The sequence below is a fragment of the Neovison vison genome, chromosome 11 (assembly GCF_020171115.1).
Source record: "Neovison vison isolate M4711 chromosome 11, ASM_NN_V1, whole genome shotgun sequence".
Taxonomy (NCBI): domain Eukaryota; kingdom Metazoa; phylum Chordata; class Mammalia; order Carnivora; family Mustelidae; genus Neogale; species Neogale vison.
The window spans coordinates 5,861,871-6,094,391 of record NC_058101.1 but is presented as its reverse complement, the minus strand read 5'-3'; the positions used below and the strand labels follow the sequence as shown (position 1 = coordinate 6,094,391).

The 232,521-nt window shown below is 45.2% G+C and overlaps 4 protein-coding genes, 1 long non-coding RNA gene and 1 other non-coding gene across 17 annotated transcripts; 3 read left to right on the top strand and 3 right to left on the bottom strand.

The window, feature by feature from the left end:
* Positions 1–11,063: 11,063 nt before the first annotated feature.
* Positions 11,064–98,485, top strand: SEPTIN11 (septin 11). 7 transcript variants are annotated; one of them, XM_044224624.1, is made up of 11 exons: positions 11,064–11,178; positions 55,859–55,973; positions 65,841–66,036; positions 73,023–73,209; positions 77,134–77,295; positions 82,041–82,137; positions 83,349–83,517; positions 88,864–88,996; positions 90,353–90,540; positions 95,743–95,807; positions 98,335–98,485. In XM_044224624.1, exons 1-10 carry the CDS (start codon positions 11,152–11,154, stop codon positions 95,762–95,764), a joined length of 1,296 nt encoding a protein of 431 aa, XP_044080559.1. In that variant the 5' UTR covers positions 11,064–11,151; the 3' UTR covers positions 95,765–95,807; positions 98,335–98,485. The 7 variants fall into 7 exon arrangements, with proteins under 7 accessions (XP_044080559.1, XP_044080557.1, XP_044080563.1 ...); XM_044224622.1 differs by having other exon boundaries at positions 95,740–95,807; XM_044224628.1 differs by lacking the exon at positions 95,743–95,807.
* A 5,068-nt stretch (positions 98,486–103,553) lies between these two features.
* On the bottom strand, positions 103,554–134,755 carry CCNI (cyclin I). 4 transcript variants are annotated; one of them, XM_044224629.1, is made up of 7 exons: positions 134,266–134,755; positions 126,696–126,852; positions 114,620–114,748; positions 111,744–111,818; positions 111,448–111,588; positions 110,967–111,197; positions 103,554–105,110 (listed from the first exon to the last, which is right to left on the bottom strand). In XM_044224629.1, exons 2-7 carry the CDS (start codon positions 126,807–126,809, stop codon positions 104,661–104,663), a joined length of 1,140 nt encoding a protein of 379 aa, XP_044080564.1. In that variant the 5' UTR covers positions 126,810–126,852; positions 134,266–134,755; the 3' UTR covers positions 103,554–104,660. The 4 variants fall into 4 exon arrangements, with proteins under 4 accessions (XP_044080564.1, XP_044080565.1, XP_044080566.1 ...); XM_044224630.1 differs by lacking the exon at positions 134,266–134,755 and adding an exon at positions 133,069–133,180; XM_044224631.1 differs by lacking the exon at positions 114,620–114,748.
* On the top strand, positions 134,755–147,972 carry LOC122889464. Its single transcript, XR_006380907.1, has 3 exons — positions 134,755–135,300; positions 145,511–145,630; positions 147,933–147,972. It is a non-coding gene; the product is annotated as an uncharacterized LOC122889464 (long non-coding RNA).
* A 9,556-nt stretch (positions 147,973–157,528) lies between these two features.
* Positions 157,529–157,635, bottom strand: LOC122890738. Its single transcript, XR_006381167.1, has one exon. It is a non-coding gene; the product is annotated as a U6 spliceosomal RNA (small nuclear RNA).
* Positions 157,636–200,491: 42,856 nt separating this feature from the next.
* On the bottom strand, positions 200,492–203,738 carry LOC122919112 (translation initiation factor IF-2-like). The gene is made up of 2 exons (XM_044267935.1): positions 202,209–203,738; positions 200,492–201,515 (listed from the first exon to the last, which is right to left on the bottom strand). Exon 1 carries the CDS (start codon positions 203,369–203,371, stop codon positions 202,856–202,858), a length of 516 nt encoding a protein of 171 aa, XP_044123870.1. The 5' UTR covers positions 203,372–203,738; the 3' UTR covers positions 200,492–201,515; positions 202,209–202,855.
* Positions 202,691–212,096, top strand: CCNG2 (cyclin G2). Of its 3 annotated transcripts, none has more exons than XM_044267934.1 (8): positions 202,691–202,704; positions 204,093–204,230; positions 204,887–205,024; positions 206,476–206,726; positions 206,915–206,993; positions 207,088–207,186; positions 209,309–209,514; positions 210,657–212,096. In XM_044267934.1, the coding sequence occupies exons 2-8, from the start codon at positions 204,093–204,095 to the stop codon at positions 210,775–210,777; spliced, it is 1,032 nt and encodes a 343-aa protein (XP_044123869.1). In that variant the 5' UTR covers positions 202,691–202,704; the 3' UTR covers positions 210,778–212,096. The 3 variants fall into 3 exon arrangements, with proteins under 3 accessions (XP_044123869.1, XP_044123867.1, XP_044123868.1); XM_044267932.1 differs by lacking the exon at positions 202,691–202,704 and adding an exon at positions 203,117–203,168; XM_044267933.1 differs by lacking the exon at positions 202,691–202,704 and adding an exon at positions 204,009–204,015.
* Positions 212,097–232,521: the final 20,425 nt, after the last annotated feature.

The following is a 232,521-nucleotide window of genomic DNA, read 5'->3' as shown; positions in this document are numbered from 1 at the left end:
CACAAGGGATGGGCAAACAATCTCAAACAGGCCAACCAGACTTTTTACATGGGCATTCGAGTTTCAAGCAGAGTGACGGAGAGTTGGAAAATGGAGCTAAAACCCTCCGTTGGTGATGCCAAAAGAGATGGTTCCTCTCCTCTGTGAGGCCTGACTGTTCACTCGTTCTGGGTGAGCTACCCCAGGCCCTTGTAATGAATATTGGTTTTGCTCACTTTTGCTAGTGTTTCTTTTGCTTGAACTAAAGACAAAAGCCACAAAAAATATGACCCCACGGATATGTTTTTACCTCACCATCATTATACATTGTAACCCACAGAAGTAAAGAGTCTTTGTGGTGACAGCTGGTCACTGCTGGTGACTTCACAGTGAACCGAGTCCATGCACGGAGAAGTGGAATGTCTATGTTGAACACCCGAAACTCATGGAACACTGGTTGTCAACTCTGCTCACATAAAAAATAAAAACAAAAAAAATGCTATTTGTGCAACACTTCTGAAATGTGAAGGGAGTTACTGCAAAGCACTGAGCGCAGTTAGAGAGAGGTAGTCAGGGATGAGGATTTTTCTCAAGTCCCTACGATATCCACCAGTCCCACCTCCAGGAATTTATTCTAAGAAAGTATTTAAATAAGTAGTGGAAGGTGTATGTGGTAGGCTGTTGACCCCAGAGTTACTTGTAAAAATGAAATCTAGGGGCCCCTGGGTGGCTCAGTCGATTAAGCATCTGCCCTTGGCTCAGTTCATGATCTCGTGATCCTGGGTTTGAGCCCCATTTCGGACTCCCTGCTCAGCAGGGAGTCTGCGGCTCCCTCTCTGCCCTTCCCCCCACTCATGCTCTCTCTCTCTCTCTCTCTCTCATGCACTCTCTCTCTCTCAGATAAATAAAATCTAAGGAAAAATATTCTAATATTCTTAAATATAAATAATAAACACACGAACGTTCATGTGTATATAATTTATTTAAATAAAAGTTAAAAAGAGTTTTTAATCCAGTCACAAATATAAACCCTGCTGTTGCAGAAGACCAGAGAAAGAGTTTATTACACATTTAAATTCAATCTCTTTCTGATTAGCTGGTTTCATCTGACTGGGAAGGATGGTGATAAGGATCAGAGAGAGAGAGATCAGATCCAGTCTGGGATTAACTCTAAAAAGAATAAACAGACTTGGCCTTATTTCTGCTGGGGCCAGTTCGATACATGCCCAACGACTCTTCTAGCTCCCTTTATTATTATTATTATTATTAATATTAATACAACTTGCTCCCACTGAAACTAGAATATCAATTAGGCATGCGCAGTAGCCACATCAAACCTTTGTAAGGGTGCTAGCTCTTCCATTTTTAGAAATTAATTTATTGGATGAATGAATAAATAACTACGGAATGTCTGCCACATGCATAGCCTTGTAATAAAAATGAAAAATTACAACATACGGCTGTTACCGAAAAATTTTTAAAAATGTAACAGTGAGACAACAGTTCAAAGTCATTCCAGGAGAGCATGCTCTCACGCTGGAAGCAGGATGACAGCAGAAAGGCAGGGACCGAAGAGTGACATTGCTGTGGCTTCCCATCAGTCTCCGCCACTTCCTTAACATATCCCGAAGATATGGGATGCCCAGAGATTTGACATATCCCATAAATATACTCTATCGGCAGCAGTTTTTTCATCTGTAAATGGAGAAAATAATAGCTATGCATAGTAGTCCATTTTGAGGATGGTCGCTAGTGAGTCTTGATTCTTTTTTTTTTTTTTTTTTTTAGTATTTTATTTATGTATTTTGTTGGAGAGAAAAAGAGAGAGCACAAGCAGGGGGAGACACTTAGCCCACTGAGCCACCCAGGTGTCCCGTGAGTCTGGCTTACTGCCACTCACAGCCCTGTGTCATCACCTCTGACACCAAATGGAGATAACTCCATCATCCGTAGAACGTTGCGGAAATGATCAGTGTGAGTTTCGAAAGCCAGGTCATAAAAGATCTCATGATTTGCCCTTTCCTCTGTTTTGCATCATTTCGTTTTGGGAAGGTCAGTTGCCATGTATGTCATAAGGACACCCAGTCAGCCCTGTGGTGACGTGTACATGGTGAAGAACCGTGTCCTCTTACGTACAGCGGGTGCCAGTTTGCCCACCCTGGAGCGGGCCGCCTTGGAAGCAGATCCCTTACCCTGCCGAACCTTCAGAGGACGGCGGCCTCAGCACCAACTGCAGTGTCTTCAGGAGACCCCGAGCCCAGAATCACCCAGACAGGCTGCTTCGGATTTCCTGACCCACAGAAGCCATGGGATAAGTCAGTACGTTTTGGGATAATTTGTTATACAGTAATAACTAACCAATATTTGATATCATAATATATTAGCATCTTTTTGTCTTCTGCTCCAGCTCCAACACCAGACCGTTGAGAGGATAGGGTTTGAGGGCAGCGTCGTCGGAAAACGGGAGGGCTGCCGAGGGCCACAGATTCATGTGCCCAGCTGTGCATCAGGGCTTATAAAAGCCCTTCTGCTGGGAATATTTGGTTTTCTCTGTGAGTTAGAGGCATGGAGTTGCTGCTAGAGGAAATGTCAGGCAACAGAAAACACGAAAAACGGGAGTAGATGGCATAAATGTATAGAGACCTGATCCGCAGGGCTCCCAACTTCTCATCAGTTTCGTAGTGTAGGAGTAGAAGTGACGGAAATTGCCGGCAACCGGGGAAAACCCGTGGGGAAAGTTCACTGATGGCCAGAATATTTGGGGCATTGGCAGGGGCTACTGATGCCCTTGGTACTCAGGCATGTAATTTCTTCTGTGTGAACCTCTAGTTAATAATTTATACTGTGAAATTGCCAATATTTGCCCTTTTTGACATGTAAATATGTCAATTTCATTTACTTCAAACTGTTTTAACTCTGTAAAGGGTAAATCCACAGGAAACAAGTCACTTAAGAAATGACATCTTAAGGGACACCTGGCTGCTAAAGTGTGAAGCTGGCAGCTCTTGATCTCAGGGTCGTAGGTTTGAGCCCCATGTTGGGTGTAGAGATTTTTCAAGATAAAATCTTGAAAAAAAGAAAAAAAATACATCTTGAGAAAAAAATTCTTAAGATTAAAGGGAATTTTTCTTGAATGCTCTCTATTTTCCAATTCCTGGAACACACGGATCTGTCAAAATCCTTTAAAACAGTTGTGTGTGTCCATGATTAAAAAAGCAAAATACAGCAAGTGTATAAAAGGAAGAATATCTCTATCTGCTTTAATTGTTTTCAGCAGCAAGTAGCAGAGCCCCTTAACAGTATGGCTAAGGACCCAGATCTCGTCTGTCTTTTTACTCTGCTCTCTAGTCCATGGGCTATAGCCCAAGGCTGAATTTCTTTCATAGTTGTAAAATGAAAACACTTGGACCTTATGCTTCCTTGTTTGTATCCAACAGGAAAGAGAAAAGCTGACCTGCAATGAATTTCTCATAAGAGTGAGAAAGCATAAACCTGAGAAGCTTCCAGCAAACTTCTTTCACTTCATTAGACATAATTGGGTCACCCATAACAGGTCACTGTCAGAAGAACGGAACCATATATATATCAATCTCCTCCCTGGAGAAAAAGTCAGTTTTCCAAATGCATTTGAATAAAATGGATATGGTTGAGTCACCCAGGGTTTATGACCTTGGCCACATCTGCCCCTCATGCCCTTTCACAGAGGCAAGCACTATGGCCAGTTTCCTGTGCATCCTTCTAAAGATATTTTATGCATGTTCATTTTTAGAAACCCTCTATTTCTAGTCTCTTTTTAGAGAAATGGTAGCATAATATACACACTGTCTTACATTTTGCTTTTTTGTGTAGTACATTATTGGTAAATGTTTGATAAATGGTAAGAACTATATTTTGTAAGCCAGATGGTTTCTGTCCTAATTATTCACTTTCCTTATTTGCCTTTTGTACTTCAGTAGCATTAAAGTCTTTTTTTTTTTTTTTAAAGTTCTAGCCAATTTCTATTGGGCCAAGGGGGAAATAGGTGAGTTTTTGGCTAGACTGAGGCCTGAGTGTTAAATGGAATCAGTGGACCCTGGGTGTCAGTATGATAGTGGGGGCAGGAAGGAAGAGAATCCCAGGGGTCAGATAAAGTAATATAACAGGACAACAGTAATAGCATATGTACGTTGAGTGCCTCCTGTGTTCCATGTTGTGCTAAACATACACTCAGTGAGAATCAGATAAGGTCTGCTTGATTAGCTGTCTCTTCACATGTAAAGATTCACCTTCAAATGATAACGCGTGTGTTAGTGTTTTAATAATGGAAGTTATTCTTGCTAAGTAAAGGCATTAAGAATGTTGTAAGTGCTGAGGAGAGATGCAGCATGATGATGAAGGACGTGGATCATGGAGTCTAACGAACCTGAATTTGAATCCTGCCTCTGCTTCTCACTACTGTCACCATGATGACTGGACACTACAATATTCTTAATGTCTCTGTGCTTCACTATACTCATCAGTAAAACGGAGGTATCAGAGAGCTGTTGTGATGATTAAATAAGATATGCATGCAGAAGACCTTGCATGGTGCCTGACAGGGTGTGCATTCAGTTCCTCTGAACAGGACTTTAATGGTATGAGAGGACTTCTAGAGAAAGAGACCTGCTCTTAGAGTCTTTGAAATAAAAGCAACTAGACTGGTACAGTCACTTTAAGAATAAATTTTATTGATATATAATTGATATATAATAATACATATTCTAAGTATACAGAAAAAGGAGCTTTGACCAATTAATTTACCCCTATAATCACTATCCCAATCATAGGACATTCTCATTGCTCCAGAAACTCCTCTTGTGCCCTTTTCAAGTCAATCCTCCCTACCTGAGAACCCAGGTCACCAGTATTTTGTTTTCTATAACAATAGTTATGTTTTTAGAATTTCATATAAATGGAATCATATTGTACATACCTTTTCTGTATGGTTTCTTTCACTTTTTTATGTTTATCCACATTTTGCATGTATCTGTAGTATATTTTACTATTGAGTAGCGTCCAATTATATAGGAATCTCACAATTTATCAACTAACTAGTTGGGACCCTTGGATTATTTCCATTTTTTGGCTATTATAAATAAAGCTGCTATAAACATTCTTTCTGTGGACACGTTGCCATTTCTCTTGTGTAAATACCTCTGATTGGAACTGTTGGGTTATATGGTAGATAGATATTTAGCTTTATAAGAAGGTGCTAAGCTGTTTCCAAAGAGGTTGTCTATCTTCTATTCTAACAATGCGTTGGAGTTCCAGGTACAACACATCCACCCTAACAATTAGTATTGCCAGTTTTTCTGATTTTCAGCAATCTAGTAGGTGCTATATAATTGTGATCTAATTTGCATTTCCCTAAAGACAATGATGTTGTCATTTCATGCACATTTGGTCAAACACATATCTTCTTTTATGATGTGTGTATTCACATATTTTTGCCCATTAAGAAAACTTCTTTGCAAGAATTGCAGATTTTTTTTCCAGTCTGTGGCTTGCATTTTTTTTTTAAGATTTTATTTATTTATTTGACAGAGGTCACAAGTAGGCAGAGAGGCAGGCAGAGAGAGAGAAAAGAAGGCCCCCCCGCCAAGCAGAGAGCCCGATGTAGGGCTCGAACCCAGAACTCTGGGATCATGACCTGAGCTGAAGGCAGAGAATTTAACCCACGGAGCCACCCAGGCACCCCTGGCTTACATTTTCTTAATGGTGTCTTTGGAAGCGCAAAAGTTTGAATTTGGGTGATGTTCATTGGTTAATACTTTCTATGTCCTAAGAAATCTTTGCCTAATCCAAAGTTATTAAGATTTTCCTATGATTTCCTCTAGAAGGTACTGCTGCCCCCCCCCCCAACTTAAGTAATTGCTATGCCCAACATAGGGCTCAAACTCACAACCCCGAGATTAAGAGTTGCCTGCTCCACCGACTGAGCCAGCTAGGCACTATTAAGTGTTAGTTTTAGTGTTAATATTTAGGTTTATAATCCATTTGGATTTAAGCTTTGTGTTTAAGTAAAATGAGGGTTGAGGTTCTTTGTATCTATATCTATATATGGTGTGATTTCTTGAAAAGGCTATCCTTTTCTATGGAATTATCTTGTCATCTTCATCAAAAACCAACTAAATATATGTGTGGATCTATATTTGGATTCTCTGTGCTCCTTCAAAGAACTATGTGACTACATTAGTCAATTCAACAATGTCTTGATAACTGTAGCTTTTTAGTAAGCCTTGAAATAAAGTAGTTTAAGTTTTCCAACTTTGTTCTTTTCAAAATTATTTTAGCTATGGTTGGTCTTTTGTGTTTCTGCATAAATTTTAGGATCAGGTTGTCAGTTTCTATTACAAAAGCTCCCTGGATTTCAGCTGAAATTACACTGAAGGTATAGATTAATTTGGGGAAAATTAGATCTTAAAATATTGAGTCATCTAATTCATGAACATGGTATATCTCTCAATTCTGGTTTCCTTTAATTTCTTGCAGCAGTGTTATGTAAGAGTACGAAGCTTGTGCATATTTTGATAAATGTGTCTTTTTTATGATTTTGACCCTGTTTTACAATAACTTTATATTTATTTATCATAATGACCCTATCTTTGAAGTAAATATGAGCTTCATTTTATAAGAAAATGGAGCTCAATGAGATCAAAAGACTAGCTCAATATCATATGATTGTCTAATCTAGAAATATTGTCTTACAGATAGGCTTTCTCATGTTCAAAATGACAAGCACAAGGTTATTATCTCAGCACTGTTTGTAATGGTAAAAGATTAGAAACAACCCTGAATTTATCAATAGGACTGTTTAAATAGATGATGATACATCCTTGAAAGTACTAGGCAACAGTATAAAAGAATGAGGAAGATAACTAGTCATTTGTGTAAAAGGATGTGCGAAGTATAATGTTAAACAAAACAAGGTGCATGATGATACACGTGGTTTTTCTTTTATGTGAAACATGGGATAGGGTAGGAAATTAAAATATATACATTTGCTTGAAGTTGTTTTAAGAAAGCCAAGGAAAGATATACCAGACACTAGTAAATTAAACTTTTATCTTTCAGGGAAAGGGACGGGGATTGGACAGATGGTAAATAGAGTGGAGACTTCATTCTATACAATTTTATACTTTTTAAAAAACCATATAAGTATATTACTGATTTCCTCCCAGTATCCATTTTTCATTTCTTCCTGTTACGGTCATCTACCCAAGTTTTAGTGTTGGGTATGGCATTTGGTGCCATTTAAGAGATTACAAAAAAAAAAAAAAGAAAAGAAAAGAAAAAAAAGAAAAAAAAAAGAAAAAAGAGGGAGTACATATCCTAGTTTCTTCTATAGCTGAGTACATTTATGTGACTGAGTTTTTGCAATGGATTATGAGCAGAGGTGATGTGTCCTATGTCCAGGTCACTTCCTTAAAAGGAAATTGTTTCCTTCCCATTTCCTCTTCCTCTTTCCCATGGGCAAGACTATGGATGTGGTGTTGGTAAGTCAGCTTTGATCAGAGTAGATGACGTAATAACCAGAAGTTGATGGAACGACAAGGTAGCAGCATGGAATGTGGACTCCTGGGTAAGCTCAAGAAGCATAGCTGCCCGGCCTCTGGTCTGCTCACCACCTCCTGGACTTTTCATGAGAGAAATAAACACCTTTCTCAGTCACTGAGTTTTGGGGGTGTTTCTGTTATAGAAATAGCCTGTACCCAAACCAGTGCATATAGCTTATATTATCAGGCAGCGCAGGAGCATGAGCCCAATTGTTCTGATTCCCAAGCTCACGTTTTTCACTATGGGTAAGTAAGGAGGCAGTCTTGCAGTGGATGATTCTTTTGTCCTCCTTAAAGAGTATAATGATGAGGCATGAAGCATAACCTGCTACAATTTATCATACCAACCAACCAATATCCACTTCTGTTAATGGGGTGGACTAAATGAAACAGAAGAAACTTGCAACATAGTGTTCGTGACTTTTGAAGTCAGGTTGGAAAGGGAGAGTGGGAAAACAAATTGAACTGGGAAAAATTAACAGAAGGAAATTAACACAATCCAACAGATACTGGCAGATGAAGTTGCAAGGAACTTATGATTGAAGTGATTAAAGGATTTAATAATTTAATAAAGTGATTTAACTCATCCAAAAGGAGTAAGTTTACAAGATGAGAGATGCATGTGCAGAGTAACCCCATGCGACAGAATTATTCAGCTGGTGGAAACATAACGGGAGAACAGTAGCTAGCCGATAGGTTGAGACTGAAGACGAGGATACAGAAGGGATACTCCGCCATTCGAATATGCAGGTGTCTGTGTGTGTTTCTCTCCAGTGGCAGTATCCAGTCGTCAGAGGGTCTTCTAATTTTTCTAGGCTCACAAAGAGAAGTAACTGGCATCACAATGACTGGCTACAGGGAGAAAGGAATTCCTGATAAGTAGAGGGGCCAGAATCAGGGGACTGACCCCACTCCAGGGCTGGCTGCCAAGGGGAGTGGCCCGAGGCCAAGTCCTCATATTCCAGGGACCACGTCATTCCACAGGGTGTTTCTTAACAAGATCAGATTTTCAAAGAGCATGTATTAAAGAGTAGCGCAAGGACTGACACTTTCTTGTAGGCTTAGATAATTTTTGCTTTTAAAATAATTTTTGCTTTTAAATTTTTGTGTGTTTATTTGACAGAGGGATAGCACAAGCAGGGGAGGGAGCACAGGGAGAGGGGAAAGCAAGCTCCCCACTAAGCAAGGAGCAGGATGGGGGATAAGGGGCTCAGTCCTGGGAGGCTGGAATCATGACCTGAGCAGAAGGCAGATGCTTAACCCACTGAGCCACCCAGGCACACCGAAAGCCAGGATTTTCCAATCTAGGCAGTCTGGTTGTAGAATGATAAACAGCTTCATAATGAGAAATGATATTCTGAACTAGCCTTCCTTGGCCAACAGTAATTAAACTGTATTTTCATTGAATATATTTATGCCTACCTGCCAAAACAAACAAAAAACGAGGAGGAGGGAATTTAAGGCATCGCTTCTTGTCAGTGAAAAACTTCAGGCCCAAATGGGGTAAATTTTGATGCTTTTGTCCTAAAAGGGTTACCTCCAAGATGAGATGTTGGAGTCAGTCACCTTAGGCTTTTGTGATTGACCTACCCACAAAAGCAGGGAGTTCACATTCTTCTAACCTAATCCCAGGTTTTCAACATAAACATTTACAAACCAGAGACGTAAATAAAAGTAAAAAAATTAATTAAGTCCTGCCATCGGGTCTGGTCAGTATAACACAGAATGGAGAGCTGGTTTGCAATCGCCCTTTCATTCCGCTGGCCACGTGAGGAACTTCCCGGCTGGCCTGAGACCTCCTGTCCCCGGGCGGACGCAGTCTCGTCCCCTCCGAGGGAGAAGGAACAAAATGGCCCTATACGGAGAGCCGCAGACCGCAGTGTCCCTGCCTTCCCCTTCCCGTTGCCCATCACGCGTCCACGGGGCAATGTTAATTGGACACGGAGCTGGGCCTGGTCCTCACAAGGTCCGAGTCCGGGTAGGGGGCGGACACTGGCGGAAACCGACGAGGTTCGTGCGCGCTAGCCCGAGCCCGCCCACCACCGCCAGTCCCCATCAGAGACCCTCGTCCCTCTCCACGACAGTCTTTTCGTCGTCGTCTCATCCCCGCGCGGGGGATCCGGCCTTGACCCCTTCCCCCCTCCCGGGCGACCGAGGTCCGGCTTCGCACCAGCCGGGTCGTGCGCGGAGCCCACTCGGCCTCCGAGGCTGCGCGTTCGGGTTCGGCGCCCCGGGGGACAGAGGCCGGCGCAGGCCCGGGGAACTGGCCGCTCGGCTCAGGTCAGACTCCGAGGCGCCGGCATCCCGAGGGGCGCCCGTCTGTCACGGGATTCACCAGGCCCAGGTTTTCCCTGGGGGCGATCTCGCGGGGCTGATCGCGGCGCTTCACCGCCAAGGCACACTGTCCCGCGCTCCCGTCCCGCTGCTTCCGCACGCCCGGCCGCGGGCTGTCCTCAGTCACCTCGTCCCCGTGGGCCGCCGCCCCCGCCCCACGACGGGCCGCGGGCATCCGCAGCACCTCCCGGCACCGCTCGCCGCCCAGCACGCGCCAGGCCCTGCCCTGCGCTCGCCACACAGGCAGCCGCGAGCCCCAACCTCTCGGCGAGGGCCCTTCCCCCCGCGGGGGGCTCTTCGGCCCCGCGCGCGTCCGCAGCCGCCCCGCGCGGTCGCCGCGCCCCCAGCCGCAGTCCGGGCCCCGCGCCTCGGCAGGTCCGTGTCCCGCGGTCGGGCCGGCCGAGCCCCCACGTGCGACCCGCGAGCTCTCGCTGCCGCGCAGGCCGCGGCCCCGCGCTCCCGGCGGCCGACAGCGGCGCGGGGCGGCCTTTCCTCGCTCTCGGGCCGGCCGCGGTCGGCCTCTGCCTCGCGACCCCCCGCCCGCACGCCGCGGCGACAGCTGGCAGCCGCCCGCCCCCCGCCCGGCGGCCTCGCCCTTCGCGAGAGAACTGGGGAGGCCGCGCTTGCCCCCTGGGGGTGCCCAGCCCCGCCTCCGTCGCCCCCCACCCCCCGGTGGCCGCCGCCTTCCAAACCGGCTGCTCCGGTGAAGCCAGGGGCCAGCTTTACGCGAGGTGATGTCCCCGCGGCCCCTTCCCCTCTCGCAGCCTCTCCAGCCGTCCGCGGCGGGAAGCGCGTGGCGGGACCCGGGGCTGGGACCTCCGCGCCCGGGATTTCACTCGGACTCCGGCACGTGGTGGCCCGGGGGGTGGCGGCCGGAGTCCGGGCTGGGGGAGGGTCGGCGGCAGCGCAGAGGGCGGTCCGGGGGTCCCCGGCTTTGGCGAGGGGCGAGTCCAGCGGCCGGAGCCGGCGGACCCCAGCGGCGGGCCCGCGCATCGCCCTCCCTCCCTCAGCCCGGCCCGGCGCGCGGGCTCGCACCCCTGCCGCGGGAGGCAGATGGTCCCTTCCGGGCGGGTGGCCATGTTGCTCCCATAAAGCGGGCGGGGCGGCGGCGGGGGGAGCAGAGGCGGCCGCGGCGAGCGGGAGCCGGAGCAGCCAGGGCGCAGCCGCGAGCGAGGCGCGGGGGAGGGCGCGGCCGGAGCCCGAGCAGCAGCAGCCGGCGTCGGCGGGAGCACCGGGCGCAGCCGGAGCCGGAGCCGCCGCCGCGATGGCCGTGGCCGTGGGGAGACCGTCTGTGAGTGCTGGGGCCGCGCTCCGCGTGCCCGCGGCTCCTCCGGCGCCGGGTGGTCCCCGCGTTCGGGCGGGCGCGGGTGGGGAGTAGGGGGCGCGGGCGGGGGCTCCGGGCGGGGGCTCCGGGCGGCGGCGGCTGTGGGCGTGTGCGCGGGACCGCGCGCGGGTTGGGTGCGGAGCGGAGGGCAGGGGCCCGGCGGTGTCTCCTCCGCGGTACCACCGCGTGCCGCCCGGCGCGCCCGGGTCCAGAGCCGAGCGGGAGGAAGGACCCCTTCCCCGCCTCCCTTCGGAGGGCTCCCCGGAGCCGCGCTGCCCCTGCCTCCCGCTCCGCGCGCACCTTTTCTCTCGTGACTGGAGAGACGCGCGCCGAGACGGGGTTTCCTCCGGGCTCCCGCGCCGAGGGGCCGCCGGTCCCGGGAGCTGCTCGCCCGGGCGCGCTGTCACGCGGCGCTGGAAGCGGCTCCGAGAGAAAAGGGTGGGATTTCCGCGGTGGCTTCCCCGGCGCATTGTGAGGCCTCGGGCCCCCCCAGGCACCCACCCGGCCGCCCCGGCCCTGCCCAGGATGTGGACAAAAGCCCCGGGCGCGCACACAAAGTTTGCACAAGGCGCCCTTGTCGGCCGGGTGGGAGCCCGGGGGCGGCGAAGCGAGGAGGCGGGAGCGCGGGGAGCGGGCAGGGCGGGCGCGTGGGGCGCCGGTGCCCCGAGGCTCGCAGCGCCGGAGGGACCGAGGGGACGCTCCCGCCGCCAGTCCCCGCGGCTGGGCTGCGGAACTCCGTGGCGACTCGGAGCCGGGCTTGGCGGGTGCGGGCTCAGCCCCGGCTCCGCGTCCGGTCCCCGAGGCAGGGAGGGGGAAGGGGCGGCGGCGGCCGGTCCTTTTCGTGAAAGGAGCCGAGCGGGGTGGGGACGGCGGAGTCCCCTCTATTCACCCATTTCTTTGTCGTGTTCAAAGTCCACTTCAACCGCTGGTGTCGGGAGCGCCTCGAGCGAGGTGTTTCCCGCCCTCGCGGCCCCTTTTCCGCTTCTCGTCTCTTGCCACAAGTGTGTGGCTGCGGGTGGTGGCTTGAGGGGCCTCGTGGTGACGCGCGGAAGTCGCGCAGGGATCCTGGGGGCTCTGAAGCCCCAGGAGGGCCTCGGCTCCCGAGTCCTCTCAGATGTGGCGCTTTTTGTCGCCCCCGCCCGGGGACGTTCGCGGGGACCCTGTGCGCGCGCGTTCTAACGCGGGTCGGTGGCGCCGCTGCCGCTGCCGGGGTATTTTCGAAGACGTTCCCCGAAGCGTAACTGTGGGTCTTGCCGGCGTTTTGTACTCGCACATTCAGTGACCCACGCTTGAGAATTTAGGTTTCCTCCTGCGCACGAGTTGTGCTCTTCATAGTGGTCGTGGATTACAGACTGTGCTAATCTCTTTATTTTTGCGGGCGAGGAAATTGAGGTCCAGAAAGGCCAAGTTTATCTGACTGAATTATTCCCACCCCTCTCTCCGGTCTCCACACTATACTTACTTCCAGGACACAGTTTCCAATAACTGAAATAACAATACCTACTTGAGATCATTGGAGAGTGTCTGGGAATGCAGATTTGCGAGGTGGGGGGTAGTGTTCCCTAACACCTATTGCTGGTGCATTCTTGAGGCTTGGGGGAGGTGGAAGAAATAATTTGCTGCACATTTTCTATAAATTAGTTAGTTCATATATGTCAGTTAAATGGGAACAGTGTGTGGATTTCAGATTTAGTTGTGTGGCCATAATCATATCCAGCACCAGGTCTGCCAGCCAGATGTGAGCTTAATTCCACAGAATTCTTGTGAAAGGCCTCTCTCACTCAAATCATAGGGGAAATTTTTTAAAAAGTGTATATGTAAAAGAGGAGGTAATTGCTTTCTCTGCACATTCCCTGTTGTCACTGGAATTAAGATTAAATTACAGTTTAAAAACAGAAGAGTTGGGCGCCTGGGTGGCTCAGTGGGTTAAAGCCTCTGCCTTCAGCTCCGGTTATGATCCCAGAGTCATGGGATCGAGTCCCACATCGGGTTCTCTGCTAAGCAGGGAGCCTACTTCCCCTTTCTCTCTACCTGCCTCTCTGCCTACTTGTGATCTCTGTCAAATAAATAAATAAAATCTTTAAACAAACAAACAAACAAAAAAGACTTTTTTTTGGACCGAGTTGTGGTATGAGTGATCGATTGACTATACAGAGTTGAAAAGTCTTTTCATACATTTCCAAGGAGTTGTTGAATTGTTTCACTTTGTTCATTCAGTTCTTGTCTTAAGTGGTGCCTTTACAGCCCGGATGAAGGCAAGAGTATTTCTCCAAACCCAGTTCCAAGGATCAACACTACATCCTTCATCCTAGAATTCCCTGCCCCTCCTATCCTTTATCTGTTCTCCAATTTGAATAAATGGAAGGGTGTGTTGAGAGAAGAGAATCACTCCAAAATTGGTTTGGAAATTTCCCTAGTTACTCCTTTAGAATTAGCCTTTTTTCCCCCTTGAAGTTGTTTATGCCTTTCCCATCCAGATTGCAGGAAGGTTCAGTTCAATTAATTTGCTCTCAATTTAGGTTTTCTTGAACTTGAACGTCTTAGTGTGACCTTCTAGGTAAAAAAGAGGTTTTACTAGAGGAAAGTTCTTATATGTCAGATGCAGTATTTTCTGTTTTATGAAGTGGTTATATTCAGTTATAACCTTTTAAACCTTAAGGCTCAATTCAGATGTTTCTTTTTCTTTTCTTTTCTTTTTTTGTTTTTTTAAGAGTATTTATTTATTTATTTGTCAGAGAGAGAGAGAGGGAGAACACAAGCAGGCAGAGCAGCAGGCAGAGGCAGAGAGAGAAGCAGGCTCCCCACTGAGCAAGGAGCCCGGTGCGGGACTCTATCCCAGGACCCTGGGTTCATGACCTGAGCCGAAGGCAGCAGCTTAACCAACAGAGCCACCCAGGCATCCCAATTCAGATGTTTTTAAAGTGGGTTTGTTGCCTGGACAACACAGAGGCTTCAGTTTGGTGTGATACTGTTTATTTCTGTTCTAATCTCCACCCATAGCTTCTCCATTTTCTCGTGGATGCTCTTGGTACTTGGCTCTCAGGCGACCCTGAAGCACATCTGCTGTCCCCAGGATGTAACTCATGAACAGCAAGAGCATTTCTCCCCAAGGGATGTGTCCACATTTTGGATGAGTTAGTTTTTTTGCACCCGAGTCCCAGGGCAGCTATTACCTTTATTTTAAACAGAGCATGGTAATTTACTGTACCTGGAAATTGGGCTTTATGTAGCCGATCCAGTCTCTCTTAAGGTGTGATGTTCAAGTTATAGAGTCTAGGAGGTGAAAGGGGGGTGCCTGGGTGGCTCAGTGGGTTAAGCTCTCTGCTCAGTGGGGAGCCTGCTTCCCCCTCTCTCTCTCTGCCTGCCTCTCTGCCTACTTGTGATCTCTCTCTCTCTTTCAAATAAATAAAATCTTAAAAAAAAAAAGAGGTTATTCGGTTCACCCTTTCTAAATGCAGAAAAATTTCTTACTTTATCCCTAATAGAAGGTAAACTTTTAAACTTTTCTGGTGGTGGAGCGTTTCCATGATATCCGTCAAGAAATATGTTTAATTGTTCTTTTATCTGTTGAGCCAAAAGAAACGGAAAGCCCCTCCAAAAAAAAAAAAAAAAAAAAAGGAAAGCCAAGTTCATTCGTTCACTGATGTAAAACTATTAATTGAGCACCTCCTGCATGCCAGGTACTGTACTAGGAGCCAGGGTTACAGGAGTGGACAAGAGAGAAATTCTCTTTTTACCCAGAGCTTTTATTTTCTGAGAGATTTAGTATCTACGTGTATTAAAGTGATGAACTTCAGTGGAGTATGGAAGCCGTTTAGGGAGAAAGGAAATTATGTGCCTCTTGCTGAGTCAACAGCTAAAATGCAGGTAAAGATCTCGTGGGGAATCATGGACAGTTCCTGAAGATACGGTCTGTTTTCAGCAGGAGGGTGGGGACTGACAAGGAAATGTTATAAAATTGCCAATTACATCTTGAGGTTGTAGCCCCCCATGTGGAGGGCTCTGGCTCTTTTCTCCCTAGAGAAAGATGAATGGAGCTGAGAAATGTCCAGAGGGGTGGCTGTCATCTAGGGAGAAATTTTTAAAAATTATAACTCTTTAGTAAATGTTATAAATGATACACATTGAGCCTGTATAAGCAGTTATTAAGGAATGGAGGAAGTGCTTGATGTACAGTGTTTCCTTAAACATTTTAAAAGCTGTAGTTTTTTTAATCTTTTAAAATACTTTCTTTAAAAGGGGCGCCTGGGTGGCTCAGTGGGTTAAGCCTCTGCCTTTGGCTTAGGTCATGATCTCAGGGTCCTGGGATTGAGTCCCACTTCCGGGCTGTCAGCTCAGCAGGAAGCCTGCCTCCCCCTCTCTCTCTGCCTGCCTCTCTGCCTACTTGTGATCTCTGTCAAAAACAAAATAAAACGAAACAAAAAACAACAACAAAAAAACCCCTTCTTTAAAAATGATATGTTTAGGGGCGCCTGGGTGGCTCCGTGGGTTAAGCCCCTGCCTTTGGCTCAGGTCATGATCTCAGGGTCCTGGGATCAAGCCCCGCATGGGGCTCTCTGCTCAGCAGGGAGCCTGCTTCACCCCTCTCTCTGCCTGCCTCTCTGCCGGCTTGTGGTCTCTGTCTCTGTCAAGTAAATAAATAAAATCTTTTTTAAAAAATGATATGTTTAGACAATGAAAAATAGACCCATGCAAATGATTAAAAGAATGAAACTACCCTTTTCCACCATCCTGATATCAGAGCTCCTAGATTGTTAGTGTATTTTCATCGACTGTGAGATTTACACAGATAAGCATAACCTGTCTCATATAAACTGCTACTTAGAAACCAAACTGTGTGCCTGGTAGACCTTGTGTGTTTGGACACTCATACAATGTAGGAAACAGATGCTTAGTGCTTTCAAAGGGGCCACCCTGTGTCTGTGTCCAGACAAAGGAATGAATGATATGGATGTCCTACTTTGAAGACCAGTGTTTATAGCCACCGATGATGCCACAGCTGATAATGATCTTTGGGTTTATAGTCTCTGTGGGGCAGGCTACAGTCAGAGTTTTCTCTGCCTGTGTTTCTCCTTATAGGACCTTAAACTGATTAGGGGTGGGGTGGGTAGGGGCTGTTGCTGGATTTTATAATTTATTGAAAATTCTCTTTCATAGTACTAGTTAGACCTGTCTCAGCAGGGGTCAGTGAAGCTGAACCATTATTTAAGCAAAGACCCAGAAGATCTAAAGCTTCTATCCTGTTCCCCCACTAGACCTACTTTACGATTTAATTGATACCCCCTTTGTTGTTGTTGCTGTTTTTAAAACCCAGATTGATAGAAAACTCTCTTCAACTAAACAGTACCACCCCTGACCCACACAGACCTGCTGACAGCCCATCAGTGCAACCAGTGTAAAACAGACAACTTGGGCTACGGTGATGGAGACAGGCTTCTAAAAAGAATTTGCTGGATGATGGGAAATCAAATTTGCATCATCATAGGCCTGGTCTGAGGTAGAAATCAGGAGTCTGCACTGTCACGTGACTGGAACCCCAAGGCATTTGAACCGTCTTTCTTAGGATCTGTGCCAGTGAGTGTGAGTGCCTTGTTCAAGTCAAAGGGTTGAGGGAGCTGGCCTGTGTGGCTGCGTTCTGTCCACCTGCCGACCGAGGGTGCTGTGCTCAGGGAGGCGGCAGGCTGAGGCGAAGAGGTTGGAGAGGCTTCATGCTCCAGAAAGAATGTCTTCGGTCCCCAACAAGAAGAAGCTTTGTTCATGCCCCACTCCTTTTTTTTTTTTTTCCCCCTGCATTTTAAAAGCTGTGATAAAAATATATATAACGTGAGGTGTAGGCCTCTGAGAAGAGCAGAGCTGGCAGCTGGAGGCTGGAGAAGCAGAGCTGAGACGTCTGCAGCAAAGGCTCTTGTGCTGAAGCTGGACCCTGAGATCAAAGGGAAGATGTGCGAGAATGTGCTCTCCGCCCAGCGAGCTTCCTCCTTCGTGTGGCCCTGCTGTGAGCCGCACCCTTTATCCTGAAGAAGTTGGACGCGTGTGAAGATGGACATCCCATGTACGTGGGTGACACGCAGAACCCAGCTACAGTTTCTACTCCCTGCAAATGACTAGGCCCCGAAAGTTGTAAGAGACTCTTCGATTGAATGGATGTAAAAATGCTACTTGTTAAGAACAAATTTGGTCTTGGTAACTGACCTTCATAGCTTCAGCTGAAAACTACTTGGGAAGACATTCCGTAGGGGTAGTTGCACGCATGTGCCCGTGACGCTCAGCCTCTGGGAATGTTGATAAAATTGTAAGTGATGTCAAACTCCATTCTCGAGTGAGAATTAATTCTAAGGGAATTCTGTCTGCAAAAAAATAAAGTGTCCCTGTTTGTTTTGATAATTAGTTAACATGACTTTGGGATGAATTTGTGATTTCACAATTTTTTTCTTACAGGAGTAGAATCACAATAATACAGGTAGCTTCGAAATTTAAAAAAACAAAACAGTCCTCAACAACCTGAGCACATTAGCCATTATTCTTACCTTCCTAATTCATCTGCTTCATCAGATACGGTTCTCATAGTTCCTCGTGGTGGGTGCTGACCTTATGATGCTGGGTATGGAGATGCCATCCCTGCCGCGCTCTTCAAATTTCTTGGAAGGTTGAGTAAGCGGAAGGATGAACGAGGAAGGGAAAGGATGAGTAAGGAAGGCGAGGTGGGAAAGATGCCGCCCAAAGGGACTAGCACATGCCGAGCTCTGGGTGGGAGGTGGAGCTTCTTCAGGAAATCCAGCTGTGACATCAGGGTAGGGTAGGGAGAATGCGGAGATGGGGGGAGACCAGATCATGCAGTGCATTGTTGAAGACCTGTGTATTTTCTACACGGTTTTCAGCATATTTTGTCTCCTATGCAGCCTGTGCCCCAACTTAGGATATCTCGAGATTCTTGGAATTGGTTGGTAGAAGACCTTGAAAATCTGTAGAGGATGAATTCTTTAGGGTTCAGTAGAATAGAGGAAATGAGAAAGGATAGTGGAGTTGATTCCTTTCATGACCAAATTGAGCCCTTAAGAGTAGAGGGAGTGAAGACTGAGGAAGCACCCAGAGAGGAGGGGGTCCGGTGACAACATCCCCCGCATAACTCTTCCTCTCTGGGCCTCTATACTGAGGCCTTCCTCGATGTACAACTACAAATTCTTATTTTCTTAAACATTGAAGCAACTGAGTCCTAAAGGGTAGGGAAATGGCAGGACTCCTCCTACCTTGGACTGCAAGTGTCAATCAGTGTTCTCCATAAAGAAAATTAAAAAACCCTTTGGATTCTATGAAAGTAGGAAAAAAGTCCTTTAAAAGCCAGGGTTTTCTTAAGCCTTAACACCTTTTTCATTCCCTCCATCCCTTTGTGTATCATTTCACGTCAATATAAATTTTGTGAGCCTCATTAAGGGTGCTCAGTAAATTTACTCAGACCTGCTGTTGAAAGAAAAAGGCTTAACCAAAACCCTCTGTGCATGGAAAGGCTGCCCACCATCTTGATTTTTTAATTTTTTAAAAGATGAAAGAAATCGAAGAGCACACAAATGGAAATAGAGACCATGCTCATGGATGGGAAGAACGACTGTTGTCAGAACATCCACACCACGCAGAGCAGCCTGTTGTGTAGATTCAGTGCAATCCCTATCAAGATACCAGTAGTATTTTTCACAGAACTAGAACCAAAAAATGCTTTTTTTTTTTTTTTTAAGATTTTGTTAATTTATTTGACAGAGAGACACAGTGAGAGGGAAGACAGCTGGGGGCGTGGGAGAGGGAGAAGCCGGCTTCCCACTGAGCAGGGAGTCCGACACGGGGCTCGATCCCAGGACCCTGCGATCACGAACTGAGTGGAAGGCAGCCGATTAAGGACTAAGCCACCCAGGTACTCCTAGAACAAATAATCCTAAAAGTTGTATGGAATTTAAAAATGAATAGCCAGGGCAGCCTTGAGAAAGAACAAAGCTGGAGGTATCACAATCCCAGATTTCAAGATACACTACGAAGTTATGGTAATTAAGACATTCTGGTACTGACACAGATCAATGGAACAGGACCACACTTGTGTGGTTGGTTTCTCTACGACAAAGGAGGCAAGAATATACAATGGGGAAAAGGCAGTCTTTTCAATAAATAGTGACAGCTATTTGTGAAAGAATGAAATTGGACCACTTCCTTACACTATACACACAAAAATTCAAAATGGATTAAGGACCTAAATGTGAGACCTGAAACCATAAAACTCTTTAAAGAAAATAAGCAGTAATCTCTTGGACATTGACCTAGCGGCAGCGTTTTAGATATGTCTCTTGAGGCAAAGCAAGCAAAAGTAAAAGTAAACTGTTGGGACTACACCAAAATAAAATTTTTTTGCATAGCAAAGGAAACCACCAGCAAAACTAAAAGGCAGCCTACTGAATGGCAGAAGATACTTGTAAATTAAAAAGCTGATACGTGGTTAATGTCCAAAATATATGAAGAACTTCCACAACTCAACAGCAAAACAAAACAAAACCAACCCCCCCCCCCAAAAAAACCAATTAAAAAATAGGCAGAGGACCTCAAAAGATACTTTTCAAAGAATACCTGCAGAGGGCCCACAGACACATGAAAAGATACTCAGCATCACTAACCATAAGGAAATGCAAATCGAAACCACAATGAAGTATACTTTACCCCTCTCCAAATGGCTAGTATTGGAGCAAGAAATAACAAGTGCTGGCAAGGATGTGGAGAAAAGGGAACCTTTGTGCACTGTTGGCAGGAATGTAAATTGGTGCAACTATGGAAAACAGTATGGATGTCCCTTAAAGCGTTAAAAATAGAAATACTATATGATCTAGTAATTCCACCACTGGGTATCTACCCAGAGAAAACAAATACAGTAATTTGAAAAGATGTATCTACCCTTACGTTTATTGTAGCACGCATTATTTGCAGTAGCCAAGGTATGGAAACAACCCAAGTGTCCACCAATAAATGGATAGGTAAAGGATATACAGCATATGCATGTGTGTGTGTATTACACATACACACACATACATATACATACACACACACGCATATATATATATTTCAGAAATATATATATATTTCACAAATATATATATATTTCAGCCATAAAAAAGAGTGAGATCTTACTATTAGTGACAATATGGATGGACCTAGAATGTATTATGCTAAGTGAAATAAGTTAGAGAAAGACAAAGACCAAATGGTTTTATTTCCGTGGAATCTAAAAAACAAGACAAATGAATAAACAAAGGACCAGAGTCGTGAATACAGAGAAGAACTTGGTGGTTGCCAGAGGGGAAGGAGTGGGGGGATGGGCAAAAGGTAAAGGAGTTGAAGAGGTGCAGACCCGTTACAGAGCCGGCGAGGTCACGGGAATGAGCTGTGCAGCAGGGGGAATGTAGCCAAAGATACTGTCACGGTGTTGCGTGGTGACAGACGGGAACGCAGCTCCGGTGAGGTGAGCATAGCTTAATGCGCGGAGTTACGGAGTCCCTGTGTTGTGCACCTGAAACTAATGTAGCATTGCAGGTCCGCTCTAATTCGGTTAGAAAAACCCCCAAACCTCTGTGCATAGAAAGCCTTCTTGGAATCTTGATTTTTAAATTTCTATTTAAATTATCGTCAAGAGGGACGCCTGGGTGGCTCAGTGGGTTGGGCAGCTGCCTTCGGCTCAGATCATGATCCCGGCGTCCTGGGATCGAGTCCCACATCGGGCTCCTTGCTCGGCAGGGAGCCTGCTTCTCCCTCTGCCTCTGCCTGCCTCTCTGTCTGCCTGTGCTCTCTCTCTCTCTGATAAATAAATAAAAAAGTCTTGAAAAAAAAATAAATTATCGTCAAGATATTTATCTCACTTTAGCTTTAGTAAAATTCCCAAGAAGTAATATAGACAGGAAAACTGAGGACAAAGAAGGCCACGTTTCCGGGGTGCGATGCGGCGCCGCCAGTTGCTGGGAGGAATGGCCTTTAGAGCCGGGGCTGGGACCAGCGCGTGCAGAGCTGCGTGCGTGTCAGTCTTTCAGACGAGGTTTTGCTCAGGTGACACACGGTTCCCAGATTTGGGTGGCTTACACAGCAAAGGGTTGTTACTCACCCACGGTCTTCGGTCCACCCTCTCAGATCTCCAGGCCGTATTGACCCCGGGTCCTCTGTCTGGCAGCAGAGGACGAGGATACTGAACCCTGAACTACTAAGTTCTTACATGTATCACTTCTACACAGACTTCATTGGCCTAAAAATGGTCACTCCTAAGTTCAGCAAGGTGAGATGGACAGTCCTTCTGCAAAGAGTGGCCATGCTGGTCACTTGGTCATGCTTGGCCAGGCCATGGGTGGGGAATAAATCATCTTCTAGAGAGGGCAGGAAACATTTTGTCTCCTAAGACTTCACTGTACTGCCCTAGTCAGGGCATCTGCTGTAGAGCCAAGCGTCTTTATTATTTTTTCATACTGTTCCCGTTCCGTAATGATTTTTCTCACTCCCTTTGTCCTTCTCCGACCCCAGCTGCACGTGGTGGGATGATGAGGTCGAGTATGTGTGTGTGTTAAGCAACCAGGCTGAGCCGAAGGCAGAGGATGTGACCATTGCTCTTGTTCCCGCACAGTGAGCTTCCAGTAGCATCCTCACTAAGGAAGGGAAGGGCAGTGACCTTCTGAAAGACCTTCTGTGCTGTTCCGTGGCGGCCCCGGCTCTGGGACTGTACTCTCTGGGAAATGGTTTTGAGGCCATTAGGACTTCCAGCTGCTTGACAGAATGATTTCCCTTGGAATGCTTCCAAATCTGTGCTTTCCCAGCCCATCTGTCCCTAAATGCAGATGCCTCGGGATGGCACCTTCTTTTCCTTGCTTTGTTCTGCTCGCTAAGAGGCAGTAGTACTATATCACAGTTGGGTTAAGAACATGGGTTTTAGGGCCAGACGGCGCGGGTTCTAGGGTATCAGCTCTGCCATTTAACCGCCTATGTGACCTTAGGCAAGTTACTTACCTTGTGTACCTCACATTCATCAGCTGCAAAATCATAATAGTACCGTCCTCAAACATTTATAGAACTTAACAAGTTAAGACACTCAGAATGTTTGCAGTGATGCATGAAACATTCATCCTCAATAAAAAGGAAATGACTCTGGAAATAATAGTCTTTACACCAAAGACTGGGCTCCAAGTGGAACTGCCAGCCCGTCCCACCCCAGCAGGGAGTGAACATTTGCCCTTTCTCCTCTCACCCCCCTGAAATGCAGTCCTCCTTTTTTCTAGTCAGAGCACACCTTGGAGGCACGGATCCAGTGCACCCTGTCCTTGAAGAATTGAAGGTCTCCTTGAAGACCTCCGAGTCCGAGGTCTCAGTCATTTGCCCCTCTCGGAGCTCCTGTGGCACTGCTGCCCTGAAACACTTGTGTGTCACCCTTAATAGTGTTCTGGAGTCTCCACACCACCCCCACTCTCTTGCAGCTCCTCTTTAAAATAAGTAGCCCCAGTTCCAGGGGTGATTAGCTCCGTGTATACACCTTGAGGGTGGCTACGCCTCCTTCCCTGTTGTATCCTTCCCAGTGCCCGCTGCTGTCTCTTTGGATCACTTTCTCAAATAGCTGCGTGCATGCTTGTAAGCCCTTGTCTCAGGACCCTGCCTGTGGATGAAAACGCTCTGTTTCCTGGTTTGGGGCTCTTACCTTATGCAAATGAGGGAGGACGAATGTTACTTTGTAACATATCAGATTACTCTGGACTTTAAAAAAATATGCTGAGAACAAACTGACCTTTTTAAATCAGGGTCTTATTGTTTATTGGAGGGAAGACTTCACACTGTTGTCAGATGCTAGGCGCAGAAAAGAAAAAAACGGGGTATGTCATCTCATCTTTTCTGTAACTTTCATTTCTGCTTCCTTGGAGTGGAACCGAAACTCTCTGGATGGAAGTGCTTGTCTCTGAGTGTATAGCGCTACTTTGTTGTGTACTTTGTTCTGTAACTTCTTTAATGTACCCATTTCAAGTCAATTACATATTTTGTAATCTAGAAACTAGATACAGAGTATATGGGGGAGATACGTTTTTGATACATGAACTGTGAATTTGGGCCAAAGCTTAAAACACTGCATAGATTGGGAAAAATGAGGTAAAAATTTTTTGAAGCAACTTTTAGTGAATTAATAATGTTGAGCAATTCTAAGGGCCCAGATTAACTTAAGTATCTGCTGGAGAATTATTCAACTCATTAGAGTTGTTCACATCATCTCTTCACCGTGTGCCCATCCCAAAGTCATTTTCTAATAATGTAGGAGACATGCTTGGAAACACCACAAGTCAAAAAAATTCCTTATTCAGTTTTCTCAGAATCTGTTACCTTTGCTCTCACTCTGAAGTTTGGTCTGACTTTTTGTAGGGGTGAACAATGTAGGACTGTACCTCCTTCTGTTGCAATGCTGTGATTGTTTATAATATCTCCTTGTTTTCAATGCCTTCTCTAGTCCTTAGGTTTTTGTTTGTTTGTTTGAATTCCAAATAAAGGGAATAAGAGGAGAAAACGTAAAAAATTGCATCCTGGAATGTTTGATTTCTCCATTTCTCAGACTAAAACTGGAATTAGTTTCTTTCTTTTTTTCTTTCTTTTGGTCTTTAAATATCCATTTGGAATGTTGCTGCTAATTTTCACATTGGCTTTGCCACCAGACTCCTAGCACCCACTGCACAGATGTCTTAATTGAAGTTGTGCAATTCCACCCATTTCCCTGGTGATTACATTTCAGTGGGTAAGCACTGATCTTCACGATTTTCTTGTGAGGTAGTTTGATTAGATACTGATCTTGAACCCATCTCTTCAGCTCCCATTTGGTGGATCAGGACTCACACTTGCCCAGGATAAACAGTAACGATTTTAAGGTCAGGTTTTCTGACTGTTGTTTATATCTTCTTTCCAAGAGGAGATAGCACAGTAGTCTGCAGAATAAATGCTGTCAGAACTTTCTGAGTTGATGGAAATATTCTGTTACTGCATTGTCCACTGTGGTAGCCACCAGCTGTATGTGACCACTAAATACATGAAATGGGGCTTGTGCAACTAGAGAATTAGATTTTTTAAAAATCTTGTTTAATTATAATTAATGTGTGTTTAAATAGCCACATGTAGCTAGTGGTGACCACATGGGATAGTGAGTTTTAGGAGTTACGGTCTAGAAGTATTTATAATCTGATACTTCCTTCTCATTTTTTAGAAAACTTCTTTATTAAGAAAATTCCAAAGTGGGGCACCTGGGTGGCTCAGTGGGTTAAGGCCTCTGCCTTCGGCTCAGGTCATGATCCCAAGGTCCTGGGATCGAGCCCCACATCGGGATCTCTGTTCAGCGGGGAGCCTGCTTCCTCCTCTCTCTCTGCCTGCTTATCTGCCTACTTGTGATCTCTGTCAAATAAATAAAAAAAAATCTTAAAAAAAAAAAGAAAGAAAGAAAGAAAGAAAGAAAATTCCAAACTTTACACAAGAGAGAAGGTATGATGAACCCTTCTATCCCATCACCTAGGCCAATTTTTACGTCATCTCTTTCCCCTTCTCTCCCCCCTTAAGCCTCCCAAGTTTTTTGTTTTTTGTTTTTTGTTTTTTTTTAAGATTTTATTTATTTATTTGACAGCAAGAGCCAGGGAACACAAGCAGGGGGAGCAACAAAGGGAGAGAGAGAAGCAGGCTCCCTACTGACCAGAGAGCCGGATGTGGAACTCGATCCTAGGACCCAGGATCATGACCTTAGCTGAAAGCAGATGCTAAAACTGAGCCACCTAGGTGCCCCAAGATTTTATTTTTAAAGTAATCTCTACACCCAACTTGGGGCTGAGATTAAGAGTCACATGCTCTACGAATTTAGCCAGTCAGGGACCCCTCAACCCCCCAAATTATTTTGAAGTAAATACCGGATACAGTCTGATCTCATTTTAAGAGCTAAGCTGGTGACCTGGGGGTTAGATGGAGCAAGGCATCAGGAAGAGGTGTTCAGGGATCTTCAAGTAACTTTGTGATTATAAAAGCAAACAAACAAACAAACAAAAAGCCCAACAAAACAAAAAACAAAGCCTTCAAGTGTATGGAAGGTAGAAGTTGTGGTTTGACAAAGACGGGTAATGAGTGTACAGATGAGTGATGTTCGAGATATGTTCTCCCCGCCATCGTCATCAGGAAATGCTAAGCATGAGCCCATCAATGGACCACTTACTGCACCAGGCTCCCTTACATGTGCTGTCACTGAAGTTCGGGTTCATGGGTGGTTCAGACGTCCGTATGCAGTATTTATCGTTGAGCCTAATGGAATGCCAGCAGTGCTCTGGGGTCACAGGGTCTTTAAAGAAGCAAACTGAGGTTCATTATTGGTTTTAGCCCAGTCCCCTCAGAACGCTTCATTCCAGAGAGTAGTAGCTTGTGTTGAGCTCCCTTTGAGTGGCCCCGCACTTCGTCCTGCCACACTGGCCACGTCAGCTGACCGGCTGAGTTACAGTCTGCGAAACTAAGTCTCTCCTACCACTTTGTAAAATGGCAGACTCCGAGGACCTCTTTTAGAGCAGACCTTTTGTTTTTCTAAGTCTATTTGAGGTATCGCAGATACTCTTGTTGGAAAGAAATGTTTTTTACAATTAACGTAAAATTTTCTCTTTTGAGAATTTATGCCCATTACTGGGGTCTATTTTTATAGGAAATGCCTGTTTACTTTCTGTATTTCTGTTTTTAAAAGAAACCTACCTTGTAGCAAGCCTAAGTCATGTACACACATTGCAGGAAATAATGCTTGCATCGGTGATACTTAAAAGTGCATCTTTACTTCACGACATAAAGCAAGAATTGGTGCTGTGCCTTTGTAGTTGGATTAAGGTCTAATAATGATTTTCTTCCTTATGATAGACTGCAGAATATGTATATTCTAAATTTGGAACTCTACTTAGGATCTCAGGATTTAAGGGGAATGAATTTGTGATGGTAAAAGGTTCTTGTATCATCAGAAATGCACCCAGGCCTTGGCTCAGCTGTTTTATTGATGGAAAAAGATGATATGCTTTAGAATAAGAGCTATTAAAAATTTCTGCAACATTCTGAACAACGCCAAGCTGCCTGTTGCAACGGGATGCCGTTCCTTTTCCATGGTCAGCTCTCCCATAGAGTCTGCCCTTTGTGTCCCCTTAGACTTTTGTGAACCACAGTCCTGGGAGAGAGGGAAGAGCTCTGTCTAATCTCATCATCTACCGGCAGCTCAGTAGGATTTACTGTTTCCGCGTGGTTCCTAGAGATAGTGAGTAGTTGGTGAGTACCCCACGTGTTAATGTTGCTGCGACTCAGGATTTGTGCCATTTCTTGCAAATAATCCTCCTGTGAAATGAGCTTTCTTATCTCCAGTTGACAAGAAATATTTGAGTCCACATTAGGGTGAAGAACAAGATTTAGGGAGATGTGTTTTGTCAAATCACACGCCCTGTCCTTTTCATGAAGGGTAAAGACGAACTATCAAGGCTTGTCAAATGACTGTGACCTGATTAGGAAAATACAGGACCTTTTTTCAGCAAAGAGGGTAAAATATTAGAATGAGTATCAGGGTTTTTTTTTTTTATTACATTAAGTTTATAGATTTGAAAAAAGTCAAATTTAAATCCAGCAATAACACATCTTGAGAAAGAAACGAAATTCATGTAATCTAGGTATCAATTAATGCTTATACTTTATCACAGTTAGAAAAATGCTAAATTTGATCTAGCCATTACATTTAATAAGAAACAGAAGTTTACCTTATTATTTTTTCTCTTTAAAATAGTTAACGATCAATGCCTTATCAGAGCTTTGATAGGCCTTAGTTTGGCTCTGGAGAGCCAAAGTACAAAGGGAGAGAAATAACAAAAAGCATCTTTGACCAGGGTGAGCTTCATTATTTGGCTCATTTATTGGATGGGGAAGAAAGTACCAAGAAGGACACTCAGATTCTCTGGTCGGACTGGTGTGAATGGGACAGCATGTACCACCTTTTAGCTCTGCCTGGCAACATGAGGACCTCAGTGGTGCCAGAGTTTTCACTTTTTCAGGAGAACATGGAATGGGCATTTGGAGTTTGAGGAGAGATTTGCCCATCCGGAAATGTTGGCAGTTAAGTCAACTATTTTTAAAATACTGTGTGGGCCACATAAACATGTTCCTGGGCGGAGACCTGCCAGTTTGCGATCTGATTTCCATTAAAAATAATTCATTTATTTTTCCAGTATTTGAATAAAGAAACCATTAACTTTGTTGTTGTTGTTGTTATGTCTTTTTATATGCTTTAACATTTGAATAAGTAAAGTGCTTTTTGTCGAAAACCAGATTGTTTTTAAAACAGAAGTGAAGCAATACTTGAACTCTGCCGGGAAAGTGTCTCGATTGTTTGAGGGCCGTAGCAAAACCTGAAACTTGTTTCCTTAGCCAGAGAGCTCCCCGCAGGTTTTGAGCTGCCGGACACGGGCTTGGGAGAAGCAGGATTCCTTGCAGAGGGTCTGGGGCCCCCAGCGGAGAGAGCAGGAGGGACTCGAGCGTGTGGCGTCCAGTGCCCGCGTCCCTCTTCAAGAACATGTGCTATATATAGTGGACGGGGTCGGATTTTTTTCTCTTGGTTTAGGTCCAGTGACAGTTAATGACTGTTCCTTACCGGCTGTGAAATTATTCATGCGTTTGGCAGTGGGAGGGTGTACAGTGCAAGTGGCGATAGGTAGAACGGGCTCGGTTACCAAATCCCGGGAAAGTGCTACTTCTAGAGCCAAGAGGTCATCCAGTCCAGGGCCTGCCTTTGAGGCCAGGAAACCGAGGGTGAAATTCTCATTAACTCTTTCCCGTCCAGCCCTCTCCCTTCTTTCCCTCTCTGAAGAAGAGAGGGAAAGAATGTGTCTGCCAGGAATTATTGGTGACAATTGGAGAGTGTCTCAGAAAAACAAAGGTCAAGGGCGCCTGAGTGGCTCAGTGGGTTAAAACCTCTGCCTTCAGCTCAGGTGATGATCCCAGGGTCTTAGGATCGAGTCCCACATCGGGCTCTTGGGGAAACTGCTTCCTCCTCTCTCTCTGCCTGCCTCTCTACCTGCTTCTGATCTCTATCAAATAAATAAATAAAATCTTAAAAAAAAAAAAGAAAAAAAACAAAGGTCAGATGTTTAGTGAACTGAATATTTACAAAAGATCTTCCTGGAGGTTGATTTAGCTTGTCTTTGTTTATTTGTTTGTTTGTTTTTAAATATTTTATTTATTTACTTGACAGACAGAGATCACAAGTAGGCAGAGAGGCAGGCAGAGAGAGGAGGAAGCAGGCTCCTGGCTAAGCAGAGAGCCTGATGCGGGACTCGATCCCAGAACCCTGGGATCATGACCTGAGCCGACAGCAGAGGCTTTAACCCACTGAACCACCCAGGCGCCCCTAGCTTGTCTTTGTTTTTTATTGACAAAATTTCTGTTGCCTTTTTTTTTTTTTTTAAAGATTATATTTATTTATTTGAGAGAGAGAGAGAATGAGAGAGAGCATGAGCAGGGAGAAGCAGGCTGAGCAGGGAGCCTGGTCGTGCCTGATCCGAGGACCCCAGGATCACTACTTGAACCAAAAGCAGATGCTTAACCAACTGAGCCACCCAGGTGCCCCTGTTGCTGTTTTTATATGAGTTTTGATAGGCTTCTTACCAAAGCCTATTCTTCTGTGGATTTTTTAGAAAGCAAGAAACAAGGTAGGTATTAATTCCACAGGAAAATGTGGCACTAGATGACCCTTCCACAGAGTTTTCTAGTAGTGGGTTGAACCACATGAAATCGTTGATTTCATCTGTTTCCGAACTACAAAAATGGTAGTTTCCCGTGATTCAAGATAGTAGCTTGAGCAAAAGGGTGGTGAGTATTGAGGTAGGCGCCTTTCTCCTGATGACATTGTTGGCATTTCTGTGCCCGGAGACCTTTCAGCCCTCCCGTTCATCCTGCCCCAGCACTGTCCCGCCGCAGCACTTCCACTGGGAGCTGTGGGGTTCGAAGCTCCGAGCGCATCCGTGAGCAGTTTCCTTCCACGCGCTATGTTTGGCTTGAAAAGCCTTCCTTGCCTTGAAGAACAGACAACCAAACTCAAGTCAGAGGCTGGCTTTGTTTCTGGTGTTTCAGGCCAACAGAAGCAAGCTGGAATGGCAGTGATTTTCATCCTCAGTCTTGGTCAGCAGCGCGATATTTTGATACGCAGTTATGTTAATATTGCACCCTGAACTGGGGATCGGAGACTCCGAAAACACTGTCTTGGGACTGTAATTGAAACTGACTGTGACTTGGGTGGGGGGTGGTAGTGGGCAGGAAGCAGACGGGCCCACAGAAAGAAATGTCATGAACTTTAGACCTTTTCTTCCAGTTTTCTGACTTAAATCCACTGAATATTGGCTTTGTCAAAACAACTTTTGTAAAAGAAGTAGCATTTTAGTATTTTGGAGATTATACAAGAAGTATAAAATAAGAAACATTTGCCCTTAACTCTGATAGGGAAAATTTATTTGAGGGACGTTAGGACCTCTGAATCACATCTGAGACCCCTGACCAAATAAAATAAAACTTCTCACTTTAGGCATCAAAGAAATTATTAATAAATATATGCATACTTATTTTTCTTGAGAAATCAGAAAACAGAAATCTGCCCCACATACAGTCAATTAGAGAAAGCCAAACTCTACAAAATTCATGATTTGTAAAGATCTTAGTGCACCACAGCTGAATAAATACAACTAAAGAGCCATCACAAACAGCAACTTGGAAATGTGATTTTTCTGTACGACTTTGAACTAGAAGGTTAGTTAGAAATTCACTTCTGACATTTCAGGCACCTTCCGACTATTACTTTAAAATGGAGTCCTTTTCTTTAGTTTTTAAAAAAGAACTAGAGAGGGGCGCCTGGGTGGCTCAGTGGGTTAAAACCTCTGCCTTTGGCTCAGGCCATGATCTCAGGATCCTGGGATCGAGCCCCGCATCGGGCTCTCTGCTCGGCAAGGAGTCCGCTTCCTCCTCTCTCTCTGCATGCCTCTCTGTCTACTTGTGATCTGTCTGCCAAGTGAATGGATGGAATCTTAAAAAAAAAAAAAAAAAAAAAAGAACTCTAGAACTAAACTGTAGAAATAAAGGGCCTTTTTATTGGGGTAAAAAGTTTTCCAGAGAAAATAGTATTAGATGGGCTGAATCTGTTTTCTCCCCTCTTAATTTATTTCTGCAAAAATGCCCTTCCATGGTGTTCTCTTGGGGCTCCGCTTGCCAGGATGGCATGTGTGTCTCTCCAGGATTTGATGCCTTTCTTCCTATGATCTGCAGTAGGCACCAGACGTCCCCTTCTCTGACAATCTGTCTTTGCGCCTCACGTAAATGCCTTTCTCCTGCCCTCATCTACCTTCTGCGGCTTCTCTCATCCTCGAAGGCTCTCCGGGCCCCTCTGCTTTCCCCTCGCCCAGGCAGTTAGGAGGGCTTTCTGCATTCCCATTTATCTTAGGCTCTTGTAATAAGCAGATACCGTGTTGTACCATAGTCATTCTCACGCCTTGCTCATTTTTGTCTTGTACATTCAGCAAAGCCAGTGCCTGGCAAAAGGAGTTCCCCAGTAAATGCATCAAAAATAACTGGCTGATAGGTCCAAGTTCCTGCTTGTGTAGAGGAATTTATCAGTAAAAATAATGGCCTAGCATCCTGGAAGGACATTATAGACCAAAGAATTTAACGATCTGCTAAATTTCCCCAGGAATTCTTAGCGTTATTTAACGGTTGACAGAGGGAGCTTTGGAGGGTGAAGACGTGAGCACAAATGGAACGGGCTGAAGATGAAATTTTCATCTCCCCTGTTTCTTGTCTCAGTCCATGCTTTCTCAGCCCTCGGTTGCTCAGACCGTAAACTTTGGAGTTGACAGAGCATAAGATAATGTATTCCTGTTCATCAGAAAATAGTGTGGGGACCCCTGGGTGGCTCGGTCGGTTAAGCCGTTGACTTCAGCTCAGATCATGATCCCAGGGTCCTGGGATGGAGTCCCACATCAGGCTCCCTGCTCGGTAGGGAGCTTGCTTCTCTCCGCCTCTGCCTGCTTGCGTGCTCTCTCTCTCTCTCTGACATATAAATAAAATCTTTTAAAAAAAAAACAAAAAAAAAACAAAGAAAGAACATAGTGTGGAGTGCCCGGGTAAGCAGCCTCAGGAAATGGCAAAGCCCGTTCTCCTTGCTCATTCTCTTTGATGCTGTGTTCAGGGCCTTCCTGAGGCTTATTTTTCCTAATTATTGAAATTCTGTGAATGTCAGTGACCCCTGAAGCTATTCTGTGTGGCAGTGAATGTGCTGCTTTGCCTCTCAGAGAGCACCCAACATGCTTGGTGAAATGCTAGAGATTGTAGCAGGAGAAGTGGGGTTTCAGAGATGCCCTGTGGAAGTGAGGATACAGAGTTCAGGGGAAGAATAGATATTTAGACTATTTTTAGAAATTTATGAGTGGGCACCTGGGTGGCTCAGTGGGTTAAAGCCTCTGCCTTCGGCTTGGGTCATGATCCCAGGATCCTGGAATCAAGACCCGCGACAGGCTTTCCGCTCGGCAGGGAGCCTGCTTCCCTCTCTCTCTCTCTCTGTCTGCCTCTCTGCCTACTTGTGATCTCTGTCAAATAAATAAATAAAATCTTAAAAAAAAAAAAAAGAAATTTGTGGTGATATGTGTATCTCTTATAACCACATTCAGCAGCTAGCAGAATCAACATTAAATTGGTGGAGAAAAATTTTTTAAATATTGTCTACTATGAAATTGCTTAAAGGGGACAAGACTCTACCAGGGGCTTTCTGTTGTGTCCGCTGAAACTACAGCAAATCTGTAATACAGTTAGTATCCCTATTTTACAATTAAGGAACAAGAGACTTAGAAGTATCCTGCCTCAAAGTCATTCAGCCCAAAAGTTGCAGAGCTGGAATTTCATTCCTGATTGATTTGTAGCCAATGGTTAGAACACTGTTCTGTCCTGCTTTATGTTTTGTATTAATGTCAGAGAGATTTTTTTCAAGCCTGTCACTTAAGATATTGATATTTAAATATTAAATCTTAAAAATGTCCTCAGAGACTTCATGCACACCACCCAGAGATGTGTGTTGGTGAAAGATAACACAAATTATTTTTAAACCTTCAGTCATTTTATGCATTGTTGTGGAACAGAATATTGAAGTTGGTTATTTTAGCTAAATATTTCTTAATTATGATCATGGAATCTTGTCTGCACAGAGCACAACACCACTTGGTAATATACCAGCACTTGCGTGACCTGTAGGACGGTACAGGATTGGCTTAGACGAGTGGGGGAAAGAAAACCACCTTAATATGCACTTGACTTTGGGGCTATTCAGTGATAATGCTGCTCATCTAAAGAATATTGGAATGAGCCAGTGAGGGCCTGGATAGGAAACACCAAGTGGTTGTTACACTGCCTCTTTTCTGTCCAGCTTCACATGGGTCCTTTAAAAAAAATAGGCCTCTTAAAATATTTTTAAGATATTTAAAATATTTATATTTTATATTTAAGATATTTAAAATATTTATATTTTATATTTAAGATATTTAAAATATTTCTATTTTAAAATATTTAAAATATTTATATATTTACAAATAGAAAATATTTATATTTTATTTTATATATAATATATAAAAATATATGTAGTATATATGTTATGTATAATATTTTATATTTTATATATCTTAAATTTATATCTTCAAAATATAGGGATATAATTTACTTTTCTGTAAATTACTTTTCTGAAGTAATTCTTAAGCTGGTCAGTGGCTCTGCAAGACACAACCACGTTGAGGTGTTATCATAAATAACTCCCCTGATTAGAGTGCCGTTGGACGTCTTTTCATGTGGGCATTGGCCACTTGTACTTATTTCGCTGTGAATAACCTATTTACATCCTTGCTTTCCCTCCCTCTCCAAGCCCCTGCTGGACTATTTCTCTCTATCTTGTTGACATTCATTCTTTTATTTGTGCAAATAATCTTCTCCCAGCCTGCCATGTATCTTTACTTTTGTTTTTGGTGTCTTGTTGCACAGAAGCTTTAAATGTGCCATCGTCTTTTTGGGTTGTATTTTGGGTCTTGTTTTAGAAATCTAGTTCACTCTTCACTGAAGTTCATTTAATTACGGTTAACAACTGTTTTGTCTTTTGCTCCGTGGTTTGGAGGGGACAAGAATGTGGCAGCTGTTAAGAAACAGAGAGCATTCATCCAGTGGGGGATGTCCTGAAATAATAAATTAGGAACAACTCAAAGAGGAGACAGAAAGGGAAGAGCTTGGAACCCAGGACACGAAAAGTAACAGAGTTCAAGAATCTGGTCCTTCAAGAGGGATTCAGACATTCAGTGTTGTGTGATTTGAAGAAACTTTTGTGAGATAATTAATACCTCACTTGCGATTAGCGGTTGAGAACCCAGTGAGCTAGATGGAGGACAAGCCGTGGGCTTGGGTTAGTGATGGGGTCTTTAAGTTAAAAGGCGGTTTTTAGGGGGCGGGGTGGAGAAATCCCCTTTTAACACTCCTTTCTAGTGTCTTACTTCCATTTTTATGAAGTTCTCTTAGTAATAATAATAATATTGAAACTCACTGTACGGCAGGCACTGTGTCTAAGCGCTTTATATGCATTACCTCATTTAGTCAAACCAGGGAGTAAGTGCCGTAATTATGCCATTTTCCAGATGAAAACAGGCTCTAGGAGGTTAAATAACTTGCCCCATGTCACACAGCTGGTAGGTAAACGGTATCAAGATTAGAATTCAATTCTTTCTGAACTCTGAGCCTTCCAAATGCGATTGTTACATTTTTTTTTTTAAGATTTTATTTATTTGACAGAGACAGAGATCAGAAGTAGACAGAGAGGCAGATAGAGAGAGGGGGGGAAGCAGGCTCCCTGCAGAGCAGAGAGCCTGATGTGGGGCTCGATCCCAGGATGCTGGGATCATGACCCGAGCCGAAGGCAGAGGCTTTAAGCCACTGCGCCACTCAGGCGCTCCTGATTGTTACACATTTTTAAAAATAAAAAGTATTTGTGAAGATACTAAGTGGTGAGCCCTTGGAATTGGTGATTGTGCCTGTTCTACTGGAAAATCAAGCTCTGTTGAGCATCTGTCGGCTTGCCCTGCATTAATCGCATTTAGTGGAAGAGAGGAGATTTTGCAGGACTTAGTACTTGAAACCTTTACTTCTTATTTTAGTTCTTTATTTTTTATGTAGGCTCCCTACCCAGCATGGAGCCTAGTGCGGGGCTTGAACTCATGAGCCTGAGATCAAAATCTGAGCTGAGATCAAGAGTTGGGCGCTTACCTGAGTCTCAGTCATTAAGCGTCTGCCTTGGGCTGAGGTCAGGATCCCAGGGTCCTAGGATTGAGTCTCACACAGCCCTGCTCTGTGGGAAGCCTGCTTCTCCCTCTCCCTCTGTTGCTCCTTCCCTGCTTGTGCTCTCTCTCTCCTCTCTGTAAAAAAAAAAAAAAAAGAGAGAGAGAGAGAGAGAGAGAGAGAAGAAAAGAAACAAAGAGTTGGACACTTAGCCACTTGAAACCTTTAAAAACAAAGCAAAGCCCTTTCCTTGCCCGGGTCCCACTTTTCTGGCTTTGCTGCCTTCCGTCCGGGGGAGGAGCGCGCCGTCTCTCCTCCTGAGCTGTGGCCTGGCTCTCTCCCGACCCTCCCCTTGCTCAGGTGACAGGCCAGCCTCTGTGTTGCTCCAGTGCACGGGGATCGGAGGGACCTTGTTGCTGTGCCTCTGAGACACGTCTGTGCGGGTCAGGGAAGCAGCTGTGTCGCTGCAGCTCCGAGCGCGACCGTCCGTCTCTCCAGGGCTTCTCCGTCAACAGTCCGGCTGCCCCGCTCAGCGTGGATTTTTCCAGGCTTGACTAAACCCAGCCTTCCCGCTTCCGTGGAATTGTGACACGGATCAGGGAGACAGGGGAGGAACTGAAGTCTGTTTATGCGGAAGAAGTGCCGAGGTGCGGCCCCGGTGGAAAGCAGCTCGACACTCTGGGTTCGTTCCGTGCTCTGAGACCTCGTGCAGGTGTCTCTCCATCTCGGCGACTCACTTCCACGTCTGGGAAAGGCGGATGCTAGTGTCTCTTTCCCCGGGGTGTGAGGATGCGGACCGTGATGCGCATGGAGTCGCCTCCAGGATATTTAGAGACGCGCGGGAACGCTAGCCAGTTTCATAGGTTAAAGCAGCGAGCCCGCCCTGTGGAGCGGGGGTCCCCGCACGGTTAGTACACTTGGTGCACATCTTCATGTGCTCACCTCGGACAGTTTGGGTGAACTGATAGCACTTTTACCTCCCCTTGTGGATGAAGCATTTCTTGGGGTCTCCAGACAAGTGGGGCTTATTTGAAGCCCAGGAATACTCCTCCTGGCTTTGGGTCTCTGCTTTTCACCATGGCCATGTTCTTTCTGTCACCCGGACATAGTCCCCCCTCCCCCCCATTGAAGCCTGAAGAATCGGGTTCTCTCCCTTGAGTGTTGGTGGTGGTTGTACCTTCTACCCAGCAGCTAAACTGTGTTAAAACATCCTGGATGTCCCTTGTGGACGCTCCCTGTGTCCTCTTTGTCCTTGAAATTACCCCTTAGCTGTGGTGCTTGTCCACCGATGACAGCTTGTGGGAACGCGTGGTGCTCACGGACGCTTGGCCGCACCCTGTCCTGGAAGCTGAGGCAGCGGACTGAGCCCCCGTCAGGTTTTGTTGCTTGGGCTCTCAGAGTGTTTGAGCAGGAAGGATTTTAAAGAAGTCATGTCATCCAGCGCTTCCATGTTACAGAGAAGGAAGCCACGACCCAGGAGAGTAAGTGACTCGCTTCAGGCCCACAGACTCAGAACTGGAGCCAAATCCTCTGACTTTTGCTTCTACTATAAATCCAAGGACAGTAGAGCTATAAATCCAGGCATTCTGGGTAGGGAGTTGGTCAGCAGATTCTTTGGTGGCTTCTCCCAGTGGAGAAAACCTAAACTCCCTTCCCAGTCTGTTATCTCATGCTTAGGATGCTGGTCACCCACGGATTTATTTATTTATTTATTTATTAAAGAGAATTTTATGTATTTGACACAGAGAGAGAGATCACAAGTAGGCAGAGGGAGAGGAGGAAGCAGACTCCCCGCCGAGCAGAGAGCCCGATGCGGGGCTCGATCCCAGGACCCCGAGATCGTGACCCAAGCTGAAGGCTGAGGCCCAACCCACTGAGCCACCCAGGCGCCCCATCACCCACTAATTTATGATGCAGAACACCCTGACAGTTTCAGAGCTGGGCTGCAGATGGTATGAACCTGGGTTAACTTAGGGCCTCAATGCGCTTGGACATTTATGGGAACTGCTCTTTGTAAAAACTGTGAGCCCTTGTAAAAGTCTTATGTAACACAGCTTGGGTTACCGTTGGCGCTGCCCACGTGTGCCCCTCTCTCCCGTGGACTAAAGAATAACCAGGGACTTAAGACAGCACAGAACTGAGCTTTGGAAAGCTCTCTCCGGCATCCCGACGCGCACAGTGACGTTGTTCAGGACCCTCTCGGTCAGTCAGCGTCCTTCACAGAAGAAAGTCCGTCCCGTCAGCCCTTCCCAGGGGTTTTCTGTCGCAGCATCAGTCTACTTTTTTTTTTTTTTAAGTTTTAACAGCATTTACTTGTTAAAAATAACCATAATCACATTCTATACTTTTATGAAATGTAATTACATTTCAAACCAAAAAATTAATGAGATGAGATGCATTGTTTTACATTTTTGCAACTCTTGATTGTCTGACTTAATAGAAGACAGCTGGGTGTGCAGATCTGCTTTTCACTGACTCTCATGCAGTGAATTGTTTTGGCTGAAGTCCGTGCGGATCCAGCCTCCCGGAGAGATGGTTAGAAAAGGAAGGACTTACACACCCTTAAAAGATTCCTGGAGAAGTTCCAAGGACATCTGACCGTGCTTTGAGAACTGCTTCTTTAAAGTAACTCTCCTAGTCTCTGCTCCCCGTTCCTTGCCCTCTGGGGAAGAGCATTGGCTTTCCTGATAGGCAGCGTCTAGAAGAGAGTGGGTCTTGCACATTTCGAAGTTGGGACTCCTAGTGACTGTGCTAGGATGGTGTCCAAGGTACCGTTATAAAGGAAAACAGGAAACAGACTTCATGCACGTCCAGGAGAGTGCGTCTGGTGGTGGACGCAAGAGACAGGACAGCCATCCTGTAGGATGCTCCCTGCCATCAGAGCTTTCGGGGATGTTCAGTTACTTGGGCTGGCTATTGAGTATACCGGTGTGTGTTATATTTTCTCTATACGGTAAGGATATGTTCCAGACACATTTGAAGAAAGCTCTGGTTTCTAGCACTTGGGGGAAGCAGTGAATCTGTATTTTCCCTCATTCAGTTCTTCATTTTTGGGGGCATGGATCTCCTGAATCTTCCTAGGTGTAAAAAGCACCTGTCTGGACCCATGAGTTGGAACTGTATCCATCGGAGTCAGTTTCCTCCTCCAGCACTTGTGTCAACACAAGGTCTCAGGCGTGTAATTCCCTCCTTATTATACAAATGAACACGAGGAGCCAGTCTGCAGCTGGAGAGAGGGGCTAGAACCCGGGGCTCTGAGTGTGGGGTGGTCAAGTGACGGCCTCTCCAGTACGGAGCCTTCCGTGTCTCGCTGATCCGGGCCCACAGAGGCTGCTGAGATGTCTGCTTTCTGCTAGAAAATAGGCTGCTTCTGTGGTTTCTGAACTGTGCTCAAGTTGTGCTTCGTGGATGGGGCAACCCACTCTTGGACTTGCATTTGCTCCCTCCCTCTGCTGTTGCTCCACAGTCGGCTTCGGGACGGTACACTTCTGTTTTGGTGACCGAATCCTGCAGTGAGGTTTTCTGTGCCGCTGGAGAGCGACGCTCACGCGGGCTCCGGCGGCCCTCGTCCTCCGCCCCCCCCACGGTGACGATAGGACCCCGGAATGTAGGAAGTGGACGTTATTCCCGTGCCCTTCCTCAGCAGCCCCTCTCCTCTCCTGTCTCTGTCACAGAGACACAACCGCAGCCCAGACAGATGGCGGGCGTGTCACTCGAGTAGGCCCAGCCTGGACCAGGGCTGGAAGCCTCCGAGGGCGTTGAGCTTCGGATCGCAGCGGGCAGGGTGGGTTTGTACGTGTGTGCCCCTGCCTGCGACAGCACGGGACCAGGTGGCCGGGACAGTCTCCGGAAGGCAGCGTGTTCGGTGGGAGAGAAATTCAGGCCGCAGGAAAAAGCTTAAGGACAAGCCAGCGACCCCTTTTCATTGGAGGGGAAGAAAATGGTATTCAGTGAAAAGAAAAGTGAAAAGTAACTTTAGATTTACTAACGTTTGATTTTCAGAATGCTTTGCCGTTTGTGGCGCGTGCACACATATTCCTGCCTAAATTGATAAAATCGGACCCGGTTTCCACGGGCCTGCGCAAACCCTTTGTGATGACCTCACGGATTGTTAGAAAAAAACCAACAAAACGGGTGTTTTGTGTCGGTGCCGCAGCGGCTGGTGGTCGGAGCACGTGTCAGAGCTCGTGAGCTGCCGCGAAGTTCGTGCGAAGGAAGGTGGTTGCGGGTTCGGCGCCTCCAGAGACGGGGTCTGGGGACACGTCCCAGCAAGTGAAGCCGCGTGAGGGCCGTCGCCCGCCCGTGCCTCCCTCAGGGTGGGCTTCACGATGAGCAGCGCTGGTCACCCCGAGGGCGACAACACCGGGAGCTTTAAAGGTTTCGTTTTTAATATCAACTCCGGATAGTGGACGGTGGTGCTCCGTGCGTATACAGCCGGTACGGGTTCTCCCTTCGGTTGTGCAGAGGCGGGTGACCCCTGTCTTCGCTGTCCCTGGACAGGGTGCCGCGAGGAATCCGGAGAGGCCCTCATCCCAACAGCTGCATCATGTTTAAGCAGAAGTAAGTCGATAACGTGGCTTGCTGGTTCCCTGCCCACGGTAGGCAGGGCACGGAAAATGTTTCTTCTTCCGTGGCCCTTAGTCCTGGAAGTTTTAGGGCAAACACGGCCGTATTTGGCTTCGCTGCTCAGCGGTGTCCGGGCAGCTGCGGCGGGAGCGAGCGGGTCGGTGCTTTAGTCCAGCGGCCTCCGTCAGCGCCGCTCGCCGCCCCGTGCTCTAGTCCGACGTGGCCTTCGTGGCTTCTGTAGGAGCTCTGGTCGAGTTTCCTCCGTGACTGGGCTCCTGGCTTTGCCAGAGAGAATAATTTCTGCTTTGTAGACGAGTGGGTGGGTGTCGTCCGCGAGGCTGTGGTCTGCAGTCGCTAGGGTACACTTGCTCCCTCTGTGTGAGAAAGAAAGAAATCCGTGTGGGCAGTCGGTCGCGGGACACACCTCTTCTCCGGTTCCTCCTCCCCTTGCTCCCTGTTTCCGCGCTCCCCTGAGCCTCTGCTTTCCTTACGTGCCCCCACAGGGTGGCTCGGGGCCTGTGCGTGTGACCTCGGGAGGCGGTGACCTCGGGAGGCGGTGACCTCGGCGGTGCAGCACAGTTGTGCGATGCTGTGGTTGTGCCTTCATGGCCAAGACGCACGTGTCAGCCCGTGGCCTTGTTCACGCCGTGGCAGGTGCTTTGGAGGCCGTCTGCCTGGCTTTGGGCCACCGTACTTGCTGCACGATCCTGACCGGCTCGGTCTCTGACCTTCGGCTGTAAAACGGGAATAATAATAATGGCCTCGGAAGCGGTGGTGGGAGCTGGGTCAGATCCACGTAAGGTGCCCAGGACGGTGTGCGGCGTATGCCTACGGATATATGGAGGAACAGTGCAAGTGCACACGCTTTGTCAATGTTAAGTGGAACTTCAGCCGAGTAATTATGTCCGAGAGCAAGAGCCCCGATGATACCTGACCTCAGACTAGGCACCGTTGCTTGCCTCGAAGTACTGGGAGGAGGCCACACTGAAGCGTGCACCTGAAGCCGTGGCCTCTCTTCTCCGTTCTCCCGCGAGCCTTTGAAATCTCCGGCAAACACGCGTTGGGCGTTTTAGCCCGTAACGAATGCCACTCCTGAGTGGTAGTTCTTTGTGGTCGGAGGAGGCAGAGGAAGAGTGTTAACCCTGTGAGAACGGGGTCTCTGCACTCATCCACCTTAAATCTACAGCCCCAGTCGTGTGACCTTGTTGCAGGGCTCAAAGGAAGAGGAGTACGGCAGGTGTCCTGTCCTTAAGGGTCTGCGGGCTTCAGGGGCCGACCGGTGGACAGACAGCCAGGCGCGGTGCTGGATGCTGGGGGTGACCAGTGGCCCAGATGCAGTGAGTGTTGTGCAGTAGAGAGCGATGGCGTGCGGTTCGGGAAACCAGACAAGGCTTAACGAGGAAGATGGGATTTGCCTGGAATTTTAAGGATGCATCGGATTTGAGGGTAGCGGTGAGGAAGGAGGCATTCTCTGTGCAGAGGTGGGTGTGCCTTGAAAAGAGTCAGTTGTCCCGCTTCAGGTATGGGTGGTGATGGCCTCAGAAAGATTTTTTTTTTTAAGATTTATTTATTTTTAAGAGAGAGAGAGCGTGCATGTGAAGGCAGGAGAGAGGCAGGGGAGAGGGAGAGAGAACCCGCAAGCAGTCTCCCTGCTCAGCCCAGGCCGGGTGCGGGGCTGGATCCCAGGACCCCTGATGAAGTCATGCCGGAGCTGAAGTCAAGACTTGGCGGCGTGACTGGGCCCCGGTGGGAGCAGGTTTCGTAAAGGTCCCGGTGTGGCACGCGGCCGGAAGGACCCAGGGAACCATTCTGTGTGTGCTGGTGTGGGCGGGGAAACGCGGAGATGTTCGTAGACCACCCGTGTAGCCTTGCAGCGTCTTGTTTGTTTTTGCGGACGCACTTGGCATTGCCGTCCGTACAGACGTCTTCAGTTACCGCTTCTTGGTTGATCAATCAAGGGGCGTATTACTCCCGCTCCCCCTTTTTAGTCCTCCGGCTGGAAAATGTGGCAGAGCCTCATACCTCGTTTCGCTACTCTGGATATTTGAACTTTGATTATTCGGGTACTGCAGGCAACTTACAGAAGACACCAGTCCGCTCCTCCTCCGTCCCAGGGTACAAAGCACACCGATGGGGGCTTTACTCTCCCTGAGGACTGGAGCTTCATGAGTCATTAGCGAGTTTTCCCTGACATTCCATGCGCCTGAGTAGCTGGACCACTTGCGGCTGTCACGCTGTCTTCCGAATTATTAATATCCGGGCTGAAGGGTGTGTAGGACGTTGGCTTGAGCAGGAATCCTGGGGGCTGATGCCAAGCCTTACTTCCCTGCATTGGTGGTTGCAGCTACCACAGTGCACAGTCCCCACGCCCGGGAATAGCCAACCTCAGTATGCACAGTTGGTGCAATTGTGGCAAAAGGGGCTTAACTCTGTGTAGCCACGATTATAGTAAGATACACGGTCTGACCCTCTTTACGTGGGAGGGATTTGAGGCTTGGATTTTTCTCAAATCCAAACGGCCAAAGTTGCTTTTCTTGTTTTTGCCGGTGTAATTATCACTTTTTTCCTCCGCTGCCTTTCATTTTCACCGTGTGAATAATAATTATTCTGATGAACCATTAGGCTTCGGGAGAGTTTAAAGGCAGCTAGCTACTTGGATCAGTGCCTAAGACTTTCTTTCACACCGGGGCCCATTGAACTTTCTCGGTTTCTCTTCCGTACAGAATATATGAATTATAGCAAGGACCTCTTGCCAAGCTGTAATTTTTCAAGTTTCGATTTCAGCTTCATGCCTCCCTGCAATCATGCTATCCAAGACCGTCTGAAATGTATTCCGGCACACGTATCTAATTCTTAATCTGTTAATCTAGGAGCATTGAGGTGGAACCCAACCCCATGTCGGAGAGAAGTCTGGGCTGCTGACCCAACCCCCCTGTGCTTTGTGGGAACGAGGGGCATGAAACTGTAATCTCTGCTTTTTTCCTGCACATGTTTTTCACCTCCATTTGAGAGCTAAAGGGATTTTATATCAGATTGTTGTACGGAGCATCCTCCTCGGGTCCTACTTGACTAATCAGAAATACCATGACTGTACTGATCATGAAAATGCCCCTTTAAGAGACAGTGGAGAGGGAGGAGGGGACTGTGGGAACATTCTTCTGGGGCCGCCTGTGAAAAGAAGGTTTGTTTTGCATTTAGCTGATTGGGACAAGAGAGCCAGCATCCAAAACCATCCATCAATAGCAAACCTTTGAGAGTAGAGGAAACTCAGACTATAGTCCCTTGGGTCTGCTTTCCTAAGCACACCAAGATGTGTGAGAAAACTCCTAAACCAACTTCTTCTTCTTCTTCTTTTTTTTCCCCACAGCGGGATGGATACTTCTGTAATATGCAGTTAACTTCTGTAAGGCAGAGAGTTGTCTGTTCTGCTGGTGGGAGTATTTATTATTATTATTATTTTTTTTTTAGTGGTTACTTGGTTCTATTTTTTGAGAAAGAGAGCAGAGTAAGAAAGAAGAGAGCTTTCGCTTTATTAGAATGGCAGAAATTACAGTCCGAACTAATGGGGTCAGTCTGTTAGGGTCTCTGCAAGATACGCTTTTTTAATGCTCTAAGGGAAGTTGGCATGACATCGTTGAGCATTTGGATGGTCGCCCAGGCTTGTAGTCTGGGTTAAAGCCTTGGCTGGAAGGCGGTTTTGTACTCTCCATCCCTTGGTCTCCCGCTCTGGTGAGAAGATAAGTTCGTCAGGGCCCTGGTGGGAAGGAAACGAAAATCTGCCGTGATGTCGCTGCTCGGCGATGGCTCCCAGCCCTCGTCTGTCCTCACTGCGCACCCAGGGGCAGAGCCTGGGCATGCGTTTGGTTATGTACTGTTGATGTTTATCTTCCAGATACTTTCAGGGATATGTCCAGTAAAATGAAATGTGAACCAGTTTTAAAGTCTTAAACCCTTACTCTTAATTATTCTTCAGTTTTCCGGTTCGTTGATTTCCATGCCCTTCAGATCTCTCTCTGTTTTCCCGCTGCTTCTCTGGACTAGTTCTTTCTCTCCTTCTGTCTCTAGTCCTTCCCTGCAACAGTCTGAATCTTATTTTTATCTTATCATGACCTGTAGGTCGTGATTTCCTGCGAGATCCGTCCTCCTGTACGAAAGCCTCATTTTTTTGCTGGGGCCCATGTCAGTCCCCGCTGTCCAACCTTGATAACCTTTGTCCTGTGTTTCATCACCAAACGTTTTGCACTTCTGTTTTCTCTCCATGACTTTTCCCCCAATAAGGTGTAAGTTCCTTAAAAGCTTTTGCATTTCCTAGAATTCTTATTATGCAGAAGCACTCAAATACTTGCGAAGTTTACTTTTGTTAGTGGTTCACTTGCCTTCGTAACTTGAGGGAGATCTAGATTACTGTGCTCTTACTCATTTGTCTTTTTTTTCTCCTGGAGACTTGTCTTTTGTTTTGAGTTCGATAAATGCTAATCTTACCATACCCTAAAGTTAAACAGGGACTGTTACAACACAGAACCCTAAAATGGCCCCCATCCCGGCTCCCTGGTGAACGCACCCCACCCGTATCGTGTAACACCCAGAGCTTGGGAAGGTGGTGAGATAGTCGCCCCCGTGATTAAGTTATGTTATGGCATAGCTCACTTAAGGTACGAGGATTTTCCCGGGTGGGCCTGACCTGATCAGTGCCTTGAAAGGAACCGACTTTTCTTGAAGATTTGAAATGTGAAGAGGGATATGAGAGGTTCCCTGTTGGCGGTGGAGAGGAGACGGCCACATGGCTGGGAACTCCGGGTGACCCCTGTGTCAGTCCCTGGCTGACAGTGGGCACGGAGAGGAGGACCTCCGTCCTATAGCTGCAGGGGATTGAATTCTGACACCAACCCACACCAGCTTGGAAGTGGAATTTGCCCCCAGAACTTCCAGATCCAAACTCAGCTTGGTCACCGCCTTGATTTTAGCCTTGTGAGATCCTGAGCAGAGAACCCAGCCATGCCCCATCCAGACTTCTGACCTTCACAACCACGAGCTGATAAATAAGTGTTGCTTCAAGCCCCTAGCTCCTGATGATTTGTTCCATGGCAATAGGAAATTAATAATGCCCCCAAATGTATGTCAACAACCCCTATGCCATCCTGGTAGTGTTTCATCCAGGGCTGAGACCAAGACGAAGTAGAACTCTTAGGAAGGCTTGAGAATTTTGGTCAGAATTGTTTCATAATACTTGCAGAGTGATATCAAATGTTAATTTTATGTTTATTTCCTGGGAATGTATTTGCCATGGCTCTGGGCATTTTTGGTATAGCCCCTCAATTTTCAGGGGCTGGAAATCTGTCACTGCACTCAGAGATGTTCCAGACCAGCCTGGGTTAGGGACTGAGTGCGGCCCGAAAATGGCAACCTTCCGTAGTCAGGTGGGGACTGAAACGTTCATGACAGCCTCAGAGCGGGTTTGGATTTTTCCTCTTCTTTTCAGGGACTACCATTACGTGGTCATTACCATAACTGAAATCCCCTTCCATCCAAAAGGGACAGAAATAAATGGTATCTTTCAAAAAGGAAGGGCTCATTTATATCCGGTGATAGAAGGGAAGGCAGTGTCCCATCCAGATTTCATTATTTGCTGATGAATGTGCTCAGCAAGTAGAAACACACAAACCAAGCTGCGGTATTTCTCAGCCGGGAAGAACTAAGGAATTGACCTGTGACTTTGGGGAGTAGAAACGTAGGTAAGAAGTTGAGGGGAAAGCTTCCAACTGATAAGGGCCCTTAATAATCTTTGACCTCCTATTCATCACTGTTCTGAGAAAATTTGCGTGGAAGCCATAGGACATCATACAGGCAGGGCCGATGAGTAACTGAGACTTGGGTGCTTTTCTCCTCGGCCAGAGAGGTGGTGTGTTTGCCACGGGATCTGGGTCTTTGGGATCCTGCTGCGGAGCCGGAGGTCCTTCGGATGATCATGACCCTCCTCCGTGGTTTTCTCATTAACTTTCCCAGGCGGCCACGGGAGGGGCTTCTCGTCGTCTCTGCGAGGTGCAGGGGTGGAGAGGGCAGCTGCCGCATCTGTTTCTCACTGGACCGTGCCTTTCTCAATACTTCTCGTCGCGGCCCTCCCCCGCCCCCTTCCTCTGAGCCCAGCAGTTGGTCAGAGTGTCTGGAAGGCACATGTGGGCCTCGTCCTTCCCAAACTCGAGACTTTCTGCTGATCAGCACTTTGTGATGTTAGGCTGTTCCAGGCATTAGTCACTTTGACTCAGGAAAAAAAAAGAAAAAGTCGTCTTCGGAAATTTAAGAAAATGTCTTTTTTGGTCGTTGTTAATTCTTGGCACGCAGGGAGATGGAATCTCTCCGAGTTCGCACGGACTTCTAGAAAAACATTCTGTCTGTAAGAAGAAAGTGCTTCCATTTTGTACAGTTTCTGGATCGCCGAAAGTCCGATTCACTGGTCATTCGGCACTACCTCCCACGCCCTCCTCCCCTCCCCAGCCCACCCCCTCCCCTTGGGATCTGGGCTCAGGAGCAGCAGCTGGGGGCTCTGTTCACTTCAGATACCACGACCGTTGGGTCAGAGGTGCGACCCTCATCTAGGAGGCCATGTGGGCCGTTGCTGTGATGGGCGGTGAGATACCGAGAAGACGTAGGGAGCTGGGGGCACCGTAGGGAGCTGGGGGCCACCGGCGGAGAGCTAGAACCCCGTGTGTTTCCAGGCTTGGGGGTCAGGCTCACTCAGCAACCACTGTGACTTCTCACCTTCAGAGCCAGCCCCAAGAGTGATGGAGAGAGGGTGGGCCAGGCTCCAGGGCTCTGGCTCCTCCTGTGGTCCTGTATCTTCACCTGGCCCGGGGGACCCATCGGCTGCTCTGTCTGCCTCCTTACCTGAGAACGAGGAGGCTGGGGAACGTGATTGTGTCAAACGTCACACAGACATGCACTTCGGTGAAGTCTGATGGGGGTAGTGCTAGGAGGAGCGGAATATTCAAGTCATGAATCAGCTGATAGACGGGATTCAGTCTGTTAAAGGGTCCGATGGGAAAGATTTGGCTAAGAAAGGTGTGGGAGGCGGTTATTAGGTCGGGGTGCAGAGGAGAAAAGCCGGCTTGGCTCGGATGTCCTCAAGTCCTCCAGAAGTCCTCACTGTTGAACTCAGAGGCCAGCAGGGGGGCTTGTGGTTATACAGTGGACTTTTTTTTCTTCCTGCAAGAGGGTGAAAGTGTATAAATTTGTGTACACTTTTAATCAGGGCTAGTGATATGCATGCTGACCAGTGTTATTGTAGGGGACCGGGACTCTCTGATACCTTGAAGTAGAGGTTGCCATTTAACAGAAGAAAAAGTGAGGAAGGACAGATTTAAGTTGAATGGGGGATAGGGCAAGTTCCACTTAGGAGATGTTGGCTTAGCAGTGCCTGGGCCACGGATGCACAGGGGAGAGGAGGGGATACGGGTATGACAAGCAGTCATTAGCCTTTGGAAAGTCACTAAGCGGGGGCAGGAAGAAGTCATCTGAGAAAAATTCCGTTAATTCGTGCAATGCCCCGTGAAGTGCTTTACCTTAAAGCTGGCAGACCTGAGGCTGAGAAGTTCCCATGACTTCCGCTTCCTGGGTCACACAGCTCAGTAACGGCGGAGTTGCCCTGAGTCCTCTGACTTCACCCGTCAGGCAATTTCCTGAGTTGTTCTGCTTTTCTGCTCACTTTGATCACTTCCAATGTGATTTGGTTCTGCTATTAGAAAAAATAACTGCTTGTATATTTTATTCTATCGCCTATCTATTAGCCACAATAAGAATTGCAGGATGTGGGGCGCCTGGGTGGCTCAGTGGGTTAAAGCTTCTGCCTTCAGCCCAGGTCATGATCTCAGGGTCCTGGGATCGAGCCCCGCATCGGGCTATCTGCTTGGCAGGGAGCCTGCTTCTCCCTTTCTCTCTGCCTGCCTCTCTGCCTACTTGTGATCTCTGTCAAGTAAATAAATAAAATCTTTAAAAAAAGAAAAAAGAATTGCAGGATGACCTCCTTTAAAAGGATTTTTATTATTTATTTGTTATTTATTATCCCTTATAGCAATTTCTGATGTTTAAAACCTTTTATTTATTTTCTGTTTAAAAGGTGTGGGGTGTATGTTTTGCAGTAAGTCAAATATTACGGAAATATAACCTAGAAAGTAAAATTTCCCTATAGTCATACTATTCCCAAAGAAAACACCCCACATTATTTTTGCAAGGATCTGGAAAAGCAGAATTTGTTCCTTGTCTGGCAGTCCTTTGCAGAGCCTTACTTTGAAATGGCACTTGAAACTGGAGCAGTTACTCAATATGAATCAGGATCTTTTCTGGTTCCTGGGGGTGGTTTTGAGGCTGGGAGGCTGGCGCCCGGGCTTGTCAGAGCTGATCTACCCGGCTTTCTGGCCGGGGGCTCGCCCTTGGACGCTCCTTCTCAGGCCCCGCTTCCAGCCGGGCTGCTCTCAAGTTCTTTCCTCTTACGGTTTTCCTCCTCACGGTTCCCTCTTCTTCCTGGCTCCCTCTGTTCTGCTGCTTGTGTGAGACAATTTCCTTCGGGGTTTTCTTGGCTCTGACCTTCGGATTTCATGTTATAGATGACAGGCAGAATCACAAATGTTCTCCAAGTCATCCTTAAAGAACGCAGTCCTCACTGGTAATGAGATGCTTCAGACATTTCATATTATGGAAATGACCCCAGCAATGCCTGGCCTTGAAAACATCCCCATGCGGGCTTCATAGTTGTGGTTTGAGATGTTTCGCATTCCAGAGTTTTCCCTTTTGCATGGGAACTAAGGGTGTTGCCCATGTTCCCACCAACTTCTCTTTCTTTAAAAGAGAATATGAAACCAGTTCAATACTCTCTAAAATGTAGTTAGATAAGAGCGTGTGTTTACGAAAACGACCCACCAGGCCCTCGGGTAAAACCTCTGCGGCAGTTTTGTGGGGCCTCGATTCCTCCAGTACTGGCTGGTGCTCCGTCAAGGATTTCGTGTAAGGAACAGCAGTGCTTCGGCGAGGCGGCATCTGTACAGCCAAACAGGACCTCAAACGCAAGGCAGCACCTGAGGCGAGGAAGGGACACGTACCTGCTCTTTCTCCCAAGTGGGCATCTTTACGGGGGAAAGACAGAGAACAAAGGGCCTATGTCCTATGGTCCTATCTCAGCTTCACTTGAAATTGGACATTCTTTTAAAGTCTTAATCATTTCTACCTCCTCCCTTCAGGCAATGCTGGTCAAAAATACTCTTTATTTGCATCTGATTACATGAAACTTGCACATAGGCCGTAGGCCGGGGTTGGGGGGGGCGCGGCTTGGTGACTGCCCGCCGGTGCTGCCGTGGATTCTGTTTGGACCTGCTGCAGGCTGGTGCTGGTCCTGCGAGTCGTACTGTGGTGCTGTGTCCCATGCTTTTGGGTAGTGTATGACGATATGCTTGTGACTGTTGACTCCATCGATGTGGCCCACTGGGCTGTGGTGCGTGCGTCCGGGATGCTTTGTTTCCTCCCCTCCCCTCCCCAGCACAGTATCTAGCACCCACGGTACTCAGTCCGTATTGGTGGAGTGAATGAAAGCGTGAAGAAAGATTTCCTTTTTTCCTTGAACACAGATAATTAACTTACTTACACAGAAGCGTTGTTTTCTGTTTTCTTTTGAGGCTGTAAACCCACTTTTCAAAAATCTTGTGGAAGATAGCAGATACAGCTGAAGGAAGAAGTGTATTTAAGCAGGGCAGTTATAAAGGGGGAGCTCTTTATAACTTTTTAAAAAACTGTCGTCATTATTACAGTCACGCAGAAATGAAAAGTTAAGCTGGAAAACAGGCATATACACAGATTTCTATTAGGTTTGGAGTTTCCTAGGATAACTGATAGACACTCGCTTCCAAGGGTCGTTTAAAAATTGAGCTGCCTTGATTTGGCAAGAGAAAACATACTACCAGGGATTTTGTGCCTTGTGTTGGCTGTCTTCAAGCAACGTGACAGAATTGGATTTATGCATCTGTAGTTAACAGATTCAGGAAACCATAGAATTAGTATTAGAACCAAGACTTTTTTAGAGGCTGCTTGGTAAAATCTCTTCATTTAAAGATGAGGCCTTTAAATGAAGGTGGGACAGTATAACTTATTATGTATAAAATGAGGATTTGAGAAGAATACAATGACCACTTTTTGTCAACAAAATCTCCAGCTCTCTAAATGAATGCATAAAAGTTATTGCTCAAGTTTAAAGTCTTTTTTTTTTTTTAAATTTATTTGACAGAGATCACAAGTAGGCAGAGAGGCAGGTATAGAGAGAGACGGGGGAAGCAGGCCTCCTGCTGAGCAAAGAGCCCGACACGGGGCTCCATCCCAGGACCCCGGAACCATGACCCGAGCGAAAGCAGAGGCTCTAACCCACTGAGTCACACAGGCATCTCTATTGCTCAAGTTTAAAAAAATATATCATTTTAAAGGCCTGAAATCTTTCTAAGTTTAAATGGTAATATCTATTTTTAAAGGTAAAAATTCAGTGTAATTGCTTGCAATGTCCATTAAAACATGTATCACCTTGGTAACTTGCTCCCTGGCTTCTGCTGGCTGATAAGATCAGCCGCTGGAGATCACCTGACCACACCCACTGAAGCCTTCAGTTTTAAAATCGGAGAAGAATTGTCCTTTCATTTTGAAGGTGGTGAATAGAACCTGTGCGGGGACACCCAGTTTCAGGAGGCTCTGGGCTGGCTTGAAACAGAGGAAAAAGAGGGGAATCCAGAATGGGTTCCAGCTGTGCAGGTGCTGATGCCTGCGAATTGGAACGTGATTCTGTGGCTTCCCCCCCCAGCTTTGTAAGTGACTTTCTTATTTAGGGTGAATTTTCTTCTGCTCGAATCTTCTCTGCCTCTCCTCGACTTTTTGTTCATTCTGTTCTTCCCTTCGTGGTTTTTCTTTCTCCGTTCGTCTGAGGGTTTTGCTGACCCGCAGGCCCTCCCGGCACGCGCCCCAGCACCGGCATTGGTCCTTCGTGCAGGAGTGGAAAATCCGTCCTCTTTCCTCCCACCGAATTAGAGAAAGGAAACCCAGGTTTCCGAGGACCCGTTCAGTGCTGGGCGCTCTTGTACTTACTGATGGCTTCCCTCCTCCCAACCCCCCGCCAAGGGCTCCGTCACAGACGAAAAAAAGTAGGGAGCAGAGCTGGGGTTCAGATCGCGCCTGTCCGACTCCGAACCCTTTGCCCTCCTGTCCCTGCTAAAGCAAGATCTGGAGTTGTGGAATTTTATTTTATTTTATTTTTATTTTTATTTTTATTTTATTTTGAGAGAGAGAGAGAGATTGAGTGCATGGAGGGGCGGAGGGAGAGAATCCCATCAAGACTGGAGCTGAAGTCAAGGGTCAGAAGCCCGACCGTTAAGCCACTCAGGCTGTGGACCCTGTTCCATTTTTTATCTTTTTATTTTTTAAGATTTTATTTATTTATTTGACACAGAGAGAAAGATCACAAGTAGGCAGAGAGGCAGGCAGAAAGAGAAGGGGAAATAGGCTCCCTGCTGAGCAGAGAGCCCGATGCGGGGCTCGATCCCAGGACCCTGGGATCATGACCTGAGCTGAAGGCAGAGGCTTAACCCACTGAGACACCCAGGCGCCCCCTTTTTTTTCTTTTTTCTTTTTTTTTTTTAATGGTTGTTTTAAAGCAGCACTCAGAAGGTAGGTGTTGGCACACATTCATAAATAATTTACTTTATAATTATTTTAATAATGAAGTCAGCCAGGCGTCTTCTGAAAAAATTGGCCAATTATAAACTTCAGAGTATACATTCAGAGTAAAGTGACCCTTTGGGCATGGATGACTCTCACCTAGGAGGCTTCTGCAAGCTGGACTTTTGTTCCCCTGGTCATGTTGGGGAGCTTTGGCCTCCACAAGGTGTTTTTGAATTTCCCTGTCCAAAAGCTGCTTCCCTCCTCATATCAGCCATAAAGTCATGATATTTTATCACTTTAATCCTTAGTGGTATTATATTCATGATGTCCTGTCTCTACTGCTAGTGGTAAATCTCTTCCTTTTTTTTAAATTTTAAGATTTATTTATTTTAGGGGTGCCTGGGTCAGTTGAGCGTCTGACTTTTGGTTTCAGCTGAGGTTGCGGTCTTGGGGTCCTGAGATCAAGCTCCAAGTTGGGCTCCAAGCAGAGCACGGGGTCCACTTGGATTTCTCTTTCCTTCTCCCTCTGCTCTCACCCACCCCCACCATGCGCGCTCGCTCTCTCCCTCGCATAAGTCAGTCTTTCTTAAGATTTACTTATTTGAGGGAGAGAGAGAGATTTACTTAAAGATTTGCTTATTTGAGGGAGAGAGAGCATGTGAGTGCACAAGTTGGGGGAGGGGCAGAGAGGGAGCGAGAATCCTCAAGCAGGCTCCTCACTGAGTGCAGAGCTCAATGTGGGGTTTGATCCCAGGATCCTGAGGTCATGACGGAGCTGAAATCAGGAGTCGCCCGCTAAACCAGCTGAACCACACAGGCGCCCCTAAATGGTAAACCTCTTACCATTCAGTAAGTAAGTGTTACTCACTGATCAGGCAGGAAGAGAGCTGATCAGTGAGTAACAAGAGTAATACCTGGTCCCTGAGTGCTTTGAGCAGTGAGTATTTTGGAATGAGCAAATAAATAATTGTGCCCACGTGAAAGTGACCTGAAAAGAGAAAAATGAGGTTGTTAAATTATTTTATACCATAGAGTTAGTCACAAGCCATTTCAAGATGGAGTAGGCATGGAAGTACAGCTCCTCCCTAGATAGAGCAGCAAACACAGGGCTAAATCAACTAAGGTCTTATTGTTACTTACTTAGTGGTTCCATGTTGGTGCGTTCATTTGAAGGAATGGTCAAAACTAAGCCTTGTATTACCGGTTTCGCGTGCCGTAACCTCCTGGCCTTGGCGTTGCCAGGACAAGTGAAAATACATGCAGAGCTCCTTCGCCAGTTCGAATTCTCAACTTACATTTCTCATGGTTGCCAAAGAATTATGACTTTAGAGAGCCCCCCCCACCCTTAACATACTGGATTTTGGTAGCAGCTGAAACCATTGTATTGTCTGGGGCTGTCTGAGAAGTTTGTAGGTCATCGTGCCCTACCATGGCTAAGTGCAAGGTCTCTAGAGTCTAGAACCTGACGTCTGGGCCCAGATTTCAGGTCTTCAACTTACTAGCTGTGCGACCTTGGGTAAATCACTAAACTTAAGTGCCTCTGTTTTCTCATCTAAAGTTGAGTTTGGGTCATAATAGTAACTGTCTTGTAGAATTGTTAAGATAAATTAACTAGCTCATTATTAAGGCTTTTCTGGAACATTGGAAATGGTCGATGAATATTAGCGGTTATGATGGTCGTGGATTACCAAATGGCCTGACCCCTCTTTATCCAGTCATTATTTTCCTTGCATTGGTAAGGGGTATGTTTACTGAAATTCTCTCTGAGATTTAATAATAAGGATAGTGCTGGAGATCACATTCTGCAGGATCTGGAAGGTGTGGATACGTAGACATTGGCTATCAGGTCTCCCCAGATGGAGGACATGGTGTGAATAAACCCTGTTGGTGAGAAATGTGGGCCCATCTCAGGAGTAGTAAGGGTCAGGGCTGAGCTTCAGTGCTAGGTGCCCTGTAGGGAGAAGTGGGAGATTAGGTAGGAGATTTGAGATTAGCCCATGGAGGTCCTGAGATGGCAGGCCAAGGAGTCTGGATTGGGGGCCTTTGAGTTCCGAGATCCCTTTTGCAGCAAAAGAGAGAGAGGAGGGACCGGAGGGACCAGACGGAAGGTGGTTGAGTCGGTGGGAATAAAGGGGCGGAGGATACCGGTCTTGATCACACTTCAGAATTTATGCAAGGGACACCTGGGTCTCACACGTCGGTAAGATAGGGATAGAGAAATACGATTTCGGTTTCAGGAACATCAGTTTGAGGTGCTGATGGGGTAACCCACGAGAATCGTCCCTTTGATAGAGATTCAGAGCTGGAACTCGGGCAAAAAGTTCAGTAATAGAGGTAGAAAGCTGAGAGTTATTTCCAGATGCGTGGTAGTGGTCGAAGACATGATGATACATGAAATGCCCAAAGACTGCACCCATTGATTCAAAAGAGATCCTACGCTTTTGGGGGGAGAGATTAAGGCAAGAAGCAGTAAACGCGGTGACATAAAATTCTGGGACGTAGGAATTCGGTTCAGCTGTTGTGTGTGACTTAGAGCCTCTACTTGCTTTCCCTGCAGTGCTTTCTAGTTTTTAAACCTGCTGGTGAACCACAGGAGGGACTTCCTACTTCGCTACTTCCAGTCACATACTGATGGCCAGTGACCCTCCAGGTTCCTTTAATATTGGGCAGAGAATTAGGCTCAAATTATGGAATTTTAAAATGGCAATATGAAATGTACATACTTCATAGTCCAGAGTTAGAAGACTCTGAAGAAATACATTTAAATTTAAAAAAATTTCAAGACCAAACTGTTTTATAACCCTTCATTTTGTATGTGGTTTTCAGTGGGTATAAAAATACTCAGTGGGTGCGTGGGTGGTTTCTCGTGTTTTGGAAATGGTGAGAATATGAGATGCTGTGCGTTGGGTTCTGGGATGAGAGCTATAATTACCGACTCGGATTCTTTCCCAGGATTGGCTCACGGGTGGGTATCTGTTTGATCTAAAAACCCAACAATGCAGAAGCCACAGTCATAAACTACTCTCCCTCCCCCACCGTCCCCCCGCTGCCCCTCCTCCCCCCGGAAATGAGAAGAATTGTTGTGGCGGGGACGAGGGCGATGGCTCGTCCCTGCCTTGCCTCCTTTCAGGCCGTTCGCTGACGGTTTGGGTCAGAGATGGAAGGCAGAGGGAGGCTGGTGCCGTGGATCTCCTGGCCTGAGCACAGCAGCCACTAACAGCGGTGGCGGCAAGAGTTCTAAATAGAACCCAGACTCATTTCAGATCCTCCTCCCCCTTGGAGGATGTGGTAAACACCCTAAAAATACCTGCTGTCTGAACCTTTGAGGTCTGGAAAAGGAAGGGGCAGGTGGTAGAATTAGGGCCGGGTGGTGGTGTGAGGAGGCGTGGCCAGCGACCAGGCCTGCTGCCCTGGGGTCTGCTGCCCGTGGGGTCTGCTGCCGTGGGGTCTGCTGCCGTGGGGCCTCCTGCCCGTGGGGTCTGCTGCCCTGGGGCCTCCTGCCCGTGGGGTCTGCTGCCCGTGGGGTCTGCTGCCCGTGGGGTCTGCTGCCGTGGGGCCTCCTGCCCGTGGGGTCTGCTGCCCTGGGGCCTCCTGCCCGTGGGGTCTGCTGCCCGTGGGGTCTGCTGCCCGTGGGGTCTGCTACCAAGCTGCTCGGGGAGCTGTCGCCGCGCCATCCTGTTCAAGGATAAGTGCCTCCTCTTCAGTCTCCTGTTCGCTGCTGGCAGGTTTCAAGGAAACTATTCATAGACCAGGCATCTGCTCTCTGTCCCATTGACCTCGTACCTGCAGCGGCCACCATGGGACTCGGGCAGTGTGCCAGGTTTGGGTTGTATTTCACAGAATTAGAATTTTAGAGTGGCAAGGACCTTAGCCATTACATTGTTCGTGAAACGTTCCTTTAAAGTCACTGTGTCGAGGGAGGCCTTTTTCTCGGCCTGGATAGTGACCACGGGGATGGGAAGACGGAGTCTCCGTCCTTGACAGTGAAGAGAAATCCCAGTCATCATTACGTAACGCAGAGGAAGGAATCCGATCTTTTTAAAAATACCGATGAAATGGTCCTTTGCAAAACTTCTTTTTTATGAAAAAAAAAAATAGGGTTGTGGGGCTCATTTTCTTACTCAGACTTTGGTATTTTGAATACAAAAACATTGGTAACTGAATCAGAAAGAACACCAGGAGTCTTGCTTTCAAGGGGACTTTGAATATCTAGATTAGTTTCAATATCTAGATATCAGTATCTGATTTCAATATCGGTAACCATGATGTTGAAATGGAGGGACCACAGCTCACCTCTGTTTTCTTGGGAAAGGAGATTGTCACAGATGACCGCCCAGTACATCCGAGACACATTCAGAGTCATGGAGGGAGTCAGCACCATTCTAAAATAGCATGAATCACCCACATTTTTTAGTGTATGAGAACTCTCTTATCCCAGTCTCCTCACTGGAGGAGGCCCAGTGAGTGCGGAGCCCATGCTGGGTGCTCTGGAGGCGGAAGCAAAGATGCCCCCAAAATCCCGTAGAGCTGATGGTGGAGACAGGACCACTTCAAGCGCTGAGGAGTTTTAAATATGTTGCATTTATGGTGGTACAGAATTTTTATAGTTGTAACAAGTATGTATCTTCCATTCTGAGGGTCACAGAGTTCCTTTCTGTGTCTGGAAGAATGTTCTTATTTTATACTCTGGGTTGAAGTAAATTGAAAGTTTTTCTTGAATTCTTGAAAAAAACAACATCATGGTGGGTTTTTTATGTCACTTCATGCCTGTCTGCCAGGCTAGAAGCAGGTATTTCCCCGGACCAGTACACTTGGAAGCAGAAGTGAGATTCCTTGGGAGAAAGTCTGCTTTGGGAGTCCATGTGATTTTGTGGAAAGAGTGTGGCTTTGGGATTTTTAGTTGCTTCAGTTTGTAGACGGCAAGGAGGATGTGGGTTTAGAGGGAATCTTCTTTGTCAACGCAGGGAGAGGGTCACAGCCACAGCCACAGCGCGGGGTAACTTGGTGGCATCGTTCCTGAATTCTCAAACGTTTCCCTCTGAAATTCCAGAATGAAGAGCTTCGAAACTTGTCCCTTTCTGGACATGTCGGATTTGACAGTCTCCCGGACCAACTGGTCAATAAGTCTACTTCTCAAGGATTCTGTTTCAACATCCTGTGTGTTGGTAAGTGACTCATCGCTGGCTGCTTAGCAAGGACTCTGATCCTGAAGTGTTGGCAGGTGACTGTCAGAGGGACACGTTTCGGGGAAATAGGGGAATGGTACTCGTACGAGTCTTCTTTCTCTCATTAGTAAGCCCGGGCAGTAATACACTGTGTATGTCGCAGAGTTACAAAGATTGGGACTTGTATGTGGTAAATGTTTCATGAACTTTGTGATGTTACTCAAATTGGTATTTTTATGTGTGTCACACTGTCAAGTGGTCAGTTCAGTGTTATTAAAACACTTTCATTTTTGGTGGGGTGAGAGTCTTAGAGCCTGGCAAGACTATAGGAAGTTGGAAGAAGGGACTGACAGGAACACGCATAGAGAGAGCATTCAAAAGCATATTTAGAATTTATTTCTCGGCTCTCTGACTACCGTGCAATAGAAACCTCCACTGAAGTCTTTTTAGAGGTATAAAATCTGAAATTACTCTTAACTTCTATAATAAACCTAATGTTTATATTTCTGGTTTTTAGAGCAAAAGAATGTAGAATTCTGTTTTATATCTGGAATAAATTTTCTGCCTAAATTACAAATTAATTGTGTGTCTTTAAATTGGAATCAAAAACTGACCTTTAGTGCATTCCTGATCGATCAATGGGAAAAAATCCAAGAGACTGGATTTATCTACCTCCTCAGTGTGTTTTATTCATATCTTGCAGATGTGCGTTCGTCTGGGCCTCTGGCCTTGGCGTTTTTCTTCTCTCTAGCCATATGCTTTTTAAAGGAAAGGCAGAAAAGAAGGTGAGGAGGAAACTAGTAGAAGTCTGGAGGAAATCAAACAAATCTGTTGGTTTGACGCAGAAATGCTGCTGGGACAGGTGACGGCCCTCCCTTCACGGTCGCTCCAGGCGAGCGGCCAGGCTGTACGGCGGTGAAGGGGCTCGGGCTGCGTCGTTCTTGCTGTTGTCCTCTTGTCCTCCGGTATATGCGTGGGAGACCTCACCCTGAGACAGACCAGGAGGTTACGTGTATGGGCAAGTGGACCGTCCTTCGCCTGAGCTTGGCCGAATGTACCAGACTGACTTCTCTTGTCCAAGTAAAATGAACTGAATTTAAAAAAGGTAGATGTTGAATATAAGAACCACCATTTTTAAAATGTTAGTTATTAGGGGAAGGGACGGATATTTTCTTTTTCAAAAAACCTGAACATATTAAATGTAGCCCCTGTACTGGGGGTTCGTTGGTAGAAAGCCACACTGACTTGTGCACTAGACCAGTTCACTCTGGCATTAGGTCTTAAGCGTCGGGTAAGAGAAGAACTCGAGAGAAACACGACCAGAGCAGCCAGCTCTCCTGCATCCCCCTTTTCCCGACATGAGGCTGTTTAAAATTCAGCAGGGGAGCCCCCGAATGGCAGCTGGTTCTGCAGAGTGGCATAAAGGAGTTGTCCTTTCTCCGAGGGTAAATGCTCGTTGCGGAGCAGGGCAATTCTTCATTAGCGTAGCAATTTGTTGGCAGTTTGTTGATTTTCTGTTGAAAAGTGCTCTGAATTATAGGCCAATTACTACTCTGGCTTCTCTTGCCTGCCTCCCCCAGCCCTGTCTCCAAGATCAGCTTCAAGAACACATGTAGCAGTTATGCCCCTGCCCCTGCAAGTAGGATAAAGGCTTCCAGTGGGATTGGGCTTGCTGGAAGGACCTGGTTTGAGTCGATGTGAGGTGTGCAGTGGGCGTGTGGGCTCCCTGGCTGACCCCGTGTACGTAGCACGATCATGAGGCTAGTTGGAATTCATCACAAGCCACATCCGCGCTGCCCGGATGGATTTGTAAAGCAGCTGCTATTCTGACTTCCCCGGGTAGGTGAGAAGACCTATCATTTTTAGATATTTATTCTGGGCTCATTCTTAAACAGGTTTAAAATTAGTTTTTTGATTTAATTAAAATAATCCATATATATATTTTAATTAGGAGCTCTTCCCTACCCCCTTCCCCCTCCTGCCCTCATTTCCATTCCCTAGCATAGCCCTGTGGAATCCTTCTACAAATCTTAACATTTTTCTGTACTTAAAAATTATTTTTGGTGGCTTTAAACAACACTGGCTTATTATCTTGTAGTTCTGTAGAAGTCCTACCAGGCTAAAATCAAGGCATCCACAGGGCTGAGTTTCTTTCCACAACCTGTGGGGGAGTGTCCGTTGCCTTGCTGTTGCCAGCTTCTAGAGGCTGCCGGCATCCTTCACTCAGGGACACTTTCCTCCATCTTCAAGGCCGGCAGTGTTGTGTTTCTCTCTGTTTTTGTGTTAGGAAAGTTTCCACAGAGAATTCCAGAAATCCAGTTGAAACTCAGTTAAGAGGCCTCCGCAGCTCCGAACACACTGAAAGAGTCCTGCCCTCAGTCGTGTAATTAAGATCAGCTGGTTCTGGGCATTCGCAGAGTCTTCTGGAGGCCGTGTCTGATTCTTGGTCCTGCTTGCTTCTGCGGGGCCTCATGTGCGGGCGGGCGGCTTCAGGTGGCCGGTGTGGCTCGCGGCAGCAGGTGCGGCTCGCGGCAGCAGGTGCGGCAGCAGGTGCGGCTCGCGGTAGCCGGTGCGGCTCGCGGCAGCAGGTGCGGCAGCAGGTGCGGCAGCAGGTGCGGCAGCAGGTGCGGCTCGCGGCAGCAGGTGCGGCTCCCGGCAGCAGGTGCGGCTCCCGGCAGCAGGTGCGGCTCCCGGCAGCAGGTGCGGCTCCCGGCAGCAGGTGCGGCTCCCGGCAGCAGGTGCGGCTCCCGGCAGCAGGTGCGGCTCCCGGCAGCAGGTGCGGCTCCCGGCAGCAGGTGCGGCTCCCGGCAGCAGGTGCGGCTCCCGGCAGCAGGTGCTGGCCTAGCGGCCCCTGAGGACAACAGAGCCGTTCCTGACGGGTCTCGCTGAACAGTCACAGGACGTCTCTGATGGACCAGGCCGGAGTCACTTGCCCACACGGGTTGGAATACAGGGTTAGTTCAGCATAAAACACCACAGGTGCCCTGTGAGGAAGAAGATGTGATGGGAAAGGAGGTTGGGCGTGGAGGAGCCGCACACTGGGCAGATAAACAGCTCCCGCGCAGTTATGCAAGTACTTCAGTGTTTTGGTTTTACACCAACACCAATGAGATCACACTGTCCATATTCTTTTGCACTTTCTTTCTTTCTTTTTTTTTTACGCTACAGTAAGTCCTGGGCGTTCCTCCATGCGGTGTATCTAGCTGGCCAGGTTCGCTTCCATGACCGTTTGGAACCTGGTTGGAGCCCCCATGAGCCCTTCGGGAGACCCGGGTCCCAGGGTCAGCATTAAACATTAAGCATACTTACGCACAGAGGGCAGAACACATCAGATCCCTTTCCCACAAGTAATTTACAGCAAAATATCTATCAGAAACCAACTCTCACTGCCATCTATCTATTTATTTATATTATTTCAATTCAAGTAGCCAACATAGAGTACATCATTAGGTTCAGATGTAGTGTTCAGTAATTTTTCAGTTGCGTATAAGGCCCAGGGCTCTCACATCGCACGCCCTCCTTCATGCCCATCACCCCATTATCCCAGCCCCCCAACCTCCACCCTTCCAGCAACCCTTCTATAGTTAAAAGAGTCTCTCATGGTGTTTCTCCCTCTCTCATGACTTCCCATTCAGTTTGCCTCCCTTCCCCTATGGTCCTCTGTGCCGTTTCTTATTTTCCACATAGGAAGGAAGTCCTGGGATGATTGTCTTTCTCTGATTGACTTCTTTAGCTCAGCATAATACCTTTCAGTTCCATTCACAATGGTCCATCTATTTTTAAAGTCAGAGTCTGTGGAAAAGTATTCTATTTGATCAAAATATTTGACAGCCACGTAGAGGAGTAGGTGTCATTTAATTTAAGTATATCCATGGTACTTTTCACCTTGTCACTCTACTGTCCATATGTATTTTTTTTTTAACACACTATGCACGTGCGTGCTATTTAAAGCATCATTACTTTATTTTCATGTGATAAATATGGGAAGGAAATGAGAATTTTAAGAAGAGAGTTACGATCCTAGTAAGGAAACTGATTGTGTTTAACAAGAAAGCCTTGAATTTTAATTTTATTTTGTAGCAAGAGCTTTTAGGTTGCGAAGAGGGGAAACGAACCAGGGCAGTGATTCATCCTGGCATGAGCTAGTGTTAGAGGCCACGAGTTCAGTGTCTGGTATCAGAACCCATTCCTGTTGAATCCTGAAAAGAAGTGTAATAAAGAGGAGAGTAGTGTTCACTTAATAGGGAAGAAAACTCTTTTGGTGTTAAATTGGATGCCAGACCCCCACCTCTCTCTTGCTTATGACATACTAAATCACCCCTAAAGCTGTATTTGCATAAAGCCTTTTCTTACCGTGATGTAATTCTCTAGGGAATCAGAATTACTCAACCTTTCTTCACAATTTTAAATTCATATACCTTACTCATTTTCCAAAATGGCATTAACTCTGTGAGAAACTTCAACATCGATCCAGAAGTATGTAAGTTCTTTGAGTATATACACAGACGGATAAAACACTATAGCATCCTGCGTTTGAAGAGCCACCGGTTCAGCAGGGTCAAAGTCAATTAATAATACATCTGGAAGATAGAAATCTTCCTTGTAAACCCCCCATAGTTGTTTTGAGAGAATGACAGAAGAGGAGTAGAAAACATGCAAGTTTAAGATCTTCATAGCCAAGACTATAGTATGAACATAAACTGTGGAATTTTACACTTAAATCTTTTTTTCTCAAGAATTTTATTAAAATTTTTTTTATTTGGATGTGGCTGACACATGTTACATTAGCTTCAGGTGTACATTTGTATCCCATATTGCTTTTCCAGGAAAGGATATGAAATGATTTACAGGGTGAAGTGAATGAGTAAATGAATAAAGATAAAATTAGCCCCAGAAAATAAAGAGAAGCCAGGACAAGTCAGAGCTAAAGCTATCAGGGTCGGTCTGGAGCAGTTCCTTCAGGGATGGACTTGCCTCTCAGCCCGTGGTCAGAGCATGGAATGAATCCGTTCACCCAGAAGATACTCACTGAGCACATACTACGTGCCAGGCGTCAGCTAAAAGTTGAACGATGACAGAGTTATGGTATGCGTAAAGTGAAAACAAAACAGTTGCTCCAGATGAAACAGTTTCGCCTAGAAAAATCTTCCCCGGGGGTTCTCAGCAGAGAGGCGCTCCGTGTCACTGCAGTTAGGTCTAGATCTCTAAAACCCCCAGATCGGTGCAGTTGACCACACAGTGCCAAGGGTCACACGCTGCTCTTGCACGCCCCTCACTCAGGCTGGCGGCACTAGACAAAGCTCGTATCATTGACGGTGATTTGATGAGGAGTTAAAACAACACAGCTTAGGAGCAGAGCTCTCTGATTATCCGGCTTCATCCTAGAATAAGATTCTGGATATTTAGAGGAGGCAGGCCGACCTTCCTGCACAATTATTTGGATAATTAAACAAGTTGCCAGACCTGGCAAGTCAGTAAAAGATGCTGAATCATGGATTGGCTTTTTGATCAATCTACAATTACCTTCTAATTAAATGTAATCCTACTGGGTCTTTCTTTCTTTTTTCTTAATTTCTTCCTTCCTTCCTCCTTCTCTCCCTCCTTCCTTCTCTTTCTTTCTTTCTTTCTCACACACACACACTCTCTCTCTCCTCTTCTTCATTCTTCTTTTTCTTCTTCTTCTTCTTTTTATTTTAACGTCCAGCTTAGAGCTTGTGGTTTAAATAAGCCTGTGAATAGAATGGAAGGGTTAGAGTTTGACTGTGCTGTGGGTGTCCCGTCCACCAGGCTTGGCAGGAGCAAAAGAAGCAGAAGCTACAGATAGAACTTGAAGAGTAAATCTCTGCTGTAACAACGGAATGTTTAGGCAGATGTGTTTTTAACAGAACAAACAACAAACTCCAAAAAATCTACCCAAACGGCAAATCTCAGTATAAATGATCATCATGATCATTTTTTTCCTTCAGTTAACTTTTGATGAATGCCTGTGTTGAGCCAGATACTCCACTAGGGAGTTCTGAAATGCTTCAGAGCTGGTGTTAGTCATATATTTTCTCAAAATATTGTTGTGGTTGTTGGGTTTGAATCCAAACTTATTAGGCTTTCTGTTACTCAGTTAGAATGAAGCCTTTTTGCTCTTTTGGGTGGCTCAGAATTCTAGAAGATGCCCTACTTTCTGAGGATAGACAGAGGCCTGATGAATGATGGACTCCATACTCCCCTCGTTCTGTAATTCTTTGTTCCAAAATTTGTCATTCCTTCTCAACTGCTTTTGGTGAATCACACTGCTGCCAGAGTAGCTGTGTCTAATTATGGCCCTTAAAAGCACAGAGCATAGAAATGGAAAGCAAAGCACTCTGAAATTTAGAGGAACAGTGGTTTTTCCAAGCCCTTGATCAGTCCTGTGCTATAAGTAGTGCCTGGAAAGCTAATTGTTCATAATTTCCACCTTAATGTAAATGATAATTAAAACTACCTTGCCTTACCAAAAAAAAAAAAGCACAGTATTCCTGATTCACATGGGCTTAATGAATTCTCAATCTGGTAAAACGGATTGGTCATTTCAGTCCTGTCTAGGTAACCTGGGATCCTTACCATGTAAATTGAAGTCTTCATTGCTGTTTGCAGGGTCACTGTGTAACCTTGTGCAGAGACCTTTCTAAAATAGTTGTGCTGCTGTTCCTTGTCTGTGTTCTGAAAATGGGTAAATCTGGAAGAGAACTTTGTAGCACTTGAGAAAGTTACAAATGTAGCAGACACGGAAAATGACTCTGGCGCAGTCAGCATTGAATTGCCTACAGACCTACAGATTCTAAGAGTCCGAGGGCTAGAGCTCTGTTTGTTTGTGTCCATTACAAAGTAACTTTGTTTTGCTCAAGGTTATTTTGTTAAGCCATGAATCACAGATATCAGCTGTTGGCTCTATCCCATTAGGAAGCAGAGACTAGTTTAGATATCTTTTATTGATGGGCTTTTTTTTTTTTTTTTTTTTAAGATTTTATTCATTTGAGAGAGAGCACGGGGGACCGGGTGGGGAGGGGTTGGCAAAGGGAGAGGAAGAAACAGACTCTCCCCGCTGAGCTGGGGTGGAGTGGGGGGTCCATCCCAGGACGCAGAGATCATGACCTGAGCTGAAGGCAGATGCTTGACCATCTGAGCCACCCAGACGCCCTTTGGTGAGCTTTTTAATAAGAATATCCAGGAAAATAAGGAGAACCGGAAACAGGCTCAGCAGTTACGTATCCAGACTTGGCAGAGATCTGGAATGACAGTCAGGATATTACAGAGGCTCAGTCAGTGTCAGTTGTCTGTTTTTATTCATCATTTTGTCCCCAGCACCCATGCTCGTCACAGAGGATGTACTTAAATATTATTAATGAGGACATTTCAGGTACTAACCTACTGTGTCTGTCCGTCCTCTTCCCCCCTGTATTCCCTGCTGAGGGTCTGTCAGCAACACATCATCTATTTCCGTACAGTCTTTTCTGCCTCAGGGCCTCTGCCTACTCACTTCCCTCTGTGTGCCTTTTCTTTTCCATGCTGTTGCTTTGTGTGTGGGTTGTGTATCTCTCATTCAAACCCCCCACGGGAGAAGTTCTGATTGGACGGACAGGCCACTGTCCAGTGTGGAGCACTTTCTTGGCGCATAGTGACCAGGCTGCTGCGGTGCCTCCGGGCGGGGGCTAGTCCCGGTCCCGTTACCTGTGGTCACAGGGTATGGTCTTGCTCGTGAGAGGAATGTGGTTATGCAGACACTTAGAATGTCGTTCTGTAATGCTGAAGTGGAGTCTGCTGTTCTGTCACATGTCCAGGTCAGGTTCCGAGCAACAGCGGGAGAACACCGTGTCGAGCTAATTCGTTGTCGTGGTCCCGGAGAGTGGCACGGAGCTCGGCACGTTGTAGGCACCGGAAAAAGTACTGGCTGAGTGGGGCCTGGTGGAGGAGGACATTCTTTGAGCTTAGGCGTATCAAGAGCCTGTCTAATGGGAAAGGTTAGAGAATGAGGCAGATGTACTTAACACAGTTTCATTCCAGGCAGTGAGTGGTAAGACACGATAAAGCTTCTAAGGAGAGAAACTCAGATCCAGGAACGCGCCACCCTCCTTCAGTTTCCCGTGGCGCTGGGAAGTAATGAGTGTCGCAGGGGCGCCTGCAGGGTCAGTGGGTTAAGCCTCTGCCTTGGCTCAGGTCATGGTCTCAGGGTCCTGGGATCGAGTCCCGCATCGGGCTCTCTGCTCAGCGGGGAGTCTGCTTCCTCCTCTCTCTCTGCCTGCCTCTCTGTCTGCTTGTGATCTCTCTCTGTCAAATACATAAATAAAGTCTTCCCCCCCCCCCCAAAAAAAAAGTAATGGGTGTTACAGAAGCTCTGATTTGTAAGTGAAAAGAGGATTCTGTCACACAGTGGGACAGTTGCTTTTTTAAAGCTACAAATCCCAGAGCTCTTTTTCCCATAGAATTGTCACCATCCTAAAAGTCTTCACAGCAACCCTTTAGAAGAGGAACCTCATGGGGCTTGGATTTGTTGAAAGAGTTGCAACATGTTGGCATGTTTAAAGTGAACTGAAAGTGTAATTGGGAAATATTCCAGATTGGAAAAATAAAGGCCTCCTTACGGATCCTGCCTCTCGATTTCTGCCTCCCTCTTCTACCGTCGCACTTGGTTGCCGCCACCACCAAAGCGTGGGTCCTTCCTCCTTGCCAGTCGCTTTTAACTCGGCATAAGAATTAGGATTGGGAAAGAGTCTTGCTTGGTACTGTTTGAAGGCCTGGCTGACGTGCTTGCTGCGCATTTGGGGTCCGCATTTGCTTAAGGGAGCGGCCTGGGGTCCCCCCCGCGCGCGTCACACGCGTCGAGGCTTCAGTAAACGCCGCGGTCAGTTCTCGATGTGAATTAATAAGGCCCTTGTTGCGGGCTTTTTCGCCTCATTAACTTTCATCATCGCAGATTTCACCCGGAACCTGGACGAGCTGCCGAGTAAATGTTTTTCCGTCTTGACTCCAGTCGTAGGGAAGGAGACATGGGAGCGATAAGGAGGCGTCACGCGGACGTGTCCCTGCGACCGGAAAACACGAGGCGTGGGTTTTCTCTCTAATAAGAAAGTTGGGACGTTGTGTTTGTTGAGTGGTGGTGTTAGAACCACGCAAAACTTGGGTGAAGACCGTGGCTCTGCCACAGAACAGTGTGACTTCGCAAGTTCCTTAAATCACCAGGCCTTACCTGCCCCATCTGTGAAATGGAGGGGACAGGAGCGCCTGTTTCATGGGGGGTCGTAGTAGGATTTAAATGTGGTAATGCATTGGAAGCCCTTGCCCTGGGGCCTGTCACAGAGTAAGCCCTCGGTGACCTCGGCTGGTCTGCTGGGGTCACTGTCACCGTCACGAGTGTTGTCTTGGAAATGTAATTCTATTCAGCAGCATTAGATGGTGTCAGATCATTTGATGACTTCACGTCATGTAAATGAGATTGGTCTTTTTCCCCTGGTAGCAGAAACAAATAATACAGTATTCTTAAAAGTAAGGTAATTTTACACACCAGTATTTAGGAGAGGAAGACGTACAGTTTCTGTCTTTATAATGTATAAACTGCCACAGGCAAGCTTACAGGTTCTTTTTCTCTATCCAGAGGTTAAGAAGAGTATCGCGATCTGTAAGTACAAGATCTTTTATGCTAAATGGTTTCTGGAATTCATTAAGGCCTATCTAGGGAGGTCTTTGATAGCTTACACATGGAGAGAACTCTCTTTTCGTAATGGAATTTCTGGTGATACTTTGATGAAAATTTTACAAATAGGAGTGAGAATTTTCTGATGAATTCAACTGTCTGAGAGGCACTGACACATTCTGTCCTGTCTCCCTTGTGGTCATCAGGTGAGACGGGCATTGGCAAATCCACGTTAATGGACACTTTATTCAACACCAAATTTGAAAGTGACCCAGCTACGCACAACGAACCAGGTGTCCGGTTAAAAGCCAGAAGTTACGAGCTTCAGGAAAGCAACGTACGGCTGAAGTTAACCATCGTGGACACTGTGGGATTTGGAGACCAGATAAATAAAGACGACAGGTACATCTTGGGGTTTCATGGGGATATAGATGGACCAGGAGATGGCAGGGCCTGTCCTGGGTACATTCAAAGGCTAAATGTTCCCTAGTTATGGGGCTGGTCTTCTGTTACCTAATAGAAAAGACATTCTTGTTCTCTGAGAAATTTTCTTAGAATGTTCTTCCCTGAGGTCTGGACCAGGCAGCACAGTCGGCTCCAGCTAGTCTAAGGGGGAAATAAAAGCTTAATGGCGTTTTCCCAGGAGGGTCATGGAACTAGATTTGGGGGCTTTCCCAGCAGGAAAAGCAGTCTAGAGAAACACGCAGTGGTTCTACAGGACAATAGGCAGACGCCGCTGCCACCGGTCACCTCATATAATTTGGCACCCGTGGCGCGGCGGGACGGTCCCTAGAACCACCAGTTCTGTCTCGGATGACCGAGTGCCTTTACCGTCACTCGCGAGGAGAACAGGTGTGGCCTGCGTGTGGCCTCGGTGGTGGGTTTCTCGCTCCCTGCGTCCAGGTCTCGTGTGGCTGCCTCTGCTTGTAGAAACCAAGAACGCTGGCCGTGAGACTCTGGGAAATGTGGTTTTTGGTTTTGTTTTTGGCCACTCTGCAGACTAAGAAGGCGTTCAAGAGGAGAGGAATGTGGAATGAGCGTCTGCCGTGCTCTCTTAGTCCCTGAGGCGGACTGGGATATTTGACTTAATCCCCAAATTCTTACAGATTTCAGGGAAAGCTGAGAGTTGGTGAGATATCCTCTGTGAGCAGCCACGCCCCAGGATTTAGGAGACCTGGGTCGCAGCCTGGGTTCTGCCAGTGACAGCGATGGGACTGTGGCAGTTTGTCTCACTTTAAGGGCGCGTCACTGGACGTGTGATACCGTGTATAGTCCTGCTCTTTGGCAGAGGCCTGAGGACGGACACTGGGACGGGGCGTGGTCATAAGGGGGTCATCCTGCATTTTGAAGTCCTTGGTCAAAGTGGTACCAGCTCCTAAAACCTCAAAGTGCAGAAAGCATTTTAATGGCAGATCTGTTGAAAAAAATCTTGATTTTCAGGTGGGACTAGATCTTGCCGTTGATGGGAGTGCTTGGTGTGAGGCACTGTGCGTCCTTCTGTGAGGTGTGTGGGGCTTCCTCGAGGCCTGTGGAGGGGTGGGCAGCCTGCGGGTGCAGAGCTGCCCGGTCGAGTCTGAATGACTGTGGTTTCAGGCCAGCCTCATGAGGATGTAGGTCGACTGGGTTAAACTCGCCCTCTCTCTCCAGTGGGGTTTGTTAAGCTAATGAAGTCATAGATCCAGTAAAGTATACTTATGAAAGAAAGGACGTGTTTAACCTGATTAAGAAAGAAAATATTTTCTAAGAATTGTGTTCCACTAGTTTGTACGTAGAAAGGGGCCGCCACCTGCAAGCGCGTCTTACCTAGTCATTTGTGGGAACCCGCTCACGTAAACTTGAAGGTATAATTATAAAATAATACAGTTGGTTTTTAGTTTGATAAAGCACATACTCAATTTATAAAGCCGAGGAAGTTTGGCTCTTCTCTGTGAGTTGCTGTACGCCTTTATCTGAGGGAAGCCATTAATCTTGAAACTGTTGCTCAACCGATACGTCGGCCTCGGTCCCCGGATCCTGTTCACACTTCTCGAGATCATCCACCCTCTTCATCATTCTTAACACCAGATGTCTTACGACTATTTTAAATATGGTGCTCATTTTCAGAAGAATTAGAGAAAGTTAAAATTGTCCCAGTTCCAAAGATGATTTTAGAAGGGGGCTTCCAGAGACATTTTTGTGCAGAGACAACATTAAGGGAATAAAACACCAAATCAGAGAGATACGTTTACTTAGGGCTTGGAAATTTTATTAGTACCAGGGTTTATTTTTCCTTTCTTTCTTTTTAAAATTTTCCTTAGAACTGTGTATATTATATGCGTATGTTTTGTAAAGAGGAACTTGAACTATTTTAGTCTAGAATGTGTATTGCCTAGAGATACTTTATCTCAATATGTATGAGCACCACAGTAATTAGGAAGAACTGTTTAATTCATTCTCTGGCTGAGCTCCATTTTATCTATGGAGCAGTTTAAATGTTCTTCAATAAACATTGTCCTATAAGAACAGCAGTGATTGTTAGATGTAGTGAGAAGGATTTCATCCTGCATCTGGTCAGAATGAACTGTCTGTACGTTGTGTCGGGTGGGGGACAGTAAGCCCAGGCCCTGCAGCTGAGCTCCTGCTCTTAATTTATGGCCTCAGTGCCAGGGAATGATGGAGAGGTTCCCGCCTGAAGGCTGTTTGTAACGCCACGTGAAGCAGAGGAAGGGGAGGCCTTGGCAACAGCCACAAGAGCACAGGTGCATTCTGGGGCCGGGGAGAGAGTCGGGCTTCCCTGTCGTGGGGCCATCACCGTGTGCTCCGAGCGAGCCGTGTCTCCGACTCTCCCGCCCGCACGGGTTTCTCCCTGGGGTTGGAGGATGTCATGCTGTGGCCCCCCCCCCCCCCGACTGGAAGGCAGTAACCGGACCTTCCGGCAGGAATGAGAACAGTCTTCCAGCATCTTTCTGCTCAGACTCCGTGTGCTCTTCCCGCTTCGAGTCACGGCCTCGGTGGCTGCACGACTTGCGTCCCCCCGAGTGGGGGTTGGCCGTCAGCCTGCTGGTTTGCACGGGCCAGCACGGACAGCGAGTGGCTTCTGTGATACCGATTCTCACATGTGCAGCTGGAGGCCTCTTTAAGAAATGAACTGACTCATTTGGGTCAAATAATAAGTTTCCAAGGAGATTTAGAAGAGAGGAAGTGTGATATTAACCTAACCTAGATACCAAATATTTTTTTCTTCTGAAATTTCTTGACAGCTGTTGCATAACCTCTTTAAATGGCATTTGGAACTCTGTGCCCCAGAAGGCATTGTTGACACTGTTGACTCTAAACCCAAATGAATATTGTTTAAAAAAAATTTTTTTTTCGGACAGTCTGCTTCCATAAAAGAACTGGAAGTGGGGCGCCTGGGTGGCTCAGTGGGTTAAGCCTCTGCCTTCGGCTCAGGTCATGATCTCAGGGTCCTGGAATCGAGCCCCACATCGGGCTCTCTGCTCAGCAGTGAGCCTGCTTCTGCCTCTTTCTGCCTGCCTCTCTCCCTACTTGTGACCTCTCTCTCCCTGTGTCAAATAAATAAAATCTTAAAAAAAAAACCAAACCTGGCAGTGAGGTATGCATTTTTGCATTGATATGTAACCATATGGGAAGCAATGTGTTGTTTCTCTAAACCCGTGATTATTTTTACTACTTTGGGGATGAGGCAAGCTTTTCGGCCATGAAAAGCTTCTCGCGGGACTTCGAGAATGTCCCGGCGTGTTTATGTAGGCTTCAGCCATGTCAGCGTTCCTGCATGAGTGTCTGCCTGGGACAGAGCTGGCTAGAAGGAGACAGGAAGAGAGATCTGGTAAGGTTTCCTGTTGTTTGAGTAGCAGGATCAACTCTTCGTGTTTCTGTCTGTCTTCTTCAGTTGACAAGGGAAGGGGTCGAGAGAAGAAGGTAAACCAAGTTTTGTCGTAGAGCTGGAAATGATTCCCGTGCCCCACATTTGGGAAATGGGAGGATACAGTGTCAGGGGCGTATCCTGACTGCAATGGTGGTCAGCCCTGCGGGACACGAACAATGGAAATCCGCAGACTCCACGTCTTTGTGTCAGAGTTATAAAATGGTAGCGAAGTGGACCCTCTGGTCTCTAATTTCTGTTTTTACCACACTTTCTGATGGAGGTAGTTGAGAGCTAGGGAAAACTAACTTTAACTAACAGCAAGGCAGAGGAAACGAGATGGTGGGTGTCTGCCCACATGTAAAATGGGGAGTCGGCCCCTGAACAATGGTGTTGGTTCTTCCGCAAGAATGATCAGTAGGTAGCTTGGGTGGGTAGAAAACATTGTATAAAATACTTTTTCCCATCAGTTTCAGGGTCAGCCTCTGTATTTTACTGTGAATTTTGTGGCTGGAGGTGAATTGGAAAAATGAGTTATGGGTAAGAAGGACTATCCCCATGCCTTAGAAGGAGACGATGTGACAATGTAAGAACTGGATTCTCTTGGCCTTCCTCCACTGTCCTCTGCATGGTAGGACTACAGTCCAGAGAAGTTGAAATTGGCCAAACAGAAAATAAATTGGTGTCCCTTCTGTAAGAATGGAGACTAGCCAAAGGCAGAATTGGGGTTAAACTTCCTTATCTGTGTGACGGTGAATGTAGATCAGAAGCGAGAAGGAGTAGGAGGAGAGGGGCCGGTGGTTTGTTTAAAGGATGGGGAAGGGGAGTGTGAAAGTGCTGGCTGACTTAAACACAGGGAACAGTGATTTTCATAAATAGTTCTCCTGGAATACATTTCTTGTAATTTGTTGTAACGGTAAGAAGTTAAAGTTGGTGACATTTCTTGCTTGACTCCCTGTGTGGGTGCCATTCACCAAGCGAAGGAATCCAGGGAAGTGTGGGTTTGGGGCCAAGGGGAGGAGTCCCGTCTTGGACACGTTTAGTTAGAAGAGCGGATGGAGGTACCTCTTCAGCAGCTGGATGGATGGGCTGACCCTCGAGTGAGAGATCTGGGCTACTAGCAGAGGTTTACGGATTCTCAGCACTTACATGGTGAGTAAAACCCAGGAATAAATGGGATTTTTCAGGGAGCTCATGTGAAGGGAAGAGGAGGAGACTAGAAGATTAGCCGGAACTCCCTGAGAGGGCACGGCAGAAGGAAACCCAGGATGTAAGAGAACAGGTTTCTTGGGCTATTTAGACTCCAGGGCAGAGAGCGTCCCTCACTGGAAGAGGGGAGATGATGTGCCTCGCATAGTCTTGGAGGATCAGAATCAACAGCAGCGGCAAGAGGGAAATTAATAGCAGAAACATACTCTGGGAGCACTGCTGGGGGGAGGTGCTGAGAAGCTCAAAATCAGGAACCCGTGAGGCAGGAAGGAGCAATTGCTTTCGAGCTGCTTTCCTTTCCTTTCCTAAGAGGGCGTTGGGGAAAGATCCCCGTTCCCCAAACGCATGACTCAGTGTCCGGAGACGGAAGCATCAGGCCATGGACGGGCACAGGTGGACCTCGGTGGAGTGGCTGGTCCACTTCCCTGCAGGGCACCGGCCCAGCGGCAGAAGGGTTCCCCGGGTGCTGGGTGCGGGTAGGGCTCCTTTTCCCCCTTCTCTTTCTGAAAAGTCAGGCTGGCTTTTCTCTTATTTGTTACTGTTTTTTATTATATTATATTTATTATATTATTTATTACATCTTACTCTTCTGTGCTAGTGCTTTACACACACCAGCATATTTGTAACAGTAGCTCTCTGATAACAGATGCTTCTTTGCCCTTGATTTACCTTTGAGGAAATCGAGACACGGAGGGGTTTAGTAACTTGCTCCAAGTCACATACAGACTCGGTTGTGGAGTTGGGATTGGTTTGGCTTGAATCCGTGCTTCTAACCACTACTATCCTATGATAATTCACATGATAATATTGTTATTTTATACCTGCCAGTGTTTTAACGTGGAAAACAGAGAAGGAACTTATACTTGCTCATTCTTTCTATTAGATTTTATTGGGATTTCTGTTGTCATATTTAGAACCTTATCATTACGGAGGCATATTCTGTTTTTTCTTTAAACCACTAGAGGTTTTGTCTGCTCACATTGAATCAGCGAACTGTGATGAATCACCGAGGAAAAATATCAAAAAAACTTTTTCTGAGTGCTTTCAGTTTTTGGTTGTAAATGTGCTTTGTTTTGTTCGTTCGTTCATTCTCTCAGGTGTCTGCTGTCATCCACATTATCCAAGATTTCTAGTTCCCTTTCACGGACTTCAATTTAGTATGTGAGTCAGGAGAGCCGAGTGTTGAAAGGTCTTTCTTTCTTTCTTTTCTTTTTTAAGATTTTATTTTTATTTATTTGAGAGAGAGAGAGAGAGAGAGAGCATGAGAGGGAAGGTCAGAGGGAGAAGCAGAGTCCCCACAGAGCTGGGATCCCAATGTGGGACTTGATCCTGGGACCCCGGGATCACGACCTGAGGCGAAAGGCAGTGGCTTAACCAACTGAGCTACCCAGGTGCCTGGGTTTTTATTTTTCAGCAAGGTGGTAAGTTTGGGGAGAATGAACCCATTGTGTTCCTAGTAGACCCATCTCCTTGCGGCTAATGCTGATTTCTGAGGGGTCCCCTGGGGACCTGAAAGCTACAGCTTTTCCAGTGACCTACTGAAGGTACTGCTGAGCCCCTGGAGAAATCTGGTGTCTGGAACGCATATTCCCAATGTGCCATCCGTGATTATGGCCAGTTAATAGGATCATACATAGTCATTCAAAACAGATTTGAATTAGGACTTGGTGAGAAGCCAGAGTTCAGAGTTTACCTTCGGATCATGACGTGTCGGAGTTGGAAGTGATCTTGAGGCTCCTGACCCCGGGCCCATCGGTGTGTAGACGGAACCGGGGAGGAGGCCGGGGCTAGGTGAGGGCAGGGAGGGGCCCTCCCAACCGGAGGAATGGGGCGGACGCGGGGCGAGCTCCACGGGTGATGCCGCCGCCTGAAGTACAAGGACCCCGAACCCCTCTCCGTGTCCGCACCGGGTCGGTCCGTGGGCGGAGGCCGTCCGAGCCCTTCGCTGTCAGACTTGGAGACCGCGTTTCGGCCCCGCGGGAGGGCAGGTCGCCGGCTCTCAGCGGCGTCTTCCGTGGGGGGTGACGGTCGCGCGGTCGTCGTCTCTGCTCCGAAGGACAGACGGACGAGCCGGGAGAGCGCTAGGGGGGAGAGCGCTGGAGAAGTGTTGGGGTCGGGGGCGGGGTCGGGGGCGCAGGCGGGCCGGGAGGGTCGGGAGGGCCGGGAGGGCCGGAGAGCGGAGCGGGGAGCCGGAGAGCCGGGCCGGGGTGGGCGGCCTGGGGCGCCCAGGGACGCGCGGGGCGTGGGCGTCAGCGGGGGGCCGCGGGGGCTGGAGACCCGACCGGCCGAGCTGAGCCGAGGCCGCTCCCGCCGCCAGCTACCGGCCCATCGTGGAGTACATCGACGCGCAGTTCGAGGCGTACCTGCAGGAGGAGCTCAAGATCCGGCGCTCACTGTTCAGCTACCACGACTCCAGGGTCCACGCCTGCCTCTACTTCATCGCCCCCACCGGCCACTCGCTGAAGTCCCTGGACCTGGTCACCATGAAGAAGCTGGACAGCAAGGTACGCCCCGGCCGCCGGCCGCTCGCGGTTCGCATCCCGCCCGGTTCCCATCCCCTCTGCCGGGAGGCCCGGGTCTCCCGGGAGGCCCTTTGCATGTCATTCGGGTGCAGTTTGTTTGCGGGGCGGTTTCCCGCAGCAGTTGAGGTTCCCCGCGGAGCTGGAGGAAGGTCCGGAGATGCCCCCGACCCCTGCCCCGCACCCACACGCCCGCCGACCGGCACCTTGTTACCGTCCGCGCGCACGTGGGCGCTCAGCCCCCGAAGAGCTGTGGGCTCCAGGGTTCCCTGCTGCTGGCGGACGGGGCCTGGACTCCTCCAGAAAGAGCTGTACCCGCCTTAGAGCGCACAGAGTCCTTTCCTGCCCTGAAACTCCTCCGCGCTCCTGCCTGTCTGTCCCTCCCCACTTCCTCCAACCCGTAATTGTCTTTTCTGGTTTACAGAACAATAGGGTTTAGCGATGTGAGAAAAAGGCTTCAAAACCTCCAAAAACATGGACGGGACTCGAAGAGATTATGCTGAGTGAAATCAGTCAAGCAGAGAGAGTCAATTATCATATGGTTTCACTCACTTGTGGAGCATAACCAATAGCATGGAGGACAAGGGGCGTTAGAGAGGAGAAGGGAATTTGGGTAAATTGGAAGGGGAGGTGAACCATGAGAGACTATGGACTCTGAAAAACAGTCTGAGGGGTTTGAAGGGGCGGGGGGCTGGGAGGTTGGGGTACCAGGTGGTGGGTATTATAGAGGGCACAGCTTGCATGGAGCACTGGGTGTGGTGAAAAAATAATGAATACTGTTTTTCTGAAAATAAATAAATTGGGGAAAAAAAAAAAACCTCCAAAAACTTCAAAACAAAACAAATAAAACCCATAGTGCTCTTTACCAGGTATTTTTAGTTCTTAAATTAGCACCAGTGGGTGCTCTGATGAGGGCCGGGAGTTATATAGTGGAAGCACCTAAAAGGTCATAGGAAGGGTTAAATTTAGGGAGATTGAAATATGAAGTCACAATTTGTTTATTTTCTTAAAAGCTCTAAATTTCTCTTTTTCTTTTTTCTTTTAAAGATTTTTATTTATTTATTAGAGAGTGAGCACCGCACAGGGGGTGTAGAGGGAGAGGGAGAAGCAGTCTCCCTGCCGAGCAGGGAGCCAGCCCGATGCAGGACTCGGTCCCTGGGATCATGACCTGAGCCAAAGGCAGATGCCTAACCCACTGAGCCACCCAGACGTCACTTTCTAAATTTTTTTTAAAAGATCTTTAAAAGTTTGGCTTTAATAATTGGGAAGTTTTGAGTGGGGGAAAAAAAAAAGGTGTTAATTGTTTTTTTAAAAACTTAGGTGAAAAGGACAGTCCAGCTCTTTAGATTTAAAACTGAATTGCACCCTTGTGTTTTTATTTTTTATTTATTTTTAAAAGATTTTAAGTATTTATTTGACAGAGCATACAGCAGGTAGAGCAGCAGCAGAGGGAGAGGGAGAAGCAGACTCCACACGGAGCAGGGAGCCCAGTGTGGGGCTCCATCCCAGGACTCTGGGATCATGACCTGAACCGCAGAGGCTTAACCCACTGAGCCACCCAGGCACCCCCCCGCCATGTGTTTTTAAAAAGTAGTTTCCGTTTGTCACCTGAGCTTTCCACATTAATAACCTCTCCCTTTCACAACATTTGAAGGAAAAGTACTGACAAGTTTGATAAGTTAGTGGTCTGTTTTACAATTACTTTGATTTTTCATTTTGAAGTAAATGGAGGACAGGACGTTCTGAGAGCAAAGAACACTTGACAGTGGGAATGACCACAGAAAGAAGCTGTGGCATTTTCTCTTCTAACCTCCTTTTTGAGTTCCATGGAGAGTCTTACCAGCTCCAGAGGGTTTTGTTGGGTGTTATTTTTTGTCTAAACAAACACTGTTGGGAAGATGCTTTCTCTCCAGAGGAACATGATGGAGAACACTCAGGAGACCAGCCTGTCCCCAGGGCCTCTGTCTGAACTCGATGCCAGAGCGCCGGCCGGGGCTGACGCAGAGCCAGGCTCCTCGGCCTCCAGCACGAGCAGACATGCGGCTTTGCTGAGACCATAGTCTGGTGGCACAAAGGGACCACTGCCGCCGGCGTGTTCTCCTGAGAACAGATAGAAGCCCTTCTCCGTCGCGTTTCTTTCCGCCGCAGTTAGCCACGGACAGTGGAGGGATCTGGGCCGTGAGGCAGGCTCCCTGTGCTGTCCTGGCAACAGGGCTGGGCAATGGGCAGAGAAGGAGGCGGGTCGGAGGGCTGTGGACCAAGCCCACAGCCAGGAGAATATTAGCAACAGGGTCCTGCTTAGTAGAGTGGAATTAAAAAGGGAGAGAAAATAAGGCAAAGCAAACCCAGCTGGAAACAAACCAACCAACCAAAGTCCCAGAAAGCAGGTTGGACGCTTTCCGAGATCGCTATCGCTAGGCCTGCAGCTGAGCTGGGCCTGCCGGGCAGCATCTGCAAATGGTATTTGCAAAAAGGTTTGTTGATAGAAGCAGAGTGAAAAGTTCAGGCTCTTAACTATATAAATCACAAATCTGTGATAATTTCAGAAAAGATTTTTAAGCCCCCGCCACTGAGGATGGTTTTAAATCTAAATTGCTTGATTCCTCTGTCTACCCTGATCAAGAAACTGTGAAACTCTGCCATTTTGTGCGTGTGACGGTCCCCGAGTGCTAAGCACGTACAGAGGCAGCCGGGGAGAACGATGAGGAAGTCCTTGCGTCCGACCCACACATTTGCCCGCCACCAGTGTTTGCCGCAGTCTGTGACTTGCTGGGTGAGCCCGAGCAGGAGGGTCGGAGTGGGTGGGGAATAGGGGAAGAGTAGGTTTTCCTCTCCACACGTCTTCTCATGGGGGTGGATCAGGGATTTTAATTTGGCTCTTGAAATAAAGGAAGAAGCAAAGGAAGGCAGATGTGACCAAGAAACCCTTGGGAAAGACCCCCTCATTCTCTTGCTGGGAAGACTTTCTCACCGAGTCTGACCCCCTTCCCCCCGAGTTGGGCGGGGAGCATGACCCCAGGTACTGGATGTCAGGAGCGTCTCACTGAAAGCTCCGGACCTACCACAGAGTGGAAGACAGGTACTCCTAAAAAAGGAATTTAAAAAAATGTGCCGCATGGACAGTGCTGGGGAAGGTTGGAAGAATGACCGACGTTGGGGTTCGGGGTTTGTGCTTGAGGGCGTCCCTGGCTCTCAACGCTGGGCTTCCTGCCACGGTTGGCAAACTCTGCCTTGTTCTTGGTCTGTGCAGCCCCTGCTCCGAAAGTGAGCCTTGTCTTTGGCGCTAGGTCTCGTTCTGGCATGAAGAAGTAACGTGCTAGAAGCCGGTGTTTCAAAAGAATTCGTTGCTGGGGTTTTGAAAAATTTAAAAGTAGTTGAAACTGGTTTTGTTTTGGTGAACATGTTGGTTCTTCACCTCTAGCAGTCATTAGAAGAAAAGAGAGGATGCTACTCTGGGAGAGGGGGCTGCTCCGCTGTTCTAACACAGGCTCGGCTGTTCCACTGTAGGAGCATGAAAAAATCCAGCTCCGGAAGTAGCTGGGACAGGGCTAAAAGGAGTGGTTGGTTAGTCAAAGAACAGGCGTCTTTGTTACCGCTATTTGTCATAGAGTAACACTTCCTCTACTCTGTAAAAAAAGGAAAAAAAAACCACGAGGTAGCACAGAAGAGGAAATTACAAGTACGCTCTCAGTGCCGGATGGGAGGAAGTAAAAGCGTTCCCAGATGGAGCTCCGAGATTATCCCCTATCTTCGTCGTGTTGCATCTGGGCAGAAAGTCTGATTCTCCGCCTCGTCTCTGTTTTTTTTTTAAGTGAAGCTTTACAGTTTTTGTTGTGTATTATGTTTCATTCATTTGTCGTATTTTTCTTCCATGGCAGTCGTGGCAAAGTGGGTGTGTTTGTTTCTCAGGTGAACATCATTCCGATCATTGCAAAAGCCGACACCATCGCCAAGAACGAGCTGCACAAATTCAAGAGTAAGATCATGAGTGAGCTCGTCAGCAACGGGGTCCAGATATACCAGTTCCCCACGGATGAGGAGACGGTGGCAGAGATCAACGCGACAATGAGCGTAAGTCCTCGGCTGCGGAACGGCTCCCCGTAACGTCCCGAAAGCTTTTCTTTTTCTTTTTCTTTTTTTTTTTTTAAGATTTTATTTATTTATTTGACAGAGAGAGATCACAAGTAGGTGGAGAGTCAGACAGAGAGAGAGGAGGAAGCAGGCTCCCCGCTGAGCAGAGAGCCCGATGCGGGACTCGATCCCAGGACCCTGAGATCATGACCTGAGCCGAAGGCAGCGGCTTAACCCACTGAGCCACCCAGGCGCCCCCGAAAGCTTTCCTTGGTGGCAGTGCTGTAGGGTGGCTAGAACCCGGGGCCGGGAATCTGATGCGTCCGTGTGGCCCAGCCTGGCACTCTGGCAGGGCCCTTAGCCACCCTGCTCCCCGGGTCCCCGTCCGTCAGAGGGGGACGCGAGGCAAGCCGAGCTCCAGTTTCCTTCGCACTCGGGCAGGTGGGGTCCTACGGCAGGTCCCACGGGAAGGGCCTGCCCGCCCAGCGCCACCTCACGCAAAGCGGCTTAGAGCACGCAGACCTCTGCTCGTTTCTGGCATTGCTGGCAGAAATACGTCCACCCGCCTCATTTCGGTTCTGTGATGGGTTCCTGCCTTTCCCTGCTCCCTGTTTCTCCTACCCTTTCCTCGTCCGTGGCTGAACTGGCCGTTGAGGTGTGAGTTCTTCACCTCACAGGCAGGGTGGTCGGGAGAGAAACCACTGAAGGAAGCTTCAGCAGGTCTCAAGTGTGTCTGCGACACGGTGTCCCGTGGTGAGCCTCCGTGCTGCCCGCGGAGAGCCGAGTCTCTCCCGCTGCCGCTTCTGGATCCCACAGCCGTGCCTCATCTCGCGGCCACAGTTACTACACGTTTTTTTTTTTTCTTTGAGGACCGCGTAACTTCTGTAGAGGTCGCGTTCTTGCACATAGTAAATGCCCAGTGATGGTTTTTGGAATTCTTAAAATTGTAGGTTAGATTCAATAAAATGTAATTAGAAGCTATTAAGTAAGTTGCCTTTCCCTGGATACATGTTTAAAAATGATTCAAAAGTACGCTAGTGGCAGCAGAAGTCAGTCTAGCTCTTTACATCGTGGTAGGTTGAATTATGTTCTACTTCCTTAGATCTGGTCATGAAAAGTGTCTAATGAAGTCATTATTAAATGCACTAAAGACACTTTTTAAAAAACAGTCTTATAATGCGATGTAATTGGTATGCTGTACAATTTACCCATTTAAAGCATGCAATTCGGTGGTTTTTAGTATTTTCAGAGTTGTACAGCCATCTCTGCCATCAGTTTAGAACGTTCTCATCACCCCAAAGAAGAAATTGTGGAGCTTTTAGCCAGCAGCCCTCTAGCCATCCCAGCCCTAGGCAGCCACACTCTGCCTTCTTATCTCTTACATTCGCCCGTGCTAGACCTTCCCGCCGCCCACCTGGAGAGGGAGATGACTTGGTCAAAGCTAAGAGCAGCCCTGAGACTTCAGCCCGGGCCTCGCATCTGTGTCGTCTGCCGTCATAATGTAGGAAAACAGGGTTAGTCCATAAATCTCCTTCTTCTTTCATCAGTTCAGCTCGCAGACTTTTCTGTATACCACTGTTACCGTTCGGGGAGGAATTTCTTCCTTAAGTTACTGCCGAGGTGACTAGGACTTTGGAAGCCAGTGCAGCTCCTGCCCTCTCCGGGCTGCTGTGTGGATTTCAAATGTCGGAGCTCAGGAAAGCGAAGGGAGCCGGGCCCCACTCTGCTCCAGTCTGGTCACCCTCTGAGTTGTAAGACCCACGGCGGTGGCCACGCTCCTGGGGTCAGGATAGTAAAGGCTCTGGAACTCCTGGAAACTGGAGATGCTTCCTGGGGAGATGGCCTGAGGGGCTGTGAAAGGAAGGTCGTCCTAAGCGAGTGTGACTGTCCCTATTCGGAAGACGGAGCTGAAGCGAGTGGGGGAAGGGCAGTGAGGGGTTGGCCGTCCGGACCCGCGTTGTAGCAAGCACAGGGCGCAGGAGCCCGTTCCCGTCCCGGTGGACCAGAGTCCGTGCCCGTGCCCTTGGCAGAGCTGCGGCAGAGCCGTCCCTGAGCAGGACGGAAGCGGGCAGCGTGTCGGTGTCTCCGTGCCCGGAGCCCTGCGGTCGTGGGCACCTAGAGCTGCGGAATGATTGCCGCCCCCGGTGTTCTTGACATCTGTGGAGCATTTGCCGCGCGGCAGCTGCTAGTCCGGCGGGTGGGAGCTGTTCCCACTGCCTCGCGTGGGGAGGAGGCCCCAGCCCGGGCCGTCTCGGGCCCTGCAGCTGCTGAACCACGAGCTGGCATTACCCATCGTCGTGGGAAGTTCGCGCCGCGTTAGCCCCGAGCCCCTCTGCTGCAGGGCGGCGGCCTGGGAGGTCAGTGCAGGAGTCGGGAGAAAACGGGAGCGAGTGTCATCTCGTGTTCTCTGTCCCCCTCCCCGTCCTTTTAAATCATTTTGGATGGTCGTGCCCCTGAATCTGTGTTAAATTTCTCGGAAAGAAAACAGCCGTGGATCTTGGTGTTTCTGTCTGTATCCAGCTAATGGAGCTGACGGTCCCGGATGAACCTTGTTCCACAAGAAACGGTCTTTCTAGGCTCCCCGTTGCAGTGTGCCCCGCTGGCGCAGTCAGTAGACCGAACCGCTCCGGATCTCGAGGTCATGGGTTCGAGCCCCACACTTAGGTTCTCCTTTGCAAACAATTTGGGGTGATGAAATCTCACAAGATGGGTAAGAAACACATTTCTTTGGTGGTTGCTTTTGTCGCTCAGGGTGAGCGGAGAAAGCAGTTTTCTTGGGTCGTTACCCCAAAATGTCGATCCGAAGGGCCCTGTTGCGCCGCAGCTCCAGGGAGCACGTCACAGTTGCAGACTCAGTCTGAGAATGTGCTTCCTCCCTCCAGAGCGTGGGATGAACCAGAAAGTAGAAATAGCTTGAGCATCAGTGAAACCCCACTTGGGCAGCCGGGCTCAGGGTTGTGCCCTCTGTGGGAGAGGGTCGGGCTTGGAAACGTGCTTGTCTTTCTCAGCTTGTCTGCAGTAGAAGGGCAGCGGCTCAAGGAGCGCGCGGTCATCGGTCTCAGGACAGCCGTGTCAGATGTTCGTGCTCTGACATGCTCGTAGGGAAGAGGTGGGTTTACTGACGACCCCTCACCCTGCCAGCGCCCGGGAGAGGCAGAGCCACCGCATGAGTCAACGGGGGGTGGTCTGGTGTCTCTAACGCCACCTCTGCTTGAGAGGAGTCTGGGCTGCAAGCCTTAGGCCAGTAATTTGGGCTAAAACACATTCTAATGGGAAATTTGTGCAGTGGCCATCTAAAGCCGTGCTGTTCAGTAGAAATATGAGTCACACAAGTAATTGAACACTTTCCAGTCATCACATTTAAAAAGGTAAAAGGGGGGTGGGGTGCCTGGCTGGCTCAGTCTGTTTAGCATTGGATTCTTGGATTCCGCTCAGGTCACAATCTCAGGGTCATGAGATCTAGTCCCATGTCCAGCTCTGTGCTCAGTGTAGAGTCTGCTTGGAATTCTTTTCCCCTTCTTCTCCTTCCCCCTCTGCTCATGTGCCCTCTGTCTCTCTCTCGCTCTCTCTCTATCTCAAAATAAATAAAATCTTTTTTAAAATGTGGCAGAGGGGCGCCTGGGTGGCTCAGTGGGTTAAAGCCTCTGCCTTTGGCTCAGGTCATGATCCCAGGGTCCTGAGATCAAGCCCTGCATCAGGCTCTCTGCTCAGCAGGGAGCCTGCTTCCTCCTCTCTCTTTGCTTGTCTCTCTGCCTACCTGTGATCTCTGACTGTCAAATAAATAAAATCTTAAAAAAAAATGTGGCAGGGGCGCCTGGGTGGCTCAGTGGGTTAAGCCGCTGCCTTCGGCTCAGGTCATGATCTCAGGGTCCTGGGATCGAGTCCCGCATCGGGCTCTCTGCTCAGCAGGGAGCCTGCTTCCCCCTCTCTCTGCCTGCCTCTCCATCTACTTGTGATTTCTCTCTGTCAAATAAATAAATAAAATCTTTAAAAAAAAAATGTGGCAGAAGTGGCATTATAAAAAAGAAAGTAAAAGGAAAGGTGGAATTAATTTAAAAGCTTAACTGACTATATTCAAAATATTATCATTTCAACTTACAATCAATACAAAAATTAATGAGATGCTTTCACAGTAAGTCTTTGACATCCAATGTATATTTTATAATTACAGCACATTCCAATTTGGATGAATACTCAAGTTGCTCCTAACGTACTCCAAAGTTTTTCAATATGAAATAAGTCCCAAAAAGATAATTTTCATCTGTGTTTGCATCCACATCAAGCAGACTGGTTCTTTTTTTAGAAGATTTGCGTTTGAAGCAAAAAAAAAGAAAAGAAGTGCAGTCCCCAAACAATAGAATTTTATTTAATGGAAAAATATTTTATCTTCCATTTTAAATTAAATGTAAATTAATAAAAAGTCAAATAAAACTTGTGTCTTAACCCCCTAAGCCCCATTTCGGGTGCTCAGGGGCCACAGTGTTCGTGGCTGTGGTCTGGTGCGGTCCGTGTCCGCAGCTTCCTGTGTGGGGCAGAGACTCCTCCCGCTGCTGGCTCCTGTCACCTGTTCCCGATCCCAGATCCCGTCGTAGAAAGGGTGGGGACCCCACCAACCTGCAGAGAGCCCTGCCCCTCTCCTTCCCCCCTCCCTGTTTTCTCCTGGTGCCCACCCCCCACCGTGAGGCCTGCGGCAGGGGTCGGTGCTGGAGAAGGTGACTCATCTCTGGGCTTCTGTCCCTTCCCAGGTCCATCTCCCATTCGCAGTGGTCGGCAGCACGGAAGAGGTGAAGATCGGCAACAAGATGGCCAAGGCCAGGCAGTACCCCTGGGGTGTGGTGCAGGGTAGGTGCACGTTACGGGGAGGGGAGTCTTCCTGTTTCACCCCTGCGGCGACCGTCCTCATCTTCCCCTCCCTGCCGTGTTTGTGGGGGTGCTCGGCTGCAGGTGGGAGGGGGCGGCAGGGCTGTACTGGAGGCAGTTGTCAAGCGAGGAAGCAAGACATGGTGGCCAGGTGGGTGGCCAGTGGGGAGAAGGGACCTCGCGCCACCGAGGCAGCCCCTCAAGAGTGTGGGCTCGTGTGGCTGAGTCACTGTGCGCTCCTGGCAGGAGAGAGCCGCCCCAGCAATTTCACCCCCTTTCTCCGTCTTTCAGCAGCCAAGTTAAGAAAACTACTAAACATTTCTTGTAAACGAGAGGGTACTTGTTTCTCCGTTATCTCGGGAAAACTTGTCTCCCAGTGAAATGTGACCTGACTGCATATCGGAGAACTTTGAGGTTGTCTGACCTGTGCTTGGCACTGTGGGACATGCCCCCAGTCTCTGACCTAAAGGAGCTTCCCATAGGTCGCTGTGTTGGGCAAGGACTGTGTTAGCTGCCCTCGTGCCTTTTGGAGGAAGATGCCCAGTGCTAGAGGTCAAGTAGAATCACTGCAGAAAGTTCCTTCACTGGTTTAAGCCCTATCAGTCCTCCTTTTCTGTTGTTCTGAATAAAGGCCATAAATCTGAGGAGTGAGAAGAGATTACACCTTTGGGATCCCTAGGAAAATGACAATTTTTATGAGTTTTACCTGTTTTCTCTACAATAAAACTTTTCCTAGTGTTGATAAAAATTAAATGAAGTGGTATGTAAAAACTGCCTTGTATTCCTCCTGGGGCCACGGAGGGGTGGACATGACCTGGCTTTGCAGCCAGATGTCGGGGTGTTTGAATGTAGACCTGCTACCTCGCAGGTCAGCGTGCCTAGCTCAGCCTTGCTTCTGCATCTGCAAGACGAGAGTCCCGACGCCTGCCGGGCAGAATTCTCCTGAAGGGTGCAGACCGTATCTGTAAGGTCCCTCCCACGGGGCAGGCCCCCGGCGGTCACCGTGGTCATCGGTGTTGCGGCCCGCGCCGTTGGCCGTCTTGCAGGTGTGAGGTGAACCCCGTAGAGGGTCCGCAGCTGGCCTTGAGACCAGAGGTTTCAGGAGCCAAGGTGGTAAACCTCTGGAGAGTGTCACTTCAGATTTTCAGGGACGTCCCTGCTCATAGCCACCCCCACCCTGCCCTGTCCTGCAGTTGAGAACGAAAACCACTGTGACTTCGTGAAGCTGCGGGAGATGCTGATCCGCGTGAACATGGAGGACCTGCGGGAGCAGACTCACACCCGCCATTACGAGCTGTATCGGCGCTGCAAGCTGGAGGAGATGGGCTTCAAGGACACGGACCCCGACAGCAAGCCTTTCAGGTGTGAACACACCCCGCAACCCGCTCCCAGGGGCTTGAGCGGCGTGTTGGTGCATCGCGGAAATGCTTACTGCAGTAGGGCGCCTCGTGGCGCAGTTCAATGCCGATGCTTGGTTCCGGCTCAGGTCATGATCTCGGGGTTGTGAGATCGAGCTCTGAGCTCCGCGGTGCGCTCCGTGCCCAGTGGGAAGTCCGCTTCAGGGTCTCGCCCTCTGCCCTTCCCCCCGCATGGGTGCACACACCCACACGCTCCCTCACTTGCGCTCTCAAATAAATAATCTTAAAAGATACCGGTGGCAGAGGGACCTGGCGGGGACACGTTAGCAGCATAATAGCCAGGCACTGGGATCCGCGTCACTGGCATGATCTCAGCTGACGCATGTCATGTCGTCGGTGTCATGATCCTCCGTTTTACAAGTCAGCATGTTAAGGCACCGAGAGTGTAAACCACCTGCCCAGGGCCCTGTGAGGGGGAGGTGAGCCCCGGCTCTGGACCGGCCCCTGGACCGGCCCCTCCCAGAGGACGGAGTCCGGCCCCGGCCGCTCACTGCAGCGTTCTCCGCTGGGGCTGCCCGCGGGGTCTCCCTCCCCAGGGCTCTTCTGCCCTCCGTGGCTCAGTGTGGTGGCAGCCACTCATGAGGACGAGAGGGAGTAACTTCCAGAAGCCGTCTTGTGTGTCTTCCCTCGTCATCAGTGGGTGGAGATGAAGGGAGGCACGACGTGAAGGGGAGAATTAGCGGCCCAGAAAGGCCCCGTCCGGGTCAGGACCGGGGTTGGGGGGGCTGGCATTGAGTACTTTGGCGGCGGAGTGGATGGGGGGGGCCTCCCAGGCCAGATTCGCCGCCTCTGCGCAGGAGGGGATTGACTTGTCCGTCCTGGCCCACACGACACCTCGGTGGGGATTTCAGGTGGGGAGACGCTGTGAGGTGTGTCGGCACAGGTTAGGGCTGCAGTTCCTTGGGAAAGGCTGTTTCCTCCTCTGCTGTCTCTGTTTCCGGCTTTTATAAAAATCCCTCCTGCGAGCCCACCAGGAGGCCGGGTTGCTGGGCGGTCCGGCCGGGCTTCTGCAAGGCCTGGCAGAGCTGCGTCCAGCGACTGCCTGGCCTCCCCGCCTTCCGGGGCTCCGAGTGGTGGCAGATGTCATCCAGGCCTTCTGACTCGCAGACGTAAGCTTCACCCCCGCATCTCCCGCTCCCCATTTGCTTCCATTTCTTCTGGCCTAAGGTTTCCTCGTTTTGTTTGGACATCTCACTATGCCCTCACTACATTTATTTTTGCATAGACATATAATTGACATCCAGTAGTCTGTGGATTGCAGATGTACGGCTTAGCGGTTAATTCTGTCCAGTGCTCAGTGCTCACCAGGAGAAGTGTGGTCACCAGGCAGCGTTACTGCAGTGTCATTGACTGGATCCCCTGTGGTGTACTTTCCGTCTCCATGACTGATTTATTTGACAGCTGGTACAAACCTGACCCGTCCCTGTCCTCCTTTATTTATATCCATCTTCCTCTTTATTTCACCCGTCACCTCGCCCCAATCCCCCAACCACCGGTTTGTTCTTTGTATTTAAGAGTCTGGTTGGTTTTTGTTACTTTGTAAATTCATTTGCCTTTTTTTTTTTTAGATTTTTAAATTCACTTAGAGCAGGGGGAGGGGCAGAGGGAAAGGCAGAGAGAATCTCAAGCAGAGAGTGAGATGGAACCCGGTGGAGCCCGACTTGGAACCCGATCCCACGAGCTGGGATCATGACCTGAGCCAAAACCATGGGTGGGACGCTTCACCGCCCGAGCCACACACGTGCCCCATTCATCTCTCCCATTTTTTAGATTCCCCATATAAGTGAAATCATATGGCATTTGTCTTTCTCTTATTTCACTTAGCGTAATCTTTTCTAGGTCCATCCATCTTGTCATAGACAGCAAGACCTAATTCTTTCTTCATAGCTGGGTAATACTCCACTGTGGGTATATGCCACGTTTTCCCTGGCCTCGCACTTACTGATGGATGCTTAGGTGGTTCCCTATCCTGGCTGTTGTAAATAAAGTTCAAAAAACATAAGGTGCGGGCGCCTGGGTGGCTCAGTGGGTTAGGCCGCTGCCTTCGGCTCAGGTCATGATCTCAGGGTCCTGGGATCGAGTCCCGCATGGGGCTCTCTGCTCAGCAGGGAGCCTGCTTCCCTCTCTGTCTCTCTCTCTGCCTGCCTCTCCGTCTACTTGTGATCTTTCTCTATCAAATAAATAAATAAAATCTTTAAAAGAAAAAAACATAAGGTGCATAGATCTTCTCAAATTAATAGTTTTGTTTTCTTTGGGTAAATACCCAGTAGAAGAATTGTTAGATTATACAGTATTTCTAATTTTGTAGGACCCTCCACACTTTTCCGGAGTGGCTGCCCCAGTTTACATTTCCACCAGTAGCACGTGGGGGTTCTCTTTCCTCCACGTCGCCACAAACACGTTATTTCCTGACTTTGTGATACTAGCCATTTGAAAAGGCATGAGGTGGATCTCACTGTGGTTTTGGTTTGCATTTCCCTGATGCCGAGTGATGTGGAGCACCTTTTCATGTGTCTGTTGGCCATCTGGATATCTTCTTCGGAAAAATGTCTGTTCAGATCCTCTGCCCATTTTTCAATTGGATGTTTTTGGTGATGAGTTGTACGAGTTCTGTATATAGTTTGGTTATTAACCCCTTATCCGCCACTTCACTAGCAAATATCTTCTGCCACCCACTACATTGACTTTTAGTTCTGTTGGTGGTTTCCTTTGCTTTGCAAAAGCTTTTTAGTTTGATGTAGTCCCAGTACTATTTATTTCCCTTGCCTGAGAAGACATGTCTAGAAAGAAAAAACAAAGCTGGAGGTATCACAGTCCCAGATTTCAAGATCCACTGCAGAGCTGTAGTAACCAACACACTGGCATGAAAAAAGACACATCGATCAGCGGGACAGGGTAGAGATCCCAGAAAAACTCAGACTTACGTGGTCAGCTACTTTATGACCAAGGAGGCAGGAATATGTGATGGGAAAAGAGTCTCTAACGAATGGTATTGGGGAAACTGGACGGCCACGGGCAAAAGAATGAAACCGGACCACGCTCTTACAGCACACACAGAAATAACTCAAAATGGATTAAAGGCCTAAATGTGAAACCCGAAACCATAAGCTCCTTGAAGAGACCACAGGCGGTTTCTCTCCCACTGGCCGTAGCAACATTCTGTAGATCGGTCTCCTCAGGCAAGGAAAACAAAAGCAAAAAATAAAGTATTAGGGGACTGAGGTTTCCTTTTTGATAATGAAATGGGGGAGTATATATTATAAATACACATCCAAACGTTTACTCTTTTCCCTGCATAAAAAAAAAAAGTAGACAGAAGTAGACCTTTCAAACCGCTCGCCGTCCCTTTGGTTACTGGGAACACTGGAAGTGTTTCGTCCCAGAAATCCACTCGCTTACGCTCCGGGTGCCCATCTCGGTGCGAGCGAAGACCGTCGAGCATCAGAGCCGGCTTTGAGCAGAGAGGAAAGCGGGATCGACTGGGTTTCCCGTTTCCGGAGAACCCCTGCTGAGAAAAGGGCTCGCACTCCCCCTCCGAGGAGCCTCCGGCTTCCCGGGCACTTGCCGGGCACTTGCCGGTGAGCCTGGGACCGACCGCCCTGAAGGGGCGGGGGTTGCGGTGCGGGGGCCCGCGGGAAAGATGCCGCAGTTCAGGAAAAGCAAAAGCTGCGGCTGGTCCAGTGGCTCCCGGCACGTCCTCTTCCGAGTGCTCACTCCTGGCCGCCCTGAGATGTTTTTCCCGCGGGAATTTTGGGTGCGCTGAGGGGGGTGAGTGTGATTCTCAAAGCGGAGGGTTTCTGCAGGTGCGCGATGGAGCCGTCCCTCCCTTCCAGCATCCCGTGTCTCTCTTTGTCCTCCAAGCCCCTCTTTTCAAAGCAGACAATGACCTCTAAAGCCAAGGCTGGGAAGGGGCCGCGTCCCCCGAGGACACTGTGCTGAGAGAGACAGAAGCCGGAGCCGGGGGAGCCCAGTAGCCGGCTGCGGGAAAGCCTGGGGAGGACCTCGGAGGCCGCAAAGCCGAGGCCGTCGCTGCTAGTGTCCTTGAACCTGCCGCCCTTCAGAGTTGTCTGGGGCAGGATCTCCGTGTCGGTCCACCTGTGTACCTGTGTACCTGCTGTCCCCTGGGCCCAGCTTTGCCACCTGCTGCCCCGCAGTCAGCCCAGCCAGAGCAGCGCGCCTCCTCTGGGCCCCGTCTCCCTTCCCGGGACCGCAGCGGGAGGGGATTGGACCTAAGTGGGGTCTGGACCCCTCCTGTTCCTGCTTCTCCTCTCCCGAGACTCCCCTGCCCTTTTCCCAGCAGTCCCTGCCCAAACTGCCCCTTCCTCATCTCAGAATACCGCCTCTTCCTGACTCTAGTGTCAGCTCACAGAACGAGCTTGGTTCTCTCCAGAGATCTGTAGCAGTTTTCTGTAACATCCGTAGATAGATGGTTGTCTCTTTAGGTGGGTCACGGCATTGTTTTCTGAATGGGGGAGTGGAGGGGGTGTGTGGAGAAGGGTGGGGTTTGCCTCTGGTGGTGTGTCCAATGCTGTCCCCGCTCGGCCCCCGTGTCACTCCCATGATCCTCTCCGGAGGAGGTAAGGGTCGCCGTATCCGCCTCTTACAGACGACGTTGAGGCCTCGGACAGTGCCCTTCCCCAGACCGGCTGCTGAGCTGCTGCAGCCCGAGTCCAGACCCTGCTGGGGGGTTCTAGTGCCAGTGCGTGCTCTCCGCCATGCTGTGCGGCCTTCATGCCCTAAAACTCTGCCTCTTGCTTGGTGCCTGCCTTGTTGGCCGATCTGGGAGCTACGGCCAGCCCAGCCCAGGCGTCGCCTCTGCAAAGACACTCGGGGGAAGCGTGGCCAGAGAGTCACCCGTGGAGAGCCGGATCGCGCCGCTGACTCGGCTCCGGTTCTCCGTGGGCTTGTCTTTGTCCTCACTGCGTGACTGAACGGAGGACGGAGTGTGCCGCGTTACGTGTCCTTTGATACAGGAGGTGGTAGCCTCATCTGTGTTTTTTTTTTTTTTAAAGATTTTATTTATTTATTCGACAGAGAGATCACAAACAGGCAGAGAGGCAGGCAGAGAGAGAGGGGGAAGCAGGCTTCCCGCTGAGCAGAGAGCCCGATGCGGGGCTCGATCCCAGGACCCTGAGATCATGACCTGAACCAAAGGCAGAGGCTTAACCCACTGAGCCACCAGGCGCCCCTGCCTCATCTCTTTTTTGGGAAGCAACGAGTAGGAATTACATGCGCTGGAATTTCCTGTTCAACTTCACAATATTGTCCTTGGTTTGTGGCTTTTGAACAGTCTTCAGGAGACCTACGAAGCGAAAAGGAACGAATTTCTGGGAGAACTTCAGAAGAAAGAAGAAGAGATGAGGCAGATGTTTGTGATGAGAGTGAAGGAGAAGGAAGCGGAACTTAAAGAGGCAGAGAAAGAGGTAAGCCGCCTGTCTCCTTCGGGGCGGGGACAGGTCAGCAAGGTGTGTGACGGACACGTCCCTGTTTGCAGAACTCCGTGCGCTCCTGCGTGCGCTCCGCATGTGTCTTAGCACACGAACAGCAGACGGACGTGGCAAGGAAGTGCCGGTCAGGTATTCTCAGCCCCATTTTCCAGATGATAAAACTGAGGCCTGGAGGTTAGATGATCTCTGCAGTCACATAACCTAGTATGTAGCGCAGCTGAAACTAGAACTAGACCTTAGGTCTCCAGGTGAGGTCCCGTGTTCTCTGTAGCTCTGTATTTCCTCAGTTTTAAGTCTTGCAATGGAAGAGTTGGGATTCTGGGACCATTATTACACTCTCTCCGCCAAACCGGTGAGCCAAGCCGTGGAGGGGCCCCAGGTGCCCGCTGCTGGGTGACGGGTCGGGCTGTGGGCCCCTTCTGGGGGGGCTCACGCTCGCTGCTCCAGGGCCTCGAGGCTCCGTGTCATTGCCCGTGACCAGGCCCCGTTAACCGCCTGCTGGAAGTTCGCACAGATTTCCACTGTGGCACGCATCCCACAGACGGGGGCGGGCGGGGGAGGCGACAATCTCCCCGAATCCGCGGCTCATCGGGAGTCTCTCGGGCTTGTACACTTCTGCATCGCACGGTTTCCTCGTCGCTCCCTTTAAAGTAATCTTTATCAAGACAACTGAACTTCAGTGGCTGTTTAAGTAGCTAAGCCCTCGGTATGGTTTTGCTGCCGAGCAAAGTTGATCCTGGCTTATTGTTGGCTATAGGTACCAAGTGGAAGCCGGATAGAAATCTAAAATTACCTAGTAAGAGCTTTTTTCTTTCTTCTTTCTGTCCTCCCTCCCTCCCTCCCTTTCTCCTCGCTTTTGTTTCTGCCTCGTGATAATTTTCTAAATTTGATTTGTGAAGGAATTTGCCAGAAACCTCCCAACAGATTCTTACTATTCCAGTAGCCTGTAGTGTCTGTATCACTGTGTGTGTCTGTAAGTAAGTGTATATTACACACTTTGAAAAAGGACCAGAAATCCAGGTAAATTGCTAGTTCGGAGCGTGGATAATTTTTTTCTTCTTTATGCTTCTTGCAATGACCATGTATTTTATTATCAGTAAGAATGAACAGGATCCCCTTCAGTGTCCTGGCGTCCAAGTCTGAAGGGTGCGTCGCAGGGCTTGGAGGGTCGCTCTCTGCCCCCCACCCCACCCCCCCACCAGCAGTGCAGGACCGCGCTTCCATCGCAGGTGCAGCAACACGGACCCGCCGTTGTTTTTGAACAGATGCACGTGGCCTCCAGCAGTACCCGTCACTCCCTCACCCAGCTCGCCCCCCTCTTTTCCTCTCCAGCTCCATGAGAAGTTTGACCTCCTGAAGCGGACCCACCAGGAAGAGAAGAAGAAGGTGGAGGACAAGAAGAAGGAGCTGGAGGAGGAGGTGAGCAACTTCCAGAAGAAGAAGGCGGCCGCTCAGCTCCTGCAGTCGCAGACGCAGCAGGCGGGGGCGCAGCAAACTAAGAAGGACAAGGATAAGAAAAAGTAAGCGGGTGTCCCCCACGCTCCGGGGCCCTCTTAACCATTTATTCCTCTTGCATGTTTCCGCTTTCCCCATTTACAGACTGGAAGCTGGTCTGTTACCAGAAAGATAAAAGCGAGTCTGTTCTCTACAGTGCAGGGAAGATGGTACAGGTTTCTAAAGTGTGCGTAAAGGGTGCACAGACCTAACGTGTAAAACCGGACCGCACGGCACGCGGTCGGGGTGGAGGAACCTGCCGTCCCCGGCGGCGTCTTCTGCACCAGCGCTAGGACTGGAGAAGACGGTCCGTTTCTCTTCAGTGCTCTCTGGAGCCGGTCCTCGAGACTTGATGAGGGCGTCCTGGACGGACCGTGGTTAAGGTCGTTCTCTTCTGTGTGGCGCGGCCTGATACGCCAGTCACCGAAGGTCTTGTTTCCGAAGGGGAAGACCGGGACAGCCGGCTAGGGGCCACCGCGTTTTCCCCTAAGTGCGACTGGTGAACTGTGGATCTGTCCACCTTCCCGTCCAGACGCCCCCCGCCCCCATCCTCAAAGCACACGAAAGAGTATCTGAGACACAGCCTCGATTTCACGTGCCCCCGGGTCGGGTCCTCCTAGGGTCGCCGCTTCCCGGCGCAGCGGCAGCGGCGGCCGCCTGGGTCCCGCGGAGGGTGCGGGCCGGCCTCGGCCTCTCGCGCCGGCCCGTCCGCACCAGCGCGGGGCGTCCCGGGTCGCGGCCGGCGTGGCGCAGGGGCAGGACGGGCCTCCCGGGTCGGCCAGCCCAGGGCGCCCCCGTCCCGCGTCTGCTGAGCGGGTGGGGCTCTCGGGCCCGCGACGGGGCCGCCGCGACGGGTGTCGGGGTTCTTAGTCTTGACCCTGGGGGCCAGGTTCCCGGTTCTGGGGGACGCGCTGGGCAGCTGCGGGGCGCGAGGCGGGCAGAGGCCGGGGCGGGGCTGCGCAGCGGCTGGGCCGGACCGTGGGGTGCGTGCCCCGACGGGCGTCGCCCGATGTCCCGATGCTCTCGCACCCCCCCCCCCCGACCACGGACGGTTTCGCATCCCCCGCACACGCGGACTCCCGGCCGCGGAGCCGCGGGACACGCGTGAAGAGGCCGAAGAAGGAAGCGCGTTCCCTGGGCGACGGCACGGCGTGGGCGAAGCGCGCTGCGAGCTTAACGGTCGGTCCAGACGCCAGCGAGGGAGCCCCGGGGCCGGACCGAGTCAGGCGGGACCGAGTCAGGCCGGACGGAGTCTGAGCGGAACCGCTGCCCGCACCGCGACCCCGTCCGGGACGGTGCGCGCCGGGAGCCGCGGCCACTCGCCGGGACGGTCGGTGCGGCCCGGACTCGGCTCCGCCGGTGCGGCCGGATGGGAAGGCGCGGAGCCTCGTCCACTGCCGACCTGAACTCGCCCGGGATAAAGTGTGTGCGAGTGTGTGTGTGCATGTGTGTGAGTGTGTGCGTGTGTGAATGTGTGGATGAGCGTGTCGGCGTGTGAGTGTGAGTGGGTGCACGCACGTGTGGGCTCACATCCGTAGGTACGGATGAAACAGCTGCCGACTCAAGCGTAGGAGACCCAGAGTCAAGTTTATCTTACCCTGAAGCACTCGTGTGCATGAAGGTCCACGTCGTCTAAGATCTTTTTAGAAGACCAGCAGCGCTCCGAGGAGATGCCCGGCGCCCTGGACGTGCCTTGAAGCCACACAAACCACGCGAGCTGCTCCGCACTGTGCCTCCGTTGGACAACAGTCTGTGTAGGGACAGACTTCCCGGGGAGGGAGGTTTCTCCTTGCCCTTTCGATCATTTTAGGTTATTTTCATCCCAACCTCGGGCCTTAGCGTTGTATAATGCCTTTCAAGTTCACACAAAATATGTGTACATTCTATTTTAGCCTTATTTATACATTCTCTTGTATTAGTACTAGAATTAGACTTCATTTGGTGCACAGCAGTGACCAGATTTCATACCTGACAATGGCACATACTTTTGGGTAGGTTCTGAACCTTTTCTACAACTTCCCCACCTGAACGCCAAAGGCAGCTGCTGGTCGGAGGCCTGGGTGTGGAGGTGAGGGGACCCCCACGCCGCCCCTGAGGGCCCCGGGGGCAGTTTGGGCTGGAGAGGACACAGGAAGATGGTCACCGGAGCAGCACTTGGAGACAAATGGGAGACTGCGTGTTCTCACGTGGCCGGAGGCGATACCGGGGTCCCCTGTGTGCCCCTTCAGAGCTGGCTTTGTTGCAGGGAGAAAATGGTTCTAGAAAGAGATGCTCACTTATTCACTCGCTATGCCTCCACCTTGAAAATTAACTTCGTGTTTCTAATAGTTTCAAATTCTGTTTTGCTCTTTTGGGGATGCGCCCCCTTTTTAACGTACGTAAGGTTTTATACTTCTTGGCCTGTGGTGGCACGAGAGCCCACATTTCCTAAGGTGACAGGTAGAGTAGAGCCGACCGGGGGCACCTCCCGCCCTCCCCAGCCGGTGCTGCCCAGGGTGAGGCCTTCAGCGGACCGCGTTCCTCCTTTTGGAAAACTCGGCACCACTGCCGTTGCCGGGAGGCCTGGGTGGTGACGTTTCATCCACCCGGAAAGAAGGTTTTAAAATCCGTCATTTAGAAACGGTCGCTGGCATCCGAAAACGACAGGTTACGCAGCCGTCCGCTCCTCTGTTGTAGAGAAAGTTTTATTTTCCCTCCTCGCTAAGGAACGAGGTTGCATGTTTCGGACGCACCTGCGGGGAGGCCTGCGGCTCTTGGGGACGGTGTCGCGCTCTGCCCCCAGCGCTGCGGCCACCACCGCCCAGTGCCCGTCCTGCTTCTCCTTCCCGAGTGCATGCGTGGCCCGTCCCCGTCCCCTGCACGCCAGTCCCCGAGTCAACGGCTCAGAGACGGTGCTGTAGATTTATTCTCTGACTCCAACCGCCCAGACACGGAACGATGCGCTTCTCTTCAGCGCCGAGGGGAAGCCGAATTAGTGGATAACATTCTGTGTTATTTGAGAAAAAGAAAACCTTCCATATAATATGGAGTGGTTTCAAGAAGTCAGTCCTAAAGTCTTAATTACATGCAAATGGAAACTAACCGTGTGTTCTTTAATTCAGTATTAAAATGTTGCTTTTGCTTGTCCTGTAGAATAGCTTCCTCCGATGCGTGGTTTTAATTTCTGTCAGTTCCATAATCATTGCATGAGCATTCACCATCACCGAATGCTGGTGCTGGCGCTCCTAATTTTCCGTTCTTTTTTATTATTATTTCTAACTTTTTTGTTTTGTTTTTTAACTTGCAGTGCAAGCTTCACATAAAGCCTGGCAAGCCAAGGACGGTCCCGCATTCACCTGCTTTTGCAGTAATATTGTATCTCTGCCATCTGTGTCCTTTTGTTTTATTTCGTTATTTTTTTTACCCTTCTCCAGACACCAGTAACTATTAACTCATTTTGCTGAATGTTGTTGGGTAGCGGAAAATGACAGAACAAGAGAATGACACCAAAAGCTGTGTGCCGCTGGACTTTGTTTCTGGAAAGTCAATGATTTGCCTTTTATGCCTGTTCCGAGCAGCGGGAAGCATGCCTGTTGCTTGTGTGCCGCTTGGGACCGGGGGCCGGCGGGTCGCTGGCTCCGTGTACGTCTGTCGGGAGAACTCGTCACCGCCTCAGCAGCTGAGCGCTCGTCCCGATGCCCGTGACGGCCGTTTGCTCTTCTCCATTCCAAACCCCTGGTGGCAGGAGCCCACCACCCACTCTGCCCCTCCTCCGTCCCCGCCCCAGCCGAGGTGGCCTCCTGCGCAGGTGGAACAGGGGCCGGCTGTCAGGACTGTCACACCTGCGTGGGATTCTCCTTACTCCGATAACATTGTTGGACCCGTGCTGGGGGTCTCTTCAGACCATCCCCTCTTACGGCTTTAAACACGTGTCCAATCCCCCCCTCTCCAGTCTTGGCCAAGTTGGACCGCAATGAGAAAGGCCCACTGTGTTCCCTTTTATCAGCATGACCTTGACCCTGTCCCGGTTGGGGATCTGCAGGGTCAGGTGGTGGAACGTGGCCAGAAGCTGCATCCGCCGGAGGACGAGCTCCCGCGGCCTCCCGCGCGCGCAGCAAGCGGCGCTGGGCCCTCGTCGGGGACAAGGCAGGTTGTCTGTGACCAGCTGGTGTCCTCTGCAGCCCACTTCTGGGGGCCTCGCCTGTTCCTGGGGGCAGAGAAAGAAGGGCTAGAAGGGCTGGGGTTTCAGGTCCTGCTGTCCCAAGGGTCTCCTCCCCGTCTCTGCGCTGCAGCGGCGCCCCTGGCCATGGCCCCAAGGGTCAGGGCCGCCCAGGAAGGCCACACAGACCCCAGACCACACTTGGAGGGAGGGGGCGTGTGTCCCCGCCTGTACCACCCCTTCAGGGGCTTGTCCCTCGTCTTCCCGGCCTGCCCCGCTGCTGACAGCCCCGGGGGCTGCGGGTTCTCGCCCGCGGCCGCTGCCCTGAGCCATGCCCGCTTCCTCCGGCCCCCGCCGGCCACACGCTGCGTGAAGGGGACAGACACGCTGGGACCCCCGGACCCGCACGCACCCTCTGTGGTCGTTGTCACAAGCCTCTGGTGGATTCCAGTAGTTTCGTTCCTTCTCTTCAGGCTTAACCACACGCTCGGGGCAAGGAAGTGAGGGTCTCCCCGGACCCAGGTCCGCCCTTAGCCGAAGTCCGGATCGGTTCCGCTGAAGGCCGAGCGGGCCGGGCTCGGAGCCGCGGGCTGGCACCGTGAGGGCGGCGCGAAGGCCCGGGTGGGAGCCCCGGCCGCTGGGCACGTCCGCTCCCCCGAGGCTGACCGGGCCGTGGCTGCGCCGAGGCCTGACGCCTGTGTCGTGTGCGCTCCGGCTGCTGCTTGTGTGTGAGCTGTCTGTGCCTTCTAACAAAGCAGCTTCTCGGTTCCGAAATGGTCCCCGCAAAATGACCATTTTTAATGCAGCGCTAAAGCCTTTCTCGAAAGGGAGCCTCGCTGCGAAAGGCATCCAGCGGGCTTGGTCCCAAAATTGTTGACGGATTGATCCCCCCAATGAAAATTGTCACAACAAAGTAAACCACATGGAGAGTCAGGGAATAAAAAGTCCAAAGAAAGTTCTAGAAGCTCGATCCCCCCCCTTTTTTTTAAAAAACGTTGCTTCTGAACTCTCTGCCCCGCTCCCTGGCCCTGTTGGGTTGGTCGTTGCTGCCCTTCTCTTCTTTCTGTGTCTGTGCCTTTTTTCACAGTAGTCCTTGGCTCTGCACGGAATAAATGATACCCTCAAATCTAATTGGATGTGCTTTCGCCTTTGCATGTAAGTACAGTACGAAGAAAACTTGGAGATCTTTCTGACTTTTTGAAATTAGAGAAACAAATGGGCTAGATGGACACTCCCCCCTTCTGGAGGGAGGTAGGGAGGGAAGGTTAGAGTACCTTTGTTGGAAACACTAAATATATTTAAAATAGCCACATTTGTACCTTCCCCACAGTAAATACAAATTTAACTTTCCCTTGATGCCATGTGGAAGTCAGAAGTTACTGTTCCAGGCTGCGTTTCGCACCTGTGGGCATCACTGGACATTACAGAAGGTCCTTGGTTCTTACTGTGGAGTAAAACTAGAATAAGAAATGACCACCTTCCTTTGGAGAAAACTAAGAGGGAAATATTTTTTATGTTAGGTTGCTTAATTTTTTGAAGATCTCGGTTTGATGGTCTTTCCCTCCCGCTGACTGCCGGCCATGAACACACCCTTTTTTTTTTTTGCTAGACAGCTCTAGCTGGCCTCTCCCCATATCTTCTGCTCAGCCACAATGACCATTGCTTTTGGATTTTAGGTCCGTGTAATGGTTGTACGTGCAGTAGAATGATGGAAAAGCACTTAGAGAATTTTCTGGCAGTTAGGGACTTTTTTCCCCCAGCTTAGACTTCTCATTAATTGGTCAGAGTTTTGTCCAGAAAGGGCATCTCAACCAGGGGAACATCTAAGGTCACACTGGGCACAGGTTCCTTATTGTCTTCCTTCTCTGCTTTGTAATCTCACCAGCAATAACACTTATTCTCCATTCTCGTGCACCGCAAACGGACGGACTGGGTTTCTTCACTTTCTGACATACCCATAAGTGTTGCACACACACACTGTTGATCTGGGTTTCAGCTGTTACCGACCCGTGTCATACTGTGTCTCGTGTGGTCCTTCCAAACCCGTCCTTTTAGATCCCTCTGCTTTGCCGTTTGCAAGTGTCTGAAATCGTCAAGTCTCAGCTTCCAGAAAGTCTTGGTTCCACTGAGGGTCCATATGCGATGAGTCTTTAGTGGAAACTGACCTACGAAGTCTAGATTGTATGTAGGTCTGAAGGGAATTTTTTAAATAAACGAAAAGCTGTGAACAGCATTAGAACTTTGTCTATTTCTTAATTTTAAAATATGCGGATATGCCTTAACGTGTAGTTGGAGGTCACTGTCATTTTGCTGTTTGAAAATAACCAGTGTGTTTCTAGAAGTGTTGTGTAACCTACTTTGGGTGTTAATGCAGAATTGTCTTATGTGTAAGCCGCATGTTAGACACTTGTCTTTTTTAAAAACGAAAATAATTGTATTGCTATGAAGTATACCACTTTTTAAGTACCGAAGTAGTCACGTAGCAGCCATGCTCAGTAGTTTGGCGTCTGTTAAGGTAGGAGCGTGATGGGCAGGTCATCTATGCATTTATCACTAGTGCCAAGACACGATGTGGGGGAAAATATATTTTTACCCAAACAATGTGTGCCCTTTTGTGAGTTCTTTCAGTCCGTGTTTGCTGTGCGTATGTGCACACGACTCTCGTATTGGATAAAAGAAAGAGGAACGGAAGAGTCTCGTGCTTTCCTGCCTTGTCTGCTGGGCTTCCGACGCTCCCAGCCGGGCAGCGGCACCTTCTCCGAGATCATTGCCTTGTGGTGTCCTGTCCCTCACGTGTGGCCGCTGCCTCCCTCCCTCCCCCATCCCCTTCTGTGCACACCGTTGTCCCCGGCCCTGGTGTCGGCGCTGCCGGGGCTGCTCACAGAAGCGAGCCCTTAAGCTGACGCACCACCGTCCGCCCAGCTGCCGTAGGGACGCCCCCGCTCCCCCTTTTTTTCAGCTTTTAAGAATCAAATTTGAATCTGAATCTTTCTCTTTTCTCTTCTGTAGCTTCTTCTTTATGTAACGTCCTGTTGACAAGCCCTCCTCTCTCCTAATGGACATAGAGCATTAGCCGAGCAGGAGCTGTCTGTTCACGTGTCGGGGAAGAGTTACCTCATTTCCACCGTCGCTTCCTGTGCTTTTAAAGTCCGGGTCAAACACGCGCGTCGCTGTTTGTACTTGTCCGTGTCTGTTTACCAACCACTGCCCGCGGTGGTTACCAAAGTGACTTGTCACTACCCAAAACGGTAATACTTAATAACACTCACAAGGAAATTGAGTGGAAAAGAGAACGTGGGCCAAGACCCAAGGTAGCCGTGTGTTGGGACCCTGTCGCGTAGCTGTCATATTCTTGAAGCTGCCGATCTGAGAACTCACGGACTGAAGACGGCACGCACCCTACCCTGGGCTGGTCAGCACCTCCAGGGCCCACAAACTCGATCTCATGTTAACTCCAGACCTCTCTGTCCCGTGAGCGACCTTCTGAACAGCCCCATCGGGACCCTCGGCCATCAATCAGGCCATAAGAGCTGGGCAACATCTTCTTTGCTTTTGTTAGTTTTTATGGGTTGTTTTGGAGTTTGGGATTTTTTTTTTTTCAACTTTTGATATTGCATGAACAGAGATGGCTACAATTTTTTTATTTGGAGTGTTCTATTGATGCAATGTTTTTATTTTTCAGCTGACCACCTGCCTCTTGAGAGAGAGAAGTGGGCATCCTTCCTTTAAATTCAGGAACCACTGTTTGATTTCACTCTTTTTCTTTGACCTGCATCCCTTATATAAGTTGTTTTGGTTTGGGATTGTTTTTGAAAAAAAAAAATTTCCAGTTAGTCAGTTGTTTTATGTATTGGTTATTCAAACTGAGTTTGGTATCACAATTATGCCAGTTTTAAGTTCAAGGGGAAATCTAAGTGAAGTGTAAGTCACAGAATTCTGTTTAAGAATCTCTGCTGATCTCAGATACAACCATGAAAACCCCTTGGGTGTCACTAGCATTTTGACCTACAAGTCTTAATCGTGTTTAAAATGTGTCAGTGTTGGGTCAAGGACTTCTCTGCCTCTAGGGCTCAATTTATACTTAAAGCCACCTTAAAATAACTTTCTGGCCCATCCCTGCCTTTCTATTTATTGTGAAACTGTGCTTTCCCTTGTTTCCAGACTGTTTGTATGCTGGGCCGTGGGAATAAACCCCAGGGACGTATACAGCCTCTCCCCGACTAGCATCGTCACTAGTTCTGGTACACATGGTTCTAGTTCTAGTACAGATGGTTCTAGTTCTAGTTCTAGTACAGATGGTTCTGACCCCCAGTCTTCTCAGTTCCCCGGGTGGCTTTCTCTACCATGTCTGTGGGAAAAAAATAAAATTCACTGGGATTCACTTAAGATACACCCAGCATAGGAACACACACTCTGGCAGCGGAGGCTGTGATTCCTAACGCTGGAGAGATGAAGGGCCATTGTCACTTCGTTAGCAGTCACCTCTTAGGGGCACTTTGCATCATCAAGGGATGACTTTCAAATTCAGCTCTATTTTAGAGCATGAACATGCATTTTAAGTTACTTTATAATTTTATTACTCGTCGATAGTCTTCGCTTATTTCCATCACTTTGCAGCCCCAGATTAGGAAGGTTGTGTTTGGTGGAGATCCCCAGGAGTTCGCTCTGCTCGAGACCCGTGGCGCAGGCTCCTGTTGGCAGGTGGGACGGAGCGATAGGGCCCCCGGCCCCCGCCTCTTCAGTCCCTTGCTTCTTGGACGGGTCCTTTAGGGCAATTGGATGCGCCTGCTGGCATCTAAGAAAGAGGCTTTCCTTGAAAGAAACTAATTAAATGTAATAAAGTCAGGTTCATCTGAGCCACTAAATCTCAAAATAGAAGCGTCCGGAGCCCCCCCCCACCCCCCATGTTACATTATAATCCATAAAGGTAGAAATCTGCTGGTCTGGTCAGCAGTGGCTTTGTGGTGGATGGGTGGGCGCCGACTTGAACTGATGCCGGAGCAGGACATCTGCTTTTTAAGTCAAACACAACCAACCTTTTGTGTGAAAACACTGTAAGCACTAAGTACAATGATTGGATTGTTAGTATTTATTTTTTGTTTTTTAAAGATTTTATTTATTTGACAGAGAGATCTCAAGTAGGCAGAGAGGCAGGCAGAGAGAGGGAAGCAGGCTTCCCGCTGAGCAGAGCCCGATGTGGGGCTCAATCCCAAGACCCTGAGATCACGACCTGAGCCGAAGGCAGAGGCTTAACCCACTGAGCCACCCAGGTGCCCCGGATTGTTAGTATTTTAATATGAACTTAACCCCATCACTCATTTAAAAAAACATTCTGCATCAGGTTGTAAAGACATCATTTGAGCAGTATTTAAAAATCAAATCAGGCATTTTTTTAAAGTAGAGAAATGTGTAGCCTGTTGTTGCTGTTCCCTTTTATTCTCCTGTTTGGGACAGGTTAGAAGTCGTATGGGGAACAGGTTACCGTAAGCACGCTGGCCTCTGTTCAGCTCCTAGGGAAGGCTGACCACGGACACCACCAGTCAAGTGAATGCACGGTCCTCCCCGTAGATTCGGCATTTTACTTTGGGGAGTTCCTTTTCTCAAGTGTTGATAAAACTGCTAAGTTCTCAAGTTCTCCTGGCTCACCAGTGAAGAGCTGTAAAGCCATCCCAGGGCTGATCATCATCACTAATAATGATCTGCTTATCCCAAGCTGGATTGTAGAAAAGCAAAGCAAGAACTGAGTCATCGGACCCGGTTTCCATGGGTAATGGGCTTTTTAGTTTGCATTCAGTCTTTTAATAGGTGTTATCTGACTTTCAGATATAGACTGCCTTACCACTTGTGACAGATGTAGTCTACACCACCTACTTGAGGTTGGTACAGCACGTGTATAAACATCTTCGGAGTCAGTATTTGCTGAGCTGGTGGGCAGAAAATTAGGTCATCTTCCCAATATGCTGGGCCAGACTCCCCCACCCCACCCCCAATCAACTGTATCTAGAACACGAAACTTGCCTCTTAGTTAATGATGGTTTTTGCCTATTGGCCCAGCTTGTAAGTAAACACTTCTGGAATCTGAGAAAGTCAGTACATAATTCTCACTGTATGTAAGTGATGCTTCTACACAGAACCGTCCGCTTTGCAGAGGCCCGTCCTCTTCCTGCTCTGCAGACTGGCAGGGATGTCAGTGTGGCTCACTTGAAGACCCTGTGCTTGAGGCTTTCGGATCAGTTTCTAGCAAGTAGCTGGAGCTCCCCTGGCTGGAGAAGCGATTTAATGTGTTAATTTGAAAAGACTAACTGAGAGCCTATGTATTCATTCACCTCCCTTCCCAGCCGTCCTATGCTGGTAAGTAGCTGTACACAAGTGAGATCTTTCCAGGTCAGTGGACCACTCTAAGGCACAGATCACGCGCGCGCGCACACACACACGAGTGTATGGGGAAGGGAGTGCAGAGTAACACGCTAGACTCCGGCCCGACGGAGCACTGGCCGTGCAGCGTCTCAGGACGGTGGGGGTGCCCTGGCAGCTCTCCTTGCCCCTATTTCCGTGCACCGTGCACCTTCCCCACCCGCTTCGGTTCTCCCTTTCCGAATACTTCGTTCCCCGGGCGGTCCCAGGCCTACCCCCGGCCTACCCTGGATGCTGGGGATGTAGCCACACACCACGAATCGCACTGGTCTCTATTCCTCACGAACACAGCAGATTTGGGGAGCAAAAGAAAAGGTAAGCCCTTTCTATGCTAAATTGCTAAAGCCAGATCGTATTCCGACAAGCAGAAGCCCTCTCCCACCTCGCCCAAATTCCTTTTCCGTGGTTGCTTATGGTTGCCCTTCATTCTAGAGTGTCCTCTTGCCTAACAAAAGCAGCAGTTTCTAGGAAATGAGAAACCGGTTCACTGGGCCTCTCCTCTTGTACTACCCTACAGTTGTGTAACACACGTCAATTCTGCCATCTGACACACTAGGAAGATTTTCTTGTATAGTCAAGAGAAAGGGGGAGGTTTTTACCATTTTATCTTAACTCAGAAGTTCCTGGGAACTAAAAAACGAGTTGTGAGCTTTCTCCAAATTTCTCTGGTAAGACATCCTTGGTTACCTCTTATTACGCCTTTTCAATAATCCAGAGATGGCAAGAGGGAGGTCTCTGACCTACTCACAGGCCTGTGGCGTACCATACACCATAAAAACCACTAAACTCATTATGGTGAGTGAAAGCTTCTAGTTCCTTGATAAAACCTATGCTGTCTAAGCCTGTACTTTTTTACCCATTAATGAATTTGATCAAATCCAACTCAAACTGAAAGCAGCAAAGTTTGGGAACTTGGGGACAAAATCTTCTCAGTTGCATTTCTAGGTTATTACGCAGGGCTAGACAACTCAGAAAAATTAGTTTTGCAAAACCAGTTGTTTTTGTTCTTCGTAAGAGAACTGTCTGGACACAACCTGCCCCAGACCACGGCCAGTCTTGCTCATTTTCCGAGTCCCAGATACACAGTCCCCTGTGCCTTAAATGACAATTTAACTGCACTTTAACTGCAAATGATGTTAATGTTTGGCAACAAGAGACAAGTGTTCAACTGCTCGTTCTCACACAGCCTAAGGAACTCAGTTTTCCCCCGAAACTTAAAAAAGAGGCTTTATTTTCCAAGAAGCACCATCTAGTGGCCAAAGCTCAAAGCATTAATACTGGGCATAGATGGGAGACCACCTCCTCTTAACAGTTTAAAGGCTAAGTTCTAGAATGCTGCAGGCTTCAGAAGTGACAATTTAGAAAACTTCATGATAGCAAATATAAAGGGTAAATTGGAGTTAGAAATGGAGCCTTGTTAACAGTTCTTGGGCGTGCGGCCTTGGATCTCTAACCCTCAACTTGCTAATGCAGACCAGGGATACAATCTTTCAGGATGGTTGTGAGAATGGGGGACACAAGATCTTCCCTTTCCAGCTGAAAAATGTGCGAACTACCCTACAGATGAAGATGAGCTCGTCACCATGTTCCCAGGAGTCAGCAGCTTACGCACACGCTCAAGTGAAAGGCCGCTGGGCTGCCCTGGGCAGCTTTGCTCAAACATGACTGACTCCAGACGAGTAAATTAAGCTTGAAAATCCAGATAGGCGGAGTACGGAGGACACACACACACGTTGTTTCTAACACAGGAGAGAAGAATCGCTGCTACATAGGTGTAGATGCCTCCACGGTGAAGGCTACTAGGTTGAGTCTCAGCTGGCGGAGTGGAGGGCAGAGCTCTAGCTAACCTCAGGCCAGAGGCTGTGTCAGGAACATTTCCGACAAATCGTTTTACTTTTTATTGGGATGTGGGCGCACCCTCCCTTCTCAGTCCTCCCCCCACCCGTCCTCCCCACCCCTCCCCCCACTAAATCATCTGTAGGAAAGATCCTCTGCACCAGTAACTCTGTACCAGTCTTGTAAACTGAATGAAGACTTACTGCTTCACTACGGTCTGACCTTCAAGAGTCAGAGGGTGCACTTTTTCTGTTAGATGGAAGATCAGAGAATAATTTATCCTGATCATCAAGTTCATTCCCTTGCCTCTGTGGAGGCTTCATGGAATGACAGGCCTTCAGAGCATCAGGAGCCACCGGACAATTACCTGCAAAGGTCCAGCTTCCAAATCTTGGAACAGTCTGTGAGGTGATGCCCTGCTCTCACCAGCTGTTCCATCAGATGAAAACAGACTAAGTGGAAGGGGAGAAAAGGACACAAAGGTAACACTCTCAGGTCCAAACCTACATCCCCCAGTCACACTTATATCCCCTTTTCATGGTTGATTTTCTGCGAGCATGTACTTGGGATTTTTATCATTTCTGTAGTAGAAAGAGCAGCGTCTAACAGGAACTAGTACCACTTTGCAAGCAGAAAAAAGTTAAAGATACAGAGGTTTCAGGACAACTTTTATTGCTACCAGAGGCTTTTATCATCAGTACATGGTTCTGACTGCAATGCCTTCCTCAGCCTGCACGGGGAGCTCAGGGACCAGAAGTCACTGAGAGCAAGGTAGGGCGAAAACTCTGATCAGGAAGATACAAATAGCTTAACAGAAATCTAGGGCACTGAATTCAGTCATTATGTGTTACAGACCCCAACCCCAGAGCTGCTCCGGTATCCAGACAGTCTCTCCTGATTACAAATGAGTGAAAACGGATCAGTTACCAAAAAAACAAAAAAACTCAAACCTTCGTTGTTCCATATTTCTTTGGTGAGCACCTGGATAATTCACTTTATCACGAATTCTTTTATACAAATGTCAAAAATGCTTTTAACAAATCTATGAGTGTCCTAATTACATGCCACTTTGAAGTTCCAATTCGAGATAAACAAAAAATGAAAACGATAATTTTGTTTCCAAACTCCAGGAATTGAAATTAGACAAACACAAAATCAACGTGGTAGTACCAGTCCTTTTTCTTTACCACCTCTCACTCATACGGGGCAATTCTGCAGTACCCTTTCTGGGTGAATTTGAATCATGGATTAAACATGGCTGTCACAATGAAATAATTTATTCACTAAATTGCTAAAAAAATGATTTTGAGGGTTTCCTAATCAGTGGAAGTCAGGCTATAGATCAACATGCATAAAAGTTCATTAAGTATTCAATAAAGAAGCAAGCAAAAATGAGAAAAATTAAATCAGGATGCTGGAGACAGGGTGTGCCAGCTGTGAGTTTTAGAACTTTAAAGAAAACACTGAATAGCACTTTTGAGATGGGTGAATCGCCATTACTTTTAGTAGAGAAAAGATGGAACTGACAAAACTCTCCAAAAATTTTTTTTACTTTAAAAAAAATTTGGAATCTTTTGAATTTTACACTTTTTTTTTGGTCTTTAAATGCTTAAATGATGTTGATTCTAATTTGCCACACAAGTGGGGATTCTTTTCTGGCTCACTTCGACGGGCCTGCTAAGGTACACACCTTCATACAGCCTTTCCCGTTTCCCACGTTCCCGTTCCCAGAGTAGTCGACCGTGTCTGCACTCGAAGTTACATGACAGAAACTGGCCGCAAAGGCGGACAAGGGGAAGCGGGTCCCTCCTGCCTCGATAGATCAGTGCCGCAGACAGAACCCACGTTCTCCGGCGCGCTGTCTTCATTGTAGAGCCGCTTGATGCCGTCGTAGAAGTCATCCACTTCCATCTCCTCCACTTTGCGCTTGGCAGACGTCTGCTTGCCCCCCCCGGCCGCCGAGAGACGGTGGTAGAAGGCTGCTGCGCCTCGGACCGCCACTTCCGGTTTGCTGTTGTCCTTGGAGAAACCTAAGTCTGGGCCTGGGACAGAGGAGGGCTGTACTCTGAACACTCCTTTGTCACAGGTCACCAGGGTGTGCTCGAGGGGCCGGTAGACGTACACGGAATTGAGAGGCAGGGAAGACGGCAGCGCAGAAAGGTGATGAGCCACGAGCTCCCGACAGTGGATCAGCTGGGAGCTCTCCATCTGCGCCGGGAGGGAAACCACAAAGGCGCTCGTTTACTGAAGACAGACCACTCGGTCACTTCACTGGCCACGCTCCCTCCCGGGCCCTCCGTGCTCCCCACACCTACGTGAAACTGCTCTACCCCTCCAGCCTACCCCTGATCTTAGGAAATGTGTCCAGATCTGGACTTCTACTGTCAGGCTTCAGAACTTAAATTCTGTATTTGCAATTATATGCTGAACATCTTCATGAGAGCAGAAACGGGTCTCTTTTGTTCACCGTACATACCCAACATCGACTTTTGCTCAAATTCCCTCTGTGGAGAAAACCCTTCCCCCTCACCCTCTGCCTCTTCTAATCTCTTCAGGAAGACAAACAGATAAACACAAAATTCATCAAGAATTTAGGGAAAAAAACAGAGGCATGAAAAAATTTAAATAAGGGATGGGGAGCATCATCTGGCTAAGAATTTATAACAATTTAAGTGTTTATTTTGTTTTATTTATTTATTTATTTTTAAGATTTTATTTATTTGACAGAGATCACAAGCAGGCAGAGAGGCAGGCAGAGAGAGAGGAGGAAGCAGGCTCCCTGCTGAGCAGAGAGCCCGAGCACGGGGCTCGATCCCAGGACCCTGGGATCATGACCTGAGCCAAAGGCAGAGGCTTTAACCCACTGAGCCACCTAGGAGCCCCAAGTGTTTTGTTTTTAAAATACCAAATGAGAACTTTTAAGAAGTTCTTTTTAACTTTTTAAACAATTACGTTCTTGTAGAAGTTAGCAGGCTTGACAACATTAACAAGAAATGTTTTTGTTTCATTTGGAGGTTTCACTAATTCCTTCTTCTTCTTCAGGATAGTTATCCTGTCTGAAGCCATCCTTGCCTCCTCCTGGCCCCCACACTCAAACTCCAGGGCCATCTGTTTCTATTTCAACCTGTCATCGTATACCACGATGTATTAAAATAATCTACTTAACCATTTAGCTTTTCCTTTATAGACGATAAGCCACCAAAAGGGAAGTACTGTATTGTACTCATCTTTATTTCCTAAGTTTCTTTCCTAACAAAATAAGTACACATAGAAGGCTTTAAAATCTTACCTGTTTTAGAGAGTACAGATAGTCTCTGTTCTACTTTCCCTATAATTATAGTTCCAGTTAAAATCATCTTCGTCTAGCAACAGACATTTCTCCCCATCCAAATATTTTAGCAGCACCCCAATGCCTACCAGAAATAAGCTAACCTCTTTAGATTGGTATAAGGCTCTCCACAGTGTGACCCCAACCTTTTTCAGCCTTAGTTCCTGACATACCCAAAACTGTGCTCTCCTTTCTGCCAAACAGGCCTGTCTACGTCTACCTGCTGAAACTGTATCACCTGTTCCCTTCCAGGTCTGGCTCAATGCCTCCATCTCCAGAAAACCTACACAGACATCACTTCCCGTCTTGTGTATTTTATAAGTCTTCTTGGACATTTCTTAACTACATCTTATTCATACCTATAAAACCTATAGTACACAGCATTACTATCTGCAATACCACAGAGTAAATAAAGGAAAATATGCATGATTTGCAAAAACAACGAACACATTTGATCACGAGTCTATTTTTATCTCTAAAAATATTCATTGCTTGTTACCCAGGAAAGTACCAGCAGAAAGAAGAATGGAAGGCAGGTATTATCGTCACAGTACAAATGTCAGAATGCCTAAAATTGTCAGAAACAATATACGAAAAGGACCCATTTTTAATTTCTACTCTTTGGTTCACTAGTTTTTTTTTCCTTGTTTGAAAGACACTAGATAACACCCAAAGGGTAAAACACTACTAGCTAGTCTTAGAATTTCTTTTCTTCCCTTAAAAGAATTGATAATACTTAAAGATGGTCCCCAAGTATTAAGGTTACGACTGTAGGCGAGGGCGTCCCGCGTCCCGGGGTGTAGAACAAGCTGAGCCTCGCTAAGAGCAGGGAAACAAAAAACACAGGAGAGAGATGGGGCTGTAAAGTTCTTTAGGGAGCTAGGTGCCCTTGCCAGCACTTGCAGAAGCCTACAAAAGGGAGATCAGAGAAATGAAAGAAACGGGGAAGTGAAGAAAAGGCCGGAGTATAAAAATCACTTCTGCAAAGGACCTACTTGAACAAACTACTCCTTAGCAGACGACTAATATGGGGGCCTAGAAAAGTCAAAGGATCACGGCACTAAGGCCTGGTCCCGGCGCGCCCGGCACAGCGGAGGCCGGCCGAGGAGCTCGCCCTCACCCAGAGGGTCCCGGTCTGAGAAAGACGCGCATGTCCCGCGCGGGACGGCGGCGCCCGCGCAACTGTCCGCGCGAACCGAACACGGCGACTCGCCCGCGGCCCGAGCAGCACGGGGGGCCTGGGGCGCGACTCCCAGTCGGAAATCCGAACCTCCCTTCCCAGTCCCCGAAGCCCCGCTAACCAGCCCTACGGTAGCCTCTTCTGCGGCGCCACGGCCGCGCCCCGGAGTCCAGCCAGACAAAGGGTTGCGGGAGCCGGAGCCGGAGGCGGAGGCGGCGGAGGACGCAGGCTCGCAGGCTCCGGAGTCCGCTGCGGGGAAGGACGGCGCCAGACAGACCGACAGAGCCCGTCCCTACGGACACCTGTCTCTGAGTCTCCTTCCATCCCCTAAACCCTCCCGAGGCCACCCCTCCCCTGCCGCCGGCGGCCGCCGCCGCCTCAGACCCGAGCCCGCCGCGACCCTGTCACCGGAAGACCCGGTCTCACGGCGGGATGTCCGCAGCACAGTCTCTGTTACTTCTCACGGCGAGGTCCCCAGTTTCGAGTGCCCGTGGCCGTTGCTAGGGAAGCCCGGCTAGACCACCGCCGCCGCGGGCCGGGGCCGCACGGGAAGCGGGCGCAGGACAGGGGACAGCGGCGACGGGTGCCGGCGGCCCCAGGGGACACAGCGCGACGCCCTGAAACTCCGCAGCCGCCGCCTGACCTTCGGCGCCCTCCAGACCCGGGAGCCGTGGCGGGGAGGCCCGCCGCTCCCGGGAGCCCGGCCTGTGGCTCCGACCCCTCCACGGCCAAGAACAGCCCCTCGGCCGGCCGGCGGGGGCCGGGGGAAGCGACCCAGGCCGCAGAGCCCGGCGGGGGCCGGCCGGGGCGGGGAGCGCGCGGGCGCCGAGGGCAGCCGTCCCAGGGCCGCGGGAGCGGAGCGCGGCGGCCGGCCGGGAGCGGAGCCCGTCCTGCCCGCCGCAGCCGCGACACTCCCGCGCTCGGCGCCCTCGCAGCACGCCACGCCCGGCCCGGACGCCGGGAAACGGGTCCGAAGCAACTCCGGCGCCGGCGCACCACGGCCCTGCAGACATTTCCGGTCCTAGAACCGAGAATCCGGGGCAACGTTTGATAGTGCAGAGCTTCGCCACACTTCCAATGACGAAGGTCTTAGACCCGCTCCTCCTACCCAAATGCAGGTAACTCCGCAAAAACAGCCCTGGGCCTTGCAGACTCAGGACCCACCAGGTCTGGGCCACATCCGCTGCTATCAATCAGTCCCAGTCTTTAAAGAACTGTTAAGACCAAGTCTCCAGGTTTGCAATCTTGTTTTTAACGATCGTCTCCATTATACCTTGAATACCACATGGGCCAGAGATCTTTTCCCATTTTTTACAATCACAGTATCTCCAGTGCCCAGATCACAGATTTTTCACTGCGTCTGTGGCCCGTAACTACTCAACTGCACGCTGGTTTTCCCACTGTGTCCAAACAGCTTGCAGAACGGAAGAGGCCAAGTGGATCAAGGTGGCGCCCAACAGATCTCTGCCTCAAATACATACCAGAAAGTATTACCTTCCGAACCATATTCTACATGTACAAGACTTTGTCAAGGGAAGCTTTCTAGTTCTCAAAGAAACTCTGAAAACCACCAAACTAAATCTTTAAGGTGTGTATGGGAAAGCACTGGTTTTCTACTAAGCAGTCCTGTGTGTCTCTGAGAAAGCCCCAAATTCCCTGAACTATAGGTTTAAAATAAAGAGCAGTTGAATGAAATGATTTCTAAGAAGATTTCTTCTAAGTCTGTAATACTCCCTCAATAAGAAGGGAACAAATTCCAGTGAACATTCTTACAGCACCAAAACACCAAAAGACTTATGAAAGAGAATAAGCATACTCTGCAGTATTTCTTTTTTTTAGTAGAGAACAAATTCTCAAAGCTACAGAATACAAATGCTAGTTACGACAGTCTTATTATTTATGCCTCAAAGTCTGTCCTTTCTTCGTGACAATAATACTTCATACAGCACATTTTCTCTGTACTGGCTTTGGGAACAGGCACAGAGACCAAGTCAGAACATTTAAACATGTCAATTGTTCCAATAAAAAGATGAAAAATGAAATGTAGAAGAATTCCATGAATATCCCTTCCCCCATTTCCATAGTCTAATGTAAATGATTAATATTCAGCTTCACATAACAACACTATAGGTAGGAAAGTAAATTTCCTGTGCCACACTACTGTTGTATTTACATGGTGGTTTATGATAATTTCTAAAAATTCTCACTAAATATATCTCCTGGAATTTATTTTTACTATAGCATTTATTTCAATGGGAATACTTCTCAATTACAACAATCTAAATAGGCTATTAAAAGAAAATCTCTCTTGTATGGGAGAAACGGCCTGTCTTACCACCAACATCCTATGCCTGTCCCAGGGATGCAGAGCAAGCTGAGCCCCACTAAAAACAGTGGAACAAAGCACAGAGAAAAGGAATGGGCTTCTAGCTAATATATTGCTCTGCTCTGTCAACGTTTTCATAAAAAGACCCTTGATCCTTCTCTGCTCACAGACTAGGGTCTGAAATTCTCCGAGCTGAGAGGCAGTATGAGGTACTTCCATGTCTGCTAACTTTTACAGTTCATACCCATGAGATATCTTACACCAAATTCAAGTATTATTCTACTTTTCTTTTATAGTATTCTAAGTTTTATAAGTTCCATAACTACAGCTCTTTGCTAAAATTAGTTTTTATGATAAAATGTAATTACTTAAGCTCAGAATTTAACGGTCTTTTCTCTAAATAAAATCTGATAAAATAAATCAGAAGAACTATCACCAAAGAAGAATAAGTAGGGACATACAAAGGCAAAGTAGATTCCTAAGTGTTTTATGGACTCAGGTGGAAGAACAGTATGGTCCTGCAGCAGATGTAAACTTTTAATTTTTATTCGGTGACATGAATAGAACCAATAAGCTTATCCAAAGTAGATGCTAACGTATAGCACCTTTACGAACTTTCCATTTCAATGAGAAGTTTCTCCCTTAAAACTCCTACATTTTATATGCATAGCTAATAAAAAATTTAACTGGCCTATTAATGTTTTAAGCTAATTTGCAGACAAAACTGATGGAATAATCGTAGGCAATAATAGGAACTACCAGACAGAAAGGACACCTTCTACTTGCCCAAGTCTATACAAATACTTCACTTTCTAGCCAACAATAAATTGCTTGTCTAAAAAACAACTTCTTGCCATTTAAGTTTTTGAATTTATGTTTTACAAAATAAGTGAAATACAGAAGTACTATAATGAAATACACAAATGGTGGTAGAAAGGTTCTTCATACAAAACTAAAGGACAATGTATTATAGAGAATCTTACTAATTTCTCAAGATTCTTACAAAAACTTTATATGTAACTAGAAGGGTTGAAAAGAAGATAGGCTCTAACCTTTGTAAGAGAAAAAGGTTCATGTAGCCCGTAAGTTTCAAGTGTGTATTACTTTACTCTTGTCTTTTCCTCAAAGTGGTCTGCCATTATGAGATGAGACATGTCTCTTAGCTTTATAACAGTCTAGTAACCGTACATACCCCAGCCAGAGAGAACACTTACTTTGACTGACACCTACCTGTGCTTTCTGAAGCAGTTCAATTGTCAGAGGAAGCCAATCAGGAATAAGTTTCTCCATTTCCAAACTAACCATGGCCAGAGCAAGCATGGATCCTTTGAATTGCAGAAGTTGGTTGCAGGCCATACAGTGAAGGAGTTGCTTGGTAAGGACAGCCAGATGTTGAGATGGGCTCAGTCTGGGCAAACTGAAAAGTAACTGAGGCCTAGTTGACACTGCAATGGCATGAAACTGGGGGGGAAAAAAAATCACAGTTTTAAAGTTTTAGGTAAATTATGTATAGAAATTGATGTAATCTTAGGAATGACTCAAGTTTCTTAAGTTTTTAATTTTAGCTTCATGAAATTTGACATAGGATAATATCCTAATTTCTAATTTTTCTTTTTCTAAAAATCACAACAAATGAGTGGGCAATCTACTTTCCCAAGTCACTAAGACTACATATTCAAACAGGAAACTAAGAGACATTAGGTATATTTACAATGTGAAGAAAATCCAATGGTGTAGCTGTGTGAAGATCCCAGTTCAACTTATCCAGAATAATTCTCTCCATCCTCAGAATTTCAGATGAAGAACATCCACAGAAACTGTCTCTTGCCAACACCTTCAGTACTGGAATTCTCTGTCCCAAGCAAAGTGGAATGGGGCAGAGTGAAGAGGGAGGAAAAAAAATAAACTAATTTTTAATTTGTGTTCTGGTAAACAGAAAGCAAGTTAATAAATGGAGAGAAATTTTCAAGAAAGAGACAAAACTAAGTTTTGAAGGAAAATATTTACCTCATCCTCCTCCACAGTCTTGGCAGCTAGGAAAAAACAGCTGATTGCAATACAACTCAAGTATTTTGGATGGGCCTAAAATTTCGAAGAAGGAAAAAAGCAACTTCAGTGATTTTCAAAAAGTTAGAGTTTATTTTTTAAAACTAGCTATGCATGTGAGACAAATATGAATACAATTCCAAGGAATAATCAATCTGATTCCCACCTATTGCTTTCTAAGACCAGAGCTAACTTTTAACTTCACAAGCCTAGCCATAATCATATTCTATGAAAATACTAAGATACTACATTGTTCAAAGTTCAACCAATGCTAGTTAGCCGAAGTTAAATTTCCATCTAACAGAGAAGAGCTTAATTTTAGAAGACAACTTATTTAATAAATAAAATTCCAAAAATTAAAGATCTTTTTGTACATGTGTGTGTTCTGTAAGCTAGTTTTACTCTCTTTAACTGTCACACCAGTAATATTAACATACTAGATGTTAGGGGAATTAAAGAGAAAGAATATAAAAAAAAAGACTATAATCTATTCCAGATGCTTTAAAAAAACCTATAGGGTGATAGCGGGGCAGTAGAAATTTTCTAATTAAGTGTCCACAAAAACAAGTATATATTCAAGTTCTATGGTGAGAACGAAAGGCTCCTACATTCCTACAGATCAATCAGCAGGAGGAACTAACTTTCTCAAGAGTCTGACATGCATAGGAGGACTTGAATTTGCCTATTTTCCTTATCTAAGATAGGGCAGGAATAGTTTCTACCTTATTGGTAGAATAAGGGTTTGCCAAACCCAGCATCAGGATCCAGTTTTAAGTAAACAGATCAATTAACTCCAATTACATTAACTGATACAGAGGTAAGTTACATAACACACACACAAAAAACCCCGTTTCGGTATTTACTTTATACTTAAAATTTTACATTCTTGTGAAATCAGGGAACCCCTCTGATGACCTGATGTGGCCTCGATTAATTAACTTATTTAATAAACACACCAGTGACCACTGCGCCTCAGTGTTAAGTGGCATACTGTGTAGGAACCTTCTAGTTCTCTGCCTATATGAAAAATAAAAGCTGGTTCAATACTGTCAATATTTTTGTAATTATTAATAGTAATCAGACATTATGGTTTAGAAAGTACTTCCAAAAATACTGTCATGTCTCTTATGTCTCCGAAGTTAAGGGACACCACACAAGTGATATCTGTAGCTAACAGTTCCAGGATCCCTGATTTCCCCAAGTATGCAACAGGGCAAATGCCTGAGGTCATCAGAGTTCACTACAAAGAAGAGCCCAACTGTTAACAACTCACTCACGGTAGGTAATGCAACTAAATCAAGGGCACCAGAGTAAAAGAATCCCAATAGCAAGTGTGATTTTTTTTTTTTTTTAAACAAAGAGTAGTTCTAATTCCTGGATGTACATCAAGTCATTTGTGCAGTTTGTTTTTGCTTCTTTAAATACAGACATTCAGATCTTACCAACTAGAGATTCAGAAGCTCTGGCGCCGGGCTCAGGGTGCAAAACTTTTATTAAAGAGCTACATAGCATTTCCCTCTGCATAGCTAGGACTGAGGCTCTAGACACTGCTGCAGCCTTGTATGGTCCGCTTTAAGTCCCTTTATTTAAACTATGAATACACTTTAGGTATTGTTTCAATATAGATTAACCATTTAATTAAGAGAATTTTAGGCTAATACCATGATAGGACCCATTAAATAAGAAATACAAAAAAATGAGATACGTGGCAATTTTCTATCTCATCCAGAAACTTCCCCAAATCTGTTTAAAATGTTTAATAAGGTAAGAATCTCTTCTATGATAGCAAATACAAGAAGGTCATTAATAATTTGTGAAGAACATAAAAACCAAGAAAGGACACTAAGCCTAAACTCATCTTTCTCTGCAAAAGGGAGGTCAGCTATAGTCAGAGGATTGGGGGGGCTTGATGGTGAGATAAATTCAGCCATGTCAGAGAACATAAATTTCAGGCAATTACTATCATTATAATTAGGGTTCTTTAAGTCTCTTAAGAATACAAGTGTGAAACATAAGAGATTAACTGAGTGGCCATCCAAATTCTTCCACTCCATAATTTTTGGACTTCTATTTTTCATACCTAGTAACAAATGAATTCCCAGTTCTCCCAGCACACACATTCTTAGGAATACAAATGACAACAAACAAATTGCTTTTCTACTTTTTCAGGCCTTGCCATTAAAAAAATGCTAATTTTCTGATTTAAATCCATTGAGAGTCTACTATGACTAATTTCACATACTATAAGCAATGCTATACCAACAAAAACCATATAAAACTTATTCCTATTTTTTGTATGTTATTGTTCATGCTGTTGTTAATAATGCTGTTATTCAACAAAAATATACCAAACTTATTTTATGCTCAGTTCATTTTATTATACTCCAAATGTATGCCCCTGGAAATTATTTATATATTTTGAAAAAACGACAGTGTAAATATTCAATAACTAAGTAGTGGCAGAAAAAAATGTGTAAAAGGCTTATTATACTTTTCTAGTCTAGTTCACAGCTAACATCTAGAGTACACACCACGTGTTAAAAGATGACTAAACTGATATATGGTTTGTATTAAAATCAGGAAATCAAAAACTTTACAGATTAAGTATATGTTATGAATACTGGTAGCAAAAAATAATTATAGAATACGATTCAAAACAAATTCTAAAAATTTACAGCAATAATAGAAAACATCATGCCTTCTTATAGGGACACAGATCTTGTCCAAGAAGGTTTTTCACTCCTTGTCACTTTCTAGAATGTTTACTACTTGCCCCTGGTTTAGTACGTAAACCCTCAAACAAGAGGTTGTGTTTAAGTGTATCCTAAAATATTTACCTTTACAGTAGCTAAAAACCTGTCCAAAAGACTGCTAGCCAGAGCAAATGTTTCTGGGTAAAGGTTGAATTGGTACTTGAGTTTGGCCAGCCACTGAATCACTTCATCTCTCTGGGATGGAGAAACATTCTACAAGGGAACAATTAAAAGATAAAATAAAAATAAAAAAGAACAAGTGAAGCTCCAAGTTATCATCAAGAATGAATTCTCTCTTAAAAGGTTAGCAAATGCCTTGGAATACGTTTATATGTTAAAAATGTTTTTAAGTTTACTCAAAATCTATCAAACTTAAGATGAACGAAGATAAAACTTTATGTACTGGTCAAAACAATTTATCAATATCCAATAGCCTCTTCTTGTTTATTAAATAAAATCTTCACAATGTCATCTCACCATATACCTATATTTATTTATTAAGATTCTGTTTATTTATTTGACAGAAAAAGACACAGTGAGAGAAGGAACACAAGCCATGGAAGAGGGAGAGGGAGAAGCAGGCTTCCCAGAGCAGGGAGCCCAATGTGGGCCTCGATCCCAAGACCCTGGGGATCATGACCTGAGCTGAAGGCAGATGCCTAACAACTGAGCCACCCAGGCATCCTCAACCTGTATTTTAATTAAACTAAGGTGTTCAGGGACTATAATACTTTAAAGGTTAGGTAACACTATTATCAACTGATAGTAGTTTTGGAATTAAGTTTCCCAATTCTAGAAAGAGGAAAATATAAGTGAATTTCTTTCTAAGGCAGCAAATAGCCATTAAACCATCTTAGAAAATGTAAATGGAGTATGGTAGTAGAATCACAGCCCATTAAAAACAAAAGTGAAGTCAATAGGAATAAATTAAAGATATCAGGGACAACAGCTGAATTATATATTTAAAGATCATGGGAGAATACTCAAGGGAAAATTCACCTGAACTAATTTACCAATGGAGAGATTATTATACAAACACATAACATCATTGCTTCCTACATACTATTTTAAACTGCTGAGTACAGGCTTAATTTTTAGAAGGTACACACTTTAAAGCAATAATGACTTAGCTCTCTTTACTCCTGAATTTTGCAGGCACCATAAAAAAACAACAAAATACAACAAACGTAGTAATAATCTACTTATAGTCAACACAACAAAGTACAGAAATGACTCTGTGATTAGTGGAAAGAAGTATTTTCAGTAAGTGAGGGTTCTAGACAGGTAAAGGTTTAAACCAAGCCCTGTATCTTTTTAATTACAACCATTTCAGATGGAAAGCCTTCCTGAGAAAGCCAAGAGGCCATGGCTTGAACCTCTTTCCTGATTACTCTGGGTCAATTTTATGAAATCAATTCTTATATCACAGAGAGATACATCAGGAGCTATAAAAGCAGGGTGGGCTGCATATCTTAATATATCTCCCCAAACAGATATTACAGTTGGAATTTCTTCTCTCCTTCCTCTTGGCTTTCTTTTGTGTTGTGAGAACTACAAGACTTAGTGCTCATTATAATCTCTGCAATTGCACTGGCAAGCTAATTTCTAATTTTTTCCCCTTCCTCTGTCACTTTTCACTTTGGCACAACACAGTAACGTGTTTCTTAACATTGACCAAACCAACTAACTACACATATCATTTTTACACGTAGCTCTAAACTCAGTTAGAACTGGTATTTCAGAAGGTTAACTGCCACATATCCACGTTCTAGTCAATTCCTTTTGTCAAATAAATACTGACAAGAAATTGAGATTAAAAAAAAAATGGTTTACAAGCTCTCACTATCTCACCACCAGGCTGGTGTTAAAACTATGAACAATAATCTAAAAATGTCTGACAGTCAAAACAATTCAGTTCATATTACTATTCAGTGCCCAGCGTGCGACAGGTGCTGGGCATACAATGATGAATAAAAAAACTCTGTTTAAACTTCTAAACTTAAAGTCTCATGGGGGGGCAAACAATCAGAAAATGTCAATCATCCATGTTCAGTGTAACAGAAAGGTACGCGGAGGGTGCGAAGGGCACAGCCTGGAAGGGCGCTCAGTCCCCTGTGGAAGGAGAATGAAAGCTTCTTACAGGAGGTAGCCATGAACTTGTACCTTAAAGTGAGGAGAGGATGTGATCATTTTCACAACATGGGAAAAGATCTATTTTTTTAAGCCTGTGAAAAACTTTAAAAAAACAGGAATCATGTCAACCTGGAGGAAATAACTTACTGTCAAGCTCTTCTGACTCTCAAGTAAAATCAAGGTGGGTAAGAAGATGCCAGAAACGGATACCTGGAGAATCAGTGTAGAATCCCACTGATCGAGACGAAAACACAGGCAGTTCACTAAACTGAAGCTGTGGGCTTGACAGGTTCTGGGTGCGGACAGCAGCAATGGAATTTATACCCTGCACAGACTACTGTCCAACCTGACAAAGGAACAGAGGAAACCGGAGTTGGGCAATTACAGCAGGGGCTAAATTTTCTCTCTCAAAAAGGTGGCAAATTCTAGCCTGAAGCTGTGGCTTCTTGAGAAAGGTGGGAGGAAGCAGACACAGACTGACAACTAGGTCCGGCGTCAAAGAGCTGTTACTGGTCCTTGCTTCTGTAATATATCATTTTCCACAGAGCCCTGAGCTGCTGCCCCCAGATCCAGCTCTGAACTAGGGGCTCCGAAAGGTCCCCGGGAATGATGTGAAGGCAGTCACGGGATTTCCAGAGGAGCTCAGCATTCAAGAGAAATTAAATTCCTACCTAGAAGAGCTTTTATCTAAAATGCCAAAACAAACAGAAAAGTAATGTTAAGCGAGACACTGAAAACAAATCAGTGTAAGGAAATACATTTGCACAGGGAGCAAAAGACAGTCACAGAGTCCGATAAACCTGGGGAGGCCGGAGGGAGGTGAAAGAACAATGGGCCGTGAGCAGCCATGAGGAACAAAAACATCATCAACTGCACCTTCAGCTGAGATGCATACAATGGGGATAGAGGAGAAAAAGATCCCTGAATAACAAAATTATATATAATGTACCTATTTGGTGTCTGACATTAAATAATAAACATATAATTGTAAGAAGTGCCACAGAAGATGGACGCGATGTGCTTGCTGTAAGAGTACGTAACACAGGGAACACAGTTGTACAGAGATTTCCATATCATGGTTATAACTAAATGGTCCAACTTCTAGAAAGCACATGGAATGCAAAAGGCACTCAAATACTAGTTTTATTCTTTCCTACTTCTAAAAATACCTGATGCTCTAATGATGCCAGAAAAAAACAAATTTACAAAATACTACATACAAATAATTATTTTAAACCAATTATAATACAACTAGTTAAGAAAGAGATCATGACCAATCTTTGGACTTTATACCTTATACTGAAATACAGGAATAGGGCCAAGAAAGCATTCCTGCATGACTAGTAAAATCATCACTAGTCAAAAGTAGTAAGAACAACAAAAACCCACAAAAGGTTAACAGTTTAAAAGTCACTCCTAGGGAAATCATACTAAGATCACTTTTTCAATCAATTCAAACATGTACTGAACAGTAGTATCATCGGGGCAGCTTTACAAAAATGAAGTTCTGTGTCTAAGTGATACAACTCAAAAGGCAGGCCGGGGGAAAGAAAGGAAAGCAGAACTGCCTGCCCCCCTAGATAGTATGTCCTGGACAAGGAATCTGTTTCCTTTTACATGGATTCCTCAAATAGGGTTAAGCCAGTTCAGAAGCTGAACAACTAACTAATCCTCAAGAGAGTTTGGAATGGACTGATTCAAGCTGGTAAAACACAGGGTTTTGTATTTCACAAGCTACTATTCTGGTCATTTAAAATACAAATACTCTCCAGCTTTAAACTCTTCAAGACTCACCATTACCTAGAACAAGTACAAGCCCCGAGGTGTGGCGTGCAAATCCCTATGACCTCCTTCTCCAGCCTCACTCGCCTTCCTTCACTTTCTACCTTAAAATTCATACTGCGAGAGCAGCACTCGCATTCATAGTCTTCCCTGCTCCTCCTGTGCTATTTTATCACATCACTTCTCTTCTGTTCATACTGCTCCCTCTGGTTGGTACACACCCCCCTCTCTTTTTACCTAGCTTGTTATTTATCCTTCAAGAGCTATTTCAATGGTCACTCCTCACCACACTTTTCCTAATAACTCTAGCTGGGCTAAGTACCTTCCTGTGCTCCCACAGCCTCTCGTCACACCTATAAAGTTCAACATTTTAAAAAAAAATTACATTTCTGCTTTTGGGTGTGATCGAGTAGGCAGCAACCTACACAACAGCTTAGAACTAGAAAAACCAGTGACGACGACCACCACCACCACTTGTTCTGAAGTCATCAAAACTGCTAGGACAACCAGGCTTTGCAGAACGAAGATTCTGGAAAAGAGGTACAACTATCCCCCGATTTCAAAAGTCCAGGTTACGTCACTTAGCTTTAACTAAAAACCTACCTCAGTACCTGAAAAATTCCAAAGATTTTCACTTACATGAGAAAAGGCAAAAAGTAAGAACAGCCTTCGGCATTCATTCCGCCGCAGACCGTTACACAGACAGTGACGCACCCAGAGCAGCAAAATGGTACCGCCCGCCTCCGTCCCCGAAACCGCACTCAGCACCTCAGCCACCAAACTCTGAACTGTGTCTGTGAGCACCAGGGCTTTATCTTGATTTATTCTGCCCATCTGTTAGCAAGATGTGTCCTAAGATATCAGAAAAGCCAAACTGAGGGGTCTGGGACACTCAAAAAATTGCCCTTATAAACGAATGGTAACTGCTTCTTTGCCTTATAGCATCTCAGCTTAGAAAAGTTTCCACAGCAATGCTCTACTTGCAAACACGGGGAAACCTGGAACTGAAGTGGTCAACCAGAGGAAATAGCTTTTCCTTTAGAGCATTTGCGCATCCTCTTGAGTACGACAAGAGGCTCAAGAGGCTGAGAGGAAGGAAACCTACAGAGCTTCTGAGACTTTTACGGGTGGAGAGACAAAATTTGGAGTCTTAGGAGCCAAATGGGGAGAGGAAGAGTCAGAAAACTGAATGTGACACTCAGCTGATTTTCCCCTTAATTCTGGAATGAAATTTTCTGAATGAAATTCTGAAGCTGCGAAGGACAGGGATGTAAGAAGCTAACCCGGAGCCTCTGAAAAGCGAGAGTGAGCTCGGCACCCTTTAGCACCCTCCCAAGTGCTCAGGTGGGATCCCTGACTATCCTCTGGGAGTGGGCACACCATGGGCAGAAGCAGCCATACCCATCTGCAGCCCAGATGCCAAGCAGCACCATCCCTCAGCGGGTTAAAGTGATTAATCTCCTACTCAGTCACCTACCAAAGGCCAGACTGAACCCTTCCACAGCAAGATGACATCTAGAACCTTCACAATTTTTCATAATGTTCAGCATTCAATTAAAAATTACTGGGCATGCTAAATAGTATAATGCTAGGTAAAGTAAGTCAATCAGGGAAAGACAAACACTGTGTGATTTCACTTACACATGGAGTTTAAGAAACACAACAAATGAACAAAGGCGGAAAAATGAGACACAAACCAAGAAAAGGACTCTCCGTTACAGAGAACTGATGGTCACCGGGGGCGAGGCTGGCGCGGAGACGGGTGAGAGAGATGAAGGGGATTAAGAGAGCAACAAAAAAACCCAAATCTCTGAATTATCAGAAAAGGACTTAATATACAATAAAGGCAAAGTGGGAAAAGAGATGAAAAAATGCATTTCACTAGAGAAATGATAGCTATTAAAAACATCTAAAAGAAAATTCCAGAACTGAAAAGTATCATAACTGAAATTAAGAACCCAGTATGTGGATCCAACAAATCAGACATGGTTGGACAACTATGCTTTGAGGAAAACTTAGTTTTTAATGTGTATATTAAAATATAACAGGGGCACCTGAGTGGCTCAGTCGGTTAAGCATCTGCCTTCGGCTCAGTCATGATCCCAGAGTCCTGGGATGGAGCCCCACATTGGGCTCCCTGCTCAGTGGGGAACCTGCGTGTCCTTCTCCCTCTGCCTCTGCCTCTCCCCCTGCTCCTCGGCTTGTGCTCTCTCTCAGATAAATAACATCTTTAAAGAAAGAAGATAAAAGAACAAGTGGAAAGTCATTTAGCATCTACCTCAGAATAAAAACCAGCAAATTACACAAAGTAAACAGAAGCAGTTAAGAACAAATAAGAAAAAAATGTAAAAAGAAAAAAATGTACAAGAGGGAAAATCAACAGAACTAAAAGGCTTATCAACAGACTCCTAGAAAGACTGATCAAGAAAGAAAACACGTTATCGCCAACTAAGGAAATGGAAAAGGGAACATCAGTATGAACCCTTCTGATATTAAAAAGGTATCATAAATAACTTTACACAAATAATTCACAATTTAGATGAAATAAATTCCTTGGGGGGAAAAAAAGAAAATTTACCGAAACCGAAGTAAGATTTAAATGAAGACCTGATCAGTGTCACATTTACCAAAGAAAATGAATTATTAAACGCTTTCCCACAAATAAATCTCTAGGCTCCCAGTGGAATCTTCCTACACTTTAGAAATAACAACCCAAACAAACAGAGAGTACTTTTTAAAAAAGCAGAACACTTCCTAATTCATTTTAAAAGCCAGCATACTTTATTATGAAACTTGACAAAACACATTATAAACCAATCTCACCCATGAACATAAATGGAAAAACCCTGAGCAAAATGTTAACAAAATCCAATGATGTAAAAAAAAATTTAACACCTATTTATAAAAAACAAAATCTCTTGACAAATTAAGGCAGATAATCTTCTTAATCTCATAATGATAAGAAATATGTAACAAATTTTATACTTCATGGTGAAATACTAAAAACTTTCCCCTCAAACTAAAACTGAGATAAGGACATCGGTTGCCACTGTTTACATTCAGTGGGGTTCTGGAGGCCTTAGCTAATTCTAATAAAAAAAATAAAAAGTATTAAGAACTGGATAGGAAGAAATAAAACCATGATTATTCACAGTTAACATGTCTATATATAATATACAGAAACCCCAAAAGACTCTGGAAGCAAATTTAATATAGTCAATATATAAAAATCCATTTTACTTCCATATACCAGTGTATAGAAACATACTTAAAAAAATGAAAAATCTAAAATACCATTTGTAATAGCCTCAACAAGACTCAAATATCTAGGAATAAACCTAAACTACCAAATATTATTAAATGAAACTGAAGATCGGGGCTCCTAGGTGGCTCAGTTAAGTGTCTGACTCTTGATTTTGGCTCAGGTTATGATCTTAGGGTTGTGGGATCAAGCCCCACACTGGGCTCCAAACTCAGCAGAGACACTACTTGTTCCTCTCCCTTTCTCAAATGAATACATAAAACATTTATTAAAAAAAAAAAAAAAAAAAGACATTTAAGACCAATTTAAAGAAAATGAACCAACAGTCTATGTTCTGAATTGGAAGACGACTATTATAAACATGTCAATTCTCCCCCAAATTAACAGATTCAATAATCCCTTCAATTTTTTTAAGACAAGTGTATTTTTAAATATATATGGAAAAACAAAGAGTTAAGAATAGCCAAAATAATCTTGAGGAAAAAAAAAAAAACCAAAGTTTATGCCACCAAACACTTATTATAATGCTGTAATAATTACTGCAACATGGTATTTAAAGAACAGCAAATGGGCCAATGGCAAGAAAAGAGGCAAGAAACCGACAAATACATTCACAGGTTTATAGTAGTCACTTCATTTGTAACAAAACTGCAGGGAAATAGGTTAAAGTATCTTTTTAATAAATGGTGGCAGTTCCCTATGGAATAAATGATGGACTCCTACACTTCACACGATACCCCACCCCACCCAAAACCCCAACTAGAATGTAGATCTAAATGTGAAGGGTAAAACAATCAACTCTGCAGAAAGAAAATCCAAGAGAGTATCTTCGTTACATTGGAACAGACAAACATTCCTTTAAAAAAGGAAAAAAATTTCGATAACTTGGTCATTAAAAATAAAGGACTTCTATTGATCAAAGGTCAACACAAAGAGAGTTGAAGGCATCTGTAATACAGTCTGTAAAAGAAAGAGAACTCTTACAAAACAATTAAGACAGCTCAGTAGAAACCCAGATCAAAGATCTGAATAGATATTGCATCAAAAAAGTAAATCTAATGGCCAAAAACACATGAAAAGCTGAATTTCATTAATTATTAAAAAAAGCAAATTAAACTCAACGTGATACTGTAATACACTTACCAGAATAACAAAAATGAAAAGACAATAACCAAGGGTTGACAAGGATAGAGAGTAACTTGGGATTTTCATACTCTGCTAGAGGGGGTCAAAACAAAACAAAAAAACCCCACAAAAAATGGGATATAACATAACATAACAACACAACTTTGGGACAACTGATGGTTATCTACTAAAACTGATATACACATAAACTGATATACACATATCTAGGTTCTACCAATTCCATCCCTAAAAATACATTAAAAAAATACACTTATGTTCACTGAGACATGCTCAAGATGACACTAATGACCATCAACAGAAGAGATAAATTCAAAGAATTATACATGGCAGTGAGAATACATTATGGCCACATGAAATAACACAGATGAATCTTACATAAAAAAAAAAAAAATACTGAACAAGAGGCCAGTACATACTCTATGATTCCATATACATGTATGAAATTCAAAACCAGGAAACTCATCTGTGATATTAGGACTGTTTCTTCTGGTTGGGGAGGTAGACGGTAGTAACTACAAGAGGACAGAAGGGGTCTTCTAAAGTGCCAGTGAAGTGGTGCATTTTACACCTGTACAGTTACAATCTGTGTACTTTTCTGTACATTATACTTCAAGAAACTGTTTAAAGGAAAGAAAAAAGAGAAACCAACCTGCAGGGTAATATTTATTTATTTACCAAATTCACAGATTATACAAGAATGACAGAAAATCAACAGATTAGATAACAATTATTAATTTTAAAGCCAGAAAAGTGGATCAGAATCGACAATTTTAAATTTAGAAAGAATAAATAACACCACACTTAGGTCAAAAATTAAAATCCACATCTAGCACAGAGGAAAATTTGCTTCAAAACTAAACTAGTTCAGTAAGTCAGTATGACACTGCTGCCAGAACAGTAAAATTTAGGGCTAGCTGAATGAAATCATCAAGCCAAGATAAAGTGAGGTAACAGTTTCACTTCACTGCTCATTAATGACTACAAATGAAATGTCACAACTTTAAGAAACACACTGAATGAGTGTATCTGGAGTGGTAAACTCTTGTCAAGTAATGGTTAAAAAACACAGGATGTTCAATCAGGCAAAGAGGACTTTGTGGGCTTACCACATCTTTACGTAGATAAAGGGCTGCCATTTAAAATAAACAGATGTATTCTGTATTGCTCCAGTGAACAAAACTAAACTACTAAGTGGCCACTAGAAAGAAGCAGTCTGCAGGTGCAATGTAGGAAAATCTTTCCAATAGTTTATAGTTTTCCCACAGTAGACCGGACAAAGTATCCAAAGCAGAGAACAGCTTTTCAGAGATGTCAGAAGAACGTTACTACTATGTGGTTAGAGTAAATCAGTGTCTCTCAAACCTAATGCATATTAATAAAACCATGAAACTTTTTAAAACACCAATTTCCACTACTGCTACCACAAGCCCAGTAGTTCTAGATAAGGCCTAGAATCTCTGTAAGAGCCTTCCTGGGTGATTCTGACACACTCAGCAGCCTCGCGGCTCAAGATCCTGTATTCAGAAACCACATAATTATATGGCCTTTAAGACTCCTTACAGTGTCAAAATTCTAATGAAAATCTTTTTAATAGCTTGAAGCAGTTTTATCTTTGCATATCAAAAGCACATTAGCAAAATAGAGAATATAAGAAAGTGCATGTCACTTTGACCAGTCTTCAATTTTTTCTCCCAAATTCATGTAACCAAATTATTGTGTACTTGAAAATATAATTATTATATAAAAGAACTTCTCTAACCTGGGCTAGTTATAAAGAAATGATAATGCTCATTTTACAGATGCTTACTAGAAGTCTATTTTATGCCAATAAACAAAAATGACACAACTCAACCCCAAGGGAACTCACAATCTAATCATCAGGAAACCCCAACACTGCACACTATCATAAAGGAAGTAAAGAGTGCTGTGGGAGCACACAGAAGGGGAGTGATGGGTACATATATTCTTGTATGACCACTCTGTCCTAAACTTGAGGATAGGGGATGCAAATTAAAAGAGAACTGTGAGAGAATGATCCAGAGACAGAGCTTAGGTAGAAAAAAGACAGAAAAGGAAACTGAAGGAAAAAAGCATAAAAGAAACCTTTATAATATTTTATTTTTCCATTTTTACCAGCACTTAAAAAATATTAGAAAAGCTGGAAAAGTATGTTTATGGCTTAATGACAAGACTGTGTTTCTTTTCTGCAAGGAATCAAGGAGGGTAATCATGGTTAGAAGCAATAGTGGGAAGAGAACTCGAAAAGCCAGTCCCTAAGAGAGGGGCAGAACAAAATCAGGAAATTAGAACTAAATAGACAAGTGTCCCTGGGGGTTACTACAGCAAGCAGCTGAGCTCCTACAGCTCTTAACTCTCACCCCAGTCTTCACCCCTATCCCCATCAGAACAAGCCCACCCACATTTTATAAGAATTGACTTTGGCTTCCACATGATATTACTATAGGCAAATCCTTAATTGGTTCCCTCTCCAGAGTTCTAACAGTGTTCTATTCTCTGGTATTACCTCAGTAATACTTGTTAAATCACCTACAGATATAGGCCAGATTAAATGATAACAGAGCAATATACTATAATCTTGGTAGAATATCATGTTCAAAGACCATGTTGTAGAATAGTATTATCACTGACTCAAGGAGACAGCAGAAGGAAGAAATGGTTCTAAAGCCAGCTGTATTAAAGCTTTGAGGCTTACCAGAAAGTCAGAACGTAAAGGTAGGAATTTCTATTTTTCTCACTGATGTATGCCCAATGCTAGAAGTACTCAGCATGTAGTAGATACGTAATGAACATTTACTGAATGACTGAATTCCCAAGTATCTAAAAAAATCAAACACACACACAAAAATAAAAACTGGAAAACAAAGTACAATGGGAAGAGAACTACATCAAGTTCAAATTATACTTCTACTAGTTATTCAAATCTTGAGCAAAGAGGGACTACTGCCTATTTCAAAGACTACACTAACAGAGTAAATGTGATAGAATATGGAGATGCCCCTAGCTTGAAAGATACTCACCCAGGTTAACTAATTTTCAATCTGCTAAACAAAAAATAAGTAACAGTAAATGCATACATATTTCTTCAGCTTGTGAGAAAGGATGACAGAAGTAGGTTAGTAGAAAATGCATACAGATTTTAATAACCTATGAACAAAGGTTAACCTAAATCAAAGGAGGAACTAAGACATTTGCTATTCATTTACCTAAAAATCAAAAATCCAAATTTTCTTGGCTACTATTCTTTATCCCAAGCACAGTGCTAAGTACTAGTGATAAAAAGAGCTTATACAATAAGCTTTGGGAGTGCATAAACTTCATAGTTATTTGTCAAAAATAACAGGATTAAATGATAGAAGCATAAAAATTTCTAAAAGGTATTTAGCTAACAGTAACTGAGAGGTAAGATGGCTATTTCCCTACAAATGTCCATCATTAGCATTACCTTAGTAGCTACTTGAACTCCTTATAATTATCCAAGAAATACACAACAATTTGTTTACTAAAGATAATTTCAGCCTCCATAGCTAACTATATACCTAGCTTACTACTGTTAGTATTGGACTACAAAGAAAGAGAACATATCTTCCTAAATCTGTAACTCAGATAACAAAACAAGCAAATAAAAACAAAAAAGTCATTTTTGTCCTGTTTCAAAATAAAACAAGGGGAGGTTTCCCCAATAAAGAACAGAGCATGTCCTTTAATGATATGGAGTTCTCCCATGTGGTGTCAAGATACCAAGATACCAGTACTTGGTGACAGTACACTTACTGCTGAAAGAAGTCATCTATCTGGAGTGATGAGAAAAATCTTTACCTGATTTGTAGGCATTTTCGGCACATTCACCTTCCACATCTGGGCTTCCCTAGAGATTGCCTTTTCCAACAGGAAAGACAATCTCTGGTTTTCCAAAGGCCCTGGAAACTTCATGATATCCTTTGGATCTGCCTGCCTCCCAGCTTGATGTAGCTACCTATAAAATCAAATATAAAACAATGCTTTTTCTTTCATTATAAAATACATGTAGCACTGTATAAATATGTTGGTTCTTATTAAGCAATTCATAAAACAAAATAAGAATGTTATGAGGCAAGAGAGGATTTTACAGCTCTTTAAAACATCATATATTAAAATGTCACAGTAATAATCAGTTACCTAAACATATGCACTTTAAATTTGAAACTAGGTCATAAAGAAAATAAAAACATGACCATATAATTGATAGAACCAATAGACTCCAATGAAAATGTATTATTGTGTCTCAAATTGTGTCAACAAATCTTAAATTGTGGGCTTTTTATACAAGCAATTCTTAATAATTGTCCCAGATATCCCTCTTAAAAATCTAATCAGATAAGGGCTATTAACCTTTTTCTTCATTAAAAAAGTTATATCCATTACATTAAATCCCACCCATTCCCATATAATCAGTATGAAACCATCCCCACAAGTATAAAACCATCTTTATTTGTGCTTCCAATATATAGTGTCTACTAGCTACACATGACTATATTTTAACTGAATAAAGTTAAAATATAATTCTTCAGTCACACTAGCAGCATTTCAAATTCTCAATATTACATGTGGTTAGTGGATAATGTATCAGATAGAAATATTCCTTTTCAGCACTGTCCCTGCAGAGAAGTTCTACTGGAAAGTGTTGATGTAGAAAACTCAAGAATCAGCTGACTGGCCCTCTAAAATGAGCAAGCCTAAGGAGCAACAGTGCAGGCAACTGAAAGCCCAGGAGAGAGGCCTTTAGGTTTAAAAAAAGAAAAAAGAAGGAAAAGAAACTAGAGATTTGAGAAGTACAACCATGTACAGAAAATTGGACTGAGAAACTGAAGCTATGGCAAGATTCAACCAGATTTGATGAAAGCTAAGGAATTAAAAAGGTAATTGGCTTCAGAAACAAAGATTATGCAAGAAGGTAAATATAATAATATATCACAACATTCACATAGCAGTAATAGTGAAAATACTGAATAGGGACTTCAATAAACAGATTAAAACTGCACTGGGAAGATGGGAGGTGTAAGAAGGTAAAATGAGCACTACATCTTTACAGGTCACTGTAGGCAAAACATAAATAATACCTAAAACTGAAATATCAAAAAACAGTAGAGCAAATTATTTGAAAATTATGATCTTAAATACAAGAGAAACAGATAAGCTGGGGCGCCTGCGTGGTTCAGTGAGTTAAGCCTTCGGCTCTGGTCCTGATCTCAGGGTCCTGGGATCAAGCCCTCCCCCCTGCACTGGGCTCTCTTCTCAGCAGGGAGCCTGCCCCCCCTTACTTGTGATCTCTCTGTCAAATAAATAAATAAAATCTTTAAAAAGAGAGAGAGAGAGAAAGAGAAACAGATAAGCACTCAGAGGTTAACCTGTGAGAAAAGCTTAGAAAATCCAGCAACAGAAGAAGGCTCTTCTTCATTATAAACCTCATATAACTATTTCAGTTTTCAACTATGTACCTGTATTATTCACTTCATATTCGTGAAATTTTCAAAAAAGTAAGTATCTAGAATTAACAAAGAAAAGTTCTGATTTTAAAATAAAATTTAAAATTAATTAAAAACAAACAACAAACTCCAATTTCCACGCCCCCTTCACCCCCAACTCCAGGTCCAGATCACTTCCCATGCTTCACCTACTTGCTACAGAATCTACTGCAGACTACCTCTGGTTAAATGGATAACTGATTTTTTTTTTTCATTTTGCTTCTCTGAACTTCTGAGTTTTTGCACATTTCCTATAACGAGCATTAAGTACCTTTCATACCAAGAAAAAAATGGTAAATAACACAGAAGGAAAAGAAATACTACCTAACCCAAAGGCCCATTTCAAAGATTAACTTCTTCCAAGAATTCTTGATTCTCTTATCTGGTGTGATTTCCGTCTGAAAGCAGCTTCCCACTATTTTCCCTATGAAATGATAAACACTATGATACTAAAAAGATTACGTACCAATATTATTATTTTTTTTATCACTCACAGAATCCTCATGAAACAGGGACTCAACCAAAGACTGGTTTCAATCCTTGGGGCCAAAACGAAAACAAACCAATCCAAGCCTAAACTCTCTTTCATAAGCCAATTCTTGAAATGTCTGAAGGTGGCTAGCATGCCCACCAATTCTTCTTTCATAGCTGAAGAACTGCTCAAAATTTCCCCACATGACATGACTTTTGCTCTTCTAAATGCAGTCTAAGATCATTAGCTGCTTTTTTGAGTCCATACCACACTATGAACTCTTAAGGCCTTCTGAGGTACACTGAGGCAAACTCCCTTTCCCCGTGCCCCACCATGTACATAGTTTTGGAGCCCCTTTTTTGGGGGGAAAGGGGGAAAACCCTGTTCAGGACTATAAATGATTTTTTTTTTTTTAAAAGGTCATCTTGTTATATTCCATCTACTGTTACATTCGGCTGAGATGTTCGGATTCCAATTTTGCTGCCTTGGTACTTTTCTCAGATATTCCATAACTAGATAAATAAACTCACTATAATTTCATCTAAAACAGATGGAAATATTAACCTTAGAAATAGAGTGTAAACTAGATGACCATCAGTCAAGAGATCTTTAGGAAAAAACACCTATATTGGATGGAGATTAAACTTGGGTTTATTTATTGGTTCTAAGGTTTCTTCTAACCGAATTTTAGTCTGTAATTCATTAACTCTTGTCAAAACATACCAAATTACTTCATTCCATTAGTTTTACCCAACAGGGTGGCTCATCGGAATCCCTCAGCCTTCTCAGCCCACCAATGGCTGGCTGCCCCTGTGATTACTCTTCCCTCAAAATGCTTCCTCTGAAGATTATTTTTAGGAGGGAGGGATGGATGGGGACAGACAGAGATAAACAAGACAGAATCATGTAGACAATAAGAAGGTTCAAGAGGTTGCTGTTCTCATTTTCTACAGTTAAGACCCTAAGTAAGATTTTCAAATACTTAGATGCTTTAAAAAAATTTTTTTAAACAAAGAATCCAGGTCAAAGAAAAAAATCACAAGGAAAATTAGAAAATACTTTGAGGTGGGGCGCCTGGGTGGCTCAGTGGGTTAAGCCGCTGCCTTCAGCTCAGGTCATGATCTCAGGGTCCTGGGATCGAGTCCCTCGTCGGGCTCTCTGCTCAGCAGGGGGCCTGCTTCCTCCTCTCTCTCTCTCTGCCTGCCTCTCTGCCTACTTGTGATCTCTGTCAAATAAATAAATTAAAAAAAAAAATTTAAAAAAAAAAAGAAAGAAAATACTTTGAAGTAATGAACAAGGGAAACATACCAAAACTTAAGGGATGCAAGTAGAGCAAACTATACCTAAAGCAAACCAGAAGAAAAATTAAGAGTGGAAATCAATAAAGGAATAGAAAAATAGAGAAAATCAATGCAACTAAAAGTTGGTTCTTTGAAAAGATCAACAAAATTGGCAAACCTCTAGTTACACTGACCAAATAAAAACAGAAAGGATGAAGTACTAAAATCAGGAATAAAAGGAGACATTATCACCTATGTCATAGAAATAAGAGTTATTATAAAGGAATCTTATGAACAAGGGTTTGCAAATAAATTAGACAAGTTTACATGAAATGGACAAACACCTAGAACCAAAAATTATCAAAACTGACTTTAAAAAGAAGCAGAAGGGGCGCCTGGGTGGCTCAGTGGGTTCGGGGTCCTGGGATCGAGTCCCGCATCGGGCTCTCTGCTCAGCAGGGAGCCTGCTTCTCTCTCTCTCTCTCTGCCTGCCTCTCTGTCTACTTGTGATCTCTCTCGGTCAAATAAATAAATAAGAAAATCTTAAAAAAAAAAAGGCAGAAAAGCTGAAGAGCCACGTAACAAGAAATTGAATTAGTAAACAACTGTCAAAGAAAAGCCTATGCCCAAGGGATCTCACTAATGAATACTACATCTATAGAAAAATTAAAATTCTTCACAAACTCTTCCAAAAAGTAGAAGAGCACTTCTCAACTCATTTTATGAGGCCAGTTAAGCAAACAAAGAAAACAGCATTAGAAAACTATGGAGAACATCTCTTCTAAATAAAGATGCAGAATTCCTCAAGAAAATACTAGCAAACTGAATCTGGCAACATTAAAAAAGGATTACATACCATAACTGAGTGGGATTTGCACCAGGAATGCAAAGTTGGTTTAACATTCAGGAAATCAATTAATGTAATATACCATATAAATAATAGAAAATAAAGAAATCATTCTTCGCTCACATTAGGGGAATGTAACAAAGGGTAAAGAGTTCAAATTTCCTTTATCTTTTAAAAATAAGATATAAATAATCCGAGTGAAAGAAAAAAGGATGGAGAAAATATTTCAGATCAAATCAGACTACAGAAAAATGAAAGTTCAATATGTGATGCTAAAACTCAATCCTATACTGGAAAGATAAAATGCCAGAAAGGTCATTATTTGACCAACTGACATAACGGGAACATGGACAAATTAAAGTAAATGTATCAATGTAAGTTTACTAAATTTGTTAACTTTACTGTGATTCTGTAAGAACATCCCTCTTAGAAAATACACACAAATCCTTAGGAGTAAAGGGCATATGCAATATACATATACATGAGAGAGAGGACAAACGATAAATATGCAGTGAAATGTTGATGATAGATGAAATGATAGTTTCTTTTTGAAATTATTTACAAGTTAATCCCCACCCCCAAGGCTGTATTTATGGAAGTGCTTGTATTAGAGGGATACCTTTGACACTCCTTTTTGAAATTCTAGTAAGACAGGGCACCTGGGTGGCTCAGTTGGTTTTAGTGTCTGCCCACCTGGGGCATGATCTCAGGGTGCTGGGATCAGGCCCCAAATTGTCACTGTTGCACTGTCAGGCTCCCTGCTCCTTGGGAGTCTCCTTCTCCCTCTGTGCCACCCCCCATATAAATATTAAAAAAATTTTTTTTAAATGATTCTAGTAAGACAAATAACGATACAGTGAAGAAAGCATTAGCTTGAGTTTTACTTTTCTTACTGATAATGCACTAGCCTGGTTTCTAATGTGTAAAATAGACTGAGGTTAATGAAACCTGAATAAAATACACTTAAAATATAATTTTACTGTTTTAAATAATAGACCTTTATAGTTGTATCTTATTACTTCACGCCATTAGTCACGTCCAGAACTGTGAATGCTCAGATAGAAGTCTCTAGGAACTAAGAAACAGAAGGGCTGTTTTAAATGGCATATTCCACACACTTCTAGCTTTATCACACTTCAACATTTCTCCTGTCAATCTTTCAATTACTTCTGCTTTTTTCTCCGTGTTTATCAAAGAGCTTAATGCATGCATGAACAGTTTTATAAAGTTACTGCACAGCATAAAGTGCATTAGAAATCTACATACAGGGCCTCTTGCTATTCTAAGGAAAAGTACTGCACAGTCTTGGGTAAACACAGAAGTAACTTCATTCATACAGAATCACTGTAGCTATTATCACCGTAACCCCAACTCCATTTATAATTCTGTGCTGGTGCAGACTTCTGGATCTTAGTTCCTATTCTAAAAAGAAGGACTGATTAATGGGACCATCTCCCTGAGTTCATGCCCCTAACCTAACCATGAACTACAGGTTCCTTCTATCCCCAGACAGCCGGGGGTTTGTCTCCCCCGCGCCATCCTTCCCACAGTTCTTTCAACGCAACTGTCCTCCTCTGGCGGACACTCCCCTTCCTACAGAGCCGTCCCTTGCAAAGGTCTGTGTCTAGTCCCCTGCCTTCGGACATCTGCACTTGGACACAATTCTACTTTTGCATTTAATCGCTCTGTGAGAATTATCTGTGGACGCGTGTCTCCTACAAACCGCGTTCTCCGAGGGCGCGCACTCTCCGGATTCAGCACGAACGTCTAACCGACAGCGCACACGTCAGCCCACTAAGTCGAAGCAAAGAGTGCGCTCTACCTGGCCAGATCCTGTTCGAGGTGCTCTGCCACCTTCTCCCTTCACCCTTACGCAACCTCACGAAGCTGGTATTACTGTTAAGCCGGTTCTGAAGAGGAAGAAGCACGCAGAGAAAGGGACCCTCCACTGTCAGAGTAGTGTCCACTTCACACGACACCGACTGCGTCTCAGAACAGACCACACACTCGCAGCTTCCGACCTCCACCGAAAACCCCAGAGCCCCGCTCCGCCCGACCACGAGTCAAACGGGCACAGAAGCGCGGTCACCTGGAACTGGACACCAGCTCCGCCGGCCCTCCCGGCTCGCCACGACGACGACTCTGCTCTCCGTCAGGGTTGCGGAATGTGTCCAGAATCGCTCCTCTTTCTGGTCGCTGATCTGCAACTCTCAACCCGATTCACTCTTCCGAAGCTCCTTGCCCACTCCCATTTCATCCACCCCGAACCGTGCACGGAAGCTGGAAGCCAGGGATGCCACCTCCAAGTTCCCAACAACTCCACTGCTGGGACGCAGACGACAGGGCACAGCCGGACGGCCGGGTCTGCACGCCCGCCACCGGCCCCAGCCGGCCCCCCCAGGGGAGGTCATCGTCTGGCCTCACTTTCCCTCCCCCGCGAAATGAGGCTCCCGGACCACCTGCCTCCCACCGCGTCCTCGCGAGGCTCGGGAGCTGCGAGCCACCTCCGGCGTCGCCCGCCAGACAAGCGGCGTCCACAAGTGCCACCAACAGCCCGCCCCGCTGCTCGGACGCGGACGGACTAAAAACTAAACACTTCGGCTGGCTGCACTCCACCGCCGGGACAGACCTTCCCCTACGCGGCTGCCCGGTCCTCCACTCGCCCGAACCACCTACAGAGGAACCTCTAGCTCCGGAGAGGACCGTTCCAACCTCTTCAAAATTTCGGTGCATTTACCTCCCCCTTCCCCCCCTCCCCCCTCCTTTCCACCCTCCGGGGAAGCGCGGTTCAGGGTGCGACTCGACGCTCACCTCCTCTCCGCGCCCGACCTGGGGTAACGGCCCCTCCCCCGACCTCCCGCGGCGCCCGCGCTGCCCGGCCCGTCCGGCGGCCACTCGGCTTTGCCATGTAAATGTCGCCCCCGCTCCCGCGGCCGCCCCGGAGTCCGAGGGTGGGGGTGTGTCCCCTTCTTTGTGCGCCGCACGGCCCGCGGGCCCCGAGCGGGCAGCTCGCCGTCGCCGCACCGAAGTTACGCGCGGACACCGAAACTGGCCCGAAGGGAACGCGGCGGAGCCGCTGACGAACCGGGCAGGTGCCGAACCGTTCCGGCGCGGAGGGGCGGCCCGGGGATGGTCCCGAAGGCTGCCTTCGGGGGGCGGCGGGGGTCCGCTTCAGCCCCCGAGCGCCGCGCCCGGAGCTCCCCTTCGGGCAGCGCGGGGGGCGGGGGCGACGGGGGGCGCGCGAGCGCGGGGCGCCGAGACGCCGAGAGTCCCCCCGCCCCCTCACCTTCTCCTCCTCTTCCTCCTCCTCCTCCTCCTCCTCCCCGGCGGAGCTGTAGGCCTCACAGTGGCGATGCGGGGTCATCCGGGGGCACGTTACCACCCCATTTTCCTCAGCGCGCGGCGGCGGAGCGCGCGGAACCAGGACGGCACCGACTAAGGAGGGAGAAGAGGGGGAACCGGGCCGGGGCGGGGGCGCGGGCGCTGGCGAGCGAGCGGGACGCACGGCTGCGGCCGGGGGCTCAGCGAATTAGTTCCATGACTCCCCCGGGCCTGAGGCCGCCGCGGCCAGCGCCGGTCCCACTCCTCCAACGGCCGCCGCTAGTGCCCGGGTGGGGAGGGGGTTCCCTCTCGCCATAGGGCGGCGGGGGCCGGGGAGAGGCGGGGGGTGAGACCGGCTCTGCCCCTGCCCGGGGGAAGCGTCTCCGAGGGGAAATGGTGAAAAGGGGGGAAGGGGGGAAAAAAGGAAAAAAAAGGAAGGGGAAAGGGGGGAAAATAAGAAAAAGCGAGACAGAGGCGCTGCCGCGTCCGCTCGCGGGGAAGGCTGGGGAGGGAGGGGAGGGGAGAAAGAAGTGCCGGCTCCGTCGGCTCCGCCCTCGCGGACCGATTCCTAGAGCCGCTCACTCGCTGTAAACAACACTGAGCTGATCTTTCCCCCCTCCCCTTTTTTCTTTTCCGTGGCCTTCACCGTCCAACGAGCGTACAGGGGAGTCCGGCAAGAAGCTGGGCTGTTGGAGACGGGCCGGAAGTCTTTAGTACTGCGGTCGGGAAGGGAAGACATTGCCTACAGGCCAAGTAAACTCAAAGGTGCGCGGTCTCGTTTCCCTGGGAGAAGCGGAAGGGCACACCGTCCGCTCACGGTGACGTAAGCGCCGTCCGCTAGCTGGCAGAGGCGTGCGGTGGCCGGAGAGTGCGCTGCGCATGCGCCCCGGGGAAGAAAGAAGCAGCTGAGCGCTCCCCTCGGGGGTGGGGCTTGTCCGGATGCTCCTGTGCCACCGCGAAGCTGCCTGATGTTATCCAACCTGATGAGTGTCTTGGGCTTGTAAGAAGGGTTTATTGGGAAGGCGCTGGTTTTCTGTTGTGTTAAAGATTTTGCATTCTTGTTGACCTCGCAAAAAATTGTCTATTGCATATAAGTAGAATTGCGGCTTTTTTCTTGTGGCACATAGCGGATGGAGGTAGACGGGCAAGCGCTTTAGAAATCTGGCAGTTTGGAAGATCATATCCTTAAGCATCGTCTTGGGTGTTAAAGGCCTTTTAAAACGGTAAATTATACTATCGATGGCAGGGAACATGCTTGGTAATGCGCCAAGGGAATTGTGTCCACTGAACCAACACACCTTTTGGAGCAGGTTTTATTACCAGGTGTTTAACGAGTGTGTGGTGACATATAAATGTGTTTTATTTGAGGCTCTTTTACTCACCTATGGTAATTTCTGGCTCGTCTTTTAATTGTTTTAATTAGAGAAAGAATATGTGGAATTAGAGTTTTGAAAGAGGAAAGGGGGAAAAAAGTCTCAAACAACCATTTACAGGAGTAATCTCCTTTGTGTTTTCCATTTCTGTTTTTTATATGCCTGTTTTGTCAGTCATTGAAAAAAATTGTATTGGGCTTATTCATCCGACCGGACTCAGTGGTAAGCGCTAGCGAACTGGAAGGAACCAAGACAGAAATAACTCCTGCCTTCATGGAGTGTACAGTGCAAACAGAATAAATACTAAGCTAATAATCACAATCTAAAGTTACCCGGTATATATTTACCAAAGAACACGGAAACACTAATTTGAAGGGGTATATGCACCCCTAAGTTTATTGCAGCCTTATTTACAATAGCCAAACTGTGGAAGCAGCCCAGGTATCCATCTATAGATGAATGGATCAAGATGTGGAATATTATTCAGCCGTAAAAGGGCAGAATCTTGTCATTTGCAAAAAGACTGGCTCTAGAGAGGATGATGCAAAGTGATAAGCCAATCAGAGAAAGACAGATGTATGATTTCACTTATTGGGGAATTTAAGACGCAAAATAGGTAACGAAGGAAAAAAGAAAGAGAGAAGCAAACAAAAACGAAACAAAACCAGACTCAACTATAGAGAACAGATGGCTACCGGAAAGGAGACAGGTGGGGGATGGGTGAAATAGATGAAGGGAATTAATAGTACATTTAACTGATAAACGCTAAGTAATATATGGAACTGTTGAATCGCTATGTTGGTGTGTAGTGTACACCAGAAACGAATATAACACTGCATGTTTGCTACACTGGAAGAAAATGAATTAAAAAAAAAATTACCCAGTACATTGATCTGTATACGTGTGCTGAGTTCACTCCCTAGAATACAAGGTCTAGGATCTTGTGTGTTTTGTTTTCACTCTTTATCCCTGCATGTAATAACCTCTCAGTATCTGATTACGAAGCAAATAAACAATTACCAGTATCAAAAGTATTAAGATGGAAATTTGCAGACTTCTATGGAAATATTCAACCTTAGACTAGGTAGGAATATCAGAGAAGGTTTTTCTGAGGAAGTGACATTTAAGATGAGACTTGAAACCCCTGGGCAAAGAAGTGGGGGGGAAAGTGATACAGGCAGGGGAAAACAACAAGTACAAAGGTTCTGAAGCTGAGAGGTTGTAAGAAAACCTCTGAAAGGTAGTGTATCTAGCTGGTGCTGAGAATGGAGGAGGGGGAGAATTGAGGTCCTTAGGTCCATCGGATGGAGAAGGGGAAGGGAAGTGCAGGAAGGATTTTAAGTGGGTTTTACTCTTTTTTTCATTTCATGTAGCCTTTTTCCATATTATTATGTGGCTTTCTTTTTACATGGCCAAAATTTTTCTGTAGAGTACTTTTCAGAGTATAGCATTTCTGCATAACACCCCTGGGAGTGCAGCATAATTACATTGTCGGACCATAATTTTCACTCCTGTAAGAATCCTATAAATTCTACTTCTAGGTAGATAGCCAAGAAAAATGGGGGCATGTCCAAGCAAAAATTGTCCATGTAGGGTGCATCTAATGGCTCAGTCATTAGAGCATGTGACTCTTGATCTCAGGGTTGTAAGTTTAAGATCTGTGTTGGGTATAGAGATTACTTAAAAACTAAAAATTTTAAAATTAAAAAAAAAATTGGCCATGAATATTCATAATAGCATTATCCATACAAGCCAAAAGGTGAAACGATATGTATGTCCACCAACTGATGAACACATAAATTAAATGTGGTATATCTACGCAGTGAAATATTTGGCCATAAGAAGGATGTGTTGATATATGGTGTAACATGAATGATCCTCAAGAACATAGGAAGTCTTTTGTGACGGGTTTCTTTCACTTAGCATGATGACTCTGTTTATATGAAATGTCCAGGATATGTCCAGGATAGGCAGATCCTTAGAGACAGAAAGGATTAATGGTTGCGTAGCCCTGGTGCAGAGATGGAATTGGGGAATGATAGCCAAACGTTTGAGGTTTCTTTTTGAGGCAAACGTTCTAAAATTGATTGTGATGATGGTTGTATGACTCTGAATATACTAAAAAACCATTGAATTGTATACTTAATTGGATTGAATGAAATGTGAATTATATGTCAATAATGCTGTTATCAGAAAAATGAAGGAAAGAAACAAAAATAATCCAATTAATTGTCCTTCATAACCTTTTTTGGATTATTCCTGGGTCCAATGGTGTTTACCGTTTTATGGATTTTGTTGAATACCAAATTTGCCAAGTTGTTTGGCAGTGGGGTTAAACCAATTAAAATGTAACTGGGAATATTCAAGAGCTTCTACTTCATTATATATTTAACCTTTTTGAAGTTTAGGTTTATTAAAAGTATCTTACTGTCTGTGAGAGTGCCAGTAACAATTTAGTCTATAGCACTATAAATTTTGAGTAATTAATAGGTGCTAAGGAACAAGTTCCAATTGTCCTGACAAAAACTATCAGCATTCTTCTACACTGTTCACTCATAAGAACTTACTTTTAATCCACGTCTCTTTTTCCTTAATAACTGTGACATTGATATTACGATGGTTGTAGTTGTAAAAAAGCCTTTGAAATTACCTGAGAAGCTTATTTATTTTATAAGGCATATGAGGAAAAGATGTTACTATCCATTTATTGGTAAGGAATTCATATTTTTTTCATTTTTTCAGTCTTTTTAGAAGTGTTTCCTTTTTGTCCTATTGGTTAAAAAATAAATATCTTTTTACATGGCACTTGCAACTAATAATAACTAAAATGTGTTGATTACTTACAATATACCAGGCATTGCACGTTTGGTGCATTCTCTCATTTTTATCCCCACAACACTCCCCTGTAGTAGGTGTTTTTGCTGTCCCCATTTTGCAGAAAATATAGAGGTCAAGTAAATCCGCAGGACTGGACACACAGCGTGGAGAGACACAGCCAGGGTGCAGACCTTCCTGTCTGCCTCCAGAGCTGGCTGTGCTTTCAGGAACCACTCTTCCCTGCCTCGCCCTGTGGGTATTTCTGGCTTGCATTAAATCTTTGAATAAAAATACTCGCCCTCTGGTTATTTTTGTCTTGCCTTTAATCTTAGAACACATTTTTTTTTAAAGGTTTTAGTTAGCAGTTTATATTTGTGTTTCCAGAGAGTTGATTTTTTGCTTAAAAGGAGGTTATTCAATTTTCTTAGCCTTGTTCTATTTCATGACTGGAATACTGAATCTTGAAATAATAAACACGCCTTGTTTCAAATGCGGAGTGGTAGGGTAAGGAAACACCTGAGGAACGGTGCTACCATCATAGGAAAGGATCTGCTCTGAAATGCAAAATGGTGTCAAGTGAGACCCTTTGGAAAGTCTAGGACAGCTGAAGGGAGTCAAGTCGATGAGCACAGGGTGGTTTGCCATCTTTAATCATCCAGGAAAAATAATTAGAAGTGCACTGCATACCTTTTTATTTTTATTTTTTTTAGATTTTATTTATTTATTTGACAGGCAGAGATCACAAGTAGGCAGAGAGGCAGGCAGAGACAGAGAGGAGGAAGCAGGCTCCCCGCTGAGCAGAGAGCCCGATGTGGGGCTCGATCTCAGGACTCTGGGATCATGACCTGAGCTGAAGGCAGTGGCTTTAATCCACTGAGCTACTCAGGCACCCCACACTGCATACCTTTTTATGAGTATAGAAGACAGGGCTATTAACATCTTAAAGACAGAAATTTCTGGTCTCCTTTGTCTTAAATGAAACTTTTAGGGTAACGTTCCCAGCAGACAATTTATGATGGTACTGTCTTGTAGGAGAAATACGGAGGCCTCCCGAAACAAAGGAAATGATTTAGTGTCACTATAATCACTTATCTTTAGAATCTGCTTACATTTAAGGATCTTTTTACAGCTTCCAAAATACGTTTTCATTAATCGCTACAGTGACAGAATATAAGAGGAGTAAACTTCCCAAATAGACATCAAGAGGAAATGAGTCCCCATTCATCAAATATTATAGGGACCTCCTATTTACTATTAGGTGGGGAGAAAGTGCTCAGGCAAAACAAGCCAAAAATTCTAAAATAGGAAACCACAAGCTGCTTTCCAGACTTTACCCTGAATGTCAGCGGGATTTAGGCTTCTTATAGTTAGGTGTCTATTTAGAAAGACCTCACCTGAAGGGATCATTGGTTGCATGTTTCATTAAGAAGGCCTCAGAAGTCAAATAGCAGCCATCTATTTGAAATTTGTAAGCCAAAAGGTCTTCAGCAGAAACATTTTATCCTTTTCTTATTGTTGGAAGAAAAATACAGCATTTAAATAACATCACTTTACTCTTTCACAAACTCTGTTTGAATTCCTGAACCACCAAATTTAGTAAATTCAGAAAAAAATCCTTTTTAAAAATTTTTTCAAGATTTCATTTACTTGAGAGAAAGAGAGCACAAGCAGGGGAAGCAGCAGAGGGAGAGGGAGAGAGAGAGGGAGAAGCAGGCTCCCAGCTGAGCAGGGAGCCCGCCTGTGGGATCCAATCCTAGGACTCTGAGATCATGACCCAATCTGAAGGCAGATGCCCAACCGACTGAGCCACCCAGGTGCCCTAAATATATCTTATATAATCAAACTATCAATACACGTTGTTTCTTGTCAAGCATTTATGGGGGATGTTTGGAGAGAAAGGTAAACATCTTCCAAAGTGTATTTTTAGTCTCATCACAACATGTTTACTGCAACCCTTATTTCTTCTGAGTAAAGGAAAAGAGCTGTTTGGGGATCAATTATCCACAATCAGGGTTTCCAAGACTTCTTTCTCACACAACTAAGCTACTTTTATTACCAGACAGTGATTTAGTAAATACTGAGTCCCAGTTGCATACTGGGCTTGGTACTTAAGGGATTGGAAGGCATGTTATACATAGTCCTGTTTTTAAGACACCTATTCATTCAATCATTGTGTAATTCAACAACATTTATTAGCTGTGTGTTAGTGAGCATGTGAATCAGCTTCTCTATAACTTGACCTCAGTTTCATCATCTGAAAGATGAAGGTAATAAAATATGTCCTAGGTTTTTATGAGAATTAAATGGGACAATATTTGCAAAAGACTTAGAACAATTTACAACACAGGAAACACTAACTGTTGGCCTAACTTAAGAGTCCTTTGTGTGCCAGGCTTGCGTTTGATTTTTTTTTTTTTCATTTAATACAGTTAAAGATAGCCCATCCTCAAGCAGGTCTCAGTCTTGCAAAGGAGACACACACGTTAAGGAACATTATTAATACAACAAGAAAAGTTTTATAACGGTTACATGCAGAATGCTATGGGGAAACAGAAAGGAGAAATTCTGTAGGTTGGTTAGAGGGTGCTTCTACAGACTTGCATGCACCATTAATTATTTGCCAGGGGTCAAATTTACAAAATTATACTTAGTTGTGCAAAACAAGTATTTGGTGTCTCACACAGTTTCTGAGGCTCAGGAACCAGGAGGATCTTAGCTGGGTAGTTTTGATTCAGGGTCTCTAACAGGGCTGCAATGAAGTGATTTGCTGGAGCCAAAGTCACGGAAAGCCCGCTTGTGAACAGGCAGCTGGTTCCCCCATAACAAGTGATGAGAGAAATGGAGACGGACAGAAACAGAGAGACAGAAGCAACTAAGTCCAGGCTATACTGAAGGAGAGGGGGATTAAACATTAAGGGAAGAGTATCAAAGAATTTGTGAACATATTTTTAAAACTACCGCAGGTATGGAAGGTAAAGTTAAGGTTTAGCTACATAGATGGGAACAACCTTAAGACAAGAAAGGAAATAGCAGAAATGAAAGAATAGAACATCAAGGGGAATGAGATTAACATTTAAATTGGACTTTAAAGCAGATTATCCTGTATAAAGTAGGTGGGCATCATCTAATCAGTTGAAGGCCTTCATAGACCAAAGACTGAGCTCTCCTGGTCAAGAAGGAATTCTGTCAGATCATTGTTATTCCCATTTTAAAGATGTGGAAACAGGCTTAGGTAAAATAGCTTTGCTGCCATGTGTTTAACAGTAAATGGCAGAGCTGAGATCTGAACCCATATTTCTCATTATAGAATCCAGATCTTATCACTGCCTATATTAGTCAAGGTTTCTCAGAGAAATGAACCAAAAGGATACATCTATGTTGATATCCACATCTTTATATGGAAAAAGAAAGGGACATTTATTCTAAGGAATTAGCTCACATGATCATGGAAGCTTGGTAAGTCCAAAATCTGCAGAGTAGGCTGGCAGACCAGAGACCCAGGGAATAGTTGCAGTTCAAGTCCAAAGGCAGTCTGCTGACAGAATTCCTGCTTGCCTAGGAGAGGTCAGTCTTTGTTCTATGAAGGCCTTCGACTGATTAGATGAGGTCCACCTACTTTATACAGGGTAATCTGCTTTAAAGTCCAATTTAAATGTTAAATCTCATTCAAAAAAACATCTTCACAGAAACATCTAAAATAATTATTGACCAAAAGCTGGGCACTCCAGCCCAGCCAAGGTGACAGATAAAATTAATCATCATACTACCCTATACAGTAGAGGTAATTTGGGGTTCAGATCGCAAAGGGCCCCAAGTACCATACTAAGAAGTTTGTTGAATTTACAATTAACCAGTAGCTCTCTCATGACCCTGTCATGTCTAATCAGACATGACCTTAAACATCTGAAGTGTTCCCATAGAATATTATAATTCTGTTAGGGAATGTATATTGGAATATTTGTCTATCAGGTTTCATCTTCAGTATTTTAAAAAAATTTTTTATTTGACAGATCTCAAGCAGGCAAAGAGGCAGGCAGAGAGAGAGGAGAGGAAGCAGGCTTCCTGCTGAGCAGAGAGCCTGACGCAGGGCTCGATCCCAGGACCCTGAGATCACGACCTGAGCCAAAGGCAGAGGCTTTAACCCACTGAGCCACCCAGGTGCCCCTCATCTTCAGTATGTTTTGACAACTGAAAAATTTGGTTTTATTGGCATTGTACTTTTTCTTTTCAATATTTTCCTTTCCAGTCCACATAGTGATTAGCCTTTCACATATTTCAGAATGTTTACTCATTTCAAAAATATTTTTCTCTATTATTTATTCTCCCCACTTGGGTTTTTTCTCTTAACTTTTTCTTTTGTTTCCATGCCTTATTTGAAGGATTCTTTTTAGCCATGCCTCCTACCAGAGTGAAATCTGAAATTAGGAAGAAAGACAAAAATGTAGGTGGGAAAAAAAGAACCCAGTTTGTATACCAGCTGGGCTTGGTGGTTCTTAAAAGTATAAACATTGTTGAAGCATCATCTCTTTGCAGAGGATGCATAAAACTGAAAAGATGTTTCATCCTTTCTGCTGGAGAGATTTCTCTTTGTAGCTAACATAGAGCAGGGAGCTCTTTACATTTTTGCTGGAGCCTCAGAATTTAAAGTCTTACGGTCCCAGCCTGTTCTTTTGGCCCATTCCATTCTGGGTCCTCTGTCCCCTCGTCCATCAGAGGACAAGACACAGATAGGATGGGCAGGAGAGTCTTGTGAGGCTACTCGAAAGTGATCTGAATTATAGGTTTATGGTCACATTCCTCTAGAGCAGGAAAGAATAGGAAGCAAAGTCTAGAAAACCAGCAGAGTAAAAGATCCAATAAGCCGAAGGGAAGCAAAAATGGACTTGCACAATAAATGGGGACAGAGACCTGGTGGGAAAGCATAAAAACAGGCAAGAGAGCTTGGCAGTTAGTTCCTTGGAAATCGCTCACTTTTCACTTTCCCTCTTAAACACAGCGTTACAGAATTTATGAGTTTCAGAGTACCCATGGGTGGGTAACACCACTAGCTGGTTTGGTGAATTCTATTAAATGAGCAGATTTTGTGGGTGAGTGAAGAAGACTTCAGCATCATTCGAAGGAGATGCTAGTTTCCTACAAAAGAAACATTTAATGCATCAGAGCTGCTCTGTGTTCCTTTCTTTCCCCACCATTCCCTCCTTGCTACTGGTCATCCTATGAGCCTAGCCTGGTGTGGCTTCCATCCGCAGTGCTCTAGGAAAAGGGCTTCATTAATAGCATGAAGAAACAAAGGTTTTACCCAAATCAGTTTCTTTTTTACTTTCGAACATATATTATGTTGATAAATATTATGTTGATAAATAAAGGAGTTTATCTTTCTGTCTTTAATGAAATTAAATCCAACTTGGAAAAATAGTTTTCCTATTTAACCTTGAAAGATTGCCACTGGAAGTATGCCATAAATTCTCTAAGTAATCCATCCACAGGAGTATTCTCTACCATTTCATTGTGTTCCTTTACATATTTCAGGAAGCTATTCTAAATATACTCATTTGGGGGCGCCTGGGTGGCTCAGTGGGTTAAGCCTCTGCCTTCAGCTCAGGTCGTGATCCCAGGGTCCTGGGATCGAGCCCCGCATCGGGCTCCTTGCTCAGCAGGGAGCCTGCTTCCCTCTATCTCTCTGCCTGCCTCTCTGCCTACTTGTGATTTCTCTCTGTCAAATAAAATCTTAAAAAAAAAAAAAATTTTTTTTAAATATACTCATTTGAACTGCCTGGTAGCAGAAATTAAGACCCCCAAATCTAACCACACAAAAATACTCTTTGGATCAACCCATGTAGAAAATGATCAGCTAATTTTGACTTAAATCTTATTTATATTTATAATCACTTGTATTTTAAAGTAAAAAAAAAAAATACATACCCAAAATTCGCTACTCTATAAGATAATTTCCATTCCTGAATCCATAATGTCTTCTAAATACTTGAGGACAGGGTTGGGTAAGGAGGAAAAATAATGCTTCAGAAATATGGTGAGAGGAAGCAATCTTTGTGCTAAAAAAAAATCAGTATTCTTTGGGACTTCCCTTCCTCCCACAATATCAGACCTTCTCCATCATGTCTCTCGGGGAGCGCTACGGATCAATTTTTATAGGTCCATTGAAACTTGGCCTCCTGACCACTATCAGGAATTTATAACTTACATATAAATAGGTAATGAATATTAAAAGCCTGATTTGAATGCCAAGTCAGGTTTTTTCCACCCAGAGAATTGTTGAATAGAACAGACTTCCTTTGACAGCTACTCCCACATACGTTATAATATATGCACCATATTCGTTACTGTAGAAAGTTACCGTTAAGGCCACAGAAACTAGATCTTGTCTATATGAAGAAAACAAGGCTATATATGTTATTAATAATATTGTTTTCGTATTCATACATAGTATCTTGCTTTTTGCCTTTGCCTTTAAAATGTATTTTATATATTTGTGCTTTAGTGTCTAAAACTATTCAAAAGCCAAGTAGTTATTCACTAAGTTCTCATGAGTCACTGAATTCAATTTATAAAAATTTTACTGTCAAGTAGTAGCTGTAGACTTTTTAAAGTTTGATACACATTAAACAAAGGAACCAAGACAAAATGTAATTTCTATGCTAACAAAACCAGGATCTTTTATCATAACACTAAAATTAACCCTAATGTTAGGAGTTAAGTTAGAATAAAAGCCAATATTAGAAAATATTTTCAAAAGGCTTTTTTGGGGTGGTGGGCTTTTTTTTTTTTTTTTTTTTTTTTTTTTTTTTTTTTTTTTGTAGTAAGAGTCAACCATTTTACATTTAAAAATTCCTTAAAGTTTGTAGCAATCAATACATATTCTCATCTTCCACAGCAGCTTGAGGGGGTATAACCCAAGGGGTAGAGGTCATGACAACAGGAATTTCTGGTCTGAGCATCCCCTGTGTAAATCCTGGTACCCCATTCCTCCTCGGACTCAAACTTTCTCCCTTCCCTTGGCAGGTCCTGGAAGAGTGAACTTGATCTGCTTGACAGCTGTGGAAAGAATTTCATCTCCATTCTCTGCCTGATTGCCCTGGCACAGCTGCCCCGCTGGCATTCTTCAGATGGGTAATGACCTTGGTATGACACCTAGGGGTCACTGCTTCACAGTTTGTGCTTAACCAACCGTCACCGTCCTCTCTGCTCGTAGATTAGGTCCCTCTTAGTCAATGTCTGTTATTCTAGGTGATGAGGGAGTGGAGTGAACTGGGGGTCTGTCTCTGCTGGTGTTATAACCCTTTGCATAAATTTCCAAATGGGGTGGTCTTCCTTTCCATTCTTATAGCTCGCAGTTTCAAATTTTACATTGACACATTTCCTTGTGATGCTCAGCTCTTAAGCTCTGTCTCCGTCATCAACTTCTGTGGCTCTGGATAAGGTAACATTTAACATTTAACATTTAACATGTAACTCCTGAAGAGTCTGGACACTTGGACTCCCAACTATCCGGAGTGAGTTTCCTGCCTACTTGAGGTCACCCCCAAAGAAATTAGGGGGCAGTCTCTCTGCCTCGCCCGATCCCTTCCTGTGGAGACTACTGTGAGTTCCAGAGTATTCTCTCTCTCTCCCTCTCCCCGTCTCTGACCCTCTCCCCACCTGTTTCTCAAGATCCGTAAGAACATCTGGTGGCCTTATTTTTCAAAGTGTGGAAGTAAAGAAAGACCTCGTGTTAAATGTAACTGACTTTTTAAGAGAAACATTCACTTTCTGTCAACAAAGGAGTAGAAACATAAAATTCTACTTATAAGAGACTTACAATGACTTATGCATAGAATGTTAATATAAATAATAGTATGACTCTTCATTTAATATTGTGGTTAGTTCAGAAAGAGATAAGGAGAAAGCGTTGCTCCTGAAGATTATATTTAAAGTCAATCTTTACTCTTCAGTTTTCTCAGTTTTATTTTTCTTATCAGAAACCATTTTGTATCTAGTTAGGTCAGCCATCTTGGTTCTTTAGAGTTGACTGCGTTTTTATAAGCTGTTAGTCACAATCATTCACCAATGTGTGTGTGTGTGTGTGTGTGTGTGTGTGTGTGTAGCCTGTTATCTGAGTAGGCCCCTTAGAGAAGCTGTTGGGAAGAATTATTTCCTGGGATGAAATATCCTGGCCAGAGCAACACACTCCGTGTTGTATTTGCCATGAAGTTGATGAAATTTTGCCTGATCACCAGAGTCCCCCACTGCTCCTTCTTTTAAGAACAGCCATTTTCGGGACGCCTGGGTGGCTCAGTTGGTTGAGCAGCTGCCTTCGGCTCAGGTCATGATCCCAGCCTCCTGGGATCGAGTCCCACATTGGGCTCCTTGCTCAGCGGGGAGTCTGCTTCTCCCTCTGCCTCTGCCTGCCATTCTATCTGCCTGTGCTCGCTCTCTTCCCCTCTCTCTCTCTGACAAATAAATAAAAAAAAAATCTTTAAAAAAAAAAAAAAAAGAACAGCCATTTTCTTTCCTTTTTAAAAATGTTTTAAAAAAGCTTTTGGGTTTTTTTTTGTTTTTTTATTTGACAGAGAAGGAGCGAAAGAGAGAGTGGGAAGGTCAGAGGGAGAGGGAGAAGCACGCTCCCTGCTGAGCAGAGAGCCTGATGCAGGACTCGATCCCAGGACCCTGGGAGCATGACGTGAGCTGAAGGCAGATGCTTTAACCCACTGAGCCACCCAGGCGCCCTGAGTGCAATAAACTCTCAAAAGCATATTTAGACACAACCTGGTATGTTGTGTGATGCAGACTGAGGTTAACGTCCATTGATTTTTCAAGCCGCATTTACTAGTAAAATCTGTGGTTATATGGAACTGTATCTGATTCAATAAACAAATATCCAAATGTTTATTGAGCATCAGCTATGTACAAGACCTTGACCTGAGTTAAAATACTAATCCGAGCACAAACTGACTGCAGAAGCAGGAGAAAACGTTACAAACACAAGTGTGCTTATTGGGAAATGTGCAGTGATCATAATTTTAAGGGAAAACTGAGAAGAGCTCTGCACAGATTTTGTGGAACTTTTTTATGTTTACTTAGGAAATACTTAGAGTTTCCACTTTCCTAATATTCTTTTATTCTGTCTTTTATTCTCAGATTCCGGTAAAATCTTGTAGGTCGATCTCATCCCCCAGGGCTCTTTTTATTGTCCCAATGTAGGCTTACTGTGAAGTGCTCCTTCTACCATCCCTCCAAACATGTTCTGCGCTCGTCCCTTAGATTTATGGCAGGTTCCAGTACACAGGGAGAGAATCATCAGAGGGGTCTGCACAACGATGGCCTAAGTTAGGATAATGCCTATGTTGTTGACACAAAAGACTCAAAATAAATACAGATACCAAAGTGGTGGCTCTATAATATGGGGAACCCAATTCTATCCACCTTGTCACTTTTCCATCCTTAGGGAGCTGGCTTCGTTTCTGGGCGTGACAACAGCTCCCTGCCACATCCTGATTCCAGCTCACCGGAAGGAGAAAGAGGGAAGGAAGCACCTGACCCAGCATATGTCGCCTGGCTTGCGTCCCATGGACCGTGCGTTGTTAGCTGAGTTTGGGTCTCGCTTAAACGATCGTTAGCACCGAAGATGAAGGCTATCTAGAGGACCGTTAATAACTCTGCCACATACTAATATGGTCTGGAGCTCTCAAACTGTCCTTAAAAAACAACCAGCAGTGGGTGCTCTGGCGGTACATCGCTCCCATCCCCGTTCCCTGGAGAGTCTTACAGTATTTAGAGTACGGGGCAGGGGGAGCTAGGAAACAGGGAAGGAGAGCTGAGGTCTGATCTCAGCTCACTTTGCAGCATGTGTCTATGCTGTCACTGCAAGAGAGTGTGACCTCCGTACGGAGTGCCCCAGAGAGCCAGTCTAGATGACGGCGCTGACCGGCACATCTGAGCGCTCACGGATGGAACAGTAGGTTCAGAACAGAAGGCAAGTACGACTCTGAAGCTGAACATAACCCTTTCCCATGCAGCTGAAATCTCGACGTTCAAATGCCCCCCACTTCTCTGTTTGTAGGTAAAGGGTTGCCTCTTCGGCGGCCCTGCCATCCTGGCTTCATGCCCTGTTGACCCGCGTGCTGGTCTCCTGCTTCCTGATGCCCGTCAGGCGGAGCCCCAGCGCTCCACGCGCACCTGCAGGAAGCCCCACAGTCTGCAGCACGTTCCTCAGGCCATGTGCTTCCTTCCTGAGCGACTCCGGAAACTGGCTGTACCTCCGGATTGTCTTGATTAGGGATCTTGGCTGATGGGAACAGAAACCTCCTCCACTCAGCTCTGTCGGTGTGGGAGGGAGAGTTGGTGGTTGAAGGGATTCAGGGGATCTAATTTCAGGAGGTAGAGGACTTTTTCACAGGAAGAGGTAACCATCCCCAAACTACTTTTCCTGGTGTCATGTGACCTCTCATCTCTTCCCCTCGGGGTATGTCCCTTTGTACTCTCTCCTTTACCCATCGATTTCGGATCTTTCTAAGGCTTTTGAGGTTTGATCCCCTATGTTTCTTATCTGAGACTTTGATTTGCCGCGGTGTTACGGTGGCCCCAATCCTCCCACAGCCAAGAGCTCCTTTGCACAACGTGAAGAGCCTCAGTCTCTGTGTTTTGGTTCAGTCTCTGAGATGAGAACGTCTAATTGGCTTAGGCTGAATGAGACGTCTACCCGTCTACCCGTGGTTGAATCACTGGTAGCCAGGAAAGCAGAGTTCCCTGAGACAAGCCTAACCAAAGGCTAGAAGGCAGGTTCTCCTACAGCAGGAATGGGAAGGTGACTGATACATCTAATACAGACGTAATACAATCTTCTTAATATTTTTAACCCCAGTCCAAATTGGGCTGCCCAAGTTAGTCCTGGAATAGTGTTAAACCTCTGGTTAGTTACAGAATGTCATCTGACCAAATACCGTGACTGGTACCAGGGGTGAGCCCCCAAACATACTACAGGTCAGCTACTCCCGTGACCACATAACTTGCTGCCTCTTGCCTTCATCCACTTATGCTCAAGAACTAGCAGCTTCAGACTCTTCCATAGTGATCTCGGCTTATGGAAATGTGGTACATCTCAACACCAGGATTCCTTCTTATTTTTGTTATGACTTCTTCATATCTCCTTTTGAAATCTTTCATGATTTCCATCATATTCCTTTGAATTACATGATCTGTGAGTATCATTTAGAAACACAAAAATATACTTTATGAATTGGCCTGTAGCAGGAGTACATTGAGGTTTCTGTGGGTGTTGAAGCTTACATAGTTTTAGAGACATTTTTTTAAAAGAAAAAAGAATATAAAATTATCAAGACAAAATTAAGTATGAAGTTGATCCTCTATTTCAAATGAAATAGGAAACACAAGAGATATCTGTTTAATAAATAGTTCTTACATTTCATTGGGCATAAAAATAACATGGCAAAAAAAAATGGCAATCTTTTCAAGTACAGATTTCTAGACAAGGATGCCTACTTTTACAACTTTTACTCAACACAGTACTGGAATTCTTAGCCAAAGCAATTAGGCAAGAAAAAAAATAAAAGGCATCCACATCTGAAAGAAGTAAAATGATCTCTGTTTGTAGATGACATGATACTACGTATAGAAAACCCTAAAGAGCCACTGTAAAAACTGTTACCTGTAGTAGACAAATTCAGTAAAGTTTCAGGATATAAAATCAGGCATCAAATTTCCTGATTTTGAGCTATAGTAAATAAAACAGTATGGTACAAACAAAAAGACATATAGATCAGCAAAACAGAATAGAGAGCCCAGGAATAAGCCCACACAGTTTGTTAGTTTCTGACAAAGTTGTCAGGAATATACACTAAAAATCTGCATAGCAGGCGCATGGCACCTCAGTTGGTTAAGTGACCAACTCTTGACTTCTGCTCAAGTCATAATCTTAGGGTCGTGAGATAAAGCCCTATGTAGTCAGGCTCCACACTCAGCGGGGCGTCTGCTTCTCTCCCTCTCCATAAGTCCCTGCACACTCTCTCTCTCTCTCAAATAAACAAATCTTGTAAAGAAAAGATTTCATAGAATAAAATAAAAAATAATATGAAAGTCTGCACAGCAAAGGAACTGATCAACAAAATGAAAAGACAACCTACAGAATAGGAGAAAATATTTGATAAAACACACATCCAATAAGGAGTTAATATCCAAAATAATTAAGGAACTCAACTAGTTAGTAAAACAAAAACAAAACAACAAAAACCAAAAAATGAAAAACAAAACAAAACAAAATAAAAAATGGGCAAAAGACCCAAAGAAGACCTACAAATGGCCAACGTCTGAAAAGATCCTCAACGTCACTCATCGTCAGGGAACTGCAAATGAAAACCACAGTGAGATACCACCTCACGCCTATTAGGATCTCTCTTACCAGAAAGATGCTTATCTTTACCAACCTCTCCCCATTTCCCTCACTGCTGGTGGAGATGTGGAGGAAAGGGAACCCTTGCGCACTGTGGGTGGGTATATAAATTGGTACAGCCACTCTTGAAAGCAGTAGGGAGGTTCCCAAAAAATCAGAAATAGAACTACCATGCAACCCAGAAATCTCGAGGAAAATCATCATTATCTTGAAGCGTTATATGCACTCCCATGTTCATTGCAACATTATTCACAGTAGATAAAGTGTGGAAAACCCCAAGTTTCCATCAATAGATTGATAGAAACCTAAGTTTCTGTCAATAGATGATATATATATACATATACATATGGGTGTATGTATATATAGATATAGATTTGATGGAGTATTATTTAGTCTTTAAAAAGAAGCAAAGCCTGCCATTTGAAGTGATTTTGATGGACCTGGAGAGCATCGTGCTAAGTGAAATAAATCAGACAAAGAAAGACAAATACTGCGTGGGTCACTTATACATAGAACCCAAGAAAAAAAAATCAGACCCATATAAACAAAGCAAAATGGTGGTTGCCAGGAGGTGGGGGGTGGGGGAAATGGGGAGAAGTTGGTAAAGAACACAGAACTGAAAACCTCTGTTCAGTTATAAGACGAGTAAGGGCTGAGGATCTAAAGGACAATTTGGTCACTATAATTCTGAATGCTGTATTATATAATTAAAACTTGCTGAAAGTAGAACTCTTTTTTTTTTTTAAAGATTTTAATTATTTATTTGAGAGAGAGAGAGAAAGGGCATGAGCAGGGGGAGGGCAGGGGGACTTAACCCCATATCCCTCAGTTCATGACCTGAGCCAAAGGCAGACGCTTAACTGAGCCACCCAGGTGTCCCTGAGAGTAGAACTTAAGTGTTCTTAGGAAAAAAAAGAAAAAAGGTAAATATGTGAGGTAATGGATGTGTTCATTAAGTCAAACGTGGAAATCCTTTCACAATGGATACATATATCAAATCACTTTATATACTTTAAATATCTGTAATTTTATTTGCCAATTTATAGCTCAATAAAGCTGAATAAGCACACGTATGAAAAAGATTTTGTAAAAGTGCCGCTTGTTTGCTACATTGAGGGAAAAAAAAAACAGATTCCAGGGTCAACTCTGACTTGCAAAATCAGAATTTCTGAGAGGAAGTCCTGAATCTGCATTTCAGCAGCTGCGTCCTCAGGTATCCGAGGACCACGTTTTGAGATGAACCTAAGTGACCTCTGTAGTGGACTAATAAGGTTTTAATGATATATTTTCTTTTTTGTACCTTTACTGGGGATTCCAATTACTATCATTGTCAGAATACAAATTTTGTACACATACGAGGATTTTGTCACAAATGTATCTTTTTTTTAAGATTTTATTTATTAATTTGACAGAGATTATAAGTAGGCAGAGAGGCAGACAGAGAGAGAGGAGGAAGCAGGCTCCCTGCTGAGCAGAGAGCCCGATGTGGGGCTCGATCCCAGGACCCTGAGACCATGACCTGAGCCGAAGGCAGAGGCTTAACCCTCTGAGCCACCCAGGCGCCCCACAAATGTATCTTTTAAGTTAGCTGTCTTGTGACCAGAAAGAATAAGCCAATGAGGAGAAGGAAAATCCGAAGCTTCAAAAGGTAACAAGGAATATCATAATATGTCACAGAATATTTACATTAGTTGGGGAAGAAAAATACCCCATGGATGTCATTTTTCCATATCGTAAAATAAACACATGGATACTAAAAATATAACCTTAAAAAATGAGATTAATTTTTTAAAATTACTCCAAAGACAGTAATGACTGTGAAACAAATATAGAATATGTTTTTAAAATACAAAGTATTTATTATACATGTATAAAGCATCACACACACAGATTTAATAATAGTATAAATATACTTTGATTAACCTTATGAGTTAATATTTTGAGTGAATTAATTGCTGATTAATTCACAGTAAGTGAATGTTAATATGCATAATGTTCAAAATATATATGCATATCTGGGGGCGCCTGAGTAGCTCAGTCATTTAAGCGTCTGCCTTCAGCCCAGGTCATGATCCCGGAGTCCTGGAATCGAGCCCCACATCAGGCTCTCTGCTCGGCCAGGAGTCCGCTTCTCCTTCTCCCGACTGCTCCCCGGGCTTGTGCTCTCTCTCTCTCTCACTCTTGTTCTATCTCAAATAAATAAATAAAATATTTTAAAAAATACATATCTGAAGAGATGACTTACACATTTGTGACAGAAAAACAAAATCAGTTAATGGATTGACCAAATTAAGTTACTGAACTAAATTGACAGCCAAACTGTAATACTCAAGCAAAATCCCTGTGCATTTCATATTTACAATCAGACATTCCTGAGTTTGGGGGGGTAAAAAAGCCTGACTTTATAGCTTCAGGAAAGTACCGTTAAGTAAACTTAGGGGACTTCCAGAGGTAGCAAAATGGGGTGGGGAAAACCATAGAATGATCACACTTTTCTGATAATTGGAACTCAAACTCCTGGAACATTGCTGTACAATTTCTACCCTGAAAGACTGGTTCTTTCTGAGGGTCCACATCCTCTTTACCTTACAAATAAAAGGCAGAGGTATGACCTCAGAGCTGGGAATCTGAAATCAGATTCAAAGGGGTTGGAGAGGTATACGTCAGCCTAGGAGACAGAGTTTTCTAGAATGGAGCTTTCTTGGGACATGAATCATGTTTTTTAGACACAAAACTTTCTAGCTCCAAATAGAAAAAAAAAATCATTCTTACTTGATGAAAAATGTCTCTGTGCCAGAATGTTAGGAAACAACTGAGTCGTCCAAGCCCCGAGGCTCTGTGGCTCATTTGCAAAGTTCCCCTTCTTCATCTGCTGTCCCTGCCTCCTCCCTGGCGGGCGGGCGCCCGATGCAGATTCTCAGCTCCACCGTTGTGCTAAGCTCAGGCATGTGTCTGTAAGATACACTCTCCCGTGACTTTCTCATCCTACTCCAGGTAAGTCCATGTCACTCAAGACCATCCTTGGGACACAGAAGGCATGTTGTGCCGGAGGAAAGCGACTCTGTTTGCAAGCCCGCCGCAGAACCTGTCATTAGTCCATACTCTCTGCTACGGGGGAGGTTCCCTCACGACGGTTAAAGCAGCTGCATGGTTGACAGCTTTATTAGCTTCAGCTGCAAACTCGAGCACATACACAGCCTCTCTTTGCCGCTAGCAAACGTATGCTGCCCTGAGTGGGGGGGGGGGGCATGTTCCTTTGTGCCGTTGCCATGCACTGTAGCGTTGTAAAGATAAATCCAGGCTCTTAAAACTTTCCAAATTCCTGCAGAGCCTCATTTAGACAGTACCCGTATATTTACCACGACCACTTTTTAAAAATATATATTATTTATTTGTTAGAGAGCATGCGTGTGAGTGGGGGTGGGGCGGAGGGAGAGCCTCTTCAAGCAGACTCTCTGCTGAGAGCGAGTCCCATCTGGAGCTCCACATGAGGCTCCATGTCCCGACCCGCAAGATCATGACCTGAGTGAGCTGAAACCAGGAGTCTGAGGCTCTATCTCCCAACCCTGAGATCATGCCCTGAGCCGAACCCAAGTCTGTTGCTTGACTGAGCCACTCAGGGGCCCACCACTGCTTATAAAATTGGTTCCCAGTAGAGTTTGAGTCAGTGGATCTGGAGTACTATAATCTGATTTGCTTCCCTAAGACACCAAGATGAAAGCATGTGGTAGCCTTTATGGGGAGCAGGATTTTCCAACCTTGGCACTGCTCTTGCTTTGGGCTGAGTAATTCTTTGTTGAGAGAGTTGTCTTATGCCCTGAAGGATGCTTAGCAGTATCGAGTTTCCACTAAGCTTGGAGCTGGCTAGATGCTATAGCTATAGGTAGTCAACAAGTTTTTGTTTTATTTCCCCCTCCCGACAGTAGGAGCTCATCTCCTGCATCTTCCCTTAAATGGAGAGCTGTGAGCCCATTTTCTCCTTTAGGATCCCTAATCTAATTATTGCCAGCTTCTGAATCTGAGCTCTCCACACACCAGGAACTTCAACACACTCTTAGGTTTTTGCTTTTCATTCTGTTCTGTTAGCTACCCCATATCCTTCTAATGAATTCATCTTACGCTATTGATTTTTCCTTCAGTTTAGGAAACAGCAATTCCCCTCTTGCAGATGTTCAGACTGGAGTCATCTTTGACTCCTCATTCCCCCTGCCATCCCGTGTTGCTCAGGGTCCCCGCAGGATACAATAGCACACTCAAGGAGTATATGAGGAAAATTCAAAATATTCTTTAGAAATATGTGGTCCTCGGGGCACCTGGGTGGCTCAGTGGGTTAAGCCTCTGCTTTCGGCTCAGGTCATGATCCCAGGGTCCTGGGATGGAGCCCTGCATCTGCCTCTCTGCTCGGCAGGGAACCTGCTTCCCTTCCTCTCTCTGCCTGCCTCTCTGCCTATTTGTGATCTCTGTCTGTCAAATAAATAAATATAATCTTTAAAAAAAAAAAAGAAAAGAAAGCAATATGTGGTCCCGTTAAGGGAAACTATCAAGAAATGGTGAAGCACCCAAGAGGTAGTGGGAAGACTTCACTACCCCAGGCCAGAAGGAGGCCAGGGTGGGGAGGGTTTGCCAGCGCCTGCCCGAGCTGTAGCCATAACAGACCGCTGCCCTCTAGGAGCTGTGGCCTTAGGTGGAGAAGGACAGTCACTGCCAAGCTATAGGCGGGCAAGGAAGGAGCCAGGAGAATAAATATCCTGGTCTCGTTCTGCCCTCCAGTCTCCAACCGTCTGAACACAAGCAGAGGAGGACGGGAGAGTTTAGGCATGTGGTCTGGGGAGGTCAGGCTCCAGGCTACGGGAAGGGACGGAGCGTCAGTCTGAAGGGGCAGCTGGAGTCTTTGCAGTCTCGTCAGTGAATCGGTTCGCTCTACCTTGAAACGCATCCAGAATCTAACTCTCACTCGCTGTCGCCCTTATTTCTTCCTAGTCCCAGCGCTGTTTCTCACGTTGACAACTGCATTAGCCTCTCATCACTATCCCTTTACCCGGCTTTATTTTTTACAGCATTTATGACTCTCTAAAATATTATGTATCATTTGATAATTTGCTTATTGTATATCTCTCTCTACTAGAAGGTAAATTCTGTGAAATTATAAACTTAATCTGTTCCATAATGCTATTACATTCCTTATACATTATAGGCAGTCAATATCTTTTGAATTAGCTGAGTAATTAGTCTTAAATGAATCTGATTTGGTTTCTGTTACTTATAGCCAAGGAAACTTAGGTGATTCAGGTGTGTATAAGGTAATCTCATTTTGGTTTTTTGAAAAGTTTATTTGTGCTCATAGAAGAGAATGTAAGTATATTCAAAATTAGAAGTGATTACCACTGGAGAGTGGGACTTGAGGTCATTTCCAGTTTCTTCTTCAGTTTAATACTTCTGGAATATTCTACAATGAATGTATATGATCCTTGTAATCAGATAAAGGGAAATCCCTTTATTTTAAAGTACAGACTAGGACTAGATCAGTCAGATGCAGAGAAGCTCGGTAATTCTTTTTCATCTCTTGGCTCCCATCCCTTCCTTACCGTGTCGTTGCCAACCCTTTTCTGTTCTTCCAAAGCTCTTGTGTCGAATCCTTTCCCCACCTTATCCACCCTGCTCTGTGCCTAGGGAGGTGACCATGAGATTGGACCACCCGGCTTTTGCCCTCTGGCTTCCGGCTGCGATCAGCGAATGGTTTCAGCGGAGATCTAGAGGGTGGGAAGACAATGGGTCAGATTATTTCCTCCCCAGCACCCTCGTCATCAGTCCCCTGCAGCGGGATATAGCCCTTTAGGTTAGGGCTAAAGGCCCTAGTTCTGGTCAGATGGTCCTCTCCCAACAGCTGTCTCTAGCACCCCCCACCCCCATTCCTCTGGCTCCTTCAGGCCCAGGGATGGTTAGAGCCTCCCCTACTGCCAGCCCTGGGGTAATGCACCATCCCCTGTTCATCCTAAACCCTACTCATAGCTCTAAAATCTCCCCTCAGATTACCCAGTTCTGGTGTTCCCGATCTTTTCTTCAAGGTCTGAACGAAGCATTCAACCTCGTCCTCACTCACTCTTCCAAATGGCCTTGTTCATTAGTTTTTACTGAGAAGGTTGAGGCCTTCCACCAGCTTTCCCGGCATTTCTCAAATGTCTGCGCCCCATCACTCCAGGAACAGTAGTCCACGTCATGGCCCAGGGCCACCTCTACTCCTCACTTCTGAGAGCACAGAACACATCTGGGAGCAGGGCTCCACCCTGGTTTTTTCTTACTCTGAGAACTTTCCATAGAGAACAAACTGATGGTTACCAGAGGCGGGTGGGGGGGATGGGTGAAATAGAGGAAGGGGACTGAAGAGTATATTTAACAGGGTGAGCACTGGGTGATGTACAGAAGTGTTTGGTTGTTTTTAAAGATTTCCTTATTTATTTTAGAGGGAGAGCATGCTGGGAAGGGGCAGAGGGAGAGAGAGTCTCAAGCAGACTCCATGCTGAGTAGGGAGCCCAACATGGGGCTCGATCTCACCACCCTGAGACCATGACCTGTGCCGAAACCAGGAGTCGGATGCTTAACCAACTGAGCCACGCAGGTGCCCCTGTTGCTGTGTTTTGCATATGGAATGCGTCACGAATGTGCGTGTCATCTTTGCACAGGGGCTGTGCCACTCTTCTCTGTATTGTTCCAATTTTAGTGTATGTGCTGTAGAAGTGAGGCCTCGAATTTTTGACTCACTGTATTGTACACCTAAACTAACATCGCACTGTATGCTCACTGTATTGGAATTAAAACTGAAAAACTAAATAATAAAAAAAGGAACTTTTCTCCTTCATTGGCTCTTCTCCCTCCTTGCGTACTTGAACTCCATATGTATCTGATGTCTCAAAACTTGGTTTGATGCTATGACAACGTTTTTTTAAAGAAGAAAGCATATCAATTTGTACTACTTTATCACTTTTGTGCTGATAATTTTTCAAATATATACTTGCTGTCCTATTTATTTAACCTAACTCTAGTTCCTTATCTCTCCAATCAGACTTACAAACATTTTACATGGATTTCCAATTATCTCCTCAAATGCAGTATTATTTCCTCCTTCCTCTCACCTTCCCCTGCACTGGGTTTTGTCCCATTTTCTGTATTTGTTTCCAGTGGCACCTGTATTCTTTTGGGCTCAAGAGTGTAAAACAATTGAAATTATTTTTTAATGCGTCTATTTTTTGTGCCCCTCGACTGCAGTTACTTCCTGAATTCTATGGGTTGTTTTTTTTTTTTTTTCTTAAACTAATTTCTCAGAGTTTGTTTTTTTCACTCTCACTATTGATTTTAATCAATATCCTTTATATTTTAGGCCAAGATTGTTTCAATAGTCACCTAACTTATCTTCAAAATTCAGGTTCTCCCGCTCCTACACAAGGATTAATATTTCTAGAATATTGCTAATATCATGTGGTGTTATAATGTGACTCCAATGAATAGTCACACCAACAACTAATATCACTGAGTACTCACTATGTGCTGGCGGATGCACTAAGTTCCAGCACGGACTGATGGTTTTCATCTTCAGAGGAATCCTACAAATACATAATTGTACAGTTGGAAGATTTATTTATTTATCTCTACAATTCGAATTTATTAGATCTGTCCACAGTCAGCCATGATGATCTTCTCACTAGTCTTGCCATTTCTGGACCCAAAGCGCCCTGGCTTCTACGATACTTATGCTCTCTCACCTTGCTGAGGACCATCCAACCACTCAGTCTCAGTACAGCCGAAAAGTTGGTTTGTCTTGGATCCACCATTTGCTATGGACAAGATCGAGACCAGTGTGATTCAGGATGAAATTTTATTCAGTAAATTTCACCCCGTAGATGGACTTACCTCCAGGGCGATTGTGAAATGAAGTCACCACCTGGCACATAAAACCCAGAATAATTCTGTGAAAACAAGATTCTTCCTCCCCAGCGCTCACAACGTGGACGTTTTCTGCTGTCTTTGGAAGTTCATCTGCAAACAGCTGGAAGGAGATACAGCCTAAGAGCTCGCCACCGAAGCCACATCGAGGAACGTGGTAGGGTTGACCATGGCTGGGTGAGACAGATGGTTTCTGCAAGGCAGGAAGAATCTTCAAACATTTAGGAAACTTCCGCAGTCACCCACCTGCTAGTGCTTCTGGGATGCGAACTCCACATGAAACTAGAAGTCAGCTCCTAGTCTCGTTTTTTCTCTGCTGTCCACATCCCGCAACATGATTTCTAAAGCATGCCACAAATTGCTCCCACCCCTCTGAACTAATGTCAGCTTTTATGTCTCTTTACATTACACTGAGTTTGCTAACACACTTAAGCATGCCATGTTCATTTCAGCTGTTTGCTCTTATGTTTGCACCTGTAGCTTTTCTCTTGCCATCAAATTAAATCTCTGCTTGGGTTAAGGTCTCACTCAAGAACACAACGAAATCTTCACAATTGCCGTAGTACACCTGGATGTTTTCTTGGAGCCTCTAAAACCACTTATGATCTGCGCCATTAACTTTCACACTCAGTTATGGGGCACCGTAAGTTTTTATTTAACTGATGTATGTACAGTTGCTATTTATTCATCCCAGAAGAAAATACTGAGCCCTTGTTATTTGCCAGGCACTGTGTAAGTGCTGGAATACAAAGTCGGGTAAGAGTCAGCCTCTGAAAGAGTTTAATCCAGGGGGCAATAGAAGTGTTAGCTGAAATATTGCACTACACGCTAAGGGGTAGTATTGGAACATTGCATTGCATAATGCTTTAGTACATGAATTCCAGAATTGTCCAGATCTAGGTACATTTTGCAGCTCTGCTCTTCAATAGCTACGTGAGACTTACACAGCCTCATTCTGCTTCCTCATTTGCAAAATGGAGATACTAATAGTAGCTACTTTTTAGTAGAATTTACAGAATTAGAGTTTATAGAATTAAAGGAGTATAAAGTACTTCGGAAAGTGCGTCAAAGTCTGTATTTACTACCCCTTTCCCCCATAACAGGAATTTGCATTTATTCTATACGTTTTCCTCAGTGGGAATAGAGAAGCTGGAATGAATCGCTGGGCTTGGATGGTCAGGAATAGCTTAGGAAAGAAGATCGAATTTGAACATGGTCTTGAAGGATGAGAAGGAATTCACCTTATTTTGATTTGGTTAGACTATAAGAGAAGAATATGGAGAAATATTAGTGGAAGGAGTCTGGAAAGAACATAGGCAAATTGTAAAGGGCACTGTGTATGCAAAGGTATTTGTTTGCTATCTTCTTGTTCATGAATTCCTGAAAGGCTCTGGTGTTGTGCCAGCAGGTTCCAAAGCCATGGAGCCGCCAAATACCTATCAAGAAAGCATAGTAAATCAGACACATCTTATGATTCTTACAGATAGTAATTGTTAAAATATCAATGTATTTTAAGGGATTGCTGAAATAATAGTGACTTTTTGGCACCCTAGCTCTGTTAATTAATGAGTTCTAGAAGAATTAATATATGCCTGGGGCACCTGGGTGACTCAATTGTTAAGCGGCTGCCTTTGGCTGAGGTCATAATCCCAGGGTCCTTCCAGCTCAGTGGGCAGCCTGCTTCTCCCTCTCCCACTCCCTCTGCTGTGCTCCCCCCCTCGCTGTATCTCTCTTCATCAAATAAATAAATAAAAACTTTTAAAAAAAGAGAAATTATTTTATGTCCTATGTCAGTGATCAATTTATTACCTCTCAGCCCCAAATTCACCCTTCATAGCCTGCTCCACAAAAGTGGATGTAACTCTCTTCCATGTTTTCCCTCTGCACCTGGCGCAATGTAGAACTCGGAGAGACATTTCAGGAGAAAGCAGCAGGAGTCTCTCTGGCTGTTCCATGGAGAATGGATGGGGGGAGAGGGGCTGTACTTACAGAAAGACCAGTTCGGTTGTTCATTCATCCTTCAACTTAACAAAGACTTAGGAGAACCCACTCAAAGTCAGGCCACGAAGATTGTCAGTTCAGGAAGACACGGTCTCTGCTTCAAGAAGCTGAGAGGGAAAGGGGAGAGGTTGGAAACCGAGATGAGGATTGTGCTCTGCACCGATCAGAAGCCGGAGATGCTGTGAGCGCCGGAGGAACAACCAGTCATGGCTGGGGAAGAGAGGACGGTGCTCCAGGGGAAATAGTTCCGATTGAATCTTGAAGGAAAATGAAAATCGTTGGGATGCAGCATGGAGTATAGTCTAGCTAAAGTGAACCACGTGTGTAAGGGGAGAGGACACTGAAGCAAAATGTGAGGGTTGGAAAGGGCTAGTGCTGGGGGTTGGTGAGAGATGAAGTTAGAGAATTTGGAGCCATATTATGGAAAGCTTTCTGGACTATTTGATATTTAGATTGTTTCTTTGTTTTAAAACTTTTTACTTGGAGGGCGCCTGGGTGGCTCAGTGGGTTAAGCCGCTGCCTTCGGCTCAGGTCATGATCTCCGGGTCCCGGGATCGAGTCCCGCATCCGGCTCTCTGCTCAGCGGGGAGCCTGCTTCCCTCTCTCTCTCTCTCTGCCTCTCTATCTACTTGTGATCTCTGTCTGTCAAATAAATAAATAAAAATCTTAAAAAAAAAATTCTTAAAACTTTTTACTTGGAAACACTCTCAACTTTATAGAAGAGTTGAAAGAACGGAAGGAAGAACTTTCCCCCCCTGAATCATTTGAGGAGAAGTTGCCAAAATGATGTTTAAACATCTCCCCCCCCCTTAAATGCTTTAGTGTGTATTACCCATAAACCAGGACATTTTCTTACGTTACCATAATACAACCACCAAAATTAGGAAAGAAATGTGGACCTATTACTACCATCTCGGTTTTACACCTTCCTCAATTTTCACTAGTTGTCCCCAAAATATATTTTTTTAACACTAAAAGGGTTCAGTCCTAGAATAAAGCACTGTGTTTAGCTGTCTGGTGTCTCTAGTCTTGTTCAATCCGGACACTTTCTCATCCTTTCTTGACTTTCACTTCCTTGATCCTTTCGAAAATTACAAGTTAGTTATTGTGTAAAATGTCCCACAGCGTGGGTTTGTTGGATATTCCCTCATGATTGGATTCAAGCCATCCATCCTTGGTAGGCATATTCCAGAAGCAATGCTGTGTTCCTCTCGTTGTGTACTATCACTAGTAATGTTAACTTGGATCATTTTATTAAGGTGGTATATCCCAGACCTTTCTACTCCATGGATACCCCCCGCCCCTTATAATTAATAAATATTTTGTGAGGAGATCTTGGAAACTATGTAAATAGCCTTTTCAAATGGTCAGTCAATCTCTTTGTCTAAAGCATGTGTTTGAGTACAGGCCATGTTATCGTATTTTAGTCAGTGACTATGTGTCTTTTTGAGATATTCCCATTATTCCCTGAACGTTCCTTACCTTTTGGTACCAGATGCTCCAGCCTCATTGTACATTCCCTGGCCCAGCACTGGGATCCGCTGTTTCTCCAAGGAAGACTGTTTCCTTTCAGAAGAAGAGTATTTAGAAACCAACATTTGGGCGCTAGTGGGCTCATTGCTATCAGGGTGACACTGCTCCTAGACCCTCAGAATGGAGATATATACATGTATATACACATGCATTTATATGTATGCTTATTTTTATTTTCTGTATCTATTTCCTTGAATTGAAGGCCTTGAGTTCACGACCAATTTCCCCAATTCTAAGCCAACACCTCATTTTTATTTTCTCCCTTGCTATAATTATAACTTATTTCTCTGGCAGTGGGAAACCCGGCTCCCTGACCCTTAATATATTTACTTATTTCCTCAATCCTCTGTATGTGATCTTTGCCGCTAACCACTCTCATCCTCTCACCCCTGCAAATACCCTCCTCACTCTGACTGAGCTATGACAGCTGGGGCTGGGCTCCCCCTTCACCCTCCCACAGGTGCTCTTCTGTCATCGCTGGGCCTCCGGGCCTGAGTCATTCCTCTGAATAGCTCCTTTCCCACTCCAGGGGTACCTTGCCATCCCAGGTGGGCTACCATGTCTCTTCCCCAACGACCCATGGAGACACCTACCTTGCTGAGCCCCAGTCTAACGGGTTTTAGATTGAATTGCTCTGGAATTGCCCTGAGATCTTGACCTGAGCCGAAGGCAGAGGCTTAACCCACAGAACCACCCAGGTGCCCCTATGGTGTACTTTTTAAAAAGCACTTATTTGTAATTCATTTTTATCTGTTTTTAATCTCCATTAGGTTGACAGATTTATCTAATTCTTCTCTCAATTTTTTTCACTTCATATAACTTGATGCTATGGTAGTAAAGTTATATTACTGGTAAAGTGATTTTTTTCATCATGCATCTTTTTTATCTCTAATATTTTTTAATCTTAAAGTCTATTTTAGTATAGTGACATCAGCTTTTTTGTTTGGTTTTTGATTGGTATTTACATGCTATAACATTTTCAACCTTTCATTTTCAGCCTTTCAGTGTTATTATGTTTTGGGTGTGTTTCCTGTTGTGAGTCAGGATTCTGGTAGGAAATAAACAGGCAGTGCACTCAGAATGTTCATGGAAGAGAGTTTAACATGAAATTCTTCACAGAGGCATAGACAGTATTAACAGAACAAATAAGAGATGATGAACTACTCAGACACTAGAAACAGGGTAAAGCATTTATACTCTAGCCCTGACCGGTCAAAGAGAGGGAGCACTGTTAGTAAAACCCAGTATAAGCTGTTGCTGAGAAAGAGGGTACCTGCCATCTCTATTATTTTAGTGATTACTTCAGACATTTATACTTCAGACATTTATACTCTCTTGGGCACCTGGGTGGCTCAGTCATTGGGCGTCTGCCTTCAGCTCAGGTCATGATCCCAGGATCCTGGGATTGAGTCCTACATCAGGCTCTCTGCTCAGCGGGGAGCCTGCTTCCCACTCTCCCACTCCGCCTGCTTGTGTTCCCTCCCTTGCTGTGTCTTTCTCTGTCAAATAAACAAATAAAATCTTTAAAAAAAAAAAAGGAAATTTATACTATCTTTTTTTTTTTTTTTGAAATTTATACTATCTTTAACTTCCTTCTAAACAATAGGAAGATCTTTGGAACACTTCTGTTCTGAGTACCTCTCTCCTGACTTACATATAATTGTTGTTGGGTATTTTAACCCAATAACATATTATTTGAATTTTTTATATATATATTATATTTAGATATAACATAACTATCTGTTAATAATATAGAGTTATTAATATTTATTTAGATTGATTTACTTTCTTTCCTCACCTTTCATCTTTGTGTTTTAGACTTTCCATCTTGAATCACTTCTTTCAATGTTTTGGAACATTCTTGTTAAGGTTTATTGGTGATAAACTGCATTTTCTTTTTTCTGAAAATGTCTTAATTTCACCTTTTTGTTAGATATATAATTTTACTAGATATAAATTTACTAGGTATATAATTTTGGGTTGACATGCTGGAAGATGATATTCTATTGGTTTAGGACTTTCATATATCTGTTGAGAAGTCTGATGTCAGCATTGTTGTCATTCCTTGGAAGGATAGATTCTAAACTGTTTTTTTGTTTGTGGATCTCACAAACTATGATATGTCTGGTGTGGATTTCCTCCTAATACCCTGGTTAGGATTCATAGATAACTCTAAAACTGTTGACTGGTGACTTTCATTCTTGACCCACAGAATCCATGAGTATAATAATATCACTGTTGTTTTAGGATACCAAGTTTGGGGGAGTGTGGGTTCTTATTCAGCAACCAATAACCAGAATACTCTGCCAGTTACCTGAGGACAAGGCTAATATAAGACTTTAACTTAAAGTCTTAGCTTTAAGTCCTTAACTTTAAGTTAAAAAACTTTAGAGTTTTTTGGGGAACAAAAATAGTGTAATTCTGGCTACAGACCCTTTAGGCTGGTAGAAGAGGTATTTTCCTCTCTACCCAATGCCATGGTTCAAGAGTGGCAGTTTCCTTGTGGTTCCATCCATGGTTTGGTTGTATATGTAAGAGACAGGTTTATTTCTCGCTCACCCTTACACTGAATGCTTATCCCTTTGGTTTAAGGGACTTTTATTAGCTTCCTCACTTTGGGTGGGTCTTGTGTTTCATCTCCTGTTCTCAGCTCCCTGTAAATTAAAAAAACAAAAACAAAAAAACTGACATTTACATGTACCGGGCTTTGACAAGCACTCTCAAAATGAAACCAGTTTCACTGCTCCCTTTATTATCTAGTTTCCCACTTCAGCTTTTGGCCTATGTGTATAAATACATATTTGTTCTCTCAGCCCCTTGATGCATTTAATAAGATGCTTTGCATATTATAAATGGAGTTTTTTGTGGTTTTCAGCAGGTGGCTTGCTTGGAACTCTGTTATAAATTTTATGGGGGACACAATACAGTTCATATGTTGAAGTCCCAACACCCCGTACCTCAAAATTGTGGCCGTATTTGAATATAGGGTATCTTTAAATAGGTGACTAAGTTTAAATGAACATTACAGTGAGTTCTAATCCAATACGACTAGTGCCCTTTTAAGAAGAGTAAATTAGAGCTGCAATAATATATCACCTCACACTTGTTAGAATGACTAAAATGAAAAACGCAGGAAACAACACGTGTTGGTGAGGATGTTAGGGGAAAAAAGAAGCCGTCTTGCACTCTGAGTGGGAATGAAAGTTACAGCCATTCTGGAAAATAGTATGAAGTTTCCTCAAAAACTTACAAATAGAACTACCCTACAATCAAGCTATCACACTACTGGATATTTATGCAAAGGATACACAAATTCCTTTTGTGTACGCTAATTCCACTAATTCAAGGGATACATGCACCCCTATGTTGCCTTCAGCATTATTTATAATAGTCAGACTAGCAGCCCCAGTGTCCGTGTATAGAGGAATCGATAAAGCAGCTGTGGTACAGATAAATCACACACACACACAGCGGAATATGACTCAGCCCTAGAAAGAACGTAATCTTGCCATTTGCAACGATGCGGATGGAGCTAGAGAGGGTAATGCCGCACAGAGTAAGTTCAGTCGAGGAAAGACAAACACCAAGGTTTCATTCAAATGGGGAATGTAAGAAACAACAAATGAGCAAAGGAAAGAAAGAGAGACAGACAAGCACAGAAACAGACTCTTAGCTCCAGAGAACAAACTGAGGGCCACCAGCGCGGAGGGGGTGGGGGAAGGGGAAGTAGATGGATAGATGGAGGGGATGCGAGTACCCTTGACCCCATGAGCACCGGGTGACCTACAGCATTGTCGAATCACTTTACTGTACACCTGAAACTAACAGAACGCTGGATGTTCATGGTACTGGAATTAAAATTAAAAGCTTAATAAAAAAGAAAAGGAAATTAGAACAGAGACGAACAGAGGGAAGATGATACAAAGACACAGGGAGAAGACCTCCCTCTACAAGCCAAAGAGAGAGGCCTCAAGAAGGAACCAACTCTGCCAACACTTTGATCTGGGACTTCTAACCTCCAGAACTGCGGGGAAATCTGTTGTGGAAGCCGTCCGTTCTGGGCTGCTTTGCTCTAGCAGCCTAGCAGCCTAATACAGGAGCTCCCTCCCTCCCCGTTCGTTAGTTTGGTTAGTTGGTAGTTGAGAGCAGCAGAACCATTATTGAGGGACTGGTTATTGAATTTATTTATTTTCTTGGGACTGCGATGTTTCTTCTCACTCCTCCCTGCTGCCTCCCCTTTGAGCATCTCATTGTTCTTCAACACTCGTCCACACCGTGAGACAGGAAAATGGAGGCAAGAAATCCCCGTTTCTTCTGCTGCACCCCCTAGCTCACGTCTCGGGTTACTTAGTGTGATGTTGTCTGAGGAGAAAATTTTTGGCCTGGTCAAGTTTTTCTATCGCTCCATTTTTTATTCTGGGGGATTCCACATATTTTAATAACACGGCCTCTTGTTGTATTGTTACAAGTGACACTACATAGGCCAAGGTGTGATCTGTGCTAAACAACAAACTTCAGTTGAGTAAATTTTAAAGATCAAGTTGAAAGCATAAGGTCGAACTAATGCTTCAACGAAGCTGTTTCCCTCTCTCCTGCAAACCTTCCCTCTTCCCTCCTTAGGATTTTGTTTCAGGAACCCCGTACTACCCTGAAAAACTAGCACCCAGCCTGACAACACGTAAATAATTCCTGTCGAAACCAGCTAGAGCCTGTGTTTCCTTATAAAACCCTCTAGCTCCTTCTTCTGGGCAGACCTGCGGGCTTTGAAGGCCGTAGCCGGCTGCAGCCTGCTCTCTCTGGTAAAGCAATACAGACATTGTTCCTCTTTATCCCAAACTCTGTCCTCGAGTTTTATTTTGGCTCTGAAGCACAGAGAACAGTTTTCAACAACATTACTGGCTTTATTCAATAATTCATAAGTCGGGCGGCATCCAGAAAGGAGCCCCAAGGAGCTGTACAAAATGAAAGACTTTTATAGACAGATGGGAGCTGGAACAAGGAAGTTACACTACACAAAAAAGCGAACGGTGATGGCAAATTCACTTTCCTTGAGGGATGGCAGGGCTCTATCAGGCAGACTACCTAACGAGTGATTTCTGATTGGGTGGCTTGAGATGCCATTTCTGGGAGAGCTGAAACTCTAATTCTCAGTTGGTGACATGGGGCTTTAGCATTAAGCGACTCCATTTTGGGCCTATTGTCTTGTTTTAAACATCTGCAGTATATTGTATATTGCCCAAGATCCATAGGTTTTTAAGCTACTCAAATAACATAGCAAAGTAAAGTCACAGGGAAACCATCAGGGTGGTTTAATCAAGTAGTTCTATTTTTTGGACATTTTAAATTAAAAAAACACTCCCTAGTCCATCTAATTTTTATAATTCTAGTTCCAAAAATAAATACTTAGAAAAGTAGAAGGGATCATTATTTATTACTCAAATTAGTTCAAATTTTACAACACAGGCAATGAGTCAATTTTCCTCAGTGGAAATCTTATGCAGGCTTTTCTAAAAATTTTAAATTATTTTTGGAGATAATAAGATGTAGCACAGAAACAGATGGAGAATCAAAAACAAATACTGTTTTAGCAAAATGAGTTGGACTTGGGTTTAAGTACCAAGTGAGTCACAATGTCTGTTCTGTCAGACCAGTTTAACTTCATTATAATTACTCAGGCCTAATGAAACAGTCTTCACAATGTATGTGTGATACTATGACTTAAAGAAATATATTCTGGTTCTCAGAATAGCCAAAATGTGTTTCTTAAATATATTGGGTCTTCCACAGTCCCTGGCTTGCAGCTGCCCAAACCCTCCTTAGTTCCTCAGGGTTGAAGATCAAGGTGTCTTTTATTATGTAAACGAAGCGACTTTTCCATGCATTTGAAGGAAGGGGCTCAATGTCGGGAGAACCGATCCTGTGACCAGAGGGGTGGCACTTTGAGCTCCACACCCGGACCCTCAGGAGAGGAGCTGGAAGTTGAACAATCCAATGGCGAACGATTTAATTGGTTGTGCTTATATAGGGAAGTCTCCGTAAAAACCCAAAAGGATGAGGTTCAGAGAGCTTTTGGGTTGGTGAGCGCACGAGTATTTGGGGAGAAAGTATTATGCTTGGAGAGGGCATGGGCGCTCTGTGCCCTTTCCCCATACCTGGCCCTGAGCATCTCTTTGATCTGGCTTTCATGGGTTTTATCCTTTTATAACAAATCTGTGACCCAGTAAGTAAGAAGTTTCTCCAAATTTTGGGAACCACTCATTCAAATTAATGGAACTCAAGGAAAGGGTTGTGGGAAGCTTCAGCCTGTAGCCAAGGGGTCCGAAGCACAGGAGACCACCCAGGCTTGCATCTGGTGCACGTGTGGGAAAGGCAGGCTCAGAGGACTGAATCCTTAGCCAGTGGAAACTGATGCAATGTCTCCAGGTAGGTAGAGTCAGAATTGCTTGTTGGCCTTTGGGGAACCCCCACACGCACTGGAATTGACACCAGGACCCATTTTAATGTGAAAAAGGTGTGTTGTCACATATATGCATTTGGTTGAGGGAATCTGGGGATTCCGGGTCCATGCGGAGGGAACTGGAGGGACGCTGAGGACAAAGCAGAGGATGACGCCCTACACCCACCCACCATGGGATGTATGTGACATTCCTCAGGCACTCCTGGCTGCCCTGAAGGAAAAACAAACGGTTAACGCGTAGAGATCACAACCCTGCAAGACCTGAGTCTCCCTCGGTTTACACATGTCCTCGTGGTTTACAAAGAAGCAGCTTTCCTACCAACAGCCCAACTTCCAGAGAGCCAGGACTCAGTTCCCGAAGCCCTGACATCGCCCTCCCCTCCATAAAATTGCGGGAAGCTGAGGCAGAAGGAAATGTAAATAACGTTGGATTTCTTCTAACCCTGAAGCTCGTTGACAAGGACGTGTGGTAGGAGGAGTGTGACAGCCCACCGGGAAACTCCCAGCTGTCTTCGTGTTGGTACCTCTTTAGAGGGAAAGCAGCTCGGCTTGATCATAAGTAGCTCTCCAGTACCCTGAGAGTCTTCTTACCATATGACAGTCCTTCTGGACACCCTCGCTGTCCTCACCTCCAGCCTCTGAGGGTGTAATCAACCGCTCGTCCAGATTGCAGGGTAGCAGCTCTTTCTGCCCACAGGTCCTGTCCCTGTGCCTTAATAAAACACCATTTTGCACCAAAGACATCTGGAGAATTCTTTCTTGGTCACGGGCTCTGGGCCTCACTTATATGCTAAAACTTCATCACTGAAATGAGTCTTTAAAAAATATAACAATGTTGGGCGCCCGGGTGGCTCAGTGGGTTAAAGCCTTTGCCTTCGGCTCAGATCAGGATCCCAGGGTCCTGGGATCAAGCCCTGCATCAGGCTCTCTGCTCAGCAGGGAGCCTGCTTCCCTCTCTCTCTGCCTGCCTCTCTGCCTACTTGTGATCTCTGCCTGTCAAATAAATAAATAAAATCCTTTAAAAAATCCAATATTAAAAAAATATAACAATCTCATTCTTTTATAGTCTGAGTACCTTAGGCATTTATTAAATCAGAGCATTTCAAATTTTTCAGAAAAGAGGTGGTATAAAACTCAATTTCCATAATGAAAATAAAATCGGATTCCCTAGAAAAACTAAACTATGCTTTTTAGTTCTTAAGAACATAGGAAGGGGAAATGTTAACATTTGGAAATAGAGAAGGCAGTGGAAACTCCTGCTCAGCCAGCTGAGAGAGGGGAGGCCCAGGAGGTAGAAGAAGGGGTGTTCTAGAGAGATCCACACAAGGGGAGAAAACCTGGCTACCCCGGAGGACTTCTGGGGACAGGACTCCTGGAAGCCTATCAGATCCTCATGTAGGAGAGCTCGGTGCATTTTGAAGGCAGACTCACGGAGCTGTAATTTTTTTTTTTTTTTTAAGATTTATTTTATTTATCTGAGAGAGCGAGAGAGAGCAAGAGAAATTTATTCCTACCCAAGTGTGAGCAGTGAATCAAGAGAGGAGGAGAAATTACTGATCAGAGAAGTTTGCGTTGTTTGGTGAAGAGGGAATTGCGCATGGAGGGCGGGAGAGCCTGAGGAGAGCAGAGCGAGACAGGAGGGCGCAGGGTTCCGGCCCATCTGGGTCTCTTCCTCTCCCGTGTTTGCTGACAAGCAGCCGAGTCTGTGAAGGCAGTTTGAGGTGGCAGCCTTGGGAGTACTGGCCCTAGGCCCCATTCTGCTGCCAAGGTTGTGAAGCAGAATTTATGAGGCTGATTTTATTGTCGTACTCGGTCGCCAGTGCCGGCGGCGGGGTTAATAAGGAAGGTCATCTTGACAGAGCCCAGGGAGCTGACGTCCCGTGCACCAGGTTCAAACTAGTTTCTCTGACTTCTTGTGCTTCATTCAACAAAGTGATCATCCCACATTTTTTTTTTCTTAACAACTCGGTAGCACTTATTAGGTACGACCTTATTTTACTTTATAACCTACCTCCTCCCACAAAGCGTTTCAGGCTGCTAACAGGAAATACACTTGATCAATGCAAACCATTGCATTTTGCTTAAGAAGTGTTGGGCCTCGTTGCTTGTCACTGAGAGGGAACAGAAAGCCCGGGTTAGCCAGCTGGAGGGAGAGAGGGAGCTGTTCTCCACCACCGACCAGCCTGATGAAGCTGCGGGGGGCTGGGGGACTGGGGCACCACAGCCAGCATTTGTGATTCAAACCATTCAAAACTCACTTTGTTTACCCTGCCTCCCTGAGTCATTTTTTTTTTCTTTTTTAATGGACACTTGGTAATCCAAATAAATCTTCCTATAAATGGAGGAAACATTTTTTTTTTTTTAAGATTTTATTTATTGATTTGTCAGAGAGAGAGAGAGAGCCAGAGCGGGCACAGGCAGAGTGGCAGACGGAGTCAGAGGGAGAAGCAGGCTCCCTGTGGAGCAAGGAGCCCGATGTGGGACTCGATCCCAGGACGCCGGGATCACGACCTGAGCCGAAGGCAGCTGCTTAACCAACTGAGCCACCCAGGCGTCCCTGGAGGAAACATTTTTGAGGGATGTGGAGGTCTTCCAAATGCCTCATTATGAAGCCTTCGTAAAGTCGCCTAAAGACTTTTCTGGGTAAGTTTTTATTTTAAAAGTTGCATAGGAAGTACATTCTTACTGTAAAAGTGCAAAAGCAGATATTCAAGTCCATTGTCACTGAAGTTCTTCTGCCTTTTCTAGAACTGAGGCCCTTTCCTCGGGGCTCTGGAGAGTGGTGAGGAGAGCAGGGCTGGCGGAGGTACCTCCTTGCTTCTGCTTCGGCATCGTTCTCTGTGTGAGCAGGACAGGCTCCGCGATTTGCAGCAACAAACCAACCCTAAACACTCACTGGGCTCACTCACTCAGGCCAAGAGCACTGTGGTCTCGGCTTTTCAGGGCAGCTCCCCTCCGAGTGCTGACTCAGGAACCGGGTTGCTTTCATCTTACAGCTTCTCCGGAAACACAAGTCTTGCAGCAACACTGAAGCAGGGGCGAGCGAGAGTGAGAACACGGATGTGCTCTCCACGGCGATAGACTGGAAGTGACACCTCATTCCCACTCTCAGCGCTTCGGCCAGAGATCATGCATGGCCCCTACTTAAGTTCCCCTACTTAAGAGGCTGGAAAGTGCCTCTGTGTGCCCAAGGCCGAGAGCGAAACCAATTATGATGAGCTCCACTAAGATTCTACCATATTTTCTTTCTTCCTAATGTCCTTTGCACACAGCAGTGATGACCCCAAATGTCCTCAACTTGTTGGCAGGTATCTCTAGACCCATTCCAGAGAACTTTCCTTAGCAGGAAGCTATCAGAGGCACGTTAGAGGCTAAAGAGGAGAGGGTTTGGACACTGTGTGTGATACCTGTAAGGAACAAAATCTTTCAGAAGATGAGATTCCGATGCTTGAGAAGAGAGAAACCAGTAGAAGCCAATTTTCCTGGCCCCAAACCCATTTGCCATCTAGCCCCACCAGTATTATAATGGGGGTGGTGAAATTCTCCATCTGCCACTGCCACTGAGTAATGACAGGATTGGTCACTTTCTTCCCATGAGCATCAATTTCCAGAGAGGAGAATCGAATTGCTGCCTGGTCTGTGAGACAAAAAGAGAGGACAGTGTAGGAAATTATTGGAAATACTTAAGATTTATTCTCAGAGATCTATGAACTTTCTGCTTACTTGCTTCCAAAGTATCCTATGCCTCTCTGTCCCTGGCTCCCCAGGGACAGATAACCCAGCTTTCCCTCCCACTTCACACGTGTAGGTATTTACACTCGCATTTAAAAAACACACATATGCAGAGTCGACTTCAGAAATACTCTCAGGGCCCCTGGGTGGCTCATTCGGTTAAGCATCTGTCTTTGGCTCGGATCATAATCCCAGCGTCCTGGGATGGAGCCCCATGTTGGGGCTCCCTGCTCAGTGGGGAGTCTGCTTCTCCTTCTCCCTCTGCCTCTCTCCCTGCCTTGTAATCTCTCTCACTCACTCTCAAATAAATAAATAAAATCTTAAAAAGAATTCTCTAAATCAGTTTCCAAAGCCCTCTATGTTTCTACCCCTAAGTCTTCAACCCTGACGGAGCCAGATGATTATTTGTGAGTTAAATATCTGGCATAATTTGTGGTTATAAGAGCCTTTTTAAATTTGTAATTCAATCTAGATGTAGTTTATGAGCAAACATTTTAATTAAGCTATTAATTCCATTAGTGTTTGGGTTTATACATCCTATGCAATGAGATCTTTGCATTTTTCTGATTGTTCCTTATTCCCCAATTTGCTCTGACTTAAGACCTTCAGTTACATAATTTTTAAAGATTTTATTTATTTATTTGACAGACAGATCACAAGTAGGCAGAGAGGCAGAGAGAGAGAGAGAGAAAGAGAGGAGGAAGCAGGCTCCCTGCTGAGCAGAGAGCCCAATGTGGGGCTTGATCCTAGGATCCTGAGATCATGACCTGAGCTGAAGGCAGAGGCTTTAACCCACTGAGCTACCCAGGTATTTTGGCCAACCTATTTCCAATCCTTCAAAAATTAGGACTTTATAGAATGATCTGGCCCGCACGCTGTAGGTATGCATGGTCAGATGATTATGGACGGGGAGAAAGTGGTTACCAGTTTCTCTAGCTTTAAGGAGGAGGATGGCCAAAACCCAAAGCAGAGTCAAAGAGGCCCAGGGCCCTTGCTAAAGAGGAAGTAATGTCCCTTTGGCAGTAACCTCGTCAGATTCAGCACTCAGACCTCTCTGCCCACCCCCCCCTATAGACATACAGAATGAGACCAGTTTGCCCGTGTACATTAAGGCGGATAAGCCAAGACAGGCTCGTCTTAGCTCTTCTCTACCCACGACAGAGTGTGGAAACTGATTCTAAGTTTCCAGGAATGTGTTCTCTAAACATGAGAGCTTCTAGACTCTTCTCTCCTGTGGAGAGATGTTTAAGATGGTTCTCATTCACAACATATACCATGAAAAGGGTTAATATAAGAAGGGACATTCGAAGTTGTAGTTCATCTGAAGTAAAACAGACCATTTTAAGGATTTATGATTTTGCCTTCCCGAAACAAGAGGCTTTGAGAGGCTCGCTTCATTTGGATGTCCAAGAGAAGAGAGGTCATGCTAGCATCTCTGGGTTCTCAAGTTACTCTTACAACCACAAGACCACATTTCCTTCCTCTCTTATTGATATGCAGAGAGCAATGCAAGAACAGGGAACAAGGGCATGAAGGAAAACACCACAGTGTGACTTAGCAAGTGTGCAAACTAAAATCTGAATTTAAATGACTCTTTTCAGGCATTGCTTTGTAAATTCGGTAGACTATTGTCACAAGGTATTGTACATCAATGAAACGGTTTATTAAAAGCCTACCATAGCTAGGCACTGTGAGACGTACCAGGCATACAAAGCACGCACAAAACGAAGCCCCTACTGTCAGGTACTAAAAATCATCACTGAGGAACCGTGAGGAGCAGTGTGGTAGACGTTTCCCAGCCCAGATCCCTTTTAGAGGCGGGGACAGCCATCCTTTGGCGGCTGAAAATGCCTGTGCTAACATCTTCGAGCCGTGACTTGCTCCAGAGACCTGACCTGGGCTAAGTAGGGCTATTTCACTGGAGACCTCTGAGAGGTTATACCCTCCCTTCTCCAAGGGTGACCGAGGACTGACTCATTTCCACTCTTTCATATTTCCCCAGATTTTGCCTGGGACCCTATCATGATGCAGCTCTTTCCTGTACTGCTCCCTCCTTTCTTTACACTCAGGTTTTTCCTAAAAAGTGTTCACTCAGCAAAGTAGACATATCAGAATCCCTTCTCAGGCTCTGCAAGTTCAAAACCCGACAGGTGTTGTTTGAGGTGACTGGATAGGTTCCTAGATGTGTTGTCTAGGGGAGGATTAGGAACATTAAGAGTCTTAATGGAGACCCCAACATTTAACATGCTGCCTCATATCGCCTCTATTTTTCTTCTAAAGACTAAACAGCCCGGTTTTTCATGCCACTTTTTAATATTTGTTGGCACTTAATATTAATATTAATTAATTTTTAATATTTGTTGGCACTTAGAGATATTCTTTGGGGGGTGGACTAACAGAACAGTAAATATGTATGTATCTACCTGGATAGTATGTGTTTTTGCACTTTCCCACAATTGTTTGGTCATTAAAAGCCCTTCAGTCAAGAAATGCTTTTTGGGGTGCCTGAGTGGCTAAGTCATTGGGGGTCAGCATCCTGGGATCAAGCCCCGCATCGGGTTCCCTGCTCCATGGGAAGTCTGCTTCCCCTCTCCTTGCTTGTGCCCCCTCTCTCGCTTGTGTCTCTGTCAAGTAAATAAATAAAATCTTAAAAAAACAAAAAAGACACGTTTTTCCATGCTCCTTACAGATTAATAGAATAGAATACATCTAGGGGGAAACTGGTAGCCTTCCTATATAGGCAGTCTTCTTTAGGAAAGCTCTTACAAAGTGTTGGGAGATTTAGCTATTGCATTCATTATTCCTGCATCTCAACAAGTGAGTTTATGACCACATGATAAAGAACAGAATCAATGGAAACCTTTACTAAAATTGAAATTATTTTTATGATGATGCCAGGTTCTTTCTGGTGGAAGTACTTCCTGCTGTCCCTTCTCCTAACTCTTACAGGCTGGTCCCTCCAAGCAATCATGTGCTCCTTTTCAACTCTCCTGTGTTGTTACGGCATAACCGTTGCATCACCAAATCCTAAATATTAACAAGTTAGGTTGAATTATTAGAGACAAATTAAAATATAAGAGCCATCTCAAGAATGTGTTTCTCCTCCCACACTGCACAAGAATGATTGATTATTTCAAGACAAAAACAGGGCAGTGTTAAAGAAAAACTTGTTCATGCTCTTGTTCGAGATGGTAAGGCAGACTTCACTCAAGTGGGGACTACCTCGTTGGAGTTCTGTAGTTGAAGAGATAGATCTGACTCAACTCGGACTCCCACAAAGACAAGCCAAGGGAGGTGAGGAAGTCAGTGGATGGAAAATTACCAAGAGGAAACATTGTGGGTCAAGGAGGACTCTTGCAGGCAGGTTCAATAGAATTCTTGCTACAGGCAGGTCCGCGGGATAAGATATCAGTAAACTGATTTAGCAGGATTCTTGTTCAGACTGGGTTCTACAAGGACAAAGAGGGAAACCTGAGGTCTGGCCTAGTCTGGCAGAGAGCTCATGGGAAGCTGGTTAGAATGAGGTCAAGGAGACAGTCTTCATTAGCAGTACCCAAGAGTCAGTGGAGGTTATAAAGTTATTGTGATAACAACTAACCCTTAGTATGGCCAATGCTATTCCGAGGGCTTTGCAATGTTAATTAATCTTTGCAAAGTTAATTAATCTTCACAATAATCGTGGGTGGATAATGTTACCATTCCCATTTTGCAGGTGAGGAAACTGAGGCACAAAGAGTTTAGGCGACTTTCCCCAAGCCTCCCAGCTTTCATCTGAAGGATTTGAACCTAGGAAGTCTGGTTATGAGTCCATAGTCTAACCAGTAAGACATACTGTCTTTTTGTGCTAGAGATAAATAGAATCCAAGTCTACGATCCGATCTGATTATAGATAATCAGAACTGACAGAATGAGCCAGAAGCTCTGACAGAATAATTTATAATCTCCTTTCATTGGTTACTGTACCATAGTTACAGACAGAATTTTAGATTAAATAGGTCAGTTTCTTAGATGAGTTCCAACCCCTTAAATGGAAAGGGAGCTGAAAGTATGGTTAATACTTATGAAAAGGCATGTGAACATCAATGTTCCCTTTTAAGAAACCAATTCTTACTGGACATTTGTATATTTGCATTTTCAGAGGACAGAAAAGGCAAATTTTAGAAAACTCCCAACTTTGAAAACTCTCTTAGGGCTCATTAAAAACTGCATTTGTTCATTCTCTAGGATGTTAGAAGGCATTGCACAAACACAGACTCCTTGGGATTTTGCATGCAGTGCCTCTGATTTATAACATTATTTATTTTGCAAGAACACAGTGTGATGGCTAAGATGTGCAAACACAGAGACAGCAATTACGAAGTAGGTCTGGAAAACAAGACTACTGTTTGAAACAGAAACAGAAGGAAAGGTCAAGATCCACATTTTTGGAGAAATGGGTTGCACTGTAAGTAGCACATTGATGGGCCTCCTTTCTTAATGATGGGCCTCCTTTCTTAATGTATCCTTTTTTTAAATTGGCCCAAGGTTGTTGCTACTGTCAGAACCACTTCTTTAAAATGAGAAATTATATACATCTAATAAATATTTATCTTATCTGGAATAGTTAACAGTATCAGACCATTAAGACTGTAATACAGGTTACTTCCAGCTGTCATCATGAAACAAACGGCTGTGATACAGAGACACAGGTAATACTCGGGTAAAGGACAGGGAAGGAACAGGTCTGGGATGTGGGACATTGTATGAGGGATGGCCAGCCCAGGTCTAGTAAAGAACAAGGCATATTGGAGGGGGGCAGTCTGCAAAAGGGGGAGTTTTCTCAAATCATATTTTGGCCTTATTGTCGGGTGTCAGAAAATGGTTTTGTTGTTTGTTCGTTTGTTTGTTTGCTGAGGGTGGTAGATCTGGAGTGTCTTTTTCCAAGGCCGAGTGATGGAACCCCATCAGTTCGGAATCACTGAAGAGTCGCTTTGGTGAATGCGATGGTGATATATGGTTCATCTTCTGTTGGAATCTGCCAACAAACACCACCCCTCAGCTATCTTCCCCTTCTGATGATGCAGGGGAGAAAGCAAACGGTCCTCACCCTCACATCCTTCCACCAGCATTTCCATTTTGAGTTCAGTAGTTCCTTGGCTCTGCCAGTAGGTTGCCGTTCATTGTACCAAGGATGAGTGTGTGACCGAAGCTAGACCAATCAGAGTCCTTTTGAGGTGGATGGAGAGTGGAGGCAATGAAGAAAGCAATGAAGGAGGAAACTGAGGCCGTTTCCCTGGGAAGTCGACTGTGACCTCCATACTCAGGAGTTGCTTACTCTGCCAGACAGACCGAGAAACAGGAAGGGCGGGTGCGCGGACGGAGGAATGCAGTGGTTACACAGAGAGAAACGCGATGGAGGCACAGAAGACATCCAGGCACTTTCTGAGGCTGAGCATCTCTTTAAGCCCCTGCAGTTTATAACAGTTTCTCCCTGTTTGCTTAATTTAATTCAACTGGATTCGTTTTTTTGGCGACAAAAAGAATAGCCTCTTGTCTATGACTCTAAAGGTATGTAGTTCAATTACTTTTCTTTTTTTGAACCAAGAGGAAAAACAACAAGTTCTCCAACCGCACAGTTCCCTCTGGCCTTATCGCCTCTGCGTGATGCGTGTTTCATGGCTTGTGGAGAAGGAAATCGTCAACTTTGTGTGCTCCCGTCACACCGGTTGTGTGGGAGCGTTGCTGGTGAACATGCTTCAGGGAGAAAGAGGGCTTAAATGGAGATAATGATGGGAAAGCACTTTGCATGATGACTTCCCCAGTAGTTAGGAATTAATCGGGCCCCCATGGTTACAAGGAACACTCAAGTTATTTTAAAAAAGAAAAAAACAAAATAGCTCTTGGAAGGAAATACATAAATGAAAAGAACTTTGGCCAAGAGCTGAGGTCTGGCGTGGCAACTCTGAGAACTGGATTTTCTAGTCAGCCTTTCAGTTGGCCGCCCTCTGCCATTACGGAGACTTGGTTCTGCTTTGTGTCTTCTGCTTTGCCAGCTCTACTGGCCAACTCGTTCACCCTGTCTTCAGGCCCCCCTTTTCCCACCTCATCCTTTTCCTCTCCCCGTTGTCTCTTTTCTTGTAACTTCAGCTTATTATAGCTTGTATATGCTTCTGACTTACTACAGTCCTGACTACCCATTTCTTTCTTTCTTTATTTAAAAAAGATTTTATTTATTTGAGAAAGAACATGAGTTGAGGGGGGAGGGAGGAGCAGAGGGAAATGGAGAAGGACACTGTCTGCTGAGTAGGGAGCCTGACTCGGGACTCCATCCCAGGACTCTGAGGTCATGACCTGAGCCGAAGGCAGCTGCTTAAGTGACTGAGCCACCCAGGCGGCCCCTGACTACCCCATTTCTGATCTGAATGTTTTTTTTTCTCCCCCTCAGCGTCTATGTCATCTACACTTGCTGATTCTTTTCTCTCCTCTAGTTACGTTTTTCTTTTTTTAAGTTTCCATTTAAATTCCAGTTAGTTAACATGCAGTGTGATATTAGTTTCAGGTGTACGATATAGTGATTCAACACTTTCAGAGGTAGGTCACCCAGTGCTCATCACAGCAAGGGCGCTCCTTAATCCCTGTCACCTAGTTAATCCCCCACCCCCTACCCACCTCCTTTCTAGTAACCATCCGCTGGTTCTCCATGCTAAGACTCTGTTTCTTGGTTTTCCTCCCTCTCTCTTTTTCCCCCTTTGCTCATTTGTTTTGTTTCTTCAATTCCCCTTATGAGGGAGATCATAAGGTACTTTCTGTCTCTAATTTATTTCATTCAGCATAATACGCTCTAGCTCCATCCATGTCATTGCAAATGGCAAGATTTCATTCTTTTTATGGCTGAGTGATATTCTGTTGTGTATATGTACACACCTTCTTTATCCATTCCTCAGTCAGTAGACACCTGAGCTGTTTCCAAAATTCGACTATTGTTTCCATATACTGCTATAAACATTGGGGCACATGTATCCCTTTGAATTAGTATATTTGTATCCTTTGGGTAAATACTTAGTAGTGCAATCCTGGATCATAGGATAGTTCTATTTTCAACTTTCTGAGGAAACTCCGTAGAGCTTCCCAAGGTGGCACCACTGGTTTGCATTTCCACCAACCGTGCAAGAGGGTTCCTTTTTCTCTACATCCTAGCCAACACCTGTTGTTTCTTGTGTTGTTGATTTTAGCCATTCTGCTAGGTGATATCTCACTGTAGTTTTGATTTGTATTTCCCTGATTCTGAGTGATAGTGAGCAACTTTTCATGTGTCTCTTAGCCATCTGGATATCTTCTCTGGAAAAAATGTCTATTTATGTCTTCTGCCCATTTTAAAATTAGATTATTCATTTTTGGGGTACTGAATTTTATAAATTCTTTATGGATTTTGGATACTAATCTTTTATCAGGTATGTCATTTGCATATATTTTCTCCCATTCCATAGGTTGACTTTTAGTTTTGTTGATTATTTCCTTCGCTGTACAGAAGCTAGAAGTTATTGTTTGTGTTCTCTTCTAGGATTTTTATGGTTTCAGTTCTCATATTTAGGCTTTTCATCATTTTGAATTTTTTTTGTGTGTGTATGGTGGTAGAAAGTGGTGCAGTTTTATTCTTTTGCATGTTGTTGTCCAGTTTTCCCAGTTTGTTGAAGAGAAAGTCTTTTTCCCATTGGATATTCTTTCCTGCTTTGTCAAAGGTTAATAAACCATATAATTGTGGGTTCACTCTGTTCTATTGATCTATGTGTTTATTTTTGTGATTCCTTTTTTTTTAAATTTTTACTTTGAAATTTTGGAGAGAGGAAATCTAATTTCTCATTAATCTCTGTTTCAGAGAGTTCATGCATTTAACGTCCTTATAATATTCTGGTTGCTTTGAGCTTCTGTGTTGGGTGCCCTCAGTCCAAAGTGATAGCAAGACAATAGCAGGGATGCCAGGTGTTAGGAAGGACTGTATGGTCTCGTGGTAAATCATGGAAGCCTAGAGCTGTTCTCTCTTAGGACACTGTGGACATAATTCATTTGTTTAATAGAGCTCTCAATAAGACCTTTCTTTCTTTCTCTCTTTCTTTCGTAATGACTGGGGAAACATCTTTCCAGAAATGTTTGATCTTTCACATTTGTACTGTCCTTATATATATATGCAAACTTTCCAGAGGATGACCTGTGGCTAGGTGTTTTTCTAGTCGTCTTGTGCAATAGTTCTCAAAATGTGGTCAATAGACTTCCAGGGTGAGCGTCTCTGAAGTCTGCGAGGTCTAAATTATTTTGATTATAATACTAAGACGATGCAATCTTCTAACGCTGTTTCTCTGTGTCAACATTTGCACTACTGGCATAAAGCAATGGTGGTTAAAATTGCTGGCATCTCAGTAGGACTCAAGGCAGCTGTGCCAAACTGTACTAGGAGTCATTGTGTCTTCTCACTGCCATGCCCTGGCAGGACAAACAAAACAAAAAGGACACAAAGAGAAAAAGATAAAAGAAGGAGAAGAAAGAAAGCCAGTTTCCGCTAAGAATGTCCTTGATGGAGGTGCCTGGGTGGCTCAGTGGGTTAAAGCCTTTGGCTCAGGGCATGATCCCAGAGTCCTGGGATCAAGCGAGCCCCACATTTCTGCTGTCTACTCTGTGGGGAGCCTGCTTCCTCCTTGCTCTCTGCCTGCCTCTCGGCCTACTTGTGATCTCTGTCTAATAAATAAATAAAATCTTTAAAAAAAATAAAAAAAAAGAATGTCCTTGATGGAATGATACAATAAATTACATTTATCTTAATACTTGGCTATATATTTTTAATTACCCTATGTCACAAATGCAGCACGTTTCCTGCAGAGAGAAAAATACAATAGTTGCCTTGAGTAAAAGTACTTGAGCAATTGCTGGAGATGCAAGCTGAACTAGTTGCTTTTCTTAGGCAGCATCATTTCTTGAAAAAATGGCTAACATAAAACGATGGTTGCGTAGACTTGGGCATTGACAGACATTTTACTTAAAAAAATGTATGACGTGAACCTGTCACTTACAGAAAAACAAATGATGGTGCTTTTGCCAAAGAGAAAAATAGGAGTGAAAGTTAGAGTTTTGGGAAACTTGTCTCCATCACAATGAGCTTGATAGTTTCCCAGTAATTTAAAGACTTCACTGATGAGGTTGGTGGGGATATTGGTGAAAATAGTTTTTGACATTGTATAATGAAAAAGGCAACATTTGGAAGATCTGCATAACTAAGGGAAACAATACTTTCCAAGTAACCCATGTTTCATTTTACAAAATCATGCTTGGTTAAAGATCCACTCAAAATGCAAGATAGACCAATGGATATTCTTGTAACAAGTTTAAATGTATGGTTTCGGGTTCCACGTTATGACTAACCTTTAGGAAATTGTCACTTTTTGAGTATTAGTGTATTATCAAAGAAAAGTGTCCTCAATTATCTGAAATGTCTATTAAAATACACACTCTTCCTCCTTTTTCAAATAACATATGTGTGGGGCCACATTTTCTTCACATACTTCAAACTACATATCACAACAGAATGAATGTTGAAGGAGATATGAGAATCCAGCCGTCTTCTTGTAATTCCTACATTGAGAGATTTGCCAAAATGCAAAAACAATGATCTTCTCACTAAGTGTTTTTTGTTTTGAAAAGTATAGCTATATTTTTAAAAATGATATTTTTGTTAAGTAGTAGGATTATTATTGTTGTTATTATTTTTTTAAAGATTAGATTCATTTATTTGACAGAGAGAGAGAGAGATCACAAGCAGCCTGAGAGGCAGGCAAGGGGGGGGAGCCAGGCTCCCTGCTGAGCAGAGAGCCCTACATGGAGCTCGATCCCAGGATCCCGAGACCTCGATCTGAGCAGAAGGCAGAGGCCCAACCCACTGAGCCACCCAGGTGCCCCGGATTATTATTTTTCATAGAGCTAACAAATAAAAATTTCAAGAATTTCTCAGTTCTAATTTCTAATGCTATAAATGCTTGTAGATATAATTTACATAACCCAAAAGTCTTTAAGTTTCTCAGTAACATTTAAGAATGGCAGGCAATGGTGCGTTGGAGTTGGCTGGCACCAGCGCATGGAAACCAGTTGTAGGGATCTCCTTCCAGCTCTGTGTTCAATGACATCATGCTGATAGCTTGAAATCGGCCACGGAGGAGGTGTTTACAAAACAAACATCAGTAAATGCTAAGAATCAGAGCTTTTCTTTCTTTCTTTATTTTTTAAAGCTGTTTATTCAACATTTATCAGTATATTACTCTCCAAAGGAATACCAAGATCAAAATATTGGTGAGCCAGAGATATTGTGACTCCTCTATCTTTGTCCTCTGTCATTGGGGAAATTTCCTATATTACTCTTTTACTCCTTTGATAAATATTCACCAAATGTCTCTATTTTTTAGGCATTATCTTGAGATATGGAGATGCCAAGATGAATAATTTGAAATGTAGAATTCTCCATTTAGCAGTAATGTAAGAAAAAAGGCATCCACAAAGTTATATGACAACTGTTGTGCCAGGGAGTTGTGAATAGTGGTACAGTGGGAAGGAAATTTCCAGCCTAGAGTGGGGGATGGGAGGAGGTGAGGGAATCCTGGGAAGGTGTCTGTATCAGTCAGCATCCGGTCGGGAGACAAAACCGTACTGAAATTTAACCTGAGGAATTATTAACCACATACAAAGTTGCTAAGTAGGAAACTAAAAGACAAAAGAAAAACACTAAATTGTTAGGGAAGTAACAGTTGCTGGGACTCGCCACCACTCCCGGCCCGGTGGAATAAAGAGATGTGGGAATGATTAATTTAGGAGACTGGCTGGGGCCCCATGGAGCTGAAATTCAGATCCTAGAGCCCGAGATCCTGCCCAGTCCGTGCTGGTACCTCTCGGGTCTGGAAGAGGAGCCCTTTGGACTGGAAGCCAGATCTCTGAGGGAGGGGTGCCCGCTGCCTCCTTTGTCTCTAAAGTGGAGCAAAATAAGGATGTGCTGCGGGCAGAGGAGCACCTGCCAGCGGTGTGAAGCTGCCGCTCTGGGAGGAAGAGACCCGTGCGGTGGGGTGAAGGGATGATGCTAGGACAGGGCGACGCTCCCACGCGCAGGAAGCAGGCTGGGAGAAAACACGCAGCAAGCCCCCTCTTTCTCCTCCAGCCTCGCCGTGCCCTTCTAGAATCGTCACTGGCGGAGCCTAACAGGAACCAGCTGGCGAAGCAGCAAGGAGGGGCTCCTGTCAAAGCGTCGTGAAGCACGAGTGTAGACGCGTGCGTTTGCCGCGGGGAGAGCAGCTTCCCGACTGACACGGTCCGGCCTGGGCTACACAGCATCCGATACGCAGCATCCGACGCGCAGCATCCGACGCGCAGCATCCGACGCGCAGCATCCGACGCGCAGCATCCGACGCGCAGCATCCGATACGCAGCATCCGACACGCAGCATCCGACGCGCAGCATCCGACGCGCAGCATCCGACACGCAGCATCCGACACGCAGCATCCGACACGCAGCATCAAGCTTCTGCGGATTCCGCATCGAACTGACGCCGAAAGGAACTCCACGTCCACGGCGCAAGACTCAACTCTTCCTTGTACGAATGAAGATATTCTCCCTCCTGTCAACCGAGGAGGCACCTGGTGCTAATAATCGCGGACTCACTTTCTGGGCGCCGGTCACGTTACCTACGTCTGGACCGTGTCTAGTCTTCCTCAAATTCGGTAAGAGTCTCACCAGACGGTTCTTCTCCCGAAGACTAACTTGTAAAGTTAACCTGCAGCAAGACGTGTGCAAAACGGTGAGGGCAAGAAGGACAGAGAATGAAATCGTCTCCCGCTCTTTGTCTCCGCATGTACACAGAAGCACGCATTCATAATAAGCAGGGCAGGGAATGTGCGAAGCTGCCACAGTCCTTATTTCCACAGCTGGTCACGAGACCATAGTTGTTATTAATATCTTCTCTCTTCTTTTCTATTGCTCATTTGTCCTCGGGTAGGATCTCAGCTGCTAGGACTTCCTTGCTTGGTAGGACAATCTAAACTTTCAGTACTGAAGCATCTGAATGTGCAGTTGTCTGTCCTGATTTTTCTCTTTGGCTGCCATTTTCTATTAATTTGATGCAGCAAGAGGCTCCTCTAAGAACCCCCTGGGTTCTGCCTCCATTGGGCAGCAGCGGTTCCGTGTACCTCAGTGCTCTGGGAGTATCATTCCTGTAGTCTGCTGTATACATTCAGCAGGAGCAAGAAGAGGCCCAATGAGGCAGGTGTCGACCTCAACTTCTTCTTTGCTGGAGTCATTGTTATGTGGCAAAAATCTTCTGCCTGTTGGAACGAAGATCTCCACATCAACACAACCGAAAGACTACACGGATGGGTAGCCGAACTTCTGGGAGTGGTCTTTAAGTGTAATATCGAGGGGAAGCATTTTCACTTCCTCCTTGGTTCCTGAACCCATGTATTTTGGTTACAGAAGGGACAGCACTATATACTAGCTGCTGATACAGAGTATTTTTACCTTGTACGCTAGAAGCCCACCCCTTAGTAGACATTGTGAGTTCAGGAGGCTCTCCACCACTCCTGTAAGCTAACTGCTTCTGAGTGACGGTTATGTGGTAAGATCAGTGAATTCCAGGACAAACCCACTGGGGTGCTTCTTCAGTTGTGAAATGAATTCTTTGACCAGGAGCAGCCTTGTACAGAACGCCATGATGGTGGATAAAGCACTCTGAAAGTCCACAAATGGTGACACTTGCAAAAGCCTTACAACCAGGGAAGGCAAATCTATATCCAAAATCTATGTCTATTTCAGTGGGGAAAAATCTGTGTCTTTCCCGTGATGTAGGGACCCACTGTAAGGAGTCTGCACCTGGTAGGTGGCTGGTCCCCCAGGGACTCAGTGTGGATCCTTTATGTGGGCTCGTTCTGCGCTCATCCACAACTGTGGCTAGGTCAGTCCACGTTGTTAGGTTCACAGACAGCCTCCAATCTTGCGACTGCAATCACATGACACGTGGGCCCGGTGAGCAAGCCCTGTAGTGGCCGGTGAAGGAAGCTGATCGGTAGATACAGACCGCCCTGCCCATTTTTCCTGCCTGCATGACCACTGCAAGCCTCCTTCGTGATAGATGCTCTTTGGAGGGTTTTCACAGACAACTTCCCTCTCTCTGCTTATAAGGAGAGACCCGTCCACATGTCTGCCACAGACCCCTCCTCCTCATCATGCCAATCCTATTTTTTTTTTTAACAAGTCCCTGAACATCTATCCAAGCTGTCGTCGATCACCCACGAACCATGGTAAGTCCATACTCTGGCCATCTCTCAGTTCAGAAAAGGTGGTCAACGAAATATGTGACTCGAAGTTCTGTCTTTGGGGTGCATTTTCCTTTACCACTGACCAGAGACTCCCCCTGAGTAGAACTATAATGCTGCGACTGGCCGTCCCAGTTTGTCCCAGGATATGGTTTCACTGTCTGTAAATCGGGACTCAGCTTCTTTCTCCTCATTCCACTGGTCATAAGAAACGCCCCTATGTGGCTATAGATACGGATTGAAGACAGGTCAGGAGTTGATGTTGCAGGAGTGTAAGCCACCTGCTTAGGCAATTTAATTGTGCCTTCTGGACCTGCCTGGGCTCAATCTCTTACATACTATTTCCGTCTGATGACAGATTGCTTCTCTGTAGTCCCAGCCTTATGGCTAGAAAGGTCACATAGTTCATAATGGGAAATTAAAACCACATTGAGATATCACCTTACACCAGTTAAAATGGCCAAAATTAACAAAACAGGAAACAACATGTGTTGGAGAGGATGTGGAGAAAGGAGAACCCTCTAACACTGTTGGTGGGAATGCAAGTTGGTGCAGCCTCTTTGGAGAACAGTGTGGAGATTCCTCAAGAAATTAAAAATAGAACTTCCCTATGACCCTGCCATTGCACTACTGGGTATTTCCCCCAAAGATACAGATGTCGTGAAAAGAAGGGCCATCTGTACCCCAATGTTTATAGCAGCAATGGCCACGGTCGCCAAACTATGGAAAGAACCAAGATGCCCTTCAACGGACAAATGGATAAGGCAGATGTGGTCCATATACACTATGGAGTACTATGCCTCCATCAGAAAGGACGAATACTCAACTTTTGTAGCAACATGGATGGGACTGGAAGAGATTATGCTGAGTGAAACAAGTCAAGCAGAGAGAGTCAATTATCATATGGTTTCACTTATTTGTGGAGCATAACAAATAGCATGGAGAACAAGGGGTGTTAGAGAGGAGAAGGGAGTTGGGGGAAATTGGAAGAGGAGGTGAATCATGAGAGACTATGGACTCTGAAAAACAATCTGAGGGGTTTGAAGTAGTGGGGGGGTGGGAGGTTGGGGTACCAGGTGGTGGGTATTATAGAGGGCACGGCTTGCATGGAGCACTGGGTGTGGTGAAAAAATAATGAATACTGCTTTTCTGAAAATAAATAAATTGAAAAAATTTTAAAAAAAGAATATATGTAAGGCATTCAGTTCTGGTATCACACTAGAAGCTGTTTCTGAAAAGACTTTCATCTGCAGAAGAGGCCTGGATTGGCTTCAAAACCTTGAATTCTCCACTTAATTCTCTAACTGTTATTTGCCAGCGACTTCACGCAGCTTCCCATTTGCCAGAGTCCACGTGTCACCGAGTTTGCCGGGTCACAAGAAGAGCGGCTTGCCCCCCAGCCTTGCTCTGGTCCCCCTCAACACTGGCAGCTTTGCAGACTACTTGAAAGTGGAACCTAAGTAGCCCACTCACACAGGTGTTTATCACATCTAAAGTCCAAAAAGGCCCACCCAGTGCCTCTTCTTTAGAGGTAGACCGTGCAAGCTGCGGCAATTCTCTTCCACTCCGAAGGACACGCTGAGGTGTTCCGTAGCATTTGATCCCCGGGAACTTCACATATGTAATGAGTCCCTGAATTTTCGTGGGGTTTAACTCCTATTCTCTGGCTAGGTCTGTCTAAATTACAGAAAATACCTGCTACTTCCTCTTCAGGTCCTGATCAGGGCCAATCAATGTAATACCGTCAATGCAGTAGATGTGATTTCATGTGGACTGTCAAGATAAGCACAATCTTTGCAGACTATAGTACGGCAGAGAGCAGGGAAGTGGACATAGTGCTGAGGCTACATCAGCTAAAAGCAAATGGCATCTGGTACAAACTGATATGGGAAAAGGAGCATTTTCGAATCAATAGCTGCACACCAGGTGCCAGGGGCTCTTGATTTGTTCCAGGAAAGAGATTCCATCTAAAGAGCTGCTGCATCGGAAGGGCCCTGATTAAGTCTGCCGCACTGCACGGTCATTCCCAAGCATCCATCCAACCTCCCTATGGCTCAAATAGGCAAAGTGCATGGGGATACTACAGGTCTCATTATACCTGCCTGTTGTCAGATCTTTGAGGGTAGCTTAATCTCTGGAGTTCCATCTGGGAGGAGGCATTGCTTTTAGATTACAATCCCAGTAGGGATGGAAATTTCCAGGGCCTTCCACTTGACCCATTTTTGCCATAATGGTCCTCACTGTGCAGAGGTTCAAAGGAATGGTTGTAGAACACATGACAGAATCATCCGATCTCGGAATTATCCTACCTGCAGTGAGAGAGAGCTGGGCTACGTACCTCCCATCCTGTCATTGGTTGAGGGTTTTTCTCACAGCCTGAGCAGACTCTGAGGGCCAGAGAAAATGAACAGGGCGCTTGCAGCTTCTGCTACAGAGTTATTGGAATGGGATAGTTTCTAGGTTCTCTTTCCAACATGCTGTGAAGTTAAAGATATCCAGTAGGCTGTCGGGTTAGTGAGTCAGAAATTCAGTAGAGAAGATTTTAGCTCCTCCTCTGCACGTCCACGGCCTTGTACTATATTTTATTTGAATGACCTATGTATGTGTTGCCTTTTGACCAAACTGTGAGAGCGGTCTCTTTTTTTCCAGTGCCCATCACAATACCTCGGGCACAATAGTTGCTCATGAAGTGCTCACTGAGCTAAAGTGAATGTTTCCTTCCTCATCATTTTTCTTTGTGCTGTTTTAGAAAACTTTCCAGAAGTGGCAGAGTAAAAACTAATATATAATCAAGAGGATATCAACTGCATTTTGGATACCAGTATCATGCCTAGCAAGTCCCAGTCAAGCTCTCTTTGGGCAGTGGGGAAAATCTTCTTCCAAAAGAAAATTGAAGCAGTCAGAGTCTGTAATTAATTTAGAGTGTATATGCTAATATATTTCTAATATTAGGATACTATGTGATATAGGTGCATTTAATTGATTGTCTCGCACCTCAAAGTAATGCCAAGTCATTTACTGACACCATATACCATTCTTAAAACTTAAAAACTGGCTGATAATATTCATACAGGATTTATTGTTCCCTGAGAACAAAAACAATGAATTATCAGCAGCAGCAAGGCAAATATATGAGTCACACCATTTTTTTCAAATAGGAAATTGATGATCACAACAAACCCATATACAAAAGGAAATAAAACATGTGGCCTAAAACAGAACGCATGTGTACACTCTAGAGTCATTGAAACCCAACGATCAAGTTCCTTCGGTTGCATTAACAAATAAACAGGTGTGATTCCCAATACTTGTGCAGCTGGCTGGGATAAGATCAGAAGTAGCCATGATCCGGTGGCTTCTGGGAACACACAGTTGCTACATATTTATGGAGAAATAAAATAATATCTACTTGGTTTACAGTACTGTCATTTTATATGCCACATACCACAATACACCAAAAATTTTATACTTTTTAATTGTATATCACTTAAGTTTCTTTCTTTCTTTCTTCTTTTTATGGAATCACATAAATGGTTAGCATCACTTGGAGCCAAATTGTCCCATACAGCTGTCTGCTTTCCCTGGCACGTCGCTAACCCGAATTTGGGTCATGATCTTCCTGGAGATGTCTGACCTCGAGGGCTGTAGGGGAAGCTGAATTAAGCCTGTGAGAAGTAGCACATGGCTTTTCTCCATGGTTACCCACTTTGTCCACCTCTCAAAACCCATGGGAAAAAGACGGCTGGGTGGAGAGAGCCAAACCCATTTGGTTGTAGAAAGGGGTAATAAGGAAGGACAGAGTACAGATTTGTATTCTGAATAAGAAAGAAATAGGTCATGATTGAATTGTCCTTACATGAAGTAAGCAAGCATTATTAATTCTTATCAAACATTTTATGAGTAATCATAAAATAATAATAATCATAAATAAAATAATGAAATAATAGTGATGTTGATCCTTGGGCTTTGCAACAATATTCTCAGCACACAGAATCTGTTTACATAGTTTGTGTCGAGATTGGCTCACCCCGTTAACTAAGAAGAGTAGGCTCATTTTTCATAACGGCAGTTAGCTCTGGAGAGAGGAAAGATCTGTTCTCTTGCCATGGCTTCATGGGTGTCCAGTTTGGGTCTCTCTCGAGTGCAGGTCGTTGACCGTGTGGACAATTCGGTATAATCTATTGTGAGTATTCGAAGAGTGACTCAAAGCAATTTTCCCCCTGATATAGGTAATAAGTTACGATAAGAAATAATAGTTACCCTTCTAAGTCCTCACCATCCACTCTGTGCTCAAGTTTTCCTTACGTTATTTCATTTAATCCTTATAAAACTGTGATTTCCAGGTAACAAAAAGGGCTTTAAAAAGTTCAGTCACTTGCCATGTAAGTCATAGAGATATTAAACAATAAAGCTGAAGTTTGAGCCCCAAATAACAAAAACAATAATAATAACAATAGTTTACATTTGTTTAACACTTTATGGTTTACTGATGGCATTTATATCTTTTCTTTCACCTAATCTTTCCAGACAATCTTGTGAGATAGTCTGGAGTTATTTCCCATTTTTACAAATGTGGGATTGGAGACTTTGAGAGGTCACTCAGCTAGTAGGTGACAGGGACAACATACAGGGCTAAGTGTGCTGGTTCCTGGTTCAGGATCTTTGTTTCTTTCAGGATCTTTGTTTCTTTCTTTCCTTTTTTTTTTTTTTTTTAAGATTTATTTATTTATTTTAGAGAGAGAGAGAAAATGTGCACGGGCACACATGCGTGCATATCAGAGGAGGGGCAGAGGTAGAGAATCTTCAAGCAGACTCCCCGCCGGGCAGCGCTCCAGCCCACCTCCCATGAGATCACCACCGGAGCTGGAACCGAGAGTCAGATGCCTAGCCGACTGAGCCACCGGTCGCCCCTCAGGATCTTTCAACTCAGCCCGCTGAGGTCAGGCATATGCCTATTTATTGTGAAATGAAAGTCTGTACAATACAAAGAAAAATGTAGATCTTATAATTAACCAGATTATTCAGGTCCTGTCAGTCCCAGCCACCCCACTTTTGCTTAATGAAATTAAAAAGAGTGAAGGGTTTTTAATGAAAATTAGCATATATATTTGAAATATGAGACCCAATACAGTTCCTCAGGTGTGATACTAGAAAGCTTATATTCTCTGATACTTATTTCATTATCCTTCCTAACTGGTGAAACACAATTTCTCTGCAATTGAAGTTTCTGAAAAGTATTGTTTTTCTAATAATTCTCAAAAATGTTAGATAACGAAGGCATTTATCTTACTCCTTTTAATGTATTATCATTCAGTAGTCATTTAAACTTTAGATAAAAATCAAGTATTTATTAAGAAATGGCTTTCATTATTTTTTTAACTGTTATTTAAATTTTTTTATATCTTGCCGATTTTGAAATATGTCAAAATTGCATAAATAAACTGCTTTCAGCTTTAAAATTCTCAAAGTTTGTCTCGAAATTGATCACCTTGATAGAGAAGCAACAGTTTTATATTTTTAAATAAACTTGGTTTCAAATTGGTAGGGATGACAAGAGGATGAAAATCTGATATAAATAGAGAAATGGTAAATTTAGAGTTTCAAATGATTCACCAAAACCATTAACCATTCTTCTTGGATATCTGGATATTTAACCTCACTTCACTTTTTAATTTGATTTCTACACAGATTGACAATTGAGAACTTCTAATCAGTGGCTTCAAATGATGAGTTCGTGAAATGGATTTCTATATTCGAGTTAGAGTGTTTTAGTATATGTGCTGCCGAAGTGAGCACATAGAGTTAGAGTGTTTTAAAACCCATTTTATTAACGGATACAAATATCTAAGTAGGAACATACAGACACACGCGTGCCCACATATGCTTTGTATATATACGTGTGTGTGTGTGAGGCAGAAAACTTCAGGATACCTTTTTAACTGAAGAAATAGTATTCCTTGCTCCAAGTCTTGTGTTAATAATCAAAGATGACATATTATTGTGTTTCTGAGTGTATGTCCATATGTATGTGTGTATTTGCATGTATGTGTATCCATGTATGTATGTATTAATTTAAAAATAAAAGCAAAGCTTTGTCCCATATAGCAATGATATGTTTAAGCATAGGAGCCTTGAATTTTCTAGAATGTAGTCTCTAAAATCAAGCAACCAGAGAATTTTTATCAAGCATCTGCTCTGTGGTTAGCTTTATATAAAGAAGAAAATACAGAGGTATGTCATTCTGACCCTTATTTTTATGGATCATGAAAACAGGTAACATATTGGCGAGGATGTGCTGCCACAGGAACTCTCACAGAGACAGCTGATGGGAGTGGAAATTGGTTCACCTGCCCTGGAAACCCACTGCTGCTACTCAGTCCAGCTGAAAATGTTCATGCCTGAGATCTCAACGTTCCACTTACACGAATCTAATATAGAAAAACTCTTGGCTGTGTGCACAAAAAGGGGGGGGCATGGACTGCAGACGTTTTTATAACAGTGATGAACCGGAAAGAAACCCAAATCCATGGACAGTAAGCTGAAAGAGAGTGGCATGTTCATAAGATGCGACATGTCATTGTAATTGCTCTAGCTGTAGGCAAACCTGCAGGCAGCTCAGAAACATGAAGTTGAGCTGGGGAAGGCAGTAAAAGCTAACAGCATTCAGTGTTCTGAGGCTGGGCTCCCACTCAGGTTCTCTCCTAAAAAGGAAAACAAACAAACGATTTTGTTAAAAGAGGTCACAGAGAAATGTATTCAATGTGATTCCACTTACATAAAATTCAAACACGAAACCATATATATTATTCAGGGCTATATAAAAGGCAATCTATATTTTTAAAGGAAAGGAATTATTAACTGAAAATTTAGTACTAGAAGTACTTTTAGGGAGAGAGAGAAGGGGGGATGTGACCTGGGTAAGGCATCCAGACGTTTCAAAGGTACCACTTATATTCTACATATTGATTTGATATATAGGTGATTTGTGCAACTCTAGCTCTGTGTACAAAGTATAGCAGCAAGACCCTGAAAGAAGTTGTATCAGGAGAGGGAAAGGAGATTAGGTAAATCTGTACAGAGGAGGGGGTTCTTGCTTGCTTCTAAAAAAGTTGCTTTTACCATGTGACTTTATCTATTGTGGATATCGCTTGTTTTATCAAAGGTCTTTAAATTGTGTGTCAACTATATATTCTTTCTTGTATGTATATTTCACAGCACAATTGGAAAAAAAAAGCCAGAAAAGAGACCAGCAGATTTTTACGTCACCACAATAACTATTAGTTGTGTTGGATGGTTTGGTTATAGGTGGTTCCTGTTTCTACATCTTCTGTAATGTGTTTTTATTATAGTCAGAGTGAAAATATATTAAAGTACTCCATTTATAGGGAAATGGCAATATCCTGACTTAGCCTAAATAAATCATAAAATGTAACTTGGAGTAGTTTTAGTTAAGATAATGACTACCACAAGTATCTGAGAGATACCAGTGTTAAAAGAACATCCTGAAGGTGATATTTCCACCACCATGTACTCTTGAGTAGTTCAGACGCTGCTCATCTGTTCTTAGGACAGAAGCAGCTCAGTTTTAAAGATGAACATATTGTGACACCTCAGTGGCTCAGTGTTTAAGTCTCTGCCTTCAGCTCAGGTCGTGGTCTCAGGGTCCTGGGATCAAGCCCTGCTTCGGGCTCTCTGTTCAGCAGGGAGCCTGTTTTCCCCTGCCTCTCTGCCTGCCTCTCTGCCTACTTGTGATCTCTCTTTCTCTCTGTCAAATAAATAAGTAAAATCTTAAAAAAAATGAATATAACATTTTGGGTTGAAGGAAGTAGATATAGTCACATGCTAAAAGCAACTTTTTTAGAAGCAAGCAAGAACTCTCTCCTCTGTACAGATTTACCTAATCTCCCTTCCCTCTCCTGATACAACTTCTTTCAGGGTCTTGCTGCTATACTTTGTACACAGCCGTAGAGTTGTACAAATCACATATTAATATTGTTATTTATAGACTTGATTCTCCCCTACTAGGTTCTGAGCTCCTTGTGGGCAGTGTCTAACTGTAGCCACTTTGTATCTTTTATTTCTACCACTGTGCCTCCAATAGAGCAGCTGCCTGGTTCGTGTGTGTGTGTGTTTTTTTTTTCCTGAATTTTTAAGAAAGATTTTATTTATTTATTTGACAGAAAGAGACAAGTGGGAGAGGGAACACAAGCAGGGGGAGTGGGAGAGGGAGAAGCGAAGCCCGATGCAGGGGGGGCGGGGAACGCTTAATGATTGAGCCATCCAGGCGTCTCCCCTGTTAATGTTTATTAAACTGAACAAAGAAGCAGCAAAAATCTAAAATGCAGTGTGGGCTACATTTATAAAATACATGGCTCCAAAACCCTGAATATTCTAGTAAGTTAATCTTCATGCAGAATGAGTCAATAAATGTCTATAATGTTTCAAGATCTGCCGATCATGTCATTCTGCCGTCAGAGCGCTCACAAACACTGCACAACACAGTAGCACAGTCAGTTGGTAACCTCTGGTTCATGCCAAATGAAGTATCTTCCACATATTGTATTTGTGCTACCCCTCCCCATCTCCACCTTCCTTCTGTCCAGCACAGGCTGTAAGGCTCAAAACTGCTATTTTTAGCAGTTAATGATCAGAGAGCTTGACTTCCTCATCAGGTTCTGAGAACAGGAGAGCATGACCAGCCATGGTAGGGCAATCAGAGAGTTTGCTGCTCACAATCTCCTGTTTTTATTTTATTTTTATTTATTTATTTATTTATTTAACAATGGATGAAATGAAAAAAAATTTTTTTTTATTTTATTTACTTGACACAGAGAGAGATCACAAGTAGGCAGGGGCAGGCAGAGAGAGAGAGAGAGAGGGGAAATCGGGCTCCCCACTGAGCAGAGAGCCTGATGCGGGGCTCGATCCCAGGACCCTGAGATCATGACCTGAACCAAAGGCAGAGACTCAACCCACCGAGCCCCCCAGGTGCCCCATTCTCCTGTTTTTATAAAGATAAAAAATACTTATATGTCATAAAATGGACAACAGCCCAAATGTCTACAAAATAGCCCAGTATTAGGACCAATAAGAACATAGCAGCAATTTCCCTCTGGCACCGAAATATTTGCAGGCTACTGCTATGACATAATCACATGGTATTTCAAGCCTTTAGACATCCCCCTGCAATGTCTAAGGAAAGGCAGAAAGAAAAGAGCCTCTTTTTTCTTCCCTTCTTGGCTTTTCTGGGATTTGAGTAGTGCTCAAAACAATTGGCCTGCTTTGTTAGAAACACTTAATCCAAACTTCAAGGTGAAGGGTTAATCCTGATAGGCCTGGTCTCTATCTGGATAATTTCTTTTCAGATTAGTTTGGTAGAGAAAAAGCACATTTCTCTTGCTATGTAAGAGAACAACAACAACAAAAGAAAAACACATTACAAAAGTATGCAGGTGCATAAGTTATTGATTAATTTTACTAATAAAATATCCAAATCCAAATTGTCTTGGTTTAGCCTAATCTAAACTACTGATGCAACCATTTTACATGAGTTTAATAAGAAATACACTAAGTGGTGAAGCTTATGTCTGATTTGGAGTTTTATTCTCTTTCTTCCTGATACCAGAGTAACTACGGAAAATAGTGGTTAAGAGCGTGGGTCATGGAATCAGACCGTCGCTAGCAAACACTGAATCTGCCACTGTCTGGTGTGGAATCAAGTTACTTACACCCTCTGGACCTCCCTTTCAGCATCTGTGTGTGTCACAGGCATTGGGACGCCTGGGTGGCTCAGTTGGTTGAGCAGCTGCCTTCGGCTCAGGTCATGATCCCGGCGTCCTGGGATCGAGTCCCACATCGGGCTCCTTGCTCGGCAGGGAGCCTGCTTCTCCCTCTGCCTCTGCCTGCCTCTCTGTCTGACTGTGCTCGCTCTCTCTCCCTCTGTCTCTGACAAATAAATAAATAAAATCTTAAAAAAAAAAAAAGAATTATGTCGATACAAATAAGTCACTTAGTATAATGCTTGACCGGTAATTATTGATTACCAAGTGTGGATTTACGGTGAAGCTAATGAAATGTAGCTCACCCTCGCAGGTTCTTTCTGAGGTTTCAGGATGGGCTCTAGCAGAGCGTCCACATACATTTCTTTTCCTAGTTTTGCAAAAGAAAAACATTTTAACAGTACTTGGTTAAGGCTGCTGTCTGTCTCTATGTCAAATTCTGCTGCTCCATGTTCTCTTGTGTTTGGAAGTGCTGGAGTGTCCACCAGTATTTTGGGATGTGGCTAAGGGGAAGTTGATCTGGGGACACCGATCTGAACTGGGGACACTGTTTTAACTGAAATTTGGAAACATGCAAATATTATGTGTTAGGATTGATGTCTTATTGAAGAAAAACTTTATCCAGTCTTTTCATGATGTATTATGATGTTCAGAATGAGTTGTAAAACGGAAAGAAATGTTTTAAGATATCAATAAATTTTTTTTAAAAAATGATAAGTCATCCTACAGGAAAGGCTAGATCTAAAAAAAAAATTCAATGGGAAATTGTAATCTTGTGAAGAGGTAATCAGAGTTTGAAGCCAGAAACTTTGGCAAAAAGTTTTATAACTATGCCTTAGCAGTTTATTGATAAAATTTTCTTGCTGGGTTGCCTGGGTGGCTCAGTGGGTTAAGCCTCTGTCTTCGGCTCAGGTCATGATCCCAGGATCCTGGGATCGAGCCCCACATTGGGCTCTCTGCTCAGCAGGGAGCCTGCTTCCACTTCTCTCTCTGCTTGCCTCTCTGCCTACTTGTGATCTGTCTGTCAAATAAATAAATAAATAAAATCTTTAAAGAAAAAATTTCTCACTGATTTGGTATAAAATATTGACACTGATTAAGATAACATAAAACATAAATATGCTTCTGCAATAAGGAAACAGACAAACTAATTACTGAGTATAGCCAATTTTCAGTGATGTCCTCAAGTTTTACAACTCATATTGTGAATGAGAAAGGTCACAAAGATCTTTGTAAGTGGAAAAGGAAGTCAAAAGAGTCGGAGTTGAGAAAGATTAGAAGATTCTACAATGCCGGCTTTGAAGATAAAGAAAGGGGCCACGAGCCAAAGAATGTAGTTCTCTCAAGAAGCGGGAAAAGGCAAGAAAACGTATCATCCACAGAGCCTCCAGAAGGATTATAGCCCTGCCGACAACTTGATTTGAGTCTAGTGGGACTCATTTCAAATTTTTGGCACCCAGAACAATAAGATAATAAATTTGTGTTATTTTGAGCGACCAAATTTGTGTTAATTTGTTACAGTAGCAATATGAAATGAGTATAGAAATGATGTGATTGCCAAGGATAGTTCATGAAAGGAGATGCCGTGTTCACCTGGTTTTCTTCAAGCTTTGTCACCAAGCCATGAGGAAACAGAAAGACCACACAGAGAGACCACATACTTAGGTGTTCTGGCCTCCAGCCTCAGCTAAAGTCACAGCCTTCTCCAGACACGTGAGTTGAGCCACAGGATGGCTCCAGCCCACGCACCATCTCAGTGTAACTTCGTCAAAGTCTCCGAGAAAGGCTAGTCTCGCTGAGCTCAGCCGACCCTAGAACCGTGAGTGATGATAATAAAATGATTGTCGTTTTCAGACACTAAGTTTTAGGGTGATTTACCTCAAAGTCATAAATGACTGGGAACAGTTAATATATGTAAACTTTTAAAAAATTTATACTTTTTCTTGATTTGCTTCATGATAAATATTCACTTTCATATCTTATTTCATATTTGTTAATTCTACTCTTTTTGCTAGAGAGAACTCCTCCCAACTGTAAAGCTTCAACCTGTCCTTAACAATTTGGTTCTGGTCTTGCATGTAGCCAGAATTTCCTATTCAGAACGTGGTTAAATAGCATACTAATATATGCAATTAGGCAGACCTGAGGATCTTGGCTATAAAGCTATCTTTCTTTTTAGAAATTTAAAAAAAAAAAAACCTTTATTTTGAAGACACTTTAAAGCATTAACAAAAGCAAAATTTAAGCTTATTTTACTTATTCATATCATCTTAAATGTCAATTGCCTCTTCATTTGAGATCAAAATACGAGATAATTACTTTCACAGAAAATGAAAACTTCCTTTAGGATTAAGATGATACATTCAACAGATGTCTCCTAAATGATTCTTTGCTGACAGTATCAACTTCCCAGCATTGTGATGGTTGTGGTTATGGTGTTCAGAACAAATCATAAAAGAATAATGTGTTATGTAAATTCATGGCCGGGGACCGTTAATATTAGAAGGGCGTCTCTTTGTCACTTGGAATATATTTGCTTTGCGACAGACCCACCATTTTGAGATAATCGGCTCTTATTTCAAGCATTGCTGTATTATCAGTGGCATAATCCTTTAGCAGTCTCTTGATGCCCTTTCAAAGCTACTCCATTTATTTCAGTTAACTTTTAGCATAACAGAAAGGGTTCTGGATACTAAAGTAATGAGTTGGGACACTGAGGTCAAATACACATTGAGTTCGAGGGTTTCAGAGATAGTTTACAGAAGGCTAACTCATGTGTGGGCTAGTGGAGCTGGGAGGGTCTAACCTGACTGGCTGGAAAACCTGCTGTGCTCATCCAGAAGGTCTCCACGGAGTGGGTAAGTCCCACAGTTTCAAGACCAAGCACATTACTATCTCAGAATTAACTGTGTTATGAATGTCACTAACCGTTGCATTGATAAACACTCCCTTGGAAAGATACAACATGCTTCCATCATTGACAACAACAAGATATCTATATAATAAATAGATTATAAATGTTGAATTTGCTAATTTCAGATTTGGAGTTTGTCCATGAGGAAGTCGCAAAGGAGAACCTATGAGATGTTCCCTCGTTTATTCTGATGGCTTGAAGAAAGGGATGAATTGTCTGCCTAGAAATTATCTCATTCTTTCAAGTTCAGATAAAAAATGTGAGCACTTGGTTGAGAAAGCTGAATCACTTCAAGATGGCACCGCAGCTTCGTCTGAGCTTGCCTTGTTCCTCTCCCTCCAGCAAGCATTCCTGTCCTCTTTGTCGGGCTCTGCTGGCAAGGGTGATGAAAACAGGAAGTTTGGGGCTGCAAAACACCTCAGTGAGAAAATAGCCAAGACATGGAGCCAGAAAGAGTGAGTGGAGGGGAAAGGGAATGCGGCATTATGTCAGCTTTACCAGTCTTGATCCTGACGTTCTTTCCTTTCGGGCCTGCTTTCTACCGAATTCCTTTGGTAAAGTTAGGCATGGTCGCTTCTGTTTCCTCAAGAAGTCACAACATTGTGCAAGTCCTAATAGGGAAGGTGTAAAAGGACTTTTACAAATGTTTTTATTTAGGGATGCCTGGGTGGCTAGGTAGGTTAAGCGCCTGCCTTTGGCTCAGGTCATGATCTTGGGATCCTGGGATCGAACCCCACATTGAGCCCCATGTCGAACCTCACGTCGAGCCCCATGTCTGGCTCTGCACTTGGTAGGGAGTCTGCTTCTCTCTCTGCCTGCCCCCCCACCCCCGCCTCATGCTTGCTTGCAAGCTCTCTCTTTTTCTCTCAAATAAATAAATAAATAAATAAAATCTAAACAATAACAAAAACAAAAGTTTTTATTTGATATTTACATATGAAGAAACAACTACCCCCTGGTGACTATTCCTCCCTATCTGTTTTTTGGATTGGAAAGTTGAGGTTCAGGACAACTCACATCATTCAAGGTATTTAAGGTGCTGTTTCTATTAAGTGAGAAAGCTGGGTCTCAAAGTCAGATGTTCTGATTTCTTGCTTAGAGCTTTTGCCTACACTTCCGATGTACCAGGGCATATTCTGGGACTGTTTTATTTATGTATTTTTGTATCCCTGAGGCCTAGAACCATGCCAGGCATCGAGTATATACTCATTAAATGTTAGATGAAAAGTTAAGATTTATTGTTTAATACTTTCCCTTGTGAGGAGAAAGATGCTATCTCAACCATTGTAAGGGAATTTTGGCGCCTTACTCAGTTAGGGAAGTCCAAGTACACAGCGGGAAGGGACGCAGGTTCGGAGCTGCTTGCCCACACTCTATTTTCCTTCCAAGGTAAACGCTCAAATGTTGAGTGGTTTGAAGGACACTCCTCAGAAGTCAAGAATTCACTGAATGATGGCACTGTTTCTGTGGCTGTGCTACTGTGTATTTCCTGCTCTGTGCCCACCTCCTAGGTTCACAGTCTCAGATGTCACTGAGGACAAGTTCCCTGTCTGTCCTTCACGAGGTTACTGGGGACAGGGTGTCACCCAATCCCACTGTGCTGTATGAGACCAAATATCTTATAATGAAAGTCTTTCCTGGGGACTGCCAGATGCCTGATTCCCTATTTTGTTTGGGTGTTTGATGCAGGAAAGTGACCCCCGCGAAAGCTTAGGAAGGCCTGAAAGGCAGCTGACAGGTGCCTAGGGGAGAACGTCCTTTAAGTAAATAAGACCCACAGCTGTAGCAAAGTAAACCAAAGTGAGAAGGACCGAAAAATAGAGCCTGGAGAAAGTCTGTCATTTAAAAAAAAAGTGAAAAATGAAAAAATAAAGGCTGTAGTACCAACCAACCAAAAAAATCAGCAGAACAAAAGGAGAAAACTCGCATCATTTTCTGTCCCAGAATATCATCATTGTTGAAAGGAGGTATTTTGAAACAAAGGATGATGTTCAAGTAGTTACAGTTGACCAATATTTTTTAATGACTGCCATCTCCTTTATCTTAGGTAAGTGGACTGAAGTGGACAAGGGGCTCCGTTTGGGACCATTGGATCCTTCTTTTCTCCTGTACTGAACAGAGTCTGCCAAGACCAGGAAACTGAACACCTCCTAGCAAGCTTTCTTGTTTTCTTAGAGAACTGCTCATCTTTGAACAGTCTTCCTGATAAAAGATACAAAAAAAAAATTACCAATTATGAAATATCATATAGTATACAGTTTGTATAACTTTCTAACAGTCAGTGATCTCAGTCAAGGACAATTTCTGATCTCTTCCTTTTGGCCTTATGCCATCTCTATTTAAAAAATCTACCGCACAATTTTACATTTCCTCTTTCACATCCCTTATTTTATATCTTATGTTCCTTTCTACCTTTGCCCTCCTACTTGAAAAAAGTCCCCAAGCTCCGTTGTGTTTTGGCCACATACTCTCCTTACTCTCATGCTGCATGTTTTCTGTCCAGCTGCTTTCTGTCTCTCTCTGGAGCCTCTTTATACACTGCAATGAGCTGCCCTCTGTGCAATTCTAATCTTAGTTTTATTTTCCATGTTAGTTGCCTACCCTTATTTATGTTTTTCAGCATAGATTTCCAGCAAAAAAGTTCATGTCAAATAAAAACAATAGCTTTAACGATGTTTAAAAAATCACAGAAGTATTGCACAAAATTACAGGGAACTTGTCCTCAGTGACATCTGAGACTGTGAACCTAGGAGGTGGGCACAGAGCAGGAAAGAAGCAGTAGCACAGCCACAGAAACAGCGCAAACCATTTAAAAGTCACCTGTTAATGGAATTTTCGTTCTTTTCCAAAACCCCGAACAAGGCCCCGTCTCCCCAAGCAGGATTCGCTCTCCAATGCCCCTCCCCCGCGTTGCTGCAGATCCTGGCCTGCAGTCCCGGCTCCCGGTAAAGGGGGCTGCTGCAGAGAAGACAGAAGCGCGTGTAAGGCTGTGTTGTGCGCCTTCGTGCGTTTGACAAGGAACAGGACGATTCACAGGAAACGTGCGGGAGCAAACAGCGGTTCCTCGGCCTGATGACAGATGAGCGCTCTGGGGCGCGCTCCGCCTGGGTCCGTGCGCCTGGCCGGCCGCGGGACCGAGGGGCGCGAAGCCGGTGGCCGGGAGTCTGGGGTCCCCCCGGGACACTCGGTGTGACGGTGTCTCGGGCCTAAGGCACCACTGGTTCTGCTTTCGGCTCCTCCTCATCAGAGCTGCGGCCTCTCCACGGTAGCGTTAATTATGATGCACGGCAAGTGGTCATTTAGGGGTGGCCGAGGACCCAGAAGCCCTGGGGGCTCTCGCTGGAACAGCAGCGCGACCGCCACCTCCGGAGGCCGGGCCCGGGATGAGCCGCGTCCGTGCGCCCTGTCCGCGCGGGCCAAGCCCCCGTGTGCGTTTGTTCTCCGGACGGAGACACGTCGAGGTCCATCCGCTGAGGAGCACCGTGACGACGAGCCTCCTGCGCCCCCACCCGCCGCCCGACTCGCTCCGTCCGCCGTCCCCATCCTCCCTCCTGGTGTGAGGCGCGAGAAGCGCACGCGGGAGACCCGTACACTCCTGCAGGCGCCCCACGGCCTTGGGAGAACGTGACAGGTTAGAGCAAGACGCACCGGCAGCACGGAATAAAGGCTGTCCCGCTCCCACAGCTCTCTGGGGGCAGGAGGGGGACACCGTAGGGACTGGCGGCGGCGGTCGCCAAGGCCGGGACCCCAGGGTCAGGTCTTTCTGCCTGCGGAGCTTCACGCATGCGCAACCCGGGCTGCCGCGTTGCTAAGGCCCCTTGGAAGATAGAAGCTCCGGATAAGACAAAAGCCAATCAGAGGACTCGAAGACAAATCGGCCAGCCAATCCGGACTCGAGATTGCATCAGCTGCTCCGCGTTCTAATCGCTCGACCAGTATCCAATCGGAGAGCGGGCTGCTTTGGGCGGACTTTTCAAAACAGCAAGAGCAAAACAAATGGGGACCTTTAAAAGGTGCACTGCGACCAGAAGCTGTCTCCTTCCGCCTCGCCAACCTACCGGTCCCTTTCCTTCCCCGTCCCCGGATCAGTCGCAGAAAGCCGACTTCCAGCTCTCCACCTTCCGCCCGGGATCGAGAGGGACAGGTGGCTCGGCCAGGCCCAGGGGGGAAAAGGAGGGCGCAAACCCGGCCATGGACCCAGGCCCAGGGCGGGACTCTTTTTCAAAGGCTTCAGCGGCACCGCGGATCCCTCCGCGGGGAGTCACGTGCCCCGCCCCCTTGGGGGCGTCGAAAACTCAAAACAAAAACACGGGATCCGCTCCGGCCTCCGCGGTGGAGGCAGCGGTGCCCGCCGGGGACTGGGCTCGCGGGGTCGGCGCTGCGCCCCAGCTGGAGGGTGGGCGCCGCGGAGCAGGATGAAGCGCGGGCTGTGAGGCGGCGGCGGCGGCAGGGGCTGGGGGAAGGGTCCGATGCAGGTCCGCGGGCAGCGCTGAGGCGGCGGGTCCCCGGCCTCCGGAGACCGGTTCGGACGCCCCCGCCGTGGCCCGCGGTCGCCGGTGGTCGCCGGACCGCGACGCCGCGGGCGGGTGGAGGCGCGGCTCCGGCGCGGTGAGTGGGCTCGCGGGGACCGCGGGGTTTCTTTGTTCGCGATGGGGACTGGGCCGGGGGTGCTGTCGGCGTCCCCCCTCGTCAGCCCGGGGGCGACCCCAGCCCTGCCTCAGCGGGCGGTGGGCTGTGGCGGCGGGGGGATGCTGGCGGGAGGGGCGCAGTCGCGGAGGCCGAGGGCAGTTCCTTGGTCGCGCCCCCCCCATTTTACCGCGGGGGTCGCTGGGGTGGCGCTTCCTGGATTGACAGCCCCGGGGCTCGGCGCGGTGGAGGCGCCTGGGCGCCCGCGGACCGACGGTGTCGTCCGGGCGGGCGGACCGGACTGACGGGCCCCGCCGCCCTCCCGCTCTCGGACCGCGCTCTCGCCCCTCGGGTGGGTCCGGGGTAGGCTCCGTCGCGGCGGCTGCGGACGGCTCGGGGGTGGACGCCGGCGAGAGGGGCTCCCGGAGCGGGGCTCCCCGGGCGAGGCGGGGCTCGGCAGTCTCCTCCCTCCGCTTCTTTGTTCGGTCGCGAGACTTTCTCTCCCCGCACCCCCTACCCCCTTGTGCCAAGCGCCCAGCCCGGCCCCGGCGGCCCCGGGGGGTCTCTGCGGGGAGAAGCCCCTCCCGCCGCGGCCTCCGGTGGGGCGGCCGCCCGGACGCCGCGGCCCGGGGCCGGCTTCCTGTTTGCGAGGCGGCCGGGAGGCCGGGGCTGGCCGGTCTGACCCGGCGCTGGCCGGCGGCCGGGCCGCGGCCCCTCCCCCTGCCACACCTCCCCGGAGGCGGGGGAAGCCTGCGCTGGGGCTCGGGAGGACGTGACGGATCCCCTCGCCCGCTGCTCCCCCGGGTGTGCCGGGCGCCTCCCGCCCGAGGTACCGGCGCTGGCTCCTTCCGGCCCCCAACACCCCCGGCCCCGGCACCCCCTGACCGCTCGGTGTCTTCGCTGCAGATGAAGGACCTGGGGGCGGAGTACTCGGCGGGTCGAGAAGGGGTGCAGCTCTTCGGGTTGCTGAGCCTCTATCTGGAGCAGGAGCAGAGATTCCAACCTCGGGAGAAAGGGCTGAGCTTGATCGAGGCTACCCCGGAGGTAAGCGCCCGGAAGGGCTCCTTTCTCAGGCAGCTGACCGGGCTCGGAGAAGGACGGCTTCCCCTGCCCGCGCCCCCAGTTGATTTAAGGTTAAAGGCCGCAGAGTTTCTTAAGACCAAAATTTGTCTTCTGGAATACGAAGCTGCATCTTAAAGGGTTATGCAAGAATTCGAGTGCCGTGAACTCCAGAGAAGCGTTCCTCGGACGTGCCGCCCGTAGCCTGCCCCTTCTGGGTGGGGGACTCCCCGGGATTGGAGTGCTTCGTTTGTGGGAATCCCCTCTGCCCCTGAGATACTCCACAGTAGGCTCTTAGACTTTTATTTAATAAAACAAACGATCTCTATTATAGGGGAATTATTTCCGCTATAATTCTCTGGAAGTGTGACAACAGTTCACTTTATGTTGGATTGCTGAGGCATTTATGCTGTGCATATATATATATATATATATATATTTAATGCTGTATATTTTTACAAAGCCATGATAGAGGTGTGTGTCTTGTATTTGAAAAAGTATCATTAGTTATATGATACTGCTCTTTCCTCCCATAGTCGAAGGTTAAGAAAAAAAAAGGACTTTATTTGATTCTAATTGTGTGTATTTATCCATCTAGTTCTAGGAAAGTCATTAATTTTGGTTCTTGGTTTTAATTGCAGGATGATAACACTTTGTGTCCAAGATTGAGAAATGCCAAAGTAGAAGATTTAAGGAGTTTAACCAACTTTTTTGGATCTTGCACTGAAACTTTTGTCCTGGCTGTCAATATTTTAGATAGATTCTTGGCTCTTATGAAGGTATCCAATCCCTTTTGTATACGCATCTTTATCTTCCTAAACCTAGTGCTCAGCACAGTGCCTAGCGAACGAGTGTTTGATAAACGTTTGACAAGTGAATGTAATTATGTCACTACATAGAAACATTTTTAATTGGAATTACGGCCTTCAGTGCCGGAGTGAGGGACTACAGAATTAACTGTGTTGTAGTTTATGTTTCGCTGTTACCGTTGATACACCTTCTCTTTGATGATGTGACAGAACGGAGACCTCTGTTTTTAGGTATTACTTAATGTACCTATGCAGTCCTTAGAATGTGGTTTTTGTATTTTTATCTCCCATCATGTTTCTCTTGGAGCTTCGTTTCTAATGCTGGAGCATGACAAATAGAAGTATAAGGGTATGTTAAAGATGACCTACTGCCTTCCCTGCGAGAAGTCTTTTCAAAGCAGGGAGCCATGGTCTTATTAACCAGCAACTGTTAGAAAAATGTGGTGATTCTTGGGCCAATAGGATTGCTGTCAGCTGCTGGGTCAGTTTTCAGGACATAGAAAAGAAAAGGGCAGCCATCTGTCCACGGCAGCTTTACATATGCTCCGCTCTGCACAACTGATGCAATATTTCTCTTGGGCAGATTTGCACTGAAATGTGGGTTGATACCTAAATAGAGAAGATAAAAAGATAAGTCACACGTATTATGTTTATATTCAAAGAAGTTTATATTGTCTTGGTGTTGAAAGGCTTAATTTATTTTGGGTGAGGCTACTCTTAGGAATTTCATGTTTGAAATACAAAGTATGATTCAGTGTTAGAAACCTACCTTCTGGGGTGCTGGGTGACTCAGGCGGTTAAGTGTTTGCCTTTGGCTCAGGTACTGACCTCAGGGTCCTGGGATGGGGCTCCTTGCTCATCAGGGAGTCTGCTTCTTCCTCTGCTCTCCCCCTGGTTGTGCTGGCTCTATGTATCTCCCTCAAGTAAATAAATAAGAAATCTTTTCTAAAAAAAATTTTTAAAGATTTTATTTACTTATCTGAGAGAGAGATCACGAGCAGGGGGAGGAGCAGAGGGAGAAACAGAGCCCTTGCTGAATTGGGAGCCCTTTGCAGGGCTCCATCCCAGGACCCTTGGATCATGACCTTAACTGAAGGCCTAGGACGCTTAACCAACTGAGCCACCCAAGGCTCTCATGTAAGAAATCTTAAAAAAAAAAAAAAAAAAAAAAAAAAAGCTACCTTTTGAATTTGCATTTAAATTACTTAATTTAAATGCTTAAAATGCCTTTTTAAAATGGGAAGTTAACTCAGTTTAAAATGTAAAGATGATTCAGTATAATAGTGAGTAAGAGTAAGTACTTGAAGCAGCTAGATAGTGTTCTGTCTTAAGAGTTAGGGACATCATTATAATATCTTGGGGCCTGGTTTGCTAAATCAGAGTGATGGTTGTTAGAAGCAGCCGCCTTTTTTGTTTTTCAGGTGAAGCCTAAGCATTTGTCTTGCATTGGAGTCTGTTGTTTTTTGCTGGCTGCTAGGATAATTGAAGAAGAATGCAATGTTCCATCCACTCACGATGTAATCCGGATTAGTCAGTGTAAATGTACCGCTTCTGACATCAAACGGATGGAAAAAATAATTTCAGAAAAATTGCACTATGAATTGGAAGCAACTACTGCCTTAAACTTTTTGCACTTGTACCATACTATTGTCCTGTGTCATACATCAGAAAGGTCAGTGGGATGACAAATAAAAATTTTGTACTTAGCGTCACTGTAGCTAACAGTTACAATGCCAGTGAAATTTATATTTTTGTTCTTCTAAATTTTCGGCTTGGACTTTCAACAGCAAATTCTTAAGGTCATTTCCATCTTTGGAGGTCTAATAAATAAAGATTTTGTCTTATCTTTTCATTGTATAGGAAAGAAACCCTGAGTCTGGATAAACTGGAAGCTCAGCTGAAAGCCTGCCACTGCCGACTCACCTTTTCAAAAGCAAAAGTACGTTGATTTCTTCCTTGCATATGTCTTGCTGTTTCTATTCTGAATTTAAAAAAAGAAAAACAAAACTTCTTTTTCTTTTTTCTTTTTTTAGCCATCTGTGTTAGCTTTGTGCCTTCTCAATTTGGAAGTAGAAACGTTGAAGTCCATTGAATTACTGGAAATTCTTCTCCTTGTTAAAAAACATTCTAAGGTAAGTTATCTTCAGTTCTTGTTCCCGAAAGCAGATTTCTCTCCTGATGTTTCGTTTTCTTTTCCCTTCTGGTGATTTAAACATTAAGTAATACTTTTATGGGGCTTTTAACTTTGGTACTTTTTCTTATCTCTCAAGAGTTGAGGTTGTCAAAATGTAGCTTCGTCGCGGACAGTATGAAGCTGCGGGGGATCCTCAGTACTTAGCGTCGCTTCTTTCTGTGTTCAGAAGTTGTCCTTCTCTGGCATTCTCGCCAGTGGGTGACATAGTGGTCCACGTTGCTCCATGCGCATTGTTCTAAAATACATAGTAGTTAGCAGACTTAGTAAGTACACTAATGGCAGCCGTTACGTCTGGAGGGCTGAATCGTCATCACACTAGTGGCATTACCAAAATAACTTAGCCATGTTTTTCCTTTTAAACCTCTTAGTTTGGCCCACCCGAGAAGTTTCGCAGTCAGGGGTGTTAGCGCCAATAGGGAGTGCTTTGGCTTTTGTTAGGACGGACTCAAGCACTGGGACTGCGAGTCCAGTTGGACCAATAGAATCTTCAACCATGATAGTTTGGGTAGCAAAGGCTCGCGGTCAGGAAGCTGCAGGACTAGTAGTGTTTGGGAAACATTTAAATGTGGGCTACAGTGAGAATGTCTAGGGGCTAGTCAGCAGCAGGAATAAGGATATCCTGCTTAGATAGTTTTGGAAGCCAAGCTTGGAAATGAGTGAGGGAGTCACAAATGACCAAGATTTGAATCTAATGATGGGAAAAATATTGATGCCATTGAGGGAAGTTTGGGAGAAATGAATTTGTGATCAAAGCAGCATGATTTTAGGTACTTAAAGGTCTTTCAGATAGGTAGGTATTCAGCAGATACTTGGCAGCCTAGAATAAAACTCAGGATAAATTATAGTTGGAGATTGACATTTGAAATTTCTCATGAAGAAATAATAGTAGAAACCAGAAGAAACTATGGAAGTTCTTTGCTTAGGGGTCAGTTGAAACTCTGGGTTTTCACTGTTGGTGATTTCCCCCTTAGGAGGCGAGGGAAGGAGGGTCCATGAGACAAGCGCACTGTCAGGTTGGAAGAAGGTTTTCGAGAAGTATTGCTGCTCAAGAGTGTGGAATTTCAGTGAGCGACCAGGGTAGAAAGACTCGAAGCAGGCTGTTAGGTGTGGCGGCAGGAGGTGTCTGTAGGACGAGAAGCGAGCCAGCCAGCCTGCTGGGGGTCAAGATGTAGCTGGATCAGGTGCTGATGGAGACCAAGAAGATAGAACATTTTCTGTTGGTGATGACCGTATTCGTGAAGCATTTTTTTTTTAGCAAATAACTTCTTAGTTTTCATTTAAATTTTGAACTTACTCATAATTTAGACCTTTAGTAATATTTGAAGATACCTTTTTTTGAAAGATTTTGCTTCTTTGACATAGAGTGCACAAGCGAGGGGATCTGCAGGCAGAGGCCGAGGGAGAAGCAGGCTCCCCACCGAGCAGGAAGCCCGTCTCTGGGCTTGATCTCAGGACCCTGGGATCGTCACCTGAGCTGAAAACAGATGCTTAACCAACTGAGCCACCCAGATGCCCCTATCTGGAAATACCTTGAGTGAAAATGTATTCATTGAAATAAGTTGGGGCAGTCCTCAGTGGGGGAGGAACTGTGCTCTTTGGGGGAAATGCCTTTTCTGTGATGTTGCTAACTTTTCCATTAGCATATATCTGGTGTCCTAATGTAAATGCATATTTTCGGCAGTCCACACAGTGCTGTGTTACAGAAAGCTAAATTATGTGAAATTCCTTTCACTGAGACTGTTAAAGAACATACTTAATAATAGGTTGATTAAACAACCCGATGTTCTTGGGTCAATGTATTTCCTTAAAATAGGCAAAGATTTTTATTAGGATCTATGTAAATTATTTATGCTTGTAGTGCTCCTCCCTTAAACCATTGGTTACCAGATTTTGACTGTGTATTAGAATCACTTGGGGAGCTTTAAAAAAGTCTCGACGCCCAGGTTACATTCCGCATCAGAAGGGAGCACCTGCCGGTGGGCGCCGAGCATCAGCATATTGTAGGCATTACAGGGTGAGTCTAAGGTAGCAAACCTCTTCATTAAATTGTTTTTTTCCAGGTTAATGACACCGAGTTCATTTATTGGAGGGAGTTAGTTTCTAAATGCCTCGCCGAATATTCTTCCCCTGAATGTTGCAAACCAGACTTAAAGAAATTGGTTTGGATCGTTTCGAGGCGCACAGCCCAGAACCTCCACAACAGCTACTACAGTGTTCCTGAGCTGCCAACGATACCAGAAGGGGGGTGTTTTGATGAAAGTGAAAGGTAAGCAGGTTCCTAGACTAATTAGACTTCCCCGTAGTAAATAATGCTGATTTTATACTCAGAATGGAACCTGGGAGTATTACAGGGTTTTAGAGAAAGCCCCCACTCCAACAGCATCATTTCTTCAGGTGAGAAAAGAGCTAGAGGTAAAGGTAGGTGGTGATTTACAAGTATTCCCTCCCATCCCCCTCTTTTTCTTTATTAAAAAAAAACAAAAACAAAAACAGGAGGCTCTGCTACTACGTCCTCAGGATTTGTAACTGGAAGTTTGCCCCCGTTGACCACTTCACCTGTTCTCATCTCCTGCCTCTGGCAACCACCGGGCTGTGAGGTGTGGTTTTTGTGTTTCTCATTTTTAGATTCCACACATAAGTGAGATCATACGGGGTTTATCTTTCCTCTCTCTGACTTTTTTCGTTCCTTCCCTTTTTGAAAACTGGTTGCCTCACATCTCCCTTGCTCTTTGAAATAGAGTTCAGTTTAAAAACAAACCTGAAGTGGCACTCTGGGCTTCTCAGGGTTAGTAGGATTCCTCCCGTGGGGCCGCGAGGAGAGGGTGTGGGTTCGACGACCGGGAAGGTGAAGGGAACCACCGCTGCCGCCGCAGACTTCCCGGGATGCTTCGACCGTTTGGTCAAATGCCACTGTTCTCATTCAGTTAATTTTTGGTCATAAAATGAGTAATTTTATTTGGTTATTTTATGCTCTAGTGATAAAGAACAAGAAGTTTTCGTTTTTATAGCTGCTGGTTTCTTGGTTTGAGCGTAGCAGGGATAAAGTTACTAATGCGAGAAGGACCTCAAAACTGTGTGGTGGGAGACACGTTGTCCTTTGTCTCCACTCACTGGATTTGAACTGCTTAGAATTATATAGTTGCTGATATTTATTAATTGGTACAAGAATAATAGTTTGGCAGATAATAATTTGTCTCAGCCTTTTAAAATACGTGTTTTCTAAGGCGATAATAGATGACCGTTGATTTTAGGAAGTCCCTGTAAGTTAAATTTTGTCTCCGTAAGGCTTAAATTTTGAATATAAAAATCCTGAAACTGGAGGTACTTGTTCAGTAGTTTTATTTGGCTTTTAAAATCTTTAAGTATTTTCTAAATGGAATCTTCTTTGTCTTTCTCTCCCCGCTTCAGTGAGGACTCCGGTGAAGATACGAGCTGTGAAGAGAGTCTGAGCAGCTCTCCTTCCAGTGATCAAGACTGCACTTTCTTTTTCAGCTTCAAAGTGGCACAGGCACTGTGCTTTCCATCTTAGAAACCCAGTTGTTCTGTGTCAGAATTCAGTGTGTACAGATTTCAAAGCAATAAATGGGGGAGTAGGTAGTTTTCTGGTCCGTCCCCCCTTCTAGACAGGAATCGCTTAGACTGGGATACCTACCTTCTATTTATTATTCAGATAAGATCTGGCCTATTTTCATATTTAATCCTAAGCCATCAAATGGGTTAGTGCCTCTTAAACGATTAACAATGTTTTACACATTGGCACTTTATTTTTCTCATCGATCTTTAGCTGTTTGGGGGAGGAGGGAAGGTGCTGATACCTTCAGTTTGTTACTTTTCAAGAAGATTTTTAAAGATGAATAGTGTAGCTTATCTTAAAACTTTTTATACAGACTTCACCTGTCTTTATTTAAACCGATTGGGAGTGGATGAGTACTTCCTTCGCAGGGACTGTGGGTGACCCTTGAATGGTTTATCATAGATCTCCCCTACTCTCCGGTCTCCCAACAGGGAATAGACTCTCCAGTGTCGTACACATTTTGTTGTTTTGTTCCTCTTTAAATGATCACTTACTCTCTGATGCAGACTCTATAAACTTAGGAATTATAATACATTTCTGTGAATTTTAGTATGTAATGTGTTAATTGAAGTTTCTGCTGAAGCAGAAATACTTGACAGGCTGTGGTTGTTAGATAGTTGCATTTTTAATGCCTAAGTATTGTCAGACTGTAGTATTATTTTAATGTTATTAAAACGATCCATAATCCGTTAGTTATGCATGCGCCTGTGTGAAAGCAGTGCAGGAAGTTGAAGAGAACTAGGTAACTGTGGAATTGATAAATGTTGATCTAGTAACATATTTTATTTCTTTTTCTTATATTCAGAAAGTCTGCATGATTATGTTACTTCCTTTGTAATTCACATTTCAAAAATAACGGTATGAGTGTATGGGTGCCAAGACTGAACATGAAGGTTTAAAAAAAAAAAAAAAGTTAAGTGTTTGTAGTATTCTAGTTTTAAGCATATCTGTGTGGTGGTACAGCCATAAGAATAGGGATTTACAAACTCTGTACACATGAGATTTTGTACAGAGAATTTTTTTAACTTTATAAATTGTATATGAAAATGTAAATCTTAAAAAATGTACATAAAAATACTGTATTTTTTTACCCTGTGTGTGTGGTAGTCTAGTCTCATTGCATGTAAATATAATTTATTGTGTATTCTGTATTATAAATCATACATTGATGACTTTTTTAATGGTAAGTCATCATTCATTGGATGTTTTCTGAAGTGGATCTTTTTGAAGTAATGATAGATTACAACTTAAAATAAAAATGTTCATGAATTCTACTCTTTGTTGCAGTTGTTTCTTAATATCTTGGTTCAAAAGAAAAAGTGCTGGGCGCCTGGGTGGCTCAGTTGGTTAAGCAACTGCCTTCGGCTCAGGTCATGATCCCGGAGTTCCAGGATCGAGTCCCACATCGGGCTCCCAGCTCCATGGGGAGTCTGCTTCTGACCTTCTCCCTCTGACCTTCTCCCCTCTCATGCTCTCTCTCTCTCACTCTCTCTCTCAAATAAATAAATAATAAATAAAAAAAAAAAAGAAAAAGTGCTTGCTGTGTTTGCATGGGAAGGCTTGGAGTGAGGCTGGAGTGCCTCCAAGATAAGCTCTCTCTCTGGTTACCAGAAGACCTCTGGGTAGTGTTTCTTCATCACAGTTTGGCCCTTAGCCTTGGAGATCCTGAAAGCAGATCTGTCTCTTGAGAATTGACCTCTCCCTGGGGTGGACTCAAGCGAAACAAAGGAGTGATGTGTTGACCTGAAGGCCTATTAATTCATAGTGAAAGGCAGCAGGTATCAAGTACAGCAGGATTCTCAGGTTGGAAGATCAGTACGATTTCTTTCTGCAGACGGGCCGTGCTCTAATCCGAAGGTCGCTGGGCAAGTAAACGTGAGACTGCTGCGACTGACCCTGCCAGCCTCTGGCTCTTGGACCCTCTCTTTCCAAGACTTAGCCTTGTTTCACAAGTCATGGTGGGGTTTATTTGCACGAGGGGGGGGGTATGTTCCACCTCTGGTTTGATTTTGTAGAACTTTGTTTTCTCTAGTTGGTTGGAAAGTCATATACTGAATGAGGTTTTCATGTAATACTAATACTTCTCAGTGATACAGCCATGTTTTCCTAACTCTCCCAGGAGAGACTCTTGGCTTGAGGATGACCCTTCCCTTCTTATTAAGCCATTAGGGTGGATAGTAGACAGTGTATTCTGCTTTCAGGTTTTGTTTTGTTGAGATGTGAAAGTCATTTGTGGCTTTCCAAATCTTAAAGCCCTCTTCAGTTCTCCAGGATTTTGATTGCTTTGCTTTTCTTTTTTTAAAGATTTTTTTATTTATTTGACAGATCACAAGTAGGTGGGGCCGGGGGTGGGGTGGATGCAGGCTCCTTGCTGAGCAGAGAGCCTGATGTGGGACTCGATCCCAGGACCCTGAGACCATGACTTGGGCCGAAGGCAGAGGCTTTAACCCACTGAGCCACCCCCCCTTTGATTGCTTTTCTTAATAGATGCACTTAATATGTAAATCTACACGCATGGTTTCATGTGTTCCCCTTTATGGTTTTCAGCATACTTAGTCTAGCGGCCTTTACTGAGCTCCCAACTTGTTTTTTTCACAACTGGCTACCCCACCTGGAACTTTCCGATTCTTCCCAAACCTGCTCTTCCTGTAGGTCTATCTTGATGGAATAGTATTGTCACTCAAGTTGGAAACTTAGGCGATCTCCCCTCTCCTCTCACCTGTTGACTGGACATTTCCACTTATCGTTTATATGATTTCATTTATACTGTCTGGCTCTACTCTGTCTCCTGTTTTCTGCCACTGGCTTGGTTCAGTCCTGTTCTCTTTATCAGCAGGGTCACTGTAGTATCCTAGTCATTTCCTAGGATGTGGCAGGCACGCTTCGGAGCTTCTGCCATTCTGCATGCGGTAGCATCACTGCCTGGTCCCTGGCTCCACCCAGTTGACCCCCAGGAAGTGCGACTGGACAAACAGCCATGCTGTCCTTGCCTGTCCGCTCTGGATGCATTCGTCGCAGAACACTTCTCTTGACAGTTTTAACCATTTTCTTTGTCAAGGATTTGGCTTCTCCCTTCATTTCCTTTCATTTCCACACTCTAACATGATGTTCCTCCCCCTTGCCTCCTGCCTTCCCCTGTGCATGTGCAAATGGCCGGCTTATTTAGGCAACCCATTTTTATCAGATTCCCTAGGGACAAAGACCATGTAGTCTGCATTTGTCATTTCTGAACCGAGTTTTTCTAATTTTTTGTACCAGAAGTGGGTGAAGAACCTACCGTTCTTGTGTTCAGCATGTCAGGTTGTGCGGTAGATAGTTTTCCAATAGCTACTGGGTCTTCCCAGCCCTGTGCGCACACACTGCTCTTCCTGGCAAGAGAGGTGGAGTCTGTTCCCCTTGAATTTCATGTAATTGTCCTTAGTTTTACTTGTCCCTAGTTCTGTTCCTAGTTTTACTTGCTAGAGTGGAAGAAGTTCAGTGTATGTACCAACCCTATGCTTTAAGAGGACTGGCAGTGTCCTGTTCATCCGTGGAGGCCAGATGGTGCAAAGAAGCGCAGGTTGGATTACTGAAAGATGAGAGGCCAGGTAGAGAGAGGCTCTTGAGGACAAGATCATCTCAGATGTTCTAGTTTGCCATGAAGTATCTTCAGGTACAACACACACAGCTAAGGAACTGCCTCGGTTATCCCACTCAAGCTGCAGACTCATGAAAAATAAGTTGTTTCCAGCCACTAGCTTTTGGGGTGGTTTCTTATACAGCAATTGTTAATCTAGACAGGCTGCTTGTTATTTATAGTCCCATGGTGTTTACCTCTGAGTGATGAGATTATGGGGTTCGATCTAATAATGCTTATATCTAGTTTCCACTCTCCTTTAAAAATAGATTTAAATTATTAGTGTATTAACAGAATAAAGAAAGAACTAGAAAACAGCACACACTGATTATGTCCTTTCTTTGATTAAAATCCTTCATGGTTTCACGTTGGTCCTCAGCCTGAAGTTCAAACTCATTACCATGGCTTCTAAGACCCTGCTTGATTTGATCCCTGTCCAAGCCTGTCCCTCATGGCATCCGCACACATCTTTCCAGCCTGACTGCATATCAGCGCCTCCTGTTCATTGTGCTCTCGCTCTCCGCAGGAACTTCATGCACACTTTCTCACCTGTCTGGCACACCTTTCCTGGCACCCTCATCTGGTGAACTCCAGCTTTCCACTGTAGCACTTTTTTTTTTATTTTTATTTTTTAATTTTATTTTTTTTCCAATTTATTTATTTTCAGAAAAACAGTATTCATTATTTTTTCACCACACCCAGTGCTCCATGCAAGCCGTGACCTCTATAATACCCACCACCTGGCACCCCAACCTCCCCTCCCCCCCGCCACTTCAAACCCCTCAGAGTGTTTTTCAGAGTCCATAGTCTCTCGTGGTTCACCTCCCCTTCCAATTTACCCAAATTCCCTACTCCTCTCTAACACCCCTTGTCCTCCACGCTATTGGTTATGCTCCACAAATAAGTGAAACCATATGATAATTGACTCTCTCTGCTTGACTTATTTCACTCAGCATAATCTCTTCCAGTCCCGTCCATATTGCACTGTAGCACTTTTTATCTGTCCCCCAGGCATCCGAACGCCTCTTACGTGGCAGGTGCTGCACTAGAAGTTTGATACATAAAACCAAACACAACACACTGTGTCCCTGCCCTCATGCGACTTATATTCACATGAACAATTCACAGCAACAAATATCATTTTTAAAGGTTATGATGATACTTTCTTCCAAGAAACCTTTCTGGAACTCCTTTACTTTCCTATCTCAGTGCTACATGCTTCCATAAAGCTGATTTTTCTTATCCTAGCAGTTAATGCCTTGCTTGTCCGTCTCTGGGCGCTCACCTTACCTGTCTGACTGGAGAAGGAAGGAGCTGTGTGTCTTCCTTATTCATCCCTGAACCCCCAGCCCGGTCTCTGGCTCAAAGGCCTTCTCCTACAGCTGTTCTTTACTGACCTTACTGCTCACTTTATATGTTTCAGGAACCTTGTAAGAACTATTTAACTTTCGCCACAGCCTGTTAGACAAGTACAGCTATTGGTCCCATTTTACAAGGAAAGAAGCAAAAAGATTAGAGAAGTATCTGGATGACATAATCTGATGAGTGGAGCTGAAATTCAAACCAATCTGTCTGGCAAACTCTGTTCTTTCTTAAACCACAATGCTAAAGTCATATCCAGATGCTGATGGTGCTCATTGACCAGTTAGTGAATGAACAAAATAAAGTTCTTATAAAGAAAGCCCTACTCACTGTACCAGTAAGATAAGCCACAGTATTCTCTTCGATTTTTAGGTGCTTTTACCCATATAAGGAAAAAGCAGCTAAGAGAGTTAAAATACCTCGTGGTAATATAAAAATTCAAGACAGTTCAGTGTAGAGAAAATGAGGTCTCATCAAAAGTTGGGGATTTTAATTTTCCCTAGAAACTTCTTTGTGCTCAGGCATGTGGGCCCTTCCCGATGCCTAGTTCCTTTTCATGCTTAAGTTATCGTTCAGACTTTAACATTACCTTGGGTTCCAAGGCCCACAGTCATTCGATGTTCAAGGAGGTAAAACCTTGTATTAATTAAGGACTGTTTTGTTAGAGGTTTGCTTGCCCTTTGCCTATCTTACTGTTACCCAACACGACCATCATTTCCCACTTACTCATTTATGTTCTGGGATTTTTTCCAGTAATTCTTTCATGTGCCCGTGGCTTATCCTTTCATCCAAACGCTAAACTTCTCTTGAGTGGAGACCGTGTGTTACGCTGCCTTTTCATCACTCGCGGTGCTAAGTCTAATGCTGGGTAAAGCCCGTGTCAGCATCTTTCTACATGTATCCCACCGGATGGTGTCTTTGCCCTTCCTGACTGCAGTGATTCGGAGTTCGGAAACATGAACTTCCACGCGTGCAAGGATGGATTCACGCTCTCCAAAGGTAGGGTTTCACGACAACACTGAGGCAGGCAGGGGGCCATCGCCCACGGCTACACAATTGTGCACCTTCCTCCTGAGTAAGACGTAGTGATCAGAAACACTCTCCCTCTCACCAGACGGTCCGGGTTTGATCCCAGTTTGGCCTCTCAGTATGTGACCTGACTGGCTGTTATCTAAAGTGTTTGTGCCTCAGTTTCTCCATCTATGTAAAGGGTCAGTAACATTTCCTACTTGTATTGGACACAGAAATGAGTTGCCTAGATGCCCCAGCTGTTGGGAGAGCTTTTGGCACAAAACCTTCAGCTAAAAACCCTCCTGGGCAGCACACCCCGAGAGCAGCCCCAACCAAGGTCGTGTCTTGCCCAGGAGGGCCCGCATCTATGGCAGATTAAGATGAGAGGACATGGGGGCGCCTGGGTGGCTCAGTGGGTTAAGCCGCTGCCTTCGGCTCAGGTCATGATCCCAGGGTCCTGGGATCGAGTCCCGCATCGGGCTCTCTGCTCAGCGGGGAGCCTGCTTCCTCCTCTCTCTCTGCCTGCCTCTCTGCCTACTTGTGATCTCTCTCTGTCAAATAAATAAATAAATAATTAATCTTTAAAAAAAAAAAAAAAGATGAGAGGACATGGAAAGGTTCGGTCACTTCGGTCCAACCCAGGACAGCCTGGTGGATCATTTCGGTCTCGGAGCTCCCCGTGGCTTGGCTGAGGCTGCCGTTGGGCCTGCCCTGAGGCTCACTTTCTTGCACCCAAACTTCCTTCTTTCCCTTCTTTGCCATGGATGCGGGTCCTGAGGGTGCTAACTAATGAACACGCTGTACCCTAAAGTTTGTCTCCGAGTGTGCTTCATGGACATCACCACCAGCCAACACTGCCTTGTGGGGTTACTGCGTATACTGAATGACATGATGATCCATGACAAAGAATTTGAAACAGCGCCCGATACACACCCAGTGACTATTAGCTATGGTAATTATTACCTCACTTTTGCCCTACCTTCTTACTTCCCTAAAGTCAGACCCAATAATTTATTCAACTATTATTAAGCTACTGTGACATACTGACTTCTGTTCAGGGGCTGAGGATGCAAAAACGAATCAAAAAGTTAAAAATACAGCTACCCCATGGCCTGGCAATTACACTAAGTATTTACCCAAAGGAACAAGCAGTGATCTGAGGGGCACCCGAACCCCAGTGTTTAAAGCAGCAATGTCCAATGGCTGAACTATGGAAAGAGCCCAGGTGTCCATCAACAGATGAATGAACAAAGAAGTTACGGTACACACATGCGCGCACATACACACACACCCCCCCACACGCATGTGTAGCCATCAAAAAGAATGCAATCTTGCCATTTGCCACAAAGTAGATGGAACTGGAGGGTATTATGATGAGTGAAATAAGTCAGCCAGGGAAAGACAATTATTATATGATAGAAGAAATTATATGATAGAAAAAACAAAACAAGATCATACAGGAAGGGGAAAAATAAAACAAGATGGAATCAGACCCGGAGACAAACCATAGGAGACTCCTAACTATAGGAAACAAACAGAGCTGTGGAAAGGGAGGTGGGTAGGGGGTGGGGGATGGGGTAGCCGGGGAGGGACATCAAGGAGGGCGCGTGATGTAATGAGCCCCGGGAGTTGTACGCAGCTGATGAGTCACTGAGCTCTACCTCTGAAACGAAAACAGATGAAACAAAACAAAACGAAAACCGGGTCTTACACTGAGAAGCTCATACTCCGGATGCAAGGCAGCCATGCCAGTTGCTGTGCAGTATAGGAAGCACAACGACAGAAATGTGTTCAAGGCTCAGTGTAGCCGCCTAGCCTTGCCTCTGAATGGATTCGCTAATCTTCTGGGTGGAACTAAAGACCATTTGGTGGGATTTCTGTCCTTCCAAGGAGGCTCTGATGGTGCAGCCCCTTTCCTGTGCCCCTCACATCCCGGCTTCCCTCTAGGGCATTCTGTCATGCCCACTTTTAGAAAATCTTTCCTTTGGCTGAAGATTTTTCCATCTGACTAGACGCCCATGTCTTGAACAGGGTTTACACCCTAATGAGATTCAGAAACGATGGTTTGAGTACCTGCTCCTTGAGAGTCTGGCGTTGAACGAGAGCTTGCGTGCCTTTGGGTACCTGAGGCAGCAGAGGTTGAGACGAAGCCAGAAGAGCAGTGGGTTTGTTCGTGGGTGGCGCCTGTGAACCAGAATGTGGGAGGAGGGCGGGCTGGCAGCGAGAGCCCGGGGCGCTGGTGCGGACCTGACAGAGACTCGCCCAGCCTGGGACTTCGGAGCACACCTTGCCCATGAGAACAGCCCCATGTTGTGTGGAAATGGCCAGGCTGAGCGCTCCCCGGGCTCAGTCACTGAGCGCGGTCTGCTCCCAAAGAACATGGCTTCGGTGTGGATGCTCGGGTGGCCCTGAATGGGCAGCCACTGGAGGCTCTTTGGGTGGCCTCGAGGAGCAGAATGGTGGGTTCTTTCTGGAAGGAGATCCACATGCTGTTTCTCCAAGGTGCGGCAGCACATAATTTCTCCAAACATATTTTTTAATCTGGAAAGGGGAGATCCTGAGAATTGCAAAAATTCTTGACAAGACAACTCCATCCGAACCCCTGCACGAAAAGACTTGAGCCAATTTTCACAGGCAGCTTGAGGCCATTCCCCAGGACTACCCAGCCCCGGTGGCTGACAGGAGAGTTTCCCGTCTGTTCTAGCCAGCCGCTCACCTCCCTTTCCTGCAGCACTTACTGAAAAGGACTGACAGTTGCAAATCCTTTTTCTAGCCTTCTGATATGTGCAGTATCCTTGTAACTCGGGAGTGTCTTTCTCAACGATCTGAAAGCCCTTCCAGTGTGAGGTGATCACAAGGTAGGGGAGGGCCGCTGTCTCCCAGCCTCTGCGGGAGGATAGTCCTAACTTCCTTAACTGCTGGAGCGTGGACAGAGCTGGCCACAGCACATTTGCACTCACCAGCTCTGGGATTTTTCATTGAACCTCTGCTCAGCTCCTTCTCCTCCTACTGTCTCTTTTCATCACTTGAATTAATGTCTAGTTTTTTCTTATTAACTTATTTTATTTACATTCAGTTAGTGAACGTACACTGTATCCTTACTTTGAGAGGTAGAGCTCAGTGACTCCTCAGCGGCATACAACAGCCAGGGCTCATCCCATCACGTGCCCTCCACGCCCATCACCCTGTTACCCCGCCGCCTCCCCACCCCCCTCCAGCAGCCCTCAGTTTGTTTCCTATTAGTCTTGCTTGTCTTTGACAATACTAAGATCAGCCCCTACCTCACGGTGCTGTGAGGACTGGGCAAGTTAACGGAGAAAATAAAAAAGTATTTTGCAAACTGCAAAGTTCTTTACAGATACAGGTGGTTGTCAGTGTGAAGGGATTGCATGTATTTTCCTGAGAGACGGTTTAAAAAAAAATACATCAAAATATTTTTTTAAATATTTTATTTATTTATTTAACAGAGAGAGAGAGAGAGAGGGAGATCAGAAGCAGGCAGAGAGGCAGGCAGAGAGAGAGGGGGAAGCAGGCTCCCCGCTGAGCAGAGAGCCCGATATGGGATTCGATCCCAAGACCTGAGACCATGACCTGAGCCGAAGACAGAGGGTTAACCCACTGAGCCACCCAGGCGCCCCACATCAAAATATTTTTACTGTTAATATATCTCCTTTCTAAAAATGTAAACAATATAGAAAAACTGATAATACCTACAAGGCCACCCCCTTGCAGACACCATCAAGCAAATATTTATCATTTGATTCTTTTTAGGCAAGCATAAGCATATAAACTTTTTAAAAAATATGTAAGTGGGATTCTACTCTATATACTCTTCTATAACCTACTTTTCTCGCGTCACGATGCGTTAGCCCATGTATCAGGGGTAACTGGTGTGGGTCTCCTTCCTTATTTTTGACAGCTGCGAGTGTTTCATTGTGTGTTCATGTGATTAAGAGCCTCTCCTAACGGATATTTTGTTTCTAATTGTTCAGTATTTTTAACAAAACAGCAATAAACATTCTCATCCATATATTTCTGTGTACCCATATAATCATTTTTTTAGGATACATGAAAAAATTTTGTTCAAGTTTATTTTTTCAGTGATCTCCACACCCAGTGTGCTGCTCGAACTCACAACCCCACTGTCAAGAGTTATGTGCTCTTCCGACGGAGCCAGCCAGGCACCCCTCTTAGAATACATTTCTAGAAGTGAAATTCCTGGGTGTATTCTAAGGAAATGTACATTTAAACTTTATGTATTGTGGGTTTGTTCTCCTGAAAGTTTGTATGGATTTACTCTCCCATCCTTGAGTGTGTCAGGGAGTTTACCTACTTCTGTACCCCGGGGATTCTGATGGAGATGGGGCAGGGGGAGGTCAGAAAGGGTGCCTGGGATCATTAGATTCCCAAAGGGCTCATGGAGTGTGGTCACTGTAGAAGACATGGAGGCGAGGAGGTAAGCATTGATCCCGAAAGCTGGGTTTAGAAAATAACTTGCTGCCTGCTTTCCAAATGGTTCTTTTTGGCTCCAGGTCCCAGCTTGCCTGCTGTTGGGCAGCACACATGCCAAATCCCCAGAAGGCCAGGACACCTTTTCCTAGGATGTAGCAGGCCAACAACTCTAGGGCTCCCCTTGGGCCTGGGCAGGCGAAAAAAAGCCTCTCTGCCCAGCCTTGCAGAAAGCCTGCCTGCAGCCGTACCTGCCTGTCTCAAGCTCTTGTCCCATCTTGTACATTAAAGAGGCACAAGGTTGACGTGTCCCACAAAGGAAAGTTGATCAAAGGTGAGACAGGGTGCCAACTCTCAGAGGTGGTGCTGTGCCTGCACTCGGGGCCTGCCCCCAGGGGCAGACGTTTATCTTGGTTGCTCCAGGGAAGACTTTCATGCTGTTTTTGCGTGGAGTGCCCGGGCAGAAGAAGGAGCGGAGGATGACAGGGAGCCAGGTTGTACCTGCTTCCGTACTTCTGGTATACCAGCAGCCATAGTTCTTTCCTTTCTTCCTCTCTCTCTCTCTCTCTCTTTTTTTTCTTATTCATTTTTTGCTAAGTTGAAAAGATTTGAGTGCATAACTTTGATGGAAAAAAACTGAAAATACAAATCAAAAGGTCATCCATTATCCATTCTAATGCCATGAATGTCTTCATGATATATATTATCTGTCAGAGGCTGTCTCAGGGGTTAGTATTCTTCACATAGATTTGGAATCCCCTATTCATTTGCATCTTACACTAAGCAGCTTTGGGGCACAATGGCACAGCTGCTCAACAGCTGTGGCCTAGACTTAGGGCAGGAATCCTCTTTGAGGTTCAGTGACATAGCTTCTGTAAGCGGTTTCCAGGGCTCTGAGATTTCAGGGACAGCCAGGGCTGCTAAAGCAAGAAGTGAGATGGTCCTATAGGATATGCTTCTCCTCTGTCCGGGGAGCAGAGAGGACTTGGTTTGCTTACCTGTGGCCAGTCCCAGCATGTCTCAGGAATACTTTCCCTTCCTTTTTTGATGTTACTAGAAGAATGTGAAAAAAGATGGCACAAAGGCATGTAGACCTAATTATCTGTTTCCTCAAATTTTTAGTACCCACTACAAAATCAACAAGGTTGTGCACTCTTGAAGGGCAAATAACTTACCAAGCCCAAAGCCACAAAATCATGCTCAGGAGGTATTTGTAGGTTTATCAAGTTGCAGAAGCTGGAAAGGGCCCCAAAATGCTAAAGGAGGAAACTGGCTAGACATTAGAGCCATGTTACCATGTTCATGGTAACAGTACTTTTATGGGGTCACCGGGATGTGGGAAACAAAGGCCGAAGAAAAATTATTAAATTTCCTTATACCTACAGCCCACTGACAAGTCCTTGAAACAGGCAGAGCGACATTCCTCTGGGGACTCAACTGCCTCAGTGTTGACACTTTGTTAAGGGCAAAAGGCAATCCCAGCCTGACCTCCACCCCTCCCCAGGATCCTGTAACTTTAACATATACAACTTCCTTTATCTCAGCCCCTCAAGATATGTGCTGGCAATCACCCTCCAAGCGCATGACCAACTGATATACATCTGAAGGGTCTCATGATTAGAGTTTTAGAAGACAGTAATAAATGACCTTTTCCCAACAACGGCTAGCCCTCTCAAGGTCCTGGAAATCTTGCTCCCAAAATTCCTTAGAGATTTATGCTGTCCCTAACCCCTTTCCAGCTTGAAAGTACATAATGGACCACTCCTCGTGACCCCATCACAACTCCTTCTGCTCACAGGTCCTGCCCCAGATTTGCACCAAAGATGTCTCAAGAATTCTTTCCTAGCCATCGGCTCCGAACCCTAACATCTTTTCTACATCAACCGGAGATCAAGGTCGGAATATCAGCTCTGTAGGCCCTGAGCTAGAGTCTAACACATGGAGTGCAACAGCCTCTTAGTGGAAGGAAATGTGGGTACCAGCTAATTAGTTTATATTCAAAGATTTCCCTTCCTTGGATCTAATGCCTGCCATCAGACGCATGCCTTTCCTGCCAGCAGACTACCCAGGAAACTGAAGCGTGGACTGAGAACAATGGGTTTGGTTCTGTGCAACATCCGGTGCAGCCCTGATAAAATTTGGTGCTCAGCTTGTCTCCAAGCAGCTTTCTGCAGTTAATGTGATGGGACTTCGTTGTTGTGTTGTGTATAAAATTCTCCTCAGTCTTCCATTTCCATGGCTACACGGACAGTTAATATCACCCATTACATCTTGATCTGATTATATTACAGAAGACTGTAAGTCCCCTACAGGAACTTTATATCTTTCCTGGAAGTCCTGAGGGCCCTGTGCAATCATTTGAAAACCTACTCTGCTCTCCCAGACGTGCTTTATTATGAAGCCCTGGGAATTCAGTAGCATTATTTTTCCAGGAGACTTTCTAGTGTATTTGTAGAATTATAATTTTAAAGATAGTTTGGAATTTCTATATGCATCAAGTTTTTCTTTTTTTTTAAAGTACTAAATATAGAGGATACAAAGATAGACACACATATTGGTTTTCTTCCTCTACTGATCACAAAGACAAGGGGAAAAAAAAAAGTTTCAGGGATAGGAAACACGCAGGACTGAGAGGAATGCAAAAAATCCTGGGACGGAGAAGCAAGAGAGAAGGAGAGAAAACTGCAGATGACAAAAGATGAAAGAAAGGGGGGTGCAGGGTGGATGAAAATATGGACAAAGCAGAATTAGCCGTGGCAGCCAGTGCAGCTGGGCAAACAGCATGGACAGCTGTTGCAAAGAGCCCGGCTGAGAGTGAGGAATCTGGGGTGTTCGCCCTCTATCTGTCAAGCTGTCTGACCTAAGCAAGTTACTCTACTGCTTTGGAGGTAATTTTCCACTTTCTAAAGTGAAGAAATTGGGCAAGGTGACTTTCTGAGGTCCACTGTAGCTTTGTCATTCTCATTCCAAAGCTTAAGAAGAAAATGCGAAAGCAACTTAGAACTCTTGTCTTCTGGGAGAGTGTTTCCCAAATCCTAGACCAGAGGACTGTCATTATTTCTAGTTATAATCTTCTTAAAGATTATATCCAGTCTTTGATCCAGTCAAGTCTGCCTTGGGCTTTGTTAATTTTTACTTAGAAGGACAGAACTGATAAATGATTATGTAAATAATTATGGTGGGAAAATGGAATGATAAACATTAACAAATGGAAATGAACACATTTAGGACAAAGACAGACTGAAACCAAGACAGGGGGAAGTGCTTTAACACAGACATCCTTGGGAGCGTGTTGCCAGTGTGCCTGTGCAGAAATAGTCACCGTTTGGGCAGCTCCGTCATGTTTCAAGCCCTGGTGAGAGAGAAGCCATCTCAGGCAGGCAGCTATCAGCAAGGCCATCAAAGGGTGGCGACAGACAATGACAAGCAGCATAGATTGGCAGCAAATAAGCCACATCCATATTTAATATCCAGTGCATGTAGGGAGGCTTATCACTCTGAAAATCTCTGAAGTTGTATCTCATAGAGGATGGGAAACTTAAAGTATTTAGGTTGTGGAAAAGCTCTGATGAGCGATTCACGCTTCTTTTGGCTTACATCTCATCTCTTCTGGCCTTTTTTCTAGTTTTATTTCACTTAAAAACAGCTTCTGTGAGATTCTTGGGAGAATGCCCGTGTCTCCCTCTTTGTTGTATGCCCAGCACCTGCCAGAGGACCTATCACATCGTACCTGCTTAATAAATGAAGGTTGAGTGAACAAACAAACAAAGGAAGCCACTTGAGGGTTCCTCAGAGTAAATGACGCTCTAGAATGGAAGCATTTTCAAGGGCTGCAGCAGAACTATGAAAGGGGTGAGAGGGAGTGGTAGTGGGACGTCTTCAGAACCCAGAGAACTGAAATTGTAGAGCAGTACGTGATGGAAGAGTGTTTTGGAGGTTTGGAAGGTTTTGGAGAATTATCCTGAAAGCAATAACAAAATAAACAAAGAATTGAACAAAAAACAAAATAGAATGTCTTCCAGGTCCCAAGGTGGAGAAAACAGGGCTTGGCTCTATGGCATTCCATGTTGGAATCAACATTGTTAAGAAAGCAAAAGCCAACAGAACAGGGTTGATTTGATTGGAAACTAAAAAACAGGAGTCAGAGAAGTAGAGATCAACTCTGTTCCCCAGTGTGGTCTGGGAGTCTGGATGTCCACACGCAAGAGAGGTGTGCCTACATTACAAATATCCTCATGGCGAAAATGGATTAGTCAGAGGAGGCTGGTCTGTTCTCATCTTATATTCTCTTAGCACAAATATTTGATTTCCATGGAGATTTCCTTATAGGGAACAGTTCTGCTGATGTATCTTTTTCTCTTAGCTCAACTCCTGTCGGGAGCAGATGCTGAGAGAGAGTTAGGAGTAGAGAGATGTATTCAGGGGTGATGACCATGAACGATAAAGGGAGAGGAAACAGGACTGGGCAGGGGAAGTCTTCAGGTCGCAGTGCCAATGTGACACCTGTGAAAAGAAATGGGGAAGGAAGCAGAATTGTGCAGGGAGAGCCTCAGACCATGATGTTGGATCTGAACAAGCCTCGACCAGCTCAACAGGGCGCACTGGAGCAAAGTCGAGAGAAGTCTTGCATTGGGTAGACACGCCCAGACCCTAGTACTCCCAGTTTGTGCAGTACTGGCTGGGGCTACCCAGGAACAGCATGGTCTTGGCTTGAACATGAAGCATATCCTTAAGGTACTGCGCTAGAAGCCGTCAGCCAACTGCCCTCTCAAAGCTGAGCAGTGAGCTCTGTTGAGGGGAGGCCTGTGCAGCACACCTCCCCTGCTGGTACGCTATCCAAGGTCGTTTCCAGATCTTGTATTCGGTGCTGACTCTTACCACTGAATAGTGGTTGGACAGTTAGTTGTTTGCTTTCTCAGCCTCCCTGACAATTAGAATGGTCATGAGACCCGATTCTTGCCCATGGGGCCGCTGGGAAGCTAACTGGGGTAAAAGACAAAGCCTTTTTTTTTTTTTTTAAAGCCTTTTGAGAAGAGATCATTTCCCCTCTCTTTCAACCAGCTACTTGTTTTCTGATTTTGAATGCAATGTTGATGTCTGGGGTGGCAGCCCTCTTGTAACCATGAGGCCATAAGCAAACATGCTAAATGGTATAATACTTTGGTGATGTTGATGAGACTGATCAACCGTGATGAATAAACAATAAATAATGTTCTTATGGTTTCATTATTTTTTTGCTGTTATTTGCAAGTGATACCCTCATTCCCCAGTTCTCGTAATATAGCGTATATGATGTTCCTATATCATACATATTTTAAATTCTAAGCTGGCATTATGCCTTACATATCAATTTCTTTTTACTTTGGTTAGAGCGAATCAGTCCTTGTGAAATAAATATTCACTGAGTACACTGAGAAAATTAGTTTCGAGGCCTGAAAAGCTAAAGACTAACCCTCGAAAAGAGTGACAATGTATATTCACTCAGAGTCTTCCCTTAGTTTGAGTTTCCCAATCTTAGCAAAGAGAAATGCCTTTATTAAAACCCTAGGATAAAGGAAGTCTATATGTTCTAGTCAGCAAGAAATTTTAAAGCATTAAAAGCTTGAAATCTGTAACCTGTTGGGTTGGTTTTTCTGTAGTAAAGGAATGAAGCAGAAAAGAGACTTGTGAGAAGATCCGTGACCTCAGTTGAGGGGACACAGTTCACTTAAAAGAGGGAGTCAGGACCTCATACTCCTTCATCCCTTTGCTCTCTGCAAGGGCTCCCTGTTTGCCACACCAGAAGCTAGAGAGCAGGAGAGCCCGGCCATACAGCCCACCAAGCCTGCTTTCTGGGTAGAAAGCACAATTGAGAAGCATGGAGACTGGATCTGAAAGACAAAGGGAAGGTATCCAGTTCCTTCCTCTGTCCCTGGGCAGAGAAGGTGCTCAACATCTTTAGGACTAAAGCAAAGGAAGGGAGAGAAGGAAACCAAGGCTGGATCATCTGCAGAGGATTATGAGTTGTTCTTCAAAAACAGAGTTTCTGAAAACACAAATGGATAAAAACTTTGGGCTTTTAAGTAAGACCCAGATTCAGCAGGCTCTCCAGGGAGGCGCTGAGGAGGTTGTTTGCAAATGTACCTTTGGCTTGTATCAAAGGAAGAAGAGTTCTCATTTAATGAGTTATTTCACCCATGAAATAAGGTAATGAAAATGCATATGGAAAAGAATATTCAAGTTTGAAAAAAAAAAAAAAAGGGAAAGTGGAGTCAAGTGGGAAGGAGAAGTTGAAGATTGGGGGTAGGCCAGAGGGCACTTACTGAAGGAAACAGAGTTTTCCAGAAACTCGCAGCTTATGAGTCATTGCCCAGAATTTTGTCACGTGGGCGGTAGGCACCTAGCTGTGAGGGAGTTGGAGAAGTCAGTGTTTCTACCTGGCAAACTGATGCTCTGAACTAAGTCAGTTTTCTGGTAGAAGACATAAAGGGGAGTAAATATTGAGCAGGTAACTAGCAGGGTCTACCATCTTATAGAAAACTAAAACTCACAGATGTGAAGGTATTTGTCCCAAAATTCAAAGATGGAGCTGGGATTGAAATTCTGCTTTTTGACTGCAAAGCAAATGCTTTTGTCCACTGGGCTATGGAGTTGTAATGGAAGGTTGATGCTTCTTCTTACCTTAACATACAGCACGAAAAACATGCTACTTACTAGGTACCAGAATCTAATAAAAATGTAATAAGTGTCTATTTAAATTGGTATTTATTCTGTAGGCAATAGAAGCTTTGAATATTTTAAGGAGATGAATCAATCTCATCTGGAGTCAGGAACATTGGATATGGTCCCTGGTTTGCCACTGACTTATGATGTAGATAAGTCACTTACTTTTGTAGGTGACATTTTCTTACTGTCTATGAAATGAAAGTAACAATGCCATCTCAAAACTCAGATGACAGGAAATGTAACAATGATGCTAAATGTCTACTATCCATGGATAGAGTGTTTTAAAGATTTATTTATATATTTTAGAGAGAGGGAGAGTGTGAGTGAGGGGAGGGGACGAGGGAGGAGAGAGAAACTCAAGCAGACTCCGCGCTGACGTGGGGCTCAATCTCACTTCCCTCAGATTGCAACCTGAGCCGAAATCAAGAGTTGGACACTTAATCGACTGTGTCACCCAGGTTCCCCCCTGGATAGAGTGTTTTAAGGAAAACTAAGACATGTCAAATCAGCATTTTGACCATAGTACTCATTAAGAACATTCCAGATAAAGACTAGATACTACCCTTACTGGATGAAGTAGCAGTGGGATTAAATACGACCAAAACCCAAGTGATTGGAGAACTGCTGCTAGGAACCTGCACCACAGAGAATAACAATGCTCCCTCTTCCTTTTCTTTCCTTCCTTCCTTCCTTCCATCCATCCTTCCTTCCTCCCTTCCTTCTTGAAAAACTTTATGCCTTTTTTGAGCTCCTGGATCTGAAGCAGGTCTGTGGTGGAGAGATGAGCTGCTGCAGAGGTCACTGTAGGGAACCTCTTCCAACATATGGGGGCTTGAGGAAGCTCTGTGGGATTTGAAAGCTGCCCCAGGTTGTCTCATTTGGTGAGCACTGTTGGTGGGAATGCAAGTTGGTGCAGCCTCTTTGGAGAACAGTGTGGAGAGTCCTCAAGAAATTAAAAATAGAACTTCCCTATGACCCTACAATTGCACTCCTGGGTATTTACCCCAAAGATACACATGTAGTGAAAAGAAGGGCCATCTGTACCCCAATGTTTATAGCAGCAATGGCCACGGTCGCCAAACTGTGGAAAGAACCAAGATGCCCTTCAACGGACGAATGGGTAAGGAAGATGTGGTCCATATACACTATGGAGTATTATGCCTCCATCAGAAAGGATGAATATCCAACTTTTGTAGCAACATGGATGGGACTGGAAGAGATTATGCTGAGTGAAATCAGTCAAGCAGAGAGAGTCAATTATCATATGGTTTCACTTATTTGCGGAGCATAACAAACAACATGGAGGACATGGGGAGATAGAGAGAAGAAGGGAGTTGGGGGAAATTGGAAGAGGAGGTGAACCATGAGAGACTATGGACTCTGAAAAACAATCTGAGGGTTTTGAAGGGGCGGGGGTGGGAGGTCAGGGTACCAGGTGGTGGGTATTATAGAAGGCACGGATTGCATGGAGCACTGGGTGTGGTGCAAAAACAACGAATACTGTTATGCTGAAAATAAATTAAAAAAAAAATTTAAAAAATAGCACATGTGAAAAAGACCGTGGCATCAGCTACTGTGATATGCAAGACAGTGGGAATTAGGGCTAAACATCAAGAGAGACCCTTGATAACAGATCCATAGTATTTTAGAGCTGATGGCAACCTAGCATCAAAAAACACCTGGATTTGTAGGTTCTCATTTAAAAGGGTATAAACGCTCCCTTTGAAGATGCTCAAAATGAGTAAATGTCCTCACAGTTGTTGAGATGATCTATAAATGCAGACAGGCAGAGTTGGGGTTCTGAATTCTAAGTCTGCACTTTGAGAAAGTTGTCTCATCTTTCCAATGTATTTCCATGTCTGTAAAATGGGATAGTAATAGAAGCTCTCCTGGGTTACTTTGATTAGACAAGATAATCCATGTAAAGCTCTTGGTACATGGTATGTCCTCCATAAATTCTAGCCCTTAATCAGTATGTATATGAAATGATAAGAAGTACATAGCCATGGTTCCCTTAGAGCCAGAATGGAAGGAAACAGATTGACATAGGAAATGCCTAAAAGTTAGAACCAGACAGCCCAGGTTTTTTAATTTTAAAAAATTTTATTTTTAATTTTTTATTATTTATTATTATGTATTATTTTATTTTTATTATGTTTTTATATTACATTATTATATATTATATATGTTACATATTATATATAATTATATTTATTATACTGTAGTAAGATAATATAAGATCTATTCTCTTAACAGATTTTAAAAAGATTTTATTTATTTGTCAGAGAAAGAGAGAGAGAACAAGCAGGTGGGGAACAGCAGGCAGAAGGAGAAGCAGACTCCCTGCTGAGAAAGGAGCCTCATGCCGGTCTTAATCCCAGGACCCAGGGATCAAGACCTGACCCGAAGGCAGACGCTTAACTGACTGAGCCACCCAGGCACCCCTCTTGACAGATTTTTTAAGTATACAATAGGATTTTAACTATAGGCATAACATTATATGTCAGGTCTCTAGAACTTACTCATCTCGCAGTACTTAAGCAATTACCCATTTGACTAGGAACTCCTGATTTTCCCCTCATCCTTCTGACCAACCCCGAACCAACAACCACCATTTTGCTCTCTGCCTCTGTAAGTTTGACCATTTGAGATACCTTACATAACTGGAACCATACAGTACCTGTCCCGTGGGGGCTGGCTTATTTCACTTAGCATGTCTTCCAGGTTCACCCATGTTGTTGCATGTTGCAGGATTTCTTTTTTTTCAAAAGTTTAATAGTTTTCTATCGTATGTATATACCCCATTTTCTTTATCCCTTCATTCGCTGGTAAACAAAGCAGAAAAATGTCTAATGGACAAAAGACCGTCTCTTCAACAAATGGTGTTGGGAAAACTGGACAGCCACATGCAGAAGAATGAAAGTGGACCATTTCCTTATATCATGCACAAAAAAAGACTCAAAATGGATGAAATATCTAAATGTAAGACAGGAATCCATCAAAATCCCTGCGGTGAATACAGGCAGCGACCTCTTCGACCCCAGACAGCCCAGGTTTCGAGTCCTCCTCCGTCTCCTCTAACGCCGTGGTCTTCACTCAGTCTCTTTACCTCTCGGGACCCCAGGCCCGTCTCCGAGTGAGAAATGTGTCTTTCCTCTTTGGCCTTTGCTTTGGCACCCTGGTACTAATATTGATCTAAATAAACCCAATCTCTCCGTTAACTTCCACAAACAATCCATTCACAGGGAGCATATAATGATCTTTAAAAAATTCTGACTCTGGATTCATAATGACCACGGAAAGGTACTTTGCTGCACAGAGTGCCCACACTCTCACTTGGAAAACCTCCATTCGATTGATCTCTCCTCCTCCCTCCCAGTCCTCAGTCATTGTCTCCCTCTTCAACTTGCCCCAAAGAATGCATTCAACCCCATTTTCCTTCCCCTTTTCTCCTTTATTATCTGGAGAAAGGTGCTTCTTCTGCAACAGGTGCAAAACTATTTCTCTCTTCTTCGTAACAACTGGCTTATCAATGGCTGGCTTATTTCTCTCTCCTTAGAAGCAATTCTTTTACCAGCTACAAGGAAGATAAATGTTTTCTCTGATTATTGTTATTATTGAACTTCTTAACCTTTAGAATTCCATCAATGGTTCTATTCTTGGAAACATACTGTATTGGATATGTTCCATTTGCTTTTCCAAATCTCTCCCCACCCTGCTCTGTGTGTGGGGAAGTTGACCCATGTTGATGGCATCAAGGGCCCCCTTGCCCTGTGGCTTTTGATGGTTTGGCTCATGAGAGGCAATAGCAGGGGATTGGAGTTTGGGAAGAGAGAGACTTTAGGGCATTTACTCTCTCAGCTCCCATCGCTCCAGGTCACTGTGTGTTGGATACACACTCTACCAAAGACGACTACAGAGCTTATCCCTTGTCCATTGATCCTTCCCTGCGGTGACTCTTTTGGCTTATGGGAGGTACTTTCTCTCCTTGTAATTTCAGATCTAGAGATGGTCCCAGCTCCTGCTGTAGCTGGCCCCAGGGATGCTTCATTTTTTCTTATGGTTTTCCTTCACCTTGTCTACATTGCTATGAATGGTGAGCTTATTAAACTCCTCTCAATCATATTATCTGAGTTTGCTATTTATTTCTAGATTCAGCAACCTGGACATTTATCTAAAATTTCATTCCTTCATTCCCTCAAAAATCACGGCCAGGAATTATTCTAGGGGCTGGGTCATAAGAGTGAGTAGGAAGACATATTTCCCATGAGCTCGATTTTGATAAAGGAAAGAGACAAGTGAGCAGACAGTAACAATGGAGTTGTAACGAGAAGTATTCGCTTCTTTTTTCTTTTCTTTGAGAGAATATGAGGGAGGTTCTTAACTTACTTTGGGGAGTCCGATAGAGAAATGCTTTCTGAAAGAGACAAAGCTTGTGTGGATCCTTGAAGGATGTGTGGGAATTAGCCAGTTCGATGGGGAGGATGAAAAAGGGAGGATATGCTAGAGGATGGAACAGTACGGGGAACATGCTAGGAGGGGGACCCGTCAAAGGG

Excerpts from the sequence above, each read along its gene's own strand:
- CCNG2 (XM_044267934.1), top strand. The coding sequence starts at position 204,093 with ATGAAGGACCTGGGGGCGGAGTACTCGGCGGGTCGAGAAGGGGTGCAG. Across the intron at positions 204,231-204,886 it reads TGATCGAGGCTACCCCGGAG|GATGATAACACTTTGTGTCC; the intron begins GTAAGCGCCCGG and ends TTTTAATTGCAG. Across the intron at positions 209,515-210,656 it reads TGTTTTGATGAAAGTGAAAG|TGAGGACTCCGGTGAAGATA; the intron begins GTAAGCAGGTTC and ends TCCCCGCTTCAG.
- SEPTIN11 (XM_044224622.1), top strand. The coding sequence starts at position 11,152 with ATGGCCGTGGCCGTGGGGAGACCGTCT. Across the intron at positions 66,037-73,022 it reads CAGATAAATAAAGACGACAG|CTACCGGCCCATCGTGGAGT; the intron begins GTACATCTTGGG and ends TCCCGCCGCCAG. Across the intron at positions 77,296-82,040 it reads AGATCAACGCGACAATGAGC|GTCCATCTCCCATTCGCAGT; the intron begins GTAAGTCCTCGG and ends GTCCCTTCCCAG.
- LOC122919112 (XM_044267935.1), bottom strand. The coding sequence starts at position 203,371 with ATGGGGGGGGCGCGACCAAGGAACTGCCCTCGGCCTCCGCGACTGCGC.
- CCNI (XM_044224629.1), bottom strand. The coding sequence starts at position 126,809 with ATGAAGTTTCCAGGGCCTTTGGAAAACCAGAGATTGTCTTTCCTGTTG. Across the intron at positions 111,819-114,619 it reads GGTTTTTAGCTACTGTAAAG|GCCCATCCAAAATACTTGAG; the intron begins GTAAATATTTTA and ends TCGAAATTTTAG. Across the intron at positions 111,589-111,743 it reads AGACTGTGGAGGAGGATGAG|AGAATTCCAGTACTGAAGGT; the intron begins GTAAATATTTTC and ends TGCTTGGGACAG.